Genomic DNA, 288,358 nt, shown 5'->3' on the forward strand with positions numbered 1-288,358 from the left:
GAGCATCTGTGGGAGTGGAGAGGGAAACAAATTGGAGCTGTAAAAGAGGTCAAGGGCAGAGCATGAAGTGGGGGGACCTGAGAAGAATTGGGCAGGGATGAGAGAGGCAGTGAAAATTGAGAGCTTGGGCAAGGGAAGAAAGGTAAATGAGAGGTTGAGTGATAGGAGAGTAATGGAAACAGAGGATAGGGAGAAAAAAGAAAGTAAAGGAGTAAAATGTGAAGCAGGAAGCCGAATGGAAAAATGAAATGAAAATATTTGGAGAGAAAAAGTAAAAATTATAAAAGCTATGAAAAAATAATAGAAAAAATAGACTTGGAGAAAAGAGACATGAAAAGATACGAGAGCACAAACAAAAACACATGGCTAGAACCTCTGCTGAACCAGATCTCTACTCCGTGCAGATGAGGAGGACGGGTGGGAGCAGAGGCAGCTCTCAGCTATCTTTGTATTTCTCCATTCCTTGGGGCTGATTCAGCACTTGGTGTAACTTATGTCAGACTCAAGGCTGTGCTATATTAGCACCCCCCGTCCCACCCCAAGAGGTCATTTTATGGCTGTGGTTTGGAGGAGTGCACCAGTGATCCACTCACTTGTATGCCACCAGCCATGTCCCAACATGCCTTCTGTGCTGGGATCATTGTGAGGTATACATCCAGCTATAAAGGGTCTCTGCCACTTAGGGATTTGTAGTGGTCAGCAACCTTTTTGAGGCTAGGGATCTGACCCACTGTGTCTAAGAAAGGAAAAAAAGTGGAGAAAAGGGAGGAAAAAAATATGTCCGTTAAGTTTCTGTACTGTTTGAATATGATTAAAACATTGTATGAAGATGCAATTATTTGTTTTTATATATGTACATACATGCAATCAATGCAATTCAGAGCAAACCTTATGTGTTGTATATGCACTCAATAGAAATGGAAAGAAATGTCTGACTGAGAAAATGTGTGTATGTGTAACAAATGTAAATGTGAGAGTGGGAGATGAGGCTGGACTTTGACCCTGTGAGGTGCTATGCACTTCCATAGGTTTGCTGAGCACAGTTCACTCCCACTGACTTCATTGAAGGAAGCAGGAGTTTAGCAGCTGTGGAAGATCAGGCCCTATTACTGTATTATTAGGAAAATGCTGCAATCATTACAAATACAGGTAAATTTATTAAAATGGTTCTGGGTTCAAATCAGTAGATTGTGGAGGGACAGACATGTTAGTTTAGAAAATTATTTAAAATGCAAATCCTGGTCCTGCCTTACAATCAATTTTTCCAGGAAATATGACTCATACTTTAGATGGTAATTTGAATTAATATTAATGCACAAGTGGTTGGATCACAAAGATAACTGACCTGAGTCATTATGCAGTGTAAAAAGTAGATGCTTAGCTGGAAAAACTTTTGGGACAGAAAACGGAGACACTATGCTATAGGTTGGCTTTTGTTCCTTGTAGAGGTCAAATCAGTGTCTGCTTGAAAAATTCATGATCCAGAAAAGGTAATTTTTAATGAATATTTATGAGAAATGTCCTTTCTTATCATAGCTGTGCAAGTTTTCAGAAGCTTGCCACTAAGACTGGCTTCTCTTTTTTTTCCCCGCAAAAACCACGAGTCGAAACTTACAAAATAGTCACGTTACATTTTTTTTGCCCAGCTCATTCTGGCTTCTGGTCTGTGTCTTCAATGCATATTAAGATGCATCACTATAGTATTTGCAATATCTCCTTTGCGGTCTTTTTTTTTTTTTAACTGGCTGCTAGTATTTTAAGATCGGTAATGTTTAAAATTAATTATGCTATTTCAAGGTTTGTCACGCTTAAAATATTTTCACCATAAAAAAATAATTTGATCTAGTAGCTGTAGGTCTCCATAGTAAGTGGAAAGATTTGTGTAGTTAATTGCTTTGATTGATACACAGATATGGTAATCTCAGACCAATAACTAGAAGGTTTGCCTGCCTTTTCTAGAATAACATGATTCATTCCAGCATCCCAAATCTTAATTTTAAGAGCTAAACCTCAGGATATGGTTGAGGAATGTGTAACAAGGGGTTTCACATTTTTAGGGCTTTTTGTTTTTTAAATTATTATGGCATTATGCCTAGCAGCTCCAGCTGAGATCAGAGCCCCCTTGTGCTAGGCACCATCTAAACACATAGGAAGAGACTGTCTTTGCCCCAAAGATGTTACAAACTGAATGAACAAGGCAGTCAGAGTGGGAAGGGAATCAGAGGCACAGAAAGGTGAAGTGACTTGACTAACATCACATAGTGGGTTAGTGGCTGAGCTGGGAATATAACCATGTCCAAGTCTGCATAGTGTCCTATCCCTGGACAATGATGCCATTAATTAAATATTTTTTTATTTCAAATGTTTGAAGATAGAAATATTTCTATTACATTCAGATACATAGGTACAAGATCAATAAACATACTTCACACCTATTTTAAAAATATGAACTTAGCAAAAGGACCCTGATACTCAATTATAATTCCATTTATATTCTTTTCATTCTCTCCTTAGCCCCTAAAAATGGTCACGGTGATTAAAATATTTAGTTTTAGATATTTTTTAGATATTTTCTTTCAGGTCAAACAAAATGTTTCATTCAACCCTCAAGCTGTTTTTTCTGACTTTTTTAGTTAGTTGAAAATTCCAAAAAAACTTTTGTTTCAGTTCGACCTGAACTGATTGTTTTCCCCACCCTGAGAACCTCCATTGACTACAAGTGAACTAAATAATCAGTTATTCACCTAGCTCTAAAATGGACTCATTATGATTGTTATTTTACCAAACTTTGCAACTTTTGCTAAATAATTATTTTGATTAACTCTATCTGATGACACAAGCATTTTCCAAGTGGGCATGATTTTATAAAAAATTATCATGGTGCTGAATTTGATATGTTAAGAGTAGGAAATATCAGAGATTTGGGGGTTAAGTCAATAGTGTGGTGAAGTAAATGTTCATTTTTTATGGCACTTCTTAATGCTCATGGTCAATATAAGCTTTTGTTGCAAAATGTACCCATTTTGTGTGCTTGTAAACTCATATTCTAGCAAATTCTGTAGAGAATGTTATAATGTATGTGTAGATTCAGTTCTTAAAGCCAAAGATATCTGCTTTGCACCTTGTTCAGGTTACACTACCTAAGCCACAGTAGTTATAATCTTTCTAAATTCATAGCCGCAGACCGATGGTTATGTGTTAATATTATGACTTCCCGGCTTATTGTACAGTGCATCAAAGTTGACGTATTTAGATTGTATCACTGATACCAGGTAGGGTAAATTACAGGAAATACTTTTTGTGGTGACGACACAGGAAAGGAAACAGAACGCCAGGTTTGTTGGTAGCCAGAGAGCTTCAAAAGCCTCTTGCAAAAAGCCTCCCAGGAAAACTTTCCTGGGGTTTTTATTTCTCTCCTTACTTTGTTTACAACTCTTCTTAGTGGTTACATTCTTGCGCATAGAAAAGCCAGGCAGTATACATGCACATAAGATAACAAACCCATCTCTTGAGCGCGTGAACACCAGCTGCGAGGGTACAATCAAATCAGCCAAATAAGTTTCCCAAACACAAACGCTGGATTGAAGGTCACTCCTGCCTCGTAGCCATGGGAGCAGTTTGCCGCGCCCGTGGGCTGGCGATTCGGGAGTTATGCATCCCTACAACTTTTCTTCTATGCATCTCTGCAGAATTTTCCAGAATTACTCAGGATTGTAGACAATTTTTTCTCAGAACTTTGTACATTCTGGAAGTCATAGATGGGGGAGGGGATTGAAGCAAACAGCCAGTGTCCAGAATACAAACTGTAGAAGCAGAGACTGTGTGGAAATTACAAATACATGATTAAAATTATTACTTTATTTTTTGCAGTTGTACTGATATGAACCAGTATTGCAAACATTCTCATTGATGGCCTTCCACTTACACTAAGGCCTTGACCCATCCATTCAGGCAACATAAAGCAGCCCTAAAGCTCACTTAATTGCCCACTAGAAAATTCCCTTGAGTAGGGAAGTCATCAGGTAGCATAGGATTCATACATGCCAGCCACTCTATGGCTTCCAGAACAATCCCTTGGAATTGTTGACAACCAGTATAGATTAGAAGAGCCTTTAGGCTGCAGTAATTTATACTAGGGACAAGTCAGATGGCTGGAAAGCCCCAGCTTTGCAAGAACATGGAGATTTGTGCACTTGTTCCCCTAATCCCAGCTGCAATGAACACTGCTCAACTGAGTCAGCCATTGCTGAATATCCAATCCTGACTCTTAACAATAATTGGATTAGTCTCTTTTACTATAACTGTCATCAGGAAGGAATCCGAGATGGAGTATTTCATTCTGCATGTGACACTGCATCCCATATTCTTCACAATGATATTATTAGGATATGATTATGACATAATTATAATGTATTTTATGCAAGATAAGTCATGTGAAATGTCATTGAAAAGGTTATGATTTGCTGAATGTGATTATCCTATTTGTATGCATGTATCATTTTTGTATCTGAAGTTATAAATATTGACTGTATCTGTATTTCAAATGTAGTTACACCTGGGTAACGCCCACTAGAGAAGATGCTTTCAGACTCGATATCTGTGTGGGGGAAGGGCCTATTCAGGGCAATGAGCCATTAAGAAAAAATCAATAGGCCTTAGGAGAAGTTTATCTCCACCTGGGAAGCCTTCCTGTTTCTACAGACAGACTCAGAGTAATGGCTGCTATGATTCTACAAAGACATGTGATGTGACCACATGTCTCTAGACTCCATTTTGGGATGTCAGTGTTTTTCCACAGACCGGTCTGGGAACCAAGCTTTGGAACAAAGGGTTCCTGTCATATGCAAAATCTATATAAGGGGCAAGTGACAACATCTGGTTGTTCTTTGCTCCCTATTCAAGAAGACTCCTGGAAACACCTGAGGAACAAAGATTAAACTGGGGGAAGTGCTGGACCCAGGCTAAAGAGTGAATGTAACACCTGGGGATTCCAAGCTGTAAAGCAAGTGCAGCTTGCCCCTTAAGAATCTGCAGCCTGCTTGTATCATTTCTTAGGGTGAGAATCTGTTATTCATATCCAACCTATTTAGTATATTAAGTTTAGTTTGCCTTTTTTGTTTATTTGCTAGGTAATCTACTTTGATCTGTTTGTGATCACTTATAATCACTTAAAATCTATCTTTTATAGTTGTTAAACTTATTTTTGCTTTATCTAAACCAGTGGGGGGGAATCATAACTCGGGGGCAAAAGGCTGTTGCATATTTTTCTCCACATCTAGGGAGGGACGAATTTTATGAGCTTACGTTGTACAGTTCCCCGTGCAGCCCAAGACGGTATAATTTTGGGTTTATACTCTAGACGGAGTGCGTGCCTAAGAAGCTGGGAGTAGTTTGCCCATGCAGGGGCTGGTCAGAGAGCCAGCTTGTAACTGCAGCTAGGGCTGTCCCTCCCTGTATGTATGCTGGTGAAAGTGCAGGCTGGAAGGCTTTTGTGGCTTGTCACAGCAGTAAAGTGTAAAAGAGATCCCAGGTTGGTGGGTCTGGGGGCTCAGTGGTACCCCAGTTCCAGGTGTCACCCTAGGGGGAACCCATCACACTGAATAAACATTCCTGCAGTAGCCAGAGATTGGTGTAGATTGAAAGTTAGGTAATAAAATGGAAGGTCAGAAACTAATTCACCTATATTCACTAATATTTGCATATTCCAGAGTAATAATTTACTCTTTTCATCCTGAAAGTCAGCTTATCCTTTTGAATAAAGATTCATATATCTCAACAAGCAGTATATTTATGAGACATTTAAGTTAGGCTTCAGTATTTCTTTAGCTAGCATATTAATCTTTCTTCACAATGATAACTTCAGATCTGTGTAATACTATAAATTATTTATTGTTAGTGGGTTTTATGGTAGTGTCTAACAACCAACTGAGAATGGGGCCCTATTGTGCTAGGCATCCTGCTGTGAGACAGTCTCTTCCCAAAGAGTTTATAATCTAAATAGTCAAGACAAAGGGGAGGCAGAAGGAAAATAACACATAAGCAGAGTGAGTGTTTACAAACATTTAGTTTCACAGTTTCCCCCCCCCCAGGGTTGGGGTTTTGGTGCTTTTTGTTAATATTTCTGGGGTGGTTTTTTGTTGGGGAGGGATTAGCTAACTAGAAAGACAGACAAAGGAAGAGGAGCAGTAGATGTGGTAGGGTGAGAGAGAGAAAAGGGAGGGAGGGAAGGAGAGCATGGAGGGCAAATGGACTGAGACTGAAATGAAGAGATTGTAAGGAAAGGGGCAGAGAAAGAGGGTTGGAGTAAACAAGCATTCAGCATGGGGGAGAAAGTGTCCAGAGAGAAAACTATAGAAAACTCTGGTGACATCAGTGTCCAACAATCCCTGCTAAAGCTGCTTCTGTGTGTGCTGCTGTTGATTGTTTCTCTGGCTGCCAGGGCTGGCTACTCCCTGGAATTTGTTTAATTGCTAAACCCATTCATAACTTTAAAATTATGGATAATTTTATTTAATTACAGTAGTACTTAAATTGGCAGCTATATCAGCAAACATACAAGTACTCTATTTCCTTTTCTCCAGGCACCACTTAAAGGTCCTGAAAGAAAATACTGAACTTGAATACAGTTTTGAAAGGTGCATTACCTCTGAGTTGATTTAATTATTCAACAGTCAGATATCATCAGTGGAAAAATCATTCATAACAGACAATGGCTCAGTAACTGAATTAGAATCCTTCTAAAAGGACCCACCTAATATCATCCATCTATAATCAAATGTTCTGTATAAGACATACTTTTGTCTGAAAATCTGGCACTTGAAATATCCCAAGGAAGAACAGGGTCTCTGAAATGAGACCTGAGTGTCTTTGATATGTTCTAAAAATAGGTTAATAAAGGTGTACAAAGCATGTAGGGTACATTTTTCATAAGCTCTTAGCTAACTAAATGATCTATGTGCCTAAGTTAGTAGGACATAGGTGCTTTAGAAATTGGGAAAGTGACTTAAGTACTTTTGAAAAAATGTGTCATGATCAGTATGCTAATGTTTGTGTGTATCCTAGAAGAGGGATAGGAATATGCAACCCACTTATAATAATAGTTCTTGACAAACAGGAAATACGATTAAAAAAGATTTCTTGACTCTTACAGACTTTCTCTTGTTTTGAATACCACTTGCCTGGATGAAGACAGCCATTGTAGTTTGTGTCTAGTGTAAGTCTTGAAACATTGTGACCCTAAATATCTTTTGAATTGCAGCAAAATATTTAGCGAACTTTGGAGAATTTTTTTTTAAAAAGTAAGGACTTCTCTTCCCAGCAGTTACTTGCAATTCTGCAGAGCAGGGAAGAACCTTAACTACTGCTATGTCAACCCTGACGGCTAAAGGTTGCATTGGGATTACTGCTGTGGAGCGTGTCTGGTTCTGAAAGCTTATTGCAGGGTTCTATGATTATTAAGGCTTTTCTAATGAAAGAATGGGAACTGCATACTGGAAATCTGGTTCTGAGCTTTGTGAAACATCATAAATCACGGTGGAGGCTAGATGGGGAGAGAAAAAAAGTGGCCTTTCATGAAGGTATATGGTAAACTGCACTCTCCTTTTTCACCCTCTCCTGCCTACTCCTCAAAAACATGTTTTGGACCAGAAAGAAATTGCAGATTCTGCAATACTGTACAAACACTGAAATAGCGTGCTCAGAATGCACAAATACAGTGATTAACATTTATTCAGCGTATCGGGGGTAGCTGTGCTAGTCTGTATACACAAAAACCAGATGCCACCGGACTCAATGTAATTTATGCAGAGTTATCACACAGCCATATCTGGGATCCTGTTCTAAGTGTGGAAAATATCCCAGATATCACGGAGAGAGAAATGTGTGTTATGTGCTAAACTTTTCTCAAAGTGTGTTGAAAATAATAGCACAACAACCACTTTATTGGAACAGTCTTTCCTCTGGGCCTTCACCATTTGTGCATAATTTATTTGGAGAATAGTCAATATTATTAGTGGCTGACTTAACTGAGGGTGATTGTTTTGGTGTGGAAAATCTCACCTCTCAGGATGTTTTGGGAGTGAAAATTTGCTGGAATTTTTCTAGAGGTTGGTTGCTGACTTTTTCTTGTTGTTCATGTACTGTTATTTTGAATAATGTCAAAGGCACCATTGTAGCAAATTGGTGGCTTTTTTATACATTGCTAGGAAAAATTGTAATAAATACATAGGGAAAGATGGGGACTGAATTAGTAATGGGCAACCTTTATCCCGCATATTGCTCACACAATCTTTCATATGCTGTTTGGTGCTACTTCTCAAGCTGAGATCAATTCACCTGCTGATATTAAGTACATTTCTAAATATTTATTTTCTTGGCAGATGTTTGACAAATACATCACACGTATTAGCAATGAAATTCCCAAGACAGACACAGTATACTCAATAGAACATTTTATCAATTATTTTAAAAAAGTATGTAACTTTAAAACAACAACAACAAAAAAACAGTAAAATTTTTCAAAAATGTCTCATTTTCCAAAATGATTTAGACACTTAGGAACCAAGTCTTGTGGATTCCCAAGTGGCTAAGTCACTTTGAAAATAAGACTTTGGCTCCTAAATCACTTAGACATTTTTGTAAATTTTATCAGTAATTTCCTTTTCACAGATTTTGGAATGAGTTTTTTTTTTTTTTTTTTTTAACCAATTAAACTGTGTCTAATCGGGGGTCTATCTCTGTAGATGTGAATCTTTTAGTTGCGGTATCTGTAGATTTAGGTGAAAAATTCTTAATATGAACAATTAAACAATAGGATACAGTAAGATACAGTACCACTCTGATCGAAATCTTTGTGAAAAGAATGCGCCCAGACCCTAGTAATATCACTTTGGTTTCCCTCCTTAGTAACTGGAAATTAGTTTCTCCTTTAATTGCTGGCTTGACTGACTAGTCCTTTACAGGAAATAATTTCTGGTGTGCTGTGTGCGCTTTGCTTTTGCCCTAGACCTTTTCCCACCTTATTCTCCAATATCCTGAACTGGATTCTTCATTCACATTTGACTGCTCAGCTTCTGCTGTCTGGGCTTTCTAGATACCACTCAATAAACTGACTGAAACATAATCTCACTTCCGGTCAAATGCCTCTAAGCAGTAAACAGTTCCCAGAATGGGTAAAAAGCTTTGTTTTGGATCTGCCTGGTTGGCAGGACCTGGATGGGCACAGGCTCTGCTTTTGCTGCTGCGAAGCCCATTACCGTACACGTCATAACTAGAGAAATGAAGTATCGTAGCACAGCTGCAAAAGAATAGCTAACACGCTCAATAGTGACCAACGTTTTTTGAAACAGCATTTGGGCTGGGGATTGAAACACAGGGAGAAAGAAGGGCAATGCAGTATTCTGACTGCTTCAGAGTGAGTGTTTCCTCTTCCTCCCCACTTTTCGTGTAGTGTAATTCTTACCTATTGGATTCAGAGCAAGACTGAGGTAGTGTCCTTGGAGAACAAGCCCTTTGTTTGGTGGGAGCTCTAATGTATCAATATGTAAGTGAGCAGCTTGTTTCATGATATGGAGCTGACAGCTTGCCACTTGCTGCAGGGAGGAGATTCATTGTGGATCTGTGGTGGACCCTTGGGGCATGTCATCATATGAGATGAAGAAACAGGTGCAGAGCAGGCAGCTGCTTGGAGCTGTGGTATTGTGACTTCGTCAGCATATTCTGCCTAGAGAGCCAAGGAGGAATGCAAGGCCAGATCCTCAGCTGGAGAAATCAGCATCAATAGAGTTATGACACCTGAGAATTGGGCAATGCAGTCTTCTCCTGAGTTGGAAATAGATTAGTTTTTATCCACCTTTTCTGGATTATACTTCAGTATGGTAAAATCCAGAATGTCCCTATAGAGATGTTTTAAATGCAATCTAAAAAATAGAACAGTTAAGATAAACAGTAAGAAATGACCAGAGTACATTTAAAGAAAATTGTTGCTGCTTTCAACTGCTGCTACTTTTGAGAATTTTCTGTTTGCTTCTGCCTAGTACTTGACTGGGCACTTTTCTGTAAATTTGGATTTAGCTCAAAGCTGGAGCATGACAGACCTGTTACATCCACTACTTGACTGTGGCCATGTTTCAGCAAAAGAGTTATCCATTGATTTCAATAGTATTTAAGGACATACTTAACTGCTTTGCTGAATTGGGGCATACGTTTTTATTCCATATCTTTTAATTGAGAATAAGACTATACAAATGAAATTAGGAGCTAATCAGTTTCTAAAAATCATTAGCAATGAGGGACAGAGCAAAGATCTGTGCATCTGGACAAAAATGTCAAAGAGGCCCAGACACTCACTGGAGTTTCAGGTTTACTTTTCACTGTGCTCTTTTGCAATTGACATGTTGAAAGATGGACACAAGAACCCAACTCCCATCACAGTCTCTGGCAACATTCCCTTCCCATCACTTAAATGCTTAAACACTAACAAAACAAAAGTGCCTGTATACATAAAAGCATATGAGCAGAACTGTTCTTCTGTCTCTGGAACTTCCTCTTCTGTCTTCTAGGTGGCAAAATCCCTTTGTTTCTCTTGAAAGTAGTCCAGCCTCCGTTTAAGTCTTTGAGCCTATCTAGATTCTGCAGCACCTGATCATTTGCTACTGGAAGTGGGATGACTCTGAAAAACTGGTGTGGATTTCACTTGCAAATCTGGTTTGTTTGCTTTTGTTGCACCAGAGCCTAGGGGAGCTATTGGGGCTGGGTTTGTCACTGCTGTGGGGCCACCTTAATAAAAACCTGGTCCCCCTCTGATGCTCAGGGACTCCAATGATGCACTACAGTAGCTCAGCAAGGGGGAGACCACAAAGCATCAGAAGAGATGTGGTTTGACCAGGAAGCCTGGCCCATAGAAGACAATGAGATATGAGACAACTCCTATGAATCAAAGCAAAAATGTTTCTGAATCCAAATTTTAATTTTCAACCAAAAAATGTTGGTTTCTAATTTTTTTGCCAAAAAGTTGAAATTTCTGGCAGGGAAGAAGGATTTTTTTTTCTAGTGAGCTCTAGTTACGAACATCATTAGGAGGCTCTAATGCTGTAGCCCAGGGGTTGGCAAAGTTTGGCACGTGGCTCGCCGGGGTAAGCACCGTGGCAGGCCGGGCCAGTTTTATTTACCTGCTGACGTGCCAGGTTCGGCCGATCGCGGCCCCCCACTAGCCGCGGTTCGCCGTCCCGGGCCAATGGGGGTGGCGAGAAGCCGCGGCCAGCACATCGCTCACCCGCGCCACTTCCCGCTGCCACCGTTGGCCTGGGACAGCGAACCGCAGCCAGTGGGGTCCGCAATCGTCCGAACCTGCCACGTCAGCAGATAAATAAAAGTGGCCCGGCCCGCCAGGGTGCTTACCCTGGCGAGCCGCGTGCCAAACATTGCTGACCCCTGCTGTAGCCTATAACATCCATTTAAAATTGTATGTCAAGAAGTTTACATATTAGCTAGCAGGTTGAGAAGGGAAATTCAAATTTCAAGTCTGCAGCACTTTATGGCAAGTGATATTTGAAAGGACTTTCTTTTAACGGTTCCTGTAAATGTCAGGGTGACTAAACTGAATAATTTTGATCTCTTAATGAGAATTCTTGTACTTAGGTTTTTTACTTCAGTACTACTACTTTCATATACCAAGCTCTCTGCTTTGGAAATGGAGATATATTGAGGGCTAAATTCTGCCCTAAGATATATTTGCATGGATCCCATTAGTTTTATGGGGAACCATGCATATACCTTAGAAGGAAATACTCAAATTTAGGGCAAATTACACTGGTCTACAATTTTTGAGAAGTCGTCTGCTTCAGAGATAAAATGGGCTATTTATTATGTATTTTGATGTGCTGAATTCAAATATGACAATTAAAACAACTGATTGGCTACTGTTTCTAAGATATTTAAGTTTTTACATTTTATGTCTATGTATATTGTGTAGATAGTAGAGTTTTAATCATAAATTGTAAATCTAGGTCTTTTCGTGTGTTTATGGTTGCTTTACATGATATTTCACCTGTCCTGTTTATGTAACACTTTAAAAATCAGCAAAAGTGTTATATACTCGGCGCTTCTTGGCTTGTCTCTTGTATTCATTAAATGGAGCATCTCTTGTCACTGTCCAGCAATAGTCTGCAAGCATGGGCTCCATTTGCCCTGATAGCGTTTCTCCATTGTTGCAATGTCCTGGTGAAATCGCTCGCCGTGCTCGTTGCTCACTGCTCCGCAGTTTGGTGGAAAAAAATCTAGATGAGAGTGCAAAAAATGTATCTTTAGTGACATGTAGCAACCAAGGCTTTTGTATGCCTTGAGGAGGTTTTCCACCAACAACCTGTAGTTGTCTGCCTTGTGTTTTGTCAATGGCCTTGACAAAGTTCTTCATCAGACTCAGCTTGATGTGTAAGGGTGGTAACAAAATCTTCCTTGATTCAACAAGTAGTGGATGCTGAACACTTTTCCTCCCAGGCTCCAATGACTGTTGGAGTGGCCAATCTTTCTTGATGTTGTGGGAATCTCTTGCACGACTATCCCATTCGCAGAGAAAACAGCAGTACTTTGTGTATCCAGTCTGCAGACCAAGCAAGAGAGCAACAACCTTCAAATCGCCACAAAGCTGCCGCTGATGTTGGTCATAGTTTATGCACCTCAAAAGTTGTTTCATGTTGTCATAGGTTTCCTTCATATGGACTGCATGACCAACTGGAATTGATGGCAAAACATTGCCATTATGCAGTAAAACAGCTTTAAGACTCATCTTCGATGAATCAATGAACAGTCTCCACTCATCTGGATCGTGAACGATGTTGAGGGCTGCCATCACACCATTGATGTTGTTGCAGGCTACAAGATCACCTTCCATGAAGAAGAATGGGACAAGATCCTTTTGACGATCACGGAACATGGAAACCCTAACATCACCTGCCAGGAGATTCCACTGCTGTAGTCTGGAGCCCAACAGCTCTGCCTTACTCTTGGGTAGTTCCAAATCCCTGACAAGGTCATTCAGTTCACCTTGTGTTATGAGGTGTGGTTCAGAGGAGGAGGATGGGAGAAAATGTGGGTCCTGTGACATTGATGGTTCAGGACCAGAAGTTCCATCCTCTTCCTCTTCCTCGTCTGACTCAAGTGAGAATGATTCTGGTGCATCAGGAACCGGCAGTCCTTCTCCATGGGGTACTGGCAGATAGCTGATGGAATGTTTGAATAATGCACAGTCCACTTTTTCTTCTTTGACACACCTTTCCCAACTGGACGCACCATGCAGAAGTAACAATTGCTGGTATGATCTGTTGGCTCTCTCCAAATCATTGGCACTGCAAAAGGCATAGATTTCCTTTTCCTGTTCAACCATTGGCGAAGATTTGTTGCACAAATGTTGCAGCATATGTGTGGGGCCCACCTCTTGTCCTGATCTCCAATTTTGCAGCCAAAATAAAGGTGATAGGCTTTCTTAACCATATGGTTATACTGTGCTTTTGTGATGCAAAAGTCACTTCACCACAAACATAGCAGAAGTTATCTGCACTGTTCACACAAGTACGAGGCATCTCTGCTCACTTTGGCTAAACGGAAATGTGTCCCTTTGGAAAAGCAAACACTGACAAATAAGAGAGCACGACACTGTATGATTTCTAGAGCTGATATAGGGCAATTTGTTCAGCAGAGTGATGTAAGCTTCGTTATGATTGCATCATCCATGACTTCTAGGAATAACACGATGCAATTCATAGCATGTATGACGCAATACCAGCTTCAGATTGCATCATTCATTGTTTTGCCTAAAAAGCAAGTACTGTCCAAACCCAGTCATAGATTTATTCATAGATCCAGTCAAAGATATATTTTAGTCATTTCTGGTTTAAATTGAGATCCCTTCCCTTTATAACTCACTAATCCTCCGCCATTCCCAAGTCAAGGGTCTTATATACTGACCCAATAGCATATCTTGAAAACTAGAGCCAATCAACAATTTTAAGCATCATTTTCGTTCTCAGTGACCCAGAATTAATAAAGGTTGACTACATTTATTTCAGAAGCATTTTGGCTGTAGAGCAGTGTTATCTTATATGGCTTATGAATACCCTACCAACTTTCCATTCTGCTATACTGATGAAAGGTGATTTATCTTATACTCTTGTCACTTCTTTCTAAAAGTGTTAAAATAAAACAATTGGCATAGAAGTTCCTCTTTTCTGACTTGAAATGTTTTGTATGAGAATAGAACATACTGTAGAAACGCACAGCAGCTGTTTTGGGAGCGGAAAGTAAGTGAATATAATGAAATGTAAAATTATGAATCATCTGAAATTCACATAAACAGAGAGCTTTAAAACATACTCCCACAGTTCAACTAAATGTTTACCCTATTACTGAACATATAGTTGAAATGATGGTAGTTATTAAAAACCCAATAAGTCTGAAATTTTGGCTTATTTTGCAAGAAAAAGTAGGTGTTCACTGTAGAACTCACTGGATGCTCACCTGCATTACAAAACCACTCCACACAATTCAGTCAGAGCAACTGGCAACATACACAGATGAGTCAATAAGGACTAGAGTAAGCAAAGTTGTGGTGTTTAGATGCTGCATGTGATTATTAGAACTGGGAGCACTGGCTGTTGGGAGTCTGACAGGACAGGAAACAGGAAGGAGGGGAGAGGAGTTGAGGGGGCTGTGAGAGTTACAGAGTGTGCAGCTACAGCGTGGTAAAGAGATTTCCACTGTAAATAAAGTTCTGTTAAAGTTTGTTAATACCTTGCCTGGTGGATACAACAAAAGTACAGTAATTAAGATCAGGTGTGAGGGGCGTAGTATAAAATGTGCACAGAAAATCATTGTACTGTACCTGGCTCTAGACAGTACTATGAATCCTTCTCTTCAGGGCTGCTCAGAGGATTCAAGGGGCCTGGGGTCTTCAGCTGCGGGGGGCTCCCGCCGCCGAATTGCCGCCGAAGACCCGGCACTTGGGCAGCGGGTCCCGGAGCGGAAGGACCCCCCTGCTGCCGAATTGCTGCCAAAGACCCGGAGCAGAAGGAGCGCCGGGCCCCGCGAGAGTTTTCTGGGGCCCTTGGAGCGAGTGAAGGACCCCGCTCTAGGGGCCCTGAAAAACTCTTGTGGGGGCCCCTGGGGCAAATTACCGCACTTGCCACCCCCCCCCTTCTGTGCGGCCCTGCCTCTCTTACAAACACAGGAAAATTTCCACATTTTAGAAAACAAGGATTTCTAATGAGCCATTAATTCATATCCCTTTGCCATTGGATTGTTGAGGAAGCTACATTGTTATGATAAACTATAGCTGACATTTTGTTTTAAGGTAGAACTGTGTATGTGATTAAATGGAAAGCTTGTTGTCTTCTGGCCCATTCATTCCCCAGAAACTTTTGTGATTCCATCACCTACTGTGTCTGGTGTATTTTCTTTTACTCTGATTTTTATTTTCCATTTTTATTTCTTACCTTTTGAGCTCATAGAAAGCATGTTTCAGGGTCGGAAATATGAGAATTTCTATATAGTGGAATCCAGTTTGTTGGCATTTTTCAGTGGAAACAGAAATAATTGGGTCAATCAAATGATTATTTGGGCTTATAGGAATATACTGTGGGGGGCAGATATTCAAGCAATTTGAATTGAGGAAATAACTACAGTGAAAAAGTATGCACGCAAACATTACTGGGCAACACTGGAAGTACCAGTTAAGTAGATTTGATGTGCCACTTATCCATTAATTAGTCACTGAAATATGCTGCACTGAGTGTGTGCCTTAGTAGTCCTTCCAATTAAGCAGGTGTGACACTTATCAGGAGGATACTTAACTGGATGTTATTGTATGTCAATTCCCTCTGATGGAGTATTGCAATCATATTTTCAGGAACACCTTTGCATAAAGAAATTCCATCAACATTCTTTGACCTTCAAAATTTAGTTTCTCCTCTCATGTAAGTGGATCCCAATCTGGTTTTTTAACATACTTCATTAAAATCCTTTCCCTCTCTGGCAAAGTAGGAGTCCACGACTGAAAATGTCAAGGTGATTTTTTGGCTCCTGCCAACCTCTTTCTCTGGTTTTCATAGATGGTTATGGAATTAGTTCCTTCAATATCATGTGCCCCCTGCAACTCTAATAGCAGAATAAGAATTGTAGCAGAATATTGCAGGATGTAGGGTTGACAATCCCATTGATCTCTCACCCTGCTAATCTTAAACAGAATGTTCTTGTTTGATTAAAATCATCTGTCTTTGACAACCTACTCTATTTAACACCCTCATGCAGTTTGTAAAACTACTGGAATTCAGCGACTGCTTATATCAGATCATGTGATGAGATGATCTAAAAACTCCTAATCTGTCTCTTCTAAATATTGTATGCAGCTAATAAATTTTGTTTCTAAATTTTGGTGTTTAAGGGCCACTTTTGAAAGCTTTCATCTGCAGCTATGGTTTTATGGGGCAACAGTGACAACCAGTGGCCAGTTTGTTTAATCCGACGAGTTTTCACTATGGATGTCCTCCAAGTTACTAGCAATCCACTTCCGCTCTTTAGAGGTAGAAGACAGAGCCAATTTATTGCCCATGTGTATCTGAACTCTGGTTAGGAGTAGAAAGTCACTACTTGTCTCCTTGAGAATATCTTTGTTTTTAACAATACATGGTACGGTTCCTAAATGTAAGTCAAACGCTAACCCATGCTGTCATCCGCAATTCTGTCATAGGGTGTGTATGTGTGTGTGTGTGTGTTTAAAAGTTTCATGGACTGATGCAGCAGGACACGCAAATCAAATCTCATCAACAATGTAAAGGGAATGATTTTTTTTCTTCTTCTGAATGATAAGAAAAAAGCTACTATGTATCTGCAAGAAACGGGTCATTTTACTTTACTGGCAAACAGTGTGAATGCATGTTATTTGCTACTTGAATATATCTGATTTGAGAATATCCTTTGTTACCTAAAATTTAGGCCATTGCTTGATCCTAAGCTTTTTAAAAGCCCAAGATATTAATAGGGAAATAGCATCAAACACTGCTACCACAATGATTTTTGTAAAACTGAAAGTAAAAAATAAATAAACATGCGTGGCTTTATGGATTACATGAAGCTAATGTTAATGATGATTTAGAACCAGATTCTGAGGCCCTTACATTGAGTAGTACCTTATTCCATCAGTAGTTCTACTGGAATCAATAGAACCTACTTATGTAACAAGGTGCTACACAACTCCAGTAGGGTGTCAGAATCTGGCCCTTAATGTGTAGCTTTGTTTTATATTCTTTAAGACAGTTCTATTTATAACGTTTCAAAGCTCAGTACAAGTTAAATGGTTTACAGCAAACTGGAAATACCAGTCCCCCAAGCATCTTATGACATTTCTCCTCTGTATCAAATTGTTTTTTCTCTTCAGTGTAGCTCCAAACCTTCATTTCCTCCTCACTGGCCCTGCTTTAAGAGTGCTTATGGCAAATTTGCTTCTGTAATCATAACTTGAACCCATCTGGGGATGAGATTGGCTGCAAGCTTAGTATTTCCACTTAACATATTCATGATTAGCATGCACAGAAGGAGTAAAATTAGGATGAATGTTTTTGGAACAGTACAGATAAATCCTCATAAATGTAGTACAACAGCTCTGGAAATGCACAGTGCTGAAATGTAATGAAGCTGAACTCTGTAGAGAGTATGGTATTCTCAGTACCATGCCTTTCCTAATGAACTCATTTAGATTAGAAAATGGATTTAATATTTTATTGGAATTAACCTGAGCCAGTAAAGGGGATTACAATTTCTTTCCATAAATATGCTGATATTACAGGGTGAGGTAGCATGTTACATGAATATTTAGCACTTTAGGAACATTGTCACGAAGCCAAAAAGAGAGTAAGGTAATTAAGTTTTAATACGGCGATACTGTTCTTATAATAATTAAATTTAAAAAATAATAAAAGTATTTTAAATGATTTACATTAGGTTTTTGTTGTATTTTCAAAACTTTAAAGAAAGGCTTAAAATTAAAATCTGGTACTCTTCCTAAACAATCTATTTCAATAGAGTTTGGGATTTGAATTTAACTTGCATAACTATTGTAGGAAGAAGAGAAAGAGGAGGCATGTTTCAGTGAATGTTACTCCAAGCATTGTCTCTACAACAGTGGTCTCTGTTCATGAAAAAAATATGTGGTGAGAGGCTGGGAAAAGAAATCAGAATAAAATTTTGAACCAAAAAATAGAAAGATTTTCTCCCCCTAAACTTTACAAGTTTGTGAAAAAACAAACTTGTCCCTGTCCCCTAATCAATTACAGAGAATCTTTGTAGCCATAGATTGATTAATAATCAAAACCTATACTCTTCCTTTAAAAAGAAAATTTAATGAAAGAAGGATAACCTGTCTTGTTTATAATCGTTGTAGACTGCATGTAAAAACATATGATGATAAGTTGTGCAGTTTATTCTTATTTGAGAATTACTGTAAATAATCTTACTCAAAATGTAGGGCTCGATCCTGGCTTGCTTGCAGTACGCATCATGACTGAACACACCTTTTGTAAAATCAGCTGCTGCATGTATGCTTCTGAACAACTGATGATTTTACAAGCTAAGATGCAAACATGCTGTACCAGAGGATAGAGGTAAACCTCAGGGCTATACTGAGCAACTACAATTAAAGCTAAGCAACGTACAATAAATGTAATTAGACTGATGTACCAATCTGGGAGAATTTTTTCCCCCAATTATCAGAGTTTTTCACTTAAGATGAATTTGAATGTTTGAGTACATTCTGAGCCCACTCCAAATGCTACTTGGATTATCCTATGTTGGAGCCTTTCAGCAATTTCAGTTTAAAAACAAGAGTAAATTTTGAAACTTTAGTTAAAAATTCAGTCACAATGGATACCCAGAATAATACTGTGACATTGACGCAAAGAAAGTCATTATGGCTGCACGCTTCGTGTTATAGATCATCCTCATATGAATTGTCAGCATGTGACTGTTTAACAGTAAAAAGGTTCAAGAGGAAGTATGAGGAGCAGGAGCTTGCAAGGGAGAAAGAGGGGAGGAAGGCCTGGATGAGTGGACAAATAAATACTACCACAATTTATTTTCTTAGTTAAATTATTTTTCTTGAAACAGTACATGACACAGTAGTTGTAAGCCATAGTCTGTTCAGAGCTCAGCAGTATAGAACCCTTCCTACCAAAATGGAGTATGGCCTTTGGTTCCTTCAGCCATGCCCATATCCTTACACAACAATAGAATTCCATCCCATGGGAAATTCTGACATTTCAACATTTATTTTTGTCCCCAATAATAATGAAAAATTGAAATTTCATAATTTTTCTGCAACATGATGATTTTGAAAAATGTTCACTTTTCGTTATTTCCAGTGTTTCAGTTGATTGAATTTATCTGCAATACTTTGATTCAAGTCTGTTCAATATGATACTGCATTTTTCTATGGTGGCATGTTGTCTCATGGAAGTTGTAGCTTGGGAGCCTGATGCCCCCATTCTCCACTATGGGACAGATAGGTTCCCCAGATGGACTACATCTCCCGTAATGCACCCTGGATCGTCACTCCTATGACGCACCATGCAGTGCTGTCAGAAATCAACATTGGGTGATGTAGTTTGAGCTCTCCCTCCCACCATTCTCTTCTATGGGGCCAGTTTGCAGGTAAGGTAAGGCACTGATAGGGTAATGACGTTTGAAGTTTTGTTGAACAAGTTTGAAATGAAACTGGTGTTGGCATCAGTGCCCTAGTGGTCGCAAACCTTTAGTGGCTTCCAGCATTCTTATCACCATATCCATCAGTTATATCTGTGAGCAATGTCTATGAAGAAAGATAGTGGGAGAGAGACTCTTTCTGCCAGATTTTCAAAAGATTTCACCCCCCAACACTGAGCTCTTTTGAAAATATGGCCTTTAGAAAGCCAGATATACTCATGAGATACCTGCAGCTGAGAAGCACACATTGATTTCCCCTTATTTTGATAAAAGATGTTCCTATCATATTCATTGAAATCTTAACCATCTGTATCCATATAGTATAACCAGATGTCAGGATGCACATCACAGATTTTATAGCAGGAAGTGGGTTGCCATAACATAGTAGAACTAACATTTTTTTAGTCACAATATCTTAATAGCACAACTTTTAGTTGTAATTTTTATTACCAAATGGGTTTTCTTCCTTGGGCTTTTATCTCTGATCTCATTCAAAATGTTCATCTTCATAATTAATTAAAATGATGATGTTTTATAGCCAGTGATTGAATTATCCTATATTGCTTGCCTAAGGTGGTCAAAATTAATCAAAATAAAGAGTGAAAGTTTTGCTATTTTTAATACAACTGATATAATTCCTGAGGTTTTGATCAAATGAAATGGAGGATCAAATTAACCAGGAATTGAACTACATATTTTCACGTAATTTCAGGATATAAAACCAATGTTTTTAGAAGTACATTTGTATTTCACTCTCAATAACTTCCAACAGGAGAAATGTTTGCTCTTTCTCAGGTTTAGAAGCCTTTATTGAAACAAAAACAAGAACACATCACCAGCAACATAAAAACACTTGATTACTTTGTCTTTTAAAGTTTTCTTTTTTCTTCTTTTCACAATACTATAGAGAAAAACCTGGTCACTTATAAATTATGATTCAAAACATTTCTGAACTCATCCTACAAAGCATTGATGTGCCAGATGCCAAATAACTTAGCAGAAATCTGGGACTCTTCAAAATAGAACCTGCCAGCAGAAATCTCTGCCAATTATCTATGAAAGGCCTTGAGTTGGTATCATTTAACCCATATATTTGTACAAATGTAACTGCTTTGTTATACATTTCATTACAAACTAATGTCACATAACATTAGCGGTTTTGACTGAGGCAACCTGACATGATACATCAGTATCCACAAAGAATCTTAGAAATGTGATTTGTATGCAGTTGCAGAAATGATCAGCATGAGAACAAAACTACATGTAATAGTTTCGGGATGGGGGGTGGGGGAGCATGAAATACCAGTCTGGTCAATTTGCAGTAGGATTTGGATGGTGGCCAAGTCATGGGGAAATGATAGGAACCTAACTACATAGTTAGGATCAAATAGGTATGTCATAAAGGTGACATGTTTGGTCTTCATTGGACTACTCTATAATGCTCCTTTTTTGCAGGCCTTAGAGATGATTTATAGACTAGCACTAACAGATTATGGTTGTTAGTTCAAATTCACAGTACTCTGTGATCTCTCACTCCAGAGGCAAAGCAGTATTTTAGGGGGAGGGCTGCATGTCAGATGGGTAACAAAAACTGGATGAAATAATTTTAATTGAAATTTGGCTTGCTTCCATTTCTCACTGTTCACAGACCTGCAGCAATATTACAAATGTTTAAACATATTCAATTATTTAAAAAAATGTTGGAATGACAAACTTTCACGTTACTTTTCAATTTCAAGCTGAGTTTGTTGGTTGTGATTTGTTTACAGTCTCATTTTATTAGTTATTATGAGTTTGTTTAAAGCATGTAGAATGTACTCTGGTTCCCTGATTGATTAAATCTATTCCATGTGGCCAGGAAGGTAAGATTAGTTGATGAGATGTCGATACACTTTTTCAGAGGAAGAATATTTTGTGTTCTTGTTCTGAGCCAGTGAGGGGAAAAAATTGGTCAATGATAGTAACAGAGAATTGTTCTCTTCTACTCTAAGTTGCAGTTAGGTGGGGACTGTGTAGGTAAATTTATTTATTGGCCTTATACCACCAAGGACATCTGTGACTGGGGGCGGGGCAGTTGCTGAGCATGGCAGTCCTCTGAAAATACTACAGGGGCTAGCAAAATATTATAGACAGATACATATATGTGAAAGGGAATTCCATAGGGGCATAATGGATGTGGTCTCTGGTGAGGTTTCTTCACAGGGTTGGGTAAACATCCAAATGCTAAATATTTAAAGATTTCCTAATCACTAGATTAATGTACATTTAGATTTTTTCTTGGTTTGGGGTCTGCATATTTTTTTTTAAATTGTATTCCCTCTGGAGACAGGTCAATAGGACTGTTATATTTTGGGCAAGCTATTGGATGCAGGAGGGACCAGACTGGTTTCTCTCCTGCTATGCCACAAGAATAACTTCAGCATCAGACTCAGTTCCCTTGTTCTATCTCACCAAAAAGAAAGTCACATGCCTCCTCAGCTGCTTCTCTTCTTGGGAGCCTTCCCTCTCTCCAGGGACTGCTTGAGCAAGAAGGGTAGAGGAGGTCCCAGGGGTGAGATAAGTAGCTGGGTGCCTTCCTGTATCATGAGCTGTAGAACATTAGTGGGCGGGATCCCATTGAAAGGCCAGAGTTCTTGGTCATCCACAATCCTCTCTTGCCCATTCGTACTAAGCGAGAGCAGTCCCAAGGCAGCTAGATGCCATTCTCCTGCCTGGTCTGAATCAGCAGAAAGATCTGGTAGCTGATCTCCAGACTGAAAAGAAGTTTGGATTTTGCCTGATGGCCCAAATTTTCTAGTGAGTTACTGCCCTCTTTTATTTTAACTATGGTAGTCACAGCCCCCAGGGCTTGTCAACCCAGCACCTTTTACAAACACCACAGAAAGTGTGCTTTAGAAAAGAAAGAGAATCCTACTAAATTGTAATTGTCCACAACAGCTATTCTTTAGTTTGGTCATAAAAGCTCATCCGTATCAGTTTCTGCTAGGAAATTTACATGCCTTACTTATATAGTTATTGATTGTAAAGCAGTTCTTGGATAAAAAGTATTAAGGAATAAAGTATTTGTACTGCATATTGTGCCACATAATTTGAAAATGTGGATAAAAATGTTTGATGGAAAAATATTTCACTTGTGCTTTCCAAATGGATTTTGGAAAAAAAAAAGCGCCTGGAAATGTAAGGTAGAGTTTCCCACAAAGGGTCAGACATACAGATATATTTGTGCTATCCCCTTGACAACTCTTATCTGTATCATTTCCAGTCCTGGAAATCAGTGATGTGAAGTACATGAGCTCTCTAACCTCATCTATTTTCCTTTAATCTTATGAGCAGACTTGTTGAAATCCTGTCCATTCAGTAACATTTCCTCCATTATACTTTTTTCTTCCTACTTGCCTTTTAAGTACTCTGCTCACGGGGAAAAAAGAAAAACCAAAGCAAAACCCACACCTGTTAAAAATTGGACTTCCTTCTTCTTACTCCCTCTTTCTGGTGGACATAATCAAAATTCTGCAGCTTCCTCTTTAGTGTTATGTTCTTTACATGACATCTAGAGGCCAAAATTGATGTGAGCTGTAATTAATCTTTGTGAGGCTATGCAGAACCCTTAGTATGCCAGAGATAAGAATCACATTGTCTGCATGTTTAATATTACTGAGCATCCCAACACAAATCTGCATTCAGCAACTGCATTGGCTTCATGTCATCTCATCATCTGACAGATGTAAAAGATATGGTGAGAGAAAGCAATCTTAAGAAAAATATCAGACACAAATTCACTTTAATTTATACACAAGATGTGTAGTAATCTAACTGCATACTGGATCACATATAAAACAGAGTCCCTGACATTTGCCTATGACAGTTAAAACCCTTCATGTAATCTATAATGCTAATATAAAGTGGCTGAATAAATTCTCATTCATTGCCATCTAAATTCTCAAATTCACCTTCCCTTTACTACTTCCAGATCCCACCTTCTGACTCTCACTTTTGACTCCATCACAGTGTATCTATCAAAGATATGGGGCAACAGTTTGCTACACTACAGACTAAATGATAGGGACATGTCTTAGTTTGTGTGCAGTTCTGTGAGATCAAAACTTCTCATACAATAAATGCCAGACTTACTAAGTTATTATAAACATAATTCTAAATGCATTCCAAATATCCAGATGTGGCAACCAGCAGCTAACTCGCATCACTCTATAAAGTTTAAATATTTATGTCTATGCACTTTGCATAAACTAAATACAGAGGATAAGTTATTTTTTTTCTAGATGTTTAATTAAACCACTAAAAGGGTAAAGGTGAAAACTATGGTGAGATATTAGCAGGGGGATATTATTCACTATTAGATAGGAAGATCTAATTCTGTCTTTCCCAAGCCTTTGTGTCTCCCTAATCTTTTTAGGCTGTGTATTTTAACCTCTTTTTCCAAGACTGCATATGAGGTTTGCTATTTATCCATACCCTGTTTCAAAACATTCTCTCTCCCAGGATACATCCCATTGATTAACAATTAACTAAGCTTGTTTCAGTTCATACACACTTAAGATTTCTGAATTGATTATGCTGAGCACTTCTAAATGTGAATCATTTGTACTTACTCCTGTAGCCTTGAGATTCAATCTTGATTACGGTCAATCAAGGGCAAATATTTGGGTGCACAAGTAAGACTATTTATTAAAAATGGTGCTTATAACTTGTATAGTGTGTTTCATCCAAGAATTTGAAATTACTTTAGAACCCCCCAAAATCAGATTAACTGTTCAGACTTCAAATAAAGTGCAACACTTTACAACTTTTAATGACATGACATTTTCAAAATGGTGGCTCCTGTTTTCGTGGTGCAACCTGTTCTGGTGGTCAGAGCAGGGGACTTCACTGGGGTTCCACTTAGGCACAAGGGTCAAGGGGAATCAGACAGAAACCTGTGTGTGCATTGGTAGCAATTTCTATTACATCTGTGCACCAGTCATTAATCATTAGCCTCAGTCAGTGTACTATAGTCCTCCATTTTCTCGACAAAAGAACAGACCACATTAGATAATGTTGTGAGGTTTCTGCTTAAAATAATCACCTCTGTGCAGTAAATGTACAGTGTCATATACCTTCTCATTGTTTTCTATTCGCTTACTGCAAAACTCATGATTTTGATGACAAGACTATTTCAAAGTACTGACATCCTGAGCACATCTCTGTCATTCACCAAGGTCACACAGGCTCTTAAGTGAGGTGATTTTGAAAAAAAATCACTTTAACCTGTCTGTCTGAAGTCATGCTAGCATCCTGCATACCTTGTGAATAATTTTGGAAAATTATACTCAAACAAGACTCTCTGGATACATGTCTAGTAAATTTTAAAATCTCTTCCTACTTATGATTGTGAATTTAACTCCCAGTTTTCTCCTAAATGTAATGGTGTAAGTCGGGGTGGCCAACCTGAGCCGGAGAAGAAGCAAGAATTTACAAATGTACATTGCCAAAGAGCCACAGTAATACGTCAGCAGCCCACCATCAGCTCCCTCCCCCACCCCCGCTCCCAGTGCTTCCTGCCGACTGGCAGCCCCGCTGATCAGTGTCTCCCCCTTCCTCCCTCCTCGCACCTCCAGATCAGCTGTTTCGTGGCGTTCAGGAGGCTCTGGAGGGGAGGGGAGGAGAGGGGAGGGGAGGAGTGAGGGCACGGCAGGCTCAGTGGAGGGGGCGGGAAGGGGTGCAGTGGGGGCAGGGCCTGTGGCAGAGCCAGGGGTTGAGCAGTGAGCATTCCCCTGGCACATTGGAAAGTTGGGGCCTGTAGCTCCAGCCCTAGAGTTGATGCCTATACAAGGAGCTGCATATTAACTTCTGAAGAGCCACATGTAGCTCCAGAGCCACAGGTTGGCCACCCCTGGTGTAAGTGAACTAATGGGATAAGTAAACTACAATCAAAGTAGAAATGAGATGATAGTGGTTATGGAGATCAAATAAGAAAGGGTACTGTCACAGATCTCATTAGTTCTCCCTGTTGGATGCTCCCCAGTCTGTCCTGAGGGGATCGAAATGTGCTCTTCATTTGCTGGGGATGGGTAGAGTCTATGCATTGTTCTTGGCTTTGGGCCTTTAGGCTCCCACTCCAGGTGTAAACTCTGTCTAATCTGCACAATCTCCAGAGCAGAGCAAAGCAGCCAAAAACAGACAGGTGAATAAGGTCCATTGCAATATTATTAGAGATCAATGCTTTGTGAAACAGAGCTGGGAGATCTCCATTCTTTAGTCCCAGCGTCTCTGGCTTTCAATGGTTCCCATTGCACTGTTGCCTCAGTTCTCTTGGCAATACTTCTTCAATCCATCATCATGGGGAGCTTTTCAGCCACTGATGTCCAAGTTAGTCTGTGGCCATGAAAGTTTTGCAGAGCAGTGACATTTGGGCAAAGCCATTTACCATTGAGGAATCTCGACACATTTTGCACTTAAAGCAGGATTGGACTCTATCCAATATCCCTCATATCAGTGACTCATTACAATGAATAGAATTGTAGGTGAATTAGGCATGGTGATGGTTGAGTTACTCCGATATCACAATGGCCCCCTCTTGAGGGTTGCCTGAGCTCGTGACCTGAGCCTGCCTGTAGGCTATCTAATCATAACAATTAGATATCATATTAATTAATGACTTAAGTACAGCCTATTTCTTCAAATTTAGCCTACACACAAGATTTTAATTAATATTAAATATATTGCAAGTCTGAAGAATCCGCAACATTCTGTAAAAATCATCCAACTCTCTCTCACACACACAGATTGACACAGGAGCTAAATTTCTTAGAGGACTCAATTTTTATTTTAACTCTAACAGATTTACTTGAAAATCATCAGGAAAATTTATTCTATACTCAGAGTACGTACTGTAAATTTGGGGACAATATGCCGTATCTCTGTTTTTAAGTGCAAAATGAACTCAGACTTCACTATTGTGTCATGACTGGCACTTCCATAATGCTTTCTAAAATGTTATGTGGGAGGTGACTGAATAGCTCAGAAGAAGTGTTTCTGTAAGTCACTATGCTAAGTACAGTCCATCATAGTAGGTACTAGCCACAAAGTTACTACCTGATGTGGCTGTTCAGTGGCCTGTGTGAAATATGGTGATGGTCTCGTTCCACTTCCCTGTGTACAGGTCCCACACCACAAAAAACAAGATCACAACTATATGACTGTGATCCTGTGGCACTAACTGGTTCCTTCGTTCTCAATTTCAGAAGACAAGTCAGAGAAATTGTACAGCAGTGTGAAGAATCATTTAGTTCTGCTGCACATATCATATACCTGTTCTATGAATAAAGAGCTTCAGTTTTCAGTACTATCAACCTTGCATTTTGCACAACCACTAAATTCCCTTAAAATGTAACATTATTTTAAAGTTAGTTATACTGCATTTGGGAACAGCTGTTTTTAGTAGCACCCTTTTTTCTATATGTTGTCACTTACTGTGCCAGCAAGTGCTCACTCACTGGTGAGATAATTATTGTTTCCTCCCTCCTTACACAGTACTGCAGGTTTGGTTTGGCCACTGTCCTACAGGTAGAAACTTTGCCATTTGTGTTTAAAATGTCTTTTTAGTGAATGGTTCTTTAGAAATCAATGAGCTGCTTTGAAATGGCCATTTTTTCAAGTTGCTAATCTCTTCTTTAGCTTTTCCATTCTATCAGATCTCAGTATGGTTTAAAGCTGAAGCACAAAATACTCTTTCTATCTCTCGAAAAGTCTTTCAGAGCGTTCCATTTTTTATCTCAAAGTCTCAGCTTCAGCTGTTGGATTTGGGAAATGTTTGGTATTTAAATACTGAATTTTGATTTTCTTTACAAAGATGAAGAAAAAAATTAGGGTTAAAGATTCTTACAACAAGCCATATTCTGCAGTCATTACTCAGTTCTCATGAAGGCAAAACTTCTGTTGATTTCAATGTACAGTCTTTCTCAAGCTACCCCCACAAATAAAGTCTGACATGAGTGGAAATTTTGACTGAGTGAGGACTGTAGTTTTGGCCCTGATGTTACACTGTCTGACAAATACCAACAAAACCCTTTAGCACAGTTTCATCATTAAAAAGCAGAATCTGTAGAAAATTTTTCATAAATGTTACACTTTACCAGTGAACTGAACCTGAAAGTTTAAGGATAAAATGGTATTTAAAATAATTGTCAGCTTAACTTCAGAGTCTCTTGGAAACAGACACTCATATTTCTCATCCACAGAACAAGGAAGGTGAAGAGTCTCACAAAAAAAATAATTCTAAAAATATATAGATATATTCCAGAGTAAAAAAACAAACCCTTGTATCTTGCAACTAAACTCCTGGAAGCTAAGTAACATCCACACTGTTGAACTTTATATGCTAGATATTTTGTTTCATCTTGTGATGTGATTCTTTAAAATTCAGTAGTGACATGACATGATGAATGTTATTTGTCTGATTCTCTTCTATATGGATCCTGTCGTTATGTTAGCTTTAGAAAATGTTAAACCTGTGCCTCAAGATTTCTTCCTTCCTATTGAGGAACTCATTCCTTTCACTAAAGAAGTTTGTCAGAAATATTGAGATGAGGACTCTCAATATAAACATGTATTGCATGCAAAAAATATTGTATGCCTGTTTATCTGCGTTTTATATGTATGGGGAGTATCTCGGGAGATTGGCTATTGATATCAAAAAAGATTTTAGGAGCCAACTATGCAGAACCCTAAAAAGATATCACTAGAGGAGATATATCCAGCTATAAAAATATAATTGACAACACTGGAGACTTACAGCCTATCAATACTGTGGGGTTGTATTTAGCCACCCATTCAGCTTCTTTATTTAAAGCTCAAGCTATTCAAACGAAATTATTATGGTGGCATGTTCAATCTATTATTTGGGGGGAGAACACTATTGCAGAACATGTAGCTAGGCTAAGAATCTGGCTTATCGCTCCTACGGCTTACAGAGGAGCCAATATTCCAGTTATTGAGGCTGTTACAACAGGAGGGAGATGAAAAATCAGTAGTGGCATAACTATGCACTAGAATATTAGCTATAGCACAAAGAGGCACAGTATGAATTATGGCCCTTGCCGAACAATGAGCTCTGGGTGAATGGATCCCTATGGCTTCCTGTACCCCCGTTGAAGTAATTGAATACTACTCACCTTCGGTAGTACAATGGAAGGGGTTTGCATGTGGGAAGGTCATCACAGATTCAAGGCATAGCCCAATGTCAGAGAGTGGATGTAGTAAATGTTTATAGTGTAATATGGCTACCACCCCTGCACTGTGTACATATAATTTACAGCTATAGATATGCCATTCCTTTATCTGCCAGCTTTTGACAAGTTTTGTAATTAATAACTTGTCCTTAAGTTGCTAAAACCTATATTCTGATGTTATGTTGGGTATTTAATTTTAAATAATTCTCAAAAGAGAGTTTAAAATGCCAGCGTGAATAGGTTTAATGTATTTATACCTGAGGTTCACATATATCAGTTGTCTCATTCATCAGAGTCAAATGTTCATAAAATTGATCAACTTATGAAGTTACTACAGGAGCGCACATTTGTACATTTCATTCTTTCTTGTTACTGTCAAACCATGATTTATTTGAAGGCATGTCTGACATGGATAATGATTCAGCAAATGTATTCTTAGAAAGGGATGTATTGGTCATTCTAATTGATCAATTGATTACTATGACTTCATTAATTCCTTCAATTTGTTGTGCTGTACCTGATCCCAGCTTAAAGATAATGTATTTCGTAGTACAAACAGATGATAAAAATGCTGCTTTTTAACACCTCAGTCTTAAATATTTAGGACAAACAATACATACTTTTGGACTGCTTTAACTGGACTGTTGAATAGCATCCTGACCTCCTCCACAATGCAAGTATTACTGTATGCACAGTTAATTTTATGTAGTTAAATTATCATTTCAAGTGCTTGTTGCTACTATAGATAGTTGCTGAGGTACGAAGTTTGTGTGTATAATATGGGTACCATTTTTTAAAAAATCCACTTTATAGGAAAAAAATAAGCAGAAAAACAAAACAAAACTTCACAAAGTCAAAATGTCATGTTCTGACACTTGTTACACTTGGGTATGAATACTAGTAGAAGTATCCTCAACTAAGGCCTGGTCTACACTATGACTTTAATTCGGATTTAGCAGCGTTAAATCGAATTAACCCTGCACCCATGCACACAACGAAGCCATTTATTTCGAAATAAAAGGCTCTTAAAATCAATTTCTGTACTCCACCCTGACGAGCGGAGTAGCGCCAAAATCGATATTGTCATTTCGAATTAGGGTTAGTGTGGCCGCAATTCGATGGTATTGGCCTCCGAGAGCTATCCCACAGTGCACCATTGTGACCGCTCTGGACAGCAATCTGAACTCGGATGCACAGGCCAGGTAGACAGGAAAAGCCCTGCGAACATTTGAATTTCATTTCCTGTTTGCCCAGCGTGAAGAGCACAGGTGACCACAGATAGCTCATCAGCACAGGTAACCATGCAGGCCGATAATCGAAAAAGAGCACCAGCATGGACCGTATGGGAGGTACTGGATCTGATCGCTATATGGGGAGAGGATTCAGTGCTAGCAGAACTTTGTTCGAAAAGACGAAATGCCAAAACTTTTGAAAAAATCTCCAAGGGCATGATGAAGAGAGGCCACAATAGGGACTCAGATCAGTGCCGTGTGAAAGTCAAGGAGCTCAGACAAGCCTATTAAAAAACAAAGGAGGCAAACAGTCACTCCGGGTCAGAGACGCGGGCATGCCACTTCTACGCCGAGCTGCATGCAGTTCTAGGGGGGGGACACCACCACTACCCCACCTCTGACCGTGGATTCCGAGGCGGGGGTAATCTCATCAGCTACACCTGAGGATTCTGCGGACGGGGAAGAGGAGTAGGAGGACGAGCTTGTGGAGAGCACACAGCACTCCATTCCATTTGTTCAAATTTGGCAAATAGTTTTGGCCAAAAATAATCATTTAATTTAATTTAAGAACCATAACATTATGTTTTGACTTTTTGTTTCAAAATGAAAATTTGTTTTTAGCTAATTTTTTAAAGGTAAAAAGTACCCCAAAATGGGGGGTTGGGAGAGAAAGAAAAAGAAAAAACAAACCAAGTTGATTTTGGGTTGAATGAGATACTTTGTTCAACCCAAAATCAATTATTCACTCGTCTCTATTTAGACACTAACATGCCCAAGATGAAGGGCCTGGCCTCCAATTGTATGTGAATAAGTGGATGGAGGGATACACATAATGATGAGTGCTCTTCTTTCCCTTAGCATGTTGAGGGGTATTGTTCAGGAAGGAGACTTCACACCTGGTTTTGGAGGGGGAAAGGCGCTCACAGTGATTGTAATAACTGGCATGGTAGCACACTTTTATCTGTGCCAGGCAAAGTATTGTGTAAGGTCATGGTCCAGGGTATATCAGAGGCAGTTGATAGCATTCTCAGAAAAGAGCAAGCCAGTTTTCAGAAAGGGCGTGGATGCACAGACCAGATCTTCACTCTACGAAACATAAGAGAACAATGTTTAGAATGGCAATGGCAACTCTACATAAGGCTTTTGATAACATTCACAGGACCAGCTTATGGCGCATTCTGCGAGCATATGGAATCCCGCTCTGTATAATCAACATCATCAAAAGCTTTTATTTCAACTTTACATGCAGTGTTGATCACAGTGAGCTCTGTTTTGAAGTCAGAACAGGAGTAAGTTGGGGTGTGTCATGACTGCAATCTTTTTCAACATTGCCATCGACTGGGTAACGCAGTGTACAACAGAAGACATGCCTAGAGACATTAAATGGACACCCTTCTCATCCCTTGAAGACCTGAATTTCGCAGATGATCTCGCTCTCCTATCACATACCAAACACCATATACAAGAAAGAAAACAACTCGACTCAACACATTCAGCCAGACAGATATCATGACCTTTAATATTGCCTCACCATCACCAGTAGGGATAGAGGATTATGTTCTCACCAATGTAGAAACATTCACATACTTGGGCAGCACCATCAGCTAGGACGGTGGAATAAGCCATTCAGAACAAGCCATTCGGAACAAAATCAGTAAAGCCAGGAACACCTTCGGGAGCTTAAATACACTCTGGAAATCATCAAAATACAAAACCAAAACCAAACTCAAGATTTATCAGAGCTGCGTACTTTCAACATTACTTTATAGTGCAGAATGCTGAGGAATGAGAAAGTATGACGTGTCCAAACTATCTTCATTCCATACAACCTGCCTCAGAAAAATCCTCCGTATCTTTTGGCCCTGAACAATCTCAAACCAAGATCTATTGACACAGTGCAGCCAAGAGGATATGAGCACCATCATTGCCAGGAGGCATTGGACATGTGCTTTGGATGGAAACTGATTCCATTATCAGAGTAGCAATAAGATGGACACCCGAAGGCAAGCAAAAATGAGGCCCAAAAACAACATGGCGAAGAGTTGTGGAAGCCGATTTGAAAAACCTGGGGCATAGGTGAGGAACCCTTGAAAGACTTTCCAGAAACAGACAGGGGCACCTGGACATAAATGGGAGTAACTCCAGGTCATTCTCTTTTTAAATTTCATCTCATGGAGATTCAGTCCTGCCTGCAGTCGTACTGCACCTTCTTCTGGCAAGCAGCCAGGAGATGAGGATGGCTGTGCAGTAAGACTGCTAATCTGCTGCCAGCCTAAGATGTATAAAAGAGAGATGGAGTGGATCAAAACAAGAAAGAGACCAGATTTGTTTTGTATTCATTTGTATTCATTTGCTCTGCCCCTCCCTCCCTGATTAGTGGTGGGAGGAATAGCTCAGTGGTTTGAGCATTGGCCTGATAAACCCAGGGTTTTGAGTTCAATCCTTGAGGGGGCTATTCTGTGTGACAGTTGTGTGTGTTTCTTCTTGATGCAAACCCACCCCTTCATCGATTTTAATACCCTGTAAGCCAAGTCGCCCTCCCTCTGTCAGAGCAATGGCAGACAATCGTTTCGCTCCTTTTTTCAGCGCAGATGCTATAGCACGGCAAGTTTGGAGCACGGTAAGCATGAAGCCCGCTCAGATCACCGCTGCAATTATGAACACTATAAACACCACGCGCATTATCCTGCAGTATATGCAGAAACAGAATCTGCAAAACCAAAACCAGGCGAGGAGGCGACGGCAGCGCGGTGATGAGAGTGTTGAGGACATGGACACAGATTTCTCTCAAAGTACGGGCCCCAGCAATGTGGACATCATGGTGTTAATGGGGCAGGTTCATGCTGTGGAATGCTGATTCTGGGCCCGGGAAACAATCACAGACTGGTGGGACCGCATAGTGTTGCATTTCTGGGACGATTCCCAGTGGCTGCAAAACTTTCACATGCGTGAGGGCACTTTCGTGGAACTTTGTGACTTTGTGACTTGCTTTCCCCTGCCCTGAAGCGCCAGAATACCAGGATGAGAGCAGCCCTCACAGTTCACAAGCGAGTGGTGATAGCACTGTGGAAGCTTGCAATGCCAGACAGCTACAGGTCAGAAGGACATCAATTTGGAGTGGGCAAATCTACTGTGGGGGCTGCTGTGAGCCAAGTAGCCAATGCAATCAAAGAGCTGCTGATATCAAGGGTAGTGACTCTGGGAAATGTGCAGGTCATAGTGTATGGCTTTGCTGCAATGGGATCCCCTAACTGTGGAGGAGTGATTGACGGAACCCATATCCCTATCTTGGCAGCGGAGCACCAAGGCAGCGAGTACATAAACCGAAAGGGGTACTGGTGGATCACAAGGGACGTTTCACCAACATCAATGTGGGATGGCCGGGAAAGATACATGATGCTCGCATCTTCAGGAACTCTGGTCTGTTTCAAAAGCTGGAGCAAGGGACTTTCTCCCAGACCAGAAAATAACCATTGGGGATATTGAAATGCCTATAGTTATCCTTGGGGACCCAGCCTACCCCTTAATGCCATGGTTCATGAAGCGTACACAGGCAACCTGGACAGTAGTCAGAAGCTGTTCAACTATAGGCTGATCAAGTGCAGAATGGTGGTAGAATGTGCATTTGGCCGTTTAAAAGTGCGCTGGCACAGTTTACTGACTTGGATAGACCTCAGTGAAACCAATATTCCCATTGTTATTACTGCTTGCTGTGCGCTACACAATATCTGTGAGAGTAAGGGGGAGGCGTTTATGGCGGGGTGGGACGTTGAAGCAAATAGCCTGGCTGCTGATTACGCGCAGCCAGACACCAGGGTGATTAGCAGAGTACAGGAGGGTGTGGTGCACATCAGAGAAGCTTTGAAAACCAGTTTCATGACTGGCCAGGCTACGGTGTGAAAATTCTGTTTGTTTCTCCTTGATGAACCCCCCTGCTTGGTTGACTCTACTTCCCTGTAAGCTATCCCCCTCCCCTTTGATTACCGCTTGCAGAGGCAATAAAGTTATTGTTGCTTCACATTCATGCATTCTTTATTAATTCATCACACAAAAACTGCCAAGTTAGCCTGGGAGGGGTGGTGGAGGAGGGAAGCACCAGGTAGGGTGGAGGAGGAGGGAAGGACAAGGCCACACTGCACTTTAAAACTCCCTGAATAGTGGTGGGAGGAATAGCTCAGTGGTTTGAGCATTGAATGCCAGCTTTCTGTTGCTTGGGCAGTCTTCTGGGGTGGAGTGGTTGGGTACCCAGAGGCCCCCCCAACGCTTTCTTGGGCATCTGGGTGAGGAGGCTATGGAACTTGGGAGGAGGGCGGTTGGTTACACAGGGTCTGTAGCGGTGGTCTGTGCTTATGCTACCTTTCCTGAACCTCAACCATACGCCGGAGCATATCAGTTTGTTCCTCTAGAAGCCTCAGCATTGCCTCTTGCCTTCTGTCACCAAGCTGATGCCACCTATCATCTTCACCCCGCGGCTTATTATCTTCAGCCCGCCACCTGACCTCGCATTCATATTGTGCTTTCCTGGACTCTGACATTGTCTGCCTCCATTCATTCTGTTGGGCTATTTCAGTATGGGAGGACTACATGAGCTCAGAGAACATTTCATCGTGAGTGCATTTTTTTCACCTTCTAATCTTTGCTAGCCTCTGGGAAGGAGAAGATAGTGTCAGCGTTGAAACATTTGCAGCTGGTGGAGGAAACAAAAGGCAGAGTGGTAGTTAAAAAGACACATTTTAGAGAACAATGGGTAGACTATTTAAAATGCGTTGGCAATTTAAAAGGAGGGGCTGAGGTTTCTGGGTTAACGTGCAGCACAAACCCAACTAACCCCCCCCACACACCCAATTCTCTGGGATGATTGCTTCACGCTTCCCGCCCCCCCCCCCCCCTGCGTGGCTAACAGTGGGGAACATTTCTGTTTGGCCATAGGCAAACAGCCCAGCAGGAACGGGCTGAATGTCTCCTTAATAAAATCACCCTATTTCAACCAGGTGACCATGAATGATATCACTCTCCTGAGGATAACACAGAGAGATAAAGAACGGATGTTGTTTGAATGCCAACAAACACCGGGACCATATGCAATGATTCCAGACTATGTGCTACTGGCCTGGCGTGGTAAAGTGTCCTACCATGGAGGATGGAATAAGGCTGCCCTCCCCAGAAACCTTTTGCAAAGGCTTTGGGAGTACATCTAGGAGAGCCTTATGGAGATATCCCTGGAGGATTTCCGCTCCATGCCCAGACACGTTAACAGACTTTTCCAGTTGCTGTATTGGCCGCAAATGCCAGGGCAAATTAATCATTAAACATGCTTGCTTTTAAACCATGTATAATATTTACAAAGGTACACTCACCAGAGGTCCCTTCTCTGCCTGGCGGGTCCAGGAGGCAGCCTTGGGTGGGTTCGGGGGGTACTGACTCCAGGTCCAGGGTGAGAAACAGTTCCTGGCTGTCTTCAACCTCCTCCTCATCATCTTCCTCGTCCCCAAAACCCGCATCCCTGTTGCGTGCTACTCCATTGACGGAGTAGGGGCACCTCCTAGAATGGCATGCAGTTCATCATAGAAGCGGCGTGTCTGGGGCTCTGACCCGGAGCGGCCGTTTGCCTTTATGGTTTTTTGGTAGGCTTGCCTCAGTTCCTTAAGTTTCCCGCAGCACTGCTGTGGGTCCCTGTTATAGCTTCTGTCCTTCATGCCCTTGGAGATTTTTTCAAATGTTTGGGCATTTCATCTTTTAGAATGGAGTTCTGATTTGTTTCCCCATACAGCTATCAGATCCTGTACCTCCCGTTAGGTCCATGCTGGAGCTCTTTTGCGATTCTGGGACTCCATCATGGTCACCTTTGCTGATGAGATCTGCACTCACCTGGAGATTGCCACGCTGGCCAAACAGGAAATGAGATTCAAAAGTCCGCGGGTCTTTTCCTGTCTACCTGGCCAGTGCATTGGAGTTGAGCGTGCTGTCCAGAGCGGTCACAATGGAGCACTCTGGGATAGCTCCCGGAGGCCAATACCATCAAATTCGACCCAGCAAGGTCGATTTCAGTGCTAATCCCCTTGTTGGGGGAGGAGTACAGAAATCAATTTTAAGAGCCCTTTAAGTTGAAAAAAACAGCTTTGTCATGTCGACGGGTGCAGGGTTAAATGGCTGTAACACTGCTAAATTCAACCTATACTCATAGTGTAGACCAGGGCTGAGTGAAATAAGCTAGGTGGAACCCAGCAATGTTGACAAAGTTTGATTCAAAATTTTGCTTTTGAACCTGAAACTCAAAGCAGAAGCAGTTGCATAGACCCTTGTGAATCAAAACTTCAGAGGTCTGCACAACTCTACCTCTATGTAGTCCTGGGGGGTAGTAAGATAGACAAAATAGTCTTAGTCACTGATTGAAATGATTAAACTTATGAGACATCAGGGGAAAATGTGACTCTAGTAACTGGACACATGGAAAGGTAACTCAGCAATCTTATCTAAAGATTTTGGATTCTAAATATACATAAAGTGGATTTACATGCAGTATATAAATAAGATGGAATTGTTTAAAAAATTGGCCTCCTCAACATGTTAAACTTGATCGTTATTACAGAAAGCTTGCTTAATCCCTTTAAAATATGTGTGCTGCCATTTGTGAATAAAATTTTCTGTTCCAGAAAACGTGTTTATTTTTTTCCAGGCCAGGTCTGCCAAATATCAGATGTCATAATAAATGCAACTGCCACTGAGTTTTATGATGTGGTTAATAATGCTCTTGGAAACAGCAAACTCTGTAAGATTTGCAGAGGAACTCTTTCCTGAAAACGGCAGTGTCTGGGTCATTTTAGAGGCAATCATGGGAAAAATATATATTTTTGTTAGTGGCCAGGCATTTGTAGGATATACATTTTTGTTTCTTACCAGTGAATGAATGAATACATATTGACATTGCTATCAATATTTTTGTAGTACAGTCTGTTCATAATATATGCCACACCACTGGCTCATTTCCTTATCTAATATCTAATACTTTCCTCCTAAATATAATAGGCCATTCAGATTTTCATGTATTTATTTTGCTTCCCTCCAGTACTCCTGTCCTTGATTCAATGTCTCTCATTTAAAAATGAAATCAAAGCATACTGGGGCAATGTTTATACTCTTTCATTAAAAAGTTTATTAGCTTTTCCATGATGGATTTTGGAGACTTGGAACAATTCCACTATGTCTGCTGCATGAAGCACGGTAACTCTCTGTGGGGGAAATTATGCTAAATGCAAGCCAGAAGAGTAGAAAGATTAAACGGTGGTACCTAAGTACTTTTTGGGGCAGAGGAAGGGAGCTGATTGGTTGAGAGGACAGTCGTGCTCCCAGGACCCAGCGGTTTATTTTTCCATTCTCCTTCCCTTCTGTCCCAGTATCCTTTTTGCTGTAGAAACTTTCACTTAAAAGAAACTCTTTGTGAAAGGCCTGTCCACTGTGCTACAGAAAGATACACTTTTTCCTCCCCGTTAATGACCAGTTCTTTCTGTCCTTGGGCAGTTGTATACTAAATGTGGCTTGAAGCTGGGACCTGTAACTTCATAAAGTGGTGTCCACACTACGCTTTTATTAGCTCCAACTATCCTTCCATGGTGACTACTGGTTCATCTCCATCAATGGTAGGACAATGTTAGGAGTGCTAGTGTACTTGGACCTCCAGGCAGCTGCATTTGTAAGCACCATTAGTTTGATTTTTTTAAAAGGTATTTAGGCATCTAAAGATACAGATAGGTGTCTAGTGGGAAATTTCAATAGCACTTGGGTGCCTAACACCCATATGCAAGTTTGAAATTCTACTAAGTAACTAGCTGCATATTTAGGACCTAAATACCTTTAAAAATCTGACCCTATGTCATCTAACCCTGTACAGAGCAAGTCTACACGATACTGTGCTCAAAAAGCTGGCAGCTGCCTGTGGCCCTATCCACAGTGGGAGCAGAACCCGTGGTCGAAATGGCAGGAAATTTTTGGAAGAAAGCCGAGAGTATACTGTGTCTCCTTCCATGAGGGAATCCTTGAACTATTTAGCTGAAATCTTCAGAGAAAGGAAGCATCCCTGTTGTTGGGACATCCAGGACTGACCCCGCCTAAGGGGAATTTCTGTGTTCGTCTTCTAACTCTCAAAAAAGAACTAGAGCTGACTGCTGGAATCCTTTAGAGGAGTGCACTGAATTCTGCTCTGCTTAATAAGGGAATTCTGAAGAATTTCCCTTTGCATGTCCCATACATAGATCTCAATGCATTTTGCAAAGGAAGGGAAATACCATTATCCTCATTTTACATATAAGGAAATTTCACCTAGAGAGATTAAATGACTCATCCACCATCAAATTGTAGGTTACGGGTAGAACTTGGAATATCACCCAGGTCTCCTGATTCTCAGCCCGGTGCCCTGTCCACTAGACCCATTGCCTCTCCATATTACTTCTGTATTTAACGTTACTTGTAAAGGGTTCAAGACCCTTGATTCATGAGGGCATGGCACAGGATCTCTTATACATTCATATGCATTGTGGGCATATCTGTTCTAACCGCCTGATAAAGCTGGATTTGAGAAAAGGCAAATGATTTAAATTGGCTCTTTCTGTTGTATGGGAAACAATTTTAAGTGGTCAGAACAAAGGCATTAATTTGTCTCACTCTTCTTAAGTGGACAAGAAGTAGTAGGGCAACAGGGAAAAATACATTAAGAAAAGAGTGTATGTGTATTTTGACTAGTCCTAATCCTATTTTATCTTCTTTTGATTTTAATAATTAGTGTTGGACTGTTTTTTTTTCTCCTATAGAACCTTTAGCCAGGATGTAGGAGAGATGCTGCTATTACTCTAAATCATTAGTTATCAACCTGTGACCCACAGGCTGCTTGCAGCCCAATCAGCACAGAGCTGCGGCCCATGTGACATCATTAGGGCCATACAGGTAGTATTGGCCCACATAACACAATGGTAAATAGATTGAGAACCACTGCTCTAGATCTTACTTTCTCTTTTTCTTGGCTCCATGAACATATGTGCATAGAAGGTGAAGAACTTGGGGGAAGTTTCTGATGACCAGAATGTGAAGCCTGGGGCTCCGTGACTAGATGCTGAAATTCAGAGATATTATCCACTGAGATTACAAAGTGATGTTTCAGTATTATCTGGAGTTCAACTGCTCTGTCTCATTTGCCTTGACGTATTCCTCCCTTTCTGGCTGAGTCATGTGTGTTTTTGTTTAAGTGTCCCTTTTCATTCTGTAGAGGAACTTTAGGAAGAAAAATAATTTTCACATTGACAGATCTGCAGTGGAAGGTGGCAGAACACTGAGGGAATGGGTGTCATTTGGGTGCTATAGTGTAAGCTTCAGAATCCAGCTGGATTCCACTGGAAAAATCAGTCTACTTTTAAAGAAAATCCAGTGCCTCTATCCAAAATGTATCAGCATTAGTACATTTTTAGCGAAAGAAGTGAATTTCTGAACAGCGGTTCTCTAATATAATAAACTATGCTTGGTCATTTCTCTCTGACAAAGATCTGTGTAGAGATTAGTAGACCCGCAAGAACTCTAATTATTTTGTCTAGAATAGACTGAATTGCTTGTTATGCATAAGGTATGGGCAACATAAAATAACATGGAGATCTGGTTGGATTCTGTTTTGATAATCATCCAGACTTTTAGCTGTTTATCCTTGGTTTATCTAAACCTCTATGGTTTGGAAATTACATTTTCTGGAAACTGGAAGTTGAGATGGAGTCTTGCACGAAAGTTAAACAGGCTGGTTCACATTTTGTCTAACCCAATTCAGAACCAGTGGGTAGTTCCAGCCACAAGAGAGAAGTATGTCTCATAAACATCACTTCAAAGACAAGAACGAATGGATATAAACTGGCCAATAACAAGTGTAGACTTGCAATTAGATGAAGATTTCTAACCATCCATGATGTTAGCCCTCAAAGTAGCACCCTTTAAGCCCTGTCTTCATCATACATATATGGTTAGGATATTTCATATAAAGCACACCATGTAAGATACCATATGAAAGGTCATGATCTTCTAAAACTCATTGTTCTTTCAAAATATGTATATCACTATTGTGCATGAAGTTATGGGATTTTGCTATATGGTGGTTGTTGAAATACGTTGTGAGTTTGGGAGAGACTAAAAAGGTGGTGACCCATACCCATGCAGGCATTTAATGACCATTGATCAGCAAGGGAATTGTAAACAGGAGATTTACAATTCTGTAAAAGCCAGTTGCGCAAGCACCACATGATGGGGATTGCTCAACTCTGTGACTCTCAAAGCCCATCAGGATATGCCTGGGCCAGTATCTTCCCTGGGACATGAACTGAGAGCATAAAATAAAGGACAATAGCATCATGAGACAACCTCTGTCCTCCCTCACCTATGCTAAAGGCAACAAGAATGCTGGGAACACAAAATTGAGAAGACTGGTCCCAGGCTGAGAAGGAAATTCAGCCTGTGCATTAAGAACTGTAACCAGCCTGAAACATCCAGTGGGGTGAGATGTAGGGGTGTGTTTTTTATGAATCCTCAAATGTATCTGTTCTTCATGATAGGAGAGAATTTTTTTATATGAACTTTAAAAAAAAGGTTTTGGTCTGAAAGACCATAACTTCAGTAAAACAACTTCAGTCCTATTTTAGTATAGAACTGGTTTATACAGAAATGTTCTTGTATAAACCAGTTCTATACTATAAAAATCAGTGGTTGATTTTTGTGCAATATTTTGATATCATTGTGATCAGTATTACAAAGTAGTCCCAGAGGCCACATTATGCTACGGATTCTAGATTACACATAATAATCTGTGCCGCTAAGCAGTTTACAATCTAAATTAGAAGTGGGCAAACTACAGCCTGCGGGCCTCATCTGGCCCACGGGACCGTCCTGCCCAGCCCTTGAGCTCCCAGCCAGGGAGGCTAGCCCCCAGCCCCTCCCCCGCTGTCCTCCCTCTCCCGCAGCCATGCCACCACACAGGCAGTGCTCTGGGTGGCGGGGTTGCGTGCTCCTGCCGAGCAGCATGGCAGCGTGTCTGGCTCCGGCCAGGCAGCGCAGCTGCCAGACATGCTGCTCTGAGAGGCATGGTAAGGGACAGTGGATCTCGGGGCTGTCAGGGGACAGGGAGCAGGGGTCGGTTGGATGGGGTGGAGGTTCTGGGGGCCTGTCAGGGGGCGGGTGTGTGGATAGGGGATGGGGAACAGGGAGGATTGGATAGGGGTGGGGTTCCGGGGGGACCTGTCAAGGGGCAGGGGTGTGTATAGGAGTCGAGCAGTCAGGGGACTGGGAGCAGGAGGGTTGGATGGGGGTGGGGTCCCAGGAGGGGGCAGTTAGGGGACAAGGAGCAGGGGGGTTGGATGGGTGGGGAATTCTGAGGGGAGCAGTCAGGGGGAGGGATGTGGGAGGGGTGGGATAGGAGGTGGGGGCCAGGCTGTTTGGGGAGGCTACAGCCTTCCCTATCCGGCCCTCCATACAATTTTGCAACCCCAATGTGGCCCTTGGGCCAAAAAGTTTGCTCACCCCTGATCTAAATAGACAAATCAGACAAAGAATCAGAGAAAGGAAGTGATTCCCCATTTTACAGATGTGTACATGAGGTTCTAAATGATTAAGTGATTTGCCCCAAATGACACAGGAAGTGTGACAGAACCAGGAATTAAACCCCTATCTCCTGGTTCCCAGTCTACTGTCTTAACTGTAAGACTATTCTTCCACTACAGTGTCTGGTGTTTCTTTATGGTCAACTAGTACAAGTGTTAGTGAAGCCTAACCATATTTAGCATCTGAAATCTGACTAGGTCAGAACTGAAAACGATTTAACAGTAGTTTCAAGATTACTCATAGAAAAGAGACGATATGGTGCCAGGGGGTCACTGTGGTAAAGTATGCACAAATTCTTGCCATGGCTGCATGTGCAAGCAGATGAGAAAGAACTGGAATGGAGTGAGAAGGCAAGAAGAGAAGAAATACAGAGGTAGAATCCAGTTTATTTGGAAGTCACATAGTTCCATGTTCCAAGGATAGGTAGAAGGAGCTAAACTTACAATATACTCTAATTAAAAACCTAAATCCATATTATTAAAACATATTTATACAATATTACTATTGATATGAATAGAGATATCAATATAATCATTAATAAAAACACATACTATAATGGTGGTAAGATTTATTTTTCCTTCTTTGACCCAGAAAAGACATACTCATTTATTTATTGTAAGTAGCAGTCAAGGGTTGCGTATTTGGAGACCTCTCTATTGAAATAACATTTGAGTCTTGGTTATATAACGAAGTGTCCTCACCCCTAGTGAAGTGCTTAGAAGTTATTTTTCAGGGCTCATTCCTGCATCTTGACTTCTTATGCTATTGATACACCTCTACCCCGAAATAACGTTGTCCTCGGGAGCCAAAAAATCTTACCGCGTTATAGGTGAAAACACGTTATATTGAACTTGCTTTGATCCGCTGGAGTGTGCAGCCCCGCCCCCTCCGGAGCACTGCTTTACCGCGTTATATCTGAATTCGTGTTCTATCGGGTCACGTTATATCAGGGTAGAGGTGTATTTTTTCTCCTTCCTTTGATTAACATTTGTCTTTTTCCACTTTGGAAATCCAGTCTTATGAGACAGTCAACAAGGCCTTGTTCCCTTTGGCATGATGCCTGCAGCAGCACAATGTTTTAACTAATGGGTTATATTCCCATCTCAGTGTGTGCCGGGGACTTTCATTAATGTTAATGGGAGCTATGTGAGTATATCAAGGTGAAATAGGACCCCTCAGTGTGACCAATGATGGAAAGGATTGCAAACACATACTGTGCTACCAAATGGCTTTCTGGCTAGAAAGAGTGGATGTCTAGGCTTGTATTGAATTTTGCTGATATTTTTACCAACAGATTGTGCCTAATTTCAACACAAAATGGTTAATAAAATGCATAAGCTGCGATCAAGAGAGCATAAGATCATCTTCCCTCAAATTCCTTTTACGTGTGTGGTCAAGTAAGGACTCTAAAATATTTAAATGCATTGAAAAAAGAATCTGCGATAGAAAGAATATCAGTTTGAAAAAGGAACTGGGGAAATAGTAACAGCAGAAGTGACCAGGAAACAAATTTCTGTTAGTTGTGAGAGAAGACGCCTGGTCATCAGCTTTGTTAGGTTTTAGAATGAAAGATTACACAAATGCAAGTGAATCTAGAGGGTACTACAGGGAGTTCCTCATTCACCTTGCTTAGTCTAGAAGGGCAAGCATTCGGTAATAGTGTGTGGCAGTTACTAGACATGCTCAGTAGCTGTTTCTGAAGCTACATAAGAAGTTTTCATGCAGGGCAAATATTTTTGTAGGTACCACAAATTCACTATTTGAGAACCAATCCACTCAGAGTGGGTGGTTGTAGGTTTTAAACATACCCCTGTGTGCGCTTAGCAGCTGATCAAAGCAGGACCAAGAGATGTCTGCTGTTAGGGATGGGTTTCACTTCCCCTACTGCTTTGGATAGAGGTGTTATTGTCCCAGACACACAGGAAGAAAGACAAAAAGTGAGAAATGTTGTTTAATTAGGCTACAACTTTATTAAATGAATTTATCTGGGAACTATTAGCAATAGCCCATACAGTGCAGGTCATAATTCCTTTTTTAATTGCTCCCACCTGGTGGAGGGCTGCCATCAGCCCCCTACTCCTTCACAGCTGGTCCCCAGTCCATGGCTGGGACCCATCACACTTGCCTTAGATAAGATTAAGAGGCCGGCCTCTTAGAACAAGAAGCGATTGGCTTAAACTGCAGCAAGGGAGGTTTAGGTTGGACATTAGGAAAAAAGTTCCTAACTGTCAGGGTGGTTAAAGACTGGAATAAATTTGTCTTTGTTAAACTTCATCCTGTTTACCTCAGACCATTTCTCCAATTTGTCCAGATCATTTTGAATTATGATCCTGTCCTCCAAAGCAGTTGCAATCCCTTCCAGTTTGGTATCATCTGCAAACTTAATAAGCGTACTTTCTATGCCAATATCTAAGTCGTTAATGAAGATATTGAACAGAGCCAGTCCCAAAACAGACCCCTGCTTTACTCCACTTGTTATGCCTTTCCAGCAGGATTGGGAACCAGTTGTGGGGATACATTCTAGATTTACTTACTAGAGAAGTCCTTCATTAAGAAAATATTTTGTCCAGTGTTGTGGTATTTTATACAGCAAGAGGCAGAATTGAGAGAGGAGCATCTGTCACCCCTAGAGATTACTCAGGCCGTGGAATTTATTAGCTAACTGCTTTAAAGTGTCATTTGGTCCCAATTAAAGAGAATAGGGACATAGCTCAGTGAGGTGAAGGTTTTATAAGTTCTTACTTGTTTTAGCTGGGCTTATGGGGAAAAGACGCTGTCATGTAGAGTGAGAACCTTATAGATATCTGGGGAAGGGATATGATATATATGCTGATCTCAATACCTGTACCTCTTTGCATATGGGCTACAGATTTCCTGTCTGTCCAGAAATGGAGTCCAGTCCACTATTAACCCAAGGGCTTGAATGCTGCTAGCTGTAAGGATCTCAGACTTTAGTTGATTAACAAAGCTTTGAAGTGTTTGGAAAAGAACCGAGATGCTGCCTTTCTGCTCAAGCTCTGAAGAGCCCAACTGGGTCACAAGACATATTATGATCACATTATAAAGGCTGAGAAATCCTCTCTGGAAGAAGATCGGAAGGCAATGTGTTCATAAGTATGGGCTAAGGTATAGAAATGTAAATATTATGTTGACACTTTGCATTTAAATATCCGTAACAGCAACAAGGGGGGATTTTGTATAAAGAACACCATAATGAATACTGCCTAATAGCTTTAGTTTAAGTATTCTGAATATTTTTTACAAAGTTTGAGTATTAAATGCTTTTTTACTAAGAAATTGGATAGTACCCCCTTTGAAGCTGACTGGGAGCTGTTATTAATGTCTATATGCAGTGTTTTACACACAGTAACCCTGAGATGTAATACTTTACAGAAAGTCTTGAAAGGACAGAACTCTGGCCTGTGCCTCAGTAAAGAGTTAAGCTGAGGTGCAGGGAAAAGGGGAGTGTAATAGTTATAGGTAATATTCCATTGGTATCCCACACTAGCAACATGTTAGGATGGTAAACATGAAAATACTCTGGTCTTAATGAACAGGAGAAGTCAATGACCTAGAAGAGTAAACCATATTAAATTATCATACATGAATATTTAAAATCTAGGTTTCAGTTGACATTCAAAATATTTTCTATTTAAAACTGAAAATTGCTGGGAGCAGCAAGCACTGGGCAGTTGAGGAAGTTTGGCCTTTATGAGCTATAAAAGAAAGTTCTGTCTTCATCCACAGGGTTTGTGTAACATCTCAGTAAGGATCACTTCAGGTCTCCAGCAGGGCCGGCTCTGGCTTTTTGGCCGCCCCAAGCAAAAAAAAAAAAAAAACCTGCGGTGCAGCCGGAGCCAGGGTGCAGGGGGACTCCCTGTGCTGCAGATGTGTCCTGGCTAGCGGGGGGAGGGTGAGGGTGCGGGGGGGAGAGAGAGAGAGAGAGAGAGAAGGGGTGCTGGAGGGCGCTCCTGTCCTCCACACCACCGCCTCCTACAGGGTGGCCGGAGCAGAACACCACAAAAAAAAAAAAAAAAAAGCAGCCGTGCCGCCCTAGGATTGGGCAGAATGCCGCCTCCTACAAGCTGCCACCCCAAGCACCAGCTTGCTCAGCTGGTGCCTGGAGCCGGCCCTGCCTGGAACTACAGTAGTACATAGCATCTGAAATCAGCAACTGCAGGTAGCTCACTCCCTTGCAGCCCTAGGCTGGAACATACTCAGTGCAGATGGAATCTTTAGAAAATTTAGCAGCCAAACTGTAACATGTCTCTACTGAGCATGAATGGCAGCACTTTAAGGAGGGTCCTTTGTCACAGCAGCTCTTTAATGTCGGCTGAATATGGGCCAGTACCAGCTTCTTGCTGGTACACCGTACCGGCCTACTTTCACCCTTGCTTATACCAGTGTGACCTCCACCTCCTGCTGCGAAATGTCAAGTACCCGATTCAAAGCATGGAGGTGCTAGATTTTTCTGAATGAAACTGTTGTTAAGAAATTTTTTTTAACATAGGTAAAATTTCATATTTTCCCCAAATCTTGTTCTCATAAATGGCTGAACCATATTAGTTCTAACCTTATAGCAATCTCAGATTTCTTGCTTGTCAGTTTAAGGTGTCCTCAAAAGATTAGCATTCTGCTGTCACTTAAATTCTTGGGGAAAAGGGCTATTTTAATGTCATTTTCAAAATCAGGCTTACGAGGTAGATGGTGAAGCAGTGAATAAAACCTCAAAAGAGCCAGAGCACCCAACATATAGTAACCAACCATCATAGAACACTACCTTATCATTTGTAGTCTCTCTATTTGAGAAGAGCATAACTAGAATAGCAGGTATGTTACAAGTCATGACTGAGGTGCACTGGCAAAGTGGTACCTTCCTACATCAGCCCATGATGTCCATTAATCACTTTGATAATCATTATGTTCACTCATTTAAACAAACAAAAATACAAGGTCAGAAAATCCTCTAACATCCATTTCAAAAATTATCCTCACTGACTCAGTGTCACTCTGAGAAATACCACCATTGAATATCAATACTTCAGAGAGGCAATGTTAGTAAACTACCAAATCAGCTTTAAAACCCTGAGACTTCTCTTTCTAGAGGCAATGTTTTTGAGGTAACAGTTAGTGTGGCAATGGTTTTACTCAAATAGATAAGTGTAAGCAGAAATAGACATCCTTTCCATGTGCATGTGTTGATATTATGTCCTGAAGTATCATGTAGTTTTAGGCTGACCCATGGTGATACCTTTTTGATTAAATTTAAATAATTATAATGCAGTACTAAATACACATTGATAGTTTCACATATCCTAATATAATGTAAATTGTCTCGTCTACCATTTCTCCTCTCCTTGCTGGGTTTGAATAGCCATCTAGTGTTAGAAAAGGGCATGATTAGGTGATTTATAAAACTTTTTTGATGGTGAAAAGGTGCAATCCTTTATCTGGATAATCTTAAAGATAATCACTTTTATACTGTAGGTACCACTAGTGTTCAACGCACTAATCAGGTTTATTTGCAGGAAATCTAATGTAGGTAGCAGAACTGGAAAATAAGATACAGCATAAATATGTGTGGGACTAATGCGTTATGTTAACAATATTACCTATTTACAAAAGACAAAGTTAGATGCAAGGGAAATTAATGATTGTTCTGGGAAAATTAAATGATCAAATATTAAAATAGGGTTGTCACTGATATGGCAATTTATATTTCTGTGCTGTTGTGTTTTTGTAAATATATTTACTTTACAATACTCTGAGATGAAAATTGCATATTTGTTTTGGAAATATTTATGAAGAGACTACATGGGACAAAATGTAATGTTGATTTTCAATAAGTTTTGGAACATTGGGAAAGTTCCAGAAGACTGGAAGAAAGCTAATGTTGTGCCAGTATTTAAAAGGGTTATATGGGAGGACCCAGGTAATTATAGGCCTATCAGTCTGGACAAGATAATGGAGCAGCTGATGCAGGATTTAATTAATAAGGAATTAAAGGAAGGCAATATAATTAAGGCCAATCAACATGCTTTTATGGAAAATAGATCCTGTTAAAGTAACTGTGTTTGTGTGTGTGTGTGTGAGAGAGAGAGAGAGAGATTTCAGGTTTGGTTGATAACGTAATAATGTTGATGTAATATACTAGACCTTTGAGTTGGTACTGCACAATATCTCTATTTTTAAAAAGAACTAGAATGATATAAAACTAAAATGGTACGTATTAAATGGATACAAAACTGGCTAATTGATAGGTCTCAAAATGTAAGCAGATGATCATCATTGAGCGTGTAGATTTGTAGTGAGGTCCTGCAGGGATTGGTTCTTAGCCATATGCATTATCATTTTTATCAATGATCCTGAAGAAAAGTTAGCAGATGACACACAAATTAGGGGAGTGGTAAGTAATGAAGAGGACAGGTCACTGATACACAGATCTGAATCATTTGCTAAACTCGGTACAAATAAACAATATGCATTTTAATATGACTAATTGTAAATGTATCAATCTGGGAACAAATAATATGGGCCATTCTCACAGGGTGGGGGACTTTACCCTAGGAAGCAGTGACTCTGAAAAAGATTGGGTATCATGGTGGATAATCAGCTGAACATGAGCTCCCAGTGTGATGCTGTGGCCAAAAGAGCTAATGCAATCCTGGGATGCATAAACAAGGGAATCTCAAGTAGGAATAGACAGGTTATTTTACCTCTGTATTTGGCACTGGTATGACAGCTGCTGGAATACAGTGTCCAGTTCTGGTGCCCACAGTTCAAGAAGGATGTTGATAAATTAGAGAGGTTTCAGAAGAGCCAAGAGAATGATTAAAGGATGAGAAAACAACATTCCTTTTACTGATAGATTTACGGAGATCAATCTATTTATTTTAACAAAGAGAAGGTTAAGGGGTAACTTGATTATAGTCTTTCAGTACCTACTTAGGGATCAAATATTTGATAATAGTCTTTTCAATTTAATAAATAAAGTTGTAACACAATCCAGTCGCCGGAAGCTGAAGCTTGACAAATTAAAACTAGAAAGGTGTACTTTAAGTGAGAATAATTAATCCATTGGAACAATTTACCAAGGGTCATGGTGGATTCTCCATCACTGGCAGTTTGAAATAAAGATGGGATATTTTTCTAAAAGGCATACTCTAGGAATTATTTTTGGGAAATTCTATGGCCTGTGTTATACTAGGGGGTCAGACTAGATGATCACAGTGGTCCCTTCTGGACTTGGAGTCTATAAAATGTTCATTTTATTTATATGATACTCAGAGAGAGAAAGTAAGTTTCCGTTTGCTGTATTAAAAGGACTTTCTGTACTTAATATTTTATATGGTATAATGAGAGCAGAATTCATTCAAAATACGGACCCTGTTTTTCCCATTGATTTGTACATATTTTTATAACTGAAAACATTATACCAACAGTTTGAACTGGATATTCTACTGTGTCTAGAACAGGTTGAAAACTAGAAAAACAATTTCATAATATACTTCAAAACTGTTTCATTTTGTAGGGGTCAAAATTGACCCATTTCCTATTTTCTGAAAATAGTTTCCACAACATTATCATTTAAAAAAAAATCAAATTGTTTAGCTGCATTTCAAGTATACGACAATGTTTAATAACAATATCAAACATGATTTGAATAAAAACGAGATAAAAAGGTTGTGGAAATTTTCGCAGAAATATGTATTTTTAAAGATGCTAACAAGTTGTCAAGAAAAGTTCCATTTCCCAAAAGGCAGCAAGTTTTCAATTGAAAAAAAGTGTGTGAAATCTTTTGACCAGATTTAGCTGCATCCGATTTTTGTTGAGGAAAACAGCGGAGAAAGGTAGGCTGCTAGGGAGCCAGTTACAGCTCCCTGAGTTATTCTCACCAGCTCTGTCGCTGTTCCTAGCCCCCAGGAACATGGTAGGGTGGGGGGTGTTCAACATTGTGCCAGCTGGGGACTGTCAGAGTGCATTGCACTCACCCATCTCTGTATTGGGAATATGGAATATGCCACTCACCCCAACACAATCTCTGTGGTTGGGTCAGCAGGAAGGGAGTTTTTAGGGGCCAACTCAGCTGGTTCTTTGCCTGCTTAGGCTCCCCCACCATGCTGTGATTATGCTCCCCAGAGGACGTGTGGGAGCAAGACCGAGCATCTGCCTCCGAATCTTTCTCCTTCTGTAGCAAGATCATATTTAGAAAGGAAAACATCTAGAACAACATGGTAAGGACAGCTCCTGCCTATGCAACCACAAATCATTTCTAGGCAGTGGATTGTGCTGTGCAAGAGTAGGTGTGGGTTTTTTCATTCCTTTTGGGACTGCTTGTATTTCTGCTATGTTTTTCTCAATGCAGGGTGACCAGAACTGAACACAGTAATCATAGTGGAGATTTACCATTGATTTATACAATGCTATTAAAATATTTTCCATATTTTCTATCCCTCTCTTCATGTATTCTAATGTTTTGTTTGCATTTTTCACCACTGAAGCATGCTAAACCCACCTTTTCATTGTACTGACCACAGTGACACATACAGTGAGATTACATCTGAGGTGGTTACAATGAAAATAAACACCCATTGGTGTATATCAATAGTTCAAATTCTTCCTTCGAAAGTGCACTACCTTGCATTTGTCAGTGATAGTTTTCATCTGCCAGCATGTTGCCCAAACCATCTATCTTTAAGTTGTTCTGAAATTCTTCATTGCCTTTTCTGTCTTGACTAACCTAAATAATGTTGTTATATGTTAATTTTGCCACCCAATCATTTTCATTCCTCATGAATTGGCAAATAAATATATTGTTTTCCTACACAACCTGAGCAGTTCACCAAGTTCAGGGTGCTGCGGGGGTTGTTTCAGTTAGGAGGAGAAATTGATGATCAAGCCAGGAATTTTCTTTGATGCAATCTTGTTTATTTACAAAGATAATATACAAGTCCTGTTTCCTGAATACAGTAGAGATCAAACAGCAGGAGAGAGTTCCTTTGTTCATTGTTCCAGACCTGGCTTTCCAGTCAGCACTCTATGCCCAGAATGGTGTCTCTTAACTTTCTCTCAGAGCCACATTACCACCACTTCTGTTACTGTCTACTTGGCTTTCTGGCCACCTCTCTCTTTGCACCTTCTCTCTCTGACAAATACAGTTCCATGATCAAAGCCCAAGACCATACATTTGCTATTAATGTACTGGGAAACCTCTTAGAAACACCTGTTTTAGCTTCTACTTGAGCTTTTCCATGTGCCTGTTTTTGGGTGCTGCTGCTATTTTTTTCAGCCATCTGGTTAAAATGGTTTCTTTATATTTATCCTGAATGAAAGGTGTTGTTTACACCCTGACCAATGACAACAAGATATAAAATCCATGACATTATTAAGGAACATAATTCTTATTGTGGAATCTTAGAACATCTTTTCTCCTGTTGAAAACTGGTCATTTATTTCTATTTTTGTTTTGTTCTCAGCCCCATTTTTGAACTTGTGACAGAACTTTACTCCCCATCCCACAACTACTTAGTTCTCTTAGTAGCCTCTTTTGAGCAGCTTTGTCAAAGACTTTTTCAAAATTCCAATAAGCTATGTCAGAGAATTCTCCTTTCGTCTACTAATCTTCAGTTTTCTGAAGGGTGCCTGAGTGAAGGATGGGGTAACAGCTACTGCCTCAGGTACAGTTTCTGAGGAGGGCTATTTTAATTCTTGCCAGGTCTGTATGAGTCTTTACTGGTGGAAGCCTCATAAGGGAGGTGTAGAATCAGTTCACTGCCTTTTTCCTCAGGCCATACTTCTCTTCAGCTAATATCAGTCACTTTCCTGTCAGTAAATTACACTATAAGTGAGTATGGCCTAAGGTATTCAGCTCACAATATGGACAAAATATCAATGACATGCTCATGTCATATACAAAACCAAGATATATTGATCTGTTTAAAGATAAACGCTGTGCATCCTCTGCATAGCTGGATTATAAAACGTGAACAGAGATACACCAAAGCAAAATTTACATTGAGCACATTCCTTTTTGCTAAAATAGGTTAAGGTTGGACTTACAGTCAAGCTGAAGTTGAAATAATGTAGAAGACAGATGTGATCTTGTTGATATACTCTAAGAACTGTTCTGTATGTGATCAGTTTGTAAAATCCATAAATCAACTAAAAAAAATGTTCAGAGCATATTGAGCATTTCCTATGGGGACAACTGCCTGCACATATTGTACAAAATGAGTTATTGCAACCAAATATGAAGCTTTAAAAGTGGCTACAGAGATGGGCCACAGCTGCCATTTTAGATTAACTACTTTGACATTTCTGGATTTTGTGAAAGGAGGAAGTTAATTGTAGCTCTGCAAAATTTTGAACATAATAGCACTGGAAATACTGGGCCAAATCCTGAGTCTTGCGCCAGCTGTTCTTAACTCTTAAAAAAATTGGTCATAAAACATTGGTCCATATTTTGGGTGATAAAATGTCACTTAAAACAAAGAACCAGAACCATTTTTGATTTATAGGAACCCAGCCATGTAGTATTTAAATGTGCTTTTCTGTTGCATTCTAAGTGAAAAATAATTCAAACTGTGCCACTGCAGGGCTCAGAATAAAAATGGTGGGATACCTAATGTCTTGCCTCTAGGCTGTCTGTAAGAATCTGGTCAGTTCAATAGTGTCATAAAGTAATTACCACCTGATGTCGGACTGACTCATATTTGTGAGAGATGAGTTGGTAGACTCAGGCCAGTTCTTAGTGAGCAAGTACCAATGTAAAAATAAATATAAATAAAAGGCCATCATAATTGCAACTAGAGGTGGTCAAAATGTGATATTTTTTTTTTTTGCAAAATTTCACTGACATGTTTTTTCATAGAAATATGAATTTTATATAGTGTTGAAAAATTTTAACCAACTCCAGTGATGACATTGGTAACTTACTTGAGCTACTAAAGTGATACTTTGGTAGTGAGACAAAGAATTAGCTGGACATAGAAACTAACTATCCCTTTGTCCACAGAGTGGGTCACTCCAGTACAGAGTTAAGCCACGATAGCAGGGAAGCTAATGCTACCTGCTCTGTAAAGAACAGAGTACTTCCCTCTATAGCAGGGCTCGGCAACGTTCGGCACATGGCTCGCCAGGGTAAGCACCCTGGTGGGCTGGGCCAGTTTATTTACCTGCTGACGTGGCAGGTTTGGCCGATCGCGGGCCCCACTGGCTGCGGTTTGCCGTCCCGGGCCAATGGGGGCGGCGGGAAGCCGCGGCCAGCACATCCCTCGCATGCGCAGCTTCTCGCCGCCCCCATTGCCCCGGGACAGTGAACTGCAGCGAGTGGGGGCCACGATCAGCTGAACCTGCCACGTCACCTGGCGAGCCGCATGCCAAACGTTGCCGACCCCTGCTCTATAGTGTTGTCTTAAGTCAACAGGAAACTTTTTCCATTGATTTCATTGGGTTATGGATTAGGCACTTAATTCATTTTTAAAGGGTTTTTAATTATTCTTATTTAAATTGTTTTGGGGATCAACTCAGTTTGACATGTTTAATTTCAAAAATGAAATTTTACAGATGAACTACCGTATATATTCATTCATTAGCCCGATCCCCTCCCAAAATGAATAGGTAAAAATAGCAAAAACTGTATGACTCTTTCATAAGCCAACCCTATATTTCAGGGGTTGGAAAACTTTGGCTCCCGGCCCATCAGGGTAACCCGCTGGCGGGTCGGAACGTTTTGTTTACTTGGAGCATCTGCAGGCATGGAGCCCCTCAGCTCCTTGTGCCCGCGGTTCGCCGTTCCCAGCCAATGGGAGCTGCGGGAAGTGGCGCTACAGGGAGCTGAGGGGCTGCACGCCTGCAGACACTGCAGGTAAACAAAACTACAATGTATTAGATCAGGGATTGGCGATCTTTGTCATACAGCTCGCCAGGGTAAGCACCCTGGTGGGCCGGGCTGGTTTGTTTACAGGCCGTGTCCACAGATTCAGCTGATCGTGGCTCCCACTGGCCACGATTCGCTGCTCCAGGCCAATGGAGGCTGTGGGAAATGGCGCGGGCCAAGGGATGTACTGGCTGCCACCCCTGCCGCCCCCATTGGCCTGAAACAGCGAACCATAGCCAGTGGGAGCCGCGATCGGCCGAACCTGCGGACACGGCACGTAAACAAACCGGCCCAGCCCGTCAGGGTGCTTACCCTGGCGGACTGCATGCCAAAGATTGCCAATCCCTGTATTAGATATTCAATTCAATGATTCCATAGAGTTTAAAATGATCAAATTTTGGTGTAGACCCGTTTATAAACCGACCCCCGCTCTTTGATGCATCACTTTTTTACCAAAAATATTTGGCTTATGAACGAGTATATATGGTATGTAACTCTTCAAGTGGAGGGTTTCAATATTGAACCCGACAGAACTTTGGCTATAGCTAAGCCCCAGCAGCCATATATGTAACTTATTCAAAGAGATATGAGACGTGTGTACAATTTTTTAGCTGGGTGATAAACCATATAGTGGTGGTTTTTGAACAGCCTAATAAATTAAGAAATAGAAAATGGACTTTAGTTCTTTGAAGTTATTTCCCTCAATGTATCTTTGAAGTTTATATTATTAGTCTGTCCTAATGCAAAGCTAGCAACTGAAACTAATCTCACTAATGAGGTTCATTTGTTCCTTGACAAAGCAATAAATAGTTTCTTCAAGGAAAAACGTAACTAACAGTGTAGCTACAGCCTTATAATTAATTTTCTTCTCCAATTCTAGCAAGCATGAAAACAAACAGTAAATTTTTCATTTGTTCATCTCTTTAGAACAACTGTTTAGCACAGATATGCTTGATTAATGGATTTAATTTGTTCTCTTCTTCTGTAGTCAGTTTTCATTTTACACTGGTTATCAGAGGATAGGACAATAATGTGGGCCTTCTCATTGTACTGTATTCCATCAGTGTCAGGGCTGCCTTCTAGCTCTGGGTCTGCATCTTTAACCTCTGTAGTCCAGCAGAATCTTTCATCAATCTGTGTTACAGTCACCTTGGGAAGAAAAGGCAGAAGCACTCAGTCAGCACTTACCGGTAGTAAAGTGTCATTATTTCTAACAAAATGCTGGTAGCAGTGTACCTTTCTTTTCCAACAGAAATATGATTTGTGAGATCAGCAAGCCAACTGTTAAAGAGAAAAAGTACGGTAATAGTCTAGTCAATACTAGGTTTTTATATAAATATACACATTTACACACACAGGTATGAATCCCTGAGATTTCCGTGTGGTTCTAGTTCTACAAATTGAATATTATTATCTAATGTGAGTTCCTATGTATGGTTCAAGCATCATCGTAAAACACATAAGGGCAGTGAGTTCATTTTTTTTTTCCAGTGGAAATCCTGCTAAGCTTATTTTTAGGGCCCACTATAGCAAAGCGCTGAGCACTTGTGTGAGGTGTACTGCCTTCCACACCTGCTGATGCGAACAGGAGTTGAGGGTACAGCTCCTTTCAGGATAGAACTCTCAATGAATTCCTTTGGCATATGTTTGATCTAGATCTTGTGGCAAAATGCAACTTCAGAAAATGATACATTTGTAATTATATCCTTATGTAATTAATTTGATGAAGCAAAAATTATTACATAAATATTTAAATAAAGCTTTAAGGATGCCTTTGTAGATACACAATAGATATGAAATGCAGCATGTTCATTGGCTGAGGATGACATGTAACTGGAAAAGTAATTTTGTGGATCAGCTCCTCAGAGGGTGTAAATCAGTAGATTTATAGGTGAGGATCTGGGCCACCTCTTAATAGAAGTCTTGTTATATTGTTTGTATTTGAGTAATATCGTCCAGTGGTGATTGTTATAAGGGCTCCATTGCATGAATATGGTGAGAAAGAATCTCTGCGCCGAAGAGTTTATAGTTTAAATAGACAAGACAAATGGTGGGAGTGAAAATAGAGTCACAGAATGATGAAGTATACAAAGTCGCACAGAAGGTCAGTGGCACAGCCAGGAGTAGAGCTCGGGTTCCCTGAATCCCAGTAAAATAGCCTCTCCACTGGACCGCTACATGACACTACTTAAATACACTTCATCCAACTTATTTTTGACATACTTTGATTATCAGGACTGACCAATCCTTATGCTTCCCTTGGCATTTTTAATACACCTATAATATACAGGGGCAATACACCTATCACAGATTTTACTAAAAAAAAGTGCATTACAGTCAATGATTTACATCTCCAAGGTAGTGATAAGATGGCACAAAAACCATTCTGGAACCCTTTGTTACAAATTATTTTTGTCCATTTCATCATGAAAGTATCAACCATTCTACAGTATTATTATTTAGTCCTGTTAGGAGTGGGAATGAGCTGTCAGAAATAGCTATTATAATAGAATCTACGCCTCACAACTTTCTTTAATGTAATAGAACCCTTGAAAAAAAGATGTTAAAAACAAAAATTAAAATTTACCTGATTTTTTTAAATTTATATTCTTCTACTATATCCATGATAACACCATAATATCTAAGCGTTATATGAAGGCAGATAATACCAAATAAAACACATATAAGGAAATAATATAAGATTAATAGAATTACATTCAAACATAAAATTTTGAATCAGATATTGGCCAGAGTAAATATGTTTTTGGTTTTGCAAGACTTCATCAGTCTTGTTTTATTTTTGCAAAATAACAGCCTGATCCAAAGCTAATCTGCAGTCAATGGAATCATCATTAACTTGAGTGGGTTTTGGGTCAGGTCTTAAAAAAGCTACAGTAAGAATAGTTTGCATGTGGGTCCCATTTTATCTTATTAGATAATTATGTGGAGTGGGTTACATAGGAACATCTGTCTCTGTCCCATCCTGTTAATGAGCAAACCAAGTTAAGTTTGGTTTTGCAAATACAATTAAGGTTCAGATCTGGGTTCTTTTTCTAAACCACCAAAGTTTGAGGGGTCAGAAATCAGGTTGCAGTTTTAAACCATCTCTACTTGATATAATTTATTTTTAAAACTCTAATTAGGTCCTATGATTTCCAAACACCTAATTCTTCATAAAAATACTCTGAGATAGAATGGTTATAGATTTAATAGGGCTGCCCTAAACGTGACAAGGCCAGTGTCATTTTCATATTCACTAGGCTTCTAAATTGTGGGACTTTGCGGTTTTTAGAAATGACATGATTTATCAGCCAGGTGTTAAATAAGTGATTCTATTGTAGAGGAAAAAAATTAAAACTAGAGTTAGACACAACTTTTCCAACAAAACTTTCCCTTTGAAAACAGTTTTAATGAAAAACTAAAATACTAATGGGAAATTTTTTGATAGTTTCTTTAAAAAATATTTTATAGGAAATGTTAGGACAAAATGAACATGTTTGTTTTGACTTGAAACTTTTTGGTTTTCAAAATGATTCCTCCCCCCGCCTCCAGCAAATTTTGGATTTGCATTATTTTTCTCCTTTTTTTGTTCAGGTGTGTGTGTCTATTAGCGAGGGAAGGTTGTTTTGTTTTTGTTTTCTTTAAATTTACTTTTTCCTATTTCTACTTAATCAAACTTTTCCATATTTGGAAATGTTGCAAACTGACAAAGAAAAATCGAAACATTGAAATGTTGATAGTCCATAATTTTTCTAAAGTTGGACAAGTATTGAAAATTTACAATACTAAAAAAAAAAAAGGGAAGGAGGGAAAAAAATCCCTAGACAGTCAATCTATTACATTTAGTGGGAAAAAAGGAAGCAAGATAGAGAAAAGAGAAAAAAAAATTTTTCTGGTTTTGAAAAGCCCAATGAAACCAATCTCTGTTTGAATCAAAATGGAAATTTCAATTAAAATCAAAATTAAATGAAAAATGCATTTTGTTCCAAAACTTTCTCCTCCACTGCCCAAAATTTCAAAGGAAAATTTGAGACAAGGTAGGTGCGGTAATATCTTTTATTGAACCAACTTCTGTTGGTGGAAGATGGACGGTTTCAAGCTACATAGAGCTCTTCTTGAGGATTGCATAATGCTTCAGTGTAGACACTACCTATATCAGTGGTCCTCAAACTTTGGTATTGGTGATGCCTTTCCCACAGCAAGCCTCTGAGTGCAATCCCCCCTCATAAATTAAAACACTTTCTAAAATATTTAACAGTATTTTATAAATGCTGGAGGCAAAGTGGGGCTGGGGGGTGGAGTCTGACAGCTCGCAACCCCCAGTTTGAGAACCCCTGAGCTATATGTATGGGAAGGATTTTCTCATCACTATAGGCAATCCACGTTCCCAAGAGGTGGTAGTTAGGTCGGCAGAAAAAATTGTTCCGTCGACCTAACACTGTCTACTCCAGGGATCAGGCTGGCATAGCTACATGTCTTGGGGTGTGAATTTTTCACACGCCTGAACAATGTAGCTGGGTCAACTTCACTTTTTAGTGTATACAAGGTCTATATCTACACACATTGCTACAGTGGCACAGTTGCTGCACTGCACTCACTATAGTGAAATACTAACTTGAGATAACTTGGTGAAAGGTTAGGTGTGTAGTTAATACCAGTTATCAAACAAGAAGCCATTGGATATTTTCTAATAAAGGTATAATATGACAAAATAATCTTATTTTCATTATAACTGAATAATTAGTCCTCAGGAGGAGAGAGGCAATTAAGAAAAGTAACAGAAAAACTAGTCAACTTGAATTACGCTCATCCAGTCTAGAAGAGACTAGTTTTTCAATGTCCAGCCAAGTAAAGGATTGTTAACAGCATAAAAATTACCATTATATATTCTTTTAATATTAAGATGCTTGAGCCAGTAGTCAAACAAAATCTTGATGTCACCGACAGGTTTGCCTGATTATGACATTAGCATGAATTTCTAGCACTTGCATCTGCAGGTGTGACCAAGTTAAGGCTCTCAGCAGCGAATGGGAAAAGCATCTTGATAACTGTTAGTTTAAGGAAAGTCCTGCTTTATCAGGATTCAGATATAAAGCAAAATAGCAGCTATCCAAGCCTGGCTTACAGTTAGATAGGATATAAACAGAAACATCATCTCACTGGAATCTTAATACAGTCCATAAACACTACATCCCTTGGAGGGATGTAGCAGCTTTTGCAGTTCCCCTGGACATCTGGGAGGCATTCTGCCCCCTCTCAGAGCTCCCAATGAGGCAGTGCCGCTTAAAGTGCATACTCGACCCTCAGGCTCCAATCCAGCACTTGCTTAACTGGAAGCATGAGTAACTGTATCAAAGATGGGACCACACATTTGCTTAGAGTTAAGCGGGAGGTGAAGTTGGAACCAAACTAAACTACTGAAACAAACCACTGTTGGAACTAAAATATGGTTCTTCATTTTAATTTGAGTGATCTGACCTGAGGTTTTGACAGAAGCCTTCAAAATGATGAAGGCCATGGTGAAAACTGTTGCCTTCCTTTTACTTCCTGCCACATAATACAAGAACACAGGAAGCGAAATTAAAAGGCAGTAAATTTAGAGCAAGTAAGTACCTATAGCTAATCCTGGCATTCACAGAAGGTCAATAAACCCAATACTGCTTTTGGAATTTTGAAAGGTATGGGATACTTTTATGACAATTAGTTTTTTTAACTATGCAAAATTAATGGCATAACGTAATCAGATGTTCTGTGTCAAGGTGTGAGCTGATCATCAGGGGAAGGGAGATCAAGTAATATTTCACATACGTAATGCTTTTCACAATAGGCTAGTGTCAGTTATAGCACAGGAAATGTGGATCATAGACTGATAGATAAGTATAGTGAATAGGTGAAGGGCAGAAAGCAACCACAAATGCTTAGTAAATATCAAAAGACTTCATGTAATATCTTGTTAAAAGCCTATTAATTAACTTATAAAAGTTCCAATAGCAACAGTCATATGAAAAACCCCTTTAATAAAATCCATCTTTAAAGGCAAGAACTCTGAAACTCCTTAACTAAAGTTGAATCAGCACTAGGACTCAATGTGTGCGAAGTACCTAACCCAGACTAAACTTTCCAATCTTGACTGCGTTCCTAGGAATAGCATAAGCCTCAAACCCTGGAGCAAACTCCTGAGCTAATCTAATTTCCAAGCATGGATGAGTTCCTTGCCTGAAGATGAATTTTATACTCCATTAGCTGTATAACTTATCATTAGTCAATCAGTTTCCTCCATCTCTCCATACAGTTTCATTGGGAAGCTGTATTGCTTCCTCAATTGCAGTATTAACACTATATGGTGTGGTATAAGTAGTGGTACTTCCAATCCCTCCTCACCTGTGGACAAACACTGTGGCTTCTACTGGTCCAGGGAAAACTGCATCAAAACATTGCCTCCAGGTGAGAATACCAAAGTCTCATTTTTTAAGGTAAGGGGAAGCCAAGTGTGGAGTATGCACCCTATAGCTGGATTCTGCTTTCTTATATTCCTTTGAGACTTTAAACAGTATTCCCAACCCCAGAAGTTCACACACCAATAGTCAGACTCCAACAAATCATGAGGCTGACCAGAAAACCATAAGTTGTACGCAGTGGTGCTGTAGCAATGTTGGTCCCAGCATATTAGAGAAACAAGGTGGGTGAGGTAATATCTTTTATTGGACCAACTTGTGTTGGTGAGAGAGGCAAGCTTTCAAGCTTACACAGAGCTCTTCAGACCTCTTACCCAGACCCGAAGAAGAGCTTTGTGTAAGCTCGAAAGCTTGCCTCTCTCACCAACACAAGTTGGTCCAATAAAAGATATTACCTCACCCACCTGTCTCTCTGAAAATCATGAGGATTTTCTTTGACCACATGTGGGGGGGAGAGGTTGGACTCTCTTGATTTTTTTTTTGAGTTCTCCACCCTGTGTGTGTGTGAGAGAGAAAATTAGCATAGCCAAGTTTGTCAGGTTTTGTCCCCTGCTGCAGTCACAGACAGGGCCGGCACCAGGCACCAGCCCACCAAGCTTGTGCTTGGGGCGGCACATGGAGGGGGGCGGCGCCACGGCTGGGCTCGCCGCCCTCCCCGCGGCGGCCAGAGCGCCGGGGAGAACGGAGCCCCGGCCGGGCACTCCGCCCTCCTCCCAGGGCTCCGGCTGCCCTCCTCCCCGGCGCCCTCCCCCCGGCTGCCGGGGAGAGCGGATCCCTGGCCAGGGCTCACCGCCCTTCCCCCGGGGCTCCGGCCGCCCCCCCCCCCGCGGCCTCCCTTGCCACGCGGGGGGGGGGGGGGGGGGGGGAGGGCGGCCGGAGGCTTTTTTGCCTGGAGCGGCAAAAAAGCCAGAGCCAGCCCTGGTCACAGGCACCAGCTTCTTACTGGCCCTGAGGCTGCTCAATCCCCTGCCCAGGCCCCTTCCCCACCTGTCCACAAATCCCTGCCCCGTGTTTGCTCTGCCCCCATCCTGCTTCTTCTTGCCCAGTTCCCCCTTTCCCCCTTCAGTGCCTCCTGCATGCCAAGGACCAGCTGATCACGGCAGGCAGGTATCGCTGGGGGGGAGGAGTTGATTGGGGCCGATGGGAGGTGCTGGGAGCTGGCTGTCAGTAGGTGCTGAGCACCCATTATTTTTTTCATTGGTGATCCAGAGCTGTAGTCAGTGCCTATGACTGCAGGACCTTTCTCTAGCTGCCTGATGGCCTGGTGATTCTAGCTTCTTCCCAAACTCCAAAATTTTGAAATGATTCTGTTCCCCTGTGGTCCCTGTTCTGCTCGTCCCCCAGCTTAGCAGTTAATTATGTGCTACCCAACCTCATTTCTGCTTCTCATATAGCTCCAGGTGGTTTTTACACCCCTCCTCCCTTCCCAGGCCAGATGTTGGAGGGAGGGATGGAGGAGGAACAGAACAGTGGAAGGACCAGAGCTGCTCTGAGTTGCTGGGTTTTCTCACCCCCTTCTTCCCTCCCTCCTGTAAGAATGATGTTGGCTGCTTCAACTCCCCCCCTTCCTTACACAAAAACTCCTCTTTGTAGCAGAGGACAGGATATTCCTATGAGAGACCAAAAAAAAAAAAATCCTGAGCCCATAAACTGGACAGCTTGCAGTGGGTACTGAGCACCCTTTCAAATTTCCTGGAAAAACTACTACAAAAATGGACAGCTGGCAATCTGGCGCCAATTCAGATACTTCCAGTGGGGGGGGAGGGCAATTTTTTCAGATCAGGATTTAAATATACACTAAAAAACAACTTGATGGAGAATTTTTGCTTGATAGTACTTCAAACTAAATAGATTACATCCAATATATAGTTCAGTAAAATAGTGCAGGCTACAAACGCCACTGAACACTACATTTATGTCCTTGGGCAAACTTACACTTTTTTTTCTTATGCTACGTTGCATTGAAAAGTGCTAGGTATTATAAAGAGACATTTCAGTAATACATACACACATGGGCACACAAAGCAGTGGTTGGAGTACCTTTTAACTTTCAAGAGTTTGAGTTAAAAACCACACAAGGTTAGAAACCTAGCGAAGTAGGAGATCCCCCTGCATTTCCTCCCAGGAGCCTCTATCCACCCCCTCCCAGGAGCCTCAGACCTTGAGGAAGCCGACCTACTGTCCCCAGGAGTCCAAGTTCTTATCCCTCCCTGTTGGCTCAAGGCTTCCCTGTGGGAAGGGCTTTTAGGATTTTCCTCTCTATGCCCCACAGCCAGCTCTGCTCCCCACTCCCTAGGAGGGAATTGCAGGAACAAATTAACTGGGCATCCCCCTGCCCCACTAGCAGAGGCAGCACAGGTTCCCCCTTCCCTGTGCCATAGCTCCCTGCCTCCCGCATCCTGCTCCTTAACCCTCTCTGCTGGCTCAAGGTTTCCTTTGGTACTGAAAGTAGCTACTATGTGTTCTGGCAGGGGAACCTGCCAGGTAGAGTTGGACTCAGCTACCTTATGCGCTCCATCCCATGAGCCCATGACTCCCCCACCTTACTCCTTACCATACCCCTTCTCCTTGATAGTCCCTGTCACTGAGGCCTTGGCTACCCTTACCCGCTAGTTCGACGGCTGGAAATCGAACTTCTGGGTTCAACTTATCGCGTCTAGTCTGGACGCGATAAGTCGAACCCGGAAGTGCTCGCCGTTGACTGCGGTACTCCAGCTCGGCGAGAGGAGTACCGCGGAGTCGACGGGGGAGCCTGCCTGCCAAGTGTGGACCAAGGTAAGTTCGAACTAAGGTACTTCGACTTCAGCTATGTTATTCACGTAGCTGAAGTTGCGTACCTTAGTTCGAATTAGGGGGGTAGTGTAGACCAAGCCTGAGAAGAGCTGCTGTGGGTTCCAGCAAGTTGGGGACCTGGGTGCTGGCCACCCTTCCAGCCACATGAGATGTGCAGTAGGTACTATGTCACTTAGCAAGTGCAGAAACCTCAGGGATGGCATTCGTAAGACAAGCTGCAGACCCAAAATCATATTACTTGTGAGGAAATTCAGGGCTGGCAATGCTGGTAACATATAATTCAAGAAGAAATTTAAATACAAAAAACATTGTGATACTGACAGACTAGCCAACCTGGGTGCAACCCATGACAATTTAACAATAGGTATTGAAATGTAATCAAGACAATCTACCCGCATGTGAGTTTCAAAGAGATGTACTAGACCAGCAATCATTCACCCATTTATTTGTAGTAATAGAAATCAAAGCTGGATGCTACATGTATTTGTTTCTGTTTACCTATTTCTTGTTAGAAGTTTAACAATGTAGCCAGATTAGCTTGTAGGTGCTAATTCCCTTTCATGTTTTAACTGCTTTATATTATCCAAGCAGATGTTTCAGTTAACCTAAAGATGTAAGGTACTGCAGGAAACTAATAATATTATTTACACTGTCTTCAGCTTAATTATCTATGCTATAATGAAGTACTGGCTAATTGTCTTATGTAAATTAATGCAACTAGTTTACCTGTGTATTTACAGGAAATAGAATATCAGCTTCAAAGCAAAAATCTGCACTGCCTATTCTTAATCCAGGGAAGGTCCTGCTGTGACAATTGCTGTGAGGAGGCTTATTCCTTGTTAGAGGATTATAAAGGAAGCTTTGGGCCTGATACTTTTTATCTCAGGTCTGCCAAAGTTTAACAGGAAAGGTCTAAGCCAGAGGTTGGCAACCTTTCAGAAGTAGTGTGCCGAGTCTTCATTTATTCACTCTAATTTAAGGTTTTGCATACCAGTAATACATCTTAACATTTTTAGAACATCTCTTTCTATAAATCTATAATATATAAGTAAACTATTGTCCTATGTAAAGTAAATAAGGTTTTTAAAATGTTTAAGAAGCTACATTTAAATGAAATTAAAATGCAGAGCCCCCCGGACTGGTGGCCAGGACCCGGCCAGTGTGAATGCCACTGAAAATCAGCTTGTGTTCCGCCTTCAGCATGCGTGCCATAGGTTGCCTACCCCTGGTCTAAGCCATAAAATTGAGGTCTCCAGGTTTATCCTGGATTACCCTGGAATTCTCTTGGAACAACTTGAACAGACTCTATGCCTGGACTGTCTATTGAACTATAACCTTCTTTAAATTGATTCCAGAGAGACTTTTACATATCAGCAGCTTCACCATCTCTGCTATGAAACTGACCTAAGTACTTTACATGTATTTTTATATATATTGATCTTTTAACCATTGCAAATCTCTTCTTTGCTTTTCCTTTATTAATAATTATTAATATATTAATTACTAAAGGATTGACATCGGCGTGATTATTGGGTAAGGTCTGAGACTCCTATTGCCTGGGTATCATTGTCCGGTCCTTTGGGATTGATGAATGGGGAACATGGAGACCTGGGAGATGGGTCGGAAACGAGAGGGAGTGTGGGCTATATTGGCAGAGAGAAAGGAGGGTCAGGACAAAGCTGGGAGGAAAGATCAAACCAGTATCTTAGATGCCTATATACAAATGCGAGAAGTATGGGGAATAAGCAGGAAGAACTGGAAGTGCTAATAAATAAATACAACTATGACATTGTTGGCATCACTGAAACTTGGTGGGATAATACACATGATTGGAATGTTGGTATGGATAGATACAGCTTGCTCAGGAAGGATAGACAGGGGGAAAAGGGAGGAAGTGTTGCCTTATATATTAAAAATCTACACACTTGGACTGAGGTAGAGATGGACTGTCATAACTATAAGGGGAAGGGTAACAGCTGTCCTGTGTACAGTACTATAAAATCCCTCCTGGCCAGAGACTCCAAAATCCTTTTCCCTGTAAAGGGTTAAGAAGCTCAGGTAACCTGGCTGACACCTGACCCAAAGGACCAATAAGAGGACAAGATACTTTCAAATCTTGCGGGGGGGGGGGCGGCTTTTGTTTGTGCTCTTTGTTTGGGAAGTCATTCGCTCTTGGGACTGAGAGGGACCAGACATCAATCCAGGTTCTCCAAATCTTTCTGAACAAGTCTCTCATATTTCAAACTTGTAAGTAAACAGCCAGGCAAGGTGTGTTAGTTTATCTTTGTTTTCTCAACTTGTAAATGTACCTTTTGCTAGAGTGTTTATCTCTGTTTGCTGTACTTTGAACCTAAGGCTAGAGGGGGGTCCTCTGAGCTCTTTAAGTTTGATTACCCTATAAAGTTATTTTTCCATCCTGATTTTACAGAGCGGATTTTTACCTTTTTCTTTAATTAAAAGCCTTCTTTTTAAGAACCTGATTGATTTTTCCTTGTTTTTAGATCCCAGGGGGTTGGATCTTGATCCACCAGTAGTTGGTGGGAGGAAGGAGGGGGGATGGTTAATTTCTCCTTGTTTTAAGATCCAAGGGGTTTGGATCTTGATCCACCAGGAGTTGGTGGGAGAAAGGACGGGGATGGTTAATTTCTCCTTGTTTTAAGATCCAAGGGGTTTGGATCTGTATTCACCAGAGAATTGGTGAAGGTCTCTCAAGGCTACCCAGGGAAGGGAATTAGCTTTGGGATGGTGGCAGCGGACCAGTTCTAAGCTGGTAGTTAAGCTTAGAAGTTTTCATGCAGGCCCCCACATTTGTACGCTAAAGTTCAAAGTGGGGAAGCAGCCTTGACATGGACATAGGAGATGGAGTCTCTGGGTTAGGCTAAAAGGGGTAAAAAACAAGGGTGATGTCATGCTAGGAGTCTACTACTGGCCACCTAACCAGGTGGAAGAGGTGAATGAGGTTTTTTTTAAACAAATAACAAAATCATCCAAAGCCCAAGATTTGGTGGTGATGGGGGACTTCAACTATCAGGATATATGTTGGGAAAATAACACAGCAGGGCACAGACTATCCAACAAATTCTTGGACTGCATTGCAGACAACTTTTTATTTCAGAAGGTTGAAAAAGCTACTAGCGGGGAAGCTGTTCTAAACTTGATATTAACAAATAGGGAGGAACTCGCTGAGAATTTGCAAGTAGAAGGCAGCTTGGGTGAAAGTGATCATGAAATCATAGAGTTTGCAATTCTAAGGAAGGATAGAAGGGAGAACAGCAAAATAGAGACAATGGATTTCAGGAAGGCAGATTTCGGTAAGCTCAGAGAGCTGATAGGTAAGGTCCCATGGGAATCAAGACTGAGGGGAAAAACAACTGAGGAGAGTTGGCAGTTTTTCAAAGGGACACTATTAAGGGCCCAAAAGCAAGCTATTCTGCCGGTTAGGAAAGATAGAAAATGTGGCAAAAGACCACCTTGGCTTAACCACGAGATCTTGCATGATCTAAAAAATAAAAAGGAGTCATATAAAAAATGGAAACTAGGACAGATTACAAAGGGTGAATATAGGCAAACAACACAGGAATGCAGGGGCAAGATTAGAAAGGCAAAGGCACAAAATGAGCTCAAACTAGCTACGGGAATAAAGGGAAACAAGAAGACTTTTTATCAATACATTAGAAGCAAGAGGAAGACCAAAGACAGAGTAGGCCCACTGCTTAGTGAAGAGGGAGAAACAGTAACAGGAAACTTGGAAATGGCAGAGATGCTTAATGACTTCTTTGTTTCGGTCTTCACCGAGAAGTCTGAAGGAATGCCTAACATAGTGAATGCTAATGGGAAGGGGGTAGGTTTAGCAGATAAAATAAAAAAAAGAACTAGTTAAAAATCACTTAGAAAAGTTAGATGCCTGCAAGTCACCAGGCCTGATGAAATGCATCCTAGAATACTCAAGGAGCTAATAGAGGAGGTATCTGAGCTATTATCTTTTGAAAATCATGGGAGACGGGAGAGATTCCAGAAGACTGGAAAAGGGCAAATATAGTGCCCATCTATAAAAAGGGAAATAAAAACAACCCAGGAAACTACAGACCAGTTAGTTTAACTTCTGTGCTAGGGAAGATAATGGAGCAAGTAATTAAGGAAATCATCTGCAAACACTTGGAAGGTGATAAGGTGATAGGGAACAGCCAGCATGGATTTGTAAAGAACAAATCATGTCAAACCAATCTGATAGCTTTCTTCGATAGGATAACGAGTCTTGTGGATAAGGGAGAAGCTGTGGATGTGGTATACCAAGACTTTAGTAAGGCATTTGATACGGTCTCGCATGACATTCTTATTGATAAACTAGGCAAATACAATTTAGATGGGGCTACTATAAGGTGGGTGCATAACTGGCTGGATAACCATACTCAGAGAGTTGTTATTAATGGTTCCCAATCCTGCTGGAAAGGCATAACGAGTGGGGTTCTGCAGGGGTCTGTTTTGGGACCGGCTCTGTTCAATATCTTCATTAGCGACTTAGATATTGGCATAGAAAGTACGCTTATTAAGTTTGCGGATGATACCAAACTGGGGGGATTGCAACTGCTTTGGAGGACAGGGTCATAATTCAAAATGATCTGGACAAATTGGAGAAATGGTCTGAGTTAAACAGGATGAAGTTTAACAAAGACAAATGCAAAGTGCTCCACTTAGGAAAAAAAATCAGTTTCACACATACAGAATGGGAAGAGACTGTCTAGGAAGGAGTACGGCAGAAAGGGATCTAGGGGTTATAGTGGACCACAAGCTAAATATGAGTCAACAGTGTGATGCTGTTGCAAAAAAAGCAAACATGATTCTGGGATATATTAACAGGTGTGTTGTGAGCAAGACACGAGAAGTCATTCTTCCGCTCTACTCTGCTCTGGTTAGGCCTCAGCTGGAGTATTGTGTCCAGTTCTGGGCACCGCATTTCAAGAAAGATATGGAGAAATTGGAAAGGGTCCAGAGAAGAGCAACGAGAATGATTAAAGGTCTTGAGAACATAACCTATGAAGGAAGGCTGAAAGAATTGGGTTTGTTTAGTTTGGAAAAGAGAAGACTGAGAGGGGACATGATAGCAGTTTTCAGGTATCTAAAAGGGTGTCATAAGGAGGAGGGAGAAAACTTGTTCACCTTAGCCTCTAAGGATAGAACAAGAAGCAATTGGCTTAAACTGCAGCAAGGGAGGTCTAGGTTGGACATTAGGAAAAAGTTCCTAACTGTCAGGGTGGTTAAACACTGGAATAAATTGCCTAGGGAGGTTGTGGAATCTCCGTCTCTGGAGATATTTAAGAGTAGGTTAGATAAATGTCTATTAGGAATGGTCTAGACAGTATTTGGTCCTGCTATGCGGGCAGGGGACTGGACTCGATGACCTCTCGAGGTCCCTTCCAGTCCTAGAATCTGTGAATCTTACATATGGTGAATCTGGTTGTCAAGGGCTGGAATGCTTAAAGAGGACTGTGTCTGGCTCCTTGGTGACCAGTGTGGTATTACAGAAGCTGTTTTGTTACTGGCTTAGTGAATCTAATTATAGAATAAACCACCTGTTTGCGGGATTATCTGCCCCATTCCTTGCCCTGAATGTAGCATTCTCAGAGTGGTCCATCCAGGCACCTGGTCACACCAGTACATTATTATATTAACCCTTTCATGGGTCTGTCCTTGGGATTTCCAGATTGTCTCTGTGATGGCGTGTTGGGTATGTTTATAAGTGTTCTGCAATTTTCTAGGTTTTTTTTTTTTTTCCTGGAGGAAGGCTACTGGACTAGATGGGTAATAATGGCTTATATTCTCTCATTTTGTTAATATCTTTACATAACAAGATGTTAATTAGGGTTACCTTAGATTCTCCTACAAAACACCGGGAAAGAACCCCCTACAACCCGTGATCAATAAGAATTTAACATGGATTTGAGAAACAAGCTGCATACGGTAGATATCTTCAGGTAGCATCACGTATCATAGTGACAATCACCATGGAGACTGACAGAAATCGAAAAGTGTGAAGGAGAAAAAAATATAAAACTTGGAGATATTCCAGATTACTTTACCACTTGCAGGAGAAAAACCACTCAGTAAATACGATATGCAGTGCACGCTTTATGGCAAATTCCAAAAACGTACATGCAGAATATTACAAAGTGGTGTAAATCATTATATATTTTGAATTGTAGGCAAAGCTTACAATAGAAAACTTTGAGTACTTGTTGGTTTTATATGTATGTTACAATAGTGTGTATATTTTTAATTGAAGTCACCAGGCTGAGCAATATTAGTTAACTAGCTCAAACATGTACCCAAATCTGCCTGTACTTCATGTATTATTTACTTATTATTTATACAGCATCCAAACAGGAGAAGAAAGATGGCTGAGTGCTTGATGTGAGCTTGGGATTTGGGAGACTAAGATTCTATCCTTTCTGTGCCTCTGATTTCCTGTGTGACTTTAGTGGATAAGTTGCTAGTCACTTGATTTCAATGGCAGTTAGGTGCTTAAGTACCTTTGAGAATTTGTGCCTTAGTCTCTGTGGGTACGTCTACATTACCCGCCAGATCGGTGGGTAGCGATCGATCTATCGAGGATCGATTTATTGCGTGTAGTGTAGAAGCGATAAATCGATCCCCGATTGCTCTCCCGTCGACTGCTGAACTCCAGCTCGGTGAGAGGCGGAAGCAAAGTTGACGGGGGAGCTGCGGCCATCAATCCCGTGCCGCGAGGACGCGAAGTAAGCAATTCCAAGTCGATCTAAGATACGTCAACTTCAGCTACGATATTCTCATAGCTGAAGTTGCGTATCTTAGGCTTGGTCTACGCTAAACCCCCAAATCGAAGTAAGGTACGCAACTTCAGCTACGTGAATAACGTAGCTGAAGTCGACGTACCTTAGTTCGAACTTACCGCGGTCCACACCCGGCAGGCAGGCTCCCCCGTTGACTCCGCGTACTCCTCGCGGCGAGCAGGATTACCGGAGTCGACGGGGAGCACTTCTGAGTTCGATTTATCGCGTCCAGACAAGACGCGATAAATCGAACCCAGAAGTTCGATTGCCTGCCGCCGAACCAGCGCGGTAAGTATAGACAAGCCCTTAGATCGATCTCTCCCCCCCAGTGTAGACCAGGCCTGAGTTTCAGTTCCTATCTGTACTTCCATACCTCACGCAGGTGTTATCAGGATAATTCTGATAGAGTGTGAGGTGCTCAAATACTGTGGTAATACAAGACACATAAACTACCTGTGATGGGGCATCTTATTGGCTTGTATCTTCCTGGAGAGTTTAGGATCTGTGGACCTAATCCTGAAAACTACTGACCATTGATAGTGCTTAGTATGGCAAGTATCCCTCTTAATTCAGTCGTGATTTGTTACCAAACTTCACAACTTGGGGGTTTGGTTAGATTCCGAGTTGGTTTTAGATTACCAATAGTGGAAGGGCAAAGAGCTATCTGTGTCTGGCAAAGAGCCATCCTTTCTTTTCTCAGATGTGGTTACCGTGATCCAGACCATTTGTTTCCTCTAGGTTGGATGTTTGTAAAATAGGGATGCACCTTAAATCCATTTGAAGTGAAAGTTAGGAGAAAAATGTGGCAGCCTGTTTGCTAAGCAGGGTAGTCTACTATGAGCACGACACCAGACTCTGTGATCTTTGTTTGCTGTCTATTGGCTTCTGAGTGGAATTTAGCATGTTGATTTTGACTTAAAGCTCAAAGCAGACTGGGACTATCTTACCTGAAGCTTTGTCTACACTGCTGGAAGCATGTAGTGTATGTGCAGATACACGTAGTGTGAAGCAGGCTGCATCCATGCTGTGGGGTGTAGCTACACTCCAGGAATGAAAGCTTTTCATGGTGGGAGGCATCTCCCAAAGCCTTTTCCTGCTGCCTCTCCACTGTCAGAGCCTTTACCCACTGCCAGAGTCTTTCCCTGCATCAGGGAAAGTCTTCAGAAGCAGGGAGCGGTCCAAGTCTTTCTCCACCACCTTCCCCTCCTGGAGCCTTTCCCTGTGAGAAGGAGAGACTCCAGAAGTGGGGAGACAGCAGGACACTATAGTGCTAGTAATAGCAGTGTAGATGGGGGAAGCACTGCTTGACTGTGTAGAGAGCCATATAGTGCATATACTCTAAGTTTCCGACATGTCTTTTCTCACCTAAATCGTGCCTCACCTTCTATACTGCTATTTATACTTATGCTAGGGGGCCTGCAGTGTATGTACTCTACATGCTGCTGTAGGGAGTGTGCAGTGGACATGTACCTCTGAGAGTACACATGTTGTTCTGGGCCCTACTGCTGAAATTGAGATCAGCAGAGTACTCATGCTGGGGTCCCCTCAAAATAAGAGAAGGATGTGCTGACAGGGATTTCTCCATGAAGACCTCTTGACTTTGGAGCTATTCTGGACTCAGAAGGAGAGTGAATTTCAATGTGCTGACCTGGTGTCATGCTGCAAAGGCTTTCTTTCTGAGAAGCCATTTGGGGAAGGCTGATGAGTGGGTGTGGTGTGTCCTTTGGGAATTTGGTGGCTGAAGGGAAGGAGATTTGTTTTTATTGTGTTTTGCTGGGCAGTGGTTGTATCTATTTAGTAGAAGAAGAGCATGTGGTTCTTTTTTGCTGTTTAATGATTTTGTGGTTTTATGGGCTAGCAAGGGATCCTAGAACCCAGAATAGGCCTTCTTTTATGTGTTGTTTAAATCAAAACATATTACCTGCTTTATAAGCTGGTATGTCAGATGACCTATTTTTGTTAAATGTGGTGAAAATTTTTAACACAGAAGAAATACTAGTTAGTGACAAGTGAAAAATACAGAGAGCCTGCCATGGAAGTCAGCGAAGATTTTGCCAGTGAGAACAGAATTGGGCCCATAATATATCTTCAGGCAAGTGCAGCCTTTCTCTTATGAAGGGAAACAGTGACATAGTGTGATATGAAGAAGATTAGCTGTGTCTCAGCTTCTCCTAGCAGGACATTATGTTCATGTCATGTTCTTGAATTTCATTTACAGATAAGGACTGTGAGTAATTGTAACATGCATCTTAAAATTGTAATCTACTGTTGATGTATGGAAACACAGGAAATTAGATTGAGGGTATCTTTCAAGTGACTTTGTATGGATTTAGTCTATATGGTTTTCCATACGCAGAAGAAATCTTTCCCTCTGCCACCTTCCCCCATTTAATTTATTTTACAGTCTGCAGCAGATTATGGGTTCAGATAGGAGGGATGGGCTAACAGCGACTGATCCCTTAAATTAGCTACTTTAGATATTTTTCCTTTAATGCAATAAGTCATATAGGCCTGAAAAGCAATAGTGTTCATATATTACCCCATAAGCCTGAATAGTATTAAAAACTTACTATAAATGACAGTAATTACACTTTAAGTGATATTAAAAGCAATATTCTAGCGTGCCCCTCCATGCTTCTGCCACTTCCAAGAAGTTATTGGCAAAATAATGTATGTGAATTACTGAATTTCCCATATGTTCCTAGAAAAATCCTGAAATATTAAGGCTCAACAGAAAATAGAATTTGGTTTTATAATGCCAGTGTTCATAATTAAGGTATCTTTTGCAGCTTTTACAACGCGATGATTAAAATTTGGATTGCATTAGTGACTTCATAGGCCAGTGATGTTGCCATTCTGCGTTCCACAGCAGCTGATACTAAAGTTGGGGCAATAGAATGTCTTTTAATGTCAGAAGAAATTTTCATGAAAACATCCCTTTGACCTGATGGTAGGTTTGATTAGAGTCAAAATTTTCAGAATTTCATTTTTTGAGGATTTTTTCTATTAATGTACTCGAATTGATTAGGAGACAGGTAAAATGAAGTCTAGGCTCCATAATATTCTCCTCCTCCCCCCACTGACCCCTTGCTACTTCAGCTGAGAATGACTCTTGCCAAGAGTATTGAGAGTTAACTTTGTCACCTTGCAGTCACAGTGACATAGCAGAAACTTTACTCTTTTGACCTATAACACCCTAGAAAACTGTACACTCTTGAAGGTAAAACAGCTGACTGCTAACCAGTGTGCTAAGGATTCAGTGGTTTCCTAGGAACTTTGCATCATCGTCAACAACTGCTAAGAAAGAGTAGTGCTGCAAACGGCTGTTCAACCCTCTACAATATTGTAGCCTCTTTAGGAATTACAAATTATTTTTACTTAAGACTCACAGTTAGCTGAAAGATAATATTGCTCCTATTTTGGAGAAATTAAGTGAAAACTGTAAAAGGTGTTTATTTATTTCATTGTTACTAAGTTATGCTGTTGTTTCACAAATATTGATAAATACAAAAAAGACTATACATCTGCTAATAGGTTAGGAATTAAGCATGAAGAGGCAGAATGCATATAACTCCTCCATGCTACAATGGTAGACTAGTCCCCACGGAGGGCAGAAATATTACTAACTAGAATTGAAAAATAGCAAATATATGTATTTTTGGCAACAGTTAAGGCACTAAATTAGCCCCTCATTCATTTCCTTGGCTCCCTTTAATTTAACTTGGTGTCCCAAACCTATTTTGACTCAATTTCAACAGTTGTTTTTGTGGTCTAGATTTGCAAGACACTGCCATTTGCCTTGGATTCTTTTAGTCTCTATTACATTCTGTTCTGCCTATTGATAAAAATAAGGGCCCAATTCTCTAGTCCCTATGGAATTTAGTAGGAGATTGGTGCATTCATAAATACCAGAACAAAGCATATTTAATTTTCTGCATTGTGTTTGATTCAATTTTGATGGATAATAACCAAGTCAATGGATGGTACTGGGGTAATAAGTTTTTATTTGAAAGCACCTAGAGTTTTATTTCAAGGCATCTTTAACCAAGCTTGCAGCCCATGAAGCAGTCTCATAATTCACGGGTGTGACTTCATCTCAAGATTCAACTAATTGATAAAAACTGTTCACTGCTGTGGGACTGCTGCTCCAGTAGCAATTCAATTTGGGCTGCTCAGGGAGCATTTTATGTATAGTCACTTCAGAGAAAGGAGTTCCTGCCTGGCCACTCTTCAAGGGAAGCTACTACCTCAGTAGTTGACATAGGAGAGGACAGAGGAAAGTGTCATATATGTATATCTCTATGCCACATGATATCTGAGTCAGAACACCATGGATTCAACCAAGGTAATTCACAGTTAAAATCTCTGAAGGCCTTCAGTGATTGCTAATGATTTTCTAGGCTGTGTGCCATGAAGTTCCCCCTCAACCTGACTCATCGAGCCTACTGCCACTTGAGCATCTTTGATCAGCTCAAACCCCTGCAGATTCCCAACAAAGGATAGGTGGATTTTTTAAGGACTGACTCCTGTCAAAGGGACTGAGATGTCAGTCCCTGCACAATATGTAGTTGTTGACCTCTGATCCTGTCATGCCTTTTTAATAACCTTATAGGGGTAAATTAATATTGATAGGTTTAAAGGGCTATTAGTTTGAAACATATTGGAGGCAAGTAAGAAACACAAATAAGAGGGGTGTTAGGCTATGATAAGAAATGGGCATTTATTGTGTGTGAGGCCTTGTGTGACAGGCTTGATTTGTAGTTATCCTAAGTAGGCCAAAGAACTTAACGCCAGGTCCCAAATAGTGCCTTCTCATTGTGTGTAACAAACAAGTCAATCACAATAAATAAATAGGAATGCCTCAAGTTTGCAAAGGTAATTTGGAAATAGTATTGTTTTTTTTGTGGGAGGGTGTCTTGCAATATTTTATAATTTAGTAATTAGGCTGTTAGACCTAATGGATGTATATGATTTTTTAAAGACATCAATTGACACAAATTGCTTTAGTCAGTGATCTGAAATATAATTATGGTCATCCAGAATGCCATAGATGGATAATGGGCAGGAATAAAGTTTATTATGGACACAGAAAGGGTGAAATATGGCTGTATATATTCATGGTTACAGAAAAGAGAGGTATAAAGGATCTGGCTTTGTTCCCAAAAATATGGGCGTGTTGGGTTCCTGAAACAGTTATTATGGACTCTCTGATGTGCTCCATTGACTGATTTCTTCTACCTTGGTTTTCAATAAGTTTTGGGATATGTAAATATGGTAGCAATCTTAAAACCTCTCTCTCTCTGTATATTGTTTGTGTTGTTTGGTTATGTTAATGAGAGTACTTATTTGGATTTATGTAAAGCATTTATTTGTATCTCTTGCCTGTGCCATAAATCCCCAAATCAACAATCTTCTATGTAGCTGCCTGTACAGAAGATCTTGTAATATACTCAATAAAGACATAAAGAAATATAATAAATATTACAAGTGCATTAATTGATCACTTGTAATATTGTATAGGGCCAAAACACAGCAATTACTGAAGCCATGCAGAGATTTTAACTGTGAATTTCCTCAGTTGAATCCATGGTGGTGTTTCTCACATATCATGTGTCTTCACAGTAAACTGGATACTCTTTTCCTTGAACTTCCCACAAGGCATCTATTCTTCAGTATCCCAGATGGTGGCAGATTAGGGATAATACCTCCTATATACAAGTTGGTCTTTCATTAGAATCCATCCTACAGCATCCAACTGCTGTTTCCTTTAAGTGACTTCCAAATCCCATTATGAGTCTACCTTGGTCCAGCTGGATATCCAACAAATGTATGATTTTAAGCACTCTGTTAATCAGATCTATACAAGCTATTAGATGTGTTTATGTAAAGGTTTTTCCCTTTGGTATATGACAACACTGGACGGTGGGAGTTATCCAATAATTTTGGATGGGAGCTTAAAGCTCCTTGACTTAGGCCCTGATCCAGAGTTGAATTCAGTTAGAATCTTTCTGCTGACTTCATTGGGACTTGGGTCAAGCTTTTATTAACTATGGGAATTTTATTGCATTCTTGAACTCACACCTCAGGAACAGTCACATCCAAATTTGTCATTCTAGTAGTTGGTGTTGTGTTCTATTTTTCTGTGGGGCTAGGTTTGTACAAGGAATACCATTTGTGCCATTGCCATTTTAAAGCAAGACGGATCCTGAAATTGAATATAATAATCTTAATATCTTAATGTGAATTTTTTTGTTTTCATAGATTTTTTTTTTAATGTGAGAAGGGAATATCATGTGTGAATCTGACCTCCCATAAAACATAGGCTATATATACTATTTTACCTAGTAATTCTTGCATTGAGCCTAGTCATTTGTGGTACATCAATCAAGGCCTCATCTATAGCAGTTAAAGATTAAAAGCCCATGTTGATCAAAAGGTTCATGAGCCTTTCAAACAAATATGGGCTAATTTATAGTTTAGTGTTAAAGCAAAACAAAGTTTTGCCTGGTTTCAGCGTAATTGCAGGTAAAACTAGGAAGACTTGACTGAGTCTCATTTTGAATTTCAAGGTTCAATCAAACCTGAGATTCAATATAAGGCTCAGGGAATGTGAACCCATACTGATCAAAACCAAAACAAATTGCATGAACCAACAGGTTTGTATGAACCTTTGTGAATTGAAACCAGTAAATTTTATCCTGTTCTCGTTATTGCTCCCATAATTCACAGCTGCCTACTATTTATTCTTGGTACACACTATGTTTTGTAACAGTGAACATTAAGAAACTGAGCTTCATTCTAACAAACATGCCATGCTAAATTATCAATCTTCTGGCCACTAAATAAAACACTAGATAGCTCACACTAAATCAAGTAACATATTTACCTTCCAAACTGAAACTCAAACTCTATTAAATAACTGAAACGTATCTATTTAGACACATATTAGGAGAATATTAGTATGAAGTGATCTGTCAGGCTATATAGCTATTTCAGAGTGGAAGGGTTTACTTCAACATATTTCTCCAATAAGAATTTATGTGAATGTTAATTACACAAACAGCATGGATCATTGGTTAACAGATTTGTAATCATTAGGAAATGACACTTTTATCCATGTATGCAGTGTTGTAGACATGTTAGTCCCAGGATATTAGAGACACAAAGTGGGTGAGATATCTTTTACTGGACCAGGACTGAAAGGAAAAGAGTTCATGTAGCCTCCCATAGCAGTGCATAAGTACAAAGATGCCACTACGTTCATATTGAATGTAAACATGAACCAGGCTGCAGAAAGGAATGTACACAAATGCTGTCCGTTCACAAATATTTGCAGCCAAGCAACAAGTAGAACAAATGGAGAGAGACAAATTCAGCCTAAACACACATCAGTTTACTTGTTCCAAAGTGGTGGTAGGAGTATATGAAAAGTGTTAAGCACTGTAGATTTTGAAAATATGATTGAAGCTTTGACAATGCCCTGACCAAGAAAGAGCTGGAATCAGGACATGTTCAGAAAAAGATATTTCCATTCACAACAATCTAGACGTGGCTTCCTGCTCAGGTATCTAGTGCTGCCTCTGCCTTAGTTTCCTTCTCACTATCAATGATGTCCCTCTTGCTGGTTGGTCAGTTTACCTCCAAGTGATTGCATCGGTTAGATAAATGGGTATCAAATAAGATTGATTGAAAATTTTCAGTTAAAAATGACTGATGGAAAATGGAATTGCTGACAAAATGAAAATTTTAATGGGAAGTATTTGCTTTCTTTTTTATTTTTTCATAGAAAAACCACAAATATTCATGTTTGGGGGTTTTGGGGGCAAAACACAGGTCTATGAAAACTTTTCAGTTTTCTAATCAAAAGTCAAAAATTCCTGCTGGGAAAACAAATCAACAAGCTCTCCAACTAGCTCTAGTAACACCACTACCTCAAGGTGGCACTACTGAAGCATAGGAGAACAGGTGCCTTCCCTCTACCACAGTCATCAGCCATGAGGTCCTAAACAATGAAGCAGGCATCCTTTCTAGTCTGAAACATTCTCACTTCTCGCTTCTTATGGGATTATTTCTTATGCTTGCTTCCCTGTCTGCTCAGGTTTCCCCCCACAAAGTTTCTTCTGCATGGTTCTGGTAAGTCCCTCTGGAATCTACAACCCCAGAATGCTTTGGGGTTTAGCTGAAACAGTAACAGAAGCAATGGGTCCACCCTTTAAAGGTGTATTTAAAGGTCAACGTGACCATAGGTGCGAACTTCTTCTGGCGCCGGTGGGTGCTCGACCCCACCCCGATCCATCCCTCCCCTGCCTCCTCCCTCCCCTGCCCCACCCCCATTCCAACCCCTTCCCCAAAGTCCCCGACCCAACTCTACCACCTCCCTGCCCCTATTGGACTCCTTCCTCAAATCCCCATGCCGGCCCTGCCTCCTCCCCGAGCGCGCCATGTTCCCACTCCTCCCCTCTCCCTCCCATAGCTGTTTCGCGTCGGCAAGCACTGGGAGGAGAAGTGGGGGTGGGGTGGGGAGCATGGCTGCCGGTGGGGTGCAGAGCACCCACCAATTTTTTCCTGTTGGTGCTCCAGCCCCGGAGCACTCACAGAGTCGGCACCTATGAAAATGACTTGTTACAGATATATACATATACTGTCTGAGGAATGTGTCCTGGTCTGCTTTCTGCTTATCTTATCAAATCTGTGAGCAGCCTATTTTTGCTCATTTGGACCCCTCACAAAGACTATAGAATTATTGGCAAACCCAAGCATTTAACAATCTTTATTGCTATTGCCTTCAAACTGACTTTCTACATAACAGACGAGCTACCAGTGTAAAGGTGGTAATGTTGCTAACCATTGTTCTGCTGTCCACACATACAGAGCAACACGTGTATTTCTGTTTCTCAGTCTCAATGATATAGTTCAGATTAAAGGTATGTAACAAAATGAACACAAAAGATATATAGGACCAGCTCTGCAGCTTGTGTAAATTGGGGTAAATACATTGTCTTTAACTGAGCTATGCCACTTGACATATGAGGCAGATGAGGATCTGACCCAAAGTCTTCCAGAGAGAGAGAGAGAGACAGAGAACACTTTGTGCATCTAAACTGAAAAACAAAGTGTAAGTTGCCTCACTTTTAAAGTGAAAAGCATAGGAAAAAAGTAAACAGTACCTTTCAGTTGCATAGCTCTGTACACCACAACCATATGGAGTCGAATCCTGCTCCCCTTCCTTACTGAGTGTGCCCATCCCCATGAAGTGTTCTCAGAGTCTTCTTACGACCAACAATCCATGGATAAAATTACAGACACAAGGGGAGTGAGGTGATATCTTTTATTGGACCAACTTCTGTTGGTGAGAGAGACAAGCTTTTGAGCTTACACAGATATCAGTCCTGAAAAACCTAGTCCAAAGGCCACTGAAGTCCTATTGACTGTAATGGGCTTTGACTTAGACCCTTAAGGAACAGATTTCAATACCATTAAACAGTTGCCCTTTGTTGCATCTTTTTTTAAATTATTAAAATAATTCATTAAGGTATAATTAGGTCTGCAAATTAATTCATGTTTCTGCCTTAATTTTTCATCCTAATTCAAGGGGGTATTTTTCCCCTTTTATTCCATTCAGATCAAAATGCTTTGGAAGCTGTTTTTTCACATAATTTGAGCAACAATTTATGGTAAAATGTTATAGAACTTAATTGAAAAAATTCCTTTTCTATATGATTTTTAAGTTAAGTTAATTTGTACAATTCTGTAGCAATGATATAGATAATTCCATAGATCAGTTTATAAATTGTATAAAAGACATTCTCTAATTTGAATAGAGTTTTAGAATTAATCTCTATAGAACCATCTGAATTTTTTTATAGAGCCCTGTTTGACTATTCCCTATTAAATAATGAAGGACTTCTCCATTAGGGGAATGTAAAATGATGGTACTGTTTTATGGAGTCCTTAGAGAGGAAAAGGTTTGCAGAAGTTGAATGAAAGCAGTAGTGGTTTTTTTTTAAATAAAACCCTTATTGTGAGGAGTTGAGTCATCAAATGATTGAAGTGCTTCTTCACAGATGAAGTACTTTAGAATATAACAAGGATAGTTTCATCTTTGCAATGCAATTTATTTTTTGAGGAGAGCAACAAGGCAAGGCCAGTATTTTAGCAAAGCTAATAATGCTGCGGGAAAGAATCTTTTCTGTTCAAGCTGCAAGGGATACAGATGGCACCATACAGATAAATAGAATTTTAACCTTGCTATTGGAAGGTTTTATCAGCAATTACTCATCTATGCTTTAGGGGATGTTCATTCTGTGGCCAACATAATGTCTAAGATTTCCCTTCCTAATATTCTCATCCATTTGATAGAGAAATTAGAGCCTCCCATTAGGCTGGTACAGCTTTACAGAGCGAGTTATTAAATCACTAAAGTCATCAGATAAAGGGTTTGGTCCATATGGATGATGGATTTTGTGGCCAGTTTTTTCCAAAGATAGGAGAATGAGCTAGGCAATTGACTGAGTACATTATTGTTCTCATTTAAAAATCTGAGGGAGTTTAGGGAACTTACATAGACTTCAGTGGGTTTTAAATCAAGCTTTTAATACTCATGAAAGGGAAAGTATACTAGTACATCCTAGAGCCAGACAGAGTTTTGCCAAATAAAACACAAACTTCGCCATATTGTTCTGCTAATGCACCTCAAGCCTGACCAGCCATACCCAACTCAAACTATGTCAAATTTGTAATACTAATTTTTTTTCCCATTTCAAAATTGACTGATTTTAATTAGATCCATAACAATTAGCTCATCACTGGTTTCCAGGAAACTGCATTGAGAAACTCCACTCACCTTTTATTAATAAGCATCTAGGCTGGTCAGAAAATGTCAATTTGTTGAAATTGAGGTGTTCCATGAGTTTCCTGCCAGGTTTGCTTCCAGTTTAGTGGGCAACCTGGAAACCCAGGGGTTTCTGACAACTTCCAGCCATGCTGCGTGTTGCACAGCTGGGAACCTGGAAGCTATGGCCCCAGATTTTCTGCCAGGGTTCCGTGCCTGGAAATCTTTTTTTAAAAGTCAAAAGAAAATCTTTGATATTTTTTCTACACAAAATGTAAGCATTCCCATTCTGTGGGAAAATTCAAAATTTAGGAATTTTCTGTGGATGGGAATTCCAGCTCTACAATCTTGGTATCTTCTTCAGGAAACTGCATAGGTGAAGACTTTTGTGAGGAATTGGGCGTAGGCCAGGATTTGTTCCAGGCAATGGTCCCAATCTGCTATACGTTTTGGATACAGGAAATTCTTTATTTTATTCCTAGAGCAGTTTACTGGAATGGAGGTGTCAAAATGTTTCTTTTTCTGAGACACAATAGCACTTAAAGAGATCCAGGCTTTCACAAACTAGTGTGCCTGATTCCCCCGCCTCCCAACCCCCCTGCTTTATATGACTTTTGTTGAGAGTAGTGGAACCAAGAAGCATGAAAAATAAGCAATATCTATTTGATTGGAAAAAGGACATAGTAGTTCCAAGCAGGGATGAGAGAGACTCAGAAGACTGTCAAATAGTTTAAGAAATAAAAGATGAAGAGCCTTGTATTTCTTGGAAATAAGACTAAAAATGAGAATGACATGAGTCCTAGAGCCATCCTGAGAAAATGTGTGTATCTATTGTGGGAGGAAAACAGTCCTGTGACCCTTCCCTCCCCATTTCCCTCCTCCCTATCAAAACACTACCACAGGGATAATGCGCACCACTGAATGATTTTTAAACACTATCTCAGAAATAATAAATAATAAAGAAATGCATTGTCTAGAGCAGGGGTCGGCAACATTCGGCACGTGGCTCACCAGGGTAAGCACCCTGGCGGGCCGGGCCAGTTTATTTACCTGCTGACATGGCAGGTTCGGCCGATCGCCGCCCCCACTGGCCGCGGTTCGCCGTCCGGGCCAATGGGGGCGGTGAGAAGCGGCACGGGCGAGCGATGTGCTGGCCACGGCTTCTTGCCGCCCCCATTGGCCCGGGACGGTGAACCGCGGCCAGTGGGGGCCACGATCGGCCGAACCTGCTGTGTCAGCAGGTAAATAAACTGGCCTGGCCTGCCACGGTGCTTACCCTGGCGAGCCGCGTGCCGAACGTTGCTGACCCCTGGTCTAGAGTATCACTGCTATTATGAAATTAGATTAATTAAATATCAGATGCATGAATGAATGTATTTGGGATTACAGACATGGGTTTGACATAGGCTATTGTTCTGAAAGCCTTATTTGTATCTAGAGCTCTTTATATAATTATAGTTATGTGTGTGTTTTTGTTTTTAATCATAGTAGCAGAGGATTTTTTAATTTTGTTTTCATTTTCTTAGGTGTTCAAAATGGGAGAGGAGAATATCTCAACTCCCTGCCAGGCAGTGCAGCAGCAAATTGATTTTAAGTAGATGTCCACTAGGGACACACCAAATGTAATCTATATTTCAAAATGCCTCCTGACTCTCCTGGCAAAAGATAACCTGACTTGGGAACAAGAATCTCTCTCATTTATTTTTTCCTCTTCATTCATTAGAGGTTCCCACTACACTGGGTGGTGATCAGAAACACTGCGTGTGGTCTTGTATAATTATATCAAATGGAATGTAAGCCTGCTGGTTGGAATGCTGACTGGATGAATATTAATTCAATGATCAAAAGGAAAACAAATCTGTCATGAAATAACCTATTCACAACAATAAATTAAACCTCTCATTGATTTCAGTGGTTTGAGGTTCAGGCCATAATTCAATAGACATGGTTCTAAACATAGAAATATTTGACTTAATCAGAATTCTGACTTTCAATAGACAATACATTGATCTTTCTCACGTCCTCACCAATATCAGTCACATAAGAAGATCACAATGACCACTTCAAATGATAGAAGCTTTTTTCTTGTATACATTAGATATTGTGATGTAATATTTTTAAAAAATTAAAATAGACTTCCATTTTCAGTAAATGTGAATGGCTTCTCATCAGCTATCTCTCAATATGAAGATGTCTGCAAGGGGGAAAGTCATTGATGAGACTTAAGATGGCTGAGGAGTCTATAGGTTTTTCCACATATATGACAGGTAGTTGTTTGAAGAGAGGATGCTGGCCAGGATCTTTCCTTCCACCTCTGCTGTTTCTCAGCCTCTTGAGCATGTGACATCTTAGAATGACATCTAAGAATCTGTGTATAATAATTATTCTTCTATGTCACCTTTCATCTGAGAATCCCAAAACACTTATTTATTTTAAATCTTAGAACATCCCTGCATATATATATAAGAATCACATTCCCCACCAATGAAATACAGCAGCTGTTCAACAAAGGTTTGGAATAGGCACTGAAGAATAATAATATATTTAGTTTAAACTTGATTGTGGATTTAGGTAGGCAGATTAAAATTATGGAATTTGGATAAATAGGGAGTCCCTAGGCCAAGATTTTCAAAAGCAAGCAGGGGTTTCTGGATGACTCACATTTTGGGTGCCCAATTTGAAACATCTTAAAGGGGATTCACTTTCAGATGATGGTGCCTAGTGTTTTCTGAAAATCTGACCTTATAGTATATCAGTTAGTGACATCTGAGTTTATTCTCCAATAATAGTTTGCCATTTCTAAAATAAATATTTCAATTTTTCAATTGATGACCACTATCTGGACACAAACTTGAACTTTATTAACATTATCACTGAAAGAAATTAAAGCAATGTGCAAAACATTGATAACTCTCTATATATTTAGCTTATTTGAAAAATAAACATTACAAGCATAATACTCAGCTATGGAAAAGAACGAGAACCAACCTTACTGTGTAAACATAGATTTATACATTTGTAGCTGAATGCAAACAAAGTAATTAGTCTACTGTCTAAATAATGCATGTTTTAAAAACTGTGCACGTGTGTTGCCTTGAAAGGAATCCCTTACTACTTGAATTTAGGTTTAGACAAGTTGTGCTATGAATACTATAAAGGGATTTTAAAATCTACATAGGGGACAATTTTCTAACCTGATGCATTGATTGTGCCTGCAAAAATGCATATCATCTCATTGTGCATATGCAAAAAAAAAAAAAAAAAAAAAAAAAAAAAAAAACAACCCACATCCACAATTCAGTATTTTTGTGTGAAAACATGGCAATATCATGTACAGACAAATAGATATGTAATTGAATGTGATGCATGTATATCAGAGATGGCTCCAAATATCCATGAAAATGATTCTGAATCCCTAATTTGGATACCTTTCTGAGTTTGTAGCCCAAACCTATCTCTGTAACCATCTTAATCCAAGTTCCCCAGACTTGGAAAAAAGATTGCACCCAGAGTTTGAGCACTAAAGTCCCTGAATGTTCAAATCTGATCATTTTGGTTTATCCAATTAAAGATATAAAGTTGGATTTCAGATTTGGGATTCATTTCTGGAGGTTTGATTCATTAATGCAAATGCAGGGTGATGGAAGAGACCTCACTGGCTGATTCACATTTTTATGGTTTTAATTGCATCTCTTTGAATATTGAATTAATACTTTAAGGATTTTTTTATTAAATACTTAAATCAACATCAAAAGCAATAATATGTAACAAATGAAACTAAAAAAAAATGTTACAAAAGGTATGGCCTGATTCCACAAAGCCTGGAAATTCAGTAAATGATAATTGGTTTTAATACACCTGGTTTGATGCATACCTTTATATTTTTGAGAAGGAGTCTTGCATGACAAAATGACAAATGTGTTTGTATAACTTGGAATGATGGATTTTGTGTGTGTAAACACATCTCTAGTTCTATTAATGTGTATAACATATGATATATTATCGATAGCTATTGTCTATATTTACAAGAAGTGTACTTTCTATGTCTAAATCTAATTTAAACGGTAGTGGGCTAATAAAAAAAGAGGTAAGGATCCTGAAACAAATTGCCTCTGAAATAGATTTCTACTTTGTAAGACTTATCAGTATCTCACATCTAGCGGGGAAGGCCAAATATGAAATAACTATTAAATTTATATCTCAGCAATTACAAAATGGAGTTTCTGCATCTACAGTACATAAAATGACTATTCCGAGATGCCTGTAAACCCAAGGAATCTGTAGTTCGATTACTTCGGAATTAGCTATCAGATTAAGGGCTATATTTCTCATCAGTGGGGCAAAGAGGTTCACAGTTATTATCACAAGTAGTCCCATTATCTGCTCGCACAAGTAAATGCTCACCAGTGACAGTAAGGATGTCAGAATCTGGCCTTGGGAGAATTAATAGATAAACTCAGTGCACTTTTAACAATTATATTTCTTAAGTCACAGAGAACCTGAGAGAGATTGAAAGCATAAAGACTATCAAATGTCATACCAGTCTTCAAAAACAGAAAGAGCAGGAATCCTGGCAGTTGCATCCCCAGTTAAATAATGCCACACATTAATAAAAATGAAATGCTGCCAAACTTTTAGAGGATAATGAAACTATGAAAACTAAGCACAATACCGTAAATAGTTTTTTATAGAGAATAAATTCTGGTTGACAAACTTGACTTGTTAAAATAGAATTATCAAAGTAGTGGAAGAATAGAAAGTGATAAATATAATATTTATTTTAATAAACTGTGTCATATCTGTCTTTCAAAATCCTGAAAAATAATGTAAATGACTTGGATATGGGCTCTGTAATGTCTATGGAAAGTTGGCTGAAAGAACTGTCTAAGTACAACAATAAATGTAAATTGTTGGAAGGGAGTGTCTAGTGGGGTTGGAGTTAAGATTGATCATATCTAACACCTTCATTAACATTTCTGGAAAAGGGAGTAAACAGTATATTATTGAAAATTATAGATAATATTGGTTAAGAGCTGTGAACACTATTATGGGAATTGTAATAACGTAAATGCCTGCAGCATCTTCACCTACTGTAAAGATAAGCTTTTGGGACAAGCAGCGGGAAAGCTTGGAAATGAGCTCTGAAGTTGTAAAGGTCCATGCACTGGACACCTTCTAGTAACAAGCTTCCCCAATCTAATCTTCCCAGCTGTTAAATTCCTCCTTATCCTTGGTGAAAAGGGGCACATACTTTTCCAGCTGTTAACCTGCAGTCAGAACATCTGACAGCAAAATTTGTGTTCCAAAATACACAGGAAGGCCATGCTGTATCACTATACTTGTGCAAATCTTTCACCATGAGAATTTCACATATCACGGTCAGAGAAGGCAATTCAAATTCTATTCATTCCCTATTACAATACTAGTCATTCAGCATGGTCTCTACTACTTTACTGCTTTAAATTATATTTCTCCCCACTCCTCTTTCTCAACCCATTAACCAAGGAATCTGGCTGTAGAAAGCAAATATCATGTACTGTAAGTCAGTGCAAACTAAGACCCTCTCTCAGTGCCTTTTGTATGGATGGGGGTGGGAGAGGTGCACGCTGGAAATTCGCAACTGCACCTTTTAGTTGACACATGTTAAAATGAAATAAAGTAGAGAAAATGAGCATTGTCACTAGTACAAACTTGTTACTCTCATAATCCAGTATTATTCGTGGGATAACAGAAGAACTGCTCTGCTTTACAAAGCAATCATCTCTTTCTCAGTGGAGATTGCTGTTGCTATTGCTGAGAGAAAAGAGAACCCCCGTATTATCTCTTAGACTCTTCTCTCAAGGAAAAAGTAAACTCTGTTCAAATCCATACAGTAAAAAGGCAATAGCATACCCTGTTTTCAGGCCAATTTAGGAAGCTGAATCTAAAATCACACCATACTTGCCCAGACATGTCAACCGCGCGACGGAAATTTACATCATACGGCTCTTCCTGCTCTCCATCATTAGGTTTGCTAGAAAGATAGAGAGAGAAAATATCACTGTGGCACCGAAGATTAGCTCAGTGGTATTTTACATTGAGAAGTGAGGAGTTGGATCCCCACACTTTATGCTTTAAGAATGGATAGTATGCGCCACACATGAAACTGAAACAAAGGTTATGATACATGACTTAAGGAGCTTGGAATGCAAGGACCAAGTTCTGCAAAGACGCATGCATATGCTTAACTTTTATTCATTGTGACTAGTATCATTGAACTCACTGGAGCTACTCAGAGTGCATAAAGTTCAGTGTGTGCCTATGTATTTGCAGAATTGGGGAATAAGCACCTAATTCAAAGCCCACTGAAGTCAGTGGGAGTTTGTCCATTAATTTCAATGAGCTTTGGGTCAGGCCTTAGTGTTGTGTCTATAATAGAAAAATTAGAAGGCTATTCCAGCAATGAGCAACATCCAGCAATGATTAAATTGTGTCATTGCTGGAATAAGGATATACGTGTCTATTGTAGAAAGGGCCTAAAGGATGAAGATCAGATAGGAATGGACATGGAAAAGCTTGGGGATATGATGAGTATGGTTAAGGCTGGCCAGAAAACAACAATTCTGTTTCCCACCTCCTAGGTGAGTGTCCTAAAGTTAGTCTCACTTTTTTTGACTCAATAAATATTTATTTATACAAAGTGGATCAGCTCTAAAGGAGAGCTAGAGATAGACCCTTGAACTGGGTCTTCCTGGTGAGTCCCCTAATGTAAAAAACATAAGAATTGCCATATTGGGTCAGACCAACGGTCCATCTAGCCCAGTAGCCTGTCTTCCAACAGTGGCCCCAGAGGGAATGAACAGAACAGGCAATCATCTAATGATCCATCTCCTGTCCTCTACTCCTAGCTTCTGGCAGTCAGAGGCTACAGATGCCCAGATCATGGGTTCCATCCCTGACTATTTTGGCTAATAGCCATTGATGGACCTATCCTCCAGGAACTTATCTAATTCTTTTTTTAACCCCATTATGCTTTTGGACTTCACAACATCCCCTGGCAACAAATTCCATGGGTTGTGTGAAATATTTTCTTTCATTTGTTTTAAATCTGCTTCCTATTAATTTCATTGGGTGACTCCAGATTCTTGTGTTATGTGAAGGAATATATAACACTTTCTCTACACCAGTCATGATTTTGTAGACCTCTATCATATATCCTATTAGTTGTCTCTCTTCTAAACTGGGTGTTTTTTAATCTCTCATACGGAAGCTGTTCCATACCCTTAATCATTTTTGTTGCCCTTCTCTGTACCTTTACAAATTCTAATATATCTTTTTGAGGTGGGGCAACCAGCAGTATTCAAGGTGTGGGCATACCATGGATTTATATAGTGGCATTATGATATTTTCTGACTTGGTATGTATCGTTTTCTTAATGGTTCCTAATATTCTGCTAGCATTTTTGACTGCCACTTCACATTGAGCGGATGTTTTCAGACCACTGGGCTATTCTAGAGTTTTTTTCTCCTGTGTGTTATGACCAGCAATTCCATCCTCAAACTTCGAAATATTTGCAAAAATCAGTAAGTTTCTGTGCAATATTTTGGTTTGGACAAAACTGATTTTTCATCAAAAAATGTTCAACCATGTTAAGTTCTGATGGGGATTTACAGTTGGAAGAAGTGGGGCTTCAGGAGAGATTTGAGTGTATTTAGATTTATAAAATGTTAATCTATCCCATCCTCCCTGTGGGCACCAACTACACAAATTTAAATTCACAATATAATTTATTTATATAATGATTTACTCATACTTCAAAGAAGAGATAAATATCTATCAGAAAATATAATAAAATAGCCTGTCCCTCTTAGCAAATGTAAACATGCTCCACCTCCTAAGCTTAAGGGAAAATGTGGCTTTTCAGCATTCCTGGGAAGTTAATGGTAAAAAAATTCAAAGTTGAGCCCACTTCATGGAAATATCCTGGCACTAGTTATCTTCCTTTAAAATCAAGAGGGCTACAGCTGAAGAGTTCACTTTGTTTTGTTTTACTCATTTTTAACTAATTAAAAGTAATACAATTTTTTCCCCCAAGAGCATAGTTAGCTCATGGAACTCATTGCCAAATTATGTCATTGAGTCCTAGAGGTTAGTTAGATTCAAAACATGTTTTTGTTTCATTTTGATGAGGATGCATCCACAGTTAAATTGCAGGTGATCATGCCTATTTCTATTCTATCACAGCAGAACAGAACCATCAGTCTGTTTTGTACATACTTTAACTGTGGAAAACATGCAGAATGGAATATTGGTGCATTAGTGAATAAAAATTGGGTTGCCAATACCAGTCAAGCAAATATGCTGGTTTTATTCACAAACATACTCATGAAATCTGTTTGCTGTATTTGCTCAGCACTTGTGCCCAGAGGCAAAGCACACAACTATTTTTTTTTTTTGGCGGGGAGGAATGGAAATATAGTAATTTGCCTCTACTTGCTTATTTAGGTATAAGTGGAGAGAGAAGACCACTTTCGAGCAGAAAGTAGTAAAATTGACCCATCCCTCTGAAAGTACTAAATACATTTTTAAATAGGATAAATAATACTGATGGCCCTGTGGTCAAACTGAAGTTTTCAATGTTACCCCACATCAAAGATCAGCTTTATTAACAATTTCAGACCCCCCTTAGTTCTTAAGTCAGCATCTATGCACTTCTAGTGTGTTTTTTTCCCCTCCTTTCCTGTGACTCCATGGGTCAAACAAGGGTTGGCTTTGGCCCTAAGGGTCAATACATTTATGTGGCCCGTTAGTTTAAAAAAAAGATAAAATCAACCAGAACTATGACACATGACATGTAATGCACATGTGTTTGATGAAATGCAGTCCTATATTTAAAAAGATAGTTTATATACACATTTTTGTTGCTTATATATTATGCAATAAATCCTGTGAATTGAAATTAGTTCTGTCCCATCACTTTTAGAACTAGGTGAGGTGTTATACTGATGCAAAACCATCCAGCTAGAACTTGAATATATACAGTACTAAAGCTCTAAGATAAAATGAGAACAAAGGACTTTTGCAATGCCTGAATCATAAAAAGCAGCTCTGTTCTCATTTAAGCCTCAATCCTTTTTATTTTTCCTGCTAAGTTCCTTAAGTTTGCCTCTCAAGGCGACATGCGCAGAGTAATATAGATGGGTTGAATATGTGGACCATGTAAGTGGTATCCCAAGTAATAAGAAACCTGAAAAAAAAATCATTAATTTCCTTCTTCAACTTATACAATTTATATACATTTGAAAAACAGATACTGGTAAAATTGGAAACATCTTTCCCAAAGCTATTCCTGGAATCAGGTTGCTGAGATCAAAACATTAAGATGCCTGCAATGCTTGCCAACTCGTGCATATCCTGGCTCATCGGGTACTTTGTGGCCATCCATTATATCTCTGATTTATAAAAAAAAAAAAAAAATTAACTGAAAGTTGTTTGTTGAAGAGTGAGATGAGAATCCATTGGGAGGGAATAAGGAGACATGTTTCTTTACTCGCTACTTGCTCTTTATTCCTTCCTGCAGCTCCCTTCATTTCCTTTAATAATCCAGTAATCCAACATTGCCAATTTAAACTAGCATCTGAGTGAACTGTCTGACCTTCTAAATAAATAATACAACACTTTCCAGACTATATGCAGAAGCTGAGTTAATGCAGGCAGGAGCTTGCAGGAGTGACATTCTACCTCTTAAGGAAAAAGGCACTAGTAGCACTTTGCCTTTTTGCCTTCATTGCACAGTGACTCTTCTTCTCAAAATATAGGGTAGTGATAGTGCTCTGTCCACTTACCTGCCTTTTACCTGGGGATATTGCCTTTCACCAAGTGGCTTTCTAGAATAAACTAGCTGAATTAGCAATTTAAATGGCCCTATATTGTGAGTTTAAACCCAACACAAACTTTCAGTGCACACAATGACACATCATAATGTATTCATGCAGCCTTGCAATGCAACATTGTCATATGACACTGATGACCAAATTTGTGAGCTCTCCTTCCTTTTTAACCACTAGATATGTAGTGCTTTCAAATATATGGCATAGGATTATTTTGCATTCTAGGGAAGAACATAGTGTTCATACAATCAAACTAAAGTGCCTGATTCCCAGGTCCATTATGGCAGATATATGCCAATATCTTGGCATAAAGGTACCCTGGAGCCAGTTAACCATATAGTGGAAGATTCCCCTTGCTGTAGCAACTCGTATAGGGCAATTCCTCTGGTGTTATGTTCTTGGTATACATACAGAAGTTAGATAATAACCATAAATACTCTTTGTGTAACACTACTTTATTTCTCAAAATACAGAACAATAATACACAAGAACCCTGAAACAGATTAACAGACAAAGCAGGCTGCTCCCTAAAACAGAGAGGCATAATTCAACGCACCTTACTTTAGGCTGACTCCCTGAAGACCTGGCTTTGATCCATAGAGTCCCCTAACCTGCAAATAGTACCTTAGTTTGTAAAGGGGTGGCTTGTAATTTTTACACAGTTTTCCATACACCACATGGGAAAAGGAGCCATGCCATCAGCAGTATCTGGCTGCAAGAGCCCAGTAGGGCTTTTGGAAGTTGACATAGATTGAATCAGGCAGTTCCGATCTGTACTGGGCACTGGGATGGTGCAGAACTGGCCTTAGTATCGGGGCACAACAGCTGAGATTCTGGGCCAATACATTGAGTTATGGAGTGAAATTTTGAAAAGTGCCTAAATCCTATTTTCTAAAGGAAGGTAAAGACTATTAGGAGCTTAGGGCCAGATTTGCAAAGGTATTTAGGCCCAATGGGAGTTAGACTATTTTATAAATTCCATTGGGTACCTAAAATATTATTGTAAGTCTGGCCTCTAAGCCTTATTGAAAGCCACACCCTCAGTTACTTAGATGCTTTTGAACATTTTATCCGTAGCATATATTACAAGTGATAAATATTATTTATAAGAATATAAATATATAATACGTTATCAATATATGAAATCACATACTACTAATACTGTCAGAGAACATGCTTATATTGTCAGAATTCTTGTACATTTAAACCTCTGTATCAGTTCCAAGCATTCTAAATATAACATTTTATAGAAGAAAAAATAAATTTGAATTATTATAATCATTTTGGGTACAAATGCCCAATAAGGATTGTGCAAAATTATCTTTTTATATGCAACTTTGATACTCAATCCTGGTGTCACTAGGAGATTTCATTATCTTCTTGCCATTGTCTGTGATGGATATTTCAACCTTAACCACTTTAAATCCATTTTAAAATTCTAACTCTGATTGGAAGAAATACTGGATGTTATATATGTTATATTATCTCATAATCTCTTTATGCTAAAGGGTAATGTACCCTGTGGAACTATCCACAATAACACTATTATGACGCTACAATATGGCAAACTGTGGCAGTTAACTCAATGAGCAACACGTAACTTGTGAATCTCAGAATTTTCAAAGCAGTGAAAATACATCTTATTTCTTTTATCTGTGTACAACAGATAATGTTTCCTTTTCATTCCCATCTATTTAACATTGTCATTATAAGGCTGGCACTGAGAGATGCTCTGACTGCTACTCTGCAACAATTAAAGTGGACAAAATATTTTCTCAGTGATGCTGTATCCTTGATCCCAAACCAAATTCAATCTATCCTATCTATCCAACTTAACCTAAACTCCCAGTTTTTCTAAGCGCTCATACACTCAGGAAACTGCAACCCATCATTATATATTTCAATATGCTCTACAGCTACTTCAAGAGCAAAATCTCCTTCCCTCTCATTATAAAGTTCAAACACACTCTGCTGCTGTATGTAATGACACTCATAAAATATTAAGGTTAATCTTATTTATTTGTATTAAGGTAGCATCAAGAGTGTTATACAGACCTGGACTCAATAAAATTACAGTGAGACAATTTCCACTAATTTTCCGCAGGGTGGTTGTTCTTATGGATAGTTAAGAAACAGCCTACAAAGCTACAGCCTCTTGATATGTTTGTGAAAGAGTATTTTTCCATTTTTTGGTGATATAGTTTAGGATCTAAAATTATATTCTATTTGATACTGTAGTCACTTGGGCAATTCAGGAAATAAATTAGACCCTTTTGATAGGGAATCAAACTTATACAAAGAAAGGAGTTGATTCAAAGTTTCAATATAAATCTGTGGAAAGGCTGTGGGAGCTTTATCCGAACCTTAGGAGATGACAAGGGTCAGCTTTGGAGGAAATTCTGTTGCTAGGAGACAGTAATTGCTAAGGTATCCCAGTAAGGGCTGCTCATTTTAAGTAGTTAATGGATTAAGAAATGTTCAATAACCATTGATTAAAAAATAGGTAATAAACAAAGGGACATCAAAGACTATGGGTTTTAATTAATATCTGGAAAAGCCAACACAAATCTAAAACAATTGAGCCCAATTGCTTTTGGTCATCTTATGATTAGTTCACTACATCCTTTGGTGACAAGGCTGTGAAAGGGAGGGTAGATCATCACAAAGCATTAGAAAAGTTACATGAATCCATCTTTATATTATTTATTGCACAATATCATTTGAGTGGGTGTTATCTCCTCCACAATGTTTAGAGGCACAAGAGCATCCAAGGCTTCCCTGAATTAACAAAGGACAGCCCAATAATAAAACTTTTGAATTCCATTTGTATATTCGTTATATAAAAGAGTACAGAATATTAATGCAACATTACAGCTGCACCGTTGAAATCCCCCAAAGCCTCCCCCCGCCCCCACCAAAAAATACAAAGACTAAGGCTTCAGCAGCAATGTTAACTTGGCCGCATCAAACATCCTTTGTTTTATTGTATACAAAACATTTAACAACAAACAAATACAAAGTGCCTTGCTTGACCAAAAAGGTGACTGTAGGGGGAAAAGGGAATAGAAAATATCTTCCCAGAGGTTCATTATCTTATAACTTTGCCATTTTGCCCCTAACCTGCCTTTTTTTAAAAATCCATTCAAAACATGACTGCAAAGATCACTCTTCTGTTCACAACTCTCCACTGGCTCCACCTTTTCCAATGCATCAAATGCTTAACCTCATCATAGCTATGATCTCTTATACGATATTGAGCTGTTGACCTCCATCTCCACTCTGTCAGGTTTCATTGCCTATTTGTCCAACTTTCTTTCAAATACTGTCACACTTTCTCCTAGCTCCCTATAAAAACTGCAAAGCCACTTTCTCTTTCATACCCCTCCTTTAAAAAACCTCTCTGCTGTTATTTCTACAAAACACTTTGAGAAGAGAAGGAAGCAGCCCGTTACCTAGAGGTCTTTGGCTTTACTAATGTCAAGTATTGACAATATTCAGAGAAATACATATTGTGGAAAAAATGCTTTGGTGCCTTCTAGAGCTGACTGAAATTTGGAATTTCCATCCAGTGGCAAATTCTGACACTTTAAATCCTGTTTTCTTCTCAAAATGGAATAAAAACTTGAAATTTCAAAATTTTCTGCAGACTGGAATCTCCAAAAAAGTGTGATTCAAACATGTTAAAATATTTTGTTTTTCAGGTAGAAACAAAACATTTCAACATTCTTAAAATTGAAATGTTTCATTTTAGTTTGTTGACATAACACTGAATCATGTGACTCCCATGAATGATGAACCACATACAGAAAATCTGCATTGCATTTTGGGAGATGTCATAGACCAGGGATCCCAGCTGATAGAGAATGGAGGCTGGCTCTAGAATTACCATAAGACAATTAACCATAGGGAAATGCATTTTTTTAAAAATTTATTTTAAATAAAACATTTCAGGTCAGTAAATTGGAATTTTTTTTTCAGTTCAAATTGACCCCAAATTAAATATTCAATTGTGATTTTTCCTAATATAAAATTGAAAAAAAATTAGCAAAATTAATTTTTTCCCAGTGGAAAATTCCCAGCCATGTCTTGCTGCTTCCAAAGATGGATTCGATTTTTGGGGTCATTTTGATTAAAGGAATTCTGTGTATGGGGAAAGCAACTGTTATGGAGAAGGTGATACAGATTTTTTTTTTTTGCACGTGAGGGTTTTGTAGCTCTTTGCAAACAATCTGAAAAACAGAAATTAGAATCACTATAAAAAGGTCTCAGGCTTTTTTGAAGGGTTAGTTAATTCTTTAAACAGAGTTTCATTGTTTTTCTATATGTTTTAATCTTTGCCCTGAGGTCCAATTAATCCCTTCAGCCTTTTGCTGGCACCCAACTTGAGTAACACAGGGGAATTGCCACAGGGAAAAATGAAGGATGAATCTTCTCATTCCTCACCAGGATTGCTATTCTGTGCCTGCTACTATGGGTTCATTGTGCCCAGAATTCTATTTCCTAACCCCCCAGTTGCTACATGCAGCCATTCTGGGAATCCCCATAGAGCTCAGTTCCTACATCCAGGAGGGAACTGGTATTAGTTCTTATGCTTAGATTGGTTAACACTTTCATTAATAAAGAGTACCTCCAACCTTTTCTTTATAAATCTCACACCTGCATTGTTTGCAGAAAGCCTTTGGGGGAATCCTCTTGGGCTACAGAAATGCTTGTTCTTTGTCCAGTGAAATTCCATTCAGGTTTGGCTGAGAAATAGTGTTGAAAATTGCCATTTCCCTTCTCACATGGGTTTGACAAGAAAATTGTGGCAGCCTGCCAAAATTACTATTTCAGTTCTGGGCTCATGTTGCCTTTGCCACAGCAATAGCTGCACATGCTGTACTGGTAACAGAGAGAAGCTGCTGGAGCAAAGTTGGGGAAAGGACCCATCTGCACCATGTAGTGGAGCGGAGAGGGATGCTACCATTGTAGAACGGAGTTCAGTGGTGTCATTTATGTGTTTGTGGTATGTGGACCATAGTGGTAGGCACAGTCCCGGTCCCAAAGAATTGGGTTTAAGGGCTTAAATGGTGTGGCAGGCATTGTATGACCCTTATTCACTGGACTGAATTTCACCATTTAGCTGTGATCCAGACAAGGGGACTACTTGTGCTTAAAGTTAAATGAGTGCTTAAATTCTTTCCTGGACTCAGGCCTTTGAGAATAGTTAAGGAACAAAAATCAGAAAATTAACCAGTAACTACACTGTATAAGCCTGGCATGCCATACACTAAAATTATGATTTTTAAAGCTCCTACAATAACTTTTATGGATGATATTTCCGGTGTACTCATTCCCTCTTCTTCTGTTAGCTATTAGCTTATTATAACTACTGTGTGTTTGGCTATGGCACTATAAACATTTAAACTCAAGGGAGCATTTGCTGCATCACTTCCTTTGTGATAGCTTTTCATGGCATGTTTTCCCTGCACATAACTGGACTCCAGTGTATGTAAACTGAAAATTAAAGTATTTTGTCTATTTGAAAACCAAATATGAATAAATCATGACTCTAATAATACCTTATTATATTATGGTATTATCACAGTGTAATTTCATATTGCAAGCTATCAGAGGCACTCTCTATTATTGGTAATAAATCTTTATGTATTGCAAAAGATTATTTTATCTTTTCAGAAAATACTATTAAGCTGGTGAAACAAACAACTTGTTTGTTATGTCAATCCTGTAATGCCTCTTACAGTGGTTTGCTTGTTTCCAATGGTTTAAAGTATTATGATGTATATATTTTTGCACTTTAAAGCATGCTGTAATTTACTGTTCCTTACAATTTCATACTGTTTTACAAGGCAGCATTACAATCATAATAAAACAGTAATGTAATGCTATTGCCAATCAATAAAAAAAATTTGTCTAGTACCTAAAAGAGGCTGAAAGAATTTATGGGATTTGCAGAACTGAATTTAGGACAGGGAGATTATTTCATTTAGAGGGCTCATCAGCAAAACTGCAAGCATCATATGTTTCCTAATAACTTCACACAGCTGACATGGTGTCATTACTGGAATGTAACATTGAGGAGTTCTGATTGATACCAGATGTTTCCTACAATTACACAGCTGAATGCACAACACATTGAAGCTTAAGCCTGATTTAGTAATGGACATGAAATGTATGCAAAATACCAAAAGTGGTCTACAATTAGGAAAACACTGAGGTGTCGAGTGAATAAAGTACCCCCGATTTAGAGTAAGGCATACTGTTTTTTGATAATTCTATGGTATTGATACTGACCCACACATTTATCATACTCCCTATGCCTCCCGATAACTCATTGGCAAATCTGGGTGATCTTCTAGTTCTCCTAATTTGCTTCCCATAGGTAATCTTTCAAATGTACCTGTTGCTTTCCCAGTCTTCACCAATGCACCCACACCCAGCTACTCTGACTCTTCAGAACACCTTCTGGGGTTTATGCATGAATCACAGCCCTCTTTCCCTCTCTGATGCTGCCTCTGCAATAACATACCCTTCCCCCTTCCCACCTACCCCACTCCACTAGCCAGCAGTCACCCAGATATATATAGCCCTACACCTTCTGAAGTGGTGTAACAGCAGGCACACTCCTGTGTACAGCAGGGATAGATCTAGAGGGCCACATGGTGTGGATAGAGAAGTCCAGCTTCCCTCTGACCTCAACGAGGAGCTATGCCTTAAACATACAACTTTCCCTTCCCCCTTCTATAATTGTTATCCAGGTTTACCAAGAAGCTCAAATCACTAGCCCTGGATTTAAAAAAAATAACTGTTATTTGTGGGGGAGACGCATTCCTCATGTAACTATTGAAATCAATGGCATTACAAGGTAAATTTAGTGCATTACATTACCACAAACAGACCCCGATTCAGGAGATATCAATTGTCTCTCTTCATTCTCTGGGACTATTCATACACTTAAGTTTGGTACCTGCTCCGGTACATTCCTGAACTGGTGCGACACAGGACATATTTCATTTCTATTAAGCTTATAAGAATGATTTTTTTCATTAGTCAATATTTTCTAGCATTTTCATTATACTATTATTTTTGCTTAATACTTCATTTTTAAGCTGAGTTTTATATGGATTGTAATACACATTTTATTGAATTGTGAATTCCAACTCAAAGCAATCATCCTAGGAAAACAACAGAAGTTTTTTTTTAAAAAGGTATAGCGAATGTATGACTGTCCAATACCGAGGTTATGACTATGAGCTAGCTACAATATCGTTTGTGTTCTGTAATTCCTGTTCATGCACAGAGAGAGGCTGATAGATGTGTGTGTATAAATATGCATATGTATAAATAAAATATGCATATGCACCTATCAAAATAAAAACAAATACCTCCAATATGTGGAGGTGAACAATCATGTGATGCATTTCAGAGCCATGTGCCATATTGCATTTGCATTCACTCTTGACTGATGCATGTACACTCCCACTAGTCTTTCTCCTCCCTGGACTACATTTACTCCCAGATATGAAAGCAGTTTAAAGTATTTTTTAAAGATACTGCCCTGAAGATGTTCCCCTCTTTTCTTTGCTGACTCACATAGGGCCGGTTTTCCATATTTATTCACATTTACAGTACAATCTCAGAGTTACGAGCACCAGAGTTAACTCACCAGTCAACCACACCTCATTTGGAACCAGAAGTATGCAAGCAGGGAGTAGTAGAGACCAAAAAAGAAAAGCAAATACAGAACAGTACTGTGTTAAATGTAAATTATTAAAAAATGAAGGGAAAGTTAAAAAAAAAATTGACAAAGTAAGGACATGTTTCTGTGCTTGTTTGATTTAAATTAAGATGGTTAAAAGCAGCATTTTTCTTCTTCATAGTAAACTTTCAAAGCTTTATTAAGTCAATGTTCAGTTGTATACTTTTGAAAGAACATCCATAATGTTTTTTGTATAGAGTTACAAACATTTCAGAGTTACAAACAACCTCCATTCCCGAGATGTTCGTAATTCTGAGATTCTACTGTAATAATGACACAGCAAATAATCCCATTAATTTCACTGGGACTATTTGAGGATTAAGGTTCTACTGAATGTGCATAAGCATGGCAGAATTTAGCCATGTAGTTCCCTGTCTATCTTGAGATGCAAGATGGGCATTATTCAGTCCTGGATCAGAGAGAGATTTAAGGTTTTATAGTCAATGAGATATGAGAGGATTATTCACCCTGTGCAGTAACTGAGGTTCCTCAAGATGTATGGGTGCTCCACTGTAGGTGAGGTAATGTCTCTGCACCTGGGATCCGAGATCTTTGGTACAGTGTCCATTGGGACGCACATGCACTCCTCCCCATCTCATGCCATGAGTGGCATCTATACAACGCTGTGCGGTCCAACTACCTTAGTTCCTTCTCCACCACAGAGCTTATCTTTGAGCTCCAAAGCAGAGGGAAGGAAGGCGGGTAGTGGAGCATCCACAGGGAGACACATCTCAAAGAATATCAATAACTTCTTTGAGTAGTGTCCCTACAGGTGCTCCACTGTAGGAGACTGTAGAGCAGTGCCCCTAGTTGGAGCTTCGGAATGATCTCTACTGAGGAGGATAGGACAGTGAGTTCTAATAAGGTGTATGATGTTGCGTCATGGGTGATCACGTAATGTTGACAGAAGGTGTCTGTGAATTCCCAGGCTGGCATTTGTCCATAATCAGCACATTATTCAAAAAGGCTTTGGAGGTAGATAGTGGTCGAATGGAGTGTGTGCAAGTGCCAGGTGGGGGCCAAAGTTTGTGGTGTTGGTAGCAAAGGTGGATGCACTCTGAGATCTATTCCAAAAGAGGATATTTGGATACGGCTGACCCCTTTGATTTTTTGGCGACAGACAGGAATAAACATGGCGACAGTCTGAATTATTTGGTTCTGTCAAGGTTGAAGGCTAGTGCTCATCTGACATCTAAAGTGAATAGCGTGGCCTCACCTCATGCTGGCTCATGTGGCTTGGGGAAGAAGGAAGGGGAGGTGGAGAGGCTGGTTTAGATGGAAAGAGGATGGTATCTTGGGTAAAAATTTTGTGTGGGGTTATAACGTGACCTGATCTTTGTAGAAGATTATGTATAGAAGGTACACCATGAAGGCATCTATTTTTCCTCCTGTCAGGCAGATGTAATGGCTGTGAGAAATGAAGTTTACATAAGAACGGCCATACTGGGTCAGACCAAAGGACCAACCAGCCCAGTATCCTGTCTACCGACAGTGGCCAATGCCAGGTGCCTCAGAGGGAGTGAACCTAACAGGTAATGATCAAGTGAACTCTTTCTCCAGATCATTTATAAATAAGTTGAATAGGATTGGTCCTAGGACTGACCCTCGGGGAACACCACTAGTTACCCCTCTCCATTCTGAAAATTTACCATTTATTCCTACCCTTTGTTCCCTGTCTTTTAACCAGTTCTCAGTCCATGAAAGGATCTTCCCTCTCATCCCATGACAACTTAATTTACCTAAGAGCCTTTGGTTAGGGACCTTGTCAAAGGCTTTCTGGAAATCTAAGTACACTATGTCCACCGGATCCCCCTTGTCCACATGTTTGTTTTTACTGTGCTTTTTTAATTTGGGGTATAAATTTAAGTTGGACCTCTATTATGGTGTCACCACCACTGTGAGGACTTTGGAAAATACCCTGGGCACTGTGGAGAGGCCAAAGGATAGTACCTTGCATTGATAATGGTTGGACCTCAGGACAAATCTGAGGAATCGCCTGTGGGAAGTGTGTGATATGGAAGTACTGTGTTGGAGGTGGAGGGCCGATAACCAGTCCCCCTGTTTCAGTGCTGGGATTATTGTTGATAGTGGGACCATCTTGAAGCATTGTAGTTTGAAGAACTTGTTGAGGTTCCTCAAGTCTAGGATCAGTCTCCATCTACCCAATTTCTTTTGCATTAGAAAATAGTGGTCCCATCTCAACATGTTTCCCTCTGTGTTGAGATGGGATCCGTTCTGTGGCTTCCAGTCCTCATGGCAGGAGAGGCACCTCTTAAACCCAGGGGATCTGGGCTTAAACCCAGGTAGGGAGAGTTTCTCAGTAGTGAAGGGCATAGAAAAAAAGGAAACCTATGCTAATCTAAAATAGCAGGGAGGAAAGAGCTAAAGGGAAAAAAAATTAAGAGGGGGTAAGGGGAAGAAATAAATAAAGGAAAGACCTACAATAGCAATGGAAGCACTAGTAAAAGCAGCAGAGTCCTGTGGCACCTTATAGACTAAAGATGTATTGGAGCATGAGCTTTCGTGAGTGAATACTCACTTCATAACATGCATCCGATGAAGTGGGTATTCACCCACGAAAGCTCAGGCTCCAATACATCTGTTAGTCTATAACAGGGGTCGGCAACGTTTGGCACGCGGCTCGCCAGGGTAAGCACCCTGGCGGGCCGGGCCAGTTTTATTTACCTGCTGACGCGGCAGGTTTGGCCGATCGCGGCCCCCACTGGCCGTGGTTCGCCGTCCCGGGCCAATGGGGGCGGCGAGAAGCTGCGGCCAGCACATCGCTCACCCGCGCCACTTCCCACCGACCCCATTGGCCCGGGACGGCGAACCGCGGCCAGTGGGGGCCGCGATCGGCAGAACCTGCCGCGTCAGCAGGTAAATAAAACTGGCCCGGCCCGCCAGGGTGCTTACTCTGGCGAGCCGCGTGCCAGACGTTGCCAACCCCGGTCTATAAGGTGCCACAGGACTCTTTGCTGCTTTTACAGAGCCAGACTAACATGGCTACCCCCTGATACTTAATATTAGTAAGGGCACTAAAGGCATATGAAGGGCTCTGCTAGGGATTCAATCCCAGACCAAGGGCGATTGAGAAGGAATTGAGGGTGGTCAGACCGCACAGCGCTATATGGACGCACCTCACAGAGCGAGATGGGAAGGAGCACATTTGCAGCCCAACGGACACTGCTACCGAAAATCTCCAATCCCAGGTGCATGGATTCTACCTCTCCTACAGCACTCATAGGGACACTACTTGAAAAAGATATACTAAAGCTTTACATGACTGGAAAGAAGAGAATCCCAGTTCCAATAGGATATGGAACTTGCTCCTACCTTGATTGTCCTGACATATTAAATCTTAAAATTGCAACATGATTATATAGTGAAAATTTATTTTAAGTAACTTTTACTGGATTATTTTTTTTTGGCTATGTCATTTCTTTTCCTCTGGGGACCATGCAGTTTGACTCAGAGCCACTTTTGAACTGATGGTGCAAACAGGACAGTGAACTAGGTTAAATATCCATATGGGCATTCCTCTTGTGTAGGGAAATGTAAACCTGCCAAAGATGGTGCTAGGACACCTGCTTCTGGCTTCCCCAAGGAGTAGCAGGCATTCTGTGCAAAGGAAGAATGAGGCAAATCACTTTTTGCTCCAATGGAATGACCTGAGGGCAACTCTAACTTTTACCCTTGGCTGAGCAGGCCTCCACTGATCCAGTAGCACAGGATCAGGGGCTGAAGGTGCAGAGGTATAAATGAGGTGGACAGACAATTATTAACATTTTATTTTTCTCTGGTGCTCCAAGTGTAGCTCAGGCACATCAGATGTTCTGGCCCATTCTAGCTAAGGTACCTGATTTTAGAAATCGAAGGAGATGGAAAAAGTAATATTTTAAGAACCTTTTAAAACACTTATAAAATACTTTTTAAAAATAGGTGGCTGGTGCAGACTGTGTGATAATACGGTTGGTTATAAAGATTTCATTGGCACTCATTTGGCATGGCCTCCATAACTCACTCATGACACTGTCACCCTAAGTAATGTGACCATGCCAAACTCATACTACAGAAATCTTTATTATCCATTCCATCATCTTAGATTTCCTATTTAATTAATCAGAATATTTGCTTTATGCAGTATAACTGGCTATAGAGGTATCCCTGCAGTGTGATCACATTGTGAGCTGATCTGGCTGCATTAAAATAACTTTATAATGAGCATCATTATAAATATTATTTAAATACACTACATCTTTTAAGTTTAAAATCCACCTCCTTATAAACCATATTAACAAAGGAACTGTTTATTTTCCTGTCCCTTTAAAACTCAATTTCACTACCATTATGGAACATAGATAAATATCAATGCTTTTTTCACCCAACAATATCACTGTTCTTTATAAATTGTTCCCTTTCTGATTTAAGAGATTTGCTATCCACCTTCATCATGATTCCACTAATTCATCCTGGCCTAGGTAGTATCATATCCTCTTAGGCAAGCCCTACTACAGAGGTTCTGGATACTTCTCTGATCTTCCACTGATTCCTAAAGCATAGGCTTTTATTAATATTTATGGACTGTCCAGTGAGACTACTTGTTTTTTAGGGAAGATAGTCTTGATGAATAATCATTATTCATCTGTGTAATAATTCACATGCCTTGTCTCTGAAGTTCAAGTGAAGAATTGAGGGTTCAATAGCAGAGGCAGTGTTAGCCTGAGGGAGTTTATTGACTTAAAAGATACAGACAGCTCCCATTTAAAACTGAACTTATCCCCATGAAACCTAATTTTACTAATGCATCTGAGGTCAGATCACATGTATTTGAAAAGTTTGCATTTATAGGTTTCTCCTGACAGCTCCAGATAAGTTCCTAGGTGAGAAAGCTATAGGTTGCATAAAGTGTATATACAAAATGACAATGCTCAACATAATCATTTTTAATATCTTACCCAGCATTTTATTTTTTTCCCTTTCAAACATTTTATTTCCTTTATTTACTGCTCCAGTTAATTTATGTCTTGCATTGTTAAATTTAAGGTTGATTCTATTGGTGTGTCAACAGCATAACTCCATAGAGGTTTAGAAAAAACGAATGTTGCTGTTTATTAGTAGAACACCCTTTTAGAAATAAAAAAAAAATGTGTCTAGATAGTCAGTACTATAGCTAAGGGAAATACTACAGACAATATTAATTATAATGCTTTTAAAAACTGAATGCAGTTCTGTGGAAAAATCCTCTCCTATTTATAATATTTTAAACAAACTGTTATTTTTAAAGCTGAAGACAAAATGTGCCAGTGTAACAATCAGTTACAATATTTACGTCTGCACCTCATGCATCATGATGGCACTTCAGGATCTGAAACTTCCAGAAACTGTCTCAGTGAGGGGGGAAAACCAGTGGTTGCGAACAAGACTTTCTAAACTTATAGAATTCATAGTATACTTCTGACTTTGGAGGTTTTCTAATATATATTGTTTTAAAAATATAATTCTTGTTAATTGAGGCAACTTGCTGTGAGGTCAGATTTTCCATGAATGAACATTTTAAACGCTGGTATAAACAATGGTCTAGAGCAGTGATACTCAGACCTCAGTGGTTCAGGAACCAAGTTAGCAATCAGCACTATCCAAAAGAGACTCAGTATAGTGTGAATTCACTGTTTCATTTACTATAAATATATAAAATGTTCACAGCAAAATGACTGACCACATATTATTTTATCAACTGCAGTTGATTAATAACATAGTAAAAATATCCTGATTGGTTAATAATTGAATCACACAATGTTTTAATATCATGTGTTGCAAAGAGCTTCAGGAGATGCATTAAAGGAGCAGCTCGTGAGTCTCAGGCTACGTCTTCACTATGGAGGGGGGGTCGATTTAAGATACGCAAATTCAGCTACGTGAATAGCATAGCTGAATTCGATGTATCGGAGCCGACTTACCCCACTGTGAGGACGGCGGCAAATTGACCTCCGCGGCTCTCCCGTCGACGGCGCTTACTCCTACCTCTGCTGGTGGAGTAGAAGCATCGATTTGGGGATCGATTGTCACGTCCTGACGAGACGCGATAATTCGATCCCCGAGAGATTGATTTCTACCCACCGATTCAGGCGGGTAGTATAGACTTGCCCTCAGTCTGAGTATCAGTCATCTAGAAGTAAATCCAGTTGCTGCTGGTTACTCTCTCATAATGTAGTAATTAGTTTTAAACCGAAAGGCACAAATTTCAAATTAAAAGAGAAATCCACTTCACTGTTAAGGACCACAGGTCTCATGCCATGGTTCACAGGGCACTTAATAGCAAGGTAATCCCAAACTGCCACCCAGTGATCTGCTAGAATAGCAGCTGAACTCTAGCAGAGGACTCCATTCCAGGGATCTGTTCGATGGAACTCTGGGGAGTCCTGATTGGTCCCCAGCCTCTCTTTAACCCAAGGACTGGAACAGGACATTGTGCAGGCAACTGGGTTCTTCCTGCTCTGGACTGCTCCCCCTATGATACCTGCTCGTGCTGCTGATCTTTTGGTAAGCTGACCTTGCCTGACACCTGATTTATCCTCTGGCCTGTTTTGGACTCTGGCCTCCTGGTATTGGACGTGGCCTGACTTGAGACTGCTGCTCAAACCACTAGGTCAGAGTGCCCATGTCTCGGTTGTAACATTTACACAAAATTTATTTTATCTGTGGAACTAATGGCTGCGAAAGATCATTAAGGCCAAAAGTTTTGTAGTACTCACGAAGAGTTTGTATTTGTGTGGAAAACAGGAAATGGGAGCATCCAAAGTTACTTTAGAGAGGCTGAAAAAAAAGGGGGATTCAAATCTTCAGGCTTCCACTAAATGATAGACATAAGGCAACCACTAAATGATAGGGTTAGGAAGGAAATTCCCCCATGAGCAGGTTATTGAACAACTGTCCACTGCAGGGTGTTTTGAACCTTCCTCTGTAGTATCTGGTACCAATGAGGTTGTCATGTCCTGAAGACCTGGGATTTAAATATTTTTTTAAATCTTATTTAACAAGTGTGGATATTTTCATTATTATCCTTATAAATGTCTACTGTTGATGAATCCCGTTCTTTTGGCCTTCATGATACCTAGCAGCATTGAGTTCCACAGATTAATTACATGTTGTGCATAGGAGGATTTTTTTTCTTTAAAAAATGTCAGGTGGTATTTGTCAGTGACACGGTACTGGACCAGATGAACCACTGGTCTGATCCAGCATGACAATCCCAATGTTCAAAATACAGCTGATATAGTAGTGTGACTGTTTGGGTGGTGGCGAGACTGGAAGTGCATTTTGGTTTTGACCCAGGGCACAAGGGATCGTATTTTGCCCACAAGTACACTTGTGCAACCTGGTTGGAGACACTAGATAAAACTGAGGGAAGAATTTGATCCACAATCAATCTTACTTAAGCACTGAGGCCAAAATCTAATTTCTAGCCTGTGATGGCTCCTCAGACCCTCAGTGTCCTTTTTACTGTATCAGAGGGGTAGCCGTGTTAGTCTGAATCTGTAAAAAGCAACAGAGGGTCCTTTGGCACCTTTAAGACTAACAGAAGTATTGGAGCATAAGCTTTCGTGGGTAAAAACCTCACTTCTTCAGATGCAAGTAATGGAAATTTCCAGAGGCAGGTATAAATCAGTATGGTGATAATGAGGTTAGTTCAATCAGGGAGGGTGAGGTGCTCTGCTAGCAGTTGAGGTGTGAACACCAAGGGAGGAGAAACTGCTTCTGTAGTTGGATAGCAATTCACAGTCTTTGTTTAATCCTGATCTGATGGTGTCAAATTTGCAAATGAACTGGAGCTCAGCAGTTTCTCTTTGGAGTCTGGTCCTGAAGTTTTTTTGCTGTAATATGGCTACCTTTACATCTGCTATTCTGTGGCCAGGGACGTTGAAGTGTTCTCCTACAGGTTTTTGTATATTGCCATTCCTGATATCTGACTTGTGTCCATTTATCCTCTTGCATAGTGACTGTCCAGTTTGGCCAATGTACATAGCAGTCCTCAGCTTAAACCTCTCCAACGCATCATCAGTGATCTACAACCCATACTGGGCAATGATCCCTCACTTTCACAGACCTTGGGAGGCAGGCCAGTCCTCGCCCACAGACAACCCGCCAACCTTAAGCATATTCTCACCAGCAACTATGCACCGCACCATGACAACTCTAACTCAGGAACCAACCCATGCAACAAACCTCGATGCCAGCTCTGCCCACATATCTACACCAGCAACACCATCACAGGACCTAACCAGATCAGCTACAACATCACCGGCTCATTCACTTGCACATCCACCAATGTTATATATGCCATCATGTCCCAGCAATGCCCCTCTGCTATGTACATTGGCCAAACTGGACAGTCACTACGCAAGAGGATAAATGGACACAAGTCAGATATCAGGAATGGCAATATACAAAAACCTGTAGGAGAACACTTCAACCTCCCTGGCCACACAATAGCAGATGTAAAGGTAACCATTTTACAGCAAAAAAATTTCAGGACCACACTCCAAAGAGAAACTGCTGAGCTCCAGTTCATTTGCAAATTTGACACCATCAGATCAGAATTAAACAAAGACTGTGAATGGCTATCCAGCTACAGAATCAGTTTCTCCTCCCATGGTGTTCACACCTCAACTGCTAGCAGAGCACCTCACCCTCCCTGATTGAACTAACCTCGTTATCTCCATACTGATTTATACCTGCCTCTGGAAATTTCCATTACTTGCATCTGAAGAAGTGAGGTTTTTACCCACGAAAGCTTATGCTCCAATACTTCTGTTACCTTTTTACTGTAGGAGAATTATAGTATGTGTATAATTGCTCTGGACCTGCACTGCCTTCACCCACCATGCCCCAAAATACTGTCATCACCCTACCTTGCAGGAAGGTCCTACTGAGCTGGTGACATGATCTGAACCAAAATTATCCAAGTGAATCTCTGTGACCTACAGTTTTTACATCTATCTGGTTGTCAATAATTGCTTTTGTTTGTATGACATATCATCCTGGAACATTGAATATTTAGGGCTTGATTTTCCTCTTACCAGTTTCACACCATTGACTTCAGCAGATTCTGTTCACTGACAGTGGTGAGTGTGAGTGGATAATCAGACCTGTAATCTTTACCAGTTCCAGTTGTGTGGCAATCTTGATCTTTAACTGAAAGACATTCCATAAGGTACAATATTTTCTTACATACAAATGCAACTTAGCAAGACATAAAAATAATTTACTTTTACACACAGCCTTTTATCCAGAAGTAACCTGAAGTGCCTTATAAATTTCAACTACATATATTGATTGTATTAAGGGATTACTTCACATCCCAGTGGAATGCAGCAGGGTGGAGACAAATGTTTAACAGTGCATGGTGAACAGAGCAGTTAAGAAGTGAAGAAGTAGACTGTGTCTCATTTGAAATTCAGGTTAGCGAGGTGTAATTAACCCAATTAAAATTTTGCTGGAAAGCACCTTGTGACTGAGTCTCCTTTTGCACCAATGTAAATGAGAACTATTTCTAATGAAGATACACAGGTGTAATACTGGTGGAAGACAGTGGAGAATCAGGCTAGCAGTCTCTGGAATAGAAGTGCTGTGGAAACGTTAATAGTTACAAGTGGTCAGGCAATCAGTTTTTCATCTCATCCAAAAGACAGTGCTTTGGCAACACAGTTAGTGTCCCCCCCTGGAAGAATGCTATCTAATGTAGCACCCAGAAAACTTCTTGTAGTAGGTTCTGTACATGTTTCCTGGCCTCCTGTCCAACTACTTATTAGCCCAACACCTGCTTATCTTTTGCAATCTGAGATCGTAGCATAAAGAGGGAAAGCTGCAAGAGACAGTAGTGTGTTTCTGTTAAAATATTTTTAAAAGTGTGGTGTGTGATGGCTAATAATTAGACCAGTAGACCAAAAGGTAGAGACAATTGTTCTCTTTATAAACCAAGGCGTACATTTTTCCTGCACAAGGTTAGTCTACACATACTCTCTGATTTGACCATGAACTAGAGGTGAAGATGATTTACGGCATGGCTACAAAGCAGCCCAATACGCTCTAACTCATGACACTGGCAAGGCATGTAGAGCACTCTGACTCCGCGGCTAGAGCGCTCCCTGGTAACCCACCTCAGTGAGTGGAATAATGTTTGATGAGCCCCCGCTGGAGCACCACAGCACCAGTGTGGACACCCTGTTAATGCACTCTGATCAGCCTCCAGAAGTATCCCACAATGCCTGTTCTAGCCACTCTGGTCATCAGTTTGAACTCTACTGCCCTGCCCTCAGGTGACCAACCGTCAGACCCGCCCTTTAAATTCTCTGGGAATTTTGAAAATTCCCTTCCAGTTTGCTCAGCCAGGCATGGAGTGCTCTCAGTGAATCTTTCCAGGTGACCATGCCTCCACGCACCAGGTAATCCCCAGTATGGAGCAATGGCGAGATGCTGGACCTCATCAGTGTTTGGAGGGAGAAAGCTGTCCAGTCCCAGCTGCGCTCCAGCTGTAGGAATTACGATACCTTCGGGCAGATATAGAGACATGATGGAACAGAATCATGACCGGGATGCTCTGCAGTACTGGGTTAAAGAATGAGGAATGCTTACCACAAAGCCCGCGAGGCAAATAGCCGCTCCAGTGCTGCCCCCATGACCTGCCATTTTTACAAAGAGCTGGATGCGATACTTGGGGGCGACCCCACCTCCACTCCACTCCCACCATGGACACTTCAGAGCCCAGTCCAACAAGGCAGGAGGAGGAAAGCAGGAGCGAGGGTGCTGAGAAGGAGGAAGATACCCCAGCATCCCTAGATGCATGCATCCAAGAGCTGTTCTCAAGCCAAGAGGAAAGTAGCCAGTTGCGGCGGCCGGTGCTTGGGGAAGGACAAACACCAGGAGGTTCCCGGTAAAGTGGCTTTTATTTTGCGAAAGAAGTTATTTGGTGTGGGCTCTGGGGGTGAGGTGGGTTAGGGCTGCATGCATGGCTAGATAGGGCATTGATATGCTCTCTCACATCACGGTAATTGGCCTCACTGACCTCTTCAAAGGTCTCATCCAGAACGTGGGCAATGCACTTGCACAGGTTTCGTGGGAGAGCCACTGTGGTCCTTGTCCCAGTCAGGCTAACATGTCTGTGCCACTGTGCTATGAGGGGCGGGGGAATCATTGCTGCACACAGGCAAGCTGCACATGGGCCAGGGCGGAAGCCGCATTGTAGTAGAAGACCCTCCCTTGCTTCCCAGGTCACCCTCAGAAGCGAGATATCTTCCAGGATGAACTCCTGTGGAAAATGTGGAGACTGTTCAGTATAGGGGCCCCCTGCAGCTGTTGGCTCACCCCAAGGCACAGTACAGCCATGAAATAATCAGTCCCCCTTGACCCTGTGCTTACTCACCATTTTGGGGCTCCCAGGCATTATGTGCACTCGCTCTGGGATGGGCAGATTATGCTATTGTGTAGACTGTGCTTGCCCTCCTTAAGTGTGGGGAAATCATTGCTCTGTCTGGTGTGAACAATGCTGCCTCTATTAAGTGTTGCATTTTGCCTTTACAGATGCAACCTTGAGATCTCAGCCGTCCATGTTATCTCCGGCTGAGAGGCTGGAAAGCATCAGGAAGAGGCCACATAGAAGCAAAGAGGACATGCTACATGAAGTCATGCAGCACTCACTTAATGAAAATCAAAAAGTGCAGGAGTGGTGGGAGAGTGAAAGGAGAGTCCACCAGCAGAATGCAGATTGCCGGCACCAAAGCACGGAGCGGCTGATAAGCATCATGGAGCGTCAAGCGAACTCAATCCAGGTGCTCGTAGCCATGCAGGTGGAGCACTACCGCGCCCGCCCCCCAGCAGCCCTTTTCCCAAAACTCTTTCCCTTGTGCCCCCATGTCACCTCCAACACACTTTCCCCAACATCTAGGTTCTTATCGCCACCAGATGCCTCCAACACCTGTAGCTTCTCCACCAAGCCCTGAAAACCATGACCCTTACCCACTGCACTCAACCCCCATCATCATGCAGTATAGCCATCCTGAAGTGCAGCGCTCATTGCACAGCACTCCAAACAGGAAGGCTGAGTATGATAACAAGACATACTCAAATCTGTGATTGTATCATTCCCCACCCCACCCCCTTGCCCTTTCTGTTTCCAAGCAGTTGTGTTTCTTTTCAATAAATGCATTTTCTTTTCAATAAATGGAATTTTTTGCTTTGAAAACATTCTTTATTATTGCATAAAGTAAAAGATACCTTAGACCAGGAAAGCAACAGACACTGCAAGTCAGTGTATCATATGTAGCATACACAGATTCCTACTAACATTGGAACCACTGCACTTCACTCCCATGCAGGGCACCAGATATTACTGGTGGCTTTCAGCCTCAAATTGCTCCCTCAAGGCATCCCTAATCCTTGCAGCCCGGCACTGGGCCCCTCTAATAGCCCTGCTCTCTGGCTGTTCAAATTCAGCCTCCAGGTGTTGAACCTCCGAGTTCCATGCCTGAGTGAATCTTTCACCCTTCCCTTCACAAATATTATGGAGGGTACAGCACGTGGATATAATCGCGGGGATGCTGTTATCTGCCAGGTCCAGCTTCCCATACAGAGAGCGCCAACGGCCCTATAATCAGCCAAAAGCACACTCCACGGTCATTTTGCACTGGCTCAGCCTGTTGAACCGCTCCTTGCTGCTGTCAAGGCTCCCTGTGTAGGGTTTCATGAGCCATGGCATTAAAGGGTAAGCAGGGTCTCCAAGGATCACAATGGGCATTTCAACTTCCCCTACGGTGATCTTCTGGTCTGGGAAAAAAGTCCCGGCTTGCAGCTTCCTGAACAGGCCAGTGTTCTGAAAGATGCGTGCATCATGCACCTTTCTGGGCCAGCCTGCGTTAATGTCAATGAAACACCCATGGTGATCCACAAGCTCCTGGAGAACCATAGAAAAATAGTCCTTCCAATTAACGTACTCATAGGCTAGGTGGGCTGGTGCCAGAATTGGAATATGCCTCCCATCTATCGCCCTTCCGCAGTTAGGGAAACTCATTTGTGCAAAGCCAGCCACAATATCATGCACATTACCCAGAGTCATGGTTCTTCTGAGCAGGATGCGATTAATGGCCCTGCAAACTTGCATCAACACAATTCCAACGGTCGACTTCAAACTGGTTAGCGGCTGATCGGGAGCTATATGAAATTGCCAGCTTCCAGATTGCAATAGCCACCCGCTTCTCCACTGTCAGGGCAGCTCTCAATCTCGTGTCCTTGCGCCGTTCCTCACACAGTCCCATGAAAGTGGCTTTTCTCATGTGAAAGTTCTGCAGCCACTGCTCATCATCCCAGACTTGCATGATGATGTGATCCCACTCTCAGTGCTTGTTTCCCAAGCCCAAAAGCGCCTCTCCATGGTGGTGAGCATGTCTATCAGTGGCACAAGCAATCTCATATTGTATGTGTTACTCGAGTCGATATCGTCGGAGTCCTTGCTGTCACTTTGGATCTTAAGAAATAACTCAACTGCCAAATGTGATGTGTTGGCAAGACTCGTCAGCATATTCCTCAGCAGTTCGGGCTCCATTCCCATAGACTGAAAGGGAAGACAGAGCACGGAGTACAAAAAACGTTGAAAGATGGTGCCAATTGTGGACGGAAGCAGAGGGATTGCTGGGATGCGAACCGATGCATCATGGGCAGCGCTGGTGCAACCATTTAGGCGACCTAGGCGGTCACCTAAGGTGCTAGGATTTGGGGGGGCGCCATTTTCTTCGGCAGCAACCGCGGCGGCCGGATCTTCGCCCACCCCGGTCGCCGCCGGCATTTAGGAGGAGGGAGCTGGGGCAGTGGAGCGCGGGGAGGGCCGCCTGCAGCAAGGGGGTGGGGGGCGGCACTCAGGGGAGCTCCCCGCCCCAGCTCACCCCTACCCTGCCTCCTCCCCGAGCACGCCGTGGCTGCTTCACTTCTCCCGCCTCCCAAGCTTGCGGTGCCTAAGCTGATTGGCGCCGCAAACCTGGGAGGCGGGAGAAGTGAAGCAGTCACGGCGTGCTCAGGGAGGAGGCGGGGCAGGGGTGAGCTGGGGTGGGGGGTGCCTCGGGGTGGGGAGCTTCCTCAGGGGAGGCACCTCAGGGCGGGGGCTCGGGGACGGGGGGGGGTGCAAGGTGGAAGTTTCACCTAGGGCGCAAAACATCCTTCCACCGGCCCTGATCATGGGGCATTGGGACAGGACCCAGAATGCCCTGCAGCCCCCGGCCCCTTCCCAGAAACCACAGCACCAGAATGGGAAAAGGTGCTCTTTGTGATAGCTGCCCACAATGCACTGCTCCCAATGCTGCTGCAAGTGCCGCAAATGTGGCCACACCAGTGCGCTTGCAGCTGTCAGTGTGGACAGACTGTAGCACTTTCCCTACTGCTCTCTATGAAGGCTGGTTTAACTCAAAGCACTCTACATTTGCAAGTGTAGCCATGCCCTCAGTTTCTAAACTACCTGAATTATAGTTATGGTTATGGGTTAACTGTAATTATGGTTATGGGCTGACTGTAAACTAGGTAGGTAGATTCTAGGATATGCAGCCTGTCCATCCAGATGGAATTACATCTTCTAAACTCATTTTAATTCCAACACATTTAAAATGGGGCTGATTCATTATGACCTTTCCCAAGGTTGCATTCTTTGTGGTAGGAACTTTGTGAAAATCTAGTTTCAGGAAACAACCATGCATATATCAGCCCCTCTTATTTAAAATTGACATGCCTACTAATATAATCCCAATTTTAATGAATGCCAGGTGAATCTAAAAAGCCTTTCAGAAGTACACTTTGTGTGCAGAACATATGCAGTCACCATTCAGGTATAAAACTCCTCTTCCACTCTGACAAAGATGCCTGCTAAGACTTTATTTAAAACAGAGTATTCTGAGCCAAAGCCAAAGCTGGATTTAAGTTCTGATGCTCTTCTTTCTCCTAGTGCAACAACCAAAGTTAACAATTATTTAAAGAAACCCTACCTTGAACATAATTTCTTCTCTACAACTCCAAGGACACAGGCCAAAGACATTAAAAATGTAGAGCTTGATTCTCATTACTACGCTTCCTTTACTTCTCTCTGGCAGAGTAAAATAGCCTTGCTATAAATGAGAATCAGTTCCGCATCATTTCATGTGTGCACAAGGGACATAATGGAGGGCACATGCAGAGGTGAACTCTGTGGCCAGGCTGTCCACCTCGTTGGCTTTTTACACTGGAGAGTGAAGGGGAACATTGTGAGAAGGCCCGAAGAATGATAGGGGTTATAGATTTCTCAGTGGCATGGTTCAGGTGAACCAAACACAGAGCAGGGAGAACTTACTCCATTACTCCCTTCAACCCCGCATTATCTGATTACATGGGAACATTGGCCCCTACTTGAAGGTCCACAAATTTGCATAACTCCCATACACAAAGTAGCTTTATTGGACTTTGTGTGTGGGGGACCATGATTTGGTCCTTCAGTCAGGACATAATACTTCCTTCTATGACAGCATTCGTAGTAAGAGTAGGTAAATCCTGATATATATTTTTAAACACCTTTATTTTATACTGAAAGGGTGTCAAGGCTGAATCCCAACTCTGTCACTCTGAGTATAGAGTGGGGCCCACAAGGATTTTAAAAATTAATACTTGACACTCCAGGCTTGTATTAAACTCCCCAGGTTACAGCTTTTCTCTGACCTTGGCTTGGTAAACGCTGCCACCAACCAAATGCAACAAAACCCGCTTTGAACCCAGGAAGGCGCACTTGGGAATTCCTCCCTGTGGGGTGCCCTCAAGCCCTTTCACCTCCCCTCCCCCCCGAGGAAGAGCTGAAAAAGGAAACAAGGAAATTATCCATGGCTACCAGCTAATCAAACAACATGCACAAACATCTTAGGACACCAAAAATCCGATCCTGTTTTGAAAAAAGGTAAATTTTATTAAGAACAAAAAGAAAGAAAATACATCTGGAACTTAGGCTTTTGCTAGATTTTAAAAGAACAATTCCAAAAATCAAGCACCCAAAATAGCTTTCTTGGGGGTTCAGCTTAAAGGTTACAAGCAAACAAAAGCATCTGGGGTTAGCACAGAGGAGTCCACAAGCCAATAAGAAATAAAAGAAATAACCCTAATCACATCTAGCTAAATGTTCTGATCTACTTACACTCTGGAGTTCAGATAAGTAGTTCTAGGCATGATCTGATGACTTATAATCATACTTGGCTTAGCTGCTTATAGCATGGTTGCTCTGACCCTTCAGCCCAGAGAGAACAGACAAAGGGAAAGTTTCTTTCCCAATTTTAAAATTTCTACCTTCCCATTGGCTCTTTTGGTCAGGTGCCCACTATTTTTCTTTACCTGGAGGACTTTTTAACCCTTTACAGTGTTGTGGAAAAACGACCACGCATTGTGTTTGGATCAGAATCGCCTGAGGCCTCTTTATTTTCATACATGCACGGGGGGTACCAGTGAACTGGCAATCCCCCCGACTAAAGATTTTCAAATAGCTTATATAGCATAAAACCACAATTAAGTAATGCATACTTTCTTATCAGCATTATTGCCATATTTGGAATACATTCCCACAAAAAAGGAATATAGCTTAGCAAGCTTTCCTGTTTTTCACAGTCTGTCCCTTTGCTGTTTCTTGCTCTGTCACCTGACATCTATTAATCATAATCTGTTACAAAGGTTAATTCTACTTTTATAATGTCTACAGTTAGTTCTGCTTTTATGATTTCTGTCTACCCTTCTCCTTTTACTCTCCCCCCCGCCCTTTTCTTCTTCCTTCAGGCCACACATACAGTTCACCTGACCCTACATACAGTTCACTTGACCAAAGTTTAGGCCTTGGACTATTTTTCCTCCACAACAGGTAAAGCCAGTAAAGAACAGCTACCAGGAGGGATTTTACAGCTAACTGGCTGGCTGGGTGTCCATCAAAGGAAGCTATCCCCCCACTTTATTTATTACAGAAGGTGAAAATAGATGATGTAGCATGGGGCCTGAAAGAGGAAAAATAAATTGACTGTAGATTAAAATATATTAAATGGTCCTGTAAGTTTGGCTATTTAGAAGTATTCTGAGCCAGTTTATTTTTGAGGTTTATAGTTTTGAGTTATCTTTGTTACTGAATATGGGCGTTTTCCAAAGCTCACCAAAGTCAGTGGAAAGATTACCATGAATGTCAGTGGTTTTTGGATCAGATTCTAATTACAATATTTTGCATGCAGACAAAATAATCTAGAAATAAAATCTGCAGTATATTGGACAAATGATGTGATCTGCAAAAAATTCCTGTCTGACTTTGTCCAAGGACACATTTTTACATTTGCAAAGCTGTAAAAAGGTACTATTAGAAAACAGCTATGTGAACACAGTATCAGCCCCTCTGATCTAGTAATGGAATAGATGGGTCATATAGCTTCAATTTTAATGAAATCTATTTCTTTCACCACGTTTGTAAACCATAGTCACCATTCAGATATCAGTCCTTTCCATAAACAGAGAAACATGTCCTCTAACAGAGTGCCCTTGACTATAACCCAAAAGTCAAGTGGGTAAACTAAAATTGTCTAAATTTACCTGTTCATTTGCAGAAATAAGTGCATATTCTATAGTTGAAATGCTAGCTGAATTTCTGTGCCTTTCATAAAAGGCAGCATTGTTCACTACATGTCAAATGTAAATGTAATCCTAATCAAGGTTGGAAGGGATCTCAGGAGGTCATCTAGTCCCATTTGCTGCTCAAAGCAGGACCAATCCCCAGACAGATTTTTGCCCCAAATTGCCCCCTCAAGGATTGAATTCACAACCCTGGGTTTAGTAGACCAATGCTCAAACCACTGAGCTATCCCTCCCCCGTCAAATCTGTTTGGCTGATTCACAGGGAGTAAATTCTCTAGTTGAGTAAATCTGTTGGCAGTATAACAACAGATTTTACATAGCATTGGGGGACATGTAAATGATGTTCATACCCTCAGTCCCAAAGAAGAGCTCTGAGTAATCTCAAAAGCTTGTCTCTTTTACCAGCAGAAATTGGTCCAATAAAAGATATTACCTCACCCACCTTGCCTCTCCAATGAGTGCCTTTACATTTTGGAAGTACTAAAGTACCAATAGGTTCTCATGCGAAGAGATGCATTGGACCAAATTCTGCTTGCCTTTCCCACCTCACTAGGACTGCTTGCCTGGATAAAGTGAACAGGATTATTGTCCATAATTTGTGGAAGTGTCTGCCCAAAATGAATAAAATATTGATATTATTGTACTTACCTCTCTGATATGTACTAATGTAAATGTTTTGTCATTAGAACTGTGTAAATAACTGATGTATTTGGTTTTCTGGCAGCTAAGAATAAACTGAAAAAAATGGTCATTGAAGCTGAATTGGACTTTTTAAAAGTTTTGGACAAATTAAAAAAATAAAAATTCATTTCAGAGCATTGTAAACCTTTCCTTAATAAAAGTAAAGGAAATGAAAAGTTAGATTCATAAAACAGGAGGATGAGGAGGTGCTGTTCTTTTCATCCCTTCCTTTGCTTCACCTTATATCCAGTAGCCCACTGGTTAGGGCACTTACCTGGCATATGGGAGACTCAGGTTCAAATCCCTGCTCTGGAGCCAGGAACTTGAATCCAGGTCTGATTCCTCCCCAGTGAGTTTCCTAACCACTGAGCTGTTGCCTAATCTGGAGTGTGTGTCTCTCAATCTCTCCTGTTTCCTTTTGAATAAATAATGAAATATTTGTTGAACCGCGGGCATGAGCCCATGTTTCCCACTCTCAGATGAGTTCCCTAATTACGAGGATATACAGTCATTCTCACTCTCTGGGCACGTCTACACAGAGAGAAGAAACAAACCCACAGAAGAGTGTCTCAGAGCTGGATCAATTGACTTGAGCTTGCACCATGTGGCTAAAAATAGCAATGTAGATATTTGGGTTGGACCGTTGGCTCTAAAATCTGGTTAAGGGGGAGGGTCTTGGACCCCAGCAGAAGCCCGACCTCTACACTGCTATTTTTAGCCCCAAAACGTGAGCCCTGCAAGCCCAAATCAGTTGACCCAGGCGCTTAGACTCACTGTGCAGGTATCTTTTTGCTGTCAGACATATCCTCTGTGTCTCACCCAATGACTATTTAAGTATTTTATTTATGTGTCCCTCACCAGTGGACTATTAATAGAAGACCACCACCACAATCTGCTGCTACTCTTGTTTTGCGAATAGTCCTAAGTCTTTCTGTGAATGTAGCCCAAAACGTTATTTAGTCTGCAACTATTTGGCAAATTCATGAATAGATTTGTTTGACCTGAAACCGTGAAAAATAAACTATTTCTCCACAAAAAAATTCGCACTCAATTTCTTATAATTTGATATCTTGTCATAGAATGGTAGCTCTTCTATCCATCTGTTCAGATGTTGTTGTGGACCCCTTCACTGTAGTATTTGATTATTAATTAATTGATGAGCAAAACATTGCAAAATAATATCCAAACCTCTTTTTTCCATTGGGTACTTTTGATTCAGATTAAGAATGGCCCAGAAGTTTTGGGGAAAAAAATTCAAATTAATCAGAATGTGGAATGTTCAAGACTGCAAACATCGAAAAAGATTTCAGTAAGAATGTGTGTCATTACTCCTTATTATTGAGTCACAGACCCATGACAGTGAATCAACTCATCATATCAAGTTGTTGACTTAGAGTGCAAATATCATGCATTGTATCACAACAAATGCCAAAGTGAAGAGAAGAGGGGGAAGGTTAATTTTCTTAGAATACAGGAAGAAACAGTTTCTGAGCATTAAGAAGCAGCCGTACAAGAAGAATCCTGCATGCTGGGAACCCTAACTTAGAGCAAAAGGGCAGGAAAAAACTGTCCAGTTTCTAAAGAGCTAAGCAGTAGTCCATATTCTGGAAAGAAGGGTCAGCCGGCTTCAATGAGCCTTTATTCTGGGAGCTCATACCAGGAGTATGTGTCAGTGGAGGAGTTCTCCAAACTTGGTGATGAACAGCAGAACTGGAACAGAAAACATCTCTGAGCTCACTTACCATCCTAATTCAGGTAAAGTGAATTCACCCTTGTCCCAAAAGCCTGATCAAGTGGTGCACAGGCCTTATGTAGAGTATTCAGATAAGGTGATTTATATTGATAAGGAATAAAATAACTTTAATTAATTGTGGCCAAACAAAGGTTTGTGCAACTGTTGGAACCATTCTGGTAAAGGTTAGCACCATTTCAATTTCAAGCCATAAAGAAGAAAATCAATGGTTTGTTTACAATTTTTTTTCTGTTAAATCTCCATTAAGTCTATTATGAAAAAATGTGAAAACACTGTTTACTTTGAATAATAACTGTGTATAAGACTTGAGGATTACAGATGTTATTTGTGTTACACATTACAGGCTTCTGTGCTTTATTGTTATAACGTTGAAAACTTAACTACAAAGGCCATTTCTGTAGAGCAAAGATACTATTAGGTGAAATCAATCTTGCTGCTGATAGAAATAATTGTATACCACACAGTTCATATTTTAAATTATTTAGAATGTTAGAGACTTCATTGACAGCAGTGGTAATTGATTTTATACTTAATGTGTTAAATACTAAGGAATACAGTTTGTAAAACTTGAGAGGTATTTTGTGTTGGCAGTTTACCATGTCTCTAGGCCAAAGTAATTGCCTGTAACTGCCCATACTCATCCATAAATATAGTATGGATAAAGTGATTCTGACAAAAGAGGCTGAATGTGAAATAGTAGTTTACCTCTCAAATATTGCAACTGGAAACCCTGTTTGGAGTTTTATATTGAGATCTAAATCTCTGAATTCTTGGAAACCATTTGAAAAATGTATCTCAGATATGGTTCCTGAGGTTAAGAGAAAAACACTATGCTCAATTCAAAACTGATTAAGCAACAAATTTTACTCATGTGTGCCCTTCCCCGCAAACCAGGCTATAGGAGAATACTATACTTAACTATTTAAAATTGTTACCCTTCTGTGAAATTCTCTGCCACTTGTATCACTCCATCTCTCACCCTACCAAGGCCCCACATGTCTGTCTGACACAGACCCAAATGAGAGACATGAAAACAAATCGTGCTGGAAACCAAAGATACCATGAGATTATTCCTTTAGTGTAAATAGCTATTTATAACATCATCTTCGGAATTTCATTATTTGTGATCAAAATAATTTTCAAGAGTGAATATGAAAGGACATCATATTTATATGGAATGAAGGTAAATTTGGGACTCAAATGAGTGATGCCTCAAAGTGAGGGACATTTGAAAGATATGGGTTTGTTGAAATTATTTCAGAATACTTCCTTCTGTGCCATCAAAGATCCAATGGATTTCATGGGTTGTGATGAGTCCTCTCATGGTAATAGTCACAGAATAGTGCCTATTTTAGTGAACTGGGAAATGCTAGGCAGATACAGAAGGCAAAAAATAACTTAAAAAAAAAAAGCTGGCTAGAACTTATTTCTATTCTAGAGGTCCCTCATGCTCTGGTTTAGTCTTTGGGAGTCTGTCACAGGACACTCTCTCAGCTACCCAGTTGGCCACTCTGTCTGGCCTGTTTGGATTGTCTCTTACTCACAATACACCCACAGTCAGTTTCTTTTCCCCATGTGTATCTTTAATCTTTAGATTCCCAGCTTTGCAGAACATACTACATGAATGTGTCAGGAGGAGCCTTCCATCCACTTTTTCTCTACCACACCCAGCTCATTCACTAAACTCCCCCCTTCCTTCATGTTTCTACCTTTCATATATCTTTAGTCCAAACATTCACCCCAAGTGACAACATAACAGGTTAATTGCCTCCAAGTAAGATGTAATCTTCTCTGTTACGCAATTACCTAAGTTACCAGGGTGCTACAGCTAGCACATTTGTCACAGTGTCCAAATAAAGATTTAGGTATCTAATTTTGGGCAATTAAGTCTGAAAACTTTGATCTGAATTATTTAAAATAGCTTATATTTTGCAGAAGCTAATGGGACCACCAAAGAAATGACGTGCCACCACTGATTGTTCAGACTAACCCCTGGCCACTTCCAAAACTACCACTGAGAGAGTCAAAATGGCAGTGACTTCTTCAAACCTTCCTGATTGTAGCCCCAATACATCAAAGTACTTAACTAAGGCCTGGTCTACACTGGGGGAAGGAGGAGGATTCAACCTAACTTATGCAACTTTAGCTACGTGAATAACGTTGCTGAAGTCAACATACTTAGATCTACTTACCGCGGTGTCTTCACTGTGGTAAATCGACAGCTGATGCTCCCCCATCAACTCCGCCTGCCTCTCACCCTGGTGGAGTACCGGAGTCAACAGGAGAGCGCTTGGCAGTCAATTTATCGTGTCTAGACTAGACGCGATAAATTGACCCTCCCCCCACTGGATCGATAGCTGCCCGTTGATCAAGCTGTTAATGTAGACAAGCCCTAAAAGAGTTGTCCCAGGAAATCTGTGGGATTATTCACATGCTTAAATGTTTCAATGGATCCAAATAAGTTATGCTTATCCAATCAAGGAATAGAAAATATACCATGTAACCAATCACAATAGAGCAGCGCAGATTCAATAATATGCTTCCATTTTAAGGAATAGTCATTTCATGTTTTATCTTTTTTATGTTTCTTTTCTTATTTTTCCTGCTGTTCCCTTCCTTATGTCTCTCCTAAATGCTGGAGGACACTTGTTTTATATGTAATATATTTGTAGGGAAAGGATGCCTGACAAGGAAACAAAATGGCATATTATCATGACCTTGAAAATCAGTTGCATATTTGCTAAAGGCTTATAAACAACAGGTTTGTTAGTGAGCGATTGTTTGTGACTCCTGGCCCCCCAGTGAAGGAGAGACCCAGTGTAGGATCAGTATACAAGACACTCAACATAATGGAATGAATACTTTAAAATTGCCAACCAACTGTCTGTTGAAAAGAATGCATGGGAAAAAGCAATTTCTCTGTAAACGCAGGTATCAAAGGATCCTTATAAGCAGAGAGTCTCTTCTCTACAGTTTACAGTGAGTATATAACTGAAGAGAGCTCCATACAAAAGCATCTTTCATAACTTCTATTCAAAATTGAAATAGTGGCTGTGCAGGAGAAGGTGATTAGGCCTTGTTAGAGCATTATGGTTATGATAGATGACCAGTAAACTTAATCTAATATTTCTTTTCTGGATAGGGAAAATGATACAGAATTGTAGGGTTTTCTATATCCAAAGAATGGGAGCAAATTCTCATATTAAGCCAAGCCATACCTATAACCATGGCAATAGCTAGTGCATTGTTCTAGAAACTAGACCAGCAGAGAGAGGGGTATTCCGGTCATTTGAATTGTTAGTGTTGTCTTTATTAATGTTATTGTCCATGTAGGCATTTCACAGATGAAAAACACATATTTGATTGTTTGCTGACAGGAGTGTTTGAGTGATTTCTGGGTGAATTTCTGCCTCCGCAAAGGATGTAGAATGGCTGCCCACGCCACAGCATGAGAATTTGGAAAAAGCTGTCAGAGAGGGAGGCCCTCACCACAGCCTAGAGACCACAGCAGTTAGATGATATCAAGGATTTATGCAGTAGGCTTAAAAGAAGATGGCAGGAAAGTTGCCTGGAGTCTGAATTTCATAACTGAGCGTACAGATGAACTATGATAGAGGCCATGGCCACCACAAACTACCATGCAACTGGACTTTTGTAATTGGTGCAAGTACTAGCAGAGTATTTATGAGATAAGCTTGCTACACTCTTTCCATAAAAGACAGAGTCTCTCAAGGCTGGTCTCTCCTTTCCAGAGGAAGAGCCTATGAGCAATCTGTACTTCGCTTGTGCCAGAAGGGATTCATCAAGCCAAGAAAAATTAAGTGACTTTCACAAGGCCACGTGGCCAGTCAGTGGCAGAGTTGGGATTTGACTTTAGAATCTGATAATCTGGAGACTTTAAATAAACTGGGAGTTATGATAGATGGAGACATTAGTTTAATAAATCTATTCTAATTTATTCAGAGCATTTTTAGGTAAGAGACATCATGTTCTGGCTACAACACATTACAAACTCATATAATTTGCCTGCATACAGCTTGAATTAGTGCATTATGTAGCAGTATGGCATACCTGCTTCTCTTCAAAATTGTCATCTAGTGCTCCATCCTTTTTTTTTAATGAAAGTCTCTAGCCATTACAGCTGCAAAAAAAAAAAATCCCTGGAGAATGTGAACAGACTATAGAAGATACAGTGATGTTTGCCAGCTTCTGCAGAGAGCCTGAAACAGTAGCTCAGAAGTGTGAAGTGCTGCATTCATCAAAATCAGGTGTTAATTTGGATGTCCAGTGATGGTACTTTAAATGCCAACATTGCTAACTATTTCATTTTGGAAAGAAGAATGAGGATCATATTATGAAGATTTGCATAATCGACTGTGAATGAAAGTTCATATTGGCACCATTAGTAGGTGGTGTTTCGGAGAATACAGTCACTTTTTTCCGCAGTCAAGAAGGTACCAACCCCAATTAGCCTACTGGAGCCCAGAAGGCATCTGAGCCCAACTGAGAGGGATCTGAGCCTTGAGCATTCAAGCAGCACCAAGTGAAAGCCAAACTCGAGGAACACAATTGAGCTCATGGTTGTGTTTGAACCACAATGGGGGCAATACTCATTGTATTTTGTGCAGCTTTTCAATGTACTAAGAGTGGTATCTTATTTTTTGCAATTTTAAGTGAGTAGGCATATTTTATAGATGGAGATTGAAAGAGCACTACCACCAGTCTCCTTCCATTTTGACTCCTGCTACTGTGCCTGTAGGCAAGTTCCCATAACAGCATACCATTCACATGCATGCTTCTCTTGGGCAATGATCTCTCTGTTTTGGCTGCATAATCTGATGCTTTTCTACAATATAAGAAACACTCTGGTATCATTCCATAGTTAACTTATATTTATAAATTAGATAGTTGCTCAGTGGAATGTTATATGACTGAGGCTACATCTACACTACGGGGGGGGGGGGGTCGATTTAAGATACGCAAGTTCAGCTACGTGAATAGCGTAGCTGAATTCGACGTATCGCAGCCGACTTACCCCGCTGTAGGGACGGCGGCAAAATCAACCTCTGCAGCTTCCTGTCGACGGCGCTTACTCTCACCTCCGCTGGTGGAGTAAGAGCGTTGATAAATCGATCCCCGAGAGGTCGATTTCTACCCGCCGATTCAGGGTAGTGTAGACCTAGCCTTATTGTAATGTGATTGAAGATCATCATATGTTTGTCTGACATATAAAGCTATATGAAAATCTGCTGACATCCAAAGGTGAAAGGAATCTTTCACCAGACACTGCTGGGTACAGGAGGTGGCTGGTGGATTTTGGGAATGGGTCTACTAGCCATTACTGTGGCCTGCCTCCAAAGTCTTCCTTCCTGCTGAGGGTGCTCCCACAGAGTTGTAATATTGGTGTGCATGGAGAGTTATCATCCTGTGCAGATTCCTGCATGTTGCCCCAAATAATATTATTGGTTCTGTTGCATTCAGAAGCCTCTATGCTAAGAATGTGGATTTGCACGATAGAACAAATTCAGGCCCTCTTTGGTTTTGCCACCAAAATATGTGCAAAATAGTACTGAAATATCAGTCTAATCTGTCTTTTGCTTGCATTGTGGCTGGTCCAGGAGTTACTCAGATTGCACTTCCCCTCCTGCATCCACAGGAGTATGTGAAAGCTTCTGAGGGAGTTCTGGTCACTGAGGAACTGCAGAATGTGAACATCCATTTTTGAGAGACCCAAAAGCTGTAATGCAGAATATTTTCCCCTCTGTTGGCTGTGTCTGTTCTCAGGTACTGGCTGAATTTAGCCCATTGAGTGCATTTGGATAGATTTTGTTGTTTTTGTTCAAGTAGCTAGTTTGCATTAACAGTAGTTTAAATCTTAGCTGAATATTTCTGTTTTGATGGAACATGAGTCTTGTTTTCATTAGGTGATATTTTGTTGGGTAAAGCTAGATTCTGCTATTATTACAAATTACTACCATGGATGGATTGAAATGGCAGTAAAGTATTGATGTGCAAAAATGAGAAATGAGGGAGAGGGGGAAGAGACAACTCCTTGAAATGCATCTGATACATAACTTCAGTATGAAAATGGAGTTCTGGGGACATCTAGCACAACAGGGCAGGCCTAAGCAAGGGTCAAGGCTTAATGAGAGATAACGAAGCAGGTCATATCTGAGTGGACTCTCAAATAAATAATTAATTTACTCATCAGTTCTGTCCCATTAAATCTTTCTCCTTGTCTTTCTCCTGTGATGATTTCCTTATGTCTTTTTTATTGTTTTCATCCGGCACTCATTATTGTCTCTGTTCAAGCAACGCAGGAAGCAGCTCTTTTCTTTCAGCAATCAGCTAAATCACATGACAAGTGTAAGCAGAGTCAGGATGAGCTCTACCCTGACATCTGGTGGTGAATTATGGCGAGGGTGGAAAAGAACTCCAGGGGCTGATCTTGTTTGCATAGGCACACCCACTCGCCTGGCATGAAACCACAGCAACTCAAAGTGGTTACTTTGGCTGGTGTGGGATCCCCAGTTTCTCTGTTATTGGGGCAGGAAGAATAAAGTTTTGTTACCCTGATTCTGTGAATCAAGGCCAGTGGAACTGTTGTATGACAGAAGGACTGAGTGAGTCATTCGCCATTACCTAAGTAGCATTTGCTTGTCAAGGGGCATGGGTTACAAAACCCAGTGAATTGAGAGAGGATGGGGACAGGTATTTGTACCTGATGGTGTGGCCCCCTCCCCGAGGGGGTTGAAACACCAATTGCACTACCTCCTCTCTCCACTGTTGAATGTCAGAGCTAACTTTGATTCCCTTAGGAGTCTAGTTACAGACTGCTGAGCTGAGTTCACTTTGGGCCAATAGTGCACCAGCACTGGGGCTCCCCTACTACTAGCTGAAATCACTAAGAGCTGAAATCACTAAGAGCTGAAATCACAAAAGAGCTAAAGCTATTTAAGAGCTGAGATCACTGAGGCTATGTTAACTAGTGGGGGAGCCTGAAGCTATATTGCTAAGCTAACTTAGCTTAGCGGGGGGTGAGCGGAGCGGCTCACAGGTCGGTGAGCGGAGCGGCTGGAGGAGCAGCTAGCAGAGCAGAGCCTTGTGGGGGTGGCCCAAGGGACGGCTGGAGCGGAGCGGAGCGGCTCACAGGTCGGTGAGCGGAGCGGCGCAGCTCACAGGTCGGTGAGTGGAGCGGCGCAGCTCACAGGTCGGTGAGCGGAGCGGAGCGGCTCACAGGTCGGTGAGCGGAGCGGAGCAGCTGCCAGAGCAGTTCGTGGGACTGCGGGTGGAGTGGAGCAGTTCGTGGTGAAGGCTGCAGTGGAACCCCACGGAGAAGCAGCCGGTGGGCCTCGGATCACGTAAGGTGCCCCTTAACACCCTGCTCACCCCCCCCCCTTTGAACTCTGGGGCTGCACTGATCATGGACAGAGACTTTGGGGGGTTGTTGGACTTTTGGGACTTTTGTGATTCTTGGGTTGCTGGACCCAAGAGACTTTGGGATTGGTGGACTTTTGGGACTTTGGTGATTCTTGGGTCGCTGGTTTCAAGAACCAACGGGAGAGGACACGGCCCAATTTGCTGGGGTGGGTCTTCGCTCATGGTTTGGTCTAAAAACTCTAGTTGTGGTGTTTTTCCCATTTAATGCTGATGTTGTTTACCTCATGTTATTAAACATTTTCTGTTACACTCAGACTCCGTGCTTGCGAGAGGGGAAGTATTGCCTCTTAGAGGTGCCCAGGGGGTGGTATGTAATTGTCCCAGGTCACTGGGTGGGGGCTCGAGCCGGTTTTGCATTGCGTTATTGAAACGGAACCCCTAGATACAGAACCCGGCCCTTGTTGCTGCCAACTTAGATGGGCAGAAGGGTTACACAAGCAAGTTTTCTGAGCTCCTGCTCACTTTTAAGCAAAATAAAGGAACACTAATTTTAAGCAAGTGAAAATGGCTTAAGTTAATCAGAAAAATGTAGAAAAATTAATGAGTGGCCTATGGGATCTGTCCTTTGTTCAGATGACTTTATCCTGGCATGTTGCATTCTTGGAGGTGTGCTGCAATATAAAGGGTTAAGCTTTAGTAGGAAATTTAAATTTGCCACGCATCCTCCAGGACGAAGTACAGTGCCACTCTCTGATTACACTGCTCTACAGCCAAAATGCATCTGAAATAAATGTACTCAAACTTTACTAATTCTGGGTCACTGAGAATGAAAATGATGCTTAAAATTGTTGATTGGCTCTAGTTTTCAAGATATGCTATTGGGTCAGTATATACGACCCTTGACTTGGGAATGGCGGAGGATAAGTGAATTATAAAGGGAAGGGATCTCAATTTAAACCAGAAATGACTAAAATACATCTTTGACTGGATCTATGAATAAATCTATGACTGGGTTTGGATAGTACTTGCTTTTTAGTCAAAACAATGAATGATGCACTCTGAAGCTGGTATTGCGTCATACATTATATGAATTGCATCGTGTTATTCTTAGAAGTCATGGATGATGCAATTATAACGAAGCTTAAATCACTCTGCTGAACAAATTGCCCTATATCAGCTCTAGAAATCATACAGTGTCGTGCTCTCTTATTTGTCAGTGTTTGATTTTGCAAAGGGACACATTTCTGTTTAGCCAAAGTGAGCAGAGATGCCTCGTACTTGTGTGAACAGTGCAGATAACTTCTATGTTTGTGGTGAAGTGACTTTTGTATCACAAAAGCGCAGTATAACCACTATCGTTAAGAAAGCCTATCACCTTTATTTTGGCTGCAAAATTGGAGATCAGGACAAGAGGTGGGCCCCACACATATGCTGCAACACTTGTGCAACAAATCTTCGCCAGTGGTTGAACAGGAAAAGGAAATCTATGCCTTTTGCAGTGCCAATGATTTGGAGAGAGCCAACAGATCATACCAGCAATTGTTACTTCTGCATGGTGCCTCCAGTTGGGAAAGGTGTGTCAAAGAAGAAAAAGTGGACTGTGCATTATCCAAACATTCCATCAGCTATACGCCCAGTACCCCACGGAGAAGGACTGCCGGTTCCTGATGCACCAGAATCATTCTCACTTGAGTCAGACGAGGAAGAGGATGAAACTTCTGGTCCTGAACCATCAATGTCACAGGACCCACATTTTCTTCCATCCTCCTCCTCTGAACCACATCTCTTAACACAAGGTGAACTGAATGACCTTGTCAGGGATTTGGAACTACCCAAGAGTAAGGCAGAGCTGTTGGGCTCCAGACTACAGCAATGGAATCTCCTGGCAGGTGATGTTAGGGTTTCCATGTTCTGTGACCGTCAAAAGGATCTTGTCCCATTCTTCTTCATGGAAGGTGATCTTGTAACCTGCAACACCATTGATGGTGTGATGGCAGCCCTCAACATCGTTCATGATCCAGATGAGTGGAGACTGTTCATTGATTCATCAAAGACGAGTGTTAAAGCTGTTTTACTGCATAATGGCAATGTTTTGTCATCAATTCCAGTTGGTCATGCAGTCCATATGAAGGAAACCTATGACAACATGAAACAACTTTTGAGGTGCATAAACTATGACGAACATCAGTGGCAGCTTTGTGGCGATTTGATGGTTGTTGCTCTCTTGCTTGGTCTGCAGACTGGATACACAAAGTACTGCTGTTTTCTCTGTGAATGGGATAGTCGTGCAAGAGATTCCCACTACATCAAGAAAGATTGGCCACTACGACAGTCATCTGAGCCTGGGAGGAAAAGTGTTCAGCATCCACCACTTGTTGAATCAAGGAAGATTTTGTTACCACCCTTACACATCAAGCTGGATCTGATGAAGAACTTTGTCAAGGCCATTGACAAAACACAAGCAGCTTTCAAGTACCTCCATGGAAAATTTTCAAGGTTAAGTGAAGCTAAGATAAAGGAAGGTGTCTTTTTTGGTCCTCAGATTCGTGAACTTCTTCGAGATGATGCATTTGACAATGCACTGCGTGGCAAGGAAAAGACGGCATAGAAAGCCTTCCAGTTAGTGGCAATAAATTTTCTCAGAAACAACAAGGCCGACAACTACAGGTTGTTGATGGAAAACCGCCTCAAGGCATACAAAAGCCTTGGTTGCAACATGTCACTAAAGATACATTTTTTGCACTCTCATCTAGATTTTTTTCCACAGAACTGTGGAGCAGTGAGCGACGAGCACGGCGAGCGATTTCACCAGGTCATTGCAACAATGGAGAAACGCTATCAGGGCAAATGGAGCCCATCAATGCTTGCAGACTATTGCTGGACAGTGACAAGAGATGCTCCATTTAATGAATACAAGAGACAAGCCAAGAAGCCCCGAGTAGACACTGAATAGGACTAAACTATGTACATAATAGTTTTTTGCCTTTTGTTTCATAATAAATTTTATTTATATAACCCTTTTGCTGATTTTTAAAGTGTTACATAAACAGGACAGGTGAAATATTATCATGTAAAGCAACCATGAACACATGAAAAGACCTAGGTTTACAATTTATGATTAAAACTCTACTATCTACACAATATACATAGACATAAAATGTAAAAACTTAAATATCTTAGAAACAGTAGCCAATCAGTTGTTTTAATTGTCATATTTGAATTCAGCACATCAAAATACATAATAAATAGCACATTTTATCTCTGAAGCAGACGACTTCTCAAAAATTGTAGACTAGTGTTATGTGACAGGGACCAGCTGCAGAGACCGAGATGGGAAATGTAGCCAGTATAGATTACAGCAGCTGTGTTTATTTTCATAATTTATTACCCACTTTTTATCCTAAAAGCTACGTTTAGTCACCATTAAAAGCCTCCATGGTACCAAAGTTGACACATCTGTCCATTGGATATTTAACCCCCGATTCTAGTTCTATGAATAGAAAAGATGCCTGGCATTCAGGGACTAATCTAATTTATTAATTAGATTTACAACAAAAGAATGTATGAATAAGATTTAATCTAGTCAGGCTGTACTCTGTGTCTCAGTCTCAGCAGCTATAGGAAGGACCTGTTCTAGTGGAACAGAGTAGCTACAACACCATTGGAACGGGCATAGCATAAAAAACAAATCTATCTTTCTCTCCTTTCTTTGTGGTCTTCCAGTTTGGAGAATTAATTCTCTAACGTTAAAAAGGTACCCAGCAAAATGTCTTTTGAAAAATTAAACTGATAATTGATGATCCCTGTCAAGAGTGAGTAACTTTCTGAAGACCAAATAAGTGGTAATGCTCAAATCAGTGCAGTTCATAGAATCATAGAAATGTAGGACTGGAAAGGACCTAGATAGGTCCTTTATTCCAGTCCCCTGCACTGAGAAAGGGCTAAGTATTCTCTAGACCATGCCTGTTTTTCTGACCTGTTCTTAAAAAACCTATAATGATGGAGATTCCACAACCTCCCTAGGTAATTTTGTTCCAGTGCTTAACTACCCTTAGAGTTAGGAAGCTTTTCCTAATGTCTCCATTGCTGCAATTTAAGTCCATTACTTTTTGTCCTGTCTTCAGCGGTTAAGGAGAACAATTTATCACCCTCTTCTTTATAACAACCTTTTACGTACCTTGAAGACTATTTTCATATCTCTCCTCAGTTGTCTCTTCTGTAGACTAAACAAAATCAATTTTTTTCAATCTTTCCTCATAGGTTGTTTTCCAGACCTTTGATCATTTTTGTTGCTCTCCTCTGAACTTTCTCCAATTTGTTCAAGTCTTTCCTGAAGTGTGGTGCCCAGAACTGGACACAGTATTCCATCTGAGGCCTTATCGGGGATGAGTAGAATAGTAGAATTACTTCTCGTATTTTGCTTACAACACTCATGCTAATACATCCCAGAATGATGTATGCTTTTTGCAACAATATTACATTTTTGACTCATATTTAGTTTTACTCACAATAGCCCCACATCTTTTTCTGTCGTACTGCTTCCTAGGCAATTATTTCCCATTTTGTATTTATGCAATTGATTATTCCATTCTGAGTTTTGCATTTGTCCTTATTGAATATCATCCAATTTATTTTAGACCATTCTCCAGTTTGTCAAGATCATTTTGAATTCTAATCCTCTCCTCCAAAGTGCTTGCAACCCGTCCCAGCTAGTGCTAATGGAGTGAAATTGTGATAATTCTTTCCATTATGTGTAGCATGCACATGTAGGAGACCAGTAGATCACTATTTTTTTAAAAGTGAAAGAAGATACTGCAAAATACAATGGATTATAGTAATAGTCCAACTTAGTGTTCCCAGTAAAAACAAAAGTTAAGTAGTTGAGATGAGTCCAGGGAGAACTAGTGGCTGATTCAGACAATGATGGACTTAAGAAAAGTAGGGAATTGGTGGCAAGAAAAGGAAGAGAGAAAGAAAGGAATAGATAAAGACAGAGGGAAGAAAAAAGAAAGATACAAAAGGAGGTAAGAAAGTATTAGAAGAGAGTAAATTGCTGTGGATAATATAGTGGAAACAGAGTGTGAGGAGAGAATAGACAAGAGAACAAAAGAGGAATATAACAGTTGAAGGGAAGAAGGAGCTGAGAATACATATTTGAGATAGAACATGTAAGGGGGCATATACCCCATCCTTTCTCAGAAAAGGTTAATGTGGGAATCAGAGGGCAATGAACCCATCTGGCTGCACATGAAGGCTGCCAGGCCTGATTAAAGATGAAGCCCAGGTGGGGAAGGAGCTGGATGGTGACTATAAATAAAGGAGGTAAAGAGTAGAAAAAGACTTTAAGAAGAGAGGGGAAAGAACATTGAAGTCCCTTTCTTGGTGTTAGAGACATGAGATCAGAAGGGTGGAAGAGGAAGCACAGAGGGATAGTTGACCCAGAGGATTCTCTCCTGAGTAGAAAAAATGTGGCAAGAGGCCAGGAGAGAGACAAGTCAACATGACAGAGAAGGCTCCAGAGGTGAGCTCTGACAAATGGGGGAGTTATGTTATAGGGGCCCTAGACTGGAACCCAGTATAGTGGAAAGTCCTGAGATTTCCTACCAGCCATTGGGGAAGGTGGTGAGAGGCCTCTGAGAGTGGACTAGGACAAATGGAAAGCTTGAGAAAAAGGTGGGAGAGATCATGGGGCCCAGAGTAGAATAGAGGCCAAGGACCTTTTGTAAGGATTTTGGACTTTGTTACCCTAGAAGGGATGGAACTAAAATGTGAGCTGGCTTGAGGGCCAAATCACAAGAAGAGGCAGATCACCCCAAGACCAGAGCAACTATTGGCAGGAGGGTTCTAAAGAAGAATGGTTTACTACACCACACCCAGCCATGAGGGTGTGTGTGCCACTAGTGAGTTGACCCTCTACAGAGTAGTTGGGAGAGAAACAATGGAACTGCTGTTGGATTTTGGGTTACAAACATGGGAAAGAGGGAAGCAAGGAAGATGAGTTACCAGAGAACTGGAGGAGGGAAATGGCAAAGAAATAATTGAAACCCACCCAAAAGGAAATGTGAAATGGGTAACAAAATAAGGCCAACGGAGAAGCCACAATCATTGCTAATTAAGGAAAGTGTCTTGCTTTTACAGAAAGAAATGAAAAATACTATGGCAAAATGAATGATAGGAGGGTAAAGGAAGAAGATGGATGTACAGACAGAAAAAAGGCAACAAGAAATTTAGTGTTGGGTGTGAAGCTCAGCCCTAGATGTGATCACCCCAAATTTTGGATAAATTTGGATAGCGGATCCAACACTTTTCAAGCTGGATCATCTCTAAAATAAATATAGGAGGAGGGGAGATAAAATCCCCAATGAGAGACCCTTAACTTTTATGTAAGTGATTTGTGTTTTATTTACTGCTGAAGGGCTGTTCTGCAGGTCTGCACATTTGGGGGAAATGGATCTGCAAAATATTTTGATTGTGAGCATTTGAGTCTTATTGCTTCCACTGTTATTGTTGGGCATATAACTCAGCAAGACATGGATTTAAAAAAATACAGAAGGTTTGGGTAATTTCTTGCTCCTGAGGCATTGTCTACACTGCAGGGTAAGTCGGTGTAAGTTACGCAACTTAAGTTACATAATGTATGCAGGTTAAGTCAATGTAGTTTACATCGACTTACTGCTATGTCAGCGGAAGATGCTCTCCTGTCGACACAGCTGCACCTCTCGTTGAGGCGGAGTACTGAAATTGATGGGAGAGTTCTCTGCCATCAACTTATTGCAGTCTTCACCAGACAAATTGTCGGAGAAAAACAGAGTTTGCATTGATTGCAGCAGTTCTGGTGAAGCCTTCAGTGAAGACAAGCCCTGAGTTTCAACTTCCCTTGGAACAGAAGAGAAGTTGCAGAACAGTTCCAGAACTGTTTAGGAAAAACTGAGAGGTCTTAAAGAGACTGGCAGGAGAAGGGTAGCCTTTAGCATGTGTACCTTTTAGATAAGGACTTCTTCAAAATGAGGATTATTATCCAGTACAGAATGTATGTCCATCAGCCCAGTGTTGGTGTGTGTGGCCTGTTTGGAATTTACTTCCAAAGTAGACTGTAATTAAAATCAACAAACACACATGAATGTAATTTTAATTCTTACGTGCAAAACTGCGTAGGGACAAATTCTGTCTGCTCTTTACAGGGGTGCACACAATGGGAGGGAAGGCACACAGAACTATCCTTCTATAGTTCAGTCTGCATAACAGCCAGACAAGACTTACAGCCTCTGCACTCCTCCCTACTTTTCCAGGAATACATGGCACCACAGAGAAGTTAGTATGAGACCAGTACACAGGGGAGACTAGGCTACATCTTATAAATAGTGTTGCCTCAGGAACACTTCTCCTCTGCACTGGGGAACCTTGAATGGCATTCACTGAGGCTGAATGCTTCATAGAGCTCTCCCTGGGAGATGGCGCCATACCATCCCTTACTATGTGCTGTCTCTAATATATTATTTTAATTAGATGTAGTGCGTGTTCAACCACATATGTAAGCAGACATTTCTGGAGAAAGTAGGCTGTGAAGGAGAGGTTCATTTATCTTGCTAAAATCTTTTCAAAATACATAGAGTTTAAAGCCAGAAGGGATCATTAGTTCATTTAGTCTGATCTCCTTTGTATCACAGGCCATTACATTCACCCAGTTATCCTTTACTTAGCCCAATGTGTTTAGTGTTTGACTAAAGCATATCTTTCTGTCAGGCATCCAGTCTTGAGATGGAGAATTCACCACTTCCCTTGGTAGTTTGTTCCAGTGGTTAATCACCCTTGCTGATTAAAAACTTGTGCATAATTTCTAATTTGAATTTGTCTGGCTTCTCCTTCCAGCTATTGATTCTTTATCCCTTTCTCTTCTAGGTTTAAGACCCCTTTAGTACCTAGTGTTTTCTCTCCATGAAGATATTAATATACTACTGAGAGGTGGCTTCATTATTCTTTTTGATGCAGTAACAGATTAACTCTTTAAGTCTCATCACCCTGGAAGTTTGTGTGCACTTGCTTGTCTACTATGACCTTTAGGTCTTTTTTGGAATCACTGCTTTCCAGGATACAGTCCCCCATTCTGAAGGTATGGCTTTCATTCCTTGTTCTTAGATGCGTAACTTTGCATTTGGCTGTAATAAATATATTCTGTCTGAATGGGACTGGTTTACCAAGTGATCCTGGTTGCTCTGTATCACTGCTTTGCCCTCATAATTATTTAACACTCCATCAATCTTTGTGTCATCTGCAAATGCTATCAGCAGTGATTTTTATATTGACGTGCACATCAGTGATGAAAGTGTTGAATAACATCAGACCTAGTACTGATCCCTGCCTAACCCCACAAGAAACACCCTGATTTACTGATGATTCCCCATAGACAATGTCTTTTTGAGATCTGTCAGTTACCAAGCTTTTAATCCATCCAATGTGTGCTCTATTGATATTATATAGTACAGATGTCTCCCGGGTTAGGCAAACCCGATTTATGCAAATCTGCACTTACGGAAAAAATTCCGTAAGCTAGAAATAGGAGGGTTTTTTGTGTATGTTTGTTTTGCATAATGGTCGGTATGCATTTCCGACTTATGCAAAATTCAAGTTACGCAAGGCATTCTGGAACAAAATGCTTGCGTAAGTCGGGGAGCGTCTGTACTCCTTTTTTAATCACAACCTCATGTGGTACTTAGTCAAGTGTCTTTACAGAAGATTAAATATATTACATCCAGATCAACCAAATTTGTTATCTCATCAAAGATTGAAATGAGGCTTGTTTAACAAGCCCTATTTTCCATTCATCATATTAAATGGCATTAACTATATATATTTCCTTTGATTCTTTATAAATTGAATCACCTATCAGCTTTTCTATTACTTTATGTGGGAGTGGTGTCAGGTTACTGGCTGTTAGTTACTTAGGTCATCCCACTTGCCCTTTTGAAAATTGGCACAACATTAGCACTCTTCCAGTTTTCTGTAATTTCCCTGGTATTCCAAGTTTTATTAAAAATTAACATCAGCAGGCCAGAAATCTCCTCAGGCAGCTCTTTTGCACTTTTAGGTGCAAGTTAACCAGGTGTACTGATTTAAAAAATGCTTATCCTTCAGAGTTGTTGTTTAACATCTTCTTTGCTTACTAATGGACCAAAACGTATTTTGTCTTCCTAACGTGATACAAATATGTCATCCTGCTTCTTTCCAAATACAGAACAGAAATATGTATTGAATATGCCTGTCTTTTCTGCATAATTATTAAAAAAATACTATATCATCTAGCAATGGATCTATTCCATTGTTTGGATTTCTTTTTTCCTACTATACTTTAAAAACTCCTCCTTATTGTCCTTACCCTTGCCAACCATGGATTTTTCCCTAGTGTCTTTCCTTTCCTTATTAACTTTCTATACTTCATAACTTCAAATTTATATTGATTGCTATCAATTTCCCCTTTTATCAGTTTATTATATATTGCTTTTTATTTCCAATTTCTGACTTCATTTTATCACTGAACCAGGAGGGGCTTTTAGACATAATTGTCCTCTTTCTAGATAGCAGAATTGTTGCTTTTTTGGTCATCTAATAAACTCTTCTTAAAGAACTCCCAATTCTCATTTATCTTTTCTATCTGAATGAGTTGTTGGATTCTATATTGCTGCAATATATTGTAATCATATCTTGGATCTTTTGGAGATAGAAAACACTTTTTTGGAATAAATCCATATAATGCCTGCTTTCAGAACTTGTTTTCAAACAACTTTCTCTCTGAAATCATCACTTTGCACTGGTGACCCTCAAATTTTTTGAGGAAAGAATAGTAGGAATGAACTGTTCTGCAGAGATGGAATAAATAATGATCCATTGGTCATTGGTTCTCCTACAAGCAAAAGCAATGATAATGCCAAAAAAGTATATGATGACCACATCGCCCATCCCTCCTCCCCCCACCCCCAAAAAGCAAGATTTTTGAGGGTACCTACACTTTTTGGTGTGTTTTTTTTTTTTTTTTGTCAGCTTTCAAAGATAAAGAGAACACCGCAGGGAAGGGAAGGCATATGACCCTCCATAAAAACAATTGTAAGTCATTTGATTTTTTAATGAAATATAGACAAAATGTTAGTCACATATGTTAACATTCCTGTCATTGCTCCATTAATAAACTGCTGGATATTTCTAATTAAATTTTAATGCCAATAGGATTTAAGGGGAAAAAAACAGTGTGTTCAAAATAAAACAAATCTCCATCTTCTGGGAGTAAATTCTGTCCTTTTTTCCACTATATAGTGTATTGGAAAGCAGGATTAATTATTTATTTTTCAGGTCTACATCGTGTTAGAACTTAATGGTATTTATTATGATACTAAATCCACTCAAGTCTCTCTTAATATTTCTAGTCATTAGGTTCTAATCTCTGGAATGCCCAGAATCCTCAAATACCTGAAGGACTGGAAGCATTAGGCAGTCTTAAATCTTTATCAGATGATAGTTGTTAAGGACACTTGTTCCATCAGTCATAGGCTCATCAGAACAAAAGGCCTATTTTATCATTTGTTTTGTTAATTCTTTTGATATATTCATATATCCATTAAGAAAACACAAACTGTCCTCTTTGATTCTCTAGGTGCTTTTGACAACTGTTAAAAATAAAAACGACAAATATATCAGCAAATCAAACAGAATATCTTCATCCCCTAGCCAAAGGAAAGACTAAATAACTAAATTAAAACCACCCATGTTTCTCTCAGACACCAACCCATCACTTTCCCTAAAAATACAGACATTCAGGGCCAGTTTCCATGTGTAGTGTGGCTGCTTTGCACAATGCTGTCAGCAGTAAAATGACCCTAAAATAAGAATAGCCTTTCACAGGGAGATCATACCAGTGTAGTGTCCTAGGACATATATCTAGCAGAGCAGCTCCTACCTTCTTCTTTCTCATGTGCTGTCAACTGTCCATCATGCAAGCATCTGTCCAAGGCAGCACTAAGTTCCACCTGCTTATTATCTTCTTTGATGCAATCTATCCATCTCTTCCTTGTTTTTTTCCCCAGACCACCCTCCCTTTTCACTCTATCTTCACCAGATCCTCTCTCCCCCACCCCCATTAGATCCTTTACATGTGTCCAAACCACTGTCCCACGTGCTTCCTGGATTTTGTCCATCACATTAGATTTTGACTAGCAGCTCCTTTGCCAACCTCAGCGCTATTGGTTGCTGAAGTAGTGTGTGTGGCAGGGGTTCCCTGATCCCTTGTGATCCCTGGCTGCCATATCACCTCATTAGATCCATTGGCACCAGTGTAAATTAGATCAACCCTAGGCTGCTCTGACTTATGTTGGAGAAGCCATCTGATGCACAGCTGGTTCAGGATTGGAACAAAGAGTATTTTCCATACCCCCTTCCTCAGCCACAATCAAGCATTGACTCATACTATGCATATTGGAGTGGGGATATGAACATATGCTGCTGTAGAATGAAACAAATGTAATTTGTTTGAGTCCAGTAATGCCACACAGGAGCCAGGAAGCTGTGTTCTGCATTATTTGGAACTGCTGGGTGGACTTCAAGGGCTGCTCTGAGTAAAAAGTGTGACATGTTGTGGATGACGGTGGCAAAGTCCACATTTGAAAGGGTTGTCCGCAACCTTTTACTCTTTAGTGGCTGGTAATTACGGGCCTTCTGTGCTGGGTTATATGCTATTTGTGGATAGATGAAATAACTGTTGTATTATATTTCTATTTGGGAATCCTACAAATTGGGAATTAACCAAATTAAACTTACAACAGAGCAAACAGTGGTGTAACAAGCCCTGTTTTCTAGCCCTATGGAACTATCATGGGAGCTAGAGCAGCAGTGTGGAATTTGTAAAATGGCAACAATAGGTTTCCGATATAGAAGATGGCCTAGACTGAGCATCTGGTGCCTGTCAGAAGAACGATACGTGGCAAATTAGCTTCCATACGGACTGTGGTAGCGTGGGGCCACACCCTCCTTTTGCACTGGCTAGTGGTCTGAAGCCAGATTCAGAGGGCACACTTTTCACCACTTAACAGTGGAGCCACTCCTACTCTCCTCAGTGCCTCAGGGTGCCGCCAGCCTCTGCAGGATGCCTTTGGGAAATGCTACTCATACAGCAGTTTTGCTGTGCTTGACTATGGCTCCTAAAGCCTAGATGGAGCCATCTGTGGTAAAAGTCTTCAGGAACCTCTTAAACTGGGGTTTTGGAAAGGGCTTCCCATAACAGGAAAAGGGATGGAAAGGAGTTATTTTGGAGGTGGCTGGGTGGCTGAGTTCCTGTTTGAAATGAGTATTTTAATACTGCTGGGGTTTTGCTGTGTTAGGGCACCTAGAGTATTATATAGATGTTTTTTTTTCTATTAAGTTTAAATAAATTAAATAAAGTTACTGTCATGCTGTCTAGAGTGGCTCACGAGCCAGAATACCAACCTCAGGGCAGATTATTAAGAAGCAAGGCACAAATCCCAAATGGGATGTGAGTTCTATATATAGATTTCACCAACCAAGTAACAAATGTAAATGCCTCAGACATTATACATCCTTAACATGGAGTCACAGACAGTCCTCTTGGGCATTCCAGTCTATCTTGCCATCTTGGCAAACTGTACTTAGTGATCGATGGCCACTTACACTAAATATCACAAAATATTCAGGTTACTCCCAGTCTCAAAGAACCAGTCATTTACCCCAAATCAAATTGCACCTTACATCTCACATCCAAGACAGCACTTGTAGCCAATCCTATAACAAACTAACTAAAGGTTTATTAACTAGCAAAAAGAAATTAGTTATTTACAAGGTTAAAGCAGTCAAACATACACACAAATGAGATATAATCTTAAATTCAAAAGGTAGTACAAGCTTCTATAATAAGCAAGATTTGATGTCCTTTCGGGCTAACCCAAGCCAGGCAGTCTGGGAAATCTTTGCCCCTCAGAGTCCAAACAGCATAAAATACCCTGATTCCTTCTGGTAAGGGATTTTTATCTTCACATCCCGAGAATCCAAGCTGATGGGACAAGCACTTCTGCATGTAACCTCTTCGTTAGTGTTACCAACTTTCTAATCACACAAAACTGAACACCCTTACCCTGACCCAAAACACTGCCCCTGCCCTGCCCCTGCTCACTCCACCCCCCCTCACTCAATCGCTCACTCTTCCCTACCCTCACTCACTTTCACCAGGCTGGGACGGGGGTTGGGATGAGGAAGGAGGGTGAGGGTTCTGGCTGAGGGTGAAGGCCCTAGAGTGGGGCCAGAAATTAGGGGTTCAAGGTACGGGAGAGGACTCCGGCCTGAGAAGGGAGTTGGGATATGGGAGGTGGTGAGGACTCTGGTTGGGGTTGTGGGGTCTGGTGTGGGGCTGGGAATGATGGGTTTGGGGTACAGGAGGGGGTTCAGGGCTGCAGCAGGGGGTTAGGGTATGGGAGGGGGTGTGGGATCTGGCTGGGAGTGTGGACTCTAGGGTGAGGCCGGGGATGAGGGGTTTGGGATGCAGTAGGGGACTCGGAGCTGGGGCAGAGGGGTGCAGGCTGCAGGCGCTGGGAGGGTGTTTGGATGTGGGAGGGGGCTTGGCAGGGGCTGGAGTGTTGGAGGGGATGAGGGGTACAGGCTCTGGGAGGGAGTTAGAGTGTGGGAGGGGGTTCCCATCTGGGGCAGAGGGTTGGGGTGTGGATAGGAGTTCGGGGGGGGGCAGGCTCCACTCAGGCGGCTCCGGAAGCGGCCAACATATCCCTCTGGCTCCTAGGCAGAGGGGCCAGGGGGCTCTGCACGCTGTGCTGGCTCCGCAGCTCCCATTCGCCGTGGTTCCCACTAATGGGAGCTGTGGAGCCAGTGCCCAGTGCAGGGGCAGTGTGCGCAGCCCCTGTGGCTGCCCTGTGCCGAGGAGTCAGATATGCCAGCCACTTCCATGAGCCACACAGAGCCAGGGCAGGCTGGGAACCTGCCTTAGTCCTGCTGTGCACCTGACTGGACTTATAGCGGCCCGGTCAGTGGTGCTGACCAGAGCCTCCAGAGTCCCTTTTCGACTGGGCGTTCTGGTCAAAAACTGGATGCCTGGCAACCCTACTCTTCATGTGTGGATGTGGGGGAGCAATTGACAAAGTCTTTGTTTCATTGGATTCAATAGTATTGAATTGCCTGATGGACAGGACCTTTTGTAGGAATCCAGAACTGTGCATTAGGTAAAGTTTTTTTCCCATTTGGCGAGTTACATAGTTTCAGAACAAGCATTTTACCGTTATAGAGCAAATATGCAGTATTACCTTAGAGTATAGGATAAAGGTATCATAAGTAGGATTAATGCATGCAGCATCCTACAAGCATTCCATAAAGTCTATTTTAACTACCCGTAGATGAGCCAGACTGGTTTTCAGCTCTGCATTTGTCAGTGCAACCTCGGGCCTTGGCAGGAGCTGGAACCTGCTCTGCCAGTATCCCAGTTACAAATCAGTAGGGTTAGCAAAGAGGAAATGCTATTGAATGTTTCCAACCAATGGCTAATACAGGTACAAAGAGGTCTGAGAACTAAAGTTACAGTCACTAGTATTCTGGCCAGTATATCTGAAATCTGAAAGCTATTGGAGATGAAATTCATCTATATGAGCTGCCTATCCTGTTTGTGGATCTTCCCCAGTATCTGACTTCCTGGTGATGGGGAGGAAGATAGGAGGGAAAGCAGAATGAAAAGCCAGATAGTTCTCATTTCATTAGTTACTGTCTCTAATAAACAATATCCAGATGGATGACATCATGAGGCCTATCAGCCTTAGCAGATGCACTTTCTGTCTACATTAGGTACATATATTGTCTCCATTACTGCAGTATCTGAGCACCTGGTAGTCTTTAATGGATTTATCGTCACGACCCCTGTGAGGTAGGGAAGTGTTCTCATCTCCATTTTAAAGATAGGAAATGAGGCACAGAGAGACCAAGTAACTTGTCCAAGATCACCTAGGAAGTCTCTGGCGGAGAGGGGAACTGAATCCAGGTCGCAAGTCCCAGCTAGCGCCCTAAACACCGGTTTTCCATACTCTCAGGTGTCAATACTATTCTTGTAAGCATCACTTTTGGAGAAGTACTTGTGGGGTGGAGAATAATATATTATTCATTGAAATTCAGTATCAATGTTTCTTTTTTATTTTTTTTAAACACAAATGGATGCACAAGGCGTTCTAATGAACAGGATTCCTACAAAAGTTGGAGCTTATTAACAAATTAATACAATAAAGGTGACATGTAAATGGAAGTGATACAAACTAATGTATTATATAGTCAGGCCCTGAGTTATGAAAGCACTTTAGCACATACTTTAAGTTCCATTGATTTAAATGGGATTTGATTTAGTTATGTTCTGATAGGCATGCTTTGCCTGAACTGGGTCATAATAAGTAATTTAACCATGAATCAACACAATAAAGAAATTAATGTGAAATATTCTACCAATGTTGGATCAAAGCACTGACTTTTCCCAACAGAATCATAAAGAGTGTAAAAAATGAAATTTAAATGAAGTCTCATGTGAGTAAACACTAAAATACAAAATAATTGCACTTACCTCAGACTTCAAGGATAAATGACAAGTATGCTGTCTTTAGATTTCATTACCTTAAATAAAAATACTGTAGAATATTTTATGCACTGCTTATTAATAATTCACAAACATTTACATACATTTATATACAGTGATTGTTTTTATGTGAGTGAATCTAGGAATATATTTGTATTTACTGTGTTTTATTATAGTCTATATTTTGTTATAAGTTGGATTCTATTTTGTATAATCATTTTCTAAATTTAATGTTATTTTAGCTCAAAAATACCATTAGAAAGTGTCAAATTATATTTTTTACTGAAAGTTTATAGAAATATATAAACACTACAGCACTTCTCTGTTATTAATCAAAACAGTCTAAATTCATCCCTGGTGTAACTTCACAATTTACACATGCTGACTTAATAGAATTACAGCAAAGACAAAATTGGCCCCCAATTTTTTTTTCTCCTTCCATATCTCATGAATGAGTGCTTTAGGGGAAGGTGTAAAGTCATTTGGCTCATAAAATCTCATCTTTCATTAGCACTTCATTTCCACCCAGGATTTGCTCTACTTGTTATTTAAATAACTTACATTATGTTGGACTCAACAAAATACTTTCATGCTAAATCAAACCATAGGTTTAGTTTAGTATACATACTTTATTTTGATTTGGAGGCAGGGAATGCTAAAAGAGTGGAGGTCGTTCCCCTCCACACTCATCATCCCAACTGCTACCAATTCTCTCTGACTTTCCAATACTATTTGTGGCTACATACTGTGTGGAGCTTTTTATTTCTAGTGCAGTCTGCTCTCTCATCTCCCTTTCCCTACTAACTTTCATGAGATATGTAATCATTTTAGTTGTGCTTTGTTACTTCCTTTTTCTGTTGGACACTGTGCACCTTTTTCAGACCATTTTATCTTTTACAAGTACCGTGAAAAACATAATGCAAATGATGGAAGGTTTGGAGGATATGAAATCTGAGGAGAGAGTGAGGAAGCCATATTTATGAAGTGTACACAAGAGAAAATGTAGGGTGAATATGATCACAGCTACCTCTAGTAGAAGTTTTGTGTGCTCTTGTGATGGAATTTCCCATGGTAGTAGAAAGGGTCTGAGGGAGGGAGGGTTTGGAGTGTGAGATTGATGGGGGGCAGAGAACACAGACAGCCAGGAAAAGGGAGCTAATGAATACTCAAGGTGTTTATAGAGAGTGAGGATGCAAACTGAAGTTTCTGTGCTCTTGATAAGTATCTGAATGTTCAAAAACTTTACTTGAACACCTAAACCTTTTGAACTTTAACAGTCTTAAGCAGAAATCAAATGTTTTTTCTTGAAATGGGGCAAGAACCAATCTGAAGCCAACCAAGAACTTCCAGTCCTTGAATAAATGTGAATTCTGGGAAATCTGAACCAGTCTGGACATATGCCAGTGTTGTCAATTCTCACATTTTTAATCATGAATCTTACAATAGGTTGATATTTTTCTTAAAACCCCATCTCCTGGAGTCATGTGATTAAATTGGAATTTCAGTTAAAAAAGTAAGTTTCTAGCCCTCATGACTGTGAAGAAAAGCTTGAAAACATGAAGCCCAGAGTGCTCAAAAAACAGAAAGTAAATCAAAATAACTCATAACTTTCCATTTAAAAATCTCATGGTTTTTAAGCCAGCCTTTTGATTTGACTCGGGATTTTTCAATACTTGGGAATGACAATGCTGCTATTCAGAACCTTAATGTTTAGTTCAGTTCAGGATTTCTAAAAATCTATACTAGGGCTGATCAATAAATTTTCTTCAAAATGATTTTTCAACAGATTTTTTTTCTTTTTTTTTCATGAGAAGTGTCTGTTTTCTGCAGAAACTTTGGACGACTTGTTGAAAAAATGATTAATTGAAAGCTAAACATTCCAGCTGACACATGAAATTTTAATTCAGAAATCCCACTGTAGTGTGTCCTCTGAGTTTTAGTTCTGGTGCTTCATATCTCCATTGTCCTCTATAGTCCAGGCTCCCCTTCCAGACTATATTTCCCATTATGTACCATGTAGCTCAGCATGAAACGAGACTGTGGTATATCATGTGAGATGTTGTCTACTCAGTGATCCCAGCCCATTGAGAAGAATGGGGATATGAAGCACCTGAATTAAAATTTCCATGAGGCAGTCTAGCAGTGTTACTGAATTGGAATTGACAATTTTCAGCCAAAAGTTTTCTATTTTGAGGAGGGGAATCAAAATAAAAAAATTCAACCAACTCTGTTATATATGCTACCATTTTCATAAAGGACAAACAAATAAATACAGATACCTTATAAATCTGAGATTAAATTAGCAGAAAACATGTAAATAGTGTACATGATGAATAGCAACAGTGACTGATCAGGAAACTATGATAATTCCAATATCCTGTGTTCAAATAAAATATTGATTTTATCCTTTAACTGCGGTGATGCACAGTGCTGGTGGTACCTCCTGATAAAAGTAACTGCAACAATCAGACTTCAACTTCAAAGTGCAGAATGAAAGTTAGAAATTCCTTTCAAAGAAGGACATCCTGGAAACAGCACAATACCATAACTCTACCCCCAACAGGAATTTATATAGACTAGATAAGAGAAACAAAGCAGAACATGAAAAGCAGAATGAATTATGAATTAAGAAAAAATAAAATAAGTGCATCCTTTCACTATGAATTGAGTCCTATACATAATATTAACATAAACAATGGACTTGAGTGAGCAGAAATGATACATAGCCTTGGACCATTGTAGGGTGACCAGATAGCAACTATGAAAAAATGGGACGGGGGAAGGGTAATAGGTGCCTACATAAGAAAAAGTCCCCAAAAACCGGACTGCCCCTTTAAAAACGGGACATCTGGTCACCCTAGACCAGGGTTCGGCAACCTTTGGCACACGGCCCGCCATGGTAAGCACCCTGGCGGGCCGGTTTGTTTACTTGCCACGTCCGCAAGTTCGGCCGATCGCGGCTCCCACTGGTCGCGGTTCATCGCTCCAGGCCAATTGGGGCACCGGGAAGCGACGGCCAGCACTTCCCGCAGCCCCCATTGGCCTGGAGTGGTGAACCGCAACCAGTGGTAGCTGCAATTGGCCGAACCTGCGGACGCGACAGGTAAACAAACCGGCCCGGCTTGTCAGGGTGCTTACCCTGGCGGGCCGCAGGCCAAAGGTTGCCGATCCCTGCCTTAGACCATTGGGACATAGAGATTCTGGCTCTGTAGATGGTTGATCAACTAACCAGAAAACCCATCCTACCAAAGATAGGCAAAAAACCCTAAGCAACCTTAAAAAAAAAAAAACACGTAAGGAGTTGTGAAGTTGTGCTGGGGAGAACACTCTTGTAAAGCCTTCCCTTTTTTTTATTCTGCTGCTTCCTTAATTGTATCTGTTCCTTCCCCTAACCCTTTGCCCTGATACCTAGCTTTGTGGAACTGCAGGAACCACAGGAATTCCTAGATCTAGAGCAGCTGTCATGTACTGCTCCGTGGTGGGAAGAGATCTGATTTCCTACACTTACCTAATACACTTTGTTGCTCATGGGAGATCCCCTTCCCTGCGTCTGTTGTGGAGGGTACTCTGGGTGAGCTCCTCAAATGGAGATCTCCTTGGCCTACTCCATCCCTGTCTCTCTCCAAATACTTTTGGAGGGAATGAACTCTTGGGACACATGGCTCTGTCTCATTCCCTTACCTGATAACCTAGTTTCAGATCTCTTCCAGGGTGAGATTGTATCAGTTTGCCCATTCCCGCCCTGGATGACCGGCCATCACTCATAGCAATCAGATGGCAAATCCAGCCATGGAACAATTAAGGCTACAGGAAGCCATTGCTGAGGGTGAGGCAGCCTCTTGAAATAAGGAATAGCGTCTGCCAAGAACACACAATGAATTTCTATGGGCCAGTAGCCATTGCTGCTGCTTGCTGTTAAACAGGGACTGGAAACTGTAATTGCAGTTTCATAATCCATTTGAAAAATCTCTGTCAGTCTTGACTGTCAGTCTCAAGTCTAATTTTCACAGAGCTCGGGAAGGGAAGTATCCCTCTAGACGAACTAGAGAAAAATCAAACTAGTTTAACTTCAGTCTGAATATAAATCTTACAGATTTCATTCTCCATGGAATTCAAATTCTGCCTTTTGCTATGCTAATAAAATTACCATATTTGCAAGGTTTATTACTCCTAAAAGCTTTTTTTAAAAATTTATACAGCTATATTCGCTTTCTGAATTAATTATATGGAGGATATTAAAAATGTACATAGTTATTTATCACTTACAGTGCAGTAATACCCTAAGGCCCCAATAAGTATCTGAGCTGGGCTATGTACAAATGCAGAGGAAGGCACACACTAGGGTCCCAATCCTGCAAGGTCCGTCATGTGGGCAGAGCCCTGTGTTTGCACAAAGACCTAATGATTTACACGATCATGGTTAGAAGACATCTGCACTGTTATAAACTATGTAAATTATATTTCTGAACCAAATTTTGGGTGTATTTTATTCCTGACTTATTTACCATATAAAAATAATATTCAGCCTAGAATCTTTACCTGTCATGCACATGAACTATATTACACGACATAGCAATATCCATTTTCTGTAGAACATAACTCCAACTGACTTTTTATTTCTTTTTTAGTTGAGGCTGTTTTTTAATGTTGTGACTTTGAATTAGAAGGATTTATTCTTATTTGGTTTACAATATGACTTTTATGGCCGCAAAAAAAAAAAAAAAATTATAGGAGACATGTCCCAGAGAACCTTTAAAGTATTTATCCTCCCGGCATTGTCAGCCAGGAAGTTTTATATACAATAGCTGCATACTTTTAAAAAACAAAAACAAAATCATGCCAATGTATGCTCATGTAAAAGTAAAATAATTAAAACAAAGAAGTATTGTAAACCCAATAAGCTAATAGACAATGATTTCTGTGTGAGGTGGCTACTTATTGCTGATCTATTGATAAAATGTTATTGAAACTGAGTTTAGGAATTACAGACATCCCAACCTGTATCAATTATGAACATTTTAAGATTATTTAAAGACTTACACAATGCTTCTGACTTTAAATTGGTATAGCAGGAAAATTAAATATGGCTTTAAAGTGATGTAGTGGGGAAAAATAGTATTAGTGGGGGAGAGATCTCCAAAGCTCCAAGCGTAAACTGATATTTCAATAACTGAGCTAAAATGTTGTTTCATTTTTTATTGCTGGCAAAACCAAAGTAAGTTTTATAGAACCCCAAACCTCAACTCCTTCACCAAAACATACACACACAACAAACAGCTAAGGTGTCTGTTATTTAATATTCTTTATTTGTTTCATAATGACAGTGTACTCAGCACTGGACAGATCATAGCATAATACCCAGCTCCTGCCCCAGGGAAAGTCCCTAAAGTCTGGTCCAAATCTCACTGAACTCAGTTCAATAGTCTCCCATTGGCTTCAGTGGGCTTTGGATCAGGCCCTTAAAAAGTAGGAAGACAAATCTAGATCACAGTTACTCTGTGTGAAATCCTCGTCCTATTGAAGTCAATGGCAAAATGCATTTGGCTTCAATCAGGTCAGAATTTCAGTGAAATCCTGACCCTGTTGATTGGGCTCAGTCATGAGCACATGAGTAGTGCTTGCCATGCCTGGGGTGGGGTGCAAAGGTGGCTTTCTGCTGTCTTTCTATTCCCATACCTTATCCTGGTAATAGCTGGGGGTTCAGCTGCGCAGGGCTGCTTTAAATCCCCTTTGCTGTGCTGGAGTGCTACAAAGAGGATTTAGTAGGGGCCGCTCTGTCCTGTAGTATGAATACGTGACTCTTATGGAACTGTTTTCCCCCCAAATTCCCTACTGGATATCTATTTCTTTGAAGGCATCCGTTCACAGTTCTGGTCTTTGGAAAACAGTCAGGTATTGTCTTTGGCTCATACTGGTAATTTAAGGGATCAACTGCATCATCATGTGAGATGGTTGTACAATATATACAATTATACAGTATAGCACAATTGTCCTTGCTTGTATTGTTACAATTTGGCTATTGGCTGTATAGCGGGGACCAAGCTATGTTTTTACTGAATTATGTGACAGCCCTTGCCTTTACAGAGTTGTAACAGGATTCAATAACATGATCAAAACATAGTTACAGCAGGTCCTGTCTATACAAGCAAGACCAAGCAAAGCTAAAATACAGTCAGGGGAGCATTGCTTTACAGCACAGTTCTCTAAAATGCTTAAGTAGTCAGGCCCTAAAACTATCTATGAATGCACATTTCCTGTCTATAAAAATTTAAACATGAGCTGTGCCAAGATATTAACTGCAAAAACTTAAGTAGGAAAATAAAAAAAAACTTCTCCTTTTTCTTCTCTGAGCTGTAATCACTGGCCATCTTGCCAAATTGCTTTTACAGGGATTTAATCTCTCTTCACTGGTTTTATTCACATTAATTAAAAGCAAACTCTCAGTCACCTTACTTCTGGATTGAGAATAGGACAATGCTCTAGTCTAAATCATTTTCAAGAAAAATCCTCTTTTAATTTCAGCACTTTCTTCTAGACCAGAGGTTCCCAAAGTGGGCGATACCGCCCCCTGGGGGGCGCTGGAACGATCCAGGGGGGCAGTAGTAGCCTCAGGTGCAATTGGGGGGCGTTGAATAAAAATAAGGGGGCGGTGGAAGCATAAAGAAAGAATATAAGAAAATTTTGAAAAACCGTTCGTACATGTTTCATCTGTTGTGTAACATAGAGTTAAAGTTGTAGTGATTACTTTATTTTCCAAATAAATTCACAAATTATAACCGATCAGGTGTCAAGTCCACCAACAGCTCTTAACAAGCAAGTGTTGGCAGGCGAGCGTGTCGCGCATTGTCGGGAAGTCCAGCATGCATCGGCAGGAATATGTGCGTGTAATGACTTGTTTACAATACGATACTATAAATAGGCGACATGTATGAAATCTAATTTAGATTGTTTCTTAATTGTGTAAAAAGCAGTTAACAATAGTGCAATAAGTATTTAAATTTTTTTATTCATATTCAATACCTTCGATCTTTACGGATTACGGATCACATACAAAGCAAATTGTATTATTGTTGTTTCAATAAAACAGCAATTTACACGTGAGTATTTTTATACATTTTCTTACATATCTACCGTATGTTTCTGTGTCTCTAGTGCTTACTAATAATAAAATCGTAGCAGGCTTGTGGCGGTACAGTACTATTTGAAGTGTACAGTCAATATATTTGTCATTTTTTATTACAATAGTAACGAAAACGGGAATGAAATCGTAAAAAAACTGTTAACTGTTAACATTTATTTATATCTATCGAATCATCTGTGTTAATTGGTAAATAAGGCGTGTGTTAATAAGGAACAATTATTTAAATAAGGGCAAACTAAATTAAAACTATTAACTGATTTTTAATTGCATATTGATTATTTTAATTAATTATTTCTTGATAAATTTAGTTTGATATTTGACAGTTTAATATCAAATACATATATCTAATGCTGAGCAAAGAACAAAACCCAGTTTATTAGTTTCATTAGTATTTTAGTTTAGTTGTCTTTTGCCATCTTACGCAAAAACCACTGTATACCTGATGTCGTGGGCGATATTCTAATAACACATCTTTCTTTACTATATTGTAGGACGTAGGTAGAAATATAGATACATAAAAGAACACAAATTTGTCACTGCATCTTTCTGTTTGTTCGCTTAAAGATGGTAGATTTCCAGGGGGGCGCTGAGTAATTTTTTTTCTGAAAAGGGGGGCGCTGAGTAATTTTTTTTCTGAAAAGGGGGCGGTAGGCCAAATAAGTTTGGGAACCTCTGTTCTAGATGAATCTCAGCTAAATGCAACACATACTTTCATTTTACATTAGCACATAACTCTAGAGGAGAGGTTTTCTTTTTGAACCTCTATCCCCATTCCCCAGGACAGATGGACAATACTCCAGGCTAGTTCACTGATTCCAGAGGTGATGCATGGGGGGTTATGTACCCTCCCCATATTTGTTGCGTGGTTTGTACTGAACAGGCTCATACGGATTGAGCTTGCTCATTAAAGCTGATGATGCTGGCTGCCCTCACACTGCCCCACAACTATCAGCAGGCTCAGGTCATGTCTCACCTTGCTATACTAAAATACAATCTGGATTGTTTTGAGATTTTTGGTTGTTTTTTTTTAAGTTGGATAGTTGCTATGACATTATTCTTGCCAAGTAACTGACCAGTCAGTAGGATTCCAATATCAAGCCATTCTTGCTATCTGTTTATTTCTCTCATGTGCTGATTGATTCCATATGCATCAATTACATGCTTACAAAAATAATGAATATTAGATGTTTTTTTCTCATCTGGCCACTTTTCTCCAGTCCTTCTTGTTTGAGGTATTTCATTATCTAATGCCAGATCTAGAAGTATGACATTTTCTGCTATAGCTACAGAAATGGGGTAGATAGATTTTACTGTGTGACATGTTTATGTATCCTGAGTTTTCTGGAAACAGCCTTTGATCTGATTAGAGTAAGGTAAGGGACTGATCTTATGAGGTCCTAAGCATCCTCAAGCCCATTGAAATTGATCAGGAACTAAATCAGGCAGTGTCAGTTTCTATGCTAGGGATAAAGGAGAATTTGTTAGCTTCCCTTGTGCTAAGAAAAATAAATAAAATAGTGTGGTTTTGTTGAAGTAAACCTTTGATCAATAATGTCTTCAGTATGAAATAAGACAGAGAAAGATATTTATTTTTAATGCCATTGACTTTCCTCCCCACTACAAGTCAGGAAGTGTATCTCATCTATTCAAATCTAGGTTAATGGTATCTATTAGTGGCTGGAGGCAAGTGTTAATTAGATAATGTAGTTTAGGTGTTTATACGGAAACCTATCTACAGGACTTCAACCCATGTGGAAACAATTTAAGTTTTCAAAGTCAAACCACAACTTACTTAAGCCTGTAGCGGTTACCATGAAAAATGTTACAGTTACTGTAGTAGTATTTGCAACACTGTGTATTTGTGGCATTAGCACACTGTATTATACATTCTATGTGAATCATTCAGCAACCATATTAAAGGAAATCTAAAATGAAATGGTCAGAGTTAAGATATTTAAGGTGAATGCTCACATGCATGTCTTGTTGGTAATTGAATGGAAGAGTAAAACAAGAAACATGAGAAGCCATACAAGTGAACACTTAGTGGATACAGACAACTTTATATGTTTGGCACATTGGCTTAGTTTCAATAGTGAAAGCCTAAACTTAGAGTCCTAAATCCATATTTAAAAGCTTAAATAACTGTCCAGATTCTTATAAATGCTGAGCACCAACAAACTTCCTTTGATCTAAATTGAATCTTGGCCTTGAGTTTTCAGTAGCATTTGGGGCACCTAAATGCTACAGAATGAAAATGTTATGAACCCAGCACCTAGTGCTTTCAGTGCTGTGAGCCCCGAATTCTTCTGGACAGTTTATGCACTGGTTGCCTACCTTCTTTTTTTAATGGAGTGAAACTCCTAATAATTTGTACAGAAACTATTTGACAATGAACATTTCAAGTTTTCAGTACTTACCGTACATGGTTTACGTTGTAATAACCCTCCTCCACCAACCTAGATTCTAGCCTTTGTCTCCATTGTAGTATGAAGACATATTTTTTACATCTAAATTAGACAATGGTATACAAAGAATTGATGTCTCTATCCATGTAGAGATCTGAATTTAGGATACCTGTGAGGAAGTATCAATTGTGAAAGTACACCCTTAATTAAAAGTCCTGATAATGAGATTACTGATCTGCTTGGTATTCATTTTTTTCCATATAATTTTATTGAGAATTTTATGGGCGAAGTTCAATAAGAATGAAAGCTCTTCTATCATACTGTGAAAATTTCAGTCCATTTAAACAGAGAAAGGTTTATTAAAGTAGCCATTATTACCATCACTGTCTGACCTTTCACAAACATTGAGAGTCTGTAAAACAAACCTAACTATGGGAGTTATGGCTATAATTCTGTAATCTGATTCTTCAACATCTAAGTAACATGTATGTTATAACTGAGATGAATGGTTTAATTTTAAACTAACCATTGACTCTTCTTCTATATGTTATGCTTGAAGGCTGCCAGAAGGAAAGTGGCATTAGACTTAGGCTTGAAAGCTGCTGGTTTTGTTGGATGTCAAATACAGATAAAAATACCTACCTTCAATACAGAGAATAGTTTAAATTGGCACCATTTTAGATGGAGTGGAGATGATTCCATGCACCTACAACCACCTGACACTTATGTAGTGTTTTTCATTAAGAAATATCCCAAAATGATACATCAGCTGTGTGCCTGGTCCAAAATCCATTTAAGTCAATGGGTGTCTGTCCATTAACTAGGATTGGGATCATAAAGCCTGATCCAAAACTTGTTTAAGTCTTTACTTAAGCAAAACATTTGTTTAGGTTGAACTTTTTCCTGGACGAGGCTGCTGGACTGAGAAATATACAGCAGCTGGCTCCAACCTGTACACTGCACAAAGGATTTAGGACTCTTTACATCAGTCCCTGTAGAACTTAAATATTGTGCAGCAGTTGAGAGAGGGTGTTCTGTATTTGTAATGTAGGGAAGGACTCATCAGGAGCCTTTATTTCTTCCATTAGTAGGTAGCTTAATCTTCCATCTGTCAGTTCAGCTTTTCTCATCCTACTCTGACTGAGATGGGAAAGGAGGATTGTGATTGGTTAGCCAGGAAAAATGGGGACAGTAGACCAGGATTAGCAGGGAGGAGCCCAGTGACTAATTAGACCTGTAGAAGAAGGCACCTGTCTAGCCGAGCTCCAGATTCTATTGCCAGGGACTCACCACAGCTACAGCTCTCCAAACTGAATATTTTGATCTAGAGCACCTAAACAAAGCTATAATTCCTCTTATATGTAATATAGATCTTCAACTAACTTGTAAATTTCTAACTATAGTCCTGCCAACTTTAGAGGGATGGATCATATGACAACTCTGCTGAATCTAATGCAGGAATTTCTGGCATTAAATATGATATAATTGCTTTAATTATTTTTATTCCAAATCACATTGATAGTCAGAAAAATCTAATTTTTAATCTCAAGTATAAGTGGTATATTAGATTCCTGCAAATTTGTGACATTTTATAGATTTATGCAAGTGTGAAAGGTGATCTGTATTTGACATAGATAGCTACATCTTGGGGACCCTCAGTGCTAATATTTTTTGGGGGGGGAGTGGGAGGGGAGAGGAGAAATTCCTTCAATCTACTCCCTGCTAAAACTGAGGCTAGTGAGTTTCACCATTCTTGGTGTATTTCTAGGCATTTATGGTAAATACTGTATCTGTCTTTTTTAAGTCAATAGCTTTAGTTTTTCCTAAATATAAGTATGTAAAAGCTATCCTTTCTGCCAAATGTTTGAATTTGAGTCTGATGATTTGGGTTTCAGAGACATACACTTGTAAAAATCAACTATGTGTATTCTCCTACAGCAGTGGATCTCAACCTTTCCAGACTATTGTACACCTTTCAGGAGTCTGATTTGGCTTGTGTATCCCCAAGTTACACTTCCCTTAAAAACTACTTGCTTACAAAATCAGATGTAAAAATACAAAAGTGTCACAGGGCACTGTTATTGAAAAATTGTTTATTTTCTCATTTTTATCATATCATTATAAAATAAATACATTGGAATATAAATATTGTTCTTACAATTCAGTGTACAGTATATAGAGCAGTATAAACAAGTCCATGTCTGTATGAAATTTTTGTTTGTACTGACTTTGCTAGTGCTATTTACGTAACTTGTTGTAAAACTAGGCAAATATCTAGATAAGTTGATGTACCCCCTGGAAGACTTCTGTGTACCCCCAGAGGTATGCGTACCCCTGATTGAAAACCACTGTCCTGCAGAGTATCAACACTTGATGAAAATTTCATCTTACTCTTCCTTCCTCTATTCTTGTTTTGCTTTGTTTTCCTTAAGAGAAAAGGTTGAAATGGTGATTACATTGATATATGTCAGTAGTCTGTCATAGAATCTCAGGACAAGAATTAAAATACCCCCATGCAGTAAAGAATAAGGGCTCAGTGCTGTTCTTATTGAAGTGAATAAGCAAAATTCAAAATGTGATGTGGAAGGGAGATGGTGTAAATTTGATTCAATTAAACACTTTTAAGATTCAGTTTGAATCCCTTACACTTAAGAATACTTCCTTACACACTCACCAATGTATAAGGCACTCTAAATTAGTGAAAATTACACATTGAGGAGATGAAATAAGGTATAAATAAAATAAAGATATGGGGTAATATTTTCAAAAGTGACTTAGACACTTCAGCTCTTCAGTCCTACTGACTTTCAATGAGACTTAAGCTCCTAAGTACCCAAGTCGCTGTTGAAAATGGAATTTAAACTCCTAAATGTTTTGGAAAATTTACCTATGATCTACTTTTATTTACACATGTTTACACCCTTCTGCCAGCTCCTTTTCTTTCTATAATCTGTTCTTCTGGCACCTGTCAATGTGAGAGTTGTGCCAGTTTAGACTCTCTTAGATTCTGTAGGCCAAATTCAGAGGTGATATGTAAATAAGACATTGGTAATTTGGTGTGAATCTAAATTGGCAGGGGCGTCTGGTGGTGTAATATATGACACATGAAGGGGCAAGAGAAGGTGTTAGTTGCATTGACTTGGGCTGCCTCTAGAGCTAATAAATCTCCTTTAAATATGGCCTAATAGGAGCAGAATTGGGCCCTGGGAGAACTGAAACTTATACTGGTATTGAAGAAAATGAAAGTACCAGCCTCTGGAATGCCCACTTCAATGCTGTGGCCGCTAAATCTAAAAAGAAAAAAGAAGTTGGAGCAGTAGGGATTTATTAAGAGCTGTCCAGTGGAGTAGTTTTGGCTTTCAAAGCCTTGATGAGGCATTCAGTGGTGAACATCTTAGAGAAATGTGCAGACATATAGTCCTGGTTAAGTCTATACATGACTGGAGCTAGCAGGAAATGAGACACCATAGCCTCCAGGTTAGTGGAGCAAAGGGATCCCTCTCTAGGTGTCACCAGTCAGCAAGCATCAAGTTTAAAAAATCATTGGAGAGTGATCAAGTAAGTAGGCCCCTTTTGTAAGGGACTTGGGAAATTTCATTCAGCACCATTTTTTTTCCTATGGCAACCTGCTATCATTTGAATGGTTGAGAGTGAAATTTGTCTCTGTGCAGAGAGGCACCACAAGGCCTATGCAACATTTAGTCAGTTTGAGGACTGACATGGTTCATTTTTGCTGGTCTTTTGTGTTAAGGTGAATTTCATCCTAAGTAAAAATCCAATTAGTGAACAATGTAAAGTTAACCCCAATTGATAAATGCAGGATATTGGAGCATCACAGGGTGAGGGGAACGGCAGTGTGCATAAATTGTCTTGTTTAATTCACAAATTAATATTTCTTATCAGGCTACTGCAGAGTCCAAACAAACAGAGCACCATAAAGGAGGCCCATAACTTAGTACAAAGAACTAAGGAAAACACAGTCAAGAAGGTTCCACAGTACAAATCCAAGTTTAGCAACTCCCAAATGTATAATCTTAGATGGTCACCTTTCTCCCCAGTTAACCTATAGGGAAAATTAGATAAAAACCAAAAAACCAACCTAATGGGAAAATCAGACGATGCATCTACCATGCATCAGACGATGCATCTATTCATTACCGAAAAGTGTGTGGAACTAGTTAGGAGATGGTTCTTAGCTAATAAATTCATTTACAATAAGTATATCATGAAAATCATTTAATTTAGAGGTTGTTAAAACAATTGTGAAAATATTAAATAGTCATTTACTTGATTTTTTTTTAAAAAAAAGAAAACATCCTGAAGTTTAATCAGTGACATACCCAGATAAAACTAGCTATCACATAATTAATTTAGATTATTTCAGTAAAGACCTGGAATATTTTTCCTTTTCCTACTAGCGTCTTACATTGTAGGGTATGTCTAGCTTTTGTAGGATATGTCTAGCTATTTAAATGGCATTTAAGAGGCAAGAGTAGTGGTATTAAATGCAAATACAATACTGAATATTATATGTATTAATACTGAAGTCATGATCGTTATTATTTGTATTACTGTAAAGCCTAGAAGCCTTAGCCACGGTCCAAGAATCCATTGTGCTAGGTGCTGTACAAACATAGAAGAAAAAGGAGCTTATTCCAAGCTACCCCAAGGAGCTTACAATGCTGTTTGTTTATGGTTACCAGTTTATTAGAGCTGCAATGAACAAAATCTGGTGAACCAGCCTCTGGTAGCTCACTTTGGATTTATCTGTACTGGGAAAATGAGCTGTTTTTGGAAAATGTGTGAATGAATGTTATTAAATATTACTTAGACAAAGTCAGTCATGTTTAAAACCATATTTTAACACCTGGTGTTTAACTGTCACCATGTAATAGGTATTTTTTAACATGCCTGGGCCAGATTCTCTCCTGTGTTAGATCTCTGGGCTCAGGAAAGTGGGGAGTTTCAAGCCGCTGATTACTGCTCCATGTTCCTCTGGGACAGTCTATGCCAGTCCGAACCCCAGCGATACTTAGAACAGCTGCAAGGCTGCTCTAAATTATGCCATTAGCATAGTGTCCTTCAATGGACAATATGGCAGTGTGAGGGTAGGCTTTAGCAATGCCCCTGATGACAAATCCTTTCCTCAATATGTTCCTAACCCCAAGCAGGTGGGGGAGGAAGGGGCAGCAGGTACAGGACACAGCAGTGGCATGGTTCCCCTCCAACAGGAGCATTCTGTGCTGACTGCTTCTTTGTGCCATCTGGGTGATAGAAAGAGGTCATAAGGCAGGGTTTTTCTATACAAGAAAGTTGGACAGATTTAACTACATAGGTTTAGAAATAGAGCATCTTAAACTGAAATAAGAGTATAAGGGGACTTAAAAATGGGTTTGATAAAACTTTCTAATGTACACCAGGCTTTATCTGTGGATCTGACCTGTTTTTGTCTATACTAAGTGCTAAGTGGCGTTTAACAGTCTTAATTAAGATGTGTACGTTAACACACTTTGTCCGACTATGCTAGAAGGAGGACGGGAGATACTGGATGTGGTTTAATTAGGTTGCAAATTTATTCCTAAATGTCTGGGAGTACCTGGCAGATAAAATTATGCAGTGCATAATGATTTACATATACCTGCCAGCAAGTGTATGTATATGCCAGTAGCGCCCCCACCCACACCCATCCTGGCCAACCCATAGCTGAGACCTCACCATTCCTCCCTTTGAATGAGGGTAAAAGGGGGCTGTAAAGGAGTGTGGGTTGGCTCCTTGCTGAACCAATCATAGGAACCCCGAATGCGACACCACCACATTTCTGCCCCTTTAAAGAATACCTCCTTTCCCAATCCATTTTTTCTGATCACTGTATCCCTTCCTTACAGAGCAATGAACATCTGTCAGAAGGAGGCATCAGCAGTTAGCGTGGCTACCTCTCCTGCATACCTACCTGGGCATAAATAGTCTTCTCCTCTTCCGATCACCTGTGGGAGGATTATTCCAATGTACTGGAATATGTACTTGGAATGGTGCTGACTCCATGTTGCAGGTAATTTCCTGGCTCTGAGGCCTCCCTTAAAAGGACTGGCCCAACACAGGTCCCCACCCTTTCATGTGCACAGGTCATTTTAACAACACAGCTTTTCTCACCATTATCATCTTACGCATCAGGTACTGATGCCAATGGAGGCACCCGTGGAAAGTTTGATCCCATATGTTCACACTATGTTTTAAAACCCACAGCCACTCACCCCGGTCCACACTACAAACTTATGTCAGTATAGCTACGTCACTCAGGGATGTGCGGAAAATCCTTGGGCGACCAATCTAACCTCCAGTGTGGACAATGCTATGCTGATGGGAGGGCTTTTCCTGTAGACATAGCTATGGTCTCTCATGGAGGTGGAGTACCTACACTGATGGGAGAGCAACTCTACAAATGTAGTCAAGCCCATGACAGCTGTTGAAGAGGCCAGGAAAGAATATTTGTATGATATTCAGAGTGGGGTGACCAATGACCAGTTTCCACCCCATGCCCATGCTGTATTCACAGGTTTTTAGTGGCTATCTATGAGCAACAATTGTCTCAACTTGATCCTTAATATTGAAGTCTATAAAAGACTACTTAAGGCATCCAGTCAGACTCTGCATTTTATGGGACTGAAAAACAGGATTATGGTTTCAAGTAAGGAATAAGCAGCTGTGGCAGATGAACTCTTAAGAATCAAAGAGCCTGATTTCCCTGTAAATAGTCTCAGTGATGAACAATAAGGGGAACAAAATGTCTACTATTAATGTGAAACGTGACATCTCATGCTTCTAATCTGGTGTACGCCATCTGTAGAGTCCCCCCGCTAATTATTGTTGTACATTGGAATAATCACCAGTACTCTGACTTAAAATCTCTGAACACTGAAATGAGATTCACTCGGGAAATCAGAGCAAATACAGTGTAACATTGTACAGTGGTGTTGCTCTGGTTTTGGTTATGCTATAGTTATGTTTCAGAATGTACTTTATTAAAAGTCCCAGTCCTGAAGACAATGAGTTAAAACATTGAACTCCTTCCAGATGATGTGGTATCCTCTCGCACTGAGGATACCTCTCTGGGGGAGGGAACTCCAGCAATTAGAAAGAGATAGGTATTAGTAATGGGCAATTTAATCATTAGAAACATAGATAACTGGGTTTGCGATGACCAGGAGAACCACATGGTGACTTGCCTGCCTGGTGCAAAGGTTGTGGATCTCTCGAGACATCTAGATAGACTTGTGTCTAGTGCTGGGGAGGAGCCTGTGGTCATGGTATATATAGGTATCAATGACATAGGGAAGGATAGGAGAGAGGTCCTGGAAGCCAAATTTAGGCTGCTAGGTAATTGATTGAAGTCCAGGACCTCCATGGTAGCATTTTCTGAGACGTTCCCAGTTCCAAACGCAGGGCCGGTTAGACAGGCAGAACCGCAGAGTCTCAATGCATGGATGAGACGATGGTGTAGGGAGACGGGTTTAGATTTATTAGGAATGGGGGAAACTTTTGGGAAAGGGGGCGCCTATACAGGAAGGAAGGGCTCCACCTAAACCAAAATGGAACCAGATTGCTGACATTTAACATTAAAATGGTCGTAGAGCAGTTTTTAAACTAAAGGGCTGGGGGAAAGCCGATAGGTGCGGATGAGCACATGGTTCAGACATCCCTTAGGGAGGATCTATTAATAGAGAATCTCTATGTCCTAGTGAGGATGAGAGGATGGAAAATGATAAAATACAGGCAGGGTCTGATCAGAAACAGACAAATAAAAAAGAGTCCCATTCAATTACATCATGTAATGGCAGACAGCTAAAAGGAGACAAGTTTTTAAAGTGCTTATATACCAATGCTAGAGCTCTGAATAATAAAATGGGTGAACTAGAGTGCCTCGTATTAAATGAGGATATTGATATAATAGGCATCACAGAAACTTGGTGGAATGAGGATAATCAATGGGATACAGTACTACCAGGGTACAAAATATATCTGAAGGACAGAACAGGTCATGCTGGTGGGGGAGTGGCATTATATGTGAAAGAAAACATAGAATCATAGAAAGAAAACATGAAGTAAAAATCATAAATGAATCAAACTGTACCATAGAATCTCTATGGATAGAAATGCCATGTTCTAATAATAAGAATATAGCGATAGGGATGTATTACCGACCACCTGATCAGGATGGTGATAGTGACTGTGAAATGCTCAGGGAGATTAGAGAGGCTATTAAAATAAAAAACTCAATAATAATAATAATGGAGGTTTTCAATTATCTCCATATTGACTGGGTACATGTCACCTCAGGACGGAATGCAGAGATAGTTTCTTGACACCTTAAATGACTGCTTCTTGAAGCTGCTGGTCCTGTAACCCACCAGAGAAGAGACAATTCTTGATTTAGTGCTAAGTGGAGCACAGGATCTGGTCCAAGAGGTGAATATAGCTGGACCGCTTGGTAATAGTCACCATATATAATTAAATTTAATATCCCTGTGGCAGGAAAACATTATAGCGGCCCAACACTGTAACATTTAATTTCAGAAAGGGGAACTGCATAAAAATGAAGAGGTTAGTTAAACAGAAATTAAAGAGTACAGTGCCAAAAGTGAAATCTCTGCAAGCTGTGGGAAACTTTTTAAAGACACCATAATAGAGGCTCAACTTAAATGTATACTACAAATTAAAAAACATAGAGAACCAAAAAAGAGCCACTGTGGCTAAACAACAAAGTAAAAGAAGCAGTGAGAGGCAAAAAGGCATCCTTTAAAAAGTGGAAGTTAAATCCTACTGAGGAAAATAGAAAGGAGCATAAACACTGGCAAATGAATTATAAAAATAAAATTAGGAAGTCCAAAAAAGAGTTTGAGGAACAGCTAGCCAAAGAAGCAAAAAGTAATAGCAATTTTTTTAATGTACATTAGAAGCAGGAAGCCTGCTAAACAATGAATGGGGCCACTGGACGATCGAGGTGCTAAAGGAGCACTCAAGGACGATAAGGCCATTTTGGAGAAACTAAATGAATTCTCTGCATCAGTCTTCATGGCCGAGGATGTGAGGGAGATTCCCAAACCTGAGCCATTGTTTTTCGGTGACAGATCTGAGGAACTGTTCCAGATTGAGGTATTATTAGAGGAGGTTTGGGAACAAATTGATAAATTAAACAGCAATAAGTTACCAGGACCAGATGGTATTCACCGAAGAGTTCTGAAGGAACTCAAATGTGAAATTGTAGTCTGTAACCTATCATTTAAATCAGCTTCTGTACCAGATGACTGGAGAACAGCTTACGTGATACCAATTTTTAAAAAGGGCTCTAGAGGTGATCCCGGCAATTACAGGCTTGTAAGCCTGACTTCAGTGCTGAGCAAACTGGTTGAAACTATAATAAAGAACAATATTGTCAGACATATAGATGAACATAATTTGTTGAGGAAGAGTCAACATGGTTTTAGTAAAGGGAAATTATGCCTCATCAATCTACTAGAATTCTTTGAGGGGGTCAACAAGCATGTGGACCAAAGGGATCCAGTGGATATAGTGTACTTAGATTTTCAGAAAGCCTTTGACAAGGTCCTTCACCAAAGGCTCTTATGCAAAGTAAGCTGCCACAGGATAAAAGGGAAGGTGCTCTCATGGATTGGTAACTGGCTAAAAGATAGGAAACAAAGGGTAGGTATAAATGGTCAGTTTTCAGAATGGGGAGAGGCAAATAGTGGTGTCCCCCCAGGGGTCTGTTCTGGGACCAGTCCTATTCCACATATTCATAAGTATCTGGAAAAAGGGGTAAACAGTGAGGTGGCAAAATTTGCCGATGATACAAAATTACTAAAGATAGTTACACCCAAGCAGACTGCGAATAGTTACAAAAGGATCTCTCAAAACTAGGTGACTGGGCAACAAAATGGCAGATGAAATTTGCTGTTGATAAATGCAAAGTAATGCACATTGGAAAGCATAATCCCAACTATACATATAAAATGATGGGGTCTAAATTAGCTGTTACCACTCAAGAAAGAGATCTTGGAGTCATTGTGGATAGTTCTCTGAAAACATCCACTCAATGTGCAGCGGTAGTCAAAAAAGCAAACAGAACGCTGGGAATAATTAAGAAAGGGATAGATAATAGGACAGAAAATATGTTGCCTCTATATAAATCCATGGTACGCCCACATCTTGAATACTGTGTGCAGATGTGGTCGCCCCATCTCAAAAAAGATATATTCGAATTGGAAAAGGTTCAGAAAAGGGCAACAAAAATTATTAGGGGTATTTCTGTATGAGGAGAGATTAATAAAACGGGGACTTTTCAGCTTGGAAAAGAGATGGCTAAGGGGAGATATGATCGAGGTCTATAAAATCATGACTGGTGTGGAGAATGTAAATAAAGAAGTGTTGTTTACTATTTCCCATAACACAAGAACGAGGGGTCACCAAATGAAATTAATAGGCAGCAGGTTTAAAACAAATAAAAGGAAATATTTCTTCACACAACGCACAGTCAACTTGTGGATCTCCTTGCCAGAGGTTGTTGTGAAGGCCAAGACCATAATAGGGTTCAAAAAAGAACTAGATAAATTCATGGAGGATAGGTCCATCAATGGCTATTAGCCAGGATGGGCAGGAATGATGTCCCTAGCCTGTTTGCCATAATCTAGGAATGTGCGACAGGGGATGGATCACTTGGTGATTACCTGTTCTGTTCATTCTCTCTGGGGCACCTGGTACTGGCCACTGTTGGAAGACAGGATACTGGGCTAGATGTACCTTTGGTCTGACCCACTAAGGCCATTCTTATGTTCTTATAGAAAAGATGGTGATAAAATCAGCTAAGATCCCTCCTGACCAAGAGATTTTACAATAGGAGGAGAGCTTTTGGATGTTTAAATCAGGAACTGTCCATCCTGAAAACTGTGAATAAACTGCTGGAGTTATGCTCTTTTTTATACAGACTTGTTTGGTATAGAAATGTAGGTCTCCTAGGAATATACAAATATTTCACTTATTAAATTTTGAGTGGTTTGTTTTACGTTGAATATTGAAAGAATTAGAGGTTCTTTGTTTTAGGGTATGGGCACTAAGCATTGTTTAATTTGCAAATTGATCTATGATTTTTCATTTAGAACTAGAAATGCCATTATCCTGATGGTTTCTACTAAGGCAAGAAATTAGTAATACATGTATATTCCTTGTAGGAATTAAAAGAGCCATTCTCACACTCCAGCAAGCTTTGAACATATATTTTCCCAACCACCAGAGAACATTCAGGTACTGCATTTTATCTGTATTTCCTAACAACCTTAAGCATGATAACATCATTGTGCTAATAGAAGCATTTTCCTTGCTAATCAGAACATTTGTCTTAATTCAATGATGCCCCAGTTATGGATAAATAAACTTGAACCACAGAACTTTGAGCTTATTTTGATCAGAAAAGTTTAGTTTAGTTAACTTTTGTTTGTATATTTTTTTCCTTTGCTTCTTGACATCCTGGTTGTAAATGGAAGCAGAAAAACTGTGAAAAAGACATAATTTTTTGAACCTGGAAAGGGGCTGTGGGACTAAGAATGTCAGATGAGAATCTAAACTGAACCTCTGAAACGCTGGGGTACTTAATCTTCTTTATGTTTCTCTGAAATAAATTCCCCAGCGTTCACCTTTTGTAAATGCTGATGAAATTTCTGTTCATCATGGAAGCATTACTGTGATGCCACAAACACTAGACCTATCATGAGATAACTCTGGAAGGAGTAGTCTGATTAGAAAAGAGGCTATGGCTCCTTCATGATATTCTGAAGGCTTAAAGAGGACATAATGGCACCCCTGGGAATTCACCCAGTATTGGGTTGTTGTAAAACCAACATAGTAAGCTCTGAGTTGCCATGCTGCACAGTGCCTATGTAGATGAATGCTGGTCTATACTAGACAATAGTGGTGGTGGTGGCTAGAGTGCAAAACAATCCAGCTATGTGCACCTTGTGCACCTTGTTAATTAACCTTGTTAATTATCCCTTGTTTTAATATTTAATATTGTTTTAATATTCTTTCTTCTTCTTCCATACTTTTTAAATATATATATATATATCATATCTAGGTTTTTTGTTTCTAATGGTGGCACACATCCACACATTACCTGGATATTGGTGCTGCACATAACAAAATTCATTCCATACATGGATGAAAAAAATTAGAGGGAACGTTGGCTGAGATCCCTTCTCATAAAATCAAGCCTCCTGTTGGCTTGTCCTCACAGATTGAAGGAATAACTAGGTGTTCATCTGCACTCCAGAGATGGTTTCAAATTGTCTTAGTCCTAAGCAGGACTAACCCATTTTTGTTTTTCTTCTCCAGCCCCCAGTCTATTGATTTAGCATTTTGCTCAGACTGTAAATGAGCATTCATTGTGAACCATACAATACTCAATTTGCACATGACTAGAGAACATATTTTTTAGTATATATACCATAATTCTTCACATATTTTCCACACACATGTCCCACAATGACCAGTATGACCTAGGCTTTCATTAGAGATATTATGACATCCTTTGGAGGACTAGTAGATGCCAGACCCAGGGGACTTCTGCAATGAAATTCTCATGTATCCCTTTGCCAGTTGCCATCAATATGTCCTTAGGTCACATCAATCTCAAATTAAATCTGTTTGCCTTTATACTCTTCAGAAAAATCAGTCTGTTGGGACATTTCCTGGAACTGGATAACCTCCCCTCCCCTCCTTCATGTCTCCCCAAGGCCTTAACACTGGACATAGGTATTAATTTATGGCCACAACAACTTTCATCCCATTCTCAAGTGTCATGATGAATCTCAACACTCTCCCTGCTTCTTCTGCAGCTTCCCTGCTTTTGACATCCTCATCTAAGAAAACCCAAAGACTAACTAGGGCAAATACTAAATAAGGTTCTGTTCTGATTAGGTTCTAATTCAGCCCTTGTTTCCTTGGTGTCAGAGTCCTTACAATCAAGCTTTGAATGAACATACTTACATGTAATATTTTATTTTACAGGGGGATAGTCTAATTTAGCAGCAGCTCCTGAGCTGGTATACGTGGTCATAGCTCCATTGAAGTCATTCACAATTTACGTGAGATGAGGATTTGTCCCATTATTATGTACTATTTTCTTTGGTGATATAGTCTGAAGCATCTTATCTTAAAACATGTCTTTTCTCCATAGCCTGTCTAATTGCTTTTTCCTCTTATTATTGGCCTTCTGCCATTCATTCACCCTAAAGTGCCTTTAATCCACTGTTTTCTTTCATTCATACTGTATAGTTGCTGCAGTTATTGAACTAAATTATTATGTAAAGCAATTTAGGATAGTGTTTATATGAAAAAGTACTGTACAAAAGAAACTAAATTGTTGTGTAAGTAAACACATGAGAAACAGCTAGTGGTAATGATGCTGATAGAAATCATAAAACAAAGAGGAGAGAGAAGAAAAGTGAAATTAACTCTTGGATTTGAAATCCCCCCGGTCTGCCCATTGAACCACGCAAATATAAAATTACACCAGAAATGATAATTGTGAACATTGCTTTTAATTAGTAACAGACACATTAATTGTGATGATATATCTGTTTATCCCTCAACAAAATAGGTAAATCAGAAATCTCATTCATCTTATTAATCTTAGCTGTTCTTTTTTTGGAGCAAGCAAATAAGTTACTGTCTAATTTATGTTTCAGGTATGATAATAAATAGGTATTCACCTACAATGAAGCCATTTGTTAGTTGTAACAGATGTATTATTTAGAGGCAGTAATAACCCTAAACTTTCTCATTATTATCAATCTCAATAGACATAGACCTGCAAAGAGCAATGTGGTTTTCATAAAACCATGGTGTCTGTGGAACTGCTGTAACCACTGGCCAGCTCATCAGCTGGTGTTAATCAGCAAAGCTCCATTGAGGTCAATGTAGCTTTGCCAATTTATGCCAGCTGAAAATCTAGATTTACATATGTTTGAATAAGAGGTAAGGATTATGTTTCGATGCACCCACAATAAAAATGTATCTTTTAAAAAAGCCTAGGGGTAAAATTTTCAAAAGTGCTCAAGTCCCATTTTCAAAGGTGACTTAGTCCCAGTGAATTTCTGTAAGTCTTAGACTTCCAAGTATCTAAATTGCTTTTGAAAATGTTACCATTAAATAAATCCCTATAAAATGCTGTTTTGTCAAAACCAAAATGTTTACATAAGTACAGCCATAGTGGATCAGACCAAAGGTCCAATTAGCCTAGGATCTGGTCTTCCAACAGTGGCCAATGCTAGGTGCCCCAGAGGGAACAAACAGAACAGGCAATCATCAAGTGATCCATCGCCTGTGGCCCAATCCTAGCTTCTGGCAAACAGAGGCTAGGTACACCATCAGAGGCTAGAGTCATCATGGAATTATATTGGTATTAAGAAATGTGTGTTATTTCTCAGGTCCTGGGTGGAATTTGAAGGGGGAGGGAGGGAAGAGAAGAGACTCCAGAACAGCCAGTTGTTTAGGGCACTCTCATGGGATGTGGGAGATCCAAGTTCAAGTCCCTTCTCCAAATCAGGCAGCACAGGAGACTTGATCCTAATCACTAGGCAGTTCTGGGGTGGGTCTTTTTTTGCAGGAGTGGATTTTTCTTATGAAAACAATCTAAAGGTCTCATTTTCCTTCTGCATCAGAACAAAACAAAAATTCCCAAACTTTGGAATTTTTTGTGAACCAGATTTGTTGTTTTTGGCCAGCCTTACTCCTTTTCAAACCTGCTAACCTGGACTCGTTTTTACTATCTGTGTCTGTTTTAGATTGGAAATTCTCACTCTTCCCTAAGGCCTAGTCTACACTACGAGTTTAGGTCGAATTTAGCAGCATTAAATCGAATTAACCCTGCACCCGTCCACACAACGAAGCCATTTTGTCGACATAAAGGGCCCTTAAAATCGATTTCTGTACTCCTCCCGACGAGGGGAGTAGCGCTGAAATCGACATTGCCGGTTTGAATTAGGATGCAATTTGATGGTATTGGCCTCTGGGAGCTATCCCACAGTGCACCATTGTGACCGCTTTGGACAGCAATCTGAACTTGGATGCACTGGCCAGGTAGACAGGAAAAGCCCCGCAAACTTTTGAATTTCATTTCCTGTTTGCCCAGCGTGGCGAGCTGATCAGCACAGGTGACCATGCAGTCCCTGAATCGAAAAAGAGCTCCAGCATGGACCGTACGGGAGGTACTGGATCTGATCACTGTATGGGGAGACGAATCTGTGCTATCAGAACTCCGTTCCAAAAGACGGAATGCCAAAACATTTGAAAAAATCTCCAAGGCCATGATGGACAGAGGCCACATCAGGGACTCAACACAGTGCCGCATGAAGCTTAAGGAGCGGAGACAAGCGTACCAGAAAGCCAAAGAATCAAACAGATGCTCCGGGACAGAGCCGCAGATATGCTGCTTCTATGCTGAGCTGCAGGCAGTTCTAGGGGGTGCTGCCACCACTACCTCACCTCTGTCCATGGACTCCGATAATGGGGTACTCTCAGTCGCCATGCCTGAGGATTTTGCGAACAGGGAAGATGAGGAGGAAGAAAAGGAGGAAGAACATAAGAACATAAGAAAGGCCGTACCGGGTCAGACCAAAGGTCCATCTAGCCCAGTATCCTGTCTAATGGCAGTGGCCAATACCAGGTGCCCCAGAGGGAGTGACCCTAACAGGCAATGATCAAGTGATCTCTCTCCTGCCATCCATCTCCATCCTCTGACAGACAGAGGCTAGGGACACCATTCCTTACCCGTCCTGGCTAATAGCCATTAATGGACTTAACCACCAGGAATTTATCCAGTTTTCTTTTAAACTCTGTTATAGTCCTAGCCTTCACAACCTCCTCAGGTAAGGAGTTCCACAAGTTGACTGTGCGCTGCGTGAAGAAGAACTTCCTTTTATCTGTTTTAAACCAGCTGCGTATTAATTTCATTTGATGACCCCTAGTTCTTGTATTATGGGAATAAGTAAATAACTTTTCTTTATCCACTTTCTCCACATCACTCATGATTTTATATACCTCTATCATATCCCTCCTTAGTCTCCACTTTTCCAAGCTGAAGAGTCCTAGCCTCTTTAATCTCTCCTCATATGGGACCCATTCCAAACCCTTAATATTTTAGTTGCCCTTTTCTGAACCTTTTCTAGTGCCAGTATAACTTTTTTGAGATGAGGAGACCACATCTGTACGCAGTATTCGAGATGAGGGCGTACCATCCATTTATATAAGGCCAATAATATATTCTCAGACGAGGTTGAGGAGAGCACACAGCCCACCGTTCTCCCTGACAGCCAGGATCTTTTTCTCACCCTGACTGAAATACCCTCCCAGGGTGGTATCCCAGACCATGAAGCTGTAGAAGGGACCTCTGGTGAGTGTACCTTTGTAAATATAAAACATGGTTTAAAAGCAAGAAATGATGAATTTCCCCTGAGGACTTGGGATGCATTCGTGGCCAGTACAGCTACTGGAAAAGTCTGTTAATGTGTCTGGGGAATGGAGCGGCAATCCTCCAGGGACATCTCCATGAAGCGCTACTGGAGGTACTCTAAAAGCCGTTGCAGAAGGTTTCTGGGGAAAGCAGCCTTATTCCATCCTCCACGGTAGGACACTTTACCATGCCATGCTAGTAGCAAGTAATCTGGTATCATTGCATGACAAAGCCTGGCAGCATATGGTCCCGATGTTTGCTGGCACTCAAGCAACATCCATTCTTTATCTCCTCAGGAGAGTGATATCATTTATGGTAACCTGGTTGAAATATGGGAATTTAATTAAGGGGACATTCATAGATGGCTGTTCCTACTGGGCTGTTTGCCTGTGGCTGAAAAGAAATCCTCCCCACAGTTAGTCAAGAGGCGGGGGGGGGGGGGAGCATTGGCGCTGAGCTGTTCACGTTTGGCTAGCAGGGATCTTCCCTGATACCAGCCACATGGTGCAGTGGGGGGAGGGTTAAAGCGGTCATCCCAGAGAAAAGGATGGGGGGTGGGGTTAGTTTGGTTTCTGCTGCTGCACGTTAACATGAAAACTGCAGCCCTAACTGGACAACTCAACGGGCTTTGCTTAGTATGAGAAAGGAGGGCGCTGCTGTTATGAAGCTTGCAGGAGCCAAAAGACTATGACTTACCATGGCCGCATGCAAGCCGAATTCTGTTGCCTGGCATGTTTGATCTCTAACACCAAAGCCGCAGGCAATCAATATAAGATGCAAAAAATGACCTTGTACCCAAATCACATGTGCTATGTAATGTGAATGGTGTTGTTCACCGTGAAAGAGTATACCCATTGTTCTGTAAAATGTATCTTTTTAAATACCTGTCTCCCTTTTTTTCCCTCCCACAGCTGCACATGTTTCAAGCCTCCCTCCTCCGTCCCAAAGGCTATCTCAGATAAAGCGGCAAAAAAAACACACGTGCGATGAAATGTTCTCTGAGCTCATGCAGGTGTCCTGCACTGAAAGAGCTCAGCAGAAAGTGTGGAGGGACACAATAGCACAGGACAGGAAAGCGGCCAGTGAACGTGAGGAGAGGTGGTGGCCGGAAGATCAGAGGAGGCAGGATGCAATGCTGGGGCTACTGCGGGAACAAACGGACATGATCCTGCATGTGGTGGAGGTTCAGGAACGTCAGATGGAGAGACTGCCGCTGCAGCCCCTGTTTAACCGCCCTCCCTCCTCCCCAAGTTCCATATCCCCCTCCTCACCCAGACACCCAAGAATGTGGGGAGGGGGGAGGCTCCGGGCACCCAACCACTCCACCACCATGGACAGAAGGCTGTCATTCAACAAGTATTGAAGTGGCCTTTTCCTTCCCTCCTCCCCTCCTCCCACACCCCACCCGGGCTACCTTGTCAGTTCTCTCCCTATTTTTATAATCAATTAATAAAGAATACATGATTTTTAAATGATAGTGACTTTATTTCAAGCTGTAATCGAAGGGGGGAGTGTGGTTGGCTTACAGGGAATTAGAGTCAACCAAGGGCGGGGGGCGGTTTCATCAAGAAGAAACAAATAGAACTGTCACACGGTACCCTGGCCAGTCATGAAACTGGTTTTCAAAGCTTCTCTGATGTGCAGCACTTCCTAGTGTGATCTTCTAATCGCTCTGGTGTCTGGCTGTGCATAATCAGTGGCCAGGCGATTTGCCTCAACCTCCCACCCCACCATAAGTGTCTCCCCCTTACTCTCACAGAAATTGTGCAGCAAGCAGCAATAATAATGGGGATATTGGTTTCGCTGAGGTCTGAGCGAGTCAGTAAACTGCCCCAGTGACCCTTCAAACATCCAAATGCACACTTTACCACCATTCTGCACTTGCTCAGCCTATAGTTGAACAGCTTCTTACTGTCCAGGCTGCCTGTGTATGGCTTCATGAGCCAGGGCATTAAGGGGTAGGCTGGGTCCCCAAGGATAACTATAGGCATTTCAACATCCCCAACAGTTATTTTCTGGTCTGGGAAGTAAATCCCTTCCTGCAGCCATTTAAACAGACCAGAGTTCCTGAAGACGCGAGCGTCATGAACCTGTCCTGGTCATCCCATGTTGATGCTGGTGAAACGTCCCTTGTGATCCACCAGTGCTTGCAGTACCATTGAAAAGTACATCTTGCGGTTTATGTACTGGCTGCCTTGGTGGTCCGGTCCCAAGATAGGGATATGGGTTCCGTCTATCGCCCCACCACAGTTAGGGAATCCCATTGCAGCAAAGCCAGCTACTATGACCTGCACATTTCCCAGAGTCACTACCTTTGATAGCAGCAGCTCAGTGATTACTTTGGCTACTTGCATGACAACCCCCACAGTAGATCGCCCACTCCAAATTGATTCCCAACTGACTAGTAGCTGTCTGGCGTTGCAAGCTTCCACAGGGCTATCGCCACTCGCTTGTGAACTATGAGGGCTTGGTATTCTTGTGCTTCAGGGCAGGGGAAAGCAAGTCACAAAGTTCCATGAAAGTGCCCTTACACATGCGAAAGTTTCAGAGCCACTGGGAATCATCCTAGACCTGCAACACTATGCGGTCCCACCAGTCTGTGCTTGTTTCCCAGGCCCATAATCGGCATTCCACGGCATGACCCTGCCCCATTAACACCATGATGTCCACATTGCCGGGGCCCGCGCATTGAGAGAAGTCTGTGTCCATGTCCTCATCACTCTTGTCACTGCTCTGCCGTCGCCTTCTCACTTGGCTTTTCAGCTTCTGGTTCTGCGTAAACTGCACGCTAATGCGCGAGGTGTTTACAATGCACATAACTGCTGCGGTGAGCTGAACAGGCTCCATGATTGCTGTGCTATGGCATCTGCACGGAAAAAAGGTGCGAAACGATTTTCTGCAGTTGCTCTCATGGAGGGAGGGGTGACTGACGACTGTAGCTATCCCGTAGTCTCTGTCAACCATTTGAATTCTGTGTTGCGCTCCCAATGCCTGATGGGTCAAAAACATTGTCGCGGATGGTTCTGTGTACATGTCGTCAGTCCCCCCCCGCTCCCCCCCACAGCATGAAAGCAACGGGAAAAAAATCATTTCTCGCCTTTTTTCACTGTCACCGTATGTCTACTGGATGCTGCTGGCAGACGCGGTACTCCAGCGCTACCCAGCAGCATCCCCTTGCCTTGCCTTGAGGACGGCAGATGGTACAGTATGACTAATAGCCATCATCGTTGTCCCATGGGTGCTCCTGGCTGGCCTCGGTGACGTCGGTCGGGGACGCCTGGACAAAAATGGGAATGACTTCAGGTCATCCTCTCTTTAAGTTTTGTGTAATGGAGATTCAGTCCTGCCTGAAATATCATGCCAGCTGGAGGCTTCTGCCTCAGGCTGCTCTCCCAGTCCTCAGCACCACGCGGTCGCACCTACCCCAGCCTACTCCTTGCTCCCATGGCTCATGAAGCCTGGACAGTAGTAAGGAGCAGTTCAACTATAGGGTGAGCAAGTGCAGAATGGTGGTTCACTCTACTTCCCCGTAAGCCAATCGCCCTCTCCCCCCTCCCCTCTTTGATCTCTCCTTGCAAAGGCAATAAAGTCAGTGTTGTTTCAAATTCATGCATTTTTATTACTTCATCACACAAATAGGGAGATAACTGCTAAGGAAGCCCGGGAGGGGTAGGGGAGAAGGGAAGCAATAGGTGGGGTTGTTGTAGGGTCACCTCCTAGAATGGCATGCAGCTCATCATTTCTGCGCAATGTCTGGGGCTCTGACCCTGAGCGGCCGTTTGCATCTGTGGTTCTTTAGTAGGCTTGCCTGATATTCTAGGCAGGACTGAATCTCCATTAGACAAAACTTAAAGAAGAGAATGACCTGGGGAGTCATTCCCATTTTTGTCCAGGCGCCCCTGACCAACCTCACTGAAGCTGGCCAGGAGCACCCATGACAGCAGCAGACAGTACAGTATGACTGGTAACCATCTTTGCCAACTTGCAAAGGCAAGGAGATGCTGAGCTGCTGCTGTGTAGCACTGCTGTACCGCGTCTGTCAGCAGCACCCAGGAGACATACGGTGACAGTGAGCTGAGCAGGCTCCATGCTTGCCGTTGTATGTCGTCTGCACAAGTAACCCAGGAAAAAAGGCAAGAAACAATTGTCTGCCGTTGCTTTCATGGCGGGGGGAGCCTGACGACATGTACCCAGAACCACCCGCGACAATGTTTTTGCCCCATCAGGCATTGGGAGCGCAATCCAGAATTCCAATGGGGGGGCGGAGACTGCGGGAACTGTGGGATAGCTACCACAGTGCAACGCTCCGAAGGTCGATGCAAGCCTCGGTACTGTGGATGCACACTGCCGACTTAATGCGCTTAGTGGAGACACACACAAATCACAGTATCAAATCGATTTCTAAAAAATCGACTTCTATTAAATTGAACTAATTTCGTAGTGTAGATATACCCTAAACTTCATTCTTCATGTTTCATTCTTCTCACAGTAACTGCCAGTAACTCCCTTTCCGGTGTAAGGGAAATGAGTGAGGATTTCATCTGTCAGTTGATATGTGTGAGGATTGAATAAGATCAGGATAAGAACAGAAGAGCAGGATTTTATGTGCTAAACAGCAGATGTGAGTAAAGATTTAGAAAGAATAAAATAGCTTGAGAATTGTACTTTCAGGTGTATTGGTACTGCATGCACAAACACAGAGTGAATACTACATTATAACCTAATAAGAGGCATTTGAGCCAGGAGATGGTTACAGGAAAGACCAAGGGCAGAAGAAAAATTATCAGTTGTATCTAACAATTCATTGAACTGCTAGTTGACACAGTATGGTCTAGCAGCGGCTAGAGCACTGCACTTGGGAGTCAGAAGACCTGGGTTCTATTCTCTGCTGTGATACCATGGACAAATTTCTATGCCACTGTGTCTTCTTCCCATTTGTCTGTTTAGATTATAAAATCTTTGGGACAAAGATTTTTTCACTGTTTCTATACTGCCTAACACAATCGGATCCCAGTTTTGTCTGGTCCGGACTTATACTTGCTACTATAATGTTAATTCTACTCATAATAACAATCTGGTGTGCAGAAAGATGTGGAACCTTTAAAGTTGTGATGCATAAAATGTTCAAACCATGATAACTCTGTAAATGTTGTTACTGCTCAAACAGAAGTTATAGCCACATGTGGCCCCTCGTAGCAATGAGTGAGAGGAAGCAATGCCTCCAGAAAAGTTGACAAACAAGATGTTACTTTGCAACAGATGAACAAGGCAGCACTGAGAGCTTGGGAGAGTTAACTTGAATTATAATATTGATCCTGAATTGAATCTTATGCTCACACACAAACCCTTCACTGATATGCTGTGGTGCTTTTAAATAGAGTTGGCTGGCCTTCCCTGGGGTATAAACTACAGCTCAAGTTAGCACAGCTCATAAGCTGCTAGTGTTAGTACAATCACTCTGTGAAGTTCGAGTAATGTTTCAGTGTGGCCTTTCTCATACACATTAGGCTAACTAAAGCATGGATAACCGAAGTTACCTTTTCAGTGAAGATATAACCTCAGGAACTCTCAGTAAGCTAGATACAGGGCCGCCCTAGGCAAAAAAGCCACCGCCGCCCTCCCCACCGCCCCGCCAGCATGGCAGGGGAAGGCGCCGAGCAATCCCCCACCGGCCGGAGCGCCGGGAGCAGGGCGGAGAGCCCGACTGGGGCTGTCCGCTCTCCCCAGCGGCCAGAGCGCCGGGAGGAGGGCGGAGAGCCCGGCCGGGGCTCTCCGCTCTCCCCAGCGGCCAGAGCGCTGGGAGGAGGGCGGAGAGCCCCCGGCGGCAGGAGCGCCGCGGGGAGGGCGGCAAGCCCAGTTGCAGCCCTGTTCTCGGGCCGGAGCGCCCCGCCGTGCTGCCCCCCTCCAGGCGCTGCCCCAAGCACATGGTTGGTGGGCTGGTGCCTGGAGCCGGCCCTGGCTAGATACTGTGCTTCTATATAATTCTGAGGACCCTAAACTCTCTGATCCTTTGTGTGGCAGACAAATAGGCCTAAATAAACATCTTTGTTTTATTATGTAAATTAATTATTTTTCCAACAGACCTGTGCTGACCTATCCTCCAGTGTCATGTTATTGACACTGATGTCCATCACATTACATGAATGTTACCAGGTTATAGTTCATAATATGTGAAAAAAAATGAAGTAACCATGCATACTACTGAAAAATAAGTATTTAGGTTTTATTTTATTTTTTACAGTAAAAGAAAATCTTATTTTTAAGCCTTTTAAAAAACTCTTTGCTTTGAACAGTACTTGCATCTTCAAGATTTTTGCAAGAACAATTGCAGATAAGTATTTGCAGACACTGCTGTTTGTGGATGGCAGGTATTCTACAGTTACTTCTGTACAGGATGGAATTTGATTGTATGTTAGCTGTACAAAAGTGACAATATTTGCTACTGGGAGACATCTTTCAACTTCATAGCCCATATCTTTCCAAAAGGCCCAGTTCTACAATGAAGGGCTATCTACTGGATTGTGCAAATCATAGACTCGTAGGACTGGAAGGGACCTCAAGAAGTCATCTAGTCCAGTCCCCTACACTCATGGCAGGACTAAATATCATCTACATCATCCCTGCCAGGTGTTTGTCTAACCTGCTCTTAAAAATCTCCAATGATAGACATTCCACAACCTCCCTAGGCAATTTATTCCAGTGCTTAACCACAATGTTTCATTTGTAATCTCCTTCATTCATTGGTAACATTGTTCCCTATGCATATATTTCACCTTTAATCAGAAAAATATGAATGGTAATTGGGAATCATGTAAGTATACCTTACTAGATACTCAAAAATCTACAATCAGGAAGAAGGCTATGCTGGTTTAAAAAAAATGTTTTAGTGGGGAAGTGAAAGCAGCTGTAAATATATATTTATATATATATGGGCAAAGTTGATAGGAATGAATAGTCAGAAAATAGGAATTGTAGAAAACTGGTAAGGGAAGCAAAGGAACACAACGAGAAAATTGTGCCCAGCAGAGTTAACGACAGTTAGGAAGAGTTTTTAAAAATATATTAGGAACAAACAGAATTCTGATAATGATATTGGCCCATTACTAGATGAAAAAGGTGGAATTATTAATAATACAGAAAAGGCAGAAGCATTCAATCAACATTTTTGTTCTGTATTTAGGGGAAAAACAGATGATATAATCTCATGGTGATAACACTCTTCCTATTCCACCAGTATCTCTGGAGGATGTTAAACTGAAGCTATTAACATTAGAGAGTCTTAAATCGGAAGGTCCAGATAACTTGCATCCAAGAATTTTAAAAGAGCTGGTTGAGGATCTCGCTGGACTGTTAATGCTGATTTTCAATAAGTCTTGGAGTACTGGAGAAGTTCCAGAAGACTGGAAGAAAGCTAATGTTATACCAATTTTTAAATAGTGTAAATGGGATGACCTAGATAATTATAGGTCTGTCAACTCAATATCAATCACAGGCAAGCTAATAGAGTGGGAGACTCAATTAATAAAGAATTATAGGAAGATAGTGTAATTAATGCAAATCAACACGGGTTTATGGAAAATAGATCCTGTCAAACTAACTAGATATCTTTTTTTGATGAGATTACAAGTTTGGTTGATAAAGGTAGCCGTGTTATATACTTAGACTTCTGTAAAGCATTTGACTTGGTACTGCACAACATTTTGATTAAAAAACTAGAACAGTATACAATTAACATGACACATTAAAATTGGCTGATTGACATTTCTCAAAATTTAACTGTAATGAGGGAATTGTCATCAAAAGTGTGTGTTTTCGGTGGGATCCCACAGGGATTGGTTGTTCGCTTTATGCTACGTTGGGCATACTCACTAGATAGGGGACTCTGTCTTGGGAAGCGGTGACTCTGAAAAAGATTTGGGGGTGGTGATGGCTAATCAGCAGAACGTAAGCTCCTCGTGCAAAGCTGTGGCTGAAAGAGCTAATCCTGGGATGCATGAACAGAGGAATCTTGAGTAGGAGCAAAGTCGTTATTCTTACCTCTCTATTTGGCACTGGTGGGATTGCCACTGGAACATTTCGTCCAGGTCTGGTTCCTGCAATTCAAGAAGAATGTTGATAAATTGGAGAGAGTTCAGAGAAGAGCCACAAGAATAATTACAGGATTAAAAACATGCCTTAGTGATAGACTCAAACTCAATCTATTTAGCATAACAAAAAAAAGTTTAAGTGGTGACTTCATTACAGTCTATAAGTATTAACACAAGAAGACATATTTTTAAATGGGCTCTTTAATCTAGCAGAAAAAGGTACATCAAGATCCAGTGGCTGGAAGTTGAAGTTAGACAAATTCAGACTGGAAATGAGGAACACATTTTTGGCAATCAGGGTTATTAATCATTGGAACAACTTACCCAATGGTTGTCGTAGATCCTCAATCACTGGCAATTCTTTAATCAAAACTGGATGGTTTTTTTTCTAAAAGATATACTGTAGATATTATTTTGGGCAAGTTCTATGGCCTGTGTCATACAGGAAGTCAGATTAGATGATTACAGTGGTCCTGCCTGGCCTTGGAATCTATCAATCTATAAAACCTTAGAGAAGGTTTTGCGGTTGATTGAAAAATTTACAAACCCCAAAGAGATTTGGCTGAGATAACAGTACTTTACTGGGGAGGTGATTTTTTTCTTGTATGAAAGAAGGATGTTTGCAATTCTGAAGGATGACCATGAGTATTTTGTAGATCATTTATTTTGAGAAGTGTCCTCTTTTACTCTTGCAATGAAGCATGCATACTAAACCATCTGTGGTTTTCTTTTGTTGCTTTAACATAAGGAAAACTAATATCGGTTTTGGTTTTAACAGGCAAGATGTTGGATTTATCCTTTAATTTCCGATGCACGTTGGTGCAGTGACTTGTCTAGTCATGGAGCCATTGCAAAGAGTTCCATCTCTCAAAGCAATGAAATTATTTGACTGAAAACAGTAAGTCCTCTTGGTTGGTTCTGCAGCTCCTTTCCCATAGAACTACCTCTTCTTCTCTTCCCTTATCAATAGCATACAACTTCCTCTCGTTGTATGGCTGCTGGCATAACTCTTTTTGGCCAGGCATATAATGGCACCTGATAACAACATACCAACCAATCCACTATCTCATAGCTCCTCCCACTCTTCTACATTCACACTTCCTGCTGTTCCCTGCAGCTGTGGTTGCATCCATGTGCCTTTCTCCACACTGCTCCAGCTCATCCCTCCCTATCACATGTGCCACTGGTTTGCTTCTTTTTGCTCTTGCAACAAATCAGGCACAAAGGGGTTAAGTTTCTGCATCTATTTCCCCCCATAATGAGCTAAACATTAGGGGAACTATAGCTGTGTTAAATGTTCCTGGCAGTTTCAATTAGTCATTGGCACTAGAGAGCACAGATTGTTAGAGGAAGGGTGGCTCTTTTCTCTTCCTCTCTAGTTCTTCTCTTTAGGATATCCGGGCATTTGCAGCTCTGTGTGTGAAATGGTGTGAAACAGTTGCATTAGTGGTGGTGATGCAGCCCAGAATAAGCAGCTGCTTCCCCTCCACCCTGGTGTTACTTAATGGAAAAGCATTCTATTACCAGAAATGAGATGGGAGAGCAAGGGAGGGATAATTAAGGGAAAAGATTGTAATTTTTCTTAGTGATGTTGTTAATGTTCTAGAAAAGAACCAGACAGTAAGGACCAGACCAACCCCTTCAGCCTTTAAGTTACAAGGACATGTCTACACTACAAAATTAAGTTGACCTAAGTTATGGTGACGTACAACCACCACAGTAATTGAATGGCTTTTGCATCTCCATTCTACACTCCTTGTGTCAGTGGGATGCATCCTCATCAGGAGTGCATGCACCACTTTAGCTGTCAGTGTGGGGCATTGCGGGACGGATTCTGAAAGGCAGCAACAGTCGATGTAAGCACCGCAGTGTTGACACTGACGCTGCATCGACCTAACTACATGGACCCCATAACACCGCCTCTCATGGAGGCAGAGTTATTAAGTTAGTGTAGTAGCTGAGTTACGTCGGTGAGAGCTACATTTCAGTGTAAACGCTTAGAGTTAGGTTGACATAAGCTGCCTTATGTCGACCCAATAAAGTAGGATTGACCAGGCCTAAGGACAGGTGAGCTCCAGTATTTGGGAAACATAAAATAAGCCAATGAAATGTAATGTGCATAGATTTCACCGATTTTTAAGGCAGAAAGGACCATTGTGATCATTGCAGCCTGACCTCCTGCATAACACAGGCCATAGAATTTCACCAATTAAATCCTGCATCCATCCAGTGTGTACCTTAAAAAAAAAAAAAAAAAACAACGCCAGTGTCACCGTGCCTTAGTGGGTCACAGCTGAGCATGCCAAATTCAGGACAAACTGCTGAGAAATAGGGCAGACTCATCCCAAACTGGTGGTTATTCTATCATTAGATTATACCAAGCCAGTAAGAAAAGTAAACCTCTGTCTCACCACACTGGTCAACAGGAGGTAAAAAATGCAGTCTCCTTAGGCATTCCAGCTCTTGTCTCACCACCCAGACACTGGACTCTCTGATAAATGGTTATTGAAAACCAATTTCATCCAACATACGGTCCTTTTAATCCTGAGAAATCAGTGACTAAGCAAGGTCAATATATAACTTAGATCTTACCCAATAATCACACTAATGCCAATCCTTTAGTAACTAAAATTAAAGGTTTAATAATAAAAGAAAAGACGAAGAAAGTTGTTAATAGATCATGTACATACAAATAATCGCAAAGTCCTTATATGAGGTTTGTAGCAGTGATGGAATATACTGCTGGCTTGTAGTGTGTCTCTGGTAACTTCCAAAAGATTGGAAGGTCCTCCATCCATAGTTCAAAATGGTCCTTTTAGTTGTAAATACCCAGTCCAAAGAATCAGGGCAGGAAAGAGGCAAAATGGAGACATCTGTGGGGTCTTTTATATTCTCTGCCATGTGCCTGTAAATTTACTGATTCAAACAAAGCTCACAGCCCAGGTGCCTGGAAAATTACTGGCTCAAGATGGAATCTAGGGTCACATGAGCATATCACATATCCTTACATAGTTTGATAACTTGCAGGGGCAGCCATTGCCCATATTCTTACTGAGGCATCCATAGGAAGAGCTTTCTGGGTGGAATGAGTTTCTTCTATGGCCCGTTGTGAGATCTAAATGTCCTTGATGGGTCATCAACACATAGCTGTCTGGCCTTGAAGTAAGGTGGGTGTTACTCAGGGATACAATACATATATAAGATACAATTCCATGGCCAGTATTCATAACTTTAGACAAAAAGATGATACATGCATGTAAACAGGATAATCATACTTAGCAAATCATAACTTTTCCATTGACACTTTAGATGACATATTCTTTGTACAAGGTTTGTTGTAACTGTATAACAGTGGCAATATCAATGATATAAATGGTCATATTCAATCATACAGCATCACACTCAGCTAACCTTCTCAGCCATATCAGTTGCTAAGAGCACATCACCCTGCTAATCTGCTAACTAAACTGGCCACCCAAATTCAAAATCTGGTTTTTATCATCAGTCTCCACCATGGAAATAGTTCTTTACCTACTTCTTTTTCTCCAAGATAGTGATCTACCTCAACAACTGCATTCCTAAGGCTCTGTGAGATTGTCATTCCTGAGAATGGGAGGGAGGGAGTTTTCTCAGCAGCAGGCCCAAGGCTTGGAAACTCAGAACAGGAGGATAAAATGATCACTAATGTCAGTGCACAGAGGCAGAATGAAGAACAGAATGCTAGTCGGAAAACAAGCCATGGGATGCATCCTTCTTACTGTCACTTTTGTCATGTTTTTTCCATGCAGCCTTGCTTGGTTGCCCCTTGTATTACAAGGTAGATATCTGATCTGGCCAAGTATCAGGCAGAACTCCTGTGCAACTGAAAGGAAGTAAGAAAATGTATTTGTTAGCCATATTCTGAGAAATTCGTTAACCTGAAGTTAATAGGCTTTCACACATATATCCTCTGATTTAAGTGCAAAGTGATGGACCCAAGCAAGTACTACTTTACTATGATGAATCAAAACTATTAGCATTCTAGACTGAGCCTTATTCTGACTTTACTTATGTCAAAGTCATAAGCAACTTATCTGAAGTCAATGGACCCAATTGAAAGTTATGTATGCTACTTTATGCTTCTCTGGAAGCTTTAATGCCAGATTAACTGGCTATCTGTGCATTTGCCCAGCATCAATGATAGCAGGTGTAGCATACAGTGCGCTCTGTACCAGTGACCCTCTGTGTCCCCAGTATAGATGGGGTGGCCAAGGAACTTCTCATCCTAGCTACTGCCAACTGCTGGACTGAATCTTTAAGCTGAGCAGCCTTTGAGCTGCACTAACTTTAGCTGGGGCAAAAGTGGTCACCAACCAGAACTATGCTGAAAGCAGTACACAAACAGCTGAAAATCAGAACTAGAGGAATTCCACCAGTTTAAAGCTATTATAAACTAGATTAGAATTAGGTTCTCTTTGTATTTCTGGGACCTACTAATTTGCTGCCTTTCCCCTGCTTACACCTATGCAGAATTTGTGCAAACTGAACGTGAGGTGCTACCACTCTGACTTGGTTTGAGTTTTAAACCCACTTTGCACAAGTGTAAATAGCTGCAGAAAGTGCAGGACAGTGAAGCCCCTTGTTCTTAGAAATTGTATCTGTTTTATTTGTGAACAAAACACCTTGTAGGTACCATGTGAAGCCATTTACACTTTTGTGAAGTGGTTATAAAAATATTATCAGACCAAAATGGTAATATTTTATTCCTTCCTTACACAAGTGTAAATAAGTATATGAGAAAGAACGAAGAATTCCTCCCCTCTGCATTATGGTAGGTAGAACCAACAAAGCAGATATTACGGGTACCTGAAAATGTAGTCCCCACCTTCTGTTGCTCAAATGAGTGAGGGGATCCAGGTGATTATCACTTCACAAGGAAAGTTCAAAGTAGTGGTTGGCTGGCTGAGTAGTTCATAGCCACATTCCACCTGCATTGCTACAGCAGTAGAAGTTTGTTTAAGAATTGGTTGGAAATTACCTCACTGTAGGAAAATTCTTGGGAAACAAAGGGATGTTCTAGCCAGCTCAACACCAGCCCCCAGCCTTGGTTTACAAGTGTGTCAGAAGGTGAGCTGTGAGGTGACCAGAAAATAGCTGCACTCCGATGGTCCCTAGATTCCCAAATGGCTGCTGGACCACTAATGGAGCCACACACAAATTAGAGCAGTCTTAGGTCAGCTCTAACTTGCACCAGCCGTGGCTGATTTGGATTTGGAATGCTCTAGCACTGAAACAAAATAAAGATATCGTTCAGCCATTTTCATACCCCTTTCCCCAGGTCGTACACCAAGCACAGCTCAGTCACATCTGAGCATTGCACCTAACATTAGACATTGGGTGGGTTTAGTCCTTTAGCAATAGATTTTTGGTAAATATTTTGAGTTCTATTTATAGTATTGTACCATATATGTGGTATAAGAATCATTATACGTTTCAGTAACTGTCTGTATTGTTTATATTTTATTATTCTGTGGGGAGCCATTACATGAATGGAAAGAGAATAAAACAAGTCAGATAAATTCCACAAGAAAACCTTTAATTTCTGAATGAGTGAGATGTGTTCTGAGATGTACTCTGTTGTGTTATTCTATTATGTGATCATTATAGCCCTCTAGGTTAGGAGTGTTCTGGCTACCCCAGGACACTTCAGTAATAAGGTACTTTTTTCCTTTAAAATGACCTTTTGGGTTGATTTTAACACACTCAGGAAGCTGAGAAACTGATAGCAGTGGCTACAAACAGATATCATGAAACCTTCCTTACACATTTTTGCTAATGTACCTCCATTTTGCTGTGCTGCTTATTATTTTAATACAGGGCCTCACTGCAGTAGAGATTATCAATTGGGCAAAAGTACATTGGGAAAGGTGTGAGTGTGGACGGGGTGTTCTTTGAACAATTGTCCAGTGTGGCCCAGGATTGAGAGCAGCCGATTTACTTTGCACATTGAAGTTGCAAGTACATATGTGATGCTTCCCAGGGGCACCTCAGGTTTTGAGGCACCTCACCCCTACCTGCCCTTAGCATGAAGCAGTCTTATTGCTGCCTTCTGTAGCCCAGCTCCCTGAAACCAATAGCCTCTGGCCACACATAAGCAGTGACTTTCAGAGACCTACAGACCTCAGTCTCTCCATGCAGGCTGATGACAGACACACACCAACCCCAGGGTCCTCAGGATGATCCCTGCAGTATTCAGCATTCTTTTGCTGGACATTGAGGCTGTGTCTACACTACAAAAGCTACCGTGATACAGTTGCATTGTTGTAGTGTAGATAGTTACTACAGTGACGGAAGGGGTCTTCTGTCGCTGTAGTCAATCCAATCCTCCAAGAGGCAGTAGCTAAGTTGACCTAGTAGTCTCTACACTAGGGCTTAGGTGGGCTTAATTAACCTCATGGGGGCAATGCAATTTTTCACAGCCTTCAGTGATGTAGTTTAGCTGACCTAACTTTCAAGTGTAGACCAGCCCTGACAGAAATGATCTGGTAAGCTATCCCCAAAAGGACTGTATGTACACAGCTTGACTGGCACAACTCAGGACCAGGTCCTTCATAACATTACAGTACTGAAATATATTAATAGTGAAACGATCATAAGTTTATTATAAAAGAAGTAGCTAGAAAGGACAATAACTGGAAACAAAATAATGTTTCTTAGAGTCTAAACTTTAGCAGGCCAAAATCCTTGTCTAAAATACTTTTGCACTTAAAGTAAACTCCCAGTATCACCAACCCACCTAGCTGGGATCCACCATTCCTGGATGCAAAAAGCGCTGTCCTTTTTGCTCCCTCAGTAATGGATGACAAAATGTCTGTCTTGTCCCGCAGACATGTTTCTTACAAAGCCAAGTAAACCTTTCAAGTCCACATCTAGACAAAGCTCTCCCCCTCACACACATCCTGCTGTTCCTCTCTTCCTGTTGACTTCCCACCCCCTTGTTGACTCATCTGTAAATAGGAGTCCAATTGTTTTTGTCTTACAATGATTAATCTACATTTCACAGATACATATTTTTTTTCTCCTGTCCAGAAGAAACCTATTTGTCAGCTCTGCTTGGGACTCAGTTTCTAAAACACATTTTCAGTACATACACACAGATCCTTAAATAACAGACATACATAGATCTTGCAATGAGGTTAATGACCAGCATGATCCTGGCTTTCATTTAAGACTTCACCTAGCATTCTTTATAGATAAATACTATGACTGCAGTGTGTTAGGTGTAATGAGTTTGTCAGGCCTGTTAGGAGTTACTGACACAGAGTAGTGAACCTGCTGCCAGCTGTCACCAATGGGCCTGTTTGTAGGGTTACCATTCGTCCGGATTCCCCCGGACATGTCCGGCTTTTTTCAGTTAAAAATAGTGTCCGGGGGGAATTTGTAAATGTCTGGACTTCCCCCCCATGCAGAGTGCACGCGGCTGACAGGGCAGCCGGCCGGATGGTGCCACTTGCATGGGGCTCCGACAGCCAGAGAGAGCCCCTCCTCTCTCTCCCTCCCTCCCCCTCCCTGCATTCGCAGCTGGCCAGCCATTCGCAACGGGTCTCCAGCAGACTGGAGCTCCTCCCCCTGCCCAGCGCGCCACTCCGCAGCACTTTGCGAGGGCGGGAACCGGGCTATGCGCTCCGTGGGGGAGCACGGCAGTATGTCGGGCTGCACGTGGAGACCAACACGCTGTACTGAGCGGCACGATAAGGGGGCCAGGGGGTCGGAGAAGGGGCAGGGGGGTTCTGGAGGGAGCAGTCAAGAGACAGGGAGCAGGGGGAGGGTTGGATGGGTTGGGAATTCGGGGGGGAGGCTGTCTGGGGGTTGGGGGTGTAAGATTTGGGGCAGTCAGGGTACAGGTAGGGGGTAGGGTCCTAGGGGGGCAGTTATGGTGGGGGGGTCTCAGGAGGGGGCAGTTAGGGGACAAGGAAAAGGGAGGCTTAGGTAGGGGGTGTGATTCTGGAGGGCAGTTAGGAGCAGGGGTCCCAGGAGGGGGCAGTCAGGGGACAGGGAGCAGCGTGGTTTAGATGGGTCAGGAGTTCTGGGAGGGGGCTGTCAGGGGGTGGGGAGTGGTTGGATGGGGCGTGGGAGTCCCTGGTGTCTGTCTGGGGGTGGGGGTGTGGATAAGGGTTGGAGCAGTCACAGGACAGGTAGGGGGTAGGGTCCTAGGGGGCCAGTTAGGATGGGGGGAGGGTCTCAGGAGAGGGCAGTCAGGGGACAGGTAGGGGATAGGGTCCTAGGGGGCCAGTTAGGATGGGGGGAAGGTATCAGGAGGGGGCAGTCAGGGGACAAGGAACAGGGAGGCTTAGGTGGGGGGTGGAGTCCTGGGGGGCAGTTAGGTAGGGTTACCATATGTCCAGTTTTTCCCGGACATGTCCGGCTTTTTGGTCCTCAAATCCCCGTCTGGGGGGAATTGGCAAAAAGCCAAACATATCCGGGAAAATAGCTTTGCCGGCATCCCTTCCCCAGTCCCCTGCTTACCTTGTGGCTTCGGCAGGCTGCGAGCTGCAGGCGGATTCCCCCGCGGCGGCTGCTGCTGCTCCCCCCCAGACACCTCAGCTCTGTGCAGCTGAAGAGCCGAGCTGCCCGAGCGCTACCAGCTTCACAGTTTGCCGGGCAGCCTCCAGACCCTGTGCCCTCAGTCGGGCGCTTCCCCTCCCGGGCTTCGGCTGCACTGGGGAAGCGCCCGGCCGGGGGCAGGGTCTGGAGGTCTGGGGGCTGCCCGGCAAACCATGAAGCCGGAAGCGCTCGGGCAGCTGTTTTGAGGCTGGGAGGGAGGAGGGGGAATGTGGGGCACTCAAGGGAGGGGGCGGAGTTGGTACGGGGACTTTGGGGAAGGGGAGGAGTTGGGGTGGGGAAGGGACGGGGCCTCGTGGAGTGTCCTCTTTTTTTAATGAGGAAATATGGTAACCCTACATTAAGTAATTTTGGCTGCCACTATCCAAATGTAACATGTGAATGTCCTGGGTAAGTCACTCTCAAATGCAAAGGGCCAAATTTAACCATGATGTAATTTTACTGGAGCCAATGGAGTTACAGCAGATATGGATCTGGCCCAGTGATTTAAGATAGCTACTGTATACACATCCAAAACAGTCTCAGACAGACACAAATGCTATGCTCACCTGTTCATTTTTTACTGTGCTCAGGTACTCTGTGTCCCTTCTGTTGAGAAAAGTTGCTGTCTCTTTCATCTGTTAATCTTATCTCTTGCCTAATGTGGCTCTTGCTACTGCAGTATCTCAGCTTCTACCCCCTAAAAAGTGAGTGAATGTGTGTGTGTGTGTGTGTGTGTGTGTGTGTGTGTGTGAGAGAGAGAGAGAGAGAGAGAGAGAAATCCATAGTCATATGCACAGTGAGTGACAGGCATGGATGTGAAGCCTCTAATTGTGTTAGGAAACCTATCCAGTGGTATCATCTAAAAAGTATGGTGAACTCATATGTCTGAATAGCCAAACTTGGAGATGAAGTTAATGATGCTGCATGGGAGAGGGGGGAGTCCCATATCCCTATTAGAATTTGTATTGCACGATCGGCAAAAGGTATACATATAATCAAAGAACAGTGTTTTGAAGCTGACAGCCCTTTCTGTGACATCCCTTTGCTGCTATGAAAGATGACAAAAGCACTGGATCCCATGCCATTTTAGCACAGGACACTGGTCTCATATAGTGAGGTTTATCATGTTTCTTACAATGCAAACTATCCCAGATGGAAATGAAAGCAATCTAGAAGAGGTCTGACCACCTATGTGCCCACGGACTATTAGAGAAACATGACAAGATCCAGAGAAAGTAGGAGGGAATCTAGCCGGAGATTCAGATGTCAGGCAGAAAAAGATATTTTAGAGCATTTTTGGCAACCAGTGTCTTACAGTTACCAAGTTGTAGATGTTTACCCATGATTGTGCCTGATCATTTGTTCTTGACAGAGCTCAGAGACGAGAAGAGGCCATGGTGTGTGAGAACACTATATGTGAACGAATAGGTGAGCATAGCATTTGTATTTGTGAGATACTGTTTTGGATGTGAATACAGTAGCTTTCTTAAATCATTGGGCCAAACCCAGATCTCCCTTGGTTCCAGTGAAATTACATCATGGTTAAATTTGGCCCCTTGCATTTGAGAGTTACTTACACAGGGCATTCACATGTTACACCTGGATAGTGGCAGCCAAAATTTCTTAATGTATTCCCTTGAAATACTGTGTGGCGTTTCACAGTGACTGCAGTATAGACTACCTACATAGCAGTTCCTTTAGAAAGTACAACTATACAAAGAGACATTATAGGGTATATCAGTTGAGTCACCACTGTACAATAAGAAAGTGGAGAGGAAGATTGTAAGTCAAATGTCTGGTGATAAAATAATTAGGAATGGCTGCAGGCCAGTATTTTGGAATAAAACAGTGTTCAGATGCAGTACTATTAGATGGTGTCTAATTATATTGCTTAAAATACCGGACTTGTTCCAGGTGCTTCAAATTGCCCTCCTCAGGAGAAAAGAGTGACCATGAGATGGGGATACTGATTCCAAACAATTGTAAAATCAACATTTTTAAAGTAAAGACTAGGTTTTGATAAAGTAGATAAAAAATAGAAAAAATCCAGTCTCCTCCCCCTCTTTAATGGTGTAGTTTTATGGTTTTGGTTTCTGTACAGTTGTCAGTGGCCCTATCCTTTTTCCAGTGAAGTCCTTGGCAAAACTCCCATTAATTTCAGTCAGAGCAGGATGAGGCCTTATATTTGCAATGTTACTGCATAGTGTGAGAATGTCATCAATAGCCTTCTGCCCTGGATTTTGTTCTTGCTTTGGTTTATTGTAATTCAGAACCAGTGGCTAGATTCCACTAGATGCATTAAATGAGCTGCCTTTTTATTTATTTTTAAAACCTGTATCCCTGCTTGTAATGTGGGATTATGTAATGCAGCGTCTAAAGCTCTTGTAGCTTAAGGTTGGTTGTATGAATAAAAATGTAGTCGATTAACCCTGTGTGATTTAATGCTCACATGAATCTTAAAAAATTCTCCAGTAATCTCTAAAAGAAAAATATGCTCAGAGCATTTATGAGGGGCAGTGACTCTTATGAATCATGCTGGTTATCATCAGTGCTGAAGGGCAGAACACTGGTAGTTTTTTCTAATATATAGACGTACATGGATTTTTAAAAATTCATTTTGTTTAACTTACAACAAAATATTTGGACTGAAATGCAAGATAAATGAAGGGTTAAAGGAATACTGCAAAATTCAAGTGCAGCCATGTCCTGCTAGACTAAACCGTAGTTTGTATATTTTAGTTCATGTTTTAAAGCAGTATTAATGTGTTCTGGGAACTCCAAGGATATCTTTTTTCTGTCAGACATCAGCTACTTTTTGGGCTGTGTCTCCCTCCAGAGGCACTTGTAGAAGAATGTGTTCCCATTTGTTGCCAGTGAATTTTATGAAGCAGAACCAATGCAGGGAAATTACTCTGAGTCTATTTTACACTAACAGTCAGAGGTAATTATCTAGCCAGCATAATGTTGCATTAAAATTCTGAGAACTTTCTGAGGATGTTGATTTAAAAAAGCAGGCTACAGTAAAAGTAGGGGAAATGTGGTGTTTGGGATAAGTAGCCCTGAAACATCATAAGGTGTTCTGCACTCAGTGAACAGGGATACTCATCTATAAAGATGTTATGGTCTAGATTGTCACAGTTCTTACTCTCTTTTTTCCATCTGCTGAGACTGAGGTGTGGAGAGCACGGGCTTCTCACCTCCTTCTCACCACCAATTGTGAGCAAGTGGGTAGATACAGGGCCAACTCCAGCTTTTTTGCCACCCCAAGCAGTGAAGCGGGGGGGGGGGGAAGATAAAGCCGATCAGCGGTACTTCATCAGCAGCTCAATCGTGCTGCTTCATTCTTCGGTGGCAATTCGGCAACAGCTCAAAGAGGAAGAGAGGGACTGAGGGACTTGCTGCCGAAGACCCGGATGAGCTGCCCCAAGCACCGGCTTCCTTCGCTGGTGCCTGGAGCCGGCCTTGGGTAGAGAGGGTTTGGAGGAGGTGGGAAGTGGGGGTAGCTCTGACTCCACCCCTGTACTCACTAGCCAGGGCAGCTGACTGAGTGCACAGCTGGGTCCCAGATGCTTCATGAAAAGGGTGAAGTAATTTTTCTCTCTGCAGGGACCAGGGAAAGAACTGGGACTTTGTCACAGTTAGTTTTCTGCTCTGTTCCTGGGGCACTGCAGCAATGCCCCATTCCTTTCTCCGGGTAGATTGTAAAATTACAATCTGGTCCTGTGCTGTCAAGAACATATGTTTCCTAACAAATATGGGGACAAACTTCCCCTTCCACATACTTCATCCCTCTCTGGGGTGTTTTATGTTGAAAATGACAGGTTGATAGGGTGGAGAACATGAACCATTTACCTTTCTGAGGGTATTGGGCAGGAGGGATTTAGGAGATATCTGATAATGCACAGATTGAGGATCCATGAAGAATCCCAATCCTAATCCCAATTCTGAGGATTTTGAGGTATCTCTGCGGAGTGCCAACCTCCCCATGCTCTCTTCTGTCCCTCACTCTGGTGGCACACCTTGTTTGTTGGCCATGCTGAAACTATTTCCTCTGTTATGTTTGCACCTTCCTACCTTTTTCAAGGGTGGAGGCTAGGGCTGCTCCTTGCCAGGTCTGCTTCCGCTTCAGCTAGCCATTCCTCCCAAATGTTCACAAAGTCCCAAGTGTGCATTTTTCACAAAGAGTGAATGCTATGTGGAGAGCTATGAGATCGGAACACTGTACCCTTTCAGTGTACTTTCCAATGCGGTTTCCCTCCATGTGTGTTACGGGTGACTGTTGTTTATTTAAGATGCTAGAGCTAGCAACCCCTTACTTTAATTTCCAGATGTCTACAAGCAGGCTATTTTCAATGAAGTAATCTGCCTTATTTCATGTCTTGGTTCCACAGGATCCAGGGGTGAAAGTAAGTCAGGACACTTACCGGTATGGGCCGGGGGGAGAGGGAGAGCTCTGGCTCCAAGAAGGGGTGGGGCTGGGGGCCCAGCATCCCCCAACCAGCCCTTCCAGGCCCCCTGGCCCGTGTTGCTCCAGACGCTGCTGCTGTGCTAGTGGCAGCAGCGTTCGGAGTCCCAGGCCCTTTTAAATCTGCCCCAGGGCAACTGCTCCCTTTGCCCCCTCCCCCGCCGTCAGAAGCTGCGGGGCGGGGGAGCAAAAGGGGCAGGAACATTAAAGTGTTGCAGGGTCCTTTGCCCTGGCAGCGCTTTAATTTTGCTGTGCCCCACCCCCACCCCGCTGACTGGGGGAGGGGGCGCAGAAACGTTAAAGTGCTGCCGCAGCAAAGGACCATCCTTAGAGCGCTGCCACAGCGGTACGGAGTACCACCCGTACCAGCTCACTTTCACCCCTGACAGGATCTGAGCCTGTTGACCTTCAGGTCACATTGCAAAGCCTAATTGTTCTCTTGGACTTATACTGGAGGTCAGGGCTAAGCTAGTGAGTGGGGATATTGAAAGTTCATGGGTTGGTTTGGAAGAATTTGGGAAGTCTGTTTGCACTCACTGAACGATGGTTTAATTATATACAATGATATACACACACATATGTGCGCGTCCACAGTATTGGAAGCAGACTGGGGGAATGGTCTTGAGATCAAGGCACTGGATTAGGACTCTAGGTGTGATGCAGACTCCCAATGGAACCTTCAGAAAATCATATAATCTCTCTGCGCCTCAGTTCCAAAACTGTAAAATGGGGATAATGATACTTCCCTTTGCCCAGCATTTGTCTGCTTTATCTACATGCATTAGATGCTTCTCAGGCCAATGGCTGTCTCTTACTCTGTATTTGCACAGTGTTTAAGGGTCTTTAAATGCTACTGTAATGGTAATAAATGATTTAGAAATACAATCAAATGTATTTATTTCACATATCTATTTCATTTACTTTGTCAGGTTTTAAAAAATGTGTCTATCAAATGTATGTGTGCCCAGAGCATTAACTATAATGGCATAATGACAATTTAGGACCAGTGTCCAACAAATTGAGCCCTCCTAAGCCCCTTGGATTCACACATGTTTGTTTCCCTCTGTTCTGTACAGCAAAAGGGAATATTAGGACCAGAGTCAGAAAAACAAAGTTTTCAGCTACAATTACATTTAACAGATGGCCAAGGTCAGCAAGCTCATGTGAAGACTCTAACAGGTCACAGAAGGATTCACCAGTTGCATCTTGGGTCTGTCATGTTAAATATTTACTTTTCATAAATGGGTCAGGAAACTGAAGTTTAAAAACAAATGTTTCTTACTCTGAATATTCCTATAGCTCTTGGCTTACTGACCCTCTTCTTGTTTCTCATTTTCCCTTTTTCTTCTTTCACCTCTCTAAGGCAACGTAACAGTGTAGCAACCAGTTCATCGCAGCCGTCACTGAAGAAATTTTTGGTATCATGAAATGAAGTTTTGATGTCTCAGCAAATCAGATGATACTGTCAATTTAGCACATGGCAAATTGCTTTTCAGAGCGGGTGACTCAGGGGATCAGTAATGGAATATGGAGCCTTTCATCTGTTTATATCCAACTCAGGTTGGTAGTGACTGAAAGGTATTCGCCACAGCACGGTAGACTCAGCTGACAAATGTCTGAATCACAGTTGGTACTAATTGGCATCCTTGTTGAAAGGGAGACCGGTGACCGGAGATATAACTTATCCTCTTTCCCTTAGAAGTGGTCCCACAAAATCAAGGTTGAGGCATATTGCACAGTTGCAGCTTATGCTTATCTGTTCAAGGGATAGAGGATTTCAGTTGCCAGTGCTGTCAGCTTGGAACTTTACACCAATACTAAATTATTTTTAAAATTGTAAATAGCTTTTCAATTTCTTCATGCTACAATCTATTTGCATATGTGGTGCACAATTTGCGAACAAACACATGCACAATCCCTTTGAAGATTATACATAACATTTCCTAAATATCTGAGCCACAAAAATATTAAAGGCTCAGTACTGAACTTTTATTATTTTTTTATAACTAACAAAACTAGAAAAAAGTGAAGTACTCTGCCTATTATGGGCAAGCTTCATTCCTTTATTCACCCACACAATCCCAGTAACTACGATGGGGATTGCACAGGAGTAAACAAAAAGGTCAAATTCTGCCCCATGAGTCTGACATCTACACAACGTCATTCTTTAAAGCTAGTAAAAAAAAAAATAGGGCATACTTTTAATGAAAATGTTTTACCAGATCTCCTGTTGAAGTCAATAATGCTGTACATGTTGTAAGTCTGTTCAGAATTTATTCCTAAAAGGGCAACACCAACTCTGCTTTCTTGGTCTTGGTGGATCTGTGTACACCCATCTCCAGGCAGATGGAATTTCCATAAATATGCTTTTGCCAAAGATGAACAGTGGGCAGTGATCAGCCTGTACACCCTTAGAACTGTTCAGATTATTCTTTGCTACCAAATTATCTCATTTCTCTATTTGAATAATTTGCTAACCCTTTGTAAAAATCAAACATTAACTGTTCATAATCCTTTGGTAACAATTTATGGAAACTGTTTGAGACCAGTTCACTTTGATTATTCACGATTCATAGTGTGTGATTGGTCACCTAAGTCACATGGTATTGTTTCTTCTCCTTGATTGGATGATTGTAAAGTTTAAAATAGCAGTGAATAACAAATATTCATCTTCATGCACAAATATCGTGGCTTCCACGTGAATATGGGTATTTGACTGTTTCACATGGCTGTTCACATTTGTGAATAGCCAAAGAATTTTTTTCAGAATTTGACCAAATGTCCATGAACACAGTTTCTGAAGTATCAACCAGCTCTACTCTATTTTCATGCACTTTAGTTTACCATTACCCTCTTTTTGCCTCTTGAGTCCAGGACAGGATTCCTAAATACTGACTAGCAATAATATCTGTTATACCAAGATATTGACTGAGACCAGCTTTGAGTCAATTACTGACTTCACATGCTTAGATGCTATTCCTGTTGAAGTTGATGAGAACTGAGGTCAGGAAAGAATTTGGCTTAACATGGGAAAAACACAGTCTGCATTAGAAACTGCAGGCTCCAAAGCAACTTACAAACATATGTGTGCATCCACATTCTCCGAACAGTATTTTGAAAATTGCAAGCCCAACCTACGTGTGGCCCAGTGATACTGTATACCACTCATGTCTTGCAAACTGGATATTGCTCTTCGTGGTCCTGCTTGCAGGATGCATGCATCTGTTTTGCAATCCTCTCCTTGAGATCTCTGGAAGAATGACCAGAATGCCAATCAGAGTTCTTCTATGCAATCAGTAAAGCTATCATTACAAGGTACTTTGCGTCAATAATAAGCAGTCGATGATGGTGAATGGAATGAGCCAAGGGAATAATTAATAGACAATGGTATAACAGTTTGGGGGCTATGTCTGTCTCAGCTTAAAACTCCCATTTTGTTTTGTGAATGCTGTGTTGTACTTCAACCTCCATTTTAAATGTAATCTTTGGTGTAGCTTTGGGCATTCATTGTGTAGCAGGAGCTTGGCAGCCCATGGACAGAGTATATCTGGGAAGCTGGGAAGCTGAGTGAAGGGCCACCAACATTGGATGGCTCTACTCAGTGGAAAAAATGGGTTTTGTACCTCCAGGGTCATCGACTTTGGCTCTCTGCCCAGAAGCAAATGAGGGCTTGGAGCCTGGAAATTCCCCAGCAGAAGCAGATGGGCAAAAAAATAATAATGATGGAGGCTGTTTTAAAAAAGAAATGCTCTCCAAACCAAGGGAGCCATTCCACTGCCAAAAGCAAGATGGTCGGGACAAGAAGCATGGAAGGTTTCACTGGCCTAAAGGACTCGGATCAAACCTGGGATTAGATTCAGGGGATTGCATAGATCTGTAACTCTTTTGCTTTTTAAGAATAAAATGTGTGGGTATAAGAAATTCCTTTGCGAAGCAAGTGGCCTGTGTTTACTTGCTTTACTGTCACATCATCATCCTTTAGGGGTGTAACCAGAAAACCAGAGCTCCCCACTGTCAGATGTATTCTGGAGGAAATGTGTCCAAGCAACTAGGAGTTTGGGAGGGTTGGGGCACTGATTCCAGAGTATAGTAATAGTTAATTAAAATAATTTCCTAACCTTTATCTTAAAACTTCAGTTAAATGTAGCCACAAACAATACGTTTCTATCTTATGGTTTTATACTGCTGCCCTTCACTATAATATCTCAGTATCTTCCATGTAAAATTATTAGCAATAGTGAAATCTCTAGTGGACTTCATGGAATCTTGGGTAGTTTTCCCCAGTCAGAATAAAAAGCTCTTCTTGGGGTAGCTTATTTTTAGGGGAATGAGGACTGGGTTGGTAGGAGTTTGGGAATAGAAGGGGGTGTTCATATTGTGAGTATCCCTCATGGTGGAGAGGCTTTCCCAAAGAGGAAGGTCTTGCAGTGTTTCCTAAAGTTGGCCAGACTCTGGATTCTCCCACCTCCTCTAGAAGATTGTTCCATAGCTGTATCCCTGGGACTTCATCCTGAGCTTTGTGGTCTATACTGTACCACAGGAGAGCAAGTTGTCTCAGTGGCTCATCAATTGATATTTTGTCTTTGATGTATTTGGGGACTGATCCATTAATTGCCCTGAGAATTCGGACCAAGGCCCTTAAACTGCCATCAGAAGCTGATGGGGGAGGCAGTGGAAGGAATTGAGCAAAGGCCTGATATGCTCATGGTAGCTTAAACCATGGAGAATACAGGCAGATGCATTCTTCACCAGCTGGAACCTGTATCTTATCTTTACATTTAGTTTCAGGTACAATGAGTTACACTAATCCAGCCTGCCCATGACAAACGCATAAATTACTGTGTCCAGGTCCTTGCTCAGGAGGAAGAGACAAAGTTTCCTAGCAAACTGGAGGTAAAAAAAAAAGCCATTTTTGGAAACTGATGCTGTCTGGTTTCAGAGTAGCAGCCGTGTTAGTCTGTATCCGTAAAAAGAACAGGAGTACTTGTGGCACCTTAGAGACTAACAAATTTATTAGAGCATAAGCTTTCGTGGACTACAGCCCACTTCTCCGGATGCTGTCTGGTCACCTAAGCTTAGTGAGGAGTTAAATGGGAGACAAAGGCTTTGCACCACTTTTGATAAATGGGGGCTGAATATCTTTAAAGAACATGGAGACAAATTTTGGCCAGCTCTTAGAAACCTTTCCCTTTTCTGACCAGCACAACTTCAGTCTTGCCTGGGTTCAGCTTGAGCCAACTGCTTTTCATCCATGCTTTAGTTCCTGTAGGCATTCTGACATTTTAGAAGTGGGATGATAGCATCAGTTGAGTATGAAATGTATAGTTCAGCGTCATTGGCATATTGTTGTTTTTAGTCTATGGTGTCTCACTTCTCTTCAATGCCTGCATGATATAGTAGTGATAGTATGGTTGCTGTGGGACCCTGCAGGTGAAGGCCATTGGAGAAGAGGAGCAGTTACCCATCATCACTCTGAGAGTTCTGCTGGAGAGTAATGATTGGAGGCATTGTAATGTTGTGCATTCTACTTCTGCTATGTGATGGGTAATGTTAGTAGTCCACTTGGTCAAAGGCTGAAGAGGTCCGTCACTCTGAGCATGAAGATACCCATGTCCATGGTCTTGGGAAGGTCCTCTTTTTGTGCTACTAGTGACTATATTCTGAACCCTGATTGCCAGGCATACACAATGTTGAGTTATGTCACATGTTGGAGATTGATGGTTATTTTCTCTATTATTTTGCCCAAAAATCCAACCAGCTCCACAAAATCTTTCAATTTCAATGAATAGACAAATTTCAACTAAAGAAAGTTTTGTCAGAATGTTTTCTGACCTGTTCTAGTGGATAGTTAGTAGTCCATTAGCAGTATGCATAATTGTTTTTCACTGGCTTTTACCAGCCTGGAAGGACAGTTTCGCATGGTGTGGCTCTAATATTTTTCAGCTTCTTCAGCTTTAGTGTGTGTGATGTGCCCATACTCAGTCAGAGGCAGTGGGGCGGATAATACAAACTGGTCAGGAGTGGAATTTTCTTTCCCATTAAGTATCATCATAATTAGTTGATCTTATCAGTGAAGTATGCTGACAGCTCCTCACAATGGTCGATGCTTGGGTCTGGTGTCTGGGCTGTGCAGTCTAGGTTTGATTAGTTGGTTCACTATGCAGAATCTCTCTCCTGGCCATGATTCCGAATTAGGTGGGCCTGAAGTATAACAGCTCACACTTAAACAAGGTCACTCAAAACAGGGATTAGTTACATGGCTGAGGCTTGCAATACCATTGCCAGTACTTACATACGTGTGTGTGTGCACACGTGCGCATGCAAAAATGGATAAGTAGAGGACTTCAGTCCAGTACTTTCAATCTTGCACCATTCACAAATACTAAATTCATGCACACAGTGCAATGAGCATTTCATTAACATATATTTGAATCATAAATGCAAGAAGCTTTGGAGAAGCCATTGGGTTGCATTAAGTCAAGAATCTGTCTTTATATACAGTAAATCCTCAATTACATATTTGTCATACACATTTTTAAAAGACCGTGAAAGGTATTTGCATAATACAACCATAACAGAGCTACTGCATTGTGATCCATCATCTGAGCCCTCAAATACTCTCAGCAGGGTTTATATTCTATGTGCCACAAAAAAGAAAAAAAAATCCTAGACTGATTATCTCCTTACTTGATGTTAAAATATGCAAAGTCCATATTCCTCCCCAAACTATGGAATGAAAACCATGTTTATACTTGTGAAATTTTACTGGTGTTCTTCCACTTACAAAACCCCACATTTTCATGATCTCTTTAGAAGACCTTCTCTTCACAGAGTTCAGTATCACACAGAAAACTGAAAGCTTTATGCATTAGATTAATTATTCCTGATGTCACAGAAGGATATAAATTTGGAAATTTAGACTGCTTTAAAGCTAGGTCATCTAAGAAAAATTATCTTTAAAAATCAATTTAATATAATATTTTATTTTGATTTTCCCGATAGAAATTTTCAGCTTTTGGCTAAATATTTTTGACCAAAAAAATCAAAATTTTGACAAAATGTTCCTTGGAGGAAAATCCCTATTTCCTGACTAGCTCTGTCTGGGACTACAGGGCCATTGCAAGCATTGCCATACATGCAATAATAGTCCTGTGCCCTGTATCTTTTTCAACACCACATCCACAGCGGTGGTTTTATTGCTGTTGTTATTTCACCTCACAGTGGGTGTTTCTAGTAATGCCCATGCCTGGCTGCTGCAAACAGATTTCCCCCCCCCCCCCCTCATATCTGAATGGTATGATAGGCATTCCCATATAAAGCCCAATTCTTTAGCGAGTCGTTGACATTCAGGAACTACTTCTACAAATCCCATTGACTTCAATGGAACTAAATACAGATGGAAGGGTTTGTGCTAGTGGCTCCTGAGGCAAGATGCGGGCCGTAGTCCTTTCTGTGCCTGTTCACTGCAAAGGAGTCCAGTGTTCTGTCTGCAGTATTATAAACTTTGCTCAAATTTTACTTGAGATTTCTCGTTATTACTTCTATCATGGTAGCTTCTGATGTAAAACACTTGATTTTTCAACCTGACTCATTCCTGGCCTCCCTTCTTATGTCTAAAATTTTGGCACAATATGTAGAGATAATCTTTGGGAAAATAAATATATCTTTTATTGCTTAATGTCTGTAAAGCACCTAGCATCATGGAGCCCTGATCAGAGCCCTTAGGTGCCACTGTGGTTAGAATATTAGGTAATAGAGGCACAAGTTGGGTGAGGTAATATTTTTTTTTATTGGACCAACTTCTGTTGGTGAAAGAGACAAACTTTTGAACTTATGTAGAGTTCTTCTTCAGATAGTAGATAAGACATATAGAGCACCTGCAAATTGTTGTGGATTCAAAGAAAGAAACCAGGTGAAAAAAATTGTCTAAAAAGGCAAGGTCAAATGTGAAATTTCTTGGAGTGCTGATTCTATATTGCTGTTTTTTTGGGTAGCAGATTTCCCACCCACCTTAAAACTCAGTGGTATTTACGTTTGAAATTGTCATTCCATCGGGGTAAACGTACTAGTTCCTAGCATAATATCTTGTTTAAAGTGTCATCAGTGTGATTGTAATAGGTAACACGTTATAATGTAAGGGTTCTGGCTATATGGAGGCTAAATAAGATTAATTCTGTTTATTTTTTGAAGTAATAAAATAGGTAAAGATGAAGATTTGGAATTACCCAAGAAATATGGTACCTTTCCCAAAGTAGCTGCTGATTAGCAATAGAGAACAGAAGGGATTATTCTAATGATTATATATGGGAGTGAATATGTTGCGTCTGTTGAAGTTTAGCTTATTAGGCTTTTTCATATTGACTCCATCTAAGTCACCTGAAGAAAAATATTATTTAGGATCCATCTTTCTCCTTCAAAATTCTTATGCCTTTTGCTGTTTCACATTTATTTTACTGCACAATTAGAAACCAAAATCTTGAATCTGATCTTTTACTTTTTCCTGCAAACTCTAAAGATATAAGCACTCTTCTTGTAGCTCTCTGCCTTCAGTACATAAATGATGGATATGCCCTTGGCCCCATTTCCAGTTTGAGATCTATAACCCTTTGGCTATTACTGTGTACTTTAAACAGATATACTCTGAAAAGCAGCGATGAGGAAAGCAGTTTAGCCCTCCCTTATCACAGATTGACAAAATATCATCACTGAACTCCTCTGGGAGATTATAAAAATTGCTTCTATCCCTTGGAGGAAAAGGCTTAATGAATGAATCCTTAAATTTTATCTCTAGCAGTCAATACAGTACACAGGGAGCTCTGGAGTTTGGGCAAAGGATAGTCAGTTAGACCAATGACCTAATCCTGAAACAGATATGAAGAGAGAGCTATTAACTGAGATTTATAAAATGGTTACAATCAGTTACCTCTCATTATTGCAGTGACATTCTGCTGTTATAGTACATTTAATACCCACATTCCCATAGTAGTTTTTATATGAATGTTGTCTATTAATAAGTTAACTTATCTGTTGTTGTTAATTTGATTTATCCAAGAGTGTAATTGAATGCTATATTTCACCATATACTTAGTTTTTAATATCACTTGGGTTTGCAAGCCTGTCACATTCTCAAAAGAAGAAGTGTTTAATACAAATGTACTATACATGACAAATTAAATGTGAGGTTCAAGTTATACATGTTAAAATCATGGTGTATGTGTATATGACTACTTTGTGTATATGAGTGCACACACATGTACATTATATATCCCTGTACAGTACAGAGAAACACAGAAAGAGATTGTCTTTTGGTTGAGGCACTAGACTGGGACTCAAGAGAAATGAGTTTAGTTCTCAGCTCTGCTACAGATTTCATGTTGGACCTTTGCCTAAGTTCCCCATTTGTGAAATGGAGATAATAATACTTCCTTTTTTCTCATCATTTGTCTGTCTTGTCTATTTGGATTTTATTATTTGGATAGGTAGTGCCCAGCACAGTGGGGTGCTGACCTTGGTGGAGATCTCTAGGCACTTCCATTTTATATATATATATGTATATATGTAATTATAGTTCAGGTGTGTGTGTGTGGTGGGTGGCCCAATAAACTTAAAGTTCGGATTTTTCGCCACTGTGGGGGGGACTTAATGTGGATAATTGCCATTATCATTAATTGGATTAGGGACCCGTGATGCTTTGGGGATCCACCCAGACCAGTAAAGGGTTGTGTCACCACTTGCCCTGCAGCTCAGGATGCCTTAAATGCTATGCTGCTGTGGCTCACAGCCCTGGTAGCAGTAGCCAGCATAGAAGCATGAAGGTCACAGCCTGGCTTCCACCAACCATTATTTTTTGCGGTGACCCCAATACCTGCCCCCACTCCTGAGTTCCCCCAAACCCATCTGTGACTGTAGTATCTGGCCTTCTCCTGGGCACTCTCAGAAGTTAAGTTTGTTGCTCCTTTAAAGAGTCAGTAGACTGCAGCTCATTAATTTAATGGGTGTTCAACAAACACTCTTATTTCAATCACAGCACTGAACTGGTTTATAGTAAAAATAAAACTAGTTTGTTAAACAAACCAAAAAGTGACCGGTTTAAGTGATCCCAAGTACAAGGAGTAAGGATAGAAATGGTTACTGACAGACAAAATTAACATATGCTTCTAAGACTAAAACTTCAGAAAGTTCTCTTTTTCCCTAAGCACTTTTCTCACCTATATTCAGTTTCTAGAGACTTTAATTCCATTGGCTGAAGGACCCAATGTTTTGTGATCTCAGAAACTTTGGCCTCCAAGTGATGTACAATTATAGGGTGTATTCCCTCTCTTTTTATAGTCCAGTAAAGTTTTTGAATATCTTCTTTGAAAAGGAAGCCCAGGCAAAGCCTCTAGCCTGATGGGGTGTAGGTGCTGTGCTGTCTTCCCAAAACTTGTTGACCCTCATTCAAGATGCAGGAAGGCTTCTTAGGAGTGCAGTGTCCATCCTCCTGCTGATTCGTATGTAAATTTATATTAATTGTTCTGATTCTACACCAATTAATTTACATTGGAGATGGTTAGACAGCTGTCTTCCCTCCTCTCTGGGAGAGAACCTATTTCTTCCAGTGTTTGGTCAGAGACTTTAAAGCATAATGTCAGTGAATATCCATAATTCCTCATACAGTGTTAATGCATACATTTCACAGTGATATTAATCACCAGTGTGTCTCAGGCTTTCAAAAAGACCTTACTTGCTACACTTTTTTAGTGCAGTAATATTGTATACAATCAGTTGATTCAATTGCTTATCACTTGAGGTTCAGACTCTTTGCTTACATAGTTGAGGCTATATCCTCTATTTGCTAGTTTGATGGCTTTGTTTATCATTTTTGTAAATATACCTTCATTACCTCCTTTTATGTAAAGGTACCTTCATGACAATCAGGCTGGTCAGACAAGCAATTTCACATTCCTTTGTCTAAGGCAGACTGGGCTTATGTATTGCTTGCCAAACACATTTTAAGAACATAATTCTAGCACAGGGGTGGGCAAACTTTTGGCTTGAGGGACAAATCAGGGTTGCACAACTGTATGGAGGGCCGGGTAGGGAAGGCTGTGCCTCCCCAAACAGCCTGGCACCCACCCCCATTCGCCCCTCCCACTTCCTGTCCCCTGACTGCCCCCCTCAGAACACCGAAACCATACAATCCCCCCTGCTCCTTGTCCTCTGACTGCCCCCTCCCGGGACCCCTGCCTCCTATCCAACCGACCTCTGCTCCTCGTCCCCTGACCACCTGCTCCCGGGACCCCCGCCCCTAACTGCCCCCCTAGATCCCACCCCCTTATCCAACCCTGCCCCCCCGCTCCCTGTCCCCTGACTGCCCTCCCAACCCCTATCCACATCCCCGCCTCCTGACAGCCCCCCCAGGACTCCCACTCCCAACCCTTCCTGTTCCCCATCCCCTGACCACCCTCCCAGAACCTCTGCCCCATCCAACTGCCCCCTCCTCCCTTACTGCCCCTCAGGACCCCCCGCTCCCTTACCCAACCCCCCCCCCCCGCTCCCCACCCCCTTACCAGCAGCGCTCCCCGCACTGCCCAGCGGGAGCGGTGGGCCAGAGTGCGGCCTGCGCAGCAGCGTGGCTGCGGGAGAGGGGGAGGGGCTGGGAACTAGGCTCCCCGGCCGGGAGCTCAGGGGCCGGGCAGGATGGTCCCGTGGGCCAGATGTGGCCCACAGGCCGTAGTTTGCCCACGTCTGTTCTAGCACATATTTATAACTCTTTATAAATACCCTGTACATACACCGTGCAAGAATATTAACGATCAGTGAGTTGTTAGTTTTCCAGTGGTATATTACATGCTGCCTTTTGGGTATATATATGTGATGACTATTTAAGGCCTGACAAGAGTGGTTATAAGGATATTTGGGACTCGAACTGGTGAAGCCTGTGACAGCTGATATTCCCATTCCTTCACCAGGAGGCTATGCAGAGCCACATCCAAGGAGCACTGTGGAGATTAGGCACCTCAGTAAGTTCTGACCAAAGGGTCCAGAGTGACAGAACCCTGGGGCCATCTGATTGGCCTATACTCATTATTTAACTCTGATGGGTGCCCCAGGAAGTTGTCTGGGCAACTGCACAGACTTCTGGCCTGCTGTAACTGCAGAACTCCCCTTGCTTTCTGTTCTCCAGTCTCTGACACCAGCCTGACTCTGACTATTGCCCCCTGACTTCAGCTTGGTAACGGTCTCTGATCTCTAGCCTCTAAACCCAGCCTGAGTCTGACCCTTATTGATCCTGGCTCTGGTGACTACTCCAATCCCTGATCACTGACTACCATCTTGTGACTATCCTGGACTTGTGGACACCAGCTCATCTGTGATCACTAGATAAGACTGCCTATGCCTCAGTCCCTTACAACTGCTGACCTAGAATAGTGAACCACCAGTAGGCCTTGTGTTACAGAACCAGATAGAGAGTTGTACTACAAGTTCTTATGCAAAGGTGTGTGGTTTAACTCCACTGCAGTTGGTAAAGAGTTTCCCAAAACTTGTCGTTCACAACACTATTTCTCAAAGAAGGTATTTAGGGGCCATATCCAGTGGTGAGCTGGAGCCGGTTTGCACCGATTAGCGCGAACCAGTTGTGAAATTTAGAAGCCAGTTTAGAACCGGTTGTTAAAGGGGTGGGCAAACTCCGGCCCGCGGGACCGTCCTGCCTGGCCCGCCTGAGCTCCCGGCTGGGGAGGCTCCCCCGGCCCCTCCCCCACCTTGCCCCCTCTCGCAGAGCCCGGCACCAGTGCGCTGGACCGCTCCTGGGCAGCTCTGCAGCTCCTGCCTCGCTGGGGCTGTGAGCTCCAGCGGGCCGCACGGCATCCATACACACTGCCCTGAGCAGCATGGTAAGGGGGCTGGGCTGGGGCTGGGAGGAGGGGTTGGATAAGGGGAAGGGAGTGGTTGGAAGGGGCAGAGGTTCTGGGGGGGCGGTCAGGGGATGGGGAATGGGGGCGGGTTGGATAGGTGCGGGAGTTCTGGGGGTCTGTTGGGGTGGTTGCGGATGGGGTCGGGGCAGTCAGGGGACAGAGAGCGGGGCAAGTTGGATAGGGGGTGGGGCCCTGGAGTGCAGTTAGGGTGGGGGGTCTCGGGCTTGTACTCACTGGGTGGCACTTAATAACTGGTTCCCTACCAGGTCGGCGGCAGCACTTCGGCGGCGGGTCGTTCACTCGCTTCAGGTTTTCGGTGGCACTGAAAGACCCACCGCTGAAGTGCCACCGAAGACCTGGTAGGGAACCAGTTATTAACATTCTGGCAGCTCATCACTCACCGTATCTGCAAAAGGTCATGATATTACAGTTTTAAAACTGCCAACAAGATAGCTGAGTTTTGTGTTTCTCACTGTTACAATCTCGTTCCCCAAAATGGATATGTATTGAGTAAAATCCTATTTGGATCTGACACTCTTCTTTGTTATCGGAAATGTATTGTATGTGCAATGTTCTGTTTCCATTCCTTACTGTACAATTCATAGACAAGTCAGAATTTTTTTTCCTCAATGATATGGTTTCTGATTCATTAACTTATTTCTCTACAGCAGGGGAATTGTCTTTGCCTTTTGGCAACCAACCCAACACAATACTATAATGATTATAGATAAAATTTTCCGAAGCACCTAAACAATTTAGGAATCTGTCCCATTGAATGCCAATAAGATTTAGGTTTCTAAGTCATTTAAGACTTAAATACAATAATAAGAAATTTTAAATATATTAGGAACAATGTTATAGTCCTATTACTAAAAGGAGATGAAAAACTATTAAAGATGCAGAAAAGGCAGAAGTGGTCAATAAGTATTTCACTTCTGTATTTGGCAAGAAGCAGGAGGGCGTACTTTTATCATATGAGGATAATGAAGCGTTTTGCAGTTCATTAGTAACTGAGAGCTTAGACATCATCTTGTAGGGATAATATTTTTTAAATCATCAGGCCAGGGTAACTTGCATCCAAGAGTTCTAAAAGAGTTGGCTGAAGAGATCTCTGGCTCAATATTAATTGTTAATAAACCTTGCAATGTCTGGGAAATTCCAGAAGACTAGAAGAGTGCTAATGTTCAGCCTGTATTCAGAAAGGGCAAGTGGGATGATGCAGGTAATTATAGGCCAGTTAGCCTGACATTAGTCCTGAGCAAAATAATGGAAAAGAAGAAACAGGATTCAATTGATAAAGAACTAAATGATAGGAATATACTTAATGCTAGTTGTGATGCTATGATTGAAACATGACAATTTATATCATTAATACTGCCACTGTCAGACAATTTGCAACAAATCTTGTACAAGGTATATCATGTAAGATGTCAATGGAAAAGTTATGACTTACTGAGTATGATTTATCTTGTTTATATGCATGTATCATTTTTATATCAGAAGTTATGAATATTAGCTATGTAGCTGATTTCTTGGGAATAAAGATGAAATTGGTTTTCAGTAACCATTAATCATAAAGTCTAGTGTCTGGTGGTGAAACAACGTAAGGAGACTGCAGTTTGGACTTCTTGTTTACCAGTGTGGTGAGACAGAAGTTTACTTTTGTTTCTGGCTTGGTATATCTCATAATAGAATAACCACCAGTTTGGTGTGAGTCTGCCCTATTTCTCAGCAGTCTGTCCTGAATCTGCCATCCTCAGCTGTGACCCACTGAAGCACAGTGATGCTAGTCAATATGGTTTTATGGAAAATAGATCTTGTCAAACAAACCTGACTTCATTCTTTAAGATTACAAGCTTGTATGATAAAGGTAATTGCATAGATGTAATATTCTTAGACTTTTGTAAGATGTTTGACTTAGTACAGTATGTTCAGATTTAACAAATAAAAGCACTGTACCATATCAATAGAGCACATGCTAAATGGAGAAAGAACTGAATAACTGACAGTTCTCCAAAAGTAGTCATCAATAGGGAATCATCATAAAATGGGGGTGTTTCTAGTGGAATTCTTCAGTCATCAGAAGTCGGCCCAACTATTAACAATTTTCCTAAATGATCTGGAAAATCACTGCTGATAACATCTCTGGATGACACAAAGATTGATGGAGTGGTAAATAATGATGAGGACAAGGCAGTCACACATAGTGATCTGATTCAATTGGTAACCTGGGTCCATTCAAATGCATTTTAGTACAGCCAAATGCAAAGCTATACATCAAAGAACAAGGAATGCAGGCCATACCTACAGAATGGGGAACTGTAGTTTGGAAACCAGTGACTATGAAATGGATGTAAGGGTCACAGTGGATGAACAACTCAGCATGAGCTCCCAGTGTGATGCTGTGGCAAAAGGGATATTTCAATCCTTGGCTGTATAAACAGGGGTGTAGGGATGTAATTTGGCCTCTGTATATGGCATTAGTGAGAACTATGCTGGGATACTGTATACATTTCTGGTGTCCTCATTTTAAAAAGTATATTGAACAATTGGAAAAAACTCAGAAAAGAGCCACAGAATTATTTGAGAGTCAGAGACTTAGGGTTCAATCAGTTTATTTTGTCAAAAAGAAGATTGAAAAAAGGTTGCTATTTTGGGGAGACATTTGCTATCTGGAAAGAGGAGGAATTAAAATATTTGCTTCTGTTTTGCAAATGGATCAGTTGAGTCCATGTGGAGGGAGATCCCACCCTGTGGTAGTGCTTAAACTCTTCCTGAAATTCTGGCAAAATTTTCCTAACTCTGCTTTCACTGAATGCAGCCATTCTAATACACTTTATACCTGAAATGTAATGGCCTGGCGGTTCCTGTGTGCACTTCGAAAGCCACCATGTATTTTATGAGAGATCAAGAGCAGTAAATGGGGAGTCTTCTGTTTGGTAAACTGTGGTTTCAAATACTCTATTAAGGCTAATTCCCCACTCTGGCACTTCGAGTGCAGAAGGTGGGAGCCCACAAGGATTCTCAAAATTAATACTGGCCACTCCAGGCTTGTATTAAATTCCCAAGGTTACAGCTTTTCTCTGCCTTTGGATTGGTAGATAGTGCCACCACCCAAGTGCAGGACCACTTTGAGAGCCCAGGAAGATGCACTTGGGAATTCCTTCCTGTGCGGTACCCTCAAGCCCTTTAACCCCCCTCCAGGGAAGAGCTGAGAAAGAAAAAAAGGGGAAAAAAAGGAAATCAGCTGTTGCCACCAGCTAATTAAACAATGTGCACAAACCTCTTAAGACACAAACATCCAATTCTGTTCTTAAAAACAGTAAATTTTATTAATTAAAAGAGAAAATATGTCAGGGAACTGTGGCTATTGCTAGATTTTAAAAGAGCAATTACAAGGATTAAGCACCAAGAATAGCTTTCTTGAGGTCCAGCTTAAAGGTTACAAGCAAAACAAAAGTACCTGGGGTTAGCACAGAGGAGTTCACCAGCCATAAAGAAATAAAAAGAGATAAACCTAATCACGTCTTCCTAGACATTTCCTGATCTACTCACATATCTGGGGTTTCAAATGAGTAGTTTGTAGGTATGATACCGAGGATTTTTCATACATGGCCCCAAGCTTCTTACAGCATAGCTCTGCCTGGTCTGCCTCCTCCCAGGAGAACAACAACAGACAGACAAAAGGGGAGCCTTTGTTCAAGTTTTAAAAGTTTTAGCCTTTCCATTAGCGCTTCTGGCCAGGTGCCCACTCACTTCCTTTTACCTATGCATAGCAGTGAGACTTTTTAACCCTTTACAGGTAGAGCAATTAGCGAACAGTTACCAAGAGGGATTTTATAGCTACTGGCTGGCTGTCCATAAAAGGGCGCTTCCCCCCGCTCCACGCCCATTTATCACACACTCCATAAAAGATTTTCTTTTATTTCTGAAATTAATTTTTAAAAAAATCCAAGGACTCAGTTATTGTATTAAAATCAATTGCAAGTTGCTTTCTTCAGTAAACTATGTGCATGCTCACAAAAATAAAGCCGAATAAACTAAACAAGCTATGTCTCCTATAGTTTCGGAAGAAAGATTATTCATCTTTTTAAATATCTGGCAGGTTTTCAGATGGTATAGTGATACAGGGCATATAAGACACAATGGAAAAGCTCCCATTGATTTGGGTAAGCTTGGAGTTAGTAGCACAAATAGAAATGAGCAGGAAATATAAAACATAAATGTAATTAGCAGGGGCAGAGGATAAATACAGATGTGACTTTTATGTACAACCGTTCCATTCAAAAACAGAGCCATTATATTGGCTTCATGATATGGAGGGGAAAAACTCTTCAGTCATGCCAAAATGAGGCCATAGATTGTACCTGGAAAGGGTCACAGCATGGCATCCTTCCTTCTCACTAGCCTCCGGCATACTGTCCTTTGGTAATCCGCACCATAATATGAGCAATTTTAGGGAAAAAACTGGCCAGCATGCTTCCCCAACACATTCTAATTGACATGGCAAACTTGTTAGTTACTAGATGCAGAAATTGACTCCTTCTTTGCAGCTTCTGCCTCCCTTCAAGGTGGGAAATAATGTATAGACATACTGGGGGAGTCGGGTGTACAGCTAATGCATCAATCATGCTGCCAGTGAAGAGAGGGGTCTGGAGACCAGTGTAAGGCTGGCTTAACTAACATGAGCAGGACAAAGTTAAGACAGGACATGCCTGAACAAGTAACCGCTGAACTAGCCTAAACAAGTAATTGCTGAAACAATTAATTATTGTGAAAATGTTCATAGTAAATAAGGGTGTCAAGTATCAGAGGGGTAGCCGTGTTAGTCTGGATCTGTAAAAGCAGCAAAGAGTCCTGTGGCACCTTATAGACTAACAGATGTAGTCTCCATGCTCCAATACATCTGTTAGTCTATAAGGTGCCACGGGACTCTTTGCTGCTTTTATAGTAAATAAGGGAGGCAGAAACTAGCTAAACTATTGTAGGCATCCTTAGAGTAAACAAAATAGTCACGAACACTCTGAACTGATAAGTTTGCTGTACCCAATCTGCAAAGCCATTGTTTTTTTCATGTAAGAAGTATAGATGTTTGAAGCTAGGAAAGATGTGTATAAATGCGTGACATGGATTGGAATTGTGGTATCACCCTGTACCCAATACCTTTGCATATGGGTCCAGCCAGTGTGGGCAAAGAGGTCTTACATGCCTAATAAAGTAACCTGAGCGATAATCTGTAGTTAAACTGAGTTTTTTGGGTCCTAGAGAACAGGATGACGTGTTCTCTCAGAACTGGACAAGATGTTCTGGATAAGCCAAGTGGAAAAGGTCTTGGAGGGAATCCCAACAACAAGTGCAGAAGGACAGATACTCTATATGGATGCTGTAAGGTTAGTGTGGTTGATACCCAGTTTCTCTGCAGATCCTTGAGTTCACAGCTCAGAGATGCATCCCCTGGCTTTTGCATGTCTCCGTTAGCCCAGCCTATCGGGGAGAGGATGTGGCACTATCCTCATTCTCTAAACTATGCAAAATTATTGTAGACATTTCTCCTCTACTTCCCTGCTCCTTCGGCTACAATGGTGATGAATGTGGCCCAATCATTCTTCTTTAATATAAACAGAGTTTAACTGTATAGGGCATCAAAATTGTCCCCACCACAGTCATCGTTGCTGTTTTGCAATTTAAAATTAAATGTTTTGCTTTGAATATCAAGGGGAGAGAACATTGAGGAAGTCATTTCCCCAAGTTAATTATCTCCTGATGCAAATGGACAAATTGCTATCCAGGTGAACAGCAGCAGTAACCACCTGCCAGAAAAAAAAAATACATTTTTTCCTTTCTGTTTTAAAATGCTGAAGCACCAGCAGGTGTCTAGGAGCTTCAGAAAGCGTGAAATCCAAGCATTAAAATGCTGTCTGTATGCCATAGTGGTTTGTCCTAGTCATCTAACTACACTCAGGGTCCTGTAGTCTCTCTCTCGTAAAGATGATTTGCAAATAGGATTCAGAAAACTCCATTAACTCTAGAATAATATACGGAATGCACCAAATACACTGTCAACGGTGTGAGAGAGACTCAGACTTGAAACTTTTTCTTTCTTTCTTTTGTTATTTCATTAGTTCTTTTAGCTACAACAAAGGCATGGATCACTGCCTCCCTTTCAGTGTGATGGCCCCAGCATTCTCTGCAGTTATCATATCCACCTTGGAAAATCATTGGAGCATAGAGCTCATCTATGGGAATCAAGCAGGGGGTGACTTATTTAGTATATTTTATGGGTTTGAAAATTTCTAAACTGTGCATTTTAAGGCCTCTATTCTACAAACACTGCACATCTACATAATCACCTGGATAGTCCCTCTTGAAATCAATATGATTAACTCTCATGAGTAGAGAGATGCTTACACAGAGTGTGTGTTTGCAGGATGGGGATTGGTTCTGTAATCAATAGGAGTAGCTAACAGAAACTTATCAAACTAAGATACTACAGTGAGAGTAAAAGACCTTAAATGAGGCAGGGGGAAAAGGAAATATCCTCTGCGTCGCTGCCATGTGAAGAATTTGTCGTAGCTGTATGTATCTCAGCAAAACTTAGAAGTGATGTAACATAATGTAACAATCCTCACACCATTTCTAACTCTGAGGCCTTGTCTACACTACGAGAGTAGTTCGATTTTACTTGCATCGAATTTTTGTAATCGATATTGCAAAGTCGAACGTGTGTGTCCACACTAAGGACAGTAATTCGACTTTGTGCGTCCACACTAACGGTGATAGCGTCGACATTCGAAGCGGTGCACTGTGGTCAGCTATCCCACAGTTCCCGCAGTCCCCTCTGCCCATTGGAATTCTGGGTGTAGCCGGCAATGCCTTCTGGGTAACAAAATGAGTCGAGGGTGCTTTTGGGAAACTGTCGTCATCCGTCCATCACTCCCGCCCTCCCTCCCTGAAAGCGCCGGCGGGAAAACAGTTCGCGCGCTTTTCCAGTCATTGACAGCGCGGACGCCACTGTACTCCGAGCATGGAGCCCGCTGCGACCATCGCTGCAGTTGTGGCCGCTCTCAACGTCTCGCAGCTTATCATAAAGGTTTCCCTGAGGCAGATGCAGAAAAGTCAGGCAAGGAGGCTACGGCACCGCGGTGATGTCCTGAAGTCTGAGAGTAGCACAGACCTGTCAGAAAGCAGGCGACCCAGCGCCGAGGACATCACAGTGGCAATGGGTCATGTTGATGCCGTGGAACGGCGATTCTGGGCACGGGAGACAAGCACTGAGTGGTGGGACCGCATAGTGCTGCAGGTCTGGGATGAATCCCAGTGGCTGCGAAACTTTCGCATGCGGAAGGGAACTTTCCTGGAACTTTGTGAGTTGCTGTCCCCTGCCCTGAAGCGCAGTGACACCCGGTTGCGAGCTGCACTGAGTGTACAGAAGCGAGTGGCCATAGCCCTGTGGAAGCTTGCAACGCCAGACAGCTACCGGTCAGTCGCGAACCAGTTTGGGGTGGGCAAATCTACCGTGGGGGTTGTTGTGATGCAAGTAGCGAAGGCAATCGTTGATGTACTGCTGCCAAAGGTAGTGACCCTGGGAAACGTGGAGGCGATCATAGATGGCTTCGCAGCGATGGGATTCCCAAACTGCGGTGGGGCCATAGATGGAACTCACATCCCTATCCTGGCACCGGACCACCAGGCCACCCAGTACATTAACCGAAAGGGATACTTTTCCATGGTGCTGCAAGCACTGGTGGACCACAGGGGACGTTTTACCAACATCTACGTGGGATGGCCGGGCAAGGTTCATGACGCTCGTGTTTTCAGGAACTCTGGTCTGTTTAGACGGCTGCAACAAGGTATTTACTTCCCGGACCACAAAATAACTGTTGGGGATGTGGAGATGCCTATAGTCATCCTCGGGGACCCAGCCTACCCGCTAATGCCCTGGCTCATGAAGCCCTATACTGGCGCCCTGGACACTGAAAAAGAACTCTTCAACTACCGGCTGAGCAAGTGCAGAATGGTGGTGGAGTGTGCTTTTGGCCGTCTCAAGGGGAGATGGAGAAGCTTACTGACTCGCTGTGATCTCAGCGAAACCAATATCCCCATTGTTATAGCAGCTTGCTGTGTGCTCCACAATCTCTGTGAGAGCAAGGGGGAGACCTTTATGGCGGGGTGGGAGGTTGACGAAAATAGCCTGGCTGGTGATTACTCACAGCCAGACAGCCGGGCGATTAGAAGAGACCAGCGGGAAGCGCTGTGCATCCGGGAGGCTTTGAAAGCAAAGTTCCTGAGTGAGCAGGGTAACCTGTGATTTTATAGTTTGTGTACTGAGAAGCTAAACCTGCCCCCGTTTCTTTACCCAGGTAATGTTGACTATCCTATCCAGTTACATACCCCCTTCACCCCCCCTCCAACACACGTGTCGAAATAAAAATAGTTCTACTTTGTTAAAGCACACCGTTTTCTTTAATACTGTTTTAGCGGGAATTTTTTAAAACTGGGACGCAGACTGTGGTGCGGGGCGGGTCTAGTGTTGTGATGCGAATGCAGCTTCTAAACTCAAGGATTGACAGGCTCCGCTGCGGTGGGATGCTTGTTTCAACGGAGCCTGTCAACCCTCCTGATCGGGACTGTGTGTATGGGAGGTCTATTTGACTTTGTGGCAGGGGGAGGACGGTTACAGATCCCATGCTGTGTGGCTCTGTGATCCTGTCTAAGGACCGGCGCTTAAGATCTGTAACTGCCCTCCCCCGCCACAAAGTCACAGAGCAACCCACCCCCCCCAACATTACATCAAAACAACCTCCCAGACTAACCGGGGCAACTAGTCACTGCATCACTGCACTGTGTATGTGCCCTGCTGCTGTGCCTGCCCCCGACTATGTACCCTGCCAAAGGAGACTGTCCTGTCCAATTTCCAACCCCCTTTCCCCTCCTCCTCCAAAAGAACATGATTGAAACAGTAGTTAACAGAAACGAATTTTTTATTATCAACTACACATGGCATTGGGAGGTGAAACTTGGACGTGGGCTTGTGTCAGGCGGGAAGGAAAGAACTTTTCAAATTTTGGGAAATGAGAGCCTTCTGCTACTAGAGCTCTCTGCAGGGGTGGAGTGAGAGTTAGCAGGGACTCTGCCGCCTCTCCTTCTTTGCACTTTGGGTGAGGTGGGTATGGGACTTGGTGGCGGGGGAGGGCGGTTAGAGATGGACTGCAGCGGGGCTCTGTCCTCCTGCCTCCGTTCCTGCAGAACATCCACAAGGCGCCGGAGCGTGTCCGTTTGCTCCCTCAGTAGTCCAAGCAGCGTTTGAGTCGCCTGCTGGTCTTCCTGCCGCCACCTCTCCTCCCGATCCATGTTGGCTTGGTGCATTCGGGTCAAGTTCTCCCGCCACTGGGTCTGCTGTGCTGCCTGGGCTTGGGAAGAGGCCATAAGCTCAGAGAACATGTCCTCCCGTGTCCTCTTCTTCCTACGCCTAATCCGCGCTAGCCTCTGGGAGTGTGATTCCAGGCTAGGTTGTGAGACAGTCGCAGACGGGGCTGTGGAAATGGGAAAAAGGGAGTGAATTCCTCTGAAAGATAAATGTAGTTGTGAACAAAGAACATAGTCTTTCTCTGTGAACAAGACCATGCACAGCACCTTTCACATGCGCACTCAGCACAAGGTCGAATTCTCGGCCTTCGCATTCTGTGCCTGGGGTCTTGAACAGCACATTTGAGAAGCGAGGCAGCACAACGGAATTTCTGTTGCAGGCAGACATGGTAAGCCGTACACTTGTGGCAGTTTAAAACTTTTATATTACCACTGGCCTCATTTCACATTTAAATCAATGTCAGTCCCTGCTGCCAGCAATCCGGCAAGCGGGAACTCTGCCCCTGTCCCACCCCCTCGCGGCTGTCCCCGGGAATGATCCCTTTCGGCTGCCCCTCTCCCGCCTCCACCGCGTGGCTGCAAACCAGCGGTGACAGTTCTGTAAAGGAACGGGAAAGCAGTCCCAACACTAACATTCCCCTACCTAATTAAAAGCAGGTCACCATGGCCGACATCACCCTGATGAGGATCTCCGAGAGCGACAAAGAGAGAATGCTCCGGGAAAGCCTCCAAAGACCAGGGCCGTATGCCGCCCTGCTGTGCAGAGCAATGATCCCCGAGTACCTGATAATCTCGTGGCGCGGCAACGTGTCGTACTTCGGAGGACCCAATAAGGCCGCTCTCCCCAAGAACCTCATGCAACGGCTTTCAAGTTACCTCCAGGAGAGCTTCATCGAGATGTCCCAGGAGGATTACTGCTCTATCCCCGCACATATAGACCGCATTTTACTGTAGCTGCAGTAGCAGGGAATACACAGTAGAGCGGCTTGTGCAGGACAATCACTGAAAACCGGACATTGCTAGATTTCTTTTCAAAACTTGCACTGCCCCTTACTAAACCGTTAAGCGCCTAGGGCACACTAATCATGAACAACCCATTCTTTTAATTGTTAATATTCCTGTTTTGTTAAAAATAAATGTTTAGATGTTTACAACACTTACTGGCTGATCCTTCACCAGATTCTGTGTCCGGGGTAACGGCTGGGGACGCTTCGTAGGGGATCTCTGTAAGGGTGATGAAGAGATCCTGGCTGTCGGGGAAATCAGCGTTGTGAGCGCTGCCGACTGCCTCGCCCTCCTCATCTCCTTCCTCATCTTCCCCGTCCCCTAACATGTCTGAGGAACCGGCCGTGGACAGTATCCCATCCTCAGAGTCCACGGTCACTGGTGGGGTAGTGGTGGCGGCAGCACCGAGGATGGAATGCAGTGCCTCGTAGAAACGGGATGTCTGGGGATGGGATCCGGAGCGTCCGTTTGCCTCTTTGGTCTTCTGGTAGCCTTGTCTCAGCTCCTTGATTTTCACGCGGCACTGCGTTGCATCCCGGCTGTATCCTCTCTCTGCCATGTCTTTAGAGATCTTCTCGTAGATCTTTGCATTCCTTCTTTTGGATCGCAGCTCGGAAAGCACGGACTCATCGCCCCACACAGCGATGAGATCCAAGACTTCACGATCAGTCCATGCTGGGGCTCTCTTTCTATTCCCAGACTGCACGGCCATCACTGCTGGAGAGCTCTGCATCGTTGCCAGTGCTGCTGTGCTCGCCACGATGTCCAGACAGGAAATGAGATTCAAACTGGCCAGACAGGAAAAGGAATTCAAATTCAAATTTTCCCGGGGCTTTTCCTGTGTGGCTGGTCAGAGCATCCGAGCTCGCACTGCTGTCCAGAGCGTCAACAGAGTGGTGCACTGTGGGATAGCTCCCGGAGCTATTAGCGTCGATTTCCATCCACACCTAGCCTAATTCGACATGGCCATGTCGAATTTAGCGCTACTCCCCTCGTCGGGGAGGAGTACAGAAGTCGAATTAAAGAGACCTCTATGTCGAACTAAATAGCATCGCAGTGTGGACGGGTGCAGGGTTAATTCGATTTAACGGCGCTAACTTCGACATAAACGCCTAGTGTAGACCAGGCCTGAGTAAAATACAGTATTTGAATATTCTTGTTAGTTCACTTTGCTAGTATTCATGAATACTCAGATAAGGGGAGGTTGTTTGTAAGACTGTCTGCAGGAAGCAGGGCCAGCTCCAGGGTTTTGGCCGCCCCAAGCAGCCCCCCCCCCCCCCCCCAAAGCCACAATCGTGATCTGCAGTGGCAATTCGGCGGAAGGTCCTTCGCTCCGAGCGGGAGTGAGGGACCGTCTGTCAAATTGCCGCCGAATAGCTGGACCTGCCGCCCCGCTCCGGAGTGGCTGCCCCAAGCACCTGCTTGCCAAGCTGGTGCCTGGAGCCAGCCCTGGCAGGAAGCAAAAAATGTCTCAAATATCAGTTCAAGTAAACATTTTCTTAATAATTGAAGCTTTCTTGTTATGCTGTAAAAGAGTAGTGATCCTCAGTTCTATGTTACACTAAGAGAAAATGAGCATGCAGCGATCAGAGTATGTGAAGGATAAGGAAAAGGCCTACATGGGATATCATGCCATTTGATTAGCACCCTTCTTGACAATCTCAGCAGAGGAACTAAGGAATGAATGTGTTTGGAGACCACATGCAGAAAAAGTGCACTGGAAAAACAAAAAAAATCCCTTTGCCATTTTGAAAAGATCTCTAGTATTGCACAATACTTTTGTCTAATGCCTATATATGTTCACTGATAACTTTTACAAACAGCAAAGAGAATTCTTCCCGTTTCTAAAGCTTAGTTGATCCAATCAGGGACCAGAAAGTATACAGTGTGACTGAGCTGGCCAATTACATAGCGAATGATCACAGCGAGCAGTTCACAAACATACCTAACGCTGTTTGCACAAACTGTTCACTGAACAGTCGCAAATAAACAGACATGTAAAAATCCATGATCTCTTCTTGGCTAAATCACAAATCATTAAAAAAGGTCTAATTTGATTGGATAACTTAATCACAACAAAGATCTAGGTCAGCTGGAACAATAATAAAGATAACATCACAGTCCCTCTGGAGCAGCCGGTTTGTGGATCTTTCTACAAACTATGGCCGTTGTTGGCTATCAAAAATCAAGATGACCTGAATACAAGACATAGTGTTGGCTTATAGAATCAACTCCTCCTCCATCCTCCATCCCTGCTCTTTTAAAATTAATAAACTTGCTACATTGGAAAATGAAAGTTCCAGATTCACATAAAATCTATAGCTATGATCACATAGATCAATAGAAATTACCACTTGCTTTTATCATCCCACCAGTGTTTTTTTTATTTTTTAACCTAGACTTTAAAGCATGGCTGTGTGATCTCCATGTACATTCATTCCTTGATTTCTCTGCTGAGATTGCCAAGAAGGGTGCTAATTGGATGGCATGATATCCCATATAAGCCTTTTCCTTCGGCTCCACGTGCTCTGATCACTGACATACCCATTTTCTCCAAGCATTACTTAGTACTGAGGATTGCTACTCTTTTACAGCATAACAAGAAAGCTGCCATTATTAATTAATTATTAATCTAATTTTATGTGGTTAAGTCAAATATAAACCACCTAACTATATGACCTCAGTTAATTGTATAACTTGATATGTACCAGATAGCTGTCTTTTTTCCTAATACTGACTTCACTTTGGTTGAGATTTACCTGTACTCTCTCCTGCTAAACTTGACTTTGCTCAGTGATGTGTATTGAAATCTCATAACCCATCCTCACCCCTTACCTTTCCCTCATTTGCAAAAGTCAAATAGGGAGCAGGGAGGAAAAATGAACAAGATCCTCTCATCTATTTAGCATTGATTCAGTATGAGAAGTGTTCTATTGCACACTCAGAGCAGCCTGTTAGTGCCCTCTACTGTTTTTTCCCCCTCCTCTAACTTGTAATCATTTCTGGAAAAAGGAGAACATAGTAGGCAAAAATATATTTTCTCCCATTATTGTACTTCAAAGGTTTCTTTTGTGTAGAACAGCAGGAAAAAATTCAGGTTATAACATATTTTTTTTAGAAGAGAATGTTCTAAATTCTTAACTGTGCCCACAATAAAGGGCACAGTAAGGAAGTGGGGAACAAATATGCTTCCATGTGCATCCCCTTCACAATGAACTTCTCCAGTCCAGAGTGCTTGAGGGAAGTGGAACTGATGTAGGAATGCTATATATTTTATACATTTTGCTTAGCGCAGATTAGACATGACCGTAATAAAAGAAGCTTTTCTTGAGAGAAAATAAATTGAAAAAAACCATTTAAAAATTCCTTTTATTTGTCATATTTTCCTTTTATTTCCCATCAGTTCAAATGGAAGAGGAGAGGAGCTTTTAAACCATACTGATTTTAAATACATATTATTGTTTTTACCCCAAAATTAGCCAGCCACTCGAGTCCAAGACATTTTGAAATTGACTTGTACACTCAAGCCCTGATCTTGCAATTAATTCTTCACGACAGACTGCTGTTTTGGCATGTGCTATCAGTTGCAAGATCCTAAGTAGACCATACTTTAGAACACTTATATTATTTATTATAATGATATAGATGGATTCTATCACTGTTGTTTTGGGCACAGTTTATGTAACTAAAACCAATTAAGCGACCATTTTATCAATAAACGTGATAAATTAATAAGACTCTTCACCGCTGTTCTGTGATGGATCCCAATAATTTTTTGTTAGGCATATAATAAATGTGGTTGCTCTTAACTATTGTAAGTACATGTTTGAATTTCCTTTTCAGTTCTTCTGATGAGATATTTATATACATTTAAGATGTTATTTCCCCTAATTTTGGTTGGGAATATGAACTAATCTGCCAGGGATGAGTGCAAACTCTTTGGATTATAGCCACTTTCTATTGTGGTCTTTGGAGTACATGTGAAAATCAGCTGCAAACTCCATTTAAAAATGGTTCCAGTTTGTTTCAAACCTCATTTGGCAAGACAGTACTGGTTTGATTAGGAACAAATCTTTTTTCTCAAGAGTATGTTTGAACATAGGTGATACTAGTCCAGGGGTAGGCAACCTATGGCATGCGTGCTAAAGGCGGCACCCGAGCTGATTTTCAGTGGAACTCAACACTGCCCGGGTTCTGGCCACCGGTCCTGGGGGCTCTGCATTTTAATTTAATTTTAAATGAAGCTTCTTAAACATTTTAAAAACCGTATTTACTTTACATACAACAATAGTTTCTTTATATATTATAGACTTATAGAAAGAGACCTTCTAAAAACATTAACATGTATTACTGGCACGTGAAACCTTAAATTGGAGTGAATGAATGAATACTCGGCACACCACTTCTGAAAGGTTTCTGACCCCTGTACTAGTCACTCTGAGCAGTGCAAATATGTTTGAAATTAGTACAAAGATCATTCAAAACCTAGGTAGGGCCATTAAGTTCTTTTTAGGCTGATGAATGTTTGTTCTGTCAGAAGAACCTGCCCCAATGTTTGGCTAACTAAGCATGCAGTGGAGTTGTTGATCTCGTTCTTAAGAATTAGTTGCTTTAAACAACAAGAGGATCAGATGAGGAAGTGTCAGATTCTGTTCTGGAAAAGTGTTTAATGCAGAATACCTTATAACTGTGTGAACTGCTGACTAAATGTATTTTAATTTGCTCCATAATTATGTTCCAGAATTTAAAAATAATTAAATTGGTAGCCCTTATGTTTACAAAAACAACTTTCTAAGTATTAAATCAATGTAAATAGATGCAGAATTATCCTGGATCTGCCGACAGATAGAAGTAATCATTAGGAGAAGTGTGAACAATGCTCTATCAACCAGGCATTTATTCTGAAGCCTAAGGTTGATGTTATAAATATCAATGTTGTTGACTACTTCACTAATCACTTTAGAAGTAACATGGGCTAATGTGCCCAATGGCTGGGTGGCTTGGGGCAGCTTCAGGGTTCACTATTCTGCTCAGTGAAGAACTCATGTTCCCACAATATACAATTTAAAATCTTTTGTTTTAGAGGAAGGGAGAGAAGCAAAAACCTCAATAGCCTCTTCACTGTCAAACGGAACCCCGAGTTGATTCCTATGCTTTCTTGGGTGCCAAAAACCCCAACTGTCCCTTGTCCAGCTGCCAAAGCCTATAGCTTTCCCCTAATAAAGTCTACAGTGAAATTGTGCATTTTTCAAGTCAGAACCTTTCAGCCAATGAAAACCGAAACCCTGGGGGAAGCATCCAATTGAAATAATATGAAAATAATTGAGATAATGGTAATGGACATGACTGGAGGGGTGACTCAGTGAGGGAAAGCATGCAAGGGAAGAGCTATGTGCATACCTCTGGGGTCCTTGGTGTCACATTGAGTATAGTATGTACAGTAAAGACTTGAAGCCTTAAGAATGCTAGGAAGGAGGGCCTTTTCTTTAAAGCCCTTAGTGGATTAAAGGTCTTGTTGCCTCAAAGACCATCTCTCTGTCTGCTCCCCACCATCACAGCAAATATGAGCAAGAGGTCTGAAGCTCACAGTCGTTGGGGTCTAGTTAAAGACAATTACCAAAAACAGGCTCTGCAGTTGTATAGCCTAAGGTTTCTGTAGGCCAGTAGCTACAGGGAACTATTTTCATCTGGTTCAAGGCCTCCAGAAGCAATGTTTAATTTGTATGTATTGTACATTATTTTGTGTTGGAATACATTTGGCTCTTGGCACTTTCCTGTGGTAGTAAATTTTACACCTACTGATAGCAAGAATAATTGCTATGAACAGAATGGAAATGCCTACTTAAGAAAGTTCTTTGTTTCTTCACTTTTTTTTTTTACAATGTGAGCATTACTGTATGTAAGTTTAAAAACACCAATAATTTCTTAACCTTATAGGTCTTCTCCTGTGAAAGCATCTAGAAAGCTTAGTTGCCAAAATGGAAAGTTAAGAATAATAGGGCTATTTCTAAATCAATACCACTTTATTTCCTGTTTCACTTTATTTCCTTTTTCTTTCACATTGGTTGCTATTACTTTGACTCGTGGCTGTCATTTTGCAGATACTAAAAGGTTTTGATTTCCAGTTTTAGAACTCTTCATAAAACAACAATGGCCAGTTTTAAAAAGGGGAACACTGTCAAGTCATCTAAAATGTTCTTACCATTCTCCATTATTAAAATATTACATTACACTCTTAAGGCCAATGTTGGATGTATGTGACTTCCCCCTCCTTCCTATGTTGCCAAATGGGATGTGGGTCACAGTATGAAGAAGGTCGAGAATACAGCTACTTAGGAAATGATTTATTAAAAACAATATCATTAAAAACAAATTTGTTTTCAATAAAATCTGCTGAATTTTAATCAAAAAAAGAAAAAGAGCAGCCAGACTACTTCCCTCTCCCTGCAAACAGAAAAAAAAAAAAGGTGTGGGAATTGACCAGAATCAGTTGAGAACTGCTGTTCTATGAGACAATGAATATTAGCCTCTTACTCCCCATATCATAGTCTCTCCTATGGCTGGACCCATCCTTAGGGTAGTTTTGGAAAGAGGCTTTAGAAGAGGTCTCCATATTTGCTTTGTGGTGCAATCCAATGAGTGGGGATGGATGCTTTTGGAAATGAAGTCACTATTCTCATAACCTCCTTCTGCAAATCCTAGTACCCATTTCCCCTCGCATAGAGTTCACAGAGAGGATTGTGCAGTCATGGAAGTACAAGAAACACCTCAAAGAAACTTGGGGAAAGAAAATAAAAGTAGGGTAGTTCCCTAAGTGTTATTTATACACACACACACACACACACAATCACATGAACAACCTAAAACTTGAGGTTTGCCTTGAACAAACCCTATAATAAAGCTAGAATGCAGACCAGCATAATTCCCCCTGGAATACCAGTCTTGGAGGCTTATTTAGCTCAAGAAGTTATTTGAAATGATGGAGGGGGAGAAGTTTTAATGTTAATGATAGATTGGCGTTTCCTAATGTATGTATGTGGTGCCTAGCTAATATGGTGTTTGGAGCATTTGTTATGGGTGGATAGGTATGTTGCAGAGATAAATATTTAATGTTAGGCTGCTAAAGATTTCTAAAATACTTATTTCCATTAATGCAAAGGTTTGGGTTTTCACCAACTACTAACAACTTCAATGTAGATAATATTTTCTCAGAGAAGACATCAAGGGGCTGTAACAAAGCAGTGTAATAATTCAATAATAAGTCTGCTGAGTGCAGTTAGAGTTTGAAAGCAAAGATAAATTGTTTTTAGTTTTGATTTAAAGAATGAAAATGTATCAGCATCTGTAACATCCTTAGAAAGAACTTCCGAAAGAGAAGGTACTAAGGGCTAAAGAAATAGCTGCTTACATAAATTGACATTAGTCTGTAGGCTGCCAACTAATGGCCTGATCGAAAGGCAGATATAACCAATTAGCACAGTCTCCAGTTTACTTCTTGTTCATCCTTCACCTTAGCATGGATGTGACTCAAGACGGGGCTCCTAATTTGGGGCAACAGTTTTATTAGGGTAAACGGAACCATAGATGGAGACAATAGAAATCTGCAGGGATTACTCCCACAACCAAAGTCTGAGACATTCCAGTGGAGCTTGTTTCCAATTTTACTTGATCCACTCTTACTTTAGTTCCAGGCACTATAACTCAAGATGTACACCACAAACTGCTTGTGTCAAGGTTCCTTCCCCACTCTGAACTTTAGGGTACAGATGTGGGGGACCTGCATGAGAAGCTCTAAGCTCAATTAACAGCTTAGATCTGGTCTGGCTACCACCACTCACAAGCACTAATTCCCTTCCCTGGGTAGCCTTGAGAGACTCTTCACCAATTCCCTGGTGAACACAGATCCAAACCCCTTGGATCTTAAAACAAGGAGAAATTAACCATCCCCCCTCCTTTCTCCCACCAATTCCTGGTGGATCCAAATCCAACCCCCTTGGATCTAAAAACAAGGAAAAATCAATCAGGTATATAAAAAAAGTTTTTTAATTAAAGAAAAGAAAACACTTTGGGAGAGATTAGCATACCAGCTACTCTCACAGACAACAGATTCCAAATACAGAGGATGTTCCCCTGGGCAAAACTTAGTTACACAAAAAATACCCAAATACACAACTTGATGATTCCTCTAATTGCACAAGACAGGTTACAAAGAAATAAACATAAACCTATTTATTTCCTTCACTAATACTCACTACTTCATAAGAGGCTGAATTCTGGAGCTTTTCCCTCTGGTCAAAAGTGAAACTGACCCAGACAAAGGGAACTTCCCTCCTTCCCTTTGAACCACCTTGTCCTCCCATTGGTTCCTCTGGTCAGATGTCAGCTAGGCTAGGTGAACTTCTTAACCCTTTACAGGTAAAAGAGGCATTAACCCTTAACTATCTGTTTATGACAGCTTGCAATATCCTGACTATTTAGTGCACCAATACCATGTCCATTCAGTAGTCACCTCAACGATGTAGCCCTTTAGAACAGAAACACTTGAACTGTAGGCATCATGATGCTCTCTGCTTATAAAACGGTAGGCCTTAAAGTCAAGGAGTTTAGCTAACCGATTCTAGGTTGAATGAATGAATTTTAATTTAAAAGCAGAGATGTTGTTTAATTTGTTCATAGGTTGTCATTAGTTGTAGAAAAAAATACTACCAAGATATGTTCTTTATTTACATATACAGTGATTGTATAAAAAGTTTCTGCTGTTTTGAAAGAGAAACTCTTTCATCAGTTTTTCTCATTCTAAGTACAGGAAATATTTCTCCAGCTGGGAATTTTTTTTTAAATGGAAGAAACTTACGTGCAACCACTGAATACAATACATTAGAGAAGCAGCTATTTAAAATGAGCAGTGACAGTTAAATCCTACTTAAAATAAGTATATAATTAATGCCGATGACCTAGGTATCTGCTGCACTGGGAATGAAGGTATTCCCAGCTCAATTAATAAACAGCACTGAATTAGATTTGAGGCATCATCAACATTCATAATGGGCTCAGCAGAAGAAAATACAAACACATATAATGGCATTGTCAAGAAAGCATTGCCAACTTTCCTTAAATTGATAAGGTCATTATAGCCAAATCCCAACTTCAAGCAGAGACAGGTCTCTTATATTTATTAAACTCTTTAAAATATACAGTGGTAAGTGTTCTTATCCATATGGAATAACCCCAGCTATTAAATGGTGGTAATCACTGATGTCACTCATTAAACAATACCACTTTTATTTTTTACTAATGATTTAACTTTAGTCTGCTATTTTCTATCATCCTGTCTTCCAAAAATCTAGCCTTTCTGGTGGCCAATTTACTAATTAAATCTCTTGAGGAGAGGATAATACCAGGCTGCTGTTACTTCTTTCTGTAATGTGCTTGACAGATATAAAGCTACTTTTGTTCTCACCTTCTTTGAAAGCCAATGGGGAAGGAATTAAGCATTCATTATTATGCACATTAGCTTCTTGTTCCTGTTAGTGGCACAAGCTCCTGGCATTTGGGTTTTATTTTTCTTGGTGTGAGATAGGGAGTGGTTGTTTGTTTTTCTGCTATGGGATTTCTGTTTCTAGCTGTTAAACTATGGATTAGGCCAGTTTCACAAGTCTCATTTTGGGTGTTCCTCACTGCTGCTGTGGTTGGTAGATAATTGCAGTTCGGCAGAGAGAGACAGTGAGATAATAATGGACTCCAGTAAACAATGTAATTGTTCATCTGACAGCTAGGTAGTCATGAGGGAGAGAAAACAAACCACCATGAAAACTGCTGTTATGGCTAAGGAAAGAAATAAAAGGGGCTACAGGCTTATCCATGGATAAACAAATGAATTTTTGTAACGGCTTTCAAATCAGTTTTTATGCACGCGCTGACCTATCCCTCTCTTATTGTTGGTACTGGGGGGCGAGGGATCCACTGATATCCCCTTATCTATTTTCCTCTTCCCACACACTCAGGCTTCCTGTATCCACTGACCCTCTGGTGGAGGCAGATGAGGCACATTCCCTTCCTCACAAAGGCTCAGAAATCTTTACGGATCTGCTCCCATTGAAGTAAAATGGTAAGACTTACATTGACTACAGGGGGGAGGGAGGCAGGGCCAAGCACCCAGTGTGTATCAAGGCACTCCCAGCTGCTGCTGGCCTAGATGGTGGATGATCAGCTGCATAACTTGAACTCATATTATGTAGTTAATCTTAGGAACTGACAGCAAGATTTAAAACATTAGACATTGTTATGGATAATTAGAATGTCCACATTAACATTAGATAAATAAATAAAGGTATATAACCCTGGGGCTTCAGGTCATAAGCCAACTTTTTTGCCTAGAGTTAGGAAGAAACCTCTCATACAGTGAGATTATTTTATAATTTTTCATTATGAGGGTTCTTGCACCTTCTGATGAAGCATCCAGTACTGGTCACCTTCTGAAAGATGACACTGGTCTGGAGGGATGACTAGTTTAATCCAGTATGTCATTCTCATGTTCCTATATTTTCTCCCAAATCGGGACTAAGCATGCCACTTTTTCAGTGAGGAAGACATTTCTATAGCAAATTGTATGTGATTTGAAAATAGGAATTCATAATGATAGACTATCATTATGCTAACATTTCACTATTCTAGAGTTCTACATGTCTACCATCATTTCTATATACATCCATTTAGCAGTGTCTTATAATGCATGTGTAAACCCTAGTTATTTACTGACACTTAGAGGACTGAAGTGTATAGCAAAACATACGTTTTGGTAGCTACTTTCACTTTAAAAGATTTCTACAGAATTATACAAACTAAATAAACTGATATAGAAACAATAGTAGTGATCAAATCACCCACTACTGAAATGCAGCGAGGGGTTGGGTGGGACACCAGCACACACAACAACAGTAAACAGCAGTTTAAGAAGGAGAGTGCAGAAGGGAACCATGCTTTCCTAGGAGCAGAACATATAGCCTGAGGCATCCTGGTCTCCAGAGAAAGAAAATACCAGAAGTCTGCTGCCTTTATAAACAACTGCAGTCCAGGAATATAAAGCCATGATTAGCCTCATCTTCTGAGGCTGTGACTACATTGTTGTGTCCATTAAAAGCTGCAACAAACTGTATTTATTCAAAGTTGTATACTTCAAACTGGAGTAATATTCAAAGTAATATTCATTAAAACAGAAACATTACATCTAATCAAAGTCACGTTCAAACCAAGTTTACTTGCTACTGCTCTGAGGCTGTATGTGGATGCAGGGCTGGCTCCAGGCACCAGGCACCCAAGCACATGCTTGGGGCGGCACCTGGTAAGGGGCGGTGGGGGGAGCGCGGCGCAGCATTCCGCGGGGGGGGGGCGCTCCGGCGGCGCGGCACTGGGGGGGGGGCGGGCTCCGGTTGCGCGGGGCTCGGCGAGGGGGCGGCGCGGGCGCGGCCCTGGAGGGGGGTTCCGGCGGCACTCGGCGGGGGGTGGGGGTGGGGGCGGGCTCCGGCGGCGCGGCGGGGTGGCGGCGCGGCGCTCGGCGGGGGGGGTTCGGGGGCGGCGCTTTTTTTTTGCTGCTTGGGGCAGCAAAAAAGCTAGAGCCGGCCCTGTGTGGATGCTGGAATATATAAAACTGATTATTTACAAGGGCAATGAGATTTATCACAGCAATTTTATTACATTTAGCCTTTTATGTATAGTTCAGTATATTAACATGTTGGTATTGCTTGTTTCTCACTTCAAGTCATATATGTATGTTCAGTTGCATGTTAAAATACCTCCTAAGCATCCCCACCTGTCTTTTTATTTTTGCAAAGCGCTATGCACATTTATGGCACTAAGCATTAAAGCAGGGGTCGGCAACGTTCGGCACGTGGCTCACCAGGGTAAGCACCCTGGCGGGCCGGGCCAGTTTTATTTACCTGCTGATGCGGCAGGTTCAGCCGATCGCGGCCCCCACTGGCCGCGGTTCGCCGTCCCAGGCCAATGGGGGCGGTGGAAAGCCGCGGCCAGCACATCACTCGCCCGTGCCACTTCTTGCCGCCCCTATTGGCCCGGGACGGCGAACCGCAGTCAGTGGGGGCCGCAGAAAGCCGCGGCCAGCACATCGCTCGCCCGCTCCGCTTCTCGCCGCCCCCATTGGCCCAGGACAGCAAACCGCAGCCAGTGGGGGCCGCGATTGGCCGAACCTGCTGCGTCAACAGGTAAATAAAACTGGCCCGGCCGGCCAAGGTGCTTACCCTGGTGAGCCGCGTGCCAGATGTTGCCGACCCCTGCATTAAAGGTTAGCAAATAGATTTGGGGAGGAATTTTGTAGGGACCTTAAAAGCCCATTATCTGGCTATGGAAGAATTGTCCCAGCAGAGGCACAGTGTGAAACAGTTGTAGGCTGCCCTGTCCTTGGCAAAGGGAGGTGCATTAGGATGGTGCTGTGATATTTCTTATGGAAATATGCTTAGTGATATAGATATGGCATAACTGAGATACATTTTATGCAAGATGGGTCTTGTAAGGTATCATTGGTAAGGTTATGATTTACTGAATGTGATTATCCAATTTCTGTATCTGAAGTTAGGGATACAGTTGTGTGTGTATTTGGGAGACACCCATCAGAAAACAGGCCATCAGCCTTGATGGGCCATTAGGAAGAAACAATAAGACTTTGAAGATACTAATCTCTCTCCTTCCTGAGAAGTGTCCTGGGATGTAGCTGTGACACTACTAGGTCAGGTGGTCCTCTCACCTGGTACTAAACACCTTCTTGGACTTCTAGTAACTATCCAGTAAGGGCAGGGGGAGGTCAAGACTGGGAAACAAATGATTCCCACCTTATGTAAGTCTTATTTAAGGCTGGGGAGTAAAGCAAACAGGACTCTTCTCCACTGCCTTCCTGCCCAAGCAGAAAGATGTCTGAAAGTACCTGGAAGAACAAAGGAACTGGGCCATGGGAAAGGCAAGGGCTGAGTCCAGACTAAGGCAGGAGTCTAGTCTGTAAAGAGAAATAACTGGAACTCTAAGCTACAGAAATTCTGCAACTTGCCTAAAACAACATTTAGGGTGAGAAATTACTTCTTAAAACCAGTTTCTTTAAGATCTTAAGCTTAGTATGCGTGTTTTGTTTTATTTGCTTGGTAATTTGCTTTATTCTGTTTGCTATCCCTTATAATCACTTAAAGTCTGCCTTTTATAGTTAATACACTTGTTTTTGTTTATTATTAAACCAAGTTTGTGCAATTTCTAACTGGGGGTGGAGGGCAGAAGTTGTGCTTATCTCCCTCCATATTGAGGAAGGGGGCGAATTTATGAGCTTACGTTTTATAGATTTCTCTACAGCACAAGACAATATTATTTTGAGTGTACTTTCCAGAGGGGAGCTGCACTTGAGTGCTGGGCAATTTCCTAGCTGAGTCTTCTCATAGAGAGCTGTTTGCAGACTCTGTGTGATTCTACAGCTGGTGCGTCCCTTCCTCTGTATGCGTGTGCTGCCAGAGGCTGGAGAGCCTAATTCAGCAAAACAGAGAGAGGGAGCCCAGACTAGTGGAGCAGACAGGCTCAGTGAAATCCCAGTACATCAGGTGGCAACCCAGAATGGAGGTATAACCCATCACAGGTGCCATGACTACTTTCGGCAGCTCTCTAATTTAGAGCAGCTCTTTAATATGCCTGAACTATGCTGGGGACTGTTATCAGCCATGCTGCCAGCTCAGAATCCCAGGGACACAAGAGGTACAGCATACAATCTCACCCTGAGACTTTACACAAGGTGAGATGTAATAGGTAGTGTGTAGCAGCACAAACCTGGTCATCATTCCTTTCCTAGTTCTACCTTGTTTCAGGGGAAAAGTAATCTGCTCCTTGAACTTGATCAGTAAAAAAAAAAAAAAAAAAATTCCTCATACCCAGTGCTTTAGGTAGGGGAAGGAAATAATCTTGTATTGGTCAGGGTGAAGTAGGAGGTGCAGAACCAGGTAGAACTAGTCAAAGTTCCACTCCCCTGCCTTTTTTACCCGCTTCATACCCTTTTGCATGGAGGAAGTGGTGTAGGGGCCCATATTAATCTACTTTCATCCTCTGGGTACAGAGTGGCAATGTACAGTGTGCTCCACTGTATCAGAACATAGGGCTGTTCACAGAGTTCTGCCCTAATTGCTCATTTCAACACATTCGTGTTTCTGCTAATGGAAAATGGAAAAGAGAAAGGGAAAACTGAAATGGGGAAAAAGTGGGCTGGAGAGAAGAGAAAATGCATTAGAATTATAGAATACCAGGGTTGGAAGGGACCTCAGGAGGTCATCTAGTCCAATCCCCTGCTCAAAGCAGGACCAATCCCCAACTAAATCATCCCAGCCAGGGCTTTGTCAAGCCGGGCCTTAAAAACCTCTAAAGATGGAGATTCCACCACCTCCCTAGGTAACCCATTCCAGTGCTTCATCACCCTCCTAGTGAAAAAGCTTTTCCTAGTATCCAACCTAAACCTTCCCCACCATTACTCCTTGTTCTGTCATCTGGTACCACTGAGAACAGTCTAGATCCATCCTCTTTGGAGCCCCCTTTCAGGTAGTTGAAAGCAGCTATCAAATCCCCCCTCATTCTTCTCTTCTGCAGACTAAATAATCCCAGTTCCCTCAGCCTCTCCTCATAAGTCATGTGCTCCAGCCCCCTAATCATTTTTGTTGTCCTCTGCTGGACTCTTTCCATCAATGGGAGACTGAAGAATGGAATTTAAAAAGGCAGCTTGGGAGGCTGGGTAAAGAAGAAGAGAGAAGAAAAAAACCTAATGAAAAGGTGGAAGGAAACTAAGAAGGGGAAGAAAGAAACATACATGGAGGAAATAAACTATCAAATGGATGGAGGGAAAAGGGAACAGAGAAGGAAAATGGAAGAGAAACAAGAAGTTTCATGGATATTTATGTAAATCTGTAGTTGTGGTCCTTCAGGGACATTTGGCAAGTTGTCAATATGGCCTCTATGTTGCAAAAAGGTCTGCACTACAGCCATATAAAATTGAGCGGCCAGAGGGAGTTTAGATTGGTACAATTTAATAACCCTGTGGCAGGGTATACCAGACTCTCTAAGGCACCCTGCTGGAGGCCTCGTGACCCTGCCATACCCTGCCCCAAAAAGGGGCAGTGGAGAGGGTCCTCCAAGCTGCCTAGAGTGTCTCTGTGGGACACGGCCAATCATGGCCCAGCAGCCTAGTATAAGAAGAGCTGCAGGGCCAGAGAAAGTTCAGTTTCTTGCTGGAGCTGTAGGAGTGTGGATGGTGTGTGGCTGGCTGACATAGCTACAGAACCCTGGACAGGGCAGCACTGCTAGAAGCCGGGGAGAGTGAGAAGGAGCCCTGAACTGGTTGCTGGGACTCTATTAGGACAAGGCCCTGAGGTAAAGGTCAACATGGCTCAGGGCCATGGGGAAGTGGCCCAGGAAATTAGAGAAGCTATGCAACATAGAGGGACACAGCAGATGGCTGCTATTTACAGGGTCCCTGGTCTGGGATCTAGGTTCCCTGTAAGCTGCGTGGCATGCTATTTAGGGCTGCACAGGTCCCCCAGCCTGGCCCAGCCCCTCCAGAACTGCTGGAGAGAGGCGCCCAGGTCCCTCAGCCCAGACCAGGCCTGCTGAAGTGGCCAGGGAGAGGAGCCCTTCCCTTGGCCTAGCCCAGCCCCACTGGAGCCACCACAGTGGGGAGAGATGCCTCCTCCCCCAACCCAGATGCTTCTGTGGGGGGAGAGATCTGGGGGGTGTCCTATCTCTCTGGGGCAGCCTGCACCCTAAACGTCTTATCCCTGGCCCCACTCCAGAGCCTGCACCCCCAGCCAGAGCCCTCACCCTCCGCATCCCAATCTTCTGCCCCAGCCCTGAGCCCCTCATCCCTGGCCCCATCCCAGAGCCCACACTCTCAGCAAGAGCCTTCACCCCCCTGCACTTCAACCCTCTTCCCCAGCCCTGAGGTCCCTCCCACACTCTGAACCCCTCGGCCACATCACACGACATGAATGTTGTTATGTACACCAATATGGAGGTGATGTATCACACATCACCTCCATATTGGTGTGTGTGTAGCGGGGTGTTCACCCGCTCCGGCCATAAAGCAGCCCTGGAGAGGGCTGCAGCTGGGGAAAAGGTAGGATGATGGGGAAAGCAGCCACAGCTGTAGCCAGCTTAATCAGGGCCCACCTGGCCCTTATAAAAGGGCTGTGGGCCAGAAGCTAGTGCACACATTCTCTCTCTAGCTTCTTGAGAGAGAAGGACCTGGCTGCCTGGGAATTGAGAAGGGTACCTGAGGTGGAACAGTGCTGGGGAAGAGCAGAGGGAGCTGGGGAGCTCCAGCGAGGAAAAAGCCCAGGCTGCAGGCCTGGCTAAAAGGGGCAAATAGGTACTGGGGCTGCAGAGGGGCAGCCCAGAGATAGGCAAAGGCAGCAGGTCCGAACCCCCTTGTCGATGATGAGTGGTTTACAGACTGCAGTCGGCCCCAGGGAGCAGGGGCTAGATGATGACTGGCAGTAGCCACTGAGGCAAGGTGGGTTTAGAGGGTTGGGAGTTCCCCTGGGAGGGGAGACCCAGAGCGAGGGGGTACTGTGGTGGGCAGAACCCCTGGGCAAAGGGCACTGGGCTCTGGGAGGGACACGGGGCCAGCAGCAGGTGAAACACCGGCCTGCAGAGGGTGCTCTGGGCTGGAAAGAGCTATCTCCTGAGACAGCCAGCAGGAGGCGCCGCGTTGGTGAGTCTTTGCCCCGCCACAGTGCACATAACAAAATTCATTCCACACATGGGTGGGAAAAATTAGAGGGAACACTGGCTGGACCCAGAGTCGTGGGCAGGCTCGTGTCTTTCCCACCCCCATTAGCCACTGGGGTGAAGTGGCCTCAATATTGAGGCACCCCAGAGGGAGAACTGAACTATAGCAGCCCAGCTGGACAGCTGTAGCCAGGAAGCCCAAGAGGGTGAAGACATTGTCTCCAGGGAGGGAGCCCTGGGTCACTGCTCTATCCCAGAGCAAGGACAATTTGAGAATGTGTGTGCGGGCACATGCACTCTGCCAAGGGGGCATTTATGAGAGGTGAGTACACCCCGCTACACTGGTACTGAGAGTGTGGATTCAGGACCAACCCCTAAAACAAGGGACAATGGAGGAGCTGGTAAGACTGCTTGCCCAGCAGCAGCACTGCTCTACTGAAACCCAGAGGACATTAGTTGAAATGCGATATGAGGCACAGCAAGCTGTACTCTTGGTGCTTCAGCTCCAGCAGCAGCAGCAATTCCAGGAGGCATTGTTGCAGCAACTAGCTTAGCCTCCTCAAAGCAGTTGAACGCTGGGCTAGGGATACCACAGGCCAAGGTGGGGCTGCATGATGATCCAGAGGTCTACTTAGTCACCATTGAGCGGGTAGCCACAACCGTTGCTTGGGATAAAGACGCCTAGGCCACTCACATGGCCTCGTTCTTGCCATGCTCAGGCTGCTTGCTAGCCCCTGGATGATGAAGGGATTATTGGACAGTGAAGGCTGCCATACTCGATTGCCTGGGAGTATCCCCAGAAACCTACCAGTGCAGATTCCTCTCAGAGCTTTTTGCCTCTGGGACTTGCCCCAATGCTGTAGCTCAACGCCTGAAAGACTACGCCCTGAGGTCCACATGACTGCGGAGATAATAGAAGTGATAATCTTAGATCAGTAGCTTGACATATTACGAATGTCAGTTCAAACATGGGGTCGGCATCATAGCCCCAACTCACTTGTCGCAGTGGTCCAGATAACGGAAGACTATTTGCTTGATGTCTGGCCTGGTAAATACACCCTGCTGAGGCCTGACAACTGGCAGGCCCAGGGTCCAGAGAACTCTGTCTGGTTGTGAAGGGGGTACCCAGGAGACCCAAACCGACCAGGAGGGAAGTGCCTCTGGACCCAGCCCCGGGGGCACCGGTCCCAATGGATGTCTGCCCTCCTGTCCCAGATCTGCACCCCAGAAGCCCCAAAGACAAGGGGTCAGCCAGACCCTATTAGTGCCCCACTGGTATGCTTTTGCTGTGGGATGCCAGGACACTTCAGCCAATCTTGTCCTGTCATGGAATGTGACTTCTTAGACCATGAGGTCCCTGAAACATGTAGCAGCTCTGAGCCTAGGCTCGACCAGTGATATAAGGCCTATGTGGCCTTATGTGTGTGCAGGGGTGCACTATGCCTCAGCTGATGGAGTCAGGGTGCTCCCAAACCCTCGTTCAAGAGTCCCTGCTCAACCGTAGCACCCTCCAATATGACCACCCCTTGAAGGTGATGTGTGTGCATGGGGATATCCACTTCTACCCCTAGGCCTGGGTACAACTGAAGGTGGGCGATCACAAAGCAAAAATTTGGATTGGCATAACAAAATGCCTTCCCTGGAAGATTATAATTGGGAGAGACTGGCAACAGTTCCCCTCTTTGCTCTTTCCCCTATCAGGACCTCCTACTAGCTGAACAGATACCCCAAAAGCTGGATGAGATATTTCTAATACAGAAATCTGACTTTTTTGGAGAGGTCTGCCCAAGCCCAGAGGATTAGAAAGTCCCAAAGGCAACACCGAGAAGACGGGAGGACCTGGTTACAGTCCCATCTGCCTGGGGAGACAGAACCAGGGGAACCATCTTAGCAGATGGACGACGCCCAATCGGAAGGGGGAGAAGCGCCTTCCAATTCAGAAGAACCTCTCCAGGAGGTTCGTCCTCCCCATGAAGACTTAGCCCATTTAACCCAGACTTATGACTTCACACATGGGCAAAAGGAAGATGACCCTTTGAGAGAGTCATATGCCTGGATAGTGGTAATTGATGGGACGGTTACCCAGGAGGCCCAAGCTGCCCAATTTCCCCTTTTTGAACTAAAGAATGATATGCTCTATTGACAGGTTTCAGAGTAGCAGCTGTGTTAATCTGTATCCGCAAAAAGAACAGGAGTACTTGTGGCACCTTAGAGACTAACAAATTTATTTGAGTATAAGCTTTCATGAGCTACAGCCCACTTCATTGGATCCATAGAATGGAATACACAGAAGATATTTATACATACAGAAAACATGAAAAGGTGGGAGTAGCCATACCAACTGTAAGAGGCCAATCAATTGAGATGAGCTATCAGCAGGAGAGAGAAAAAAACCTTTGAAGTGATAATCGAGATGACCCATAGAAGGTGTGAGGATATTTTAACATGGGGAAATAGATTCAATTACTGTAAGGACCCAACCATTCCTAGTCTCCATTCAAACCTACGTTAATTGTATCTAATTTGCATACTAATTCAAGTTCAGCAGTCTCTCTTTGGAATCTGTTTTTGAAGGGGGTTTTTTTTGGTTGCAAGATTGCCACCTTCAAGTCTGTCACTGAGTGGTTAGAGAGGTTGAAGTGTTCTCCCGCTGGTTTTTGAATGTTATGATTCCTGATGTCAGATTTGTGTCCATTTATTCTTTTGCGTAAAGACTGTCCAGTTTGACCAATGTATATGGCAGAGGGGCATTGCTGGCACGTGATGGCATATATCACGTTGGTAGATGTGCAGGTGAACGATGGCGTGGCTGATGTGATTAGGTCCTATGATGGTGTCACTTAAATAAATATGTGGACAGAGTTGGCATCGGGCTTTGTTGGAAGGATAGGTTCCTAGGTTAGTGTTTATGTTGTATGGTGTGCGCTTGCTGGTGAGTATTTGCTTCAGGTTGGGGGGGCTGTCTGTAAGCGGGGATTGGTCTGTCTCCCAAGATCTGTGAGAGTGAGGGATCATCTTTCAGGATAGGTTGTAGATCTTTGATGATGCGCTGGAGAAGTTTTAGTTGGGGCCTAAAGGTGATGGCTAGTGGCGTTCTGTTATTTTCTTTGTTGGACCTGTTCTGTAGTAGGTGATTCTGGTACTCTTCTGGCTCTGTCAATCTGTTTTTTCACTTCAGCAGGTGGGTATTGTAGTTTTAAGAATGCTTGATAGAGATCTTGTAGGTGTTTGTCTCTGTCTGAGGAATTGGAGCAAATGCGGTTATATCTTAGAGCTTCGCTGTAGACAATGGATCGTGTAGTGTGTCCTAGATGGAAGCTGGAGACATGTAGGTAAGTATAGCAGTAAGTAGGTTTCCAGTATAGGATGGTGTTTATGTGATCATCACTTATCACAGTAGTGTCTAGGAAATGGACTGCTTGTGTGGATTGGTCTAGGCTGAGGTTGATTGTGGGATGGAAATTGTTAAAATCATGGTGGAATTCCTCGAGGGCTTCTTTTCCATGGGTCCAGATGATGATGTCATCAATGTAGCACAAGTAGAGTAGGGGCGTTAGGGGACGAGAGCTAAAGAAGTGTTGTTCTAAGTCAGCCATAAAAATGTTGGCATACTGTGGGGCCATGCGGGTACCCATAGAATGCCACTGACTTGAAGGTATATATTGTCCCCAAATGTGAAATAGTTGTGGGTGAGGACAAAGTCACAAAGTTCAGCCACCAGGTTAGCCGTGATATTATTGGGGATACTGTTCCTGATGGCTTGTAGTCCATCTTTGTGTGGAATGTTGGTGTAGAGGGCTTCTACATCCATAGTGGCCATGATGGTGTTTTCTGGAAGATCACCGATGGATTGTAGCTTCCTCAGGAAGTCAGTGGTGTCTTGAAGATAGCTGGGAGTGCCAGTAGCATAGGGCCTGAGGGGAGGCCACATAGCTAGACAATCCTGCTGTTAGGGTGCCAATGCTTGAGATGATGGGGTGTCCAGGATTTCCAGGTTTATGGATCTTGGGTAGCAAATAGAATACCCCTGGTCGGGGTTCTAGGCATGTGTTTGTAAAGATCTGTTCCTGTGCTTTTTCAGGGAGTTTCTTGAGCAGATGGTGTAGTTTCTTTTGGTAATAATCAGTGGGATCAGAGAATAATGGCCTGTAGAATATGGATTTAGAGAGCTGCCTAGCAGCCTCTTGTTCATATTCCAACTTATTCATGATGACGACAGCACCTCCTTTGTCAGCCTTTTTGATTATGATGTCAGAGTTGTTCCTGAGGCTGTTGATGGCGTTGTGTTCAGAGGTTATGGGGCAAGTGATGCTGCTTTTCCACAATTTCAGCCCGTGCACGTTGACGGAAGCAATCTATGTAGAAGTCCAGACTGTTGTTTTGACCTTCAGGAGGAGTCCACGCAAAATCCTTCTTTTTGTAGTATTGCTCTATTGAATGCTCTATTGAATTGACCTTGACCCAAAAACAAGGGAGGCCTCCAAACCAATCCCTGAGGCCCCAGGAGGGAGGTCTTGCAGCTGGCTCATTCAGTACCATCAGTCAGCCATCTTGGTTGGGGAAAAAACATTAGCCCACTTACTATGTCAGTTCTTCTGGCCAGGGATCTATAGGGAGGTCTCTAATTTCTGTTAATCCTTTCCAGACTGTCAGCAGGTTGCACCAAAGGGTTCAGTGTGGGCTCCTCTAATACCCCAACTCTAGTAGGTATGCTCTTTGAGAGGATAGGGATCAATATTGTGGGCCCCCTAGAGAATTGCCTGGGGCCATCAACACATACTGGTCACGATGGACTATGCCACACTATATCCAGAAGTGGTACCTAAGCGCTCATTAACCGCACAAACTAGCAACAGAGCTAGTTCAATTTTTTTCTGTGATGGGTTTACCTACCAAAATACTGATCAACCAAGGGACAAATTTCATGTTTGGGTTGTTAAAGGAGGTGTGGACACTTCTCAAGGTTAAGCCTCTCAGGACCTCAGTGTACCACCCCGAAATGGATGGCCTGGTGGAGAAGTTGAATCAAACCTTGAAAAACACGTTGAAAAAAATTGTAAACACCGGCCCTCACAACTGGGACCAACTCTTATCCTATCTTATGTTTGCAGTATGAGAGGTGCCATGGGCCTCAATGGGATTTTCCCCGATTGAGCTGCTTTATGGCTGGTGACCCTGAGGGATACTTAACCTTCTCAAGGAAATGTGGGAAGAGCAACCTTCCCAAGCCTAAAATGTAATTTCAATACATCTTACAAATGTGTGAATCACTAGATCAGGTGGCCAGGTTTGCCTTAGAGCATCTGGAGCAGGCCCAGCAAACCCAGGATCGTCACTATAATAAAGGAGTTCGTGAAAGTCTATCAACCCGGTGACCAGGTCTTGCTATTGTTACCCAGCTCTGAAAGTAAGCTTTTGGCCAAAGGGCAAGGGCCCTGAGTGAATGAACTCTTGGATCGGCTTGGAAAGTCAAGGTACATAACATTGGAATTAACCAAAGGATATTGGGAAATACCCCTTACAAAAGATTTCTGGGAAAAAGCTCCCCTAGGGCTGTTCCATTTTATAATTGTGCCCTTCAAATACATGGGGTGCCAGTCACCTTCTAACGCCTGATGGATGAAGTACTGCATCACCATGGTTAATTTGCAGCTGCCAATTTAGATGATGTAGTGGTCTTCAGTGAATATTGGAGGTCACATTTAATGCATGTAGCATCTGTTCTGCAGTCATTGAGAGAGGCTGGGTTCACAGTGAACACAAAGAAATGTACATTTGATATGCAAGAGACCAAATACCTTGGGTATCTAGTAGAGACCGGAAGATACAGCCCGTACAAGATAAAACCAAAGCTCTTGGAAAAACTCCCATTTAAAAAACAAACAAACAGGTTTAGAACTTTTTAGGCCTGTCCAGTTATTACCATTGGTTTGTCCCTCATTTTGCGACACTAGTGGCACCATTGACAGACCTGACCAAGATGTCACACCGAATGTGGTACTATAGACACAGGAATGCCAGGTGGTGTTTCAAAGCATAAAATACATTTTGGGGTAGCAGCCGGTGCTCTGATGCCCTGACTTTGCCTTACCATTTATCCTGCACACAGATGTGTCCATTGTAAGCTTGGGGGCTGCACTGTCCCAGAACTTCCAAGGGTCAGAACACCCAATCCGCTATCTGAGCAAAACACTTCAGCTGTGGGAGACTAGGTATTCCACCACAGAATGAGAGTGCTTGCTATCCGCTGGGCAGTGGTGGCACTACGTTAATACCTACTGGGAGCCCCGTTTGAACTCCTTACGGACCACACTCCTTTGAAATGGATGCAAACCATGAAAGACACAACCCCCCGGATTATACAACAGTATCTGGTATTGCAACCTTATGCCTTCACAATAGGATATCACCATGGTATATGGTCCCACCATGGGAATGCAGATTTCTTCTTCCGAACAAGAGTTGACACTGTTTTGCGGAAGACGTCCTGACACCAAGCTTTTCTGTGAGGGAGGTATGTAACAGGGTATACCAGAGCCTCTGAGGCCTTGTGGCCCTGCCACACCCTGCCCTAAAAAAGGGTAGTGCAGAGAGAGTCCTCCAAGCTGCCTTGAGTGTCTCTGTGGAACACGGCCAATCAGGGCCCAGCAGCCTAGTATAAGAAGAGCTGCAGGGCCAGAGAGAGTTCAGTTTCTTGCTGGAGCTGTAGGAGTGTGGATGGTGTGTGGCTGGCTGATGGAGCTACAGAACCCTGGACAGGGCAGCACTGCTAGACACCAGGGAGAGCAAAAAAGAGCCCAGAACAGGTTGCTGAGACTCCATTAGGACAAGGCCCTGAGGTAAGGGTGAACATGGCGCAGGGCCACAGGGAATTAAAGCCATGCAACATAGTTAAAGGGACACAGCAGACGGCTGCTATCTACAGGACACCTGGCACCTGGGCTGGGACCTGGAGAATTGGGTGGGTCCAGGTCTTCCCCTCCCTCCCCCCCCGTCTCCCATTAGCCACTGTGTGGAAGTAGTGGCCTGGACAGTGAAGCACCCTAGAGGGGGGAACTGAACTATAGTGGCCAAGCTGGACAGCTGTAGCCAGGAAGCCCAAGAGGGTGAAGAAATTGTCTCCAAGGAGGGAGCCCTGGGGCGCACTGCTCTGTCCCTGCTCTGGAATAATCTGAGTGTGTGCGCAGGCATGCACACTCGGCCAAACAGGTGCTCACAAGAGGTAAGTGCACCCTGTTACATACCAAAATTAAACATTGGAGTTTAGTCAGGACATTGGTGTAAAATCTGTTCCTTGCCCTGCTCTTGCAAGATGTTTCATAAGATCTTTAATGGCCATAGTGTCAAGGCCTAGTTTTATCATGGGTTTTGATGTGATGGAATTGAAGTTCAAGGTGTCACTTTTAATCAGATAACTTTGCATTGCTCCCCACCCGCCCTGCATTGTGTGGGGTACTGTACAGCAGCATAAGAACAAATACAATGCAATAAAACCATAATAAAATACCACCCTCTTCCACTTTAACAAAAGATAGGGATTGCAATGGAAAGTAATACAGTTAAGAACAATAGTAGTCATCATACTTTAAGGAAAAACAAAACAAATTTAGCTAAATGTGGGAAAGGGCTGCAATTACACTGATCTCATGTAATGTCAATACTTTAGAAGGAATTACAACTTTCTCCTACCATTTTCTCACAGAAGGGCAGAAATGCTGAACAATAGGTTTGGAACGTTCAGAGGAGGGTAGTGCCTAATATGGAGCATAAATGGGATTTAAGCATCCATGGGATTTCAGAAAGATGTTTCATTGGAGAGCCAGGTGACTGAGCACGTTGCGGAGAGATTGTGTGTATTTTTGGCATTGTGGACATGACTGCGAGATTCCCTACAGAAAGAATCACAATACTCGATGATGGGGCGCGGGGGGGAACAATAACACAAAATGTGGAATGGCCGAGGTGCTTAATGACATCTTTGTTTTGGTTTTCACCAAGAAGTTTTGGTGGCAACTGGACCTTTAACATAGTGAATGCCAGTGAAAATGAGGTAGGATCAGAGACTAAAATAGGGAAAGAAGAAGTTAAAAATTACTTTAGATGAGTTAGATGCCTTCAAGTCACCAGGCCCTGATGAAATGCATCCTAGAATACTTAAGGAGCTGACTGAGGAGATATCTGAGCCATTAGCGATTATCTTTGAAAAGTCATGGAAGACTGGAGAGATTGCAGAAGACTGGAAAAGGGCAAATACACTGCCAATCTATAAAAAGGGAAATAAGGATAACCCCAGGGAATTACAGACCAGTCAGCTTAATTTCTGTACCAGGAAAGATAATGGAGCAAATAATTAAGCAATCAATTTGCAAACATCTAGAAGATAAGGTGATAAGTAACAATCAGCATGGATTTGTCAAGACTAAATTATCTCAAACCAACCCGATAGCTTTCTTTGCCAGGGTAACGAGCCTTGTGGATAGGAGGGAAGTGGTAGACATGGTATATCCTGACTTAAGTAAAACTTTTCAAACTGTCTTACATGATCTTCTCATAAACAAATTAGGGAAATCAAACCTAGATGGAGCTACTATAAGGTGGGTGCATAATTGGTTGGAAAAGTGTTCCCAGAGAGTAGTTCTCAGTGGCTCACAGTCATGCTGGAAGGGCATAATGAGTGGGGTCCAGTTCTGTTCAATATCTTTATTAATGATTTACAGAAGATGGGAGGGGTTGCAAGTGCTTTGGAGGATAGGATTATAATTCAAAATGATCTGAAGAAATGGTCTGAAGTAAATAGGATGAATTCCAATAAGGACAAATGCAAAGTACTCCACTTAGGAAGGAATCAATTGCACACATACAAAATGGGAAATGACTGCCTAGAAAGGAGTACTGTGGGAAAGAGGTCTGGGGGTCATAATGGACCACAAGCTAAATATGAGTAAACAGTGTAACACTATTGCACGCAAAAAAAAAAAAAAAGCAAACATAGTTCTGGGGTGTATTATCAGAAGAGCAAGACACGAGAAGTAATTCTGCCACTCTACTCACTCTGTGATGATTAGGCCTCAACTGGAGTATTGTGTCCAGTTCTGGGTGCCTACATTTCAGGAAAGATGTGGACAAATTGGAGAAAGTCCAGAGAAAAGCAAAAAAGTGATTAAAGGTCTAGAATGCGTGATCTATGAGAGAAGATTGAAAAATTGGGTTTGCTTAGTCTGGAAAAGAGAAGACTGAGAGGGGACATAACACTTTTCAAGTACATAAAAGGTTGTTACAAGAGGAAGGGAGAAGAATTATTGTTCTTAACCTCTGAGGATAAGATAAGAAGCAATGGGCTTAAATTGCAGCAAGGGAGTTATATGTTGGACATTAGGAAAAACTTCCTAACTGTCAGGGTGGTTAAGCACTGGGAATAAATTGCCTAGGGAGGTTGTGGAATCTCCATCATTGGAGATTTTTAAGAGCAGGTTAGATAATCACCTATCAGGGATTGTCTAGAAAATACTTAGTCATGCCATGAGTGCAGGGGACTGGACTAGATGACCTCTTGAGGTCCCTTCTAGTCCTATGATTCTATATTGTGGGGGAAGGGAGGGAGAGATCATAACAAGAATAAAGCACTGATTAATTCAGGCTCTCTTGGCATGGTCCTATTAGGGTAGAGGTTCTGGGTTAATGCTGACTGAGTTGTGGAAGGGAGTCTGTGCTCTTGCAAAATTCCTCCTGAAATTAGGCACATCATTCAGGGTGCTATAATACACACCCCTCTGTTCTGCATATGGGCTGAATTCACCATTACACTGGTGACTTTTAAGATGCTATCCTTCCCATTAGCAGCCTTCAAAAATGGATAGGAAATAAATTCAATATGAATTCATATAGGAGCATTGTAGTCTACAAACACACAGAGAAATGAAAAGAGCACAGTATATTGCTGCTTAATTGAGCTATTGCTATGGAAATAAATCTTAGAAGAGCATATTATATTCCTAGTCAATGATCTATTAAAAATCCACTTCTGAGTTCCTGATGATATTCAGATCTGATCCAATTTTCAAGTCAAAGAAAAATATTCATATTGAGAGAATCAATATCTTAGAATACTTTTCTACGTCAAGCATAGAAATACATTAGAAGTGTTTGTGAAGGTAAAAATGATGATAGAAATCCATAGATTGGCTTTGATATTTTTATGCATATTATAAAACAGAAAAATGAAGGTTTTCTTTTTTTCCTCCAGGGATAAAAATATTGATTCTCACAGGGAAAAACTGAAAGTGCAAAGTTGGGTCTGGCACTTGAAATTTCTAAAATGCCGTTAGTCTGTGTCAAGCAACTCACTCCTTGAAAAAGAGTAGCAAGCTCTCTTGAGAATACAGGTTTTCACAGTTGTCAGTGTATAACATCTAAACAGCACTACTTTGAGCAGCTAAACAACATTTGAAACATAATGTGACTTCAGTAGAATTACATCTGGGATGAAATTGGCCCTACACTTTTATTTGGGGTGGAGCACAGCTGATTTAATATTGTGAGAGGAAAATATAGGCCTACAAAGAAATAAAACCAGAGGTCAGCTACAACTTGAGTCTATTTGAAGCAGTTTCTCCACTTTACTTTCGTATTAGACTCAAGACCAGCTCCCAAGTGTCTCCTGGTAAAATGGTTCTTTACTTTTTAAAAACACTTTATTTGGATCCTCAAAATGATAGAGAATAATGGATGAGGATGGCTGGAGTTAGAGAATTAGAAGGTAAAAGCTATTGATGTACAATTATAGTCTGAGCTAGCCAGAGATGGTCTGATTCTCATCTCACACTAGTTTACATTGATGCGGCTATTGTTTTCACTGGAGTTACTGCTGACTTATGCTAGTGTAAGGAAGAAAAGAATTGGGCCCACAGAGAGCTCAGATGGAAGAGGCACAAGAATATATTCCATGATATATAATTGTGGCTCTCCAGCTCTATCATTCTGAGCACCACTTCATGAGAGAACATTTTTCACTATTGAGGTATTTGTACATAATCTACAGTGGGAGTCAAGGCTGATATTGTCATAAATGTTTAGGGTTTGAAAGAAAAAAAAAACTATCAACAATATGTATTTCTGTTAACAGGCCATCTTTAGATTTGGAGGGGCCACCCGCACACAAACCACATTGATAAAGTTTACTGTCCAGTTTACCTGATCGGTGGCTTCATGTAGACGTTGAAAAGGAATATATAGAAAATTGATACTTGTGGAACTCCAAGTGATGATTCTAGTGGTGGAGATGCAGTTTCCCAGTGCTGGTGTTGGGTGTGTCCCTTCAGGAAGAACAAGAAGCATTTTAGTGGATTACCCTGGACTCCTGCTGCCTCTCTCAGGCAAGACAGCAATACCTCATGGTCAGCAGTGTTGAATGCTGCAGAGAAATCCAGGAAGCTGAGAATGGATGTATGGTCTCTATCCATTGACATCCTTCCATGTAACTAAAGTGGTTTCAGTTCCATGTCCTAGCCTGAATCCAGATTGAGCTGGATCTAGAATATTTACCTCCGATGAGCTTGTAGTTGGTCTTTAGCTAGCTCCTCTATGAGTTGGCTCAGAGATGGGAGATTTGACACCGGGAAATAGTTGGCCAGAACTTAAATATCCAGGGAGAGTTTCAGTTTGGTGTGTAAGAGGGTGCTCTGGGCTGGGACCGAGGGGTTTGGAGGGTGGGAGGGCTGGTGGATCAGGGCTGGTGCAGGAGGTTGGGGCATGGGGAGAGGCTCAGGGGTGAAGGCTCTGGGCAGCGCTTACCTCAAGTGTCTCCCGGAAGCAGCGGCATGTCCCTACTCCGGCTCCTACACGGAGGTGCAGCCACGTGGCTCTGTGCATCGCCCCTGCAGCTCCCATTGGCTGTTGTTCCCAGCCAATGGGAGCTGCGGGGTGGGGTCAGCATGCAGAGCAGAGCCCCCTGGCTGCTCCTATGCACAAGAACCAGAGAGGGGCCATGCTGCTGCTTCCAAGGGCTGTGTGGAGTAGCCCCCTACCCTGCTCCCTGGCTGGAGCACCGGAGCGGGGCAAGCCCCAGGCCCCGCTCACCAGCGGGAACTCGAAGGACAGATTAAAATGGCTGGTGGGCCAGATGCAGCCCACGGGCCGTAGTTTGCCTACCCGTGCCTATAGCATGTCCTGGACTTCTTGGTGGGTGTATATCCTGAACTCTGGGAATGCTGGTAGGCGGTTGGTTGGTTGGTATAGGCAAAGAAGATTCATGTTGGGCTCCATGGGGGTTCCCCTTGCATCACTGAACAGTAGAATGGGTCAAAGTTTTATGTGGGCAAAACGAAATGTAGTGAGGCATTGTGGCCTCTCCAAGTACAGAGGGGATTAACACCCCTTGGTAGGTGCCACCAACCCTGGCCTGCCTCCCTCGCAGAAAGTGTGGGTGTGGAACAGGAGGTTTAAGAATAGGGCCCTGCAGCTCAGTTGTGGTTGGACCAGGGAAGGAGGCAGATGTCCCTCACAGGGAGCTGAGCCCTCATCAGAGCCCATGACTGGCGGCAGGGAGAAAAGGCAACCCACAGCCCCAGGAGATGGGAGACTGGAGGAAAGACCATCTGACTGAGAGCCAGGACCCAGTAGCGATGGAGCAGCGATGGCAAGAACCAATAGGAAGTAGGGAAACAAGATTTCGGTCCAGTTGTATTGCCGGGACATAAGTCAGTGACCATGTTTCCCCTCTGACCCAATGGTGGGATCCCCCACCAGTGCTAGGACCATGGCATGGCACCGGTGGAGCAGGGTGAGTCCAGGTCTCCCTAACCCCAGCCCCGTGTACAGGCAGTGCACTAACTTTTAGGCCAGAAGGCTGCTGACATAGACTGTTTAATTGTTGCTGTTTGCCCCATTCAGGAGAGTGAGGGTTACAAACTGTTAAATTGCTCCACCCACACCAAGCAGGCCGGAGTCCTAAGCTATTGCTACTTGCCCCAGCCAGGAGTCTGAGGACCATAAACCGTTGAAATGTTTCATCCACACTCAGACCCTAGACTCTATTGTGCACCCCAGTCAGGAGGCAGGGGCTACCACTGACTGGTGGTATCTCGATCCCCCCTTTTGGAGACCTGAAGTGATATCTGGCTCATTGTCTGGCCGCAAGTTAGAATGACTGACAAATGGCCGATGGACATCCCCAACACCATCAAGAGGGGGCACCCTGACAACAAAAGGGAGGACGGTAACACTAATCCATGATCCTAGGGACATATCTTTTAATAGTACTGTCAAAAGAGGTTGAGCAAAATGCTGGTATTTAGCTCTTGCTATCAGTCCTCTGATAGTTATGAGAGTAACTTATCAGAAAATTCCTTTATTTGCCCTTACGTTTATAATTCATTTATCAAATTTTGGTTTATTCAACAGAATTTGAGTCCATGGTTCTATTGTATCACCTGAAAATACTGCACATTAGATGCAATCTCCTTGAAGACTGCTTAGAAAGGATATATTCTAAAAGATTCCTCCCAACAGCAAACATTATAGCACTTTGGAAGTAATAAGTAATTTTTCAATGAATGAAAGTGATCAAAGAGCAAAGCAAGCTTTTTTGGCATACACAGACAAGTTAATTTAACTTCCCAAGATGCTTGTAGGGATATTAGAAATTTCTCTTTATATATTTTATACATGTACATCTGACCCTGCCAAAATATTCTACACTTTACTCCTCTCAGTTACAGTTCAACACATATGGCAGTGCCTCGGCCATAGGTGGGATCTGACCAAAACTGAATGTGGCAGAGGATTCCAAAGGTCAGCCTAAGTCTCTCTTTTTGGATTATGTAAGGGTATATTGTGTAGTTCTTACTCCAGCAAAACAACATGGAAATCAATGGGAGTTTTGCCCTGTTGCAGGGAAAGGCTCTGTCAGCTTACTGCTGCTGGAGCCCTTCTTCACTGCAGGAAGAGAGTCTGCCAGCAGGAAGATGCTCAAGCCTTTCCCTGCTGCCTCTCCTCTGCCAGTGGAGCCTTTCACTGACACCTGTGGCTACACACTGCAATGTGGGTGCAGACTGCTTTTCACTGTGGCATGTAGCTACACATACACTGCATGCCACTGCCAGTGGCGTGCAGTGTTAGACATAGGCTAAGCGACCGGAATAAATAGTGTTCATGGAATTCTACCACAAAGAGGAATGGTAATGTAGAAGCATATGGAGCACACAAGCGTCTGCTAGAAAACAGTCTCCACGTAATGTAGTTTTGCAAGGTACAAATTCATTGCTCTGGTAAGTCAGACAGATTTTACTTCAAACCTTGCCCCGATACTAGTGTTTAATTTGCCCCATCACCAAAACAAATATTTACCATGCAATTATATCCAAATCAGAATGTAGTTATCTGTTGAAAAATTGCTACTATCTGCTATGCTATAAAAGTGGTAGATGAATAGAGCTCCAACCTTGTTTCATCCTTTATTATGACTCAATACCAAGCCCAGGCTCAGATTTGCCACCCTCACTTTTGTTGAGAAGTGCCTTTCTCTGTGAGTTTTCGCCTCAACTGGAGTAAAGGTAGCAGAATGTGTCCCCAAATGAGGAAAACAAATATGCAACATTTGTGGCATACCTTAAAACTTTACATGAAGGGATGTTTTTAAAAGAATTTTATATGAATGGTTATGTAGCAACAGGGACAGAGCTTTCATTCAAAGTTGCCTGAAGAAATAGACAAACATGTTATGGTTTGATGTGCTATATTGAGTGTTTAAGGGAAAGTAGTTTGTACTTTTTTGATAACAAAGCTTTCATTTACTACATTGTATTGCTATAAAAACATCATTTGTCAAATCTTAAATTGAAAGCAGTGTATGACTGATACTTTAAGTGAATCTATAATGGAATTTTGTATTTATCAATTTAAAATTGACTACACTTCATGCCTTTATTTTTAACCTGAGCTCTTCATATTAATGAAATAAGAATGGAAATTATTTCTTGAATGCTTTGACAATCAATTACTTATTTCTCCCTTCCATTCCGGGCACCAACTAATCAAAACACATTTAACCACAAATTGCTCCTGGAAACTGTGTATAAAGTAGTACGATAAAGCAAGCTGCAGGAAAGAGATACGTACTCTAATAAACGGTGTAGATTATGTTTCTGATGCAAACATGCAGTGTTTTCCAAAATAAATTAGGCTTGGATGCTATCACTTTGTTGTTACAGATATATTTCATCTATGTTCAGATGTATTTTCTTTTTAACTTACATTTTATTATCTAGTTCTTACAATCGTCCCTTTCTCCCCATCATTAAAGTAGAAAATAAATAGAGAGTAAAACATGTATTATAACCTCTACTATGGGAGCCAAATAAGATAACAAATGCCTGGAGTTTTCCATTCAATGTAACCCTCCTGTTCTAATTAATAATAACCTCAGGTCACCTATACATTCAAATATGCTACAGTGTGGTCTGGATCACAGACTAAGTCTGATGACTTCGTTTATATTTACCTGTCAGTTCCAGATGGATGAACCTTATTTTCACTTGTCAAAATGTGAAGACGTGAACAAGTATTTTCAACAATTACTGATAAAAGGGCCAATTTCACTGCGTGCTCATTGTAGTGCTTAGTGCAGTCCCACAGAATTAGCTTACTTATATTATCAGTATTCATATATTTTTGTTAAGATTCTGTTGTCCCCAGTTACAGCAGTGTCAGAATGCCCTCCCAACTACTGAAGTGGTGGGATTAAAAAAAAAGAGAGAAATAAAGTAGTTCCTTAAAAATGAGGGTGTTTATTACAGACATAACTTAAAAAGAACAGGAGTACTTGTGGCACCTTAGAGACTAACAAATTTATTAGAGCATAAGCTTTCGTGGGCTACAACCCACTTCTTCGGATGCATATAGAGTGAAACATATATTGAGGAGATATATATACACACATACAGAGAGCATGAACAGGTTGGAGTTGTCTTACCAACTCCGAGAGGCCAATTAAGTAAGAGGAAAAAAATCTTTTGAAGTGATAATCAAGATAGCTCAGTACAGACAGTTTGATAAGAAGCAAGTGTGAGAATACTTACAAGGGGAGATAGATTCAATGTTTGTAATGGCTCAGCCATTCCCAGTCCTTATTTAATCCTGAGTTGATTGTGTTTAGTTTGCATATCAATTCCAGCTCAGCAGTCTCTCGTTGGAGTCTGTTTTTGAAGTTTTTCTGTTTTAAGATAGCCACCCGCAGGTCTGTCATAGAATGACCAGACAGGTTAAAGTGTTCTCCCACTGGTTTTTGAGTATTATGATTCCTGATGTCAGATTTGTGTCCATTAATTCTTTTGCGGAGAGACTGTCCGGTTTGGCCAATGTACATGGCAGAGGGGCATTGCTGGCACATGATGGCATATATCACATTGGTAGATGTGCAGGTGAACGAGTCCCTGATGGTATGACTGATGTGATTAGGCCCTATGATGATGTCACTTGAATAGATATGTGGACAGAGTTGGCATCGGACTTTGTTACAAGGATAGGTTCCTGGGTCAGTGTTTTTGTTCAGTGATGTGTGGTTACTGGTGAGTATTTACTTTTGGTTGGGGGGTTGTCTGTAAGCGAGGACAGGTCTGTCTCCCAAGATCTGTGAGAGTAAAGGATCATCTTTCAGGATAGGTTGTAGATCTCTGATGATGCACTGGAGAGGTTTTAGTTGGGGGCTGAAGGTGACAGCTAGTGGTGTTCTGTTATTTTCTTTGTTGGCCCTGTCTTGTAGGAGGTGACTTCTGGGTACTCGTCTGGCTCTGTCAATCTGTTTTTTCACTTCAGCAGGTGGGTATTGTAGTTTTAAGAATGCTTGATAGAGATCTTGTAGGTGCTTGTCTCTATCTGAGGGATTAGAGCAAATGCGGTTATATCTTAGAGCTTGGCTGTAGACAATGGACCGTGTGGTGTGACCTGGATGGAAGCTGGAGGCATGTAGGTAAGTGTAGTGGTCAGTAGGTTTCCGGTATAGGGTGGTATTTATGTGACCATCGCTTATTAGCACAGTAGTGTCCAGGAAATGGACCACTTGTGTGGATTGATCTAGGCTGAGATTGATGGTGGGATGGAAATTATTGAAATCATGGTGAAATTCCTCCAGGGCTTCTTTTCCATGGGTCCAGATGATGATGTCATCAATGTAGCGCAAGTAGAGTAGAGTAGGGGCATGTATGGGACAAACCCAGCCCAGCTTCACAGAACAATGGATCTGTTGGATTCTCAAGTGAGTCAACGCCCTTCCCTTGGTCAGTTGGGAACTATGATGAGGTAATGCTCACCTGACCCTGAAGGGGTAGGGGGAAAGCCAAGAGGGAAGAAAGAATGTGATAGAAGGGAGAGATGTTTGCCGTGCTCTCTCTTTCTCCCACCTCCATCTACAGACATCACCACCAAGTGACTGAAGTGCTGATCAAAGGCGGGAGCCTGGCTGAAGGGCAACCAGTCAGCCTGTGGTGAGAAGCATCTAAGTTTGTAAGGGCACTGAAAGTATTAAGGTCAGCTTAGAATGCATTTTGCTTTTGTTTCATTTGACCAAATCTGACTACTTGTGCTTTGACTTATAATCACTTAAAATCTATCATTTATAGTTAATAAATTTGTTTGTTTGTTTTATCTGAAACAGTGTGTTTGATTTGAAGTGTGTCAGAGATTCCCCTTGAGATAACAAGCCAGGTACATATCAATTTTTTCGTTAAATTGATGAACTCATAAGCTTTCAGCATCCAGTGGGCATAACTGGACACTGCAAGATGGAGGTTCCTAGGGTTGTGTCTGGCACCGGAGATATTGGCTAGTGTCATTCAGTTGCACAATCCAAGGAGCTTACATGCTAGAGGTTGTGCGTGAACAGCTCAGGAGTGGGGGTTCTCACAGCAGAGCAGGGTAAGGCTGGCTCCCAGAGTCAAGTATTGGAGTGACCTAGCAGATCACTGGTCCAGATAATGCCAGGGGAACATCACACCTTAGTCATGACATAGGGCTTCAAAAGCTATTGTAAACAATAAAACTTTTAAAAGGATGGCCATTACCGCTGCTCTAACCTAGCTAGTCCCTATCCCCTTCATCACTCACATGTCATTTGTTTCCCAAGGTAACCTAAGAGGATGGTGTGAATGGAAACTCAAGGACTTTGAATGCATATTGATCAAAATGGAGGAAAGGTTGGCACAAAACTCTTTTATCCAAAACTGAGTTTTGAAATGCATCAGTAATAATTTTTGTTAAATATTTTCCCTATCTCATGCTCTAAAATTACAAAGAAATAAATGGTCCTAAATTAAGTTGTTGAACTGATGTTTACTAGTGATGATACACTTCTGAAAAGCTACATCCAACATTCATTTATTGTGGGACATCTGCTAAAACTTTCTTATTCCTATTTAGGGAATGACTTCACTTAACTAAGAAATGTGAATCTAAATCCCAATGAAAAGCCAGTTTGGGAGGAATACTTGAACATTTATAATACAAAGACAAATGGATTTAGTGGTGGTGGTCCCAAGCCTAATACTCTTTCAGAATAAAAGTGACTTTTTTAATTGGATTGAAATAAATCTACCTTTACCATACATGCCAGAAGAACAGAATTATGCACTGTCTACAAGCTGAAGTTATATTAACTGGCAGCTTAAATAGTTAGAGTAATTATATTATGGAGAAGGGTAACCTATTTTCTTACATATGTCCTTCCCCTTAATTTTGATCTGTTTTTGTTTGGTTTGGTCTGTTTATCTTTTTTGATAGCTGCTATTAAAGTCTTTTCTGCTGTCTAGGAAGAGGGGTAAACTGCTGCCTCAACAATTGATGCTCTTGTTGTTCCCCAGTACACCATCTATGGCACCTCCTACTAACAGATGCATGTAGCACTGTGAAAGCTTGGGAGAAAGAAAACTAGTGAGTAAACTCTTTTTTGTTAAATAAAGCCTTTATCGTACAGAGTTATATTCAGGGGAGATATTTTCAAGTGAAAACTGAGGAAATTGCCATTTTTCACTTTGACTTTTCCCTTGAGTTATGCAAGACTCCAACAAAGTGAAATTAATGCATTAATTAAAACTGGGTGAACAACTTGTAATGATTGTTTAGTGTGGCCAGTCTAGTCCCTTCATCAGTTTATAAATTAACCGCAAATAGATTTTGATTTTATGAATACATTCATTATTTGTAATTGTTCAATAAGTGTTTTGAATAAACTTTAACGTAATGATTAATGACAATCTGGCTGTTGTAACAGTAACTACTGGACTCTCTGGACACAGACCCCATACCATATTTCAAGGAAATTAATCTTAGTTAACCAGGCCATGTGACTGGGGTCAAGAAGTAAAATTCACTCTTAACAGCAGTTCTTGTTTCACCTTTAATACAGCTGTCATTCGTCTAGTCAATATTCAAACTGGGTGACTGGTCACCTAGATTACCTGATATGTTTTTTCTTCCTGGACTGGATGATCTAAACTTTATAAACAGGAGAGGCGCATGAAAAAAAAACAACACTATACCGAGCGGAGGCTATAAGGATGCCTAGGAAATTGTAGGACATTTTCCATAAGGAGAAATATTATATTTGGTATGTACATAGAGCCCTGGGTTTCTTCATGACTAATAAAAAACCTTATTTTTGGGCTGTCTAGCAAAATTTACAGTCCATCTTCTCTCTTCACACCAAAGAGGACATTAACTTTATCTTTTTATTTTGCCAGAGATGCCAGCATCAACAAATTTCCCTTATTCATCTCCTTCTTTTGTTCCTTTTTATATGCTGCCTCTTAGATTTGGGATTGTATTCCATGTATATTTCACCAAAACATACACTTTCCCCATTCTAATCTCTGCTTTGTATTAATTTTTCTCATCATACCCATGAGAAATTAGTTAAACATAATATTGTAAAAACAAAAGCAGCAACAACAAACAACCCCTGTAAATTATTTTCTCCTCTAGGTATCCTAGTCTTTTCTATACCTCTTTCTTAGTCATAAAATTCCTTAGTATTTGGATGCCCTTTATTTTTGTCACATACAGCTGTGAGCACATCAGACCTTTACATAATGAGTAATCTTGCAAATAAAACTTCACCTATATGATTTTTCTCAGGCAAGCCAATAACAAGAGTCACAGTTAACAGTGAAAAAAACGTGTAGATTTTATTTTCAATAACATTCATGCCTTCCCCCCTCCTCCACCCCTCTCCCCTCCCCCGCTCCCAGATGCCTAGTTCTAAAATTGGTAATGTCATGGTCCATTAGTAGAGCTATGCAGATTATAGTCAGGGAGCTTGGGGTCCATGATTTAAGTGGTGATATTCAGGCCTGCTGCTGCGGAGCCCTCCAAGGATATAAGTTCAGACCTCATAAAGCTCATGGCTGGAGCCTTCTCTGGATAGTTTCTAACCACGCTAATGCCCTTCCCTTTGTGATTTCAGTGACTTCATCCCCCCTCCCTCCATACATGCATGCTTTCTCACTCTCCCCCCCCCCCCACATACCCCATTGGTCTATAATATTGAATCCCCTAATAAGTATATAACATCATGCTACACTTTTCCTATGTTTGAAAAATAAAGACAGATACTATGAAAACTATTGCACATTATTCTCCTGTATTACTGTGCTATATATTGCTGTGAATGTCATTGTATCATCTTAATAATATATTTCTGCAAGGGGGAGGTTGGAAGGAATTGCTTTGGTGCCTTTTCTTTGGTGCTTCTTCCATATAGGATTTCTCTGGTTTTCAAGTTTACCGTGGCCATTTTGTTTCTTTAGTCCTGAGGAAGAAATCACTTCACTGGGTAATGTAATTTTTAAAAATCTTTGTTTTCACATTGGCAATTTTAATGTCTGACTGAAATCAAAAGCAGACAAAGGCAGACTCTACAAACCAGATGTGAGTGAAGTTGAGTAATTGCCATATTTTTTAAAAAGGAGTAACTCTGAAAGTCTGCTAGTAGGCAATAATATTCCTGGTGATCTTTAGCACTTGGAACAAGCTAGCTTTTTCAGTTCTGACATGATCAGAAAGATATTTTAAAGCTCTATTTAAACAGCTTATATACTGTGAAATGTCACAACTTTTTCTCCTTCAATGACAGTGGATTTTGATATCTTTTAAATATGTATAATACACAATGATATGGGCAATTAGTTGTGGAGATTGTCCAGAGAGCTCTTAATGGCACAAATCTGTGTGTACACACACAGAAATGGATGCTCTCAAAATCCTGACATTAAACAACTTTAAGATGTATCTACTACAAACAAAACAAAACACACAAACGTACACACTTAAATGAGTGTTTGTTTATTCAAATGTGCATTTTATTCAGGCCCAGATTAAGGCAGGGGCTTTAGGGGCTGCAGCTTAGGGCCCCAGCTCAAAAATAAATCACAGGCAATGATCTCCAACTCCAGGCTGCTAAAAGTCCTGCGGCGCTCAGGCAGGCTGCCTGCGTGCTGTGGCACCGCACTGCTCCCAGAAGTGGCTGGCTGCTAGCATGTCTCTGCAGCCTCTGGGGGTAGGGTGACAGTATGTCTCCATGTGCAAACTGCAGCCACTGGGAGCTGCGGGTGGCCGTGCCTGCGGACGGTCAATGTAAACACTGTCTTGTTGCCCACCACTGAGTTACAGGCTTCAATTTAAAAAGGTAATATAAGCTTCTACAATAAGCAGCTGTAGATGTCTTTTAGGGCTGACCCATGCCAAGCAGCCTGGGGATCTATTGCTTATGTTTAGGAATCTTTGCCCGTCAGAGCTCAGACAGCATAAAGATCACAGTTTCTCCTTGTCAGGGATTTCTTTTATCCCCTTCAACCCAGATAGGATGAATTCATGCACAGGCCTCTCTCTCCTTGTTGGAGTGAGGAATGCAATCAACAAGGACTTTATCCTTTGACGCTACACGTCTCTCATGCCTTCAGTGGACCACCTTGTGTGCAGGACAAGCACTTTACTTTAATTAGTGCTGCTTTTCCTGTTTGGTGAGTTACACAATTACTGAGGTTTAAAATGCAAACACTCGATATAACTTTATACCATGGGATACTGATATTATAATTAAGATTATTACATGTAGAATCCTACAAGCATTCCATAAAGTCTAAACACACTCCTATAACACCAATAACTATTTTAACTATACTAACCCACAGAGAAGCTAGACTGGTTTCCAGCTATGCATTTGTGACTGTTCAGTGAGGTCCTAGGTCTTGGCATGAGCTAGTACCTGGTCTGCCAGACTCACAATGGTCTTAAAGTTACAAACCAAATTAAAAAGATTGTGAAAGGGCTTTGACTGCTCAGGTTGATCAGTTCTTTTGTGTTCATAGTGGTATTTTTGGGTCCTTCTACAACATTACTCTGGAAAACAACAACCTACTCCATTCTCTTGATCTGTCTACAGGTTGTCACTTTCACCTTCTTTTGGCCTTTGAAAGGATAGATGTCTATTTCCTTCAACAGCAGCAGCTTGATGCTGCCAGGACTGGCATATCAAAATAGATTTTGTATTATTTTTTTTTAAAAGGCCAGATCTTCACTTGGTGTAATGCTGATTTACAGCAGCCGAGCATTAGGCCCAATTGGTAATATACACGTTCTTAAATATTAGAAGTAAGATATAAATGGTATGACAAATTCCTTTTAAGTGCCTATAGTGATATTACAGAATAATGGTACCTGTGCCAGATTACATGGTCTACTACATGGCATATTATAATAGATTTACATACCACCCTTCATCCAAGGATCTCTTTATTTAATATAGCTGAGACTGCAATGGTCATGTTCGTCAGTGATCTCCATGTTGGTCAGTGATGGATGTGGGTCTTGTGCTATTAGATCTATTACCTGTTGCTGATACCACTGATCCTGAGGAGTTCTTGACCTGCAGACCCTTTTCTCTTGGATATATTTCAACAAGTAGTTTTGGGCAGTTGCTCCTCTTGCAAGAGAGCTCTCAAGTATATGCCCCAGGATACTGTACTGTCAACCTTCTATTTCATGTCCATTCTGGACAGTTAAGAGGGTTAGTAAGGAGAAATGGGGTGCAATGTTTTCACTATGATGATGTCCGTCTGTATGTGTCTAGCTTGTCTGTCTCAGATGCTGCTGCTCAGTGCCTCAGCCTTTGCTTAACTTGAGATTGGGGCATGGATGAGAGTGAGGTGTCTGATACTCAATCCAGACAAGACTGGAAATGATGATGGTTGGTTGGGGGAAACAACCAGGGGAGATAGCATAATTAAGATCAATCTTTTTGATTTGAGGGTGTACGTCCAGCATTAATCGTTTGTAACTAAGGGGTTTCTTTAGATCTCCGTCTGTTATTTGACAATCACATTACAGCAGTAAGCTATTCACCATCTCAGTGTGGCTAGGAAGTTGCAACCTTAACTTTAGGATGTAGACTTTGTCACTGTTGTCAGCTCAATGTTAGACTATTACTCTTCCTGAGGGGCTGTGCCTCGAATCCATTTGGAAACCAAGCTCTTGCAGAATGTTGGAAGCTTGAGACACTAGTGCTTCAGGATCTGCACTGGCTGCCTGTCTCTGGTGAAGTTTAAGGTGTTGGTTATAACCTATAAAACCCACAGGGTCCTGGAACTGGCCTACCTGAGGTGTTGCCTCTCTCACAGGTGCTGTTAGCACGGGTACTTGATCTAGAACTCTCTTATGAAAGAGTGAACTGTCACATGGGGGAGGAAAAAAATAAAAAAATAAAACCAAAGCAGCTGATTCCAGGTAATCAATCCTCTCATGGTATGTCTACACTTCAATGTAAGCCCAAGATTAGTGGGACTTGAGTCAGCTGACCCATGTTAGGAAACCCTGAGCGTGAATATCTGCATTGCATTTTAACCCAATGGTAAGACTTTTCTAACCCATGCTTGAACCCATGGCCGGCGCTTCCACTAGGCGACCCTAGGCGGTGACGTAGGGCAGCAGGATGGTGGGGGCCGGCATTTTGCTGTCCTCGGCGGAAATTCGGCGGCGGGGAGTCCTTCCGTTCCAAGTCTTTGGCCGAAATTCGGCGGCAGGTCCTTCACTCACTCCGGGACCCACTACCGAAGTGCCCCAAAGACGCGGAGCGGAAGGACCCCCGCCGCCGAATGCTCAGAGGAGGAGCGCTGCCACCTACGGTGGCAAAAACCCTGGCGCCACTCCTGCTTGAACCTAGGGCTCAGATGTCCACACTGCATTGCATGGATCCAAACCAAAGTGACCACATCCCAGAGTCCCTAGTGCCACCTCCCAATGTGGCTACTCTAGCCCTAGGACTATGGTGCACTGTGTGAAAACTTTATTGCCAACCCTGCACGTTGCCAGGAAGCAGCTTGCTTTGTAAAAGGCTTGATAGTTTGTTCTGCATTGCAGAGCCAGGAGGCTGTCTGATAGAGTGCTGGCAGATTGGTGATCAGAAGAGAATGGGAGAATGCATTAATGCTGACCTGAGCTGGTGCCATTTGCAAAGAGGGAATGGCTGCCATTTTCAATACAGTAAATTGCAGATTGTTGGAAGAGAGAGAGCTAAGGAAGTTGTCCCATGGAATTGTAGGACACCTGTGGTTGACTCCCGGGACCTGAGTCAAGCAGGACTGCATCTACACTGCAAAGCAATATGGCTTGAAGCCTGGGTCCCAGCTTAATTCCAGCTCAGACCCTGCAGTCCTGAAAGGTCCTGGGATCCTGGGTCAGCACAATTGCAGTGTAGATGTAAGTGGGGTTAGACTTGAGCCCGGGCTCAAGCACGAGCTTATGTTCCAGTATAGACATACCCTCAGAGGCTGCTCAGAGTGGGAGGGGCCTGGGTCTATGCAAGCCAGACCCAGATCATTCCAAGGTAAGAGCGAAGGATGAGACAGTTTTCTAGAAAACTAGGAAGCTGGAGAAGTGCCAGGGGAGAAGGAGGGAGGGTGTGATCTAGCTCCAGAAAGAAGCGAGAAAAAGATACAAACACCTGCTGAGTTTGGTGAAACTTGGGCACAGGCTGGGGTCTGCTTCCCCTGAAAAATGTGGACTTGCCATAGAGGTAAGAAAATTATGGGAAGTGGGACTATAAACATTGGTGTAGATGATGATGATAAACTAAATACTGATTCATGCTTTTATATATTACTACATGTTCCAGGGCTCTGTTTTTTTTTCTTCAATACCCATCTTCTCCCACCCCTCTTTAGTTTCTTCTAAGGTGGTCAGGTCATCCTAGATCACCAAATGATAGCTTGGTGACATCCCTCCTATAAAAGAGATGGGAGGCTGCTAAGGCATTCTCTTTGAGAACTCCAGGCCTCTGGAACTTGCTCCCACCTTGGTCCAAAATATCCTGAATTTGGTGACTTTCCAGGCACACTGGAAAAGACCTCTGTTTGAAAGGCTGAGGGTACACTCCCACGACAATAAAGGAATGGGAATGAGTTTCTGTAGGTATCTGGCTGGCTGAGTTCATGTTGAAATTGTTTGAGTGCCGCTGGATTTTATTATGTTGTATGTTTAATTAACATTCGGGTGCTGAATGCTTTGGGTAGGTATCTTTTCTCATTTTAAATCTAAATAAACAAACATTTGCAGACACTAATGAACAAAGGCTCACCACAGTCCTGTGCGGGAGGATAAGTATTACTATAACCATTTCACAAATGTGAAAAACTGATAGCAGAGGGTGATTGCTTGTGGTCATATAAAGAACGCATGTTAGAGACAGGAATAGAACATGCCTTTCCAGGCTGTCTTTCATAAACCTCAGACCCAGAACTAGCCTCCTAATAGTCTCCCTTATTATAACGTTAATTTATATTGGTTAATGAATTACATTAAATAATGTGTTAGAAGGAGGGAAAGATGTAGCCTAACTCAAAGCTTTATTAATAGCTGCAAAGAACTGTAATTGGTGTGTGTGGGTGGGAAAGATTTACTGGCAGTACCATTTCACCCCATGACGGCTAAAAATGTCTTTACTGACATGAGGAGGCTGGTGAGCAATGAAGCCTGAAGAGTTTACCACTGCAATCTCTAGCAATTTATTAACATTAAATGTTCAACCGCTTGCTTGAAAGTGATTATTTGACGAACTCTGGTAAGCTATGATGCATGTAGGCAATTTCCTTTTGTCTAATGTCAGCAGTAGTCACTACATAACCTTACAAATAATTTTGCTAGAAGGTCTATTTGGTTTCCCACTCATTAAGTAGGTAAACTGTAATTTCATTTGTATCAAAGTTGGAGTGTGGAGGAGCAAAATGAATATTAGCCAGAGGTCTCTCTTTATTATTATTATTTCATAAAATTACAGTTGAGTTATACTTCTTTCAAAATGAACTCTCAGGCAGACTTCCCTGGAGTATGCAATTACCTAATTGTATTTCCAGCTGCAAAAAAGGGTTAACTTGACTACCTTACCATAAAATATATGCTGAAATGTCAATTCCCCATTGTTAAATAATGGTTTCTGATAATAAAAGAAGTCTGTTGGGCTACCTTGGAGCCTATTGTTCTGAAATTCAATTTGAAGCATATATAAATTGGTGTACTGCCAGGAGTAGCACTCCTGGAAATCTCAGTGGATCTGGCCCCATGGTTTTCATTACATTTAAGAATGGCTAGTTTTGTTGTAGAAAAGACAAATTGTGTTTATGAAATGATGGAATGTGTATCCCTTATCCCCGCTGTCATCCCAGCAGCAAGGTGTTACCAAAAGGCAAATCAAATTCCTCCAAACTGGTTTGTAGCCATGGATTTACTATCAGGTTCATGAACCTAAATTTGTAAATACTGTTAGGCCTTTAGAGAAAATCTGGGATGCTTTCATATTCTTTCTACTTTGAATCTCATATGCAATGACCCATGGGTGTTCTGATAATTATTTTTGCTATTTAAATTCCCCAAACGTACTCATTCAATTGTTGAAATTTGCTCACAACATTTTTTCTTTATTCCTCTCTAGTGTTTGCATTAGGATATAAGCTATTCAGTTCTGTGCTTGCTTTAGCTATCGTGTTTCCCATTGCTATACAAATTAGATTCATTGCTTATATTACCCTTTCAATAACCAAAAGAATAAGCAATAATGCACAGCATGACGTGGCTGGATAGTGAGCTTGGAGTGCCATTACACAGGGACAAATCTCTCGATTACACTTGAGTAACAACAGAGTAACACCACTGAACTCAATGGGAGTTACTCCTGATTCTTGTCAGTCTGAGGAGAATCTGACCTAGTATGTCTATGCCAGTTCTATTTGTTTATATGGAATTCACTGTGATTTACTATACTTGTAGCTGACATTTATTTGATACTCAGGAAATGAAATATAGATCCCCGAGGAGCCACTGGCAAGCTTTAGAACCTGTCAGTGTTCAAACTCAGGTTGAGAGAAAACAGCAGATTTTCATTTCTTCCTAATCACTTTTTAAAACTGTGAATGAGATCCCCAGCTGATGTAAACTGGCATAGCTCCAGTGACTTCAGTTTACACCAGCTGAGGATCTGGTCCACATGTTATTAAGCAGAACAACTCTTGGTAATTCTTTTGAACAACTGGGCCAGATCCTCAGCCAGGTTAAATTCTACATTTATTTTCTATTTTATATGTATTTTAAATAAAAACAATTTTAAATTTTCAACCTAAACTGTCCAAAGCCAAAAAAGTCTAGAATAAAGGCCAAAATTATCATCCTGTGCTTGCTCCCATTTTTGCCTTCCTATAATAGGAGGGGTCTCAAGCACACCATAAAAGCTGCAACAACTAGAATCTGATCCCGCATGTATTTTTTGGTCAAAACTCCCATTGTAGGCAGTGGGCATTGTGCCAAAGGAAAACAATAACATAGGGCCTCTAGCCACTATTAGCCTAGTTCTGCAGCTGCTACCCAGGTCTAGAATGTACAGGTTGAACCTCTCTAGTCCAGCACCCTCAGGACCTGACTGGTGCCAAACCAGAGAATTTGCTGAATCACGGGAGGTCAATGCAGAGTGCCAGCGGGTCTTCGTAGGCACAGGAAGTAGGCGTGCGGGGGGCGCTGCAGCACCCAAAGGCTTTGCACCCAGCGTGGTCCCCTGCCTGGGAGCCCCGTTGCCACCCGGGTTCCCAGCTGCCAGCCCCCTCCCAGAGCTTGAACGCCACGAATCATCTGTTTGCGGTGCTCCGGAAGCGCTGGGAGGGAGGAGGAGGAGTTGGTAAGTGCGGGGCTGCTGGTGCATGACAGGTGCAGAGGGCAGAGGAGGAAGCTTGGTGCCAGTGGATGCGCCACACACACTAATTTTTCCCACGGGGTTGGCACCTATGCCGGACCACGGATGTTGCCGGACCAGGGAGTGCCAGATTAGAGAGGTTCAACTTGTACCTTGCTTTGTGAGAAGACCTATTAGTTTCCACAGGACTTCTCAAAGAGGAAAGTACTTCTTGACATAAGTAAGTGTGGCAGAGTTAGGCTCAGTGTAACATGTCTAAAATGGAGTTTTAGCTTTTGATCATAAATCTGCAGTGAGCTTTGTACATGGAAACCATCAGGAAGCTCATTCCAGGATGGAGGTTTTTGAGGTGCTGAAATTTTAAAACTAAAAGTCTGACTAAATTTAAACTTGCTAGAGAATCGAATAGGAAAAAACTTCTAAATTTAAAGGCTATGCTTTCCAAGGTTTTGTGCCACTAAATGAAGCACTTGCATGAGTGATAACAGCTATAAATAGTGTAAGCACTCACATCTCTTTTTTCAGAAGAAGTGCAGCTGAGGCTCAGATGTGTTTAGAGTGACCAGACAGCAAGTGTGAAAAATTGGGACAGAGGGTGAGGAGTAATAGGCAACTATATAAGATAAAGTCCCAAATATCGGGACTGTCCCTATAAAATCGGGACATCTGGTCACCCTAGATGTGTTGGATGTGTCTGGAGAGGAATGTTGGAACTGTGACCAAGAAAATTTGCTCTCCATGATATCTTGAAAGGCATGCAATTGGGCACCAGTGCCAACTGCTATGGAAGAGTAAATGTCACAGGGTTTAAGTTAGTTGATGACAGTAGTGTTTCTTTATTTTTATGTGGAAAGTCTACAATCAGATTGTGATTTCCTTTAATTTTATCATTGTTTAATTTTTTTTCTGAAGTCACTTTTCATTTATTTATTATTTTTGGATGGAGAGACTGTGAATATTCAGAATTTAAGCAATCCTGCTTAATTGTGATTTGGTCAGATAAGTCGCATGTTCTTGTTCCTTGATTGGGTAAATGAGCATAAACTTTGGTGTAAATACTTGTATACCTAAGTTACTGCAAGTAGCTCTTGGTACCTCACTACCAAAGCAAAAAATGTAATAAATGGAAGACATTCAGGGAAAAGCAATAAAAATTTGGGGGTGGATTGAGAGAGTGACTCTGTGTCACCTATTCAACAAAGTATTTAAGCACATGCTTCATTTTAAGCATGTATTTAATTCCAATGGCCAAAATTAAAATGGTAACAAATAAGCATGTGCTTCACTGCTCAGCTGAATTGGGGTCTGAATGAGGAAAGTTCACAAGAACTAAATATTAGGTCTGGCCAAAAACCTGAACATCTTTCCCATGAGAAATTCTGATATTTTGAAATTTGCTTTCATTCTGAACTGAGCCAAAAAGCTGAAATATCAAAATATGTATTGGAACAGAAAGTTCTTAAACAAAATTCTGTAGTGTTTTGTTTCAACGTCAATGTTTCTAAGTTCCTGAATTGAAGTGTTTTGTTTCAGCCCAGTTCAATATTAATATTCTTTGGGAGGGGAAGGTGGCTCCTGTCTGTCATATTGGACTGTCTAGTATATGTCTGGTAACGCTTTGCTTCCTGTTGGTTGGTGGGAAGAAGCATCCTTTTTTCCCACCCTTCTAGGTTCTGTCAGAATTCTATCCTCTGTATGCTGCCGGATTGTGAAAGTGCTCCATTCTCTTATCATCTCTGTCTTTTGAACCAGATTAATTCTATTCTCTCCCTACCTGCATCCTGACTGGGAAATGGAGTATTGTGATCTCCTTCTGTAAAGTGCATCAATGGATCTTTTTCTCCACCTCATAGGGGAGGATTCTTTAGCATCTAAGCCAGTGGTGGGGAACCTGCAGCCTGCGGGCTGCACGCAGACCATCAGGGTAATCTGCCGATGGGCTGCGAGACAATGTTTACACTGACTGTCCGCAGGCATGGCCGCCCGCAGCTCCCAGTGGCCGTGGTTCATGGTTCCTGACTAATCGGAGCTGCGGGAAGCAGGCTGCAGGTTGCCAACCACTGAAGCATTGAGACTCCCTATCATTGCTGTGCCTGAAACACATATGGAGAGAAGGGAACAGAAAGTTTTGGAGTTTGTTTTAATATTTCCAGCAAACACGACAGATGTACAAAGCTGTTGCCTATGTTGATGTCAAAAAGAAAGTGGAAATGTGAAAATTAAAGCTAATGTCACAGAAGAGGGGACTCCTGAATTAAATGGCAGCTTGTACTTACCTCCCTTCAGGGGGCATTTTAGATGGTTAGTTCAAACTACCTGTACAACTTGCCTGTTGTCAATGATCAGAGGGATAGCAAAAGATTCCTTGCTCTAACTGCAGGCTAACAGGGTGCTCCTAGGTTTGCAGGTCCTTCATACGTGGGTAATTTCCACTTTGAATTAATGTGAAAGCTTAGATAACCCCGGCAATATTTGGTGTGATTGCAATAATGATTTTCTTAGGAGCCAAGGATGGAAAAGTGTTGCACAGAAACAACAATTCCCACCTTCTGAGAGCCCGAAGGGAACCTGTGTTTGCCAGCGTGTTAAAGATTCCATAGTGTAATTCCAGGCAATAGATTCCCAGCTGCCTCGTTATATCAGAAAATTTAAATTAGTTCTGTCGATATACAGGGATTATTTTATTTAGATTACTTCTTCCATTATGCATTTTGAATTCAGGATCCATATTTTGTCATATGGAAATTGATACTGGATTTTATTTTTTGCCTTTGTTTAAAAATCAGGGCATTTTTCTTTGTTATAATGTGGCTAATGACCAATATGTACCAAAGTAAAATAAGTCCACTGCATTTTAATAGCAATTATATTATAACATGAACAAAACAAGATAAAGGACTTAAAGATTCTCATAGATTTTTTTTTTAAGTAGTTCTTGTTTCAGGTAAAATGTCTCTGAGAATACAATGTCTGAACAACGAAAATAATTAATGTATTAAGTGCCATTGTTTGCAAATGAAAACCCAAAGTAAAGTATTCTAGCTCTGTAAAAAAATAAATCATTACTCTTTTAACCTGTTTCTTTTAGACATATAACATATTAAGAGGTACAGTGTACTAATATTGGATTATTAGAATAAGATAGTTTAATACTAAGAAAATCACATAGTCATTTGTCTTTGCCTGTTTGGACCACACAGGAGAATTTACCAAATGCAATATGCCTCTTATTTTTGGAAAGTCCCATATTTATTACCACATTGCTTCATTTTTTACTGTGGATTGGAAGTGTGAGTGTAAAAAGCACATTTTATATATATATATATATATATATGCTATTCTGGTCCTCATGTCACACTCATCATTATGGCATCTGAGCACCACAATGAGATACTGGGACAGACCCTCAGCAGGTATGAATCAGTATAGCTCCATGAGGGTTTGCCCCATTATCAAGGATAACCCATCACTGCAGTGGCTCAGTACAATTGTAATGAATGATACCAAGTATCAGAGGGGTAGCCGTGTTAGTCTGTATCCACAAAAACAATAAGGAGTCCGGTGGCACCTTAAAGACCTTTAAGAGTCTTTCAGGTGCCACCGGACTCCTTGTTGTTTTTGTAATGAATGATATTTCTTTAAATAACGATTTCAGGAGGAGGAATTCCATCATGGTCTGAAATCTGAGCTATACCTTTGCATTTTGGTGTGCATGAGCCAGCACACTTAAATTCCCTCTTATACTATCCAGGTTGATTTTAGGATTTGGGGAGGCCCCTCCCTTCACTCTCTGCCTCCCACTTAAAAATCTTATGGCTTTCCATTCCTCCTCTTTGGCCCACCAATCTCCCAGTCAGTCTGATAGCAGGAAACCCCACTGTCCCATCTCAAATTTGGGATTACCCTGCCATTTGGCCTCTTTGGCTCTGTGTGTGTCACCCTCAAATGCCAGTTCTATATAATATTGTGTGTGTGTTTGTAATAAATAAACTTTTGGAATGAAGTGATTCCTAGTGATGTTGCTATTATACGTGGAGAGATTGTGTTAACTGCCAGCCCAGGTGATGGGCAGATTTACTTGCTCCCCAAAAAGCACATACCTTTATTTACCCACCTGGATTTAACACAGGGTTGATTATAATACTTTGGGAAGTTCTTCACTTGGCGAAAATTAATCCAGAAATTGTATTACAGGTTAAGCAGTGCTGCTAACTAATCACATGTCATTCCCTGCCATACTGCCCTTAAGAATGTAAGGAGATATTCCCAGGAATAACTTCATGTATTGGATTGGTGAGTATGATAAAAATGATGTTGGACATCCTCCAAAGTGCATTCAAATCAATTGGAAGATGCCCATAGACATCAACAGATGTTGGATTAGGAATGTTTTGAACTGTACTTGTCGTTAGCCATGGTTAGCAGATACTTCAAATCCTGTGTTGCCCTAGTACTTTACTGTATGTTATAGGCCTCACTCTAGTTGAATGAAAAAGTACCAGAATACCTGCTTCTGTGTACATGTAGCATTAACTTACATATATTTGCAATAAGCAGATATATATTTTTTAATTATATTGCCACCAAGTTTACTTTTTGCAAAAGGTTATACAAGCTGGATAGAAATATCAGACAACTACCTTTACTTCTGTACAGTAACTTCCAAGTATATTTCACGTCTAAATAGCAAGTCAGTATTTCACAGTGTAACTGCCACCAGCTGACACTGAGAAGCAAAAATATCAGACTACGACAATCTACAAATTGACAGCAGAGGGCACCCGTATCCTGCAATGCAGAATAACTGAGTTGTTTTTCTATGTAAATTGTACCATAAATCCTTATTTGCTCCTGCCAGCTTAACGCAAAGAAGCCCAAGCAAGATGTCATTTTTAATAGATTTTTAAGGTTGAATATTTTTGGTGTTGCAAATATATATTTGTTATAAAAATTCAATTTTAAGCCTATAATACCCCCTTCCTCCATCAAAAAAAAATGCTGTTCATCAAAATACATTAGCTATACATTTCCTAAAGACAATCTGTTTTTAAGGGTTTATTGTTCATTTTTTTTTATTGCACTGATATTGGTAGTTATTTATGCTTTTTCAAGCATCAGTATGACAATCTAATTGTGATTTCTATCACAATCATGTTAATACAATGTAACAAGCAATCCTGGAGAAAATGTCAGTTGAATTGTTGCATCAAAATATTAACTGCTTCTTTGAAAATGACTTAAATTGATGTGAGTACAAGACTCATATATTCACACATGTAAATATAGTCTTAGCCGTGTGTGTATATACACATGTAATATCTATATCTATACTAACGTGTATTTATCTTAGCACTAAATATGTACGTACGTGTAAAATATTCAGCCCCAATCCTGCAACTGGCTCTGAATAGGTGTGAGCCCCTTTGCCTACCTGGAGCCTCTCTGACTTCAATGAGGTTCTGCATGGGCTCAATGATCTACCACCTGGAACCACTCGCAGGGTTAAGGCCATAATATGTGTATGTGAGTACATTATACATCATTTCAGTGCACATACTTATACATATTTTCATTAAAAAAAACATTTATTTTGTAGTGTGTCACGTTAGCTTGGGTAATGTCTTCACTGGATAGAGTGTAAGAGCAAGTTTGTTCATGAAAACCCTTATTCTCATCACTTTGCACTCATGATGCATGTTCAGAGAATGACTGGCTGAAATCATAATCTTGCTGAAAACTAAACTTCAGCTAAATAGTAAGTAAATCCACTGGTTATTTACTCTGACTTCTTAATTTATTGTTACAAAAAATAATATTCATTTAAGGTATGTTGCAAATAGCAGTCATTCAAGTATACTGATCTTCAGCCCATTCTTATCTTTTATGCCACTCTCATCAACTTAGTCTCCTAGAAGTTCAAACGTTGGCATGGTCTAAACTTGTAATAAGATACCTCCCCCCTTAATTGGTATGCATAGAAAATATTTATTTAATAAATAATTGATGAAAAGATTTTATCTATTCACTAGACTCCAGATCAGGGGTCGGCAACGTTCGGCACATGGCTCGCCAAGGTAAGCACCCTGGCGGGCTGGGCCAGTTTATTTACCTGCTGACACAGCAGGTTCAGCCGATCGTGGCCCCCATTCGCCGAGGTTCGCCGTCCCGGGCCAATGGGGGCGTCAAGAAGCGGCGCGGGCGAGCGATGTGCTGGCCATGGCTCCCGCTACCCCCATTGGCCCAGGACGGTGAACTGCAGCGAATGGGGGCCGCGATCGGCCGAACCTGCTACATCAGCAGGTAAATAAACTGGCCCGGGCCGCCAGGATGCTTACCCTGGCGAGCCGCGTGCCGAAAGTTGCCGACCCCTGCTCCAGAGTAATATATGTTCATTAGTAGTAGATGAATAACAGTATTTAATATTCTTTGTTTACAACAGAAGGTCACATGGAAGAGTACATGAATATGTAAGTTGTGACATTCACACTTTGTCAGCTTTAACGACAGTGGAGTTGTTTCCCTCATATATTCTGTCTTGTGTTTGATTTCTGGCTTTAATTAAAGCAATTAAATTCACTCTCAGTTACAGTTATAAATGCACTATGATTGACAAACATGGATGTCTGTTTTGGTTACATTTACTCGTTTTAGTTAAAAATATTAAATTGCTGATTAAAAATGTAAGTAAGTTATTAAAAGGTTCATCTCCACTCTCAAACCATAGAATAAAAATAGCAGATTACAAGTGGATATAGAAGTAACCAAAATCAAGAATAAATTGTAAGTACAGTTTTGAGTTTGAAGGACCCCATTTTATAAATACCCCAAAAGGAAATGGTGGTTTAAAAGTGAAGTTCCACATTTTGCTCTCTTTTACAATGAACATCTGTGGAGTTACTGCAGGTTCACAATGGTGTTACCTAGCACCAATATCTCTAAAAACTAGAGGATTGCCTTTCAGCTCTATCTCTATCTTATCTGAAGGAACTCAAATGTGAAATTGCAGGACTACTAACCGTCATCTGAAACCTATCATTTAAATTAGCTTCTGTACCAAATGACTGGAGGATAGTTAATGTGACGCCAATTTTTAAAAAGGGCTCCAGAGGTGACCCTGGCAACTACAGGCCAGTAAGCCTCACTTCAGTACCGGGCAAATTGGTTGAAACTATAGTAAAGAACAAAATTGTCAGACACATAGATGAACATAATTTGTTGGGAAATAGTCAACATGGTTTTTGTAAAGGGAAATCATGCCTCACCAATCTACTAGAAATCTTTGAAGGGGTCAACAAGCATGTGGACAAAGGAGATCCAGTGGATATAGTGTATTTAGATTTTCAGAAAGCCTTTGACAAGGTCCCTCACCAAAGGCTCTTAAGCAAAATAAGCAGTAATGGGATAAGAGGAAAGGTTCTCTCGTGGATTGGTAACTGGTTAAAAGATAGGAAACAAAGGGTAGAAATAAATGGTCAGTTTTCAGACTGGAGAGAGGTAAACAGGGATCTGTACTGGAGCCAGTCCTATTTAACATATTCATAAATGATCTGGAAAAAGGGGTAAACAGTGAGGTGGAAAAATTTGCAGATGATATAAAACTACTCAAGATAGTTAAGTCCCAAGCAGACTGTGAAGAGCTACAAAAGGATCTCACAAAACTGGGTGGAAAACACAATCCTAACTATACATATAAAATGATGGGGTCTAAATTAGCTGTTACCACTCAAGAAAGAGATCTTGGAGTCATTGTGGATACTTCTCTGAAATCATCCCCTCAATGTGTAGCGGCAGTCAAAACAGCAAACAGAATGTTGGGAATCATCAAGAAAGGAATAGATAATAAGACAGAAAATATCATATTGCCTCTATATAAATCTATGGTACGCCCACACCTTGAATACAGATGTGCAGATGTGGTCGCCCCATCTCAAAAAGGATATATTGGAATTGGAAAAGGTTTAGAAAAGGGCAACAAAAATGATTAGGGGTATAGAACGGCTTCCGTATGAGGAGAGATTAATAAGACTGGAAAAGAGGCGACTAAGGGGGGATATGATAGAGGTCTATAAAATCATGAGTGGTATAGAGAAAGTAAATAAGGAAGTATTATTTACTCCTTCTCATAATACAAGAACAAAGGGCCACCAAATGAAATTAATAGGTAGCAGGTTTAAAACAAACACAAGAAAGTATTTTTTCCACACAACGCACTGTCAACCTCTGGAACTCCTTTCCAGAGGGTGTTGTGAAGGCCAATACTATAATGGGGTTCAAAAGGGAGCTAGATAGATTCATGGAAGATAGGTCCATCAATGGCTATTAGGCAGGATGAGCAGGAATGGTGTCCCTATCCTCTGTTTGCCAGAAGCTGGGATTGGGTAACAGGGGATGGATCACTTGATGATAACCTGTCTGTTCATTCCCTTTGGGGCACTTGCCATTGGCCACTGACAGAGGACAGGATACTGGGCTTGTTGGACCTTTGGTCTGACCCAGTATGGCCATTCTTATGTTCTTATCTTTCAAGCATTGTTACATAGAGTAGGAGAAAGAGCAAAGAGTTAATTACTGAAGTCAGTCATGAATTTTCTGTCAAAATGTTTTTAATGTCAACTGCGGTTTCCACAAAATCAGAATTTTCAGTGGGAATCACTGGAGTGCATCATGGGTGTCCATAGCTATGGTGCATCATGAGAGATATGTAGCTTGGCTAGTTGTGGAGCACAAGGGCAAGAGGCACCTTAGTAACCTATGAGGAACCAAGACAGCTCAGATTCCATCAAAAATTTTAATATTTTGACTCGCCTGATTTCAGGATGAAAACAAATGTCGAAATGTCAGAATTTCCAATTTCTGACCAGCTCTAAAGAACTATGGTGTTGCCAAGGAGGACGAAATAGTTCCAGTGAGATGTTTGTCTGCTCTGAAGGGAGATAAAGTAGACTGTTTACAGCCAAAATGGCTGCCCTGTTAAGACTTTTTACTAAGTTGAATGTTTCTGGTACTTAATAAGGAACTAACAATTTGGGGGGGGGAGAGTTTGTCTACTGTAACCCTGTTATTCTTGCTGCACTAGAAGAACCATTTGGAATGGCAGGGGGCAGGTCAGTTTGGGGGGGGGAGGGGAGAGAGAGAAATGGGACACACTGCAAAATAAAAAGAGAGTGAACACCGAGGAAAGAGAGAGAGAAAAGAGTTGTTTATCTATCATCTAGGCTTTTCTTTTCTTGGTAATCATTTTGGTATCTTTTATCTTCTTCTCCAAACGCAGAGCTGGAAAAAGGTATTGCATCTTTATCTTACTTATGAACCTGTTTATTGGCTTCCTTTCCTCATTAATAACATGCTGAAAATGCAGTCTTCAGCTATTGCCTTTTTGCCTGTCATGTTCTCTGTTTTCTAACATTTAGCCACTAGTCAAGGGATAACAACTTGTTTCCTTTCTCTTAAGTTCAAAAGAGTGATCCGAACAGTGCAAACTGTGCTTTATCACTTGATTTCAATTTACATTTCATTAAGTCCCTTTTCCTCATACATTAGCATTTCTTTCTCATTTGCATACCATAGCATAAATATGCACGTATAACATTGAATGTGAAGGAGTCAGCTGAAAGAGGGCCAAGCAAAAATTACGCATATTTAAAACCAAAAACAAAGAAGTGAAATGCATTATAGCCCTTAAATGAGCAGTTATTTACAATATTGGATGAAAATGTCAGTTTAATAATCTAGGGCAAAATTTTACCTTCCTATGGAGATACCCATGGGAGAGGGATAGAGGAAATGCTGCAGAGAGATTTTATAGTGTTCAGCAAAATTGTCTCCTTTTGGGAGAGGAATTTATTGGTCTGCAGAGGAGGTATAGAATATTCTATCCTCATCTCACTGGTCTGATCTAAAGCTGGACAAAACATTTCAAAATTTCTCATCAAAGTTACATGTTTCTATGAAAAACCCTCTGCATTTTTTGCAGATGAGATTTTTCAGTTTTCAATAAGCTCTAATTTTATACAGACCAGAGCAGGAGATGATCTGGGAACCTTAAATCTCTTGTCTACAATAATAATTCCTATGACAGCTATATTCATTAGAATCTATATTAAAGCCCATCACTTCCAGGGTATTTGCAATAAATCGGCATACTGGTTACAAAATTATTTGCAGCTGAGAAAATTGTTAAATTATTAGAATAAGACATTACATTTCCCTGTGGGCAGCTATTCAAAGTGCACACAACTGGCATTCTTCCTGGAATTTTCTGTAGAGAGATCAACATGTGAATGAATATGCAGATTGAAATGACCTCTCAAGTGCAAACAGTGTTCCTCCAGGTCAGGGTTTAGGAAGATCAGTGTGGGAAATCCTGCTCTGCTTGTGCCAGTACTTTACTTACTTGGTGAATAGTGACTGCCATCTCCTGGGCTGTCCGGTAGGGCACTTGTACTACTTCCATCTGCACTTTAACATTTTGGACAATGCTTATTAAGAAATGAAGATTGATTTTCTTTTAATAATCCTTTGCTTTTGAAACAGATGGTCTTGAAAGGCTCCTGTAAAAAATGTTATAACTCTTAAAATCATACCCTACATACAGCAAGGTTAAGAGATAGAAAATATATATCCATCCTTAATTTAGACTGTGTAGTGGTATAAATTACTAGTTTTCTGGTGATGTGCGTTTAAATTCAATTTATTTCACAAGTACAGCTGACCAAAAACCAAAATTACTATCCTGTGTGAAATTCTGATCTTTTTGTTTGTTTGCCCTGATTCAAAATATCAAATTCTTTTAATCAAACAAAAAGTTCTGAAAACTTTTGATTCAGAAATGTTGAGATTTTTCATGTCAGCGTATTCATTTGAAAGAATTCATTTAGTCATTCATGAATTGAAAAGTTTCATGCATCATAGGAGTGCCATGAGGCACAATGGTAGCTCTGCCTCTGGCACAGGCCATGGTGCAACATGGGATGTGTAGTGTAGTCAGAGAGAAAGGGAATACAAGGGATCCACAACTACAACTTCTGTGAGGCATTGCAGCAGCTCATGCAGATGCAAAGATTAATTTTGACCCCAAACTAAACATTTCAATTTTTTCTGATTGAAAATTCAGACAAAATCAGCCTTTTCCAACAGAGAACATTGATTATGATGAAACCCCATTTCAGCTGGAATTTCCCCCCCCCCAAAAAAAAAAATTATGACCTGGCCTGTTTACAAGGAATTTTGTTTTTTCAATTCATGGAGATATCCTATCTCCTAGAACTGGAAAGGACCTTGAAAGGTCATTGAGTCTAGCTTCCTGCATTCACTAGCAGGACCAAGTACTGATTTTGCCCCAGACCCTTAAGTAGCCCCCTCAAGGATTGAACTCATAGCCCTGGGTTTAGCAGGCCAATGTTCAAACCACTGAGCTATCCCTCTTTCCCAAATGAATTATATTAGTCTAAATTGTAACATACAAAAATCACTGTGTGCTGTGACATCGCTCGCCCGCACCACTTCTCACCACCCCCATTGGCCCGAGATCGGCTGAACCTGCCACGTCAGCAGGTAAATAAACTGGCCCGGCCCGCCAGGGTGCTTACCCTGGCGAGCCACGTGCCAAACGTTGCCGACCCCTGATCTATAGAAATGCTGGGCAATCTGCAGCCCACGGGCCACATGTGGCCCGTCAGAGTAATCCACTGGCAGGCCGTGAGACAGTTTGTTTACATTGACCATCCTCAGGCACGACCGCCCACAGTTTCCAGTGGCTGTGGTTCACTGTTCCTGGCCAATGGGAGCTGCGGGAGGTGGTGGCCAACATGTCCCTGAGACCTGCGCATCTTCCTGCAGCTCCCATTGGCCGGGAACGGTGAACTGCGGCCACTGGGAGCTGCAGGCAGCCGTGCCTGTGGACGGTCAATGTAAAAATAACTGTCTCACAGCCCGCCAGCGGACTACCCTGATGGGCCGCATGCAGCCTGCGGGCTGCAGATTTCCCACCACTGATCTACAGGTAATCCCTTTCTCCAGGCAGTCATCAGCCTCAGTATCAGTCAGGATTTTCACATCACACCACTATACAAGTACAAAGCCATTGATTAGTGCTAGCAGGCAGTAAAAGGCTAATTGAGACTTTCTTAGCAGGCAATTAACACCGGGCTACATGAGGGGCTACATGAAGACTGAAGTGCTCAACACCAAGACAAAACTTGGTTTTTAGAATGTGAGGACAATGTACGAAACAGGGAAGCTAGTTCAGGTCACAGCAGAGAAGAGCTGTGGAAACTGAGCTGAAAAACCTGGGGCACAGTTGGGGAACCATTGAAAGACTTGCCAGAAACAAACAGGAGTGGAGGAGCTTCGTCACTGCTCTAAATGGCAGAAGCGTAATAGGAACATGATGATGATAACGACATGAGGGGAGACACATGGATAACTTTGCATTTTCAGATAAAGGGAATTTGGATAACTGGTGGTATACTGCATTTAAGATGCTGCATCATGAATGTTGCTGATAATTTTGTATAGAAATGGCTAAGCTGTCTCATCTGTATTTTGGTGGATGTTGCTGGAATTTAAAAGGTGAAGAGCTGATAGACAGGCACATGAACTAATCAATGCAACAACCAATCAGAAATTGGATGATCCTAACTGACCATTGTTGGGAAGTAATTTTGTAATAAATCAGCTTACAAAACTGCTATTGCCTAGTATTGTGTGATATCTAAATGCCAGTTCAGAGGAGGGGAGTACAAGAAGAATGATTAAACCAATTTCACTGAAAAGATTACATTTTTAAAAAGAACCAGTGAAATTAACAAATAACTTGAACAGTCTAGTTCACTTTTTTTCTTTTAAATAGGTATAATAATTAGGGACTCAGGGGTTTCATGATTTTACAGTCATAGAATTAGTGACAGAATCCACCACTTAATGCAGAATTGGACTCGAGAATCTCAGCTCTCATTTTTGGAAACATTTTGTTTCTAACACTTTATGGTTGGAAAGAAAACATTGAAAATTTAAACCAAGTGTAAACTGGTATGTTACTGGTTCCCTTAGTCTGCAGACAACCTGAAACAATAGCTGACAGGAACAAAATTTGTCTAATGCATTCCCATGTTGTAAAAACCCAATTAAGTATTTAATATGGGACATCTCTCCCTGGCTATAATCTGAAGAGTAAAATAAGAAATACTTGTGTTGGCTGTTGGATAGCAAATACTGATTGTTTCGTGTTGTACAGATTTGCACTAAAGCATTTTACACATTTGTGTAATTGGTCTGTTGTCCTAGTACAACCTTTATGAGGGAACCTAAGTAGAAGGGATAAAACACGAGAGTTTATGCCCTTCCCCTCCCCCCCAAAACAAACAAACCCCCAAATCCTTGATTTCCAGCTTGCTATATACTTGAAAGCCAAAGCATTGTAGAGTAGTTTTAATATCACGCACTTTGTAACTGTAGTGTTGTCTTAAACGAATGTCTGAAATGTAAATGAGTCACCACACTGACAATGACCTTTTAATGTTTAGTAAAGAGACAAGAGGATAGAGGTTTCTTGGGGTCTCTGAGGGAGGATGTACCACTATTTTCAAAAAGTTTTGAAAGGGATACAAGTTGTATGCATTTAAAGTTTTCATATCTTTAAAGTTGACAAGTGAAACCAAAGAAATAACCCTAAAGAGTAGTTTGTATTTAGAATGAGATATCTGTTGCAAAACACTAAACTCAAGGCCAGTCATATCATTTGCTAGTTAAACAGGCTTTTTGCAATTCTACTCCCTTCCAAGCATTTATTAGTGTCCATGTCAGCATCTGGATTTTGAACATTTTGTTCGCTCCCTGTAGTAACAACTACAAAATATTTTCTTGTTGATGGAATCAGATGGTGCCTTGTGGAATTGAGTGAAGGTTTGTATTCATGTAGGAAAAGCTTAAACTGAGAGAAATTACAGTCTCTTGACATCCTCTAGCCACAGAGTAAATTATTGACTAAACAGAGAAATGAGGCGTATTAAGACAAAAATACTGACTTCTAAAATAATATATAGATAGGACTCCCACTGGAATTTTCATCAGAAGCAATGGGCATGTATATATATATACACACGCGCACACACACACACAAAACCACCCTAACTAACCACTTCAGAACATTCTTAGGGCAGATTTTTCTGTAGAGACTTGTAGAATAATTGCATCTCCTTAAATATAGATAGAAGCCACTTTCTCAGATTTGGAGGGAGACAAATTATTAATCACTATTTGCAATATAAATCCATACCATTCTTTAGGACATTGATTGCAGATTTAAGCTAATGTTATGCTGTCTGGAAAGATGTCAAAGTGAGGGAGATTCAGGGGTGCCAACTGTTGCAAAATTTTCACAAATCCTACAGATTTCCATCATTTTTAGAGACTGCTTGAAAAAGCAGTTGCTTTCAGCTCAGGACTTTTTGGCTGATTTGCTTGTGAATGCACAGTGCCTGCCTGCATACACTACCCACATATACTAGTGTATGCTGGTGGCTTTGAGCTGCAGTTCCTATCTGCTACCACTTGAAACTGCTATTCTTAGGTCTGCTGCCTCCTTTAAGGCCTCTGTCTTTCTCTATGTGTGTTTGTATATATGGAAACATGGAGTATCCTAAAGGGAGATCCCTGAAGAGCCAGCCCAATGGACACCAAGTTGTGGCACCAATAGCAGGGAGCTAGTAGAGAGCAGCTCCTTGCCAGCTCCAGCTATTCTCTTCTCTGTTACTAATGGACTTCTGCATGGGAACAGAGGATGAGGGAGCATGGTGTAATGCTCTGGCTTTGGGTATGTGCATGCATGACAAGGCCTTCAAAAGATTACAATATCTTGATTAAGAAAAGTAGCTGCATTTAGATCAGGCTTAGCTAGCATGTGTCAATTAAACTCAGTCTGCTTTCCTGGTTAAGGCAAACACTAACTGGCTGGACCACAGGGAGATTGAGACAAATATTTCTATTACCTACAAAGAAAGCTCTTCTTTAGATCCAGTAGACCTTGTGCCTTCAGAAGCTGAAGAACCAGGGTTTTAGTCTCATCTCCCTCAATGTGTGTGCAATTCATGTAGTAATTGTTGATAGCTACATATAATAAATTAATTGAGAGATTATGGAAACCAGGGCCTTGAAAAAGGAATGAAGAGGAGAATGACTAAGGAAATTAGAGGACAATGCTTGATGAGCAGAATAGTGGAGGGAGCTGAGGAGAGTGCCCAAAAACTTGCCTCTATATAGGTGAGAGGTGCAGAATGAGCACAGAAGAGTTCTGAGGAATGTGTCAAATTGTCCTTCCCATCCGTCAGTAGGAGGAAGAGGTTCCTTTATCTATCTATTTATTTATTTATTTAGTATTCATTGTGTACATGTCAAGTTTAATTTTGAGCCTGAAAATCCATGCATACAACAAGGACTAAGTGGGGAATGTGGATGTTTCCAGCTGAGGGAACAAAAAGCAAAAGACCAAAAAACGAAATGTGAGGGTTTTCTTTAAATCATTATTTTTGAGACAGTATTTTTTGTCTGTCTCACCATTTTTGAACTCATGAGGCTGCTAATTCTACTGAATTTCCATTAATTTCTTCTCTTAATCTCATTAAGAGAGCTTCTAGTACTCATTTAGACCACTTTGTCTTACTTGAAGGGGCAGCTCTGTGTTTGGGAAATGGGTTGAGTGTCATCACCCCACTGGGAGCTCCAGAGAGCAGGACCATCCATAGAGGGGTGCAGGGCTCGGGGTGGAAGTGACGGATTCATTTCTTCTGGGACTGACTGCACCGGCCAAACACATCGGCCTGTGGGGCCCAGAGCGGTCACCCCTATTTGCCCTATCCAAGGACAGCTCTGCCAAAGAGCATAGTCTGTTTGCCATCTGAGAAGAAGGTATAACCAGCACTGTTCCTCTGCAGGGGACTACATCCACCAGCCTCTGTGGAGGAGAGGCAGAACTATGGCCACATCCATTTGGGAAGAATAATACCATGGGCTCATGAGAACTGCTCTCATGACTGGCTCTTACGTGTAGGAATTGTCGGGAGCATCTCTGAAGGGAATTAATAGAAGCTCAAAATAAAGTATTTATGAATAGGGAGACAGGAAAGACACTTTGACAAACTATCTTCACACATAATAAGGTAGATCTTGGAAGAATTCACTTATCTTTGCCCACTGAAGTTATAAAACTCAGCTGGCTTTAGTAGTCATGAAGAAAACACTTAATTGTGAAGCAGTTTGTTTACCTTTTACAAAAGGTAAACACATGAAAAGTTAAACTGCCTACCAATATATACATTTTCCTGCTCTACCCATGCACCTCACTATTGCCACAATTACTGTGCACCACAGACTCCTCACAGCAATCTTAACACTGCTCCATTTTCACCCTTCTGCACACACACTTTTACCGGAGGGAGACAAGATGGACCTAGAGGGGAAGAAGCATTGCAGGACAAGATTTTATCCATCAGCAATTGTGCATGAGCCCTGTCTGTTATAGCATAAAATCTGATACAAAAGCATATTTGCTCATAGAGAAGATTTTGTCCATACATGTGTCCGTGCATGCACTCAACTCCTATCAGTCAGGTTGTGAGCACCCTATCCCCTTTAACCAAGAAAGTTTGCCTATTCGAACATAAATACTCTCCATCAACCAATCAGACTTGTATATACCTGTCTTCCTCCCTGCCATGAACAAATCAGGTCTGCATGAATCTGCCCCCCACCTCCTGATTCCCCATCACCAGTGTGACTTGCCTTCACCCATCCCCTAACAAGCAATCAAGCCTACATACTCCCAGTCCCCAGATTTGTAGACACAACATAAACTTTCACGTTAACATGCAAAAATGGCTTAAAAATAGCCACAATTCAACACTTCTAAAATCCCTGTTGTGCTAGTTCTCTTCAGGATCATCTCTCTGCCAAGAGATAGACAATCTTTATAAGGAAGGATCAGTCAACAATGAAAAACAAGGACAGAAAATAAATTCAGCCAGACCCTGAATTTCAAAGTATTTAGGAATTTATGATGAGAAAAAAAAATTCACAGAAAATGCAAAGGGCGTAAAAACAAACTCTGTAGAAAATTTCAAATTTAAGTTGTCTGATGTTATTGTTAACAATATTTAATACTTATTCATAAGGCTATTTATCAAAATTATTTGCTTTGCTGAACTTCAAGTTTTATTATGCATGTGTGAAGTGAAAGCACAAGTATGGTTGCATATAAAATATTTTTTTTGTTCCTCTCAAATTGACTTCAATGGTGACAATAGAGAAATAAGGTTATATCACTTCCTAGTCTCGATCCAGTTCATTTAGTTTTGGATTTCGCTGTTATGCATTTTGGAGGGACAGTTTGATTGTTTCACTTGTTTGTTTTGAAGATCTTTTATCTTTAGAGGCTTAGCACATACTACATCATGTTATTTGCTTCATATTAGTGCTTAATATTATGCACCAAATTTGAATTGTTTTAGGAGTTGGAATTTCCCCAATAAAGCTTCTTAATATAACTATACTGCTTAGTGTAAACTTTATGCTATAAAACAATTTTACTGTGGCTCTGCTTACAAATTCCCACATTTATGAAATGCACCTTAAAATGCCATGTCAAAGTCAATACTTTCCGGTACAGCATTAGCAAGAAGTGGTGCTGTGTTTTCTTCGAAATTAGGAAAGCCCTTGGCTTAGGAAAGAATATACTTACAGAGCCTCAATGCGATATGGAACTTTGCCACTGATCCAAAGCTCAGTGAAGAAAATGAAAAGATTCCAACTCACTTAAATGGGCTTGAAATCAGGACCCAAACTAATTTGAAAGGCCACAGGGTTTGATGCCAAAATAGCTTGAAATGAGACAAGGTAGAGTTGTGTAGTTAACTCACAGGTAGGGAAGGCATTTTATATTATTCCAAAAAGCACCTTCTGCATAACTGGTTCCTGTGGGAATCCTGTCACAATATTAACTTGCTAACAGAGACCATAGTTCTGGAAGCAGCAGGGATGGGGACTGGTGTATACTGTATGAAAGTGGCTTCTCCTTTTTAGACTATAGTAAAAAGAATGTTTGATGCAAAGAATGGGCAAGAAAAAAAAGGAAGGGTTGGAAGGATCTGGGTACAGAAGGTTTGTAAAATAGATGGGGGGGGGGTTGTGAAAATGTTTGTGAAATATTATTTTTGTCACTTCATTTTTGTCAAATATTTCCAATCAGTTCTACAGCTGAGAAAAAGTAAAAGCTGCTAGATTAAAAAGATTCTGAATAAAATAATTTCAGAGAAAAGAGAGTAGGAAAGTTGGTGGAGGGAAAAGGAGCAGCTGGATTAATCAAACTACCAGTGAAACACAGCTTGATGTTTGATTGTCTTTACAAAAAGAATACTTGGGGGGAAGGGAGGTGAAGGATAGAACTGACTGAATTTTTTATTGTTTTTGACGGAACCATTTTCTGTTGGAAAATTCAGTTCCATCTAAATCAAAATGCTTCAAGAAATTCACTAAAACTTTATTGTGGAGAAAATCTGGGGAACAGTTCCAACAATGTTGAAATGTCTTATTTCATCATTTTTGGAATTAAATCTTTTGGATATTTTGGTTTTGAAATGACTTTGTTTTCATTTTTAAAAAAATATAATATAAAACAGTCTAAATCAGTGGTTCCCAAACTTGTTCCACCGCTTGTTCAGGGAAAGCCCCTGGCGGGCCGGGCCAGATTGTGTACCTGCCATGTCTGCAGGTTCGCTGCTCCAGGCCAATGGGAGCTGCTGGAAGCGGCGGCCAGTACGTCCCTCGGCCCACGCTACTTCCAGCAGCTCCCATTGGCCTGGAGCAGCGCAAACCGCGGCCAGTGAGAGCCGTGATTGGCCGAACCTGCAGACATGGCAGGTGCACAATCTGGCCCCGCCTACCAGGGGCTTTCCCTGCACAAGAGGCAGAGCAAGTTTGGGAACCACTGGTCTAAATCAAAATTAGATTTTTAAAACAAAACATTTCAATTGATACAGAATTATTTTTTTAGAATTTTCCTTCTCAGAGAATTTATAATTTTTCAGGTTTCATTTCTATTCAAAATGAAGTCAGGTTTTGAAATCTCAACATGCTTCACAAAACAGAATTTCCATCCTCTGCACAGCTCTAGTGGAGGAAAGATTTCATGAGTTGATCAGGAGCCAGCACAAATTAAGAGTAAAGAACTTGCTAAGGGCCCAAATCTGTGAGATACTTAAAATGTCTTTATGGTCTAATTCAACTTCCATTGATTTTACAGGAATCTTTCTGTGATGTCATTAAGAGTTGGATTAATTCTCTGACTAAACCATTCTCTGGCAATGGTTAGCAGCTTCACTCTTGCAAATAAGCAAAGTCAGAATTATGACAAACCAATTCTGCAATCATTTCCATGTTTATGACAACAAAAAGGAGATACTGGCCAATGGACAGACCTTACAGAGTCACACACGCAGGATAATTTCTTTATGTGAAGCAGAATTCACTCTCCCATCTTAAAATTCCCCAAACCTTTCCTATTAGTGCTTCCTCTTTCTCCTTTCACCTCCTCTGTCTTAGATTCTATTCCCTCTCCCTCATACCTGTGATACTGTACATCAATCTCCTGCCACTGTTTAGATAATCTTGCATCTGATTTCTTAGATCACGGAACCCATTGCATAAACAATAGTTACACATTACATGCTTGATCCTACAACATGCTCAGTGCCTTTAGCTCCAATTAACTTTACAAGATTAGAATATAACAATATTTGATTTAACAACATGGTTGGGTTACCTTAGAAATTGTTGTTGCTTGCATTGTGGTAGCATTTAGGAGCCCCAGGCATGGACTGGGACCCCATTGTGCTAGGCACTGTACAAACAGGGAGAAAATAATTTATCTGCATCTTTTTTATATGGTTATTAACGTCAAAGGATAAAAACTTTGTTTGCAAATAGTTACTCCCAGGTAACTATTCTCTCATCTACCTGGTCAAAGATAACATCATCCCTAATACATATGCACGTGTTTGTAATTATGTGCTTCTGAGACTGAAATGTGCCCATTACCATGCACACTGCCAGACATTTAAAAGGCTGGCTGTGTTCAAGGTTAGCAGACAATATCCAGAAGATGTACTTTCTTCAGCCTCCAGTTGGTGGGAACCTATATCTCTCCTTTAAAACTATTGGTAAATCTGTAAGTATAACTTTGTATAAACAACCTATTCAGATTGTTTTTCTTTTGTGTCTGAAAATCCTCTAAAAACTGACCTGAATATAACCTACTCATTTTTTAAAAAGTTTAGTACTGAGAACAGCACTGGTTAACTTCCCAAGAGACTGAAATCCTTTATCTACAGAACAGTGGCACTGCAGGCTTCCTCACTTGATCATTAACAACTGCACCAACCCCACAAAATCATTTCATGCAAGTTGCTCAACATCCTTTGTTTGTTAATGACTTTTTACTTGTGCTGACTTTGAATTGCTACTCTGGAAATGAGAGGTTCCATTTCTAGTCTCCCGATTCAACTAGTCCCTCAGAATATGTTTAGACTGGTAGTGAAATGGAGGTTCACTGTGTTCTAGAACCCTAATAACCCAAAGGTTCTCTTTTTCATTAGCATAGACACCAATCTGTTCTCTGCAGCACCTCAGTGGGTTGAGAGCCCAGCTGGTCCTGAACATCTGTGACCTTAGTCTGCTTGTCAAACCACCCATTTTCTATTATCTCCATTGAGATTTCTCAAGATGGACAGAGAGGATTCTTTCCTGGAGATTAACAGCCAAACAAAACTATTATTTATTGAAGAAATACATTAAAACAAAAATATATTTAAAATTCTCTGACCTAGTAACACCCGAGGGAAGCCATATCACAGCCACACTTTTTCTGGTCTTTCCACACAAATTGAGTACCTATTCCCCACCCCCAGTTCTTGTGGATGACAGTCAACTGCAGTAACCACATGGGTAATCTTTCTCTTCCTGCAGTTGCCTGTCTCATTCATTATACACCTATTGCTTCTGCAACAAATGAAATAGGGTTCCCACCGAAAACACTCTCATTGACTACATGACCCTTTTATGTTCACTATGCAACATCCATCATGCAAACTGAATTTAAGAACAAACAAGTAGTTGAATGTGAAATCAATTGGAAAATAACTTTTATGTGAAATAACTTCAAATATAATCACATGAGAAGCTATATATAGTATAAACTTGATTGAAATTATGATCAGTGTTATCACTATAAACGATACCAGCAATATAATTTTGCACAGCTATATCACAGATGCACATTTAAACATTGTTAAATGCATTTATTTGAGGCACCTGAAGAGCTTTAAATAGGTACATCTTATTTGGAGACACCTGGTGCTGATTATCCATGATACGTCAGTGGTGGTAATTCCAATGGTATTTTAGTAAATCCGATTTCCTTAAAAATAATTTTAAATAAAAGCATCATAAAGTATGTAAAATTAATTGTGCTGATTTTAAATGATAGGTATGTTTGTCTATTGAAATTTTTGATGAGCTGTAAAGTGAGAAATAGTTGCTAATTCAAGGGAAAAGATAAATGTTGCCTGTATAACACTGTTCTGTATAATCCATGCTTCCATTTCTGAACTGTCAGATAACCTACAGTATTAATATGACCTTATGAAAATACTATAGTACTTCACTGCCTCCATTACAAAATGAATGTGAGGAATTTCAGCCAAGTTCCTACCTTATAAATAGGATAGCTAGTACGATTGACATGTTGGGGAACTGTTGGTTAAATAGTTGGGGATTTAATTGCCTCACAGACAGAAAAAATATCTTGTATTATGCCAACAGTGGCAGATGCTCCCCTTTATTATAATCTATACCAGTGGGTTTTTTTTTTAAAAGATCATATATGTAGTGTTAGCATATCTACATATTTCTACATCAATGTTTATTCATAACCCTCTAATGCAGGGATTGGCAACGTTTGGCACGCGGCTCGCCAAGGTAAGCACCCTGGTGGGCCGGGCCAGTTTATTTACCTGCTGATGTGGCAGGTTCGGTGTAATTCTAATTAATTCATTGTAGTTGCACCTGATTTATCTTGGTGAAATTGAGAGGAGAATCTGCTTCAAGGGTTTTACATTGAATTCATACCACTAAGGAAACAAAGAATTAAGAATTACCCTTCTGCCTACTTGAAAAATCACATAATAATTCTTACTTTAAATTTTGGGCAACATTTTACCCTTAGAAACACAAATCTACAGTGACTTTTACTGAATACAGTGTTTATCATGATAATTCAACTCCAGCTACTGTGTTCATACTTAACTTAAAACCACTTTCTAATTTCTTTCTTGAAATATTTAATTAGCTACATATTCCTTATGGGTACTCCTATCTTAAGGTTTTATCTTGCTGCTCATCACTGTTGTATCTCAGCACCGTCCACATAAAATCGGCAGCAGTAGCAAGTCCCTAGCGGACTTCATGAAGTCTCTGGCATTTTTCCATTTTTTGTAGTCAAAACTTTGCTTCGGGTAGATTTTTTCTTGGCATGGAGGACTGAGGAGTTTAGTAAGGATTTGGGAATAAAAAAGGATGTTTGTGTTATGAATATCACTTATGATATGCCAACATTTCCTAAAGATGGTCAGACTCTGGATTTGCCTGGTCTACTCTAACTTTTTTCAATAGCTGGATCCCCTCAACAGAGAATGCTTTGTCCCCAAATCTCTCATGGTTTGTTCTGGTCTTTGTAATCTGCATTGTCCTATTCTATGCTATACATAACCCTAATCCTTTTAGATTACTGTATCCCTTTGTTGTTTTACTTTATTTATTTTAACCAAATGTTAGAAACATAAAGACACTTAATTCATTAATTCCAGTTATTGCTTCAATAGCTGAGATGCTGACCATTTCATATCCTATCACAGGTATGTATTATTTAAATAACCATGTAAAGGCTGTAAATTCTCATATAAACACACATGATTTCTTTTAAATTCAATTTTACACTATGAGTAGAACAAAGATATTTGAAAGTAGTGGGCTATGTTTACATGGTATAGAGAGTTTAATGGACTGAATCAGGGATCGGCAACCTTTGGCACGTGGCTCGCCAGGGTAAGCCTCCTAGCAGGCTGGGCCAGTTTGTTTACCTGCCATGTCCACAGGTTCAGCCGATCGCGGCTCCCACTGGCTGCGGTTCGCCGCTCCAGGCCAATGGGGGCTGCGGAAAGTGGCGGGGACAAGGGATGTGCTGGCCACCGCTTCCATTGGCCTGGAGCGGCGGCTGAACCTGCGGACGCGGCAGGTAAACAAACCAGCCCGGCCCACCAGGGGGCTTACCCTGGCGAGCTGCATGCCAAAGGTTGTCAATTCCTGGTTTAAATGCTCTTGACAACAACTATTTATTGATTAAAAATTCTTTGTAAATACCTAGTGGCGAACTTATAAGTAAACTACAAGTAACAGTAAAGCTTTGATCACTTTTATTTTCTTGAAATTCAGATTTTAAAGAAGCGATTAAAGATATAATCAAGTCATCACCTGTGTGAAAGTACATATACAGTATTAGTCCTGAGGGAATTCACTACCAAAAAAAAATAAAAATTCTGCACACAACATTTTAAAATCCTGCAAAATTTGGACAAATAAAATTTGCAGTAAATAAATGTGGAGGCTCCATCATGGCAGTGGAGATCATCCTGCAAACCCTCAGGGACTCGGCAGTGAGGCTGCGCCTGACTCTGCACATTGCAAGGACAGGGCCTGCCCCAGAAACACCCTATCTGAGCAAGGAGTATCAGGTAGGTGTGAGCAGGCAGGCTCAGCCCAGCAAGATCCAAATGTGGAGGGGCTTAATGTGGGGGATCCAGCTGTGGGATGAGAGGGTTCTGTGTGGGGCAATCTGACTGTGGGCAGCTCAGTGGGGGATCTGGATGAGCAGGGGCTCGTTTGTGGGGGGTGGGGGTTCCGGGTACAGGGGGAATGGGACTTTGCAGGGAGTCCATGTGAACGTGGTTGTGGCTTGACGGGAGATCTAAGTGTGGGGGAATGGGGCTTGGCAGAGGGGAGTGGGTGTGGAGGTACTCAGCAGGGGTGTCCAGATGGTGGGTGAGTGGGGTTTGGTGTGGTGGAGGTCCAGGTGCAGCTGGTTGGAGCTCATTGGGGCAGGGGTCTGGTGCAGGGGGCTCTTTGGAGTGGGGGTTTGATGGTCCTGCTTAATAGGGAGCCCCAGCTGTTGGTGCTGTTGAGGCTCCCACATGTAAGGCTCAGATTCCTCCGCATTCCCCTTCTCTTACCCACTGCCTCTTCCCCATCCCCTACCCCTTCCTGTCCCCTTCCCTATCCCCCTCCCCTCACTTCCACGTCTGCCTCCCTCTGCCCTGCCCCACTGCCTCTTTCAACCCTGCCCCCCCTTGCCCTGTCCTCCAAGGAGAACTCATCCTTGTACAGAAAACAGGAAGGCTCCCAGCACACAGAATGGGGAGCACAACTGGAACTAGGACCCAGGAGGCAGCATCCTGCTCTGGAGTCAGCAGCCAGAGCTGAACCCTACTTCAGCTGAGCAGCTCTGGGCTTGCAAAAATGGGATGGACGCAGTGGCACTGACCCTGTGTGCCTCCCCCATGCCTTGCCACTGTTTGCAGGGGCAATGCCCTGCCCCAAATTACATCCATGGGTGTCCCCAGTCTTACTGCTCCAGGCCCCGGAAACCACAAGGGTGCGTGACCACTCTTGCGGCTTCCCTTTGATTCCCCGTCATTTTCTCTGGGGAAACAAAGAAATCTCTGGAGGGACCTGAATTCTGTGCCTGCACAGTGGTGCAGAATTCCCTCAGGGGTAATATATTATGTCTTTCATTACCTACCAATATAAAACCAGAATTTAGATGTGAATTCTCCATATCTGTAGATAATGAATGAATCTACCTATTTTTCTGCCCCATCTTGAATGGATCTACCTACTTTTGAGGCCCCTGCCAAATATGTTACAGGCCTGATTCTTTTCTCTCTTTTACCAGGGTGTATTTGTAAATCAAGACTAGCTCCACTGGAGTCAACAGAGTTGTACTGATGTAAAACCAGGATAAGAAAGAGAAGAATTAGGGCCAATATAGCTTTGGGCCAACAATTTCAAGAATGGATGCCTAAAGTTTGGCCTCCATATATAGATGTAACAGTCTGTACCCCTATGTTCACTCTTTTTACAAGACTATGTTACATCTTGTACAAAACATACTGTATAAGGTATCATTTGAACAATTGTGATTTGCTGATCATTATTGTCCTGGGAAAATATGTGTGGCAACATTGTATTTAAAGATATAAGATTCCACTGTACAATGTTACCAAGGCATGTTCCAACATGTTCAGGAGGGCTGTCACAAACAAGTTCCCCAGAGACAAAAGGCTAGCCTCAGCCAGGGGTCAACAGGATCAAAGGAACCATCACCTGATTAAGTGGCCACTCTTCCGAAGGAGAGAGGGTGTGAGCAAACAGCTACATTTTGACAAAAGAAACAGCTTGAGGCTCCCAGCCACACTGACTTTCCGTCTCCTGAACATCAGCTGGAGATGATTCTTGCACAAGAGAAAGGGCTATAAGAGGAGAGAGTAGACATCCCAAATCATATCTCCCTTGCTCTCTACCCATGGCATCATCAACAGCCGAGGAACAAAGGAAGCAGCATTGGACTGGCTGAAAGATCCTGACTGTGAAAGAGGTTCAGTCAGTAAAACTGCCGGAACATGTGGTGTGAGAGAGACCTTTGCTCTGTATTCACTTAACTTGTTATGTTAGATGTTAGTTGCGTTTTGCCTTTTATTTCATTGTAACTGATTCTGGCTTGTAAGCCTCATTATTTGTCACTCCATACAATATTCATTCTAATCTTTTCTCACTTTTCTGATTGTTTGATAAGCTTATTCATTAGCCTATTTTCATAAAAAAAACCAACTGGTATAATATAAATATAGCACCATTGCCTTCAATTGAGAAACACTGATTTAACACCGGGTAAGAATCTGGCCTTGTGTTTTTACATCACCTAGCACAATGGGGCCCCAATCCAGGCTGGGGCCTTTGAGTGCTACCCCAATATAGAGATTAAATGATGGTGGTAATGAGCAAAATTAAATTAGTTTGGTTGTAGCTGGGTTGTTGTTGGTGTTTTTTTTTTTTTATCAGTCTAGACCCAATAAGTTGAAGTTGATATGCAGATTTTTAATTTCTGTGTAAGTGCAAATGTGTAAAAGTTTTATTTTATCCAGTTTTATAGGTTTATAGTAATGAATATGAATCAGAAGCTAGGAATTGTAGAGAATTGATAAGGAACACAAAGAGAAATCTATGGCCAGCAGAGCTAAGGACAGTAAGAAGGAGTTTAAGTACATTAGGAACAAAAAGATTGCTAAAAATGGCATTAGTCCGTTAGCAGATGGAATTGGTAGAATTATCAGTAATAATGCAGAAAAGGCAGTATTCAATAAATATTTCTGTTCTCTATTTGGGGGAAAAAACAGATGATGTAATCATATTTTATGACAATGATAATAACACTCTTTCCATTCCACTGGTATCTCAGGAGGATGTTAGAAATTTTAATATCAGCAGGTCCAGATAACTTATGCTCATGAGTTTTGAAAGAGTTGGCTGAGGAGCTTGCTGCCTGCTAATGCTGATTTTCAATAAATCTTGGAACACATGGGACGTTCCAGAAGACTAGAAGAAAGCTAATGCTGTGCCAGTATTTACAAAGGTTAAATGGGATGACTTGGATAATTATAGATCTGTCAGTCAAACATTCACCTGGGCAAGATAATGGAGTGGCTAATAAGGGCTTTGGTTAAAAAGGAATTAAAGCAGGGTTATATAATTAATGTCAATCAACATGTTGTTTTAGAAAACAGATCCTGTCAAAATAATTAGATATCTTTTTTGATGAGATCACAATTGTGGTTGATAAAGGCAATAGTGTTTATATAATAGACTTTTATAAGATATTTGACTGGGTACCATGAGATATTTTGATTTAAAAAATAGAAAGATATAAAATTAACATGGCAAACATTAAATGGATTAAAAGCTGACTAACTGATAGGTCTCAACGTAATTGTAAATCGGTGGTAATCATATGTGTTTTTAGTGGGATCTCATAGGGACTGGTTCTTGATCCTACACTATTTAAAATTTTAATCATTTTCGTTTTATCTTTACCTGAAAGAAAAAAAATCATTGATTACAAATTGCGGGAGTGGTAAATAATGAAGGGGTAAGGTCACTGATTACAAGTGATCCAGATTGCTCTGTAAGCTGGGCACAAAAACCATATGCATTTGAATATGACTAAATGTAAGTGTATTCATCTATGAACAAAGAACATAGGCCATACTTACAGGATGGGGGACTTTATCTTGGAAAGCAATGACTCTGAAAAAGATTTAGGGGATGAATATTCAGCTGAACAAGACCTCTCAGTGTGATACTGTGGCCAAAAGGGCTAATGCGATCCTTGGACACAAACAGTGGAATCTCTAAAAGAAGTAGAGAGGTTAATTTGCCCCTCTCTTTGGCACTGGAATAGTGTCCATTTTTAGTGTCAATAATTCAAGAAGGAGATTGATAAATTGGAGAGGGATTGGAGAAAAACCACGAGAATGATTAAAGGATTGGAATACTTGCTTTATACTGATAGACTCAAGGAACTGAATCTATGTAGCCTACGATAGAGACGGTTAAGGAATTACTTGATTAGTCTGTAAGTACCTATATGGGGAACAAATATTTAATAATGGGGTCATCAATCTAGAAGAGAAAGGTATAACATGATCCACGGGCTGAAAGTTGAAGCTAGACAAATTCAGATGGGAAATAAAGACATATGTTTTTAATAGTGAGAGTAATTAACCATTGGAACAATTTCCCTAGGGCCATGGGGAGTCTCCATCACTGACAATTTTTAAATCAAGTTTGGATTTTTCCCCCCCTAAAAGATATGCTCTAGAAATTATTTTGGGGGAATTTCTATATCGTGTATTATTCAGGTGACCAGACTTAGATGATCACAATAGTCCCTTCTGGTCTTGGAATCTATGACATCTATGAAAATAGCAGCATAGTTGTAACTAATTTTGATTATGGTTACATGGAGATTTCTACTTTTCATTTGCAACATACAATGTGTTACAGATTCATCATCATAGTTTACTCCAGCATATAATCTGAATATTTAATATGATCTCTGATAAAATGAAAGAAATCAGTAAACAAACAAAGTTATCACTTGTTACTCTTGGAACAAATTAATTACCATTTAATATTTTTTTCTTATGACAGATAATGTCATGTGATTATGGTTCCCTAGTAACAAGATTTCATACAAAGAGAGAAAGTATGTCATTTCAGGTTCTCTTTGTTCAAGCCTCCTTGACAGTTTTAATTGTCTAAAAATAGTATCCAAATTTGTAAAGTGACAATGAAAGTTTCTAGAATTCTTCATTCCCTTGCTTCCAATAGCTAATTTATTTCTCTCTATTTGTTCCAAGACATTGGCCATATATTTTGTGAAGTGGTACTTGAATTATAGTCTCTTGGATATATATTGTGTATTCTGCTAACACTCTGTGTTAAGCTTCATATTTTTACTTAGAAATCCTCATAAACTACTGTACTACTAGTACTGGTAAGAATGGTGTGTGTGTGTTTATGTATATAAAAAACACACAAAAAAGCATGACCCTTCCATTTTATCTCCCTGTAGACCAGGGGTTCTCAAACTGGTGTCGGGACCCCTCAGGGGGTCATGAGGTTATGTGGGGGCGTCGCGAGCTGTCAGCCTCCACCCCAAACCCCGCTTTGCCTCCATCATTTATATTGGTGTTAAATATATTTAAAAGGTCGCACTCAGAGGCTTGCTATGTGAAAGGGGTCCCCAGTACAAAAGTTTGAGAATCATTGCTGTAGACTCAATTGGAGGACCAGACACAAAGCCAGATTTTGAAAAAGATGCCCCAAGGTCTGCTCACAAAATTGCATGTGCAATTAACCTTCTGTATATGTGGGTGAATTTACCATGCTCACATGAGGAATTCAAGCAGTTTTGCATCAAATGGATGGCAGCAGTTAGCAGTTTTGCACAACCCAGGCACAAAGAATTAGAGAGAATGGTGCATGTGCTATCAAGTTGAAGTTTTGAGTCCTGCCTTTAAAACAAATGTGGTTTAGCTCATCCATTGTTGCTGGTTTCTGGGGAAAGTTTCTGTGGCTTCCTTTAAGAGGAAGTCTGTATTGGTGACTAGGATAAATTTCTCAATGTACTGAAAACAAGGTGTCAGAGTGTCTTTGTCTCTATGGGCAAGAGCTACTGCAGGAGGACAATTGAATGTCACCAGCAAGTATGGAGTCAGCACAAGAGGCGTGCCTCACTACCTGCTCCACAAGGAAGCTTTTAGCATCTGTTCTGTTACGGTAGTTGATAGGGAGGCAGTAGTGGAAAGAATAGGGGATAACACCACAGGCTACGGAACATGTGCGATAAACCATTGAGCTATCACTAAGAGCTAGTGTCACGTTCTTATCATAAGCATAGGTGCAGGCTTAAAGAAAGTTGGAGGCACAGGAAGATATGGTCCTGAGAAGGCAGGAGCAGAGATTGTTGGTGAGATGAGAAAGTATTCCTAAGTACAGCTTTGCAAATTTTTTGGCAAATAATAAATTCACTGAAAAAAAGTGTTTTCAGGATATTGAAACTATTCACAAATTTGGGTCAAATATAGCAAATAGTTTTAACAAATAAATAAATGAAATTTGAAAAAGTCAAAATTTTTCATTTTGGCCATTTTGAAATTTAGCTAATTAAGGGGGGTCGGGAAATTCATCCATAAAAGACCTGAAAAAGGCTGGGAAATAATTCATTTTGGATCAAACAAAACATTAGTTTGACTTGAAATTATTTTTTTCTTCATTTCTGTGAGGGGGAGTAAACAAAACAAAACAATTTAATATTGGTTCAAACCAAAATGCATTATTTTCTAGAATTTTCACTTTGGCTCTTGTTTTATGGAAAACACTTCCACTAATGTTATTTCTAAAATGCTAACACTATATTAAAGCATGCAGTTTGAACCATCAATTCAGTCTCTAAGCAATACTGTATGATGACCAATGAGTTTATAGTATATATTGGTTGTCAGGTTATATATTGTTTCTTTTTAAGACAATAGAAAATTTTTACTGCATTGAATAGTTGCCCTCCCCCTGGTGGCAGTAAAAAAGTGAGTAACTATGGATAGGAAAGGCCATATATATATACACACACACACACATAGGTAGATAGATATATAGAGAGAGCATGCACACCTTTCCTATCAATGGTTTATCTTTTGTTACTAACCACTCTTGCCTTGTTTCCAGAACTATACAATTGATCAAATCCATTTATAAAAATGGCTACAGAGAACGTGTTGCAATCTTAAAGCTTAAGTTAGTTACATATTTTTACATAAGACTAGAGTGACCTTCAGCACCCATGACATCCGTTATAAGTAGTTGAAGATGAAAGAGAGTCTATTGAATAATCTGATTTTTGCTAATGTAAGCTGTTTTGATTTCTTAGGCAGTCATTATTCATTAATCCTTGACAATAAGTTCAAACAGCAGCTTATATGCTTTTTGGCTTTGGGGAAATCTTTTTTTTTTTTTTATAAGTCTTGCCACTGTAAATGAAATGAAACTTCCCTTGCTTATATCAATCATCATCAATATTTAATTCAAACATTGTGATCTTTTCTGTGCTCTTTTTGTAGCTAGAGTTGTCTGTAGATTTTTTTAAAAGCACAACTTAGATTTTAGAGTGAGCATGGTGCTAGTGAAAGGTGCAGGATAAAAGCTCTGGAGAATGAAGCCTTGTCTCCATAAAACGATACAGCCTAGGAAATGGTGATACAAATATCCCCATTCCACCATAACACTGTTCCTCAACTCTGTTCTAGAGGGATTACCTTCAAATTTGAGAAAGTAGTTTAATCCAGATGCGTACTCAATGTTTGGCATTTTTGTTGAAAGCAAAGTACCAAGTAATCTGCCTATTAATCCAAATTATGACAATATCTTTGTGATATGGATGCTCACCCCACAGTAAATTTAACTGAAACCTTTCAAGGCTGCCAATCTGGTGAAATTCCTATTTGAAGTCACCCACTAGTGAAGACTTGTTTAGAGTGACACCAGTGTTGGTCCTATGTAGGTGGTATATTGTCTTGGCTCCTATCTTCTTTAGATGCCTAATGCTTTTGGTGTCCTTCTGATATTACTCCCAGTTGATCTGACTGCTGAGGCATCAGTCATCTATGGATTAGGTTGGAAGAGGGTCACACTAACTCTTGTGTCATTATTAGAGATGAATTACTAAACTCACAGCAAGTCATTTTTTTTCTCTCTGATTGTGAATTTTCCCTGAGCAGTTCATTATTTGCTTGAGTGTATTTGCTATTCAAAATTAGTCACTAGATGTATTGCCTCTTGCATTTAAAGGTGTTTGTCATCTGTTTCTGTTGTTCACAACTTGGAGTCTGGTTGAATCCTAATTATTGTTTTACAATCAGGTTAGCCAGGATAGCCTTTTTTCATTTGTCTGGC

The 288,358-nt window shown here is 41.3% G+C and overlaps 1 long non-coding RNA gene across 1 annotated transcript; it reads left to right on the forward strand.

The window, feature by feature from the left end:
* Positions 1-1,051: 1,051 nt before the first annotated feature.
* Positions 1,052-168,778, forward strand: LOC135977017 (uncharacterized). Its single transcript, XR_010594324.1, has 3 exons — positions 1,052-1,149; positions 156,714-156,877; positions 168,238-168,778. It is a non-coding gene; the product is annotated as an uncharacterized LOC135977017 (long non-coding RNA).
* Positions 168,779-288,358: the final 119,580 nt, after the last annotated feature.

Source organism: Chrysemys picta, chromosome 1 (genome assembly GCF_011386835.1).
Source record: "Chrysemys picta bellii isolate R12L10 chromosome 1, ASM1138683v2, whole genome shotgun sequence".
In the NCBI taxonomy this organism is placed as follows: Eukaryota; Metazoa; Chordata; order Testudines; family Emydidae; genus Chrysemys; species Chrysemys picta.